This window comes from Mercenaria mercenaria, chromosome 2, assembly GCF_021730395.1.
Source record: "Mercenaria mercenaria strain notata chromosome 2, MADL_Memer_1, whole genome shotgun sequence".
Lineage (NCBI taxonomy): Eukaryota > Metazoa > Mollusca > Bivalvia > Venerida > Veneridae > Mercenaria > Mercenaria mercenaria.
Genome location: NC_069362.1, coordinates 36,813,876 through 37,057,668, shown reverse-complemented (window position 1 = coordinate 37,057,668; position 243,793 = coordinate 36,813,876). Strand labels below are relative to the sequence as shown.

Genomic DNA, 243,793 nt, shown 5'->3' with positions numbered 1-243,793 from the left:
CTCCGGGCATTTCAAGGCACTACATAAGCATTAAGCGCTCCATTACACTCATGACAAGGCACTATATAACCATTGCGCACTCCATTATACGCATCGGCATATAGGCATTAAGCAAACAATGTTACGGTTGTAAAATTGCTTTATTTATAACTCACAACTAGCGTTTAGAATACTTTGCAACGGACGGCAAGTCGTATTCAGCATCCACGAAGAAATCTAAGATTAGCACTCAGTGCGGTGAATGAGAAGTTTTGACGTGTACCGTATAAATAAGCACATGTGAAACACCTTGACCGAAAAGGAATGTCAAGTCACTTTAAGTGTTTCAAATTAGTAAGAAATAAGCAATACAACGGATGACCATTGATTCGTATCATGAGAAAACCAACATAAAGCGTTTGCGATCAGCATGGATCTAGACCAGCCTATGCATCCGCGCAGTCTTGTCAGGATCCATGCTTTTCGTTAACAGTTTTTCTTATTGCAATTGGCTTTGAAAGCGAACAACATGGATCCTGACTGACTAGACTGCGCACTATGTTGATTTCTCATGGTGCGCCTCAGTTCTTCTGAATGATGATCTGCACGAGATTTGCAATATAGACATCCTGTCGCTTAATGTATCAAGAATATCTTAATATATGCATATTGGATTAAATGGCAAGTTGCCTTGTGTGTACCACAAAATATTACAATAAAGCAATGAAAGCGTCGAATGCCAAGGTGCTTTAAATATCACCTATTAGCAAGAAAGATAAATGAAATAAATGACAAGCAATGCTGTTAAAATGTCTTAAATATTGCGAAAAGGCACCTCTTCGAGTTAACATTTCACTCTAAGGTTATGATACACACCATGTTTAAAATCTCTTTCAAATAATTTACTCAACTGAATGGTTGAATGAAATCTGGCTAGTATTTTTTTTGTTTGAAACATCCTCTATGAAAGGTGTGGTTAAAATTGCGTTTGAATACTGAATTATAGCGATATTTACCGCTGAATATTTTTTCCAGTGTGCTTTGCGTTTCCTTGCATATTCATGGACGTGAAATACAGTTCTCATACTGATCGGTGCGAATTCTTGAATCAGCACCAATATTCCAGTGATAAGATAATAAAAAGCAAATCCTGTCACGTACTAGTCATGAATCAGCGGTAAGGAAGGCAAACGCTGTTTTATTTCTCACATGAAATATAATATTACGGAAGCATTTCAACGAACTGCAAGTCGCCATCTGCGTTATATCTGTCCAAACAATCATGCCATCCAGGTTCCTTGCATGGCAAAAAAGTATTAGTTGTGTAATTAATCATGCTCGATGTTTTCCTACCGCTAGTATATCTCCAATGTTCAGCATGTTGATATATTTCTTTGCCATATCTATTTCTCACGAACATTCCAGGATTTCTTGGAACGTTTACCCATTGTCCGTCAAACAGTATTTTTGTTGGTGCTATGCCGGCCTTACTAAGAATATCACTGTCCAAGGCAGGAAATGCGGTAAAATCACCATAGTAACCTTGGTAATAAATTGCAAAATTATCTCTCTCACCTGGTTTAAGTTTCTTGTTGCAACAAGATGATGAAAAACGAGCAATGTTTAAATCTGCAGTTGTTTTGAAAGCACTTTCAAGCTGCTTGCATTTCGAACAGTTTGTAGCTAGGAATCTTAAATCAAAGTCCAAGTCCCACGGGAGAACTTTTCCAAACTTTACAGCACCTATCGCAGTGCCTTCTTCTAGTTCACATATAACACCGATTTCCTCACATATTCGCATTATAGTCTTTATGCCATTATTAATTTTCTGCACAGCACACGGCGACAATGCTTGTGATGGCCTACTTGAGGTGTCTTGCCTTTTACAGCCTCGGGTAAATGTATACCCTTTTGGTGTTAGAACTTCAAATAAATTCCAATTTTGAGCAAACTGTTTCCAGTCTGATTCTGTCTTTACAATCTGAACTTGGCCGTCAACATGGAACATTGAGTCAGGACAAACAATTATCTCCTTGCCCTTTTGAAACATTCTTAGAAACCAGTCTTCGTACAACCCATCGTTTTCATTCATATTTTGAAATGAATTCTGTTTTAGGTATTCAGTAGTTGTAACAAAAGGTCCCTGTACATAATCACAAAACAGGCACTCGTGAAAAGATTCGTCATAACCTTCTATATATTTCAAAGTGTAATTTCGATAAACAGTTTGAAAACAGCCTTTTTTCCACCGTCCATTCGAATCACGAAACGAACCGCCCACAGCGACCACATTTAAACTTTCTAGTTCCATAATCAATCTTTCTAATCTTGAATCACTTGTTAGCATCTTTATATCCCTTGCAACTAAAACATACGGTGTTTTCACTTCTCTTATTATACTGTTGAGCGCTGATCCCGCTGACTGATCGTTTGACTGAACTACTTTTACCAACTGATATTTTGTATTCAGATTATTTAGTAACGTTGTTGAACCTACAGCTATAAAAGTACTTACTTTATCCAAAGTGTAATACACAGACGAAAGGAACTGATCAAGTTTAACCGACGAAGATTTTTCATCTGTTGGTTTTGTATCTATATATTTAATAACAGTTACTGTATTAGATAGTGACACGTTATTACCACAGTCGTCTGTCTCAAACCCTTTGTAATACAAAGGGAAGCCGAAACTGCCACCCTTAAATGTTTCTGGACAAACAGATGTTGATACCGCACCAGACCTTTCATACAATCTTTCTGCGTCCAGATTTATGTCTTGAAGTATATAATTCATTATAGATATAGCCTCATGTAGGTAGTCGGAAGTTTTTGATCCTCTCACATATTTCTTTGCATTGTGAATGACTTTTGCTAGCAAAGTTATCTTGTCTTTGGTTCCACTCTTGGCTATATTCCCAACGAGGAAAGGAAGCTTGTTTGACCATTCTCTCGGTGAAGGCTCTTTCTGCGAAGAAATAAAAAGAAAACTTCAAACAGAAAGTGAAAGTGCGTTTTTCTTTTAACAAATAGTGTTGGTTTATAAACACCTTTATCTTTTGTTGTCAAAAGTCCTATGATCAAATTTGATTTACTTGTTTAGAAAATTAAAAGACCGTTCCAAAAATGCATAAGTGTATGTACTTTCTAAACAAGAGGGCCATGATGGCCTGAGTTTAATTGCTTGCTTGAACAAATTTCTTTGCTAAAGCTTTGAAAACAAACAAAAAATCTAGGCGAGTAGGTTATGGTAAAGATTATTCAAGATAACTACTGAAATATGTTAAAAATTATACAGGTGATCCAAATCTCTTTGCTGTAGCTTCAAAAAACAAGGAAGTAGGTCAATAGGTCAGGGTTAAGAATATAAAAGATGAGTATTGAAATCTGTATCAAAAGTTATACACGTGGTCAAAATTTCTATGCTGTATCTTCAAAAACAAGAAAGTAGGTAAGTAGGTCACGATTAAGACTATTCAATATGAGATTTGAAATCTGTATCAAACATTAAACATGTGGTCCAAATCTCTTTGCTGTAGCTTCAAAAACAAGAAAGTAGGTCAATAGGTCAGGGCTAAGAACATAAAAGATGAGTATTGAAATATTTATCAAAAGTTATAAACGTGGTCCAAATTTCTATGTTGTACCTTCAAAAACAAGAAAGTAGGCCAGTAGGTCATGATTAAGAATATTCAAGATGAGTATTGATATATATTTATACATGTGATCCAAATTTCTATGCTGTAACTTCAAAAACAAAAAAGTAGGTCAGTAGGTCACGATTAAGACTATTCAAGAGAGTATTGAAATCTGTATCAAACATTATACTTGTGGTCCAAATTTCTTTGCAACTGCTTCAAAAACAAACCTCTATGTAAAACAATGGACCAACCGGGCGTAGTCTATATTGACCCAAGGGTCATGATTTGAACAATCTTGGTAGAGAACCACTAGAGCATGCCATATACCAAATATCTAAGCTCTGTGCCTTATGGTTTCAGAAAAGAATTTTTTAAAGATTTTTCCTATATTAAGTCCATGTAAAACAAGGGACCCCCTGGGCGTGGCATATATTGACCCAAGGGTCATGATCTGAACAATCCTGGTAGAGAACCACTAGAGCATGCCACATACTAAATATCTAAGCACTGGGCCTTATGGTTTAAGACAAGATTTTTTAAAGGTTTTTGTCTATACAAGTCTATTTAAATCATGTGCCCGCGGGGCGGGGCCAGTTTTTACCCCAGGGGGATAATTTAAATAATCTTGGTAAAGGACTACTACACAATGCTACATATGAAATATCAAAGCCCTAGGCCATGTGGTTTTGTACAAGAAGATTTTCAAAGTTTTAAACCTATGTAAGTCTATATCAATCATGTGACCCTAGGGCGGGGCTATATTTGACCATAGGGAGATAATTTAAACAATCTTGGTAGAGGACCAAGATCTTATGGTGATACAAGTTGTGTGCAAGTTTGGTTAAACTCCAATCATAAATGAAACTGCTTTTGTGCAGACAAGATCAAAATAGCCAATTACTGGCCCTTTCAGGAGCCGTAACTCTAGAACCCATAACGTAATATGGCTGGTTAAAAAAAACTGAGATCTTATAGTGATACAAGTTGTGTGCAAGTTTGGTTAAAATCAAATCATAAATGAAACCACTATCGTGCAGTCAACACCAAAATAGCCATTTTTTTGCCCTTTCAGGGGCTGTAACTCTGGAACCCATGGTGGGATATGGCTGGTTCAAGAAAGGAACCAAGATCTTATGGTGACACAAGTTGTTTGTACGTTTGGCTAAAATCAAATCATTAATGAAACCACTATCGTGCAGACAAGAAATTGTTGACAGGCGACGCACGACGGACATCAAGTGGTCACAAAAGCTCACATTGAGCCTTTGGCTCAGGCGAGCTAATAAAATAAAAAAATAAAACTTTTTAAGATTTTAGCAAGAAAAAAATACGCCAACTTGCTTTAGCAAACATCAATACTCAATCCCATGTATGGATTTGGAAAATTTGATCCCACAAGATTTTCGCAATGCATAATATACTGGTGAAATAGGGTTTCAAAGTGGTAATTATTCTGTGTTCTAACATGGCTCGATTTGATTTCCAGTTAAACAAAAAAGAAAATCAAGCTCTATATATTCTGCGATAAACAACGGTTGACGCGCGAGAGCATTATGACGTCAATTATGACGTCAAATTGCCGCATGACGTCTGATACATTACTCTTCGCGTAAATGAAGTCCAGCTTAATATTTATTAAAATATATCAATAAGCATGTCAGAATGAAAACAATCAAGGCCTTCTTGTGATTTATCGTCTAATTTACCACGGTTCATCGTTCAGATGCTTCAGGATTTAACCACTCGGGCTAACGCCCTCGTGGTTCAATTCCTACGCATCTGAACTCTGAGCCGTGGTAAATTAGACGATAAACCACTCGAAGGCCTTGATTATTTGTTAATTCTAATATGACTAACAATGCTTTTATCATCACAACGATGTTATATTGACGTCACGTCAACGTGATATTTAGCGCCATGTACGCATAAAGAAATAGCGCTTTCAAATTTCATGAAATATTTTACTTTAATATTAACATGTTTTAAACGAAATGTCACATTGCACAAATGTTTTGATTAATTTATACACATACTGAATTAGTTATTCGCTTTGCTGAATAGTGAATAATTCGCAATAATTTTCGCTCGCACTGAATTTTGCCGCAAGACGTATTACCCTTTCCGGTCCTGGCGTGTTTTAACAAATACCTACTATTGGCGCCATGCTTGCGCGAAGAAACAGTTCCATCATATTTGATATAATTTTTACAATAAAGAACATATTAGAATCGAAATAATTTATAGCAAAACAGTGCTTTATCACTATTTATATGCTCGGGCGGTTATACGTCGTCCGAAATAACTTCACGCGGGCTGCGCCCTCGTGAAATTATTACGCCCGACGTATAACCGCCCATCGTGTATAAATAGTGATAAAGCACTGTCTTGCTATAAATTATTTCTTAATTAAGCGAAGCGTGACTACCGCTCATGACGTTTATCTTTGGGTTATATTTGTTCGGATATATAGAGATTCGGTTGTCGACTTTGGAAAAGGATATCGAATATACGTTTAAGTCGGTACACCATTAAAAGATAAATGAATTGACCAATATTTCCATGAACATACCAGTTTTTTTCCAATTATAAAAGGTTGACCTGATATTTACCTAGCAAAACGTCGACGTGGGTGACGCTGATGTAACTGAAACCGTTTGCCTGGCGGTGTCAAGCGTGAAACCATAAACCATAAGCCTGTCTAATATAATTTCCGTTACACTCCCATACCGAAATAATTGGAGGCTTTATAGAGTTTCAAAAACAGGACTTTGAAAATCGCCGAACTTTAAGAGAAAAAATGTCAAAACTGATATTAATGAATTAGAAGTCGGGAAGAAATGTTCATGAGTTTGTTAGCAACTTCAACATGTAAAAACATTATTTTTTTGTAAATGCACGCTATGAATTTTGTATGACATGAGTGATAGCACGAGCTACACGTGCTCGCGCTGCAAGTGTCAAAAACGAAACCACCATATTTGATCTTACTTAATGAATAATGATTAATGAGTATCAAAATATCTGAATGCAAGTTGGAGGAATGTAAGCACAGCCATATATAGATCAGGCGTTTTTTAAGTCCAAAATAGCTAATCCGAGTGAAATGTGTCGACGGAATGCAAAGTTACACTTCATATCAAGCATTGCTGTGAAGTTTTATAGTAATTCCATGAACATTTAAGGAAAAGTGCTGACAAGATTTGGTTACAACTCATTACGACAGAAAGACGGACGAACGATCACATATAAGGGAAAAACAATACACCTCCCCTAGTCAGAAAAAAACCACAATAAAAATATTTAAAATAGCTATAGTTCTTCTGCTCTACATTTCCTGTAATTGCCATCTATCATTGTATTATGTTGTATATTACATTCCAACAGTGGAGACAAATGTAAAAACTAAGAAAAAATGAGTACAAAGGGAAATAATTCTCTAATTATTTAAAACAGAGATATGATTCTTGCGATGCTCACTTTCTCTCATTTTGCCATCTTTGATTGTGTCTAGTGAAATAAATTTTCCTTTAGAGGATTAATAATTAATGTCTTAAATATTAAACATGTGAGAAATTAATTACAAGAACGGGGATATTTTCAAAATTATTCAAGATAGAATTATTGTTCCAGTACTCAATACTTCCTCTAATTGCTAGATCAAGTTATTTTCCCTTCAAAGAAAGCTATTGTCTTAAATGTTATAAATTTGTCAAATAATGAACATGAAGGTGACAAATCTAAAATTCTTCAAGACAGGATTACTGCTCTTGTGCTGGACATTTTCTCCCTTCTGTAGTCTCAGATGATTCCAAACGAAGGACGGACGAAGGGACACACGCTAAACTGATTCCCATATATAGTTTTTAATCTGTGTAAAAATAAATAAACATCCAGGATAAAACAAACAAGAGCTGTCGGAGGACAGCAACGCTCGACTATTCAACAGCCTTGCCAATTGAATGAATACAAAAGTCGAAAAGGGGCATAATTTTGTAAAAATGGGAAAAAGGGTTATGGAACCTTCACAGTGTTTATCAGTTAAACATGGTCAGCTTTTAACGAGAATTTGCAAGAATTCTCTCCCTTAATTATTGACTGTGCTAAAGCAATTCCCTTCAAACTGGATTGCCTCCCTTACATTAGCTAAAGTCTTGTCATTCATGACCCAAGTCAATAATTCTTTGTCCACTGGCACCAGATCAGAAAGAAAATGCCTCCGTACGTGTTACACCCTACCCCTAGGTATTCTATAAGAACCATGGTCATGAACGGGAAAATATACTAACCCATTTCAATCGCGTATTTCATACCTAAAACACGCAGGTCAGTAAATGTGTACTACTGATATTAAACAAGCGATAATTTATCTTCAATCGTGCACCAGTCACCTTGTCTCAATATTCCATGTTGCAGAGATGCTCCGTATAGTTTATGCTTTAGTCAACGTTACAGAAAAAACTTGCGTGAACTTCCCTAATGAACATCCGGTCTAGAGGTCACGACAGTATGCACATGTTAAGCGAAATGTAAACAAACAAAAACAGAATGCAATATATTCAGTTTTACGAAAAGACTCGAAATGATGAATGAAATTCATCTTGTATATGGTTTTGAATTTGAAATCATACATAGTTATACATCAATTCTGTTTATTTAATTCATTTTGCACATTTATGCTACATATAAACATTTTAGCGTACACGTGTAGTAAAATGACGACTGACATACATTTTCACATCAGCCAATCAGAGTGTGTCTATAATCTAGAACGGAACTTCACCAGGGAAGTTCAAGCAAGTTTTTTGTGTACCTGTGAAAAAACTGTAAACTACACGTTGTTTTTCTAAGATAAGAACTATTGAAGAAATGTGACCGGTACACAACGGAAGATAAATTACCACTTGTTTAATATCAATAGTACACATTTACTGAACTGCGTGTTTTAGATATGAAATACGCGATTGAAATGGGTTAGTATATTTTCCCGTTCACGACCATGGTTCTTATAGAATATCTAGGGGTAGGGTATAACATGTACAGAGGCATTTCTTTCTGATCTGGCGCCAGTGTCTTTGTCATGGATTTTGCATTGATATAAAATTTTGCTTTTACTCCACAGAAAGCAACAAGTAGCCAGTTTTTGATATAAATCATGTTGTTTTATAGATTCATATAGAAATATTATTCTTGTAAAAATATAAAACATTTCTGTAAAAAAACATTATGTTAGCTTATGATATTATGAAATTCGTGTTGTCATGTAACAGAAAATAAAACATTTAAATAAATTTCTTTTCTTTTCTTTTGAAACTTTGAATTCCGCTTTCATAAACGAGCTTTCCCACAAAAACATGTATAATAGTTTTCCTCGAGAAAAACGAAACTTGTGTGAAGATACATGTATTCCAATTTTGTCTGATTATTCTTGTCCATAAAACGGTACTTTCGTTTAACTTTCATGCCTAGAAGTTTACTCTTTAAAGCATGATAAAATAACGTATTACGGTAATAAACTAAGCTATACTGTATTTGACAGGCAATGACAAAGAAAAATCCGAGCAATTTACCAAACTTAAAAAACATACATGTTACTAAAACACACACACATGTTTTATTAAGTTTTATTAAGTGGCCCTTTTCCAAGGTTTTCCATAAAAATCAAAGAAAGAAAGATTCTATTTATTTATGAATAAAGTTTCTGATTTTTCTTATCAGCATTGGTGTATGTATATCATAGAGACCCGAACTCATTTTTTTCGGCGACGCCGTCTAAATTCGTTTTCGTTACCTATGCCACGTGACTTCAGTTTGCAAATCAAACTACTTGATAACGCATTATAGATAATTTATCAAAATGGAAGATTTATGCAACACTCTGCCTGATTGGACGACAGTGTCAATTTCTTTCACTCTGTTGATTGTGCTACGCTGAGTGAAATGTAGACAAAGCGTTTATCCTAAACGACGCTGTTCACAGTTTTAAAGCTAATTTTGGCTCAGTATATTTAGCAAGAATATTGATATATCTCAAAATGATAAGTAAGTTTAATAAATATGATAAAAACCTGTTCAATACCAACATATATCAAATTAAAGAAAGAGCTGAATACGGTCTGCGTATCACATGAATAAGGGTGTGATAAGAGTCTTTTATGTAGAGAAGTGCTTTTTAAAAGATTTTCCTTGTTACAATTGTCGTCTGTATATGAAAAGGTTTCTTGATTTTGTGACTTATTCAGGTTGCATATTAAAATGACTACTTGTTTGCTTTGATATAAATTATTTAACTGATTTATTATATATGAATATTTTTCTTTAGTATGGTATGCAAATATTGAACTCAGTTGAAATCTGTTTTATTATATATATGCTATATAATGACTGAATCTCGTTACACTGAAATGACGGTACGCTGCATACAGTTTATCTATGTGATATGACTATGGTCAAACTTTGCTTATGAAACAGAAATATTGAAATAATTACAAATGTATGTTTTGCTTGACCTTCACTTTTTTATAGGTGTGACGTCATTGTCCAAAGATTCATGAATAGCGGATATGCTATTTGTTATAGCGGGATCAGTTGGCCTATTTTTGAAATAAATAAAAATAATAAATAAAAAAATCCTTTAATTGATTTTTTCTCATGTATTCTAATCAAACTTGATTTGTAGCATCTTTATTAGGCCCACAGCCAACTTTGTTCAGCTGGGACATTTGACCCCTTTTAGGGGCTGCTAGAGCTAAAACTAGAATAGTCTTTATACAGCGTCTCATGAACAGCTTGGTGGATCTTTGTCATACTTGGTCTGGAGCATCATTATAAGGTCCTCTTCCAAATTTATTTATATAGGAACTTGGGCCCTATTAGGGACCACTATAGCTAAAAGTAGATATGCCTTTCTTCGCATTAACCACTAAAATGTAATGGATTTTTATTAAACTCGATGTGTAACAATATCGTAAGGTCTCCTGCTATTTTGTTACAAATGGGAATAGGGACCAATTTAGCTAAAATATAAACACGTTTAATGACCTCTTCTCATGAACCGCATCATGAATCTTCATCAAACTTCTGCTGTAATTATTCGCCTAAGGATAAACGAAACTAAATTGCAACCCTACGAAACCTTTGCGAAAAATTAAAAGAGAACCATTTAAATTGTTAAAGTGCGGTGTTTAGTTTTGCAATTTGAAAAATGTTAGATGAAAGATGAAAGTTAGATGAAAAATTCATAAACTTCTTTCCTTATTACAATTCGCCGACAATCATTTTTAAAGATATTTCTTGTTAACAATTAGCTCTGATTCACCTTGTCTACTTATTTATAGTGTCTAAGTTACTTGTAATGTATAAACAACGATATACATAAATCATATATGCCATTCAGATATGTGTTTGTACATACTATACAATTCAATCATGAAATCAAATTTATCGTGTAAATTAAAGTCTTTAGCTGTAAATGTGGCTATTTTGCATGTTTTCCACGAACAAAGCCGTGGCAAAAATGTAGGTCGTACTAAAGAGATAATCCTACCGTGCAAACTCATGGAAAGCATGTCAATTTTTTTTCAAGGTTGGATTTCATTTCTAAAATAGACATTATTTGCGCGTCTGTTAATTTCACCCTTTCTTTGCACATCGTGGAAACTATGCTTTGTCCTTTGTTTAAATAAATGTACACATTCTCCCCCCTCCTCTAACCAGCTTTCAATGAGCGCCTAACTTGCAAATTACAATTACACTCCCCCCCACCACATCTAACCAGCTTTCAATGAGCGCCTAACTTGCAAATTACAATTACACTCCCCCCCCCCCACCACCTCTAACCAGCTTTCAATGAGCGCCTGACTTGCAAATTACACTATTTCATAAGAAAATTAAATTATTCTTTGAAGTAGTTTTTTTCCTGTCGTCGGATGTTTCAGTATTCCAAAGATATTTGGCTTTCAGTCGGAAATTATGTAATTTATGTTGATTCATACTGTTCTCAAACAGTTTGGTGAAAAAAAATCAAAGCTCTGTTCTATTCTGTTCTTTTCATTTTTTTTCTATTTTTTTGACTAATTAGACAATTATGAATGTTATTATTTCAAAAATCTATATTGAATCGTATGTCAGGTGTTGGTATATGCAGTTCCGTAAATTAACACGGTTTAAGTACATCAGAACTTTAAGAAATTCACAAGTATTTTTTTTTTATTTCTTGATACACTTTGAAGTAAAATGGAAGCAAGAAGCTTTTACCCTGTTACACTTATAATTATATCATTGTATTGTTTATAAAGTCAGGAATACCTACATATGTGATAATAAATTGTCATGCTTTGGAAAATATAATTTATTTGCGTCTGAAGTAAAAGAAATTGAAAAGTTTAGTGTTTTCCACTATGTGTTCAATATAAGCGATGGTGATACTTTTAAAACAAAATTGGAAGCAAGAAGATGTTCAGTTAGAATAAATATTTTCACATTAAATTGAAGAGAAGAAATTGAAGTTTACTGTCATATCTGGTAAAATATTCACAAACCAAAAGACGTATTTGAAATTAATCATTGAAAATAAATTTCCTATATAATCTATTGCTCAAAGTAATATCAGTAGGGAAACCAATATTGATTATCGGATAGTTTTCAAGGGGGACAACCTACTATGATAAGCCAGTCAAATATAATAAAAGCTGGGGATGAAAGTGAACAAGTGCGTGAAGTTTCAATCCTTTCCCATAAGTGGATAATGAAATACCAGCTTACATACAAAAACTTAACCAAAAACTGCTAAGTCGAAAAAGGGGCATAATTTTGAAAAAAATGCAAAGTAGAGTTATGGGACCTATACAGTGCATGTCAGATTATGACAGTGAACAAGTGTGTGAAGTTTCAATCCATTCCCATTAGTGTGTACTGAGATACCAGCTTACATACAAAACCTTAACCAAGAATTTCTAAGTCGAAAAGGGGGCATAATTTCATAAAAAAGCAAAACAGAGTTATGGAACCTGTGTAATGTAGGTCAGTTTATCACAGTGAATAAGTGTGTGAAGTTTCAATCCATTCCCACAAGTCGTTACTGAGATACCAGCTTACATACAAAACCTTAACCAAAAATTTCTAAGTCGAAAAGGGGACATAATTTTGTAAAAAAAGCAAAACAGAGTTATAGAACCTGTGCAATTTAGGTTTGTTTATCACAGTGAATAAGTGTGTGAAGTTTCAATCCGTTCCTACAAGTGGTTACTGAGATACCAGCTTGCATACAAAACCTTAACCAAGAATTTCTAAGTCGAAAAAGGGGCATAATTTTGTAAAAAAGCAACATAGAGTTATGGAACCTGTGCCATGTAGGTCAGTTTATCACAGTGAATAAGTGTGTGAAGTTTCAATCCATTCCCACAAGTGGTTACTGAGATACCAGCTTACATACAAAACCTTAACCAAATCGGGACGCCGACGCGGACGCCGACGCCGACGCATGGGTGAGTCCAATAGCTCTACTATTCTATGAATAGTCGAGCTAAAAATCAACTGCCCTGGAACTGCTGGCACCTGGCTTAACTAGCATTAAAGTATAACATTCTCACGGGGGAGGAACTGTTACACGAGACTCGGTTGTGGAGGATATCATGTTACAGATTTAGGATGCTACTGTTACAGTATTTCTGGATAACGTTACAGCATTCGAAGGATAATAATCGCTATCGGTGTTTTGTTTGCCAAAGAAATGGTAAAGATTTATCTCTTTTTTGCAAAGATAAAAATTGTTTTTTCTAGATCAATGGTTTAACCTGCGTAACACAGTATATTGGTGTCTATTAATGACAAAATTCGAAATTTTGATAGAAAATTATCTAAAAGAAGTTGATTAAAATATATTTCAACCATATTTTATGCTCATTTGCATCGATAAAAACCCTCTTTAGGCATGCACTTATGATACGAGGTAGAAAAATCACTGTGGGTCTAATTTTCCGTGGTTTTATAAAATGTTACAGTTTAGCTGGATATGTTACAGTTGTGGTGTGCTTCTGGATGTGTTACAGATTTAGGATGATAATTATTTGGAATACATTTTGACAATATACAATACCAGAATAGTAAATAAAGTTTAGATATCATGAATAATACGGGATTTTTTTGTAAGATGTAACAAATATATTATACCAAGTGCATTTTTTTCTAATTTCGAAATTCTAAATCAATATCTATATATAATAAAATAATGTAAACATTTTCAATGGAAAGCTACTGTTCTATATCCAATGTATATAATACCATAATCACCAATTCGCATTGCATCGTCGTTTGCACTATAACAGGCTGATCTTTTATAAATAGTACCTGTTTATGCTACATATGTACTATGCTAGCAAACGATGTTTCCTAGCTTCAGAAGAGCTTGGCAATGCGTGTCTTTAACAACGATTTCAATTACTAATATGCTTAAAAGAAAATATCCTCTCGGAATCGGTAATGGAGAACTTAAGAATTTAATTGGCTTTTCTATCGACAACTCGCACATGTGCAATAAAACTTTATTTCAAATAACAAAAGATTATTTTTTTGTTAAACATGTATATTATTTACTGTTGGAACAACCATCGAATCTTAGTCTGCTTGCAGGCGCGTAGCTGCCTACTAGCAGATATGCATGCGCAATGAAGATCTGGCAAGCATGCACAATTAAATTAATCTGAAGCATTGAATCTGTTTGGTCACAGTATGGAGCCTATATCATTTAACAGAGGATTTATACGCAACTCATAGTTAAAATGTATAATGTTTCAGGATTTTTATCTAAAAATATATGCGTATTTGTCTTTGTATGTATGCTGGTGTCAAAGGCTTTCAGGACTGTGCGCCATTCGAAGGCATGTCTCAGGACTGTAATGCCCACCATCTGGCATTATGTAAACGCGAGCACGAGCACATTAAATTCGGGTTGTTCAAAAATTAGGAGTTACCTTATAACCATAGTAACTCGTTGTCTTCTTAGATTTGAACGAAAGTAATCTATGAGAATATAAAAAAGAAACACTTTTTTGATATCGCTCCGTGATATCTCCGGTGATTTATTTTGAGGTTATGAAAAAATTTAACAACCGATGTATTTAGAGATTGTGCAAATTATCGGTCAATTTGCATGGAGGAGGGATAGAAGATTTGCTCTGCATAACTTGTATTATCAACTGTTCATCATATCTGATTCTTAACATATCACAACCGACATCTTCTCCCGTTAGGTGGAATGTTCTAGCTGTTCTTTCCTGTGTTTTAACGTCGTTACAGCAACGCCTCTTTAGTACATGTCTGACTGCCTCAAATGACAAAATAAATGTTGTTTAGCAGTATTTGCATCTAACAACAGAATCCTGAAGGTGAAAAAAGGTATCATCCTAAATCTGTAACACATTCAGAAGCAGCATCCCACAACTGTAACATATCCTGCTAAACTGCAACATTCTATAAAACCACGAAAAATTAGATCAACAGTATTTTTTCTACCTCGTATTATAAGTCCATGTCTGAAGAGGGTTTTAATCAATGCAAATGAGCATGAAATACGGTTGGAATGTCTTTTAATCAATTTCTTTTAGATAATTTTCTATCAAAATTTCGAATTTTGTCATAAAACGCTTGGCTGACACCAGTATCCTGTGTTTCGCAGGTTAAGCCATGTCTCAACAGACGTGCATATCACTGATCTAGAAATACAACTTTTATTTTTGCAAAAAAGAGATAAATCCAGTGTTCGAAATAAACGCCTGCCCGATTGCCCTGGCAAGTAAAAAACCATGACGGGCAAGTAAAACTGACTGCTGAATTGCCCGACGGGCAAGCTGCAAAAAAAGGTTTTGACTTACACCGCCAGCCCGAAGCCAGAGTCGAGTAATTTGCAGATCAGTCGAGTATAAAATCCAACCTTCACGCTCGACCGGTCGAGTGAATTTAACCCCTAATATCCAACTACACTTTTCAATACATCCGAAGTTTCAGAAGGAGAACAAAATCAATACACTGTGACGTAACGTGATTAGCTCCGCCCCGTTTAACTCTTGATGACTGACTGCCTCCTAAAGCATCATGTTTGATAAAGAGACCGTCAGTAAATCGTGTCTTATAAAGAGACTGTCTGTAAAATGTAATCCGTCATTCACATCAGCTGACATGTTGAGAAGGCGCTGATTGCCGATAATAAAAAGATTAAGAGTTGGTAAGTTGTTTGCTCCGAAGTCGGAAGACTATAGAAATAATTGTCGCAATGATACCGACAGTTCCAGCACAAAAAGATAAATGAATAAATTTTATTTGCTAATTGGTGAGTAAAATAGACATTTCAAAGTCAAAGTTAAAAAACTTTTTTTCCGATAAATTTGCTACTTACTTTGAAATTTCGAAAATTATATATCCTGCTTTTACAGTATTAAAAAAAAACAACACACACACACACACACTTCAATCCGTCTCCTATTTAGGTTACACAACTGATATCTATGACACATTTTGATGCACATGGCAGCTGACTTCAAAGGCAAATTTTCCTTTATTGATTTTCGGTATTGCTCTTTGATGTGGGATGAAAGTTAACTGGTTGGACATTGCCGAGTGATTGACGTAATTTGACATAATTCTACATGAGGTTTATAAAAATGTACATTAGTTTTTTTTTTGTGTGGATTTTTATTATGTAGAGGATGAACAGTAAGTTTGTTGATTTTAATATTTAATGCTGACTGTTGCAAATGCTGACTGTTGCTATACTTATAATAAAACTATAAAATAGTTTTTGTTAAATATAATGTTTTCTTATCATTCTAGTGGTCATTTTCTTTAAATTCTATTACTTTACACCATGTTTTGAACCAATTTAATATGAAGATGATATTCCTGATGACGATGATGATAAGGGTCATTGTACAAAGTAATACTAGGACTCCAAGAAAATTTAAAAGGGACTGCAAAATCTGAATGTTAGGCAGTCCTGACTCCATGAAATTGAATCCTTATGGAAGCCCTTCTGTGAATGAGAAATATAACTTTGATGATTAGGATGATGATGAGCCAGAGTTACCACAGGAGGCTGTGTTTTCGTTTGTTCTGACTTTCAGCGAATAAATAATAAAGAAAATGTTATGACTATTCATTTACTGGAATGTATTGCTCTACAAAGCAATGCTGTTTCATTTCATATGTAATGCTGAAATACAAATCATTTTTCAGGCTAGCAAAGTTAACTTGAATTTTGGCTAGTACTATTTCAAAGGCACTAGCCCGAACGTTCTGGGATTGAACGTGTTTTTAAAGAAGAGATCCAGGGCAAGTTAGAATCTAAGGGGGCAAGTTGAAATCAGTTCTAGGTTGCCCTACGGGCAAGTTGGAATTCAGATTTATTTCACACACTGTAAATCTTTACCATTTCTTTGGCAAACAAAACACCGACAGCTATTATTATCCCGCGAATGCTGTAGCGTTATCCAGGAATACTGTAACAGTAGCATCCTAAATCTGTAACATGATATCCTCCACAACCGCGTCTCGTGTAACAAGTTCCTCCCCCGTGATTCTGTTACTTTTATCATTGCTTCTGAAATGCAACTCGTTCACCTAAAATCACGAAGTATCGGGTTACTGATTTTAAATAGAAAAAAATAATATACGTACATCATCTGAATACGATCTGTACACTGTTGTTGCTAGAAGAACCATGCATACCAATATGGAGCCTAGAAACACCTTCCATTTATAGTCAAAGCAAGACATTTTGCAAACTGAAAATATAACATCAAAATAAAACTTGAGTCATCGCAATGGACCAGCTTGCATCTTCTGTAGTTTAATTAAGTCTAAAACGTAATAAACGAAATAGAAGATAACCCGCGTTTCCTTCTCGTTTCAGAATCTCAAAATTCTTTCACATATAAGCAAGCTCTGTGTGATAATTATTTGGCATGTAGCAAACATCTGCCTTAACTTATTAATATGTATTTCGAAATAAATTTATGGTATCAGTTTGATAACTATTTTACCTTGCAAAACGATTTCAGATTTACCACTCTACCACTTTAATATGTCTAGCTACTGTAATGTCAAAAGTATGACTACTATTACACCGTTTGATTGTAAGTTTGATGATGATATTGTCAAACAACGTCTCTTTACCCCTATGCAAGGTGTATAAGAACCATATTTCTGAATTTCTTACTTTATTTTATTAATTTCACTTTATTTAGGTTACGAATTAGAATCAGAAAAAAAAACGTTCTCTTTTGCTGCCTAGTTATAGCCTCTCCCGCTGAAAGGCGAAGGTGAATATGGATATGGTCTCCGTCTGCGCGTGCATTCGTCTGTCTGTCCGTGCATGCATTCGTCAGTCTGTCCTTAACACTGTTGTCCGGAGCATAACTCTAAAACGTTTGACTGATTTTATCAAATCTTCACACAATGATAGAGGCCATTGGAAAAAATTGCAGTGTATTATCTAGCATATGTTTTCAATTATCGCCCATTTTTAGATTTACTCCTAATACTTTTGTCCGGAGCAACTCCAAAATTATTAAAGTGATTTTGGTAACACTTAGTACAATGAGAGAAATTATTCAGGGGTAGGGGTGGGGGCGTGGGGGAGGACCCCTCTCCTACCCTGTACACAAAATCCAGGCTAGTTCTGTACACTGTTCAACCTGATTTACTCAGATTTATTTTTTTGAAATGGTTTTCAAATGCACCATTTGCCTCGAAAAAAAAAACCCTCAAAATTGTTTGGGAAGGATTCCGAACCAACATCCTTTCCTAATCTCTAATTATCCAGACTAATAGTCCATTTCGACCTGATTTTCTCAGATTGTTTTGTATGAAATTGCTTCAAAACGCTATAAATGGTCTTGCTGAATTTCAAAATTCCTCGAGGAAGACTTCGAAATTTCAAACACATCCACAGGGCGAGTCCCGAGTACTTTTCACATTGTTTGTACCAAATGATTTTAAAATGCCTCGTTTTGATTGGTAGACTTTTTATAAATTATCTTAATATGTGCTACAATTCTCCATGCATACTCGATTTAACTATATTGAAAAATGTCCAAAATTAATTTTCACTCGAGCCTAAGCCTCTGTACCTAACTTCCCTCTGAGCTAGAGAAACCATGCCTCGGTCTGGCTACGGCACTCCCAGACGAACCCGGCGTGAGTTTACCTAAGATCTTTGGAGTAAAAATATTTTATAGCATAAACTCGATGCATGTACTTTGATAACTTTGGAAGGATATTTTGGCTCGCTTCAGTCTTCTAGTCTTATTGGTAACTGCTGGAGAGAAGGGGCTGAAGCGGAGACTTGAGCGGAGGGTCTGCATGATAGTCAAAAATAAAAGCACTGGTAGTCTGGCTACCGACTAGATAATCTTTTTAAATTTTTTTAATCATTTCTCTTATATATTATGACCGATCTTTCTTGGCTCTGATTATGTGTTTTGAGAAGAAAAAAGACATAATTAAACAAAACTTGAATAGCCCCAGGAATTATCTCCTGTGAACAAAACAAATTTTTTGTCTGGACATAGACTAAAGCACTGGTTACAGTTATCGACAGTTTTTGTAAGAAATAGTCCTATAGTTAAGGTTGTTCTGCACGTTCGGGTCAAAATATTTTCTACAATATAGAATTTGATTAAACCCTGATTTTTCAAAACTTCAGAACACACTTAGAATATTTTGCAATTAAAAAAGATAGGGTCGTGTGCTTGGTTTTTATTTTGCTAGTCCGATTTAAAACATTTGAACGTAACACAGGTTTTCATGATGGGAGTCTATGGGGAAGTCAAAATTTTGACAACATTTTTGCAAATAAGAATTTTTCTACAATTTACATTTTAATACAATAAATACACATAATATCTGGTAAAATAAAATGTATAGGTCCGTGTGCTTGTTTTTGAGATATTTGCCCATGATTAAAGAAATCCGCACATTTCAAGCTGATTGTAAGGCATAATCTGGAATTTTTTAACAAGCCAAACTTTTTAATATCATATTTCGTCTTTAGAAAGATAGTAAAGTTACTTTTTTATTTTACTTTTATTTAATTTTAATTTACTCACGTGTTGCCATTATTTAAAAAAAAACATTTTCGGATGCCGAGTCCGGATTTTATTCTACGTTGTCCGGATAAATACATTGTACCTCCTATTTATCAAACTTGCAGAATCACCTTTATCGTGTAGCTTTCTTTTATTTTATACTCTTCTGTGAAATATTGAAATTTATCAGTGAAATAAAATTGATATTTTCACTGTTTCAAACAGTGAAAATATCATTTTTATTTTTCACTGGTACGGAACTACATTTGAATGCGAAATGATATGATTTATAAATGATATGAAATTCCTTGCAAACTATTCTTCAGTAAAGGTAAAGATGTATAAGAATAATAAAAGGATCATAAATATTTACATTTTATCATAATAAAATGTCAAAGAAATCAGAAAACGTAATAGAACTATTTATAGTTTTTCTACAAAGACATCCTGACGTCACGACATTATCACGTTATGATGCGATGCACGCGACGTTGCGCGGGCAAACTGAATATAATTTGGTTAAAACCATTAAAAATGCATAAAATAAATAGAAAATTTGTTTGTTTCAGTGCAAGATAGAAATATATTTCACTCGTGAACACCATAATTTACATTTTCACTCGTGGCTGCGCCACTCGTGAAAATATTGCATTATAGTATTCACTCGGTGAAATATATTTCGATCTTACACTAAAACAAACAAATATCCTCTATTTAATCGCCTGCAATGTTAAATCACACTTAATGAGTACCTTTGGTTTTGATACAACTAACGCAACAGTATGAAAATCATCTTTATCGGATACATTTATCAACAGGTGGATACAGAAGGAAATCGACGGGTCACCAGGGTGGATATAGTTATCAGAAGGTGGTTACATTTATCGGCAGGTGGATACATTTACTGTCGGACGGATACAGTAACTGACAGCTGAATAAAGTAATCCCATTTTGGATATAGTTTGTTTTCGGTGGGTGGATACAGTTATCAACGGATGCAATCAGTTATCGGCGAGTGGATACAGTAATCAGCGGGTGAATACAGTTATCAGCGTATGGATCAGTTAATAACGGGTGGGTACAATTATAAGCGAGTGTATACTGTTCTCAGCAGGTGGAAATAGTTGGACCGGTGGATACAGTTATCATCCGTTCGATACAGTTATCGACAGGTGGATACAGTTATCAGCAGTAAGATACGGGTGGATACAGTTATCGGCGGGTGTATATAGTCCTAGGCAGGTGAATAAAGTTATCAGCCGGGGGATACAGTTATCAGTCTTTCGATACAATTATCGGCAGGTGGATACAGTTACAGTTATCGACGGGTGGATACAGTTATCGGCGGGTGTATATAGTCCTAGGCAGATGAATAGTTATCAGCCGTGGGATACAGTTATCGACAGATGGATACAGTTATCGGCGGATGGATACAGTTATCGGCGGGTATATATAGTCCTAGGCAGGCGAATACAGTTATCAGCCGTGGGATACAGCTTTCAGCCGTTGGATACAATTATCGACCGGTGGATACTGTTATCAGCCGTTGGATACAGTTATCGACGGGTGGATACAGTTATCGGCGGGTGTATATAGTCCTAGGCAGGTGAATACAGTTATCAGCCGTGAGATACAGCTTTCAGCCGTTGGATACAGTTATCGGCCGGTGGATACAGTTATCAGCCGTTGGATACAGTTATCGACGGGTGGATATAGTTATCGGCGGGTGTATATAGTCCTAGGCAGGTGAATACAGTTATCAGCCGTTGGATACAGGTATAAGCCGTTGGATACAGTTATCGGTAGGTGGATACAGTTATCGGCGGATGGATATAGTTATCGACGGGTGGATACAATTATCGGCGGGTGTATACAGTTATCGGCGGGTGGATACAGTTATCGGTAGGTGGATACAGTTATCGGCGGGTGGATACAGTTATCGGTAGGTGGATACAGTTATAGTTATCGGCGGATGGATACAGTTATCGACGGGTGGATACAGTTATCGGCGGGTGTATACAGTTATCGACGGGAGAATACAGTTATCGGCGGGTGTATATAGTCCTAAGCAGGTGAATAGTTTTCAGTCGTGGGATACAGTTATCAACGGCGGATATAGTTATCGTCAGATGGATACAGTTATCGGCGGATTGATACAATTATCGGCAGATGGATACAGTAATCGCAGTGGATAATTTATAGACAGGTTGATACAGTTACTAAATGGTGGATACCGTTGTCGGCGAGTGGATAGAACTTATCAGTGGAGGGATACAGTTATCTACGGGTGGATGAGTTAATAACGGGTGGATGGATACAGTTTTAAGTGGGGGAGGGCTGTATATACAGTTCACGGCAGGCGGATGAAGTTATAAGCCGTCAGCCATTGGGAACAGTTGTCAGCAGTTGGATACAGTTGTCAGCATTTGGATAAAGTTATAAGCAGGTGTATAATAGCTCCAGGCAGGTAGATACAGTTATCGACAGGTGAATACAATTATATTATCGGCTGGTGCAATTTTACCAGAGATGCTGAAAAGTCTAAGCTGAAGTAATAAATTGAAATTCTTATTATTGTCTTGTCTTTTAAGAAAATGTGTGATATTTATGGTACATTCTGAATGCATGAGTGTTATTATTTCTTGTCCCAACCTGGCCCAGCCAGACGCATTCTGGAATCTAATTGTTTTATTGAATATGCCTATATAAGATTAGATGTGTGTCTTTATTAATGTTTCGTAAAAAAAAACATTATGTCTCAAGCACCTGCGATACAGATCTATATCTGTTAAAGTATTCAAGGGCGTATCCATGGGTTACGACGGCTGTGAGCTCACCCCACATCCCCTTTCGGAAAAAATACAAATTTTATTCAAACTAGAATGTGTCTAGTAGGACACAGGGTGTGCCCCCACTGGTACATTTGTCACAAATATGGGGTAATAATTCAAATGCTTGCAGTCTTAAGGGGGTATAGCCTCAACAAACATTTTATGAAAAGGATTCATTATTCTAGGCCATAATCTTTTTGAGCTATGAGCATCACAAACAAAAATCCACTATTTTGGCTATTTCAAGGGCCATAACTATGTAATAAGCGCTAAGATTCCCAAGAAGAATGCCATGATAAAGACTCGAGCAAGGTTTCATGAATTTACATCCAGCTTTTTTGAGCTAGGCACACTAATAGGTAAAATGTGCATTTTTGACTATTTAAGGGGCAATATCTTTAAAAATAGGGGTGCAGCCAGCCAAATAATAAGAGGTGCGCAAGTTTATATCATGATAAAGACTCGTGTAAGTGTTTAATCAATTTTCATTAAATACTTTTTGAGCTAGGCGCGTCACAAGTTGAAAATGTATATTTTTTACTATTTCAGGGGCCATAACTCTAGAAATAGGGGGCGGAGCCAGATGAAAAATAAAAAGTACGCAAGTTCATATCATGATTAAGACTCGTGCAAGGTTTCATGAATCTATATCAAATAGTTTTTGAGCTAGGCGTGTCACAAGGTGAAAATGTGCATTTTGTTAACTATTTCAGGGGCCATAACTCTGGAAATAGGGGGTGGAGCCAGACGAAAAATAGGAGGTGCGCAAGTTCATATCATGATAAAGACTCATGCAAAGTTTCATCAATTTATATCAAATGTTTTTTGAGCTAGGCGTGTCACGAACTTCGGACAGACTGACGGACGCACGCACGCACGGACAAGACCAAATCTATATGCCCCCACCACTCATGGGGGCGGGGGGGAGGGAGCACAATAACATACTTTTAATGTCATTTTTATATGTTTTTCTGAATGTTCGGTTCGCTTCGCTCGCCAGCGTGCATGTCTTTCCTATTTACCTTGTCACTCATACAAATAGTCTGCATCAAAAACAGTTATTTCTCTACAAAGGCCTTCATTTTTTAAACTTTGGTAGAAGTTTGAATGTTAGTTGCATGCAACAACATAGTACACATAGATGATGAAAATATAAAATCCACAACACGCCCAAAATATCTTACATATATTTCCGTGGCACGGCTAGGACACGACTTCGCCTGGTCCCGTGGCATGGCTAGGACACGCCTTCACCTGGTCCCGTGGCATGGCTAGGACACGCCTTCACCTGGTCATGTGGCATGGCTACGACACGCCTTCACCTAGCCTGTTATAGGAAGGGTATTGCCGATAGTTTCCCAAATCAGTTTGAATCATGCATTTTGTCTGACAGATGTGAAACTACGCTATTAATTGATTCTGCGCTAAAGTACTGCAACCAGGTTATCTACTGAAATGTAAACGTCTTACTCAGAATGACATGCGCATTGTCAGTTTCAGTTTCTGATAATTGTATACGGCGAGTGATCAGTATGTTGTTCGAGAAGATTCTCTCAAATCGGTACAAATTCCATGACAGGTGAGCGGCTATCATCACTAGCCCTTATCCATATCCGAATGACATACTGCATCCTTTGTCTTGAAAAACGTACGCTCGAAAACAGGTTTGAAAAGAGTAGTGAACATGAATCAATTTGTCGCTGGCATTGCGCTTGTTTCTGTGTTTGGGGTTTTCTTAGCGGATTTGTTAAAGACTGTTGTTGTGATTCACACTCTATTAATTTCAAAAGGGTTCCACTTACATTTGAAAATTAAACTTTTGCATTTTATAGTTAATGCTGGTAAATTAATGGAACATTGTTTTCTAGGAATACTGAGGATTTGCTGTAATTGTTGTGTCTTAGTTTACATAATCATTCCTCAAAATTAAGAAATTGCTGAGTAAATCTCAGACTTACTTGATTTTTTACAACTTCGTTAGTGTGTCTATAACTGCCTCCACGACATTTTTATATGTGTGGTTATCTTACATACGTATTAGCACACTGCTGTTGCTACAGACTATCTAACGATGCGGACGAATATTTGATAACATTGAAAATTGGTTATAAGTGAACAATCAGTTTTCATCCGCCATGCTTAGGCAAACTCCAACCCTTATCGGTACAGTAGACTATGCCACCACGTATAAATTGGGCTGAATTTCAGCCGAGTTATATTTTTCATTATTTTAATACAAAGTTTTTATCTCAGTGATAAAATATTATATGTTTTGCTTGTAAAACGAGCAAAAACTAAAAAATAATGCATTCATACTAAAATTACTTCTTTTTCTGATGTTGTGACGCGCACCTGCTAAAAATGTAAACAATGAAATTACTTAACGGTATTTTGAGTATAGTAAGAGAATTTGACGAATGGCATACTGCAAAATATAGATACATTAAATACTTTCATTATGTTCTTAAAGGTTGTGTCATAAATATCAATTTGCCTGCAGATTATGGCAAGCATTCGATTTACCAGGCGTTGCCAAGCGTGTCGCCATTTTAGGATCACACGGTTGTACCAACGTCACGTGCTTTGCTTGAATGACAATATTCCAGTGCGCGGAGGTTGATGCTTAGGGTGTCGATAACTGTCGACTTTGCTCAATGTATTTCGTGCAATTTAACGTGTATCTGACAACTTATCGGATAAGGAGTTAAACCTCACCGGTTTAAGAATCTTCTAACAGAATTATAAAAGATACAAAAATTTTAATGGTTATCAGATGCGGCTGACCATCTTTGAACTGACCTCACCTTCATACTAATTGCGTCATTCAAATTTCACAAACGTTTGCAAACGTATTCAGTCGGTTAACTAGGTAAGGGAAACAAACTATGAATGTTTCTACCGGTGTCGAAAACTGCCGACAATGTGATATTATGTCGGCAGATATAGAAACCCCATTCTGTCCAGTACCTTTATCATCTTGGTAATATTTTCGTCCATGTTTGCTGTCAAAACATCTTTACCATCTGTTCTCGTGGTAGACAATCTTGAAAATAACTAAACTTTCAAAAGCAATTTCAAGAGGTAGAACACCATCCACCTTGCGACTTGTGGTAACTATTTTAAATATTGTCACGGGAAAAACGTTCAAGACATTGATGTAAAATGCAAGCGTGCCGAAGTTCCGATTAAACTCGCAGACTTTTACTTTTTAGGAAGAAATTGTGACGTCATAACGTTATCGCAGAAAATGTTTTAAAGACTCAATGAACACTTAAAATAAAGACTGTCAGTATTAACCGACATAGTTTAATTCGTTACGTAATTATCTCAGTCTGCGGACGGACCGTCTGGGGAGGTAACTAGAGTGACGGATTGGGAAGTCCTATACCTGACAATTTACTCTTCCTGATTTAAACAAAAATTTAGGGGAGGCCCCAATATCCTAGTCCAAATCGTGACATAATTATCACTTTCATTTCATTTCAGTCTGATCATTGTGTTAGCAACCATGTCTCAAAGACTGAAGTAACTCGATTGCACCAATTTCCGTTTTGGGAGATAACTAGAGTCACGGATCGGGGCTACCCATATCCCAACCTGCAGGAGAGGGACCCCCTCCCGCACTTATCCCCACCCGCCCTTTCAGGGATCGTATTCGCACCGCCTCCTGAAAATCCTAGCCACGCATATGAACAGATTATCAGCCTAATGTGTACACAAGTTCATCGAAAAAGCTCTAATTATTACTTTTATTTGGTCAAGATATTATTGAGCCACACTTGACTGAGCAACTAATCTCGAAAACTATTGTCATTACAAGCTGGTCAATCAAACTCCGTGACCTTAGAAATCACGTCTGACATTAAAATTATTCTTTCCCAATTGTGGCGACTCTCTGGCTGAACGCGCTCCGCGGATTACATGTTATTAAACCCGAGGATGGAAAAGTGGCGTTGTTGAAACATGCCAAACATCTTACTTGTCACAAAGGTTACCTTCAACTGCATGGTCAATATGTGAAAACAAACCCCATAGCGACCCTCTCATTGAATGCCCGGATGTCACACTCACGAGATTTAGGACAGATACTAACAAATTACAGCCATGAATTACTTGATCAATGACCACTATATTTGTTGTTGCTAAAACAAATAAAGCGAATATATGTCAATAAGGTAATGGCAATGGTTCCTGTAACCTGATATCTAGACAACCGCCTGGCCTCAATAACTCAGTGGTAGAGTATCCGTTTTGAGTGCGAAATTTTAACTTTTCAAACAGATTGTTAAGTGCTGCTCCATGGCACAACTAGGTCACAGGAGCTAAAAATAGATTTTTAACTGAAAACTTTAAAAATCTTCTTGTATTGTTTGAAACCACAAGACCTAGGCCCTGTTAAGTATTTGAAACAGACTATAGGCTTATCAGCTTGATATGTTCCGGCACAGTAAATCTTGGTCAGTCTTAAGAGTAGCCGTCGTACAATTCACATCCTTATCAATTATTGTTAGTTTCATTAAATACGGTATTGTAGTGTCTAAACACACTTGTGTTCGTTGTCATTTGACTAAATAGACACTCAACAGATAGCCTATATACTCATAACAAAACAGGCCCTTTGATATTTGGTACGGAGACATTGCAACCTAAATTTTACAAGAATTTAGATGAGCATTACAGTATATATTTATACTGAAATAGTGTCCGAATATTTAAGCACTCTGAAGGTCGATTTTGACAGCTTTTACTGGCCCACTTCGGATGACTTTTTCATGATGAAATCAGCAAAGTACGATTTTGTTGTTTTGCACAGAGATTTATAAAGAACCTAAATGTAAACATTTGAAATGTGATGCACGTGCGGTTTGGGAATGCAAAGTTATCGTCATAAAACCACCAAAAGTGTCCGGATTTAGGCACTGGACCAGTACAGTAGATGTGCCCTACAAGGAACTTTTGCTATGCTTTTACTTGTATCACATGATAAAATATTTTGAGACAATAAAAAAAGTTTACCTTCGATGAAAGGTTAAATCCAAGTGCGTGCTGAAACATAACTTTATGACGTCATTGCAGTGTGACGAATCAATACCGTATTTAACCTGTAAACGGCGGTTTGCGGAAGTGACGCCAAATCACAGGAGTCTGAAATTCTATCAATAAGTCTATCTTAAAAACAATACGCCCTATTTATGAAATAAACACCGGGAATGAAACGTCAAAAACCCAAGGTCACCTGAAAATACGAACGGAACACAGGGTGATCGCAATCTAACGAGCGTGATCAAGAAAGAACACCAAAATATATCTATATTACAATCAACATTCTTCAATTCTGATACACTTTGCGAGAGTAATCAGACCTTTTCTGAGGTTTTCAGATATTTTCATCCATCGCTCAACACTGTTAAATTACCTCTTTATTTCACACCATAAAAAGATAGACGTGAAAAAAAAAAACAACTTCACACACTTTAAATAACTGACAAACAAAAACACACTTTAATACGTTCTTCTCTGATAATACGCTCTATATGTTAATTTCCCAACATTAATGATTACTCCCAGTGCTAAAATAGATCTAATCGAAAACAACTTTTCATGAAATTTTGAACTGAAACCATAATCATCGGATAGGAAATGTTCTAAGTAATTGAGTGATTACACTTACATGTTTTTTTTTCAAAATAAAGACAGTTATCGCATTTTTTTAGATTTTTTTCTGCAAGGGAAGTAATTCCAAATGACTCTTACAAGGAATCGGAAGAGTTGTACTGTCCAAATTGAAAAAAAAATATTGATTTTTTGGACTTGAGTCCAATATGAAAAAATATTGAGTTCGTGGACTGTAGATTTATGATGTTGCTAGATCTATATATACTTAATTTGTTTGTTTGTATAGCGGCCTCCGGTAACCCATATGGGCGACTCCTCCAGTTAGTAATGTTAGTGGGAGGATAGTGCAATATACAAAAGACGCTCCAATTCCAGATGCTTCCCTGGTTCCCTGCAAAGCACCCTTACACGGGACTCTATTCCCAGTTGGAGAAGCGGGAACTTTAACTCACGACACCTGGCATTTTTATGACATATCTTTGATAATATTTTTTTTTTTCAAAATAACATTTCATGCAGTTATGTTAATAAAAACCATCAGTGAACAATATTTTTAAAAAGTGGATGATTTGTGCCATTTCGTTCTGTTGTTCTATCACAGTGGCACGACAAATGCAGTTCTGGCGTCCCGCCGAATGTCGCACCGCCAAACGTGGCAATGGCCTTACGCCGATAAAAACGCCGTTATAGTGCTCCAGCTATTGTCGACCCACCAAACATAGCCTCGCAAAATAGCGCCGTTTGGTGGTGCTCAATGCCTAGGTCAGGCAGAACACTATAACGATGTTCTGCCCAGTGGCGACCTGTGGATAGCCATGAAGACTTCGTGTCGTTGTGGCAGAACGATATGGCACTAACCAGCCACCATACAATAAAAGTATGAACACATATATTTAGCTTTTTGGTACACCTTATAGAACATAATTGCATTTAGTTATCAATTGATCTGTAAATAATATGCATTATAATTTTTAATGGTAAAACTGTTTTGAATATAACACGACAATTAATCAAGGCCAACGGAATGAAATGATAAATAAAATAGTGTTACCTTCTGTTACATTTTCAAATTTGACATTTTAGAACAGGGTATTGATGTCGTTACCCATGTATATTTCATGTTCTTACAAACCATTCCATTTGCTGAAAGAATACACTTAAAAGTGATAAAGCGCAAAACAGACGTCATTTTTCTGAACCTAAAAGGGAAAACAAGAGGGTCACGATGACCCTAGGTCGCTCACATGAGATACACACTTGCTGCAACAATTTTGGAAAATAATTATGCAAGGAAAATGTCTGTAAAATTATTACGAAACAGTATATTTGTACAATCTTTGTAAAGGGCCAGCAGTTTCTGACAATGGATTTAAAATTTAGCCTCCTGTTTTTGACAAAAACATTTTAAAGTTATGTAATATACACATACAGGGAAAATGTGACCACACCCCCTGGCAACCATGTTTTTTTTGACGAATCGGAATAATTTGAACAGTCTTGGTAGAGGGTCACGCAAGGACCATTTATGTGAAATTATTTTAGAATCGGGCCAGCAGTTTCATACAAGAAGATTTTTTAAAGTTTCCAATATATACATACAGGGAAAAGTATCCAATGACCTTGGCGGCCATGATTTTTTACGAATCGGAAAAAAATGAACAATCTTGGTAAAGGGTCACACAAGGACCATTCGTGTGAAATTATTTCGAGATCAGATTAGCAGTTTCATACAAGAAGATTTTTAAAGTTTCCACTATATACATATAGGGAAAAGTGACCACGCCCTCTAGCGGCCATGTTTTTGTCGAATCATAATTATTTGAACAATCTTGGTAGAGGGTCACACAAGGACCATTTGAATGAAATTATTTCATAATCGGGTCAGCAGTTTCATACAAGAAGATTTTTTAAGTTTCCAATATATACATACAGGGAAAAGTGACCACTCACCTTGGCGGTCATGTTTTTTGACGAATCGGAAAACAATTGAACAATCTTGCAAGAGGGTCACACAAGGACCATTCGTGTGAAATTATTTCAAAATCAGCTCAGCAGTTTCATACAAGAAGATTTTTAAAGTTTCCACTTTATACATATAGGGAAAAGTGACCACGCCCTCTAGCGGCCATGTTTTTGACGAATCAAAATTATTTGAATAATCTTGGTAGAGAGTCATACAAGGACCATTTGTGTAAAATTATTTCAAAATCGAGCCAGACGTTTCATAACAGAAGATTTTAAAGTTTCCAGTATATACATATAGGAAAAGTGACCACGTCCCCTGGTGGCCATGTTTTTGATGAATGAGGATAATTTGAATAATCTTGGTAGGGGGTTACATAAGGACCATTAATTTGATAAATTCATAATCGGACCAGTCGTTTAGGAGAATATATCGTTTAAAGATTGTTCTAGTTTTAGCCCTGGCGGCCCCTACGTGCAACCAAGCAGAACTATTTAAACAACTTTGAAAGAGGACCACCCAAGGAACGTCCAGGCCGAGTTTCATTAAGTTTCACTAAATGGTTTCAGAGGGGATGTTTTTTAAAGGCAAGTGTGGACAGATGGACGCCGACAGAGAGCGATCACAATAGCTCACATCGAGCACTTCGTGCTCAGTTGAGCTAAAAAAGAACCTTAGTTGACATCTGTTTCTTTCATTACTCTTTTCAGTAAAAATACATACACATTTTGTTTTATCATCGAGATATATTCCATATCACTCACTGAGTGATACGGCTTTGCTAATCTACTTGTACGGTATGCATTAATTCTAATTTTTCGCATAAAACGGGATGACAATTAAACCTGCGCTTTGATTTTCGATGTTGCTCATTGCAGAACTGGAATGGTCTTCTGCGCATGTCCGGAAGTGATTATCAATTGGAGCGCACGGCAAAAATACGCAAATTATTGCATGTCCGCACGCATTTAGTGTATAATATGTTCATATACTGACTAAAGGTTAGGGTTATTACCATGGTTACAAAATATATACATTAAAGATATTTTTCATTCAAAATGCTTGAATCCGATATATACCGGAGTCTATAATTTATACAGGCGCTGTCACAATCTTTGTTTTTTATTGTATATTTCTCTATTACGAGAATTGTTATGTTGCGTTTGCATGCTTTTGACGTCAGAACGTCTGACGTCATGTCCGTTTACATGTGTCCGTTACCAGCGCTGAGATTAATTAAGATGTTGTTTTTTCTACGTAATTAAGCATATGTCAGCCGATCTACTTTAATTAATATTGTGTATTTTGAAAAAGTTTTATTTTCTCGCGTAAAAAGGGATGGAATTGCAGTCGCGCTTCCTTCTTTGTAGTAACATTTCTCTATAAAAATAACGTTATGCTGCGAAAAATAAAATGAAATGGAACTTTATGTTGCGTAACAAGACGTCTTACGTAATGTTCGTTTACGCACGTCTGTTTCCTGTCCTGAGATAAAAGAAATTGTTGCAAAATACGTATTTCAATGTAGCTAAGTAATCTTAAAACAAAAAGAATGATTGTTTTTGGCGAATACGATATTATCTCACCTAAAAATAAACAAATACTCCCTCTCTACCTCTGGTAGTAACAGCTGTGTTAGATCTATTCATAATCTCCTTTGCATCTACTTGTTTTGTATTGTTTTACTTACTCTGGTTATGATAGAATTTTATTTATGAAAACTAGAGCTTGGTGCTGAATGTTTTTTTATTCATTTCATATTATAAGAGAAAATATATTCCATATGATTTATATTAAGCTGGTATCTAGTGAAACAGTCTTTCTATTTACTGGTTGCTTCTTTTTACTGACAAAAATGATAAGAATAATGTGTCTTTATTTAGGTTTGAGATGGGATAGGCTACCCGTCGTGTTATTACAGTTTATTTATATATTTATTATCTGACTCCTTATATAAGTCGCCAGTCGATAGTTTGAACTATTGACTGTTCTCAGTTCAACCAAGCCCACTCGCTTACCTCAGTAGGGAGAGCGCAGATCTACGGATCGCGGGGTAATTGAGTCCTATCCCCGGGTGAGGCGCATGTTCTCCGTGACAATTTGATAAAAAAAACGTCGTGTTTGAAGTCATTCGTCCTCCACCTCTGATACATGTGGGAAAGTTGGCAGTAGGTTTGTACTGGTACAGAATCCAGGAACACTGGTAGGTTAACTGCCCGTCAATAAATAACTGAAATACTGATGAAAAATGGCGTTAAACCTAAAACAAACAAATAAACAAACAAAAATCAACAGAGAAACATGTTTTAAATTTATATCTAAATTTATGTTATAAAACAATCATTGAATGGATTGCCTATTAATAGTGAAAAGTATTTGCCCGAGCCATGAGAGATGTTTTTTACACTATTGACCAGAAAGCCATTCAATAAGTGTATGGACCCTAATACTAATATATCATAGCTTTCAGAAAACTCAGCTAAAATAAACTGGTTGCGTTTTTTTTTCTGTGTTAAAAAAGAAAAGTTTTTAAATACTGTGCAGGATATTGTGTAGTAAATTATATCTTGAACAAACTTTTGCTTACTTTCGTGTGCGATTGTCAAGCAAACTATTCTTTTAATTTGGACATAAAACTTTCTCCGTTTATTTTTCGTTCCTCAATATAAACGTTTATAGATGTTTTGCTTTTGGATATATTATCTTCGGTATTATGATCATGGCTTCTGGATATAGGACTTTTAATCAATTTGATTTATAGTGATCATTTTCCCGACCGAGACACAGCTTTAACATAATCCAGCTACGTGATGAAGTCTGTAAAGAACAAACAAATTTCTGGGGAAGCTACATCCCAGGTTAAATGCTCCATCCAACTTCCTAACGAATAGCAAGACGCTCCTTGTGCTATCAATAATTATAATTACACGAGCAATGTAACAACCAACAAGATGCTCCTTGTGCTAGCTATGATTCGAATTACACGAGCGATGTACCAAACAAGACGCTCCTTGTATTAGCAATGATTAGAATTAAACGAGCGATGTAACAAACAACAAGATGCTCGTTATGCTAGCATGATTAGAATTACACTAGCGATGTAACAACAGCAAGACGTAAGCGATGTAATGAACAACTAGACGCTTCTTTTGCCAGTAATGATTAGAATTACACGAGGGATGTAACTCACAACTAGACGCACCTTGTGCTAGCAATAATTAGAATTACACTACTGCAGTAGCGATGTAATGAATAACTGGACGCTCCTTGTGCTAGCAATACTTATACTTACATGAGCGATGTACCGAACAAATAGACGCACCTTTTTCCAGCAATAATTAGAATTACAAGAGCGCTGTAACGAACAAGACGCTGCTTGATTTAGCAGTAATTAGAATAACACGAGTGATGTAACGAATAACTAGACGCATCTAGTGCTAGCAATAATTATAATTACACAACCGATGTAATGAACAACAGGACACTCCTTGTGCTGGCAATAATTAGAATAGCACAAGCGGTGTAACAACAGTAAGAAGTTTCTTGTCTTAGCAGTACTTAGAATTACATGAGCAATTTAACGATTGCTTCTTGTCCTCGAAATAATTAGAATTACACAAGGAGTGTAACGAACAGCAAGGTGCTTCTGCATTAGCATTAATTAGAATTGCGCGAGTGATGTAACTCACAACAAGGCGTTATTGTGTAAGTAATAATTAGAATCACACAAGTGATGTAACGAACTTATATTAGTAATAATTATAATAACACAAGCGACGTCGCGAACAGCAAGACCCTTGTTACATTAGTAATAATAAGAGTCACACAAAGCTCTTATTGTATTAGCAATAATGAGAATTAAACAAGTGAAGTAAAGAAAAGCAAGACACTTCTTGTATTAGTAAAAGTTAGAATTACACAAGGATGGAACAGCAGAACCACCCTATTTGTATAAGTGATGATTAGAAACACACAAAACGCTTCTTGTATAAGCACTAATAAGAATTATAAAAGTAATGTAACGAAAATCTAAACCCTTCTTGTATAATTAATAATAAGAAGTATACAAAGTGCTTCTTTTATTAGCAATAATTACAATTACAAAAGTGATGTAACAGCACAACGCTTCCTGTATTAGTAATAATCAGAGCAACACAAAATTATTCTTCTGTTAGCAATAATTAGAACAAGCTAATTTGATGAATTGGTATCCCAAGCCAAATGGGTTTGTGTTGAGGAATGGCAAAGAAATATATTAAAAGTTAAGGATGTTACTAAGAAGCAAATAATTTCATTCCATTTGAATTTAAAAGAACAGAAGTTCTAAAGACAGCAGAATCAAGTAAGAAATCTGGAACGAAGGTGGTGACGGGGGTGGGGGTTTACAACCTCACATGTTGATGAATATTCATGGAAAGTTTGGGGGCTGGGAAGGGGGAGGGGGTGTGACCAGGGTGGTGGAGGTGACCGGGTGTGGGTACACAACTTCGCATGTTGATAACAAAAATTAATGGGGAAAAAACGAAAGAAGTTTAATGAAATTCTACCAATTGGTTAGTTTGTTATGAACAAATATGTGGATTTTTAAACAATTAAAGAGCAATAACTCTGAAGTTACTAAAGAAAACCTGGCGAAATTGAGTGTGCACTACCACATTATAGTGATCTAAATTTGATTTAAGTTTCATAGTTCTAGGTCAAATATGTCACAAGTTATGAAGCAGAAATTGCCATATTTATAGTACTCTGTATAGTTAACACTAGAAATTACTAAGAGCCATAACTCTGGTGTTACTTGGGCAATCTGACTGAAACTTTACGGGCCGCATTTCCCTATAGCGGTGAACATGTATATGAAGTTTTATTTAAATATTCTAAACCACTTCCTAGATATGACTCTGGACGGACGGAAAGACGGACGGATGGAAAGACGGATGGACGACGCCAAAACTATATCGGATAAGATAATTACACAAGTGATGTCAAGAATAACAAGAGGCTTCTTGTATTAGTAATAGACAGAGCCACACACAGGGCTTCTTCTATTAGCAATAATAATAATTACACAAGTGATGTAACGAACACCAATACTATTTTGATTTTAGTAACTCTTTTTACATTATGAGTAATAATAAGAATTACCCAAAGCACTTCTTTTACTAGCAATAATTAGAATACACAAATGATGTAAAGGACAGCAAGATGTTTCTTGTATTAGGCATTAGGCTTAGCAACAACTAGAATTACACCAGTGATGTAACGAGCAGGATGACGCTTACGCTTCTTGTTTAAGTAATACTTAGAATTACACAAGCGATGAAACGAACAGCGAGATGCTTCTTGTTACAGCCAAAATTACAATTACAAAAAAAAACCGATATAACGAACAACAAAACCATTCTTACATTGGTATTGATTAGAATTACAAATAAGAACTTCTTGTATAAGCTATAATTGAAATTACACAACTGATGTAACGAACAGTAAGATGCTTCTTGTTTAAGCAATAACTACAATTAAAAAACGATATAACAAACAGGAAAGCCATTCTTACATTAGTAGTAATTAGAATTACAAAAAAGCGCTTCTTGTATTAGCAACAATTAGAATTACACAAGTGATGTAACTAACAGCAAGACGCTTCCTGTATAAGTAACAATTAGAATTACAAAAACAATATACCGAACAGCAAAACCCTTCTCATATTAGTAATTAGTAGAACAGGAATTTGTAACAGAGTTACTAACGTCCCCCGCCTAAGGACATTTTTCACAAAACATACTGCATGCCAATACAGCATCTTGGCATGAACAAGAAATAACAAGAGTGCCAGAATGTCACATTATACGCCCATCATGTAGATGTTACAGTTAAACATATTCTGTATAAGTTTGGTAGACAGTAAGCCAAACAATGACATATCCAATTCTAACAACCAGGTTTAAAAGTTTCAAGAATAAGCTATTTATAGTAGCAACAAAGGGAATGAAGTTTTGTTTTTCTAAGTCCACAAAAAAACCTCCTTACCAGGTAGAGATACCTTAAAATACACCTAAAATTTGAAAGTAACATTTATGCTGAACCACAGAAAAATGGTCTTAGTTTTTTCCTACGGTCAGATATAAAAAAAGTTACAATATAAGTTAATTATAGTAACAGCAAAGGGAAGTTAATCTTAAAAATAATCCACACAAAAATCCTTACCAGGTAGCGATAGGTCAAAAAACAACTAAAAATTGGATGTAACATGCATGTTGTACTACAGAAAAGTGGTCTCGATTTTTCCCGACGGCCAGTAATAAAAAATACAATATAAGCTATTCATAGTAACAACAAAGGGAAGTAGTTCTAAATTAGAGACCTGCTTGTTGCGCATGACACTCCGTCTTATGATGGTGAACAATTGTGCCAAGTTACATCAAAATCCCTCCATGCATGAAGAAGAAATGCTCAGGACAAAGTCATTCTGACCTTTGGCCTCTGAATGTGACCTTGACCTTGGAGGTAGGGGTCAGGGTCTTGCCCACAACATATCGTCTCATTATGGTAAACATTTATGCCAAGTTATTTCAAAATCCCTTCATGGATGGCGAAGTTATAGACCGGACACGAAACAGACCCTGTTAACATTTAACCTCTAAGTGTGACTTTGACCATGGAGCTAGGGGCCTGGGTCTTGCGCATGACACGTTGTCTCATTATGATGAACATTTTTGCCAAGTTATTTTAAAATCCCTTCATGGATGGCAGAGTTATGGACCGGAGACGAAACAGACCATGCTAACCTTTGACCTCTAAGTGTGACCTTGACCTTGGAGGTAGGGGTCTAAGTCTTGCACATGACAGGTCGTCTTATCATGGGGAACATGTATCCCAAAGTTATTTCAAAATCCCTTCATGGATTGCAGAGTTATAGACCGGAGACGAAGTGTGACGGACGGAAGGAAGGGAACGCAGCCCATTTCTATATCCCCTCTTTTTTTCTTCGAAAAAGGCAGTGGACAATTTTCCTCATCCACTGTTTAAGCATTTCCGAATTAAAAAAAACTGAAAACATGGGGGTAATTTATAAAACATATAACGTTATACTTAATGTTATAGGGATTTCAAGTCTTAAAGGCTACTATGAAACAAAATTATATAAGCATAAATGTCACTAACAAATCTCTTTCATTTTTACATGTTGGCATAATTACCCCACCCACTTCTTTCAATGGAAAAATTTTATTTTGAATTTTAAATCTAAAAATATAATTCTGCTGTTAAGATAAAAAATATTTCGTTGCTTTAATGGCACAATGAAATGCCTCAAAATGGAAAGAAAAAAGTCGGGATCACCGTACATCTATGAGATATATATATTTAGAACAAATCCTTTAAAAACTGGTGAATTTTGATATTTTTAGTTCTTTTTGTTTTAATATATACTTCCTAGATAGTATAAATTGCTATGTTAAAAACTTTTATTTCAGTTGTAGCTTAACATTATATATATATATATATATATATATATATATATATATATATATATATATATATATATATATATATATATATATCAGTCAGAAAAGCATCAGAACCACACCCAAAATGGCGGATATCCTGAAAAAAAAAGCTCGTACATCCTTAAGCAGATACTGGGGAGGGTTGTCGCTAATGTTGTTAAAACTTGTAGCCCGACTCATTTACACTATATATATATGTATACATATGTATTGTTTTCATTCATGTCTGTAATAGTTGCAATGAAATATTATTAAACTAAAAGCAACTACTGCGGGGAATGTTTTGTACTGGGAATTATGCGTTGCAGTGCCTAACAATCCAGGTATATCCAGTAATTAGTATCAAAACTTGACAAGTCCCTTTATGTATCGCACGAAATAAGCAGTAAGGAAGGACCATGTTGCTTTAAATCTCGCATAAAATATTACATTACGGAAGCATTCCAACGAATGGCAAGTCACCATCGGCGTTATACCTGTCCAAACAATCATGGCCACCTGGTTCATTGCATGGCAAAAATGCATTAGTTTTATAGCGAAGCTTTTGGTTCATTTTATCAACTCCGGTGTATCTCCAATGTTCAGCATGTTGATATATTTCTTTGCCGTATTTATTTCTCACGAACATTCCAGGATTTCTTGGAGCATTTACCCATTGTCCGTCAAACTGTACTTTTGTTGGAGCCAGACCGGCTTTGATGAGCAGGTCGCTGTCCATTATAGGGTGACCATGAAAATCACCTGCGTAACCTTTGTAAACAATGCTATTATAGGAAATTTTCTCATTGTGTCTTTTCCCAGTACAACATGACTTGGCAAAGGGAGTAACGCTTAATCCTGCTGATTTTAAGGCACGTTCAAGCTGTTGGCATTTTGAACAGTTTGTCGCTAAAAATCTTACGTCAAAGTCGAACTCCCACGGGAGAGCTTTACCTAACTTTACAGCACCTAAGGCAGTACCGTCTTCAAGTTCACACATGACACTTGTCTCCTTACATGTTCGCATAATGGTTTTAATGGCGTTATTATTTATCTGTAAAGCACATGGCGATAATGCCTGCGAGGCCCTACTTGCTTTTTTCTTTTGATTTTCACAAACTTTGGTAAATATATACCCTTTTGGAGTAAGGACTTTGAATAAGTTCCATACCAGAGCAAACGGTCTCCAATTAGAACTTGTCAACATAGTGTTGATATTAACATGAAACATTGAATCTGGACATACTATTGTTTCCTGTCCCGCTTTGACAGTTCTTAGAAACCAGTCCTCGTACAATCCATTGTTTTCATTGAAATCTCGAAACGCGTTCAGTTTAAGGTATTTAGCAGTGGTAACAAAAGGTCCCTGTATATAGTCACAAAACAGACACTCGTGAAAAGATTCGTCATAACCTTCAATATACTTTAAAGTGTAATTTCGGTAAACAGTTTGAAAACAGCCCTTTTTCCAGTGTCCATTCGAATCACGAAACGAACCACCCGCAGCGACCACATTCAAACTTTCTATTTCCCTAACCAGTCGTTCTAATCTAGAATCATTTGTCATAATACTCATATCCCTTGCAACAAAAACATACGGCGTCTTCACTTCTTTAATTAATTTGTTAAGAGCTGCACCTTCTGACTGACTCTTTGCCTGAATTATATTTACCAAGGGATATTTCTTTTTCAGATTAGATTGAAATGTAGCAGAATCGGTTATTATTAATGTCCTCACAGTTTTCATTGTGTCATATACAGAAGATAGAAGTGTATCAAGCGTAGCCATTGAATTTTCAGCATCGGTCGGTTTTGCGTCTATATACCCAATTATGGTTACAAGCTTTGAAATAGAGGTAGCATTTGTACAGTGGTCTGTCTCAAATCCTGTATTATATAGGGGAAAGCCGAATTGGCCACCCATAAAAGTTTCTGAACAAATATGCGCTGATTTCCCATTATACCTTTCAGACAGTCCTTTCGCGTCAACATTCATGTCTTTTAGTATGCTATTTAATATAGTAATAGCTATCTTTAGGTAGTCCGATGTTTTAGAACCCCTGACATGTTTCTTTGCATTGTGTATGACTTTTGCCAAAAGAATTATCTTTTCCTTGGTCTCTGGTTTAGTAATATTGCCAATGTCTGAATATAAGCGTAGATCTAGTTGACTTGACAAGTCTCTAACTGGCGGTTCAATATTATATGTCTGCAATAAAAAAAACTCAAGTTACTTTAACATTTGTTTGAAATTTTTAAACATATATAACAAGTATACGCTATTAGAGTATCGATCAATCATAGATGAAAATACAATTTTTCTCGTTTATCATATGAGCCGTGCCATGAGAAAACCAACATAATGGCTTTGCGACCAGCATGGATCCAGACCAGCCTGCGCATCCGCGCAGTCTGGTCAGGATCCATGCTGTTCGCTAACAGTTTCTCCAATTCCAATAGGCTTTAAAAGCGAACAGCATGGAGCCTGACCAGACTGCGCGGATGCGCAGGCTGGTCTGGATCCATGCTGGTCGCAAAGCCATTATGTTGGTTTTCACATGGCACGGCTCATATAATCTTTCGGACAATACTCTGCTGAGGATTGGTCTATACGTGAGCAACAGTCAAATCGTATCATACCTTGTATTAGCGTATCAGAGACCTCAGAGGTATGCGGAGGTTAGAGACCTCAGAGCTATTAGGATGTCAGTGACCTCACAGCTATTCAGTGATCAGTGACCCCAGAGCCATTCAGAGATCAGTGATCTCAGAGCCATTCGGAGGTCTGAGACCTTTGAGACGTTCAGGTGTTCGTTACCTCACAGCTATTCAGAGGTCAAAGATATCAGAGCCATTCAGAGGTCAGTGCAGTGACCTCAGAGCCATTCAGAGGTCAATGACAGCAGAGCCATTCAGAGGTCCGTGATCTCAGAGTCATTCAGAGGTCAGTTACCTCACAGCTATTCAGAGGTTAAAGACATCAGAGCCATTCAGAGGTCAGTGACCTCAGAGCCATGCAGAGGTCAGTAACCTCAGAGCCATTCAGAGGTCAGTGACCTTAGAGCCATTCAGAGGTCAGTGACCTCAGAGCCATTCAGAGATCAGTTACCTCACAGCTATTCAGAGGTCAGTAACCTCAGAGCTATTCAGAGGTCAATGACAGCAGAGCCATTCAGAGGTCACTGATCTCAGAGTCATTCAGAGGTCAGTTACCTTACAGCTATTCAGAGGCTAAAGACATAAGAGCCATTCAGAGGTCAGTGACCTCAGAGCCATGCAGAGGTCAGTAACCTCAGAGCCATTCAGAGGTCAGTTACCTGACAGCTATTCAGAGGTCAGTAACCTCAGAGCTTTTCAGAGGTCAGGGACCCCATATCTATTTGGAGGTCAGTGATCTCAGAGCCATTCAGAGGTCAGTGATTTCCGAGCCATTCAGAGGTCAGTGACCTCAGAGCCATGCAGAGGTCAATAGCCTCAGAGCCATTCAGAGGTCAGTGACCTCATAGCTATTCAAAGGTCAAAGACGTTAGAGGCATTCTGAGGTTAAAGAAGTACATATTTAACATCGGAACAATACACTTGTTTTATTTTTCAATGTACATGATTTTTTTTTGGTTTAATGGCATACCGACACAATATAGTTAATCTCTAGGTATTTCCAGCCTTTAAAAAAATGGTGGAAGAATATCCAAGACACATCTGTGGATATTACTTTAAACAAATTATATCTAAGGATTCTAAATTCTAGTAATATAAAATAGATCATGTTCAAAATCAAGGGAATGATATGTTACATGTATTATCGCTCGTTTTCTAAGTCAGGACGGACAGTGTTCACGACAGACAGCCTGTCTCTATAGGAACGAAAATCAGTTCATTCTTTGTTTATTGTACATGTTATAAGTGCAATACATATGAGCCGTGCCATGAGAAAATCAACATAGTGGGTTTGCGACCAGCATGGATCCAGACCAGCCTGCGCATCCGCGCAGTCTGGTCAGGATCCATGCTGTTCGCTAATGGTTTCTCTAATTGCAGTAGGCTTTAAAAGCGAACAGCATGGAGCCTGACCAGACTGCGCGGATGCGCAGGCTGGTCTGGATCTATGCTGGTCGCACACCCACTATGTTGGTTTTCTCATGGCATGGCTCATATCAATAAAATGTGAAAATAACGCTTTTATTTTCTGATTTACGTTAAAAATTCAAACTGAATCTGCCTAAAAATGATGACAAATTATCCACTTTTAAATAACATATTAAAGAAAATCAAATTTTCATCAAAGTGGCAATTTTCTCAGAATTTGTTTTAATTCTTTCTTTACTGATAAGAAGTAATTCACGTGTTTCCAGAAAGGGAGCATTTTCTGTACCTTGCACTTCAAATACCTAAACTGACTATTTTTCTTATTCTTTTCTCAAATAGGCAAACGGTAGTGATTATACAAACATACATTTTATTCAAACGAATAGAAACAAACACTGGTCAACTTATAAGTCGATTGACTACAAAACCAGGGTTCACGAGTTCGAGTCCTGCAGCTCCACCCAAAACTTTACTAACATACACATATTTAATAAATTTCTTGGGGAGTATCGCCAGAGTGAGGCCGTAGAAAGCTTGATATTGTCATTTTGAAGTCGACTGTGAACTCGGGAGTATCGCCAGAGTGAGGCCGTAGAAAGCTAGATATTGTCATTTTGAAGTCGACTATGAACTCGGAAGTATCGCCAGAGTGAGGCCGTAGAAAGCTAGATATTGTCATTTTGAAGTCGACTGTGAAAGCTAGATATTGTCATTTTGAAGTCGACTGTGAACTTGGAAGCTTACTGAAATATGGTAACGTAATACACATTACAACATTCGGGCCGTAAGTTTTACATTTCAGCCGCACCATGACAAAACCAACATAATGCATTTGCGACCAGCATGGATCAAACCAGCCTACGCATCCGCGCAGTCTGGTCAGGATCCATGCTGTTCGCTAACATCTAATTGCAATAGGCTTTAAAAGCGAACAGGATGGATCCTGACCGGTCTGGATCCATGCTAGTCGCAAACGCGCTATGTTGGTTTTCTCATTGCGCGGCTCATTTATTTAAAATATCAAAGAATGTAAAAGGCGTAAATACATACAACATTTGTGTAGGGTCTGTCCACCGTTGCGATCAGAATAACTAGGCATGTCAAAATAGAGCCCAGAAATATTTTCCATCTATAGTCCACACAAGACATTTTGCAAACTGAAAATATAACATTATCTGAGTTGTCAAAACAATTTAACAGAATATAGATTTATTGAAATCAACATCACAGATGTACCATGCAGAACGAAAACGGAATAGGAGAAGTATTACCACTAAAAGATATTCGTTTGAGAAAATGACACACAAGGTTATCACATCTTATGTACATGTCGGAGCTTTATACAAGACGACAAAATTCACTACTGGTACTGATGATAAACTCGGACAGAAAATGAGGTTTTTTATCTGTAACTTCTTTATTTATGCAAATTGTTATCAATGGTTGGTATCAAAGTAAAGCTTAACAATTGCTAAAGTTTACATAGTTTTAATTCATATTTAGCAATGAAAGTCACGAGAAGTGAGGCTCTGAAAGAGGTATGCAAAATGTACGAACGTTGACTGATGATAAATTCGACCACTTTGTCATTTACAGAATTTTCTCCATAGTGATTATATTGAAACTTTCCCAAAATGCTGCAACAGTCACTCAGGATCAAGTAATGAAAAGTGACCCAATGTCAGGCCTCCATGTGTTGACAGTGAGCATGCGCAAAAAAAAAAAAAACACCCTCTTCCCCCCAGTATTTTTAGATAAATATTTTCAAACAGATAAATTTAAGTCAATTATTTATACAGAAAATTTACCAATTCTGTTTTTGTTTACATCTGTTGGTGCTGTAAGTGGTTGCTATTTGATGGCATGTTCAATTTTATAAATAACCAATTGCAATCGAAAAATTTGAAGGTGGTCGACTTTATCATCTGTCCGAGTTTATCGTCAGTACCAGTAAACGGGGACAATATCTTTATAAAGCTGCAAATTTTGGTCAAAACACAATACTTATTAAACATATTTCAGCAAATTATGGATGTAATAATTTCATGTAGAACAGACTATTCAAAACGACGTACATTCATTATGAAAGCTATTGTTATCTAACCCTTATTATAGGCTAAATAGTAACAAAAACACCGTCAAAAATGGCCATGACGGCCACTATTGACGGCTTTATAACGGCACAGCTTGCCCCACGCGCCATAATCATAATGGCCCCAGGGAACCTTGACACTGACGTCATAAAGCAACGCATTTTAGCGGGCGAAAGGTTCTGCACCTTCTGACGTTGACTTCATGAAACAACGTCAATATAGAAGGTGAAAGGCTGCCTAATCATTTTCAGATCAATTATCAAATAAAGATGGCACTGTTGATGAAATAAGCAATACAAATGATGCTTTTAAGTTCGCAGAAAATATGTAGATGTAAACTCCGAGATGGTATAAAATAAAAATGTCAATAAACGACTGGTGCGTACCGTCTAGCCACAATGGCACGCCTGGTTTCGTCATAGCCATTAGGCTAAAACCTCGGGCAAGTATGACACTAGGTGTGTCATTATGGTAGTAAGGCACAACCAAGCCGTATATTTACATTATTATAATATATCTTACTCACAAAAAACACATTGAAACGGCCGTAACTGTCTATAACGGCGCAGTGTGCCTCACACACAATAATCTTGATGGTCCAACGTAGCAGGAACGTCAGCACGTTATGACGTTGACGTCGTGAAGCAAGTCATTATAGCGGATGAAAGGGTTCTGAATCATTTTCGGACCGATTCTCAAATAAAGATGGCATTCAATATAAAAGATGCTTATAAATTTGTGGAAAATATGTAAAATGAAAAACACCAAGATAAACAGGAAGACGAAGTAAGGTAAATGAACGCCAAGTGTGTGCCTCACGTACCATAATCATAATGGCCCCGGGTAACCGTAACGTACGCGTGTCTTGAAGTTGACGTCATGTAGCAACATAGTGCTGTATCGTTATCTGATCGAATCTCGAAACATGATGACATTGTTGATGAAAGACTCAATATAAAAGTTACATAAGTTTCTAGAAAATATGAAAAATGAAAATACTAAGATATATGAAGAGAAAGTTGAAAGATCAACAAACGGCTGGGAATTTATATGATGAATTTTCCCAAATGTTTTGATTCTGTATTTAAACGTTGGCTCGTCTCGCTGTTTCTTAGATCTACTCTTTCCGATATAGCTTATACATGAGAACACTGAAGCCTACATAGCAATATACTATGTTAATAAAGCTCGGTTTTTCTTGACTGTTTATGTAGATCTATTTACTTTTAAATATACAGAACTTTTTCCCAGCAATCGGGGGGAAATGGAAAACTGTCGTTACTCCTTTATTTACTATGTATCAGGCAGTTTTTTTCCGCTCACCCGTAAAAATATGAACGCCCTAAATCTGCATAGTTTGGCGAGATAAATCAGAAAGCAGATGGTGTGACATGGTGAAGCGTTTATCAGATTAAGCTAGAAATTGTAATGGGGAATATCAGACTGAGTTTGACATGGATAAGTAGAAATCGGACAAACGTTCAAAAGAAATGACGTTGCTAGGCTAAAGTCAGAAATCTTGCTTAGCTGGTTCTGTTATAGAAGTATTCAGACAAACTTAGTTTGACATGGTAAAGTAGCTTTAGTATGGCATGGTATTAATGTAGAAATCGAACTTAGTTTTCCACATATAAAAGTAGAAATCGGATTTAGTTTGACATGGCAGTGTAGTAATTACATTGAGTTTTATTTATTAAATGGTAACGGCAGCATTCTAACATGGCTCGATTTGATGGTCAGTTGAACAAAGAAGTAAATCTCTGTATATTTAAGAAATGAAATGATTTTTTTCCGTGTTCATGCGAAATGAACAACAGAATAGAATCGGCAAACCTATTCTGTCGTTCATTTCGTATGAACACCGAAAAAAATAGTTTCATTTCTTATATTTACTTTATATTTCCTTCCCATTTGTAAACAAGCTAATATTATAAATTGCACATATTTTGTGGCATTTAACATTAATATCAGTTTCCCGGCCATTCTGTTCACCAGACGGAAAAACTGCGACGTCATCTAAGGAATGTTCTCCCTGACTATACGCGGACGTCGTCAAAACAGCGGCCGGTTATCACTAAGCAGCGATGACATAACTTTCGCCCCTTTCCTTTTGCTGTTCATACGAAATGAACGTCATAATTTTCAATGGAAAGGAATAGGGCGAATGTAAATATTCTGCAATAAACAACGGTTGACGTGCGAACCGGTAAAAGAGCATTATGACGTCAATTCGGACGTCAAATTGCCGCATGACGTTCGGTTCATTACAAGAGCTACTCGCATGAATGAGGTCCAGCATGGCTTAATAAAATATTTCAATGAGCATGTAAGAATGAAAACAATCAATGCCATCTCGTGATTTATTGTCTAATTTACCACGGTCCATCGTTCAAATGCTTAGAAATTTAACCAAGAAGGCGTTGCGTCTGAACCGTGATAAATTAGACGCCAAACCAGTCGAAGACTTAGATTATTTGATAATTCTAACATGGCTGGACTTGATTTCCTGTTAAACAAAGGAGAAAATCAAGCTCTGTATATTCTGCGATATACAACGGCTGACGCGCGGACCGGTAAGAGAGCATTATGACGTCAATTATGACGTCAAATTGAGCGTATGACGTCCGCTACATAACTCCTCGGGTAAATGAAGTCCAGCATAATATTTTTTAAAATATGTCAATGAGCATATCAGAATGAAAACAATCAAGGCCTTCTTGTGATTTTTCGTCTAATTTACCACGGTTCATCCTTCAGATGCTTCACTATCTAACCACTCGGGCGTTCAATTCCTATGCATCTGAACTCTGACCCGTGGTAAATTAGACGATAAACCACTCGAAGGCCTTGAGTATTTGTTAATTCTAACATGGTTGGATTTGATTGCCAGTTAAACACAGAAGGAAGTCAAGCTCTATATATTCTGCGATAAACAACGGTTGACGTCATATTGCTGTATGACGCCTGTTTCTTTCTTCCTCGGGTAAATGAATCCAAGCACTGTTTTAATCAAAACATTTTAACGAGCATGTTAGAATGAAAACATTCAAGACTTTCTTGTGGTTTATCGTCTAATTTACCATGGTTAATCGTTCAGATGCTTCAGTATTAAATCCCTCGGGCTGACGCCTTCGTGGTTCAACTCTTGCGCATCTGAACACTGAACCGTGGTAAATTAAACGAGAAACAAAATAAATAAGACGCAGTTTCAAGGTAAAATTGCAGTCTTTATGTGTTAGCAAACTGGGGGTTATTAGGATCGTACATGCCTGCCTGTGTTGGACCGGAGGGCCAGCGGGGAATGAGAAACCGAGCGCTAGTCATTGTCTTTCCCCGCAATTGTAGGCAAGAAAATTTCCTTTCCAATGCATAAATGTACCTACTGGTTTGTTTCAGTAATAGAAATCAATATATTTTATTCCATAAAATCGGGACAATATGAATAATTCAATTCAATTATTATCACAATTGTTGATCCATTAAACAAAAGACAGAAAAAGAATACGTCCAACGATAAATCATCAGTAAAATCTATAATGAAACAGAAAATCGAACAGAAAACACTTTGTACAGAAAAAATGTGAACTGATACAACGTTTTGTTATATTTTCTAAAGTAAAAATACACTAGTAATGATATCTTTTTATGGACATGAACTATTTACAAGCAATGGAATGAATTCCTTTGAAATAAATGTATTTGTTCGAAAAAAAGTATGAATAAGTTAAATATTGATAAAACTGATTATTATGTTAGTCGATAAAGTTTGTTGCTTAAAACAATCCATGAAATAAATATACTGTGCAAGATAATTCTAGATAAGAGGTTAAGGAAATGAAGTACATTTGATATCCGACAAGAAAGCGAAAGACTGCTTAATAATTACAGCATAACATGAGTTAGTCATTTTGTCAAGGTTCATTTTGACAAAACCAATGTGATACTTTGATACATATCTCAGACTTTAAAGCTTTGTTTCTCTTGTTTCATAAGTGCACTTTTGCTAATTCTGAACTGCTGTTAATTGGCCAATTAAGTTTTCATTTTTTAATCTAATAAGTCAGATAGCTCTGTTCTTTGTTCAGTCAAACGTGATGTTGATTGAAATAATAAGTCCAGATTTCCTACAAAGAAGGCACTATCAGAGGCATATTTCTGCATGGCCCGCACTGACCCCCAAGCATGTCCGCGCTTTTAATTGTTGTTAACTCCTACGATATCGAACAGCACAAAACATTTTCCCCATTTCATGTTTCTTTGAATGGCCTTTCGTTTAAACATAACACTGTACGTACTGTATTGAACAATGTTAAACAGTCTTTTATTGAATGCTTATTTTTCGCAACCAGACGGACAGTATTCCATCTTTTAAAGGTATACAGAAATATCGCGTCAAGAGTTAATTGATGTTGATATTCATTCACATAATGTATTCAATACGGAAATATAATCGACTCTCACGTAGTTCACACAAATCTCTGGTTGGAAGAGAATATATATATGTATGGTACATGTATAATGTATATGGTACATGTATAATGTGTATGGTACATGGATATGTGTTCTTTAAGATATAACTTATCTGTTGTTGATGACCTTTACTGGACCCAGTTGACATATGTGGACAAAATCCTTTGTTTTGGCATCCACCATTTTTGTTATACATCAACAATTAACATATTACCATCCACTATACATTACTATGTATTTGTTTATAGCAAACTTCTTATATACAGAACCCCAGATGATCAGCCCCATAACAGTAAACTAAAGCAAACTCAAAATTCCGCAACTGGTGTAAAAAAACTGAGCCAGAACAGGCTAAAATATGCGCGTCACCTGTTGGTGGTGCATTTTCCCATGATCTTTCTTTGAATCCCTGCAGGCGGATTTGGAAATGAAGTCCGGACAAGACTGTAAACTTTATGTCTAAACTCAAAGGCCATAACTCAATGGAAAAAAACAACAACATATGCACCGCATGGTTTCATGCCAATCATTCATACGAAAATTCATTTAAATTCTACCAATAATATAGAAGTGGTGCGACAAATCTTAGTCGATAATTATAGTACAAATAATCCGACCGGGATGGGCGAAGCGTTGACTAAATGTCCGAAAATTTTTGGGGATCATCAAAAAATTAAAACATTTTAAATGCTCTAGAATTTTAGTTTTACTGAAAATTTCAGATTGTTTATAATAAACTGATTACAGTTATATTATATGCGTAAATGTTTATTCGTTATCTATTCAGAACAACTTGAATACGATTATCGAATAGACTGTGATAAAAAAAATGGAAAGTGAGACGCAAGGCAATTATTTTCAGTCAAAATATTCCCAATTTTGTAAAATAAACTAAAAATGAGATCCTAAGTTGTAGTGGTGCTTTATGGCCTCCGTTTCTAATGCAAAATGTTCCACATACTTCACGGCTCAAATAGATACAATAAGAAACATTTCTGCCAAATTACCTTTTTCAAAACTTTCAATGAAACCAAAGGAAAAATACACACGGCCTGGCAGACATGAAGATTAAATGATCTTTGAAGAGTGTAATCCAGAATTTATATCAAAACAAGGATAGTGAAATCTTTGAATAATGTCGGAATAGTGGTCTAGCCAGAGATGACATTTAAAGATTATTCTTTTATTTTAAAGGTGGTTAATCAGATTTTGGTCAACTAATGGATTTGTTCGAAACTTAACTAACTGATTATTTACACTTATTTGTGTTCACTGAGTTCTTAATACACATCAGATTTTCACTGAAAGTATTTTTAAAATTTGTTTTTCCTATGCTGGTTGCTCAACCAAGATTATTATGCGTTATTTTAGCATAAATATAAATTTAACAAACATATTTTTCCTAATGAATAATATACTTATATTATAAGCACTATTTTGTCAAAAATTTGCAATGACTAGTACATATTTTGCCAAAGGGGCCTCCGTGGCCGAGTGGTTAAGGTCGCTGACTTCAAATCACTTGCCCCTCATCGATGTGGGTTCGAGCCTCACTCGGGGCGTTGAATTCTTCATGTGGGGAAGACATCCAGCTGGCTTACGGAAGGACGGTGGTTCTACCCAGGTGCCCGCTCGTGATGAAACAATGCACGAAGGGGTACCTGGGGTCTTCCTCCACCACGAAAGCTGGAAAGTCGCCATATGACCTATCATGTGTCGGTGTGACGTTAAATCCAAAAAAAAAAAAAAAAATATTTTGCCAAAATTCATTAGAAATACAAGTTTATAAAATTATCATTACCTCCCTTTGTCTATCTCGGTTGCGCAAACAAGATAGAAATGTATATTGAAAATAGATGAATCCCAGAGCTAAATGCTGTTTTAAAACTTGCTTTTTGTTTCAGATAGTTGAAATATCCCAATATTTATCCAATGCAAATGCGAAACAAAAAAATTATATTGAAATCAAAATAAATAGTCCACTTTTCGAACACTTCTGTCAAAGGGAGGTAATTAGTAATATCTGGGGTGTTTTCTTTTTCAAATATACCAATAGTTTAAAAAGAAAAATCGTACGAAGATTTTAACACCTACGGCCATGTTTGTTATTGATACTGCTGACGGATCAGAATAATGTGACCAAAACCTTAGTAAAAAGATGCGGCTGGCTCAAGGAAAATTTCTGTTAAAAGATTTTAAAACCGAATCTGCATTTTTGATGAGAAGATTTTTAAAGTTTCCGCCCTACACATAGATAGGGAAACGTGACTTAATAACTTAATCTAAACTTAATTTATTGATATGCTACTCTGCATAACCTATAAAATATTTCAATATAAACTATAAAAATTTAATAGTCGTTTGTCCGAAGTTGGAACACTTCATGGTTAAATAAATGTGCATATTTTCTGAGTCACATCTAAAACAAATGAGACCAAACCAGCCAACTGGATAAATGTACTTGAAATTGACAATATGACTGAATTTTATTTTTTTATAAAAGTTAAGAAATGCTCAATGAAATCGATGTATCCCTGCTTTATCAGAAAGTGCCATTATTTGCTTGAATACTTTTTCGTCATAATATTATATTCTATACTTATAGTCATCAATCTGGATCAGCAATTTCTGATAAAGTGACAATTTTTAAAGTTTCTGTTATAAACACTAAGTCGAGGGCTCAGCGCAAGACTATTCTAACTAGGTATTTTACAGAAAATGGTTATTTCACATTTTCTGTTACAAAATCTGGAATTACATAATTCTGTCAGTTATTGTGGTTATATTCCAATATTTTTTTATTTTTTTTTCAAATACCAAAAATATATTCTATTTCCAGGTATAAGTTATTTTGTGCAAAACTATTCTAACTCAAGTTAGATTAGTTTTGCAATACAGTTTTATACCGTTACAGGTCTCACCTTAATGCAAAACTATTCTAACTCGAGTTAGAATAGTTTTGCAAAAAGATAATGTAACTGTAACTTTGATATGTGTTATGCAAGACTATTCTAACTATTGTTGATGATGTCATCATATGACTTTATGATGTCATAGCTCTTTTGGCACTTATGATTCCATTGTATTCTCTGAAAATGTCTGCCAGATTATGATTTTTTTGGGTTAGCCATCTTTTATAAAGCAGAGCGGAAGACTATTTTTGAAGACTCCAAGAAATTTAAATGTAAGTATCACAGTTTTCTTTTTAAAAAGGTCCTAGTTTATGAATCATGATATTTTTTACTATTCATTGGCACTAAGTCTTTATAAAGAGATGAAATATTTTAGAAACAGAGTCCCTTATAGAGTGAAATGATGAAAACCTTTTAATTATAGCTTACTTTATGTATGTTAAGCCTTGTCTAGACATTTTCGCACAGTTCTCATAAAAGATCTGACCATTATTGTTGAGCCCCCTTGCAGTGAGCTCAACTTAGTCGTCACTTTTGGCAGGTTGGTGTATGTGCGAGTGTCCGTATGTAGGCATGCGTCCGTCTTATTTTGTCTGGACCATAACTTTTGCATGCATGGACCAATCTTGTTTATATTTACCTCAATGAGAAGGAATGTCCTGGGCAAAGCCCATGTTCCTATCTTAAAGGTCAAGGTCACAGCTGGAGGTCAAATGTCAAACTGAAGTTTATCCAGAGCATTTTTTCATCATGCATGGTGGGATTTTTATGTAAATTGACATGAATGTACACCATTTTAAGACAGAGTGTCATGCACAAGAACCAGGTCCATAGGTCTATAAGGTTGAGGTCACACTTAAAGCCCCAACATCCGATCAGACTATCGGATGTAAATGAGCTATAAAGTAGGCAGTGCTTATCAGATGAATCAGTGGAGGTTATCTATTTATAACTAAGATGTAAACACAAGCATGCTTTACCTTGAATTGTAGATCCAGTTTGAAACAGAGGTTTATGTTGTAGATCACAATATTAATGTTGTTTATGAAACAGCAAAATTTAACAATTTTATAATTCCATCATATATTTAATATTATAATTTTATCAGATTTTATACCAGTTTCACTAAATAATGTTTGTGACCACACAGTCTTTTTTTTGAAGTCTACCTTTTTTGTAAATCAGTTTCTGTCAGTAATTAAGTCTACATAATTCAACCAAACTGCTGACCGCCAATAGTACGTTTTCCTTTTAAGGACCTTTTTTGCAGACCTTTGTCGCACATTTACATCATGTACTGGTTTTAGTGATGTTGCTGGTCTGTTTACATTTTCATTCTAGTCATGGACTGCCAGGTTTGTTCTAAATGTGTACGTTTAATCGGTGAAATTAATCCTTTTGTCTTGGTACTGGAGTAAAGCATTGTTGAAACTTTCAACATAGAAAGTGTCCATGCAGTGGATATAATCATGTGGATTTTTATAGATTTGTATCTTTTTCAGTGCCTCAGTCAGTAAGTGTTCTGCTTTTGGATCTGAAATGATTATCTTGCTACTCTCATAGTTTTTATCATATTTACATCTGGATGTTGCGTGACAGTGTTCATGATTGTTTTTATAGTGTTCTACAATGTTCAAAATCTGAGATTTCAGTTTTTCTGTGTCCATTTGACAGTTTTTCATACACCAGTACACATGGGTTTTTATGCTGGCAGCCTTGTCGGAAAGTTCATGATGCCATGTTACTTTCTCCTTGTATTTGGGACCTGAACAAACATTTTTTATTTCCTTGGTTAAATTTTTGCTTGCATGCCATGTGTCATTTGTAGAATTTGTATTTTTTCTGTCTGTCTTTATATATTTGTTTACACTGGCATTTTTGTCATGACAGTGTACCTTGATGTTGACTTCCTGACTGTCAAAAAAATCGTATATTTGTTTGGTGCCTATAAGTTCATGTTTTTGGGTAGATGTACAGTCCTTTTTAGTCACATGTGCTGTTTTCAGAACTCTGTGTGTATTTGCACCAATGCAGACTACGTCAGTATGATAAGAATTTTTTCTTGTGCCATGCCTTGCATCAGTTAAAATATCAATGCCATCATAATTTTCTGGATATGATTGAATTTCACTTTCAAGAACATCTTGAAAATTCTCCTCTACTTGTTCTGAGACAACACTAGCATATTTTGCAAATACTTCTGTAATGTAAGAATCACCAAGAGCTCCAATACCCGCAGCTGTGCAAAATCTTGTGTACTGGTTTTGTAGTATACCTGACACGAAGTAACCATGAAGAATACGCTGGTTTCCAAGGAATTTTGTCCCTAAGTAAGGAGTGCTGTTCCATGTGATGCAGTGTTTGCTCGTACATGACAGTTTCACTTGGCCAACATGTCCAAAATACTTAGTAGAATCGTATTTTAATTCCATAGTACATGCGTTGGAATGATCCTGCACCATCCTGGCAAATTTATCAATATTTGTTTGTGATGTCACAAACAGTTGCTCCTGGCCATAGTCGTCATCATCCAGGCAGGTGAAAGATGATTCTTGCACAAACGGTTCTTGAGCATTTTCTTCAACATCTCTGTCCCGCATGCTCATATTCCGCAATTTATAAAATCCAAACACTTCCTTCAATAACTGTTTTGACGTTATGTTATTTGGATTTCCTTCGCCGAGGTGTTTCTTTATCTCCTTTGCTAGAGTCAAAATTTCATCTTTTTCTTCCTCATTGTCACACAATAAACCCAATTTTACATTCTATGCTCTTCTTTTTTCTTTCTTGGTTACGTTTTTTTACTGCTTCAGGCTTGTCTTTATAATATTTCCGTTTTTGACCTGGTTGGGAATCTGCCATGATTTCTATGATTTTACCAGTACAAGTTCAAGGCAACTGAAATTAGACAAATATTTTAAAGTTAATATAATTTAGTGATATTATAACAAATTAGTCGTTATTAAATTGCATCCTTGCTTTATTGATACTATAGGAAAATGATATTATTTTATTAATGAAGTTAAGTTTAGCTCTATAAAATTATACATTAAACACATTTTTTTTATATATAAACTATAGTTTTTATCCACACAAAATAAAACAATATAATTCTCTTACCTGATTTTGTTTGTAGAATCTGATCAGATGATTACTAATAGTTGTTCAAATAGCAAATGAAACAAGAAAATTTATTTATAACAATGAATTCACATGGAATAAAGTCTAACACTTAGTATATAACCTACTGGATGTGATGTATAAATCTTATGCATCCAAGCACCCCTTACACTAATTTTTGACCAGTTTATGGACCATTGCATAATATTGTTTAATCTTTGACTTAGCAGCACCAATGCAAACAGATATTAGTAATAACTATTGCAAGTAAACATCTGGTATTACAGTACAGTATGGATAGATCTTGATAAGATCTTAGGCAGAAGCTGCAGTGTAACAGTAATTTTACAGTTTGTTTCTCAGTGCATTATATGTTCATAAATGGTCATCAGATGTTCCCACAAAGAAATGCAAAATACTGATGGTCTGTAATACTTTTACTGGAAGTGATGCTAAATTATATACCATGTTATTGTTATTTTCTGATAAAATGAATGTAGACTTTTTCGCTATTAGTTATCTTCATTATCAAACAAAGAGGAAACAAGTTTATTTGGCCTGAATGAATAGCCCTTCCTTATCCTTGACCAAGTGAACCAGTTTTCTAAGGTTGAGTTTATTTCTTCGGAAGGGGCAGTCAAACTGAAGACTAAAAATGAATACACTAAAATTGCAGATTTCTGTCTAGATTTCTCTGAGAAACTTAATTAAACTTTAGTAGAATAATGTATACTGCACAAATTATACTTCAGAACCTATGTAATATACAAAAAATACAAAACAAAACTACCTATATGGCAGGTAACAACCCCCTAATTTGAAATCCTTGAAGTATATCCAGAAAAAAGTGGCGGGTTGGCATTCTATAGGCTTTCATTGTGAGAATAAAATGGAAAATCAGGAAAAAATTGTATTATCGCTTTTGGTAACTGAGGAACAAAAATTAACAATTGAAGCACTATTTAATCACAATAACTGGGAATTTATTGAAATAAACCAACCAAGAGAGTTAGGAGAAAGCAGTGGTGAATTAGCTCAAGGTCATCCAAAAAATAGAACAGACAACAGCACACAAGGAATGTCCAGTTCTCAGGAAATTGATATAAATGATGAATCGGACGATGATATAGATGATGAAGGAATATGTAAGGAGTGTTTTTGTTCACCGTGTGTGACAACAAATGAACAAGCATGGCTGGGGAAGGGAAAAGCCCCTCATGAAAAAAATAGGATTGCAAGAAAAATTCGCTTTAAAAAAATTTGGTCAATGCTGGATCGTCGTAATGCTTGACGCAGTAGAAAATATTTAATGAAAAAGGCAAATGTTATGAAAAAGGACAATCTAAGTGTTGACATTGTAAGGATACAACGTGAAATAATGCCAGACTGCGTTCTTGAAGTTGTCCGCTCGCGATATCCAAACCCTGTAGGAGTACCATATACTGGACATTCCTGGTAACTTAAATACATGTATAAGTAATAGACTAAGTGTAAATTGAACTGGATCTTTATTTATATATTATTCATCTGTACATATACACTGCAAAATGAAAAGGATTATGTTCCTAATTTAATATATCCTGTAAAAAATAAATATTTTGCAAAACTAATGTTACATCATCATATACTAATACAATATACTGGAATAATGTGAAGTGTATAAAAGAAATTTATGTCTTTTGGCTAATCAATTGGATTTACAATTTTTTATGTTGCTGTCTCTAAAATCTGGTAAGTTCTGCATGATTTGTGCTTGTGTTTACATTTTGCTCCATACCATGTGCTACTGTTTACAAACATAGATCACATGATCATTAACTATTCTGACTCCTCCCACAAAATTCAAATTTCAACTGTCAGTGCAACATTTTTTTTACTCAAAGGCACATTTTTTCCAATGAAATGTTAGTTTATTACTCACAAAGGCATGAGAATAGGCTAAAGTATATGTATAAATTTTTATAATTTTTTTTATTCATGATTAAAGTTAAAATTGATAAAAAACCATCACTGAACTGAAACATGTTCAAAATGTAAGGGAAACAACCCTTCCACCATTGCCTCCCTTTTATATTCCTGTTGGGGGTTAAGACAGCTGGAGGGCTGGAAATTCTGCCCATGGGCATACTTTTTCTGATTTGAAACCACTTGTCAGGAAAATCATGTTCTATACTGAGTTATTGACCGATCATATTTTTTTTGTGACCTGTTTCAATGTATTTTTTTCCGATTTTGATTTTTGATAATGATAAAAGACCGTGACAAAGTGACCAATTCAAAATGTTGTACATGTATTTAAAATAATGTGCAAACAAACGTTACCAAGAGGCACAAATCTTGAAACTGTACAACTGTTCCAGATCCACAGGACCTTGCTTTTAAGTACATATTTATAATGTTTGTTTGTTTTGGGTTTAATGCCATTTTTCAGCACTCGTTTCAACACTTTAAGGTTTAATAAACATAAGACTGTGTCACTACTGTTGAAAAATGGTTTAACCCTGTTTCACTAACTTCAGAGAGCTCAAATAAATCAAATTACTTTTTCAGGTCATTATGCTGTCTGTACAAGGTACATACCATCAAGCGCATACCCGGTACCATGGGGCTGGACGGCAGTGTGTGGCAAATAGTGTTACAGCTATGATTCTTGCAAATGAAAAGTCTCCTGTGTTATGGAAATCAGATGACATAGACCACATTCTTGAAGTTGGTGATACTCTATACAGTAAAATAGCCCTGGACAAATATCTGCTAATATCTGAATTGCCGAATGGTATTGATGGAAACTGTATCAAAGTTGTCAATACATGTAGTGGTTCAGTGGGTATTGAGAAATCTAATGGTCCATTCCAGTGTATAGAGGATGCACTTGGTGTCATGGAAAAATTTGCCTTTCTCACTGTTGACTGTTACACAGTTGCAATTATGAAATTTCAAGATTACTGGGTCTTTGACTCTCACAGTAGAAGTAGCAGTGGCATGTCACATACTGATGGAACTGCAGTTGTTACAAGGCATGACAATTTACAGCAGCTATGTTCATTTGTGAAAAACTTGTGTGGAAGCCTTTTTAAAGAGCCGCAAGAAATACTTTTTGAGGTCACACATGTGACTTTGGATTCAGCAAACTTTTGTATATCACAAGATACCAAAAACTATGACTCATCTGCCAGTAGTGAGTTCAGTGGCTTCTCAGATCAAAGTGAAGGTGAAATTTCCTGTAAACTTTACATGGCACAAGAAATTCTAGATAGTATTAATTCAGTTGAAGTTGAAACAAGCAGCAATGAATCAGATTCTAGTGACAATGTTCCGCTATCCGTTCTGAGGACAAAGTTTGCAAAATCTGATACTGATAAAGTCGTTTTTGAAACTGATGACTTCTGTGACTCAGTTTCTGATATTTGTAGCTCTGGAAGTGAGTACAAGTTCACTTCTGATGAAAGAAAACTTCTTCAGAATGAGATGTCAGATTCAGAAATGACTCAGATGAAAATGCACCCAAGTTAAAGAAAAAGAGGTTAAGAAAAGTAAAAAAACGTGTTGCAAATAAAACTTTGAGAAACAGAACAAGTACACCTAAAGTTGTATCAAAAACTAATGTCATTGATAGAATGCATATCAAGAGAGATATTGTGGGTGATGGTAATATTGTAGGTAGAAATGTTTCTGCTAGTGATGATATTGTGGTAAATGGAGGTGTCACTGAAAATGTTGATATTAATAATACTGCATGTAATGATGTTGAAATAGATTGTGACAATATGGTGGTTAGAAATGGTGAGATAGAAAGATCTGAAGGTGGTGAATCTGTACAGGATGTGGGGGGAGTTTCTGATGGTCTGTTTGTTGACAGTCAAATTTCAGGAAGTAACGGTACTTTTGATATGAATGATTGTATTCGTTATACTGTGGAAGGTGTTGAGGCTGATATTGATGAACAGGGTGTAGAAGGTTTAGTAGGTGCTTCTGGTAGAGAGACAGCTGACGGTATGGGAGATTGCATAAGAAGCAGTGAAAGACTAGTTAGTACTGATAATGTGATGAATGGAAGTCACACATTAGTTTGTGATGACACCATGGGCAGTACATGTAGTATAGTAGACAATGATATGATAGATAGTAATGTAACAGGAGATAGTTCTGTTGATAGTAATTTGAGCAGTAGGGATCATGGGTTAGAATATAGGGGTAGAAAGCGTACACGCAATCCTGAAAAATGGAAGAGGTCAGTATTAAAAAGGTATAGAAGTACAGGGAGAGAATTTGTAAATGAAAAGGGAACTGAAAAACCTGCAAAATATGTAAAACCAGGGTGTGGGGTGACTTGTAGGTTTAAATGTCATTCTTTCATAAGCAGAGATGTTAGAGAAGATATATTCCACAAATTCTGGGGTTTAGGTGATATCACTCAGCAAAGACAGTTTATACTAAAGCACTCCGAACCAAAACAAAAAGCACATAAAACTGTATCAGGACAAAGTCGTCGTTCATATTCATTTAAGTATACACTGCCCTGTAATGAAACTCCAATCAGAGTTTGTAATACATTTTTTCTGCACACTTTAAACATAACTGGCCAAATGGTGCAGACAGCCCTGAAAAAATCTGTAGATTCGCTTCCTGGTGTGTGTGCATCTGATAAAAGAGGGAAGCACCATACAAAACCCAACAGAACCCCTGAAGATAAAGTGAATTACATTAAAAGTCATATAGCTTCCTTTCCTACCATACCAAGCCACTACTGTAGAAAGGACTCCAAAAAAATGTATCTAAGTCCTGACCTTTCTGTTCCAAAATGTATAATCTCTATTGTGAAAAGTGTGCTAAAGACAGCATACAGCCAGTTACAATGTCTGTGTATAGGTCAGTGTTTGATCACAATTTCAATCTTGCATTTTTCAAGCCAGTTAAAGACCAATGTGATGTATGTAGTTCATACAGAAATAATTCAGCTTCGTTTACTGAGAAAGAGAAATGTGAGTACGAGAGTCATTTGAAAAATAAGATTGCTGCTAGGGAACATAAGGAGAAAGACAAACTGAAAGCCAAGTCGAACCAGCATGATAGTTATATTGCTTCATGTTTTGACTTACAAGAAGTTTTGACCACACCGAAAGGCTTCGAGTCTGCCCTATTTTACAAGCGTAGATTAAATACTTTTAACTTTAGTATCTATAATCTGGGGACAAGTGAAGCCTACTGTTACGTTTGGAACGAGTCTGTGTCTGGAAGGGGTGCATGCGATATTTCAAGTTGTGTATTTAGTTATATTCAAGACATGGCAGAAAAGGGTAAAAAGAACTTTGTATTTTTTTTCAGATAACTGTGGATCACAAAACAAAAATAAATATTACATCTCCATGCTTTGGTATGCTCTGCAAAAATTCAATCTCACTTCAGTTGAACATAAGTACCTTGAAAAGGGCCACACCTTTAATGAAAACGATGCAGTGCATGCTGCAATTGAAACAGCGAGCCGTCATGTCTCAGTGTACACTACATCTCAGTGGGCAGCCATCATAAGAACAGCAAGGCCTAAAAATCCATATAAAGTTAAAGAGATGGATATTTCAAATTTTTTCAACTTTAAACAAACAGCAAGAGCTTTGAAAAATTTTGACCTTGACACAGACAGAGAGAAGGTTTACTGGTCTGAAGTGAGAAGGTTTTCTTTAAATATCAATGATCCAAATACTGTTACGATACAGTATGACTATGATGGACCTGTCCATTTCCTTAATCTGGCCCATCGTTTGCGCAGAGTAAATGTTACTGAAAACCCCAATAACATAGCTTTAGACAGGTTGAATGCAGATCAGCCAAATATTTCTTGGCAGAAATACCATGATTTGCTATCCCTTTGCAGGAGCGGTATTATACCAAAAGTCCATCACTTGTTCTATCTGCTTCTTCCTCATGACAAAAGTGCACTAAATGAAAATGTTTAAAACTGTTTCTAGAAAGTGTTTTGATCTGTGCAATGAATGTTGCTTTTCGGTGCACTTTACATTTCAGACAGTCTTTTCTGTTAACACTTAGTGTTACATTTTTAAAGTTTGAATAGTTTGTTGTTTTTTAGCTTGACTATTTGAGAACTATCGTGATAAAAGTGCACAAAATGAAAATGTTTAATTTTGATCTGTGCAATGAATGTTGCTTTTCAGACAGTCTTTTCTCTTAACAGTAATCTGTTAGTGTTAAATTTTTAAAGTTTGAATAGTTTGTTGTTTTTTTTAGCTCAACTATTTAAAGAATTATAAATCTAACTATTCTACTTACCCTAATTCGAATAGTCGAGCACTGACTGTCGTATGGACAACTCCATTTGTTTTTTGTTGTTTTCAAATGAAAAGGTAAATGCATGAAATGTATATTAAAAGACACCTAGTTTGTTGTGTTTAATGTATTTGTGGAATTGCTTTATCATGCAAAATTTTACCAATTATTGAATGAAATGCTATTATGTAAGTTTAAATTATGTTAAAATTGTAAGAAAATGCACATTTTGCTACTAATATGTTGTAAGGTCTAACCTGTACTAACGGTAATAACCTGTACTAACGGTCACCTCCAATCAGCAGTCATTTTATAACTTTTACTAATTTAGCTTGGTACTTAATTTTCTATTGTGAGTAGGGATATATTTGCAAGAATTTTTTTAGTGGCCTCAGTTATTTGTAAAATCTTAACACTTGTGAATAATATTCTGTTATTTTGCTTGCTAGAATGCTCAAGTGGTGGGGGGGGGGGGGGGGGGGGGGGGGGAAGTGGGAGACAACTTGGTCAGAAGTAAAAAATAAGCAGAATTTGTAACTAAAGTCATATAAATTGGAACTGTTACAGTTCTTAAATTTATTATAAAACATGGGTGTCGGGGGCTCCAGGTTCCACTTTTCCTATTGGACTGCTTAGATTTATTATTTTACTCATAAGACAAGAGTCTGCATGACTTAAAATATATTGCAGAAGTATTCAAACTGGAGTTAGAATAATTCTGCACTACAAAATAATTTGGTTTCAACATTTTTTTATGCAAAACTATTCTAACTTGAGATAGAATAGTCTTGCGTAAAAAATCAGCTTAAGTAGTGTATGTTTTTGGTGCAAAACTATGCTGTGTTTAAAAATGTGTATAAAATCAAAATAAATGAATTAATTGAAAAACTGAAAAGTGTTTGGTATTAATTTAGCCTTTTGAGATATACAGATGATAAAAGACAATTTCTATGGCCAAATCCAAAAATACAACGCAATTTTTTTCACTTCCTGAATAATTTCTGAAAATCAAGTTAGAATAGTCTTGCGCTGAGCCCTCGACTTGGCGACCATGTTTTTGAGCACGTATGAAATATGAACTTCCAACCAGTTCTTTCAGATGTTCTGTTCAAAGAAAATGTTGACGCAGACGAACGGACGTACAGACAAATCGGCTGTGAGTTATCATAAAAGCTCATCTTGAGCAATTATTTCTCTGCTGAGCTGAAAACTGAGAAGACTGTTTGAATCAGTAAATGTTCTCGCCATTTCCCTATTAGTATCGGTAAAGCTGATATTAAATATGATTTTTTCCCCAACTAGACCGTCAATACAGCGGGATTCTTTAGACCCCACAATTATCAACTTGCTTTATATGGACTTTAAACCGAATTTCCCACCAAGTCTTATGTTGAAAGGAGACTTACAAGCTAACGTCTGACATTTTAGCTCACCTGTCACGTGGTGACAAAGTGAGCTTTTGTGATCGCCTTTCGTCCGTCCGTCCGTCAGTCGCCCGTCCACAATTTCTTAGTTTGGCTTTTGCAGCCATATAGAGACTTTATTTATGGTTTGATCTGATACAAACTTGCAAAATATCTTGAACAACAAAAGATCTTGAATACCATGGTAAATCCTAGGTTCTAGAGTTACGGTCCCTGATTGACCACTGAAAGAACCAAAATAATTTGTTAGTTTTTACCCTGTGAACACTTTAAATTCGATTTCAACCACACTTACACACAACTTAAGTCACAATAAGATCTCGGTTCCATTCGAAAATCGGCTAGATTTTGTCATGGGTTCTAGTTACTTCCCCTGAAAGGGGCAAACTTTTCTATTCTGGCACTTTCAGTCATATAGAGGTTTCATTTATTTGCTTTTTAATTGATACAACCTTGCACAGAATGTTTATCTTGATGATCTCTAGACCAAGTTTGAAACTGGGTTATGTGGTGTCCAAAACTAGGTGACCAGGTCAAATCAAAGGAAAAGCATGTTAACATCATAGAGGCCACATTTATGACCCTATCTTCATGAAACTTGGTCAGAATGTTTATCTTGATGATTCCTAGGTCAAGTTTAAAACTGGGTTATGTGGGGTCAAAAACTAGGTCACCTGGTCAAATCAATGGAAAAGTTTGTTAACACTCTTGATCACATCTTCATGGAAGTTGGTCAGAATGTTTATCTTGATAAATTGTAGGCTATGTTCGAAACTGGGTCACGTGGGGTTAAAACCTAGGTCACCATTTAAATAAAAATCAAAGGTAAAGCCTGTTAACACTGTAGAGGCTACATTTATGACCCTATCTTCATGAAACTTGGTCAGAATGTTTATCTTGATGATTCCAAGGCCAAGTTTAACAAGTGAGCGATATAGGGTCATCATGACCCTCTTGTTTATTATAGTAAGCCAACATTATATGGTCACAAAAGTGACAAAAATCTCTAGTGTCTACAAGAAACAGAAGGCATGCACCAGATGAATGATTTAGTTTCAAATTGGAATATTGATAAAGACTGTGAAATACATTACATTTGTTTTATGATTTATTTCTTTTTGTACCTAGAGAGATCAATGGCTGATACTAATTGAAAGTTCTGTTACCTTAATCTAACAAAGACTGTTAAGGACATTACCTTTGTTTTGTGATTAAGTTAATTTTTTTTACCTGGAAAGATCAAAGTGTGGTTAATAATTTTAAAATAAATTATACTATAAATAAAAAGTCATCACTATTGATAGATGACAGTCCCGACGTATTTTATGTTTAAATTCACCTGCCCTACTGTTTTATTATTTGTCTAAAAAAGTTGTGAAATGTCAAGGGTTAGCACAGTGAATTTATTATCGATCGCAGATGCCTGATTTATCAATCCGCCAATTAAAATAAGTATTCGATGATAATTCAGGACACTATATATTTGAGACATGCCCGTCTAGTGGTGTTCGATGTGAATTTGGCAGTAGCAGTAACAGTAGCAAAAACGTAAAATGGGCAGTAGCAGTAGCAGCAGTAGCAGTAGCAAAAACGTGAAATGGGCAGTAACAGCAGCAGCAGTAACAGTAGCAAAAACGTGAAATGGGCAGTAGCAATAGTAAAAACGTGAAATGGGCAGTAGTAGCAGCAACAGTAACAGTAACAAAAACGTGAAATGGGCAGTAGCAGTAGCAAAAACGTGAAATGGCCCATGGCAGTAGCAGCAATTGCAGTAGCATAAACGTGAAATGGGCAGTAGCAGTAGCAACAGTGGCAAAAACGTAAAAATGTGCAGTAGTAGTAACAGTAGCAAAAACGTGAAATAGACAGTAGCAGTAGCAGTAGTAACAGTAGCAAAAACGTGAAATGGGCAGTAGCAGTAGCTATAGCAAAAACGTGAAATGGGCAGTAGCAGTAGCTGTGCAAAAACGTGAAGTGGGCAGTAGCAGTAGCAACAGAAGCAGTAGCAAAAACGTGAAATTGGCAGTAAAAGTAGCAGCAGAAGCAGTAGCAAAAACGTGAAATTTGCAGTAGCAGTAACAGCAGTAGCAGTAGCAAAAACGTGAAATGGTAAGTAGCAGTAGCAGCAGTAGCAGTGGCAAAAACGTGAAATGGACAGTAGCAGAAGCAGTAACAAAAACGTGAAATGGACAGTAGCAGTAGTGAAAAAGGAAAATGGGCAGTAGCAGTAGCAGCAGTAACAGTAGCAAAAACGTGAAATGGGCAGTAGCAGTAGCAGCAGTACCAGTAGCAAAAACGTGAAACAGGAAGTAGTAGTAGCAGCAGTAGCAGTGGCAAAAACGTGAAATGGACAGTAGCAGTAGTAGCAGTAGCAGTAAAAAAAAACCTGAAATGGGCAGTACCAGTATCAGCAGTAGCAGAAGCAAATACGTGAAATGGGCAGTAGCAGTAGCAGTAGCAGCTGTCTCAGTAGCAAAAATGTGGAATGGGCAGTAGCAGTAGCAAAAACGTGTAATTGCCAGTAGCGGTAGCAGCAGTATCAGCAGCAAACAACGTAAAATGGGCAGTAGCAGTAGCAAAAACGTGTAATTGCCAGTAGCAGTAGCTGCAGTAACAGTAGCAAAAACATGAAATGAGCAGTAGCAGTAGCAAAGACGTGTAATTGCCAGTAGCAGTAGCAGCAGTAACAGTAGCAAAAAACGTGAAATGGGCAATAGCAGTAGCAGCAGTACCAGTAGCAAAAACGTGAAACAGGAAGTAGCAGTAGCAGCAGTAGCAGTGGCAAAAACGTGAAATGGACAGTAGCAGTAGTAGCAGTAGCAGTAGCAAAAACGTGAAATGGGCAGTAGCAGTACCAGCAGTAGCAGTAGCAAATAGGTGAAATGGGCAGTAGCAGTAGCAGCAGTCTCAGTAGCAAAAACGTGAAATGGACAGTAACAGTAGCAGCTGTTTCAGTAGCAAAAACGTGAAATAGGCAGTAGCAGTAGCAGCAGTAGCAAAAATGTGAAATGGGCAGTAGCAGTAGCAGTAGCAAAAACGTGTAATTGCCAATAGCGGAAGCAGTAGTATCAGCAGCAAACAACGTGAAATGGGCAGAAGCAGTAGCAAAAACGTGTACTTGCCAGTAGCAGTAGCTGCAGTAACAGTAGCAAAAACGTGAAATGGGCAGTAGCAGTAGCAAAGACGTGTACTTGCCAGTAGCAGTAGCAGCAGTAACAGTAGCAACAAAAGTGCAATGGGCAGTAACAGAAGCAAAAACGTAATCATTCAAATGGGCTAGAGCAGTAGCAAAAACGTGAAATGGGCTATAGCACTAAGCTGTCTAGTTGCAAAAACGTGAAGTGGGCAGTAGCAGTAGCAGTAGCAAAAACGTGAAATGGGCAGTAGCAGTAGCAAAAACGTGAAATGGGCAGTAGCAGTAGCAGTAGCAAAAATGTGAAATGGACAGTAACAGTAGCAGCTGTCTCAGTAGCAAAAACGTGAAATGGGCAGTAGCAGTAGCAGCAGTACCAAAAATGTGAAATGGGCAGTTGCAGTAGCAGTAGCAAAAACGTGTAATTGTCAGTAGCGGTAGCAGCAGTATCAGCAGCACACAACGTGAAATGGGCAGAAGCAGTAGCAAAAACGTGTAATTGCCAGTAGCAGTAGCTGCAGTAACAGTAGCAAAAATGTGAAATGGGCAGTAGCAGTAGCAAAGATGTGTAATTGCCAGTAGCAGTAGCAGCAGTAACAGTAGCAACAAACGTGCAATGGGCAGTAACAGAAGCAAAAACGTGTAATAGCCAGTTGCAGTAGCAGCAGTATCAGTAGCAAAAAACGTGAAATGGACAGTAGCAGTAGCAAAAACGTGTAATTCCAAGTAGCAGTAGCTGCAGTAACAGTAGGAAAAAAGTGAAATGGGCAGTAGCTGTATAAAATCGTGTAATTGCCAGTAGCAGTAGCAGCAGTAACAGTGGCAAAAACGTGTAATTGCCAGTTACATTAGCAGCAGTACCAGTGGTAAAAACGTGTACTTGCCAGTAGCAGTAGCAGCAGTAACAGTGGCAAAAACCTGAAATGGGCAGTAGCAGTAGCAGCAGCAGCAATAGCAAAAGCGTGAAATGGGCAGTAGCAGTACCAGCAGTAGCAGTAGCAAACACGTGAAATGGGCAGTAGCAGTAGCAGCAGTAACAGTAACAAAAACGTGAAATGGGCAGAAGCAGTAGCATCAGTAGCAGTAGCAAAAACGTGAAATGGGCAGAAGTAGTAGCAGCAGTAGCAGTAGCTAAAACGTGAAATGGCCCATAGCAGTAGCGGCAGTAACAGAAGCAAAAACGTGTAATTGCCATTTACAGTAGCAGCAGTAACAGTGGCAAAAACGTGTAATTGCCAGGTATAGTAGTAGCATTATCAGTGGCAAAAACGTGAAATGGGCAGTAGCAGTTTCAGCAGTAACAGTGACAAAAACGTGAAATGGGCAGTAGCAGTATCAGCAGTCACAGTAACAAACACGTGAAATGGGCAGTAGCAGCAGCAGCAGTAACAGTAACAAAAACGTGACGTGGCCAGTAGCAGTATCAGCAGCAGCAGTAGCAAAAACGTGTCATTGCCAGTAGCAGTAGCAGCAGCAACAGTGGCAAAAACGTGTAATTGCCAGTTACAGTAACAGCAGCAGCAGTAGCAAAAACGTGATATGGGCAGTAGCAGTAGCAGCAGTATCAGTAGCAAAAACGTGAATTGTCAAGAAGCAGTAGATGCAGTAGCAGTAGCTTAAACGTGAAATGGCCCAAAGCAGTAGCGGCAGTAACAGATGCAAAAACGTGTAATTGCCAGTTACAGTAGCAGCAGTAACAGTGGCAAAAACGTGTAATTCCCAGGTATAGTAGTAGCATTATCAGTGGCAAAAACGTGAAATGGGCAGTAGCAGTTTCAGCAGTAACAGTAACAAAAACGTGAAATGGGCAGTAGCAGTATCAGCAGTCACAGTAACAAACACGTGAAATGGGCAGTAGCAGCAGCAGCAGTAACAGTAACAAAAACGTGAAATGGCCAGTAGCAGTATCAGCAGCAGCAGTAGCAAAAACGTGTAATTGCCAGTAGCAGTAGCAGCAGCAACAGTGGCAAAAACGTGTAATTGCCAGTTACAGTAGCAGCAGCAGCAGTAGCAAAAACGTGATATGGGCAGTAGCAGTAGCAGCAGTATCAGTAGCAAAAACGTGAATTGTCAAGAAGCAGTAGAAGCAGTAGCAGTAGCAAAAACGTGAAATGGGCAGTAGTAGCAGCAGTAACAGTAACAAACACGTGAAATGGGTAGTAGCAGTAGCTAAAACGTCAAATGGCCCATAGCAGTAGCAGCAGTAACAGTAGCAAAAACGTGAACTGGGCAGTAGCAGTGCAGCAGCAGTAGCAGTAGCAAACACGTGAAATGGGCAGTAGCAGTAGCAGCAGTAACAGTAACAAAAACGTGAAATGGGCAGTAGCAGTAGTAGCAGTAGCAGCAGTAGCAGTAGCAAAATCGTGAAATGGGCAGTAGCAGTAGCAGCAGTAGCAGTAGCTAAAACGTGAAATGGCCCATAGCAGTAGCAGCAGTAACAATAGCAAAAACGTGAAATGGGCAGTAGCAGTAGCAGCAGTGTCAATAGCAAAAACGTGAAACAGGATGTAGCAGTAGCAGCAGTAGCAGTAGCAAAAACGTAAAATGGACAATAGCAGTAGTAGCAGTAGCAGTAGCAAAAACGTGAAATGGGCAGAAGTAGTACCAACAATGGGCAATAGCAAAAACGTGAAATGGACAGTAGCAGAAACAGCAGTCTCAGTAGCAAAAACGTCAAATGGGCATTAGCAGTAGCAGTAGCCAAAACGTGAAATGGGCTATAACACTAGCAGCAGTCTCAGTAGCAAAAACGTGAAGTGGGCAGTAGCAGTAGCAGCAGTAGCAGTAGCTAAAACGTGAAATGGCTCATAGCAATAGCAGCAGTAAGTTGAGTAACAATAGCAAAAACGTGAAATGGGCAGTAGCAGTAGCAGCAGTGTCAATAGCAAACACGTGAAACAGGATGTAGCAGTAGCAGCAGTAGCAGTAGCAAAAACGTAAAATGGACAATAGCAGTAGTAGCAGTAGCAGTAGCAAAAACGTGAAATGGGCAGAAGTAGTACCAACAATTGGCAATAGCAAAAACGTGAAATGGACAGTAGCAGAAACAGCAGTCTCAGTAGCAAAAACGTCAAATGGGCATTAGCAGTAGCAGTAGCCAAAACGTGAAATGGGCTATAACACTAGCAGCAGTCTCAGTAGCAAAAACGTGAAGTGGGCAGTAGCAGTTTCAGTAGCAAAAACGTGAAATGGGCAGTAGCAGTAGCAGCAGTAGCAGTAGCGAAAACGTGAAATGGGCAGTAGCAGTAGCAGTAGCAAAAACGTGAAATGGACAGTAACAGTAGCAGCTGTCTCAGTAGCAAAAACGTGAAATGGGCAGTAGCAGTAGCAGCAGTACCAAAAATGTGAAATGGGCAGTAGCAGTAGCAGTAGCAAAAACGTGTAATTGCCAGTAGCAGTAGCTGCAGTAACAGTAGCAAAAATGTGAAATGGGCAGTTGCAGTAGCAAAGACGTGTAATTGCCAGTAGCAGTAGCAGCAGTAACAGTAGCAGTAGCAGCAGTACCAGTAGGAAAAAACGTGAAATGAGCAGTAGTATTAGCAAAAACGTGTAATTGCAAGTAGCAGCAGCAGCAGTAACATTAGCAACAAACGTGCAATGGGCAGTAACAGAAGCAAAAACGTGTAATAGCCAGTTGCAGTAGCAGCAGTATCAGTAGCAAAAAACGTGAAATGGACAGTAGCAGTAGCACGTGTAATTGCCAGTAGCAGTAGCTGCAGTAACAGTAGCAAAAAAGTGAAATGGGCAGTAGCAGTAGAAAATCGTGTAATTGCCAGCAGCAGTAGCAGCAGTAACAGTGGCAAAAACGTGTAATTGCCAGTTACAGTAGCAGCAGTACCAGTGGTAAAAACGTGTAATTGCCAGTAGCAGTAGCAGCAGTAACAGTGGCAAAAACGTGAAATGGGCAGTAGCAGTAGCAGCAGTAACAGTGGCAAAAACGTGTAATTGCCAGTAGCAGTAGTAGCAGTAACAGTGGCAAAAACGTGTAATTGCCAGTTACAGTAGCAGCAGTCTCAGTGGCAAAAACGTGTAATTGCCAGGTACAGAAGCAGCATTATCAGTGGCAAAAACTTGAAATGGGCAGTAGCAGTAGCAGCAGTAACAGTGGCAAAACCGTGTAATTCTCAGTAGCAGTAGCAGCAGTAACAGTGGCAAAAACGTGTAATTGCCAATAGCAGTAGCAGAAGTATCAGTGGAAAAAACGTGTAGATAACAGTAGCAGCAGCAGCAGTAGCAAAAACGTGAAATGGGCAGTGGCAGAAGCAGCAGTATCAATAGGAAAAACGTGAAATGGACAGTAGCAGTAGCAGTAGCAAAAACGTGTAATTGCCAGTAGCAGTAGCAGCAGTAACAGTGGCAAAAACGTGTAATTGCCAGTTACAGTAGCAGCAGCAACAGCGGCAAAAACGTGTAATTGCCAGTAGCAGTAGCAGCAGTATCAGTAGAAAAAACGTGAATTGTCAAGAAGCAGTAGAAGCAGCAAAAACGTGAAATGGGCAGTAGCAGTAGCAGCAGTAACAGTAACAAAAACGTGAAATGGGCGGTAGCAGTAGCTAAAACGTGAAATGGCCCATAGCAGTAGCAGCAGTAACAGTAGCAAAAACATGAAATGGGCAGTAGCAGTAGCAGTAGCAGTAGTAGCAGTAGCAGTAGCAAACACGTGAAATGGGCAGTAGCAGTAGCAGCAATAACAGTAACAAAAATGTGAAATAGGTAGAAGCAGTAGCAGCAGTAGTAGTAGCAAAAACGTGAAATGGGCAGTAGCAGTAGCAGCAGTAGCAGTAGCTAAAAGGTGAAATGGCCCATAGCAGTAGCAGCAGTAACAGTAGCAAAAACGTGTAATGGACAGTAGCAGTAGTAGTAGCAAAAACGTGAAATGGGCAGAAGTAGTACCAGCAATGGGCAATAGCAAAAACGTGAAATGGACAGTAGCAGAAGTAGCAGTCTCAGTAGCAGGAACGTGAAATGGGCATTAACAGTAGCAGTAGCAGTAGCAAAATCGTGAAATGGGCTATAACACTAGCAGCAGTCTCAGTAGCAAAAACGTGAAGTGGGCAGTAGCAGTCTCAGTAGCAAAAACGTGAAATGGGCAGTAGCAGTAGCAGTAGCAAAAACGTGAAATGGACAGTAACAGTAGCAGCTGTCTCAGTAGCAAAAACGTGAAATGGGCAGTAGCAGTAGCAGTAGCAAAAACGTGTAATTGCCAGTAGCGGTAGCAGCAGTATCAGCAGCAAACAACGTGAAATGGACAGAAGCAGTAGCAAAAACGTGTAATTGCCAGTAGCAGTAGCTGCAGTAACAGTAGCAAAAATGTGAAATGGGCAGTAGCAGTAGCAAAGACGTGTAATTGTCAGTAGCAGTAGCAGCAGTAACAGTAGCAAAAAACGTGAAATGAGCAGTAGCGGAAGTAAAAACGTGTAATTGCCAGTAGCAGCAGCAGCAGTAACAGTAGCAACAAACGTGAAATGGGCAGTAACAGAGGCAAAAACGTGTAATTGCCAGTTGCAGTAGCAGCAGTATCGGTAGCAAAAAACGTGAAATGGACAGTAGCAGTAGGACGTGTAATTGCCAGTTGCAGTAGCTGCAGTAACAGTAGCAAAAAGTGAATGGAGCAGTAGAGCAGAAAACGTAAATGTGCAGTAGCAGTAGCAGCAGTAACAGTAAGCAAAAACGTGAATTGAGTCAGTAGCATCAGTACCATGTAAAACGTGAATTGGCCATAGCAGTAGCAGCAGTAACAGTAGCAAAAACATGAAATGGGCAGTAGCAGTAGAGCAGCTAAGCAGTTGCAAAAATGTGAATGGCAGTAGCAGTAGCAGCAGAACACGTGAAATGGGCAGTAGCAGTACAGCAGTAACAGTAACAAACAGTGAAATGGGTAGAACAGTAGCAGCAGTACAGTAGCAAAAACGTGAAATGGCAGTAGCAGTATCAGCAGTAGCAGTAGCAAAAGTGAAATGGCCATAGCAGTAGCAGCAGTAACAGTAGCAAAAACGTGAATGGCAGTAGCAGTAGAGAGCAAAAACGTGTAAATTGGGCAGAGCAGTGCAGCATAACATGCAAAAACTGAATGGGCAGTAATCAGCAGAAAAAAAACGTGAAATTGGACAGTTACAGTAGCAGCAGTTCAGTAGCAAAAACGTGAAATGGGCATAGCAGTTAGCAGTAGCAGTAGCAAACCGTGAAATGGGCAGTAACACTAGCAGCAGTTCAGTAGCAAAAACGTGAAATTGGCAGACAGTAGCAGCGTCAGTAGCAAAAACGTGTAATTGCCAGGCAGTAGCAGTAGACAGTAGCAAAAACGTGAAATGGACAGTAACAGTAGCAGCATGTTCAGTAGCAAAAACGTGAAATGGGACAGTAGCAGTAGCAGCAGTAGCAGTAGCAAAAACGTGAAATGGGCAGTAGCAGTAGCAGCAGTAACAGTAACAAAAACGTGAATTGGCAGTAGCAGTAGCTAAAACGTGAAATGGCCCATAGCAGTAGCAGCAGTAACAGTAGCCAAAACGTGAAAAGGGCAGTAGCAGTAGCAGTAGCAGCAGTAGCAAACACGTGAAATTGGCAGTAGCAGTAGCAGCAGTAACAGTAAAAAAAACGTGAAATTGGCTGTAGCAGTAGCAGCAGTACAAAAACGTGAATTGCCAGTAGCTAGTAGCAGCAGTAACAGTAGCAACAACGTGAAATGGGCATAGCAGTAGCAGCAGCAAAGCAAAAACGTGTAATTGCCAGTTGCAGTAGCAGCAGTATCAGTAGCAAAAACGTGAAAATGGCAGTAGCAGTAGTAGCAGTAGCAGTGCAAGTGAATGGCAGTAGACAGCTGAAGGAACAGTAGCAAAAACGTGAAATGAAGAGCAGTAGCAGCAGTAGCAAAATCGTGAATGGCCTGAGCAGTAGCAGCAGTAACAGTAGCAAAAAGTGTAATTGCAACAGTTACAGTAGCAAGTAACAGTGGTAAAAACGTGTAATTGCCAGTAGCAGTAGCAGCAGTAACAGTGGCAAAAACGTGAAATGGGCAGTAGCAGTAGCAGCAGCAACAGTTGCAAAAATGTGAAATGGGCAGTAGCAGTAGCAGCAGTAACAGTGGCAAAAATGTGAAATGGGCAGTAGCAGTAGCAGTAACAGAACAACACGTGAAATGGGCAGTAACAGTAGCAGCAGTAACAGTAACAAAAACGTGAATATGGCAGTAGCAGTAAGCGTAGACAGTAACAAACAGTAAATGGGCAGTAAACAGTAGCGCAGTAACAGTAGCACAAAACGTGAAATTGCAGAGTAGCAGTATGCCAGACAGTAGCAAAAACGTGAAAAGTAGTAGCCAGTAGCAAACGTGAATGCCATAGCAGTAGCAGCAGTAGGCAAAAACGTGTTAATTGCCAGTACAGTAGCAGAAAGCAATAGTGGCAAAAACGTGAAATGGCAAGTACAGTAGCACAGTAGCAGTAGCAAAACGTGAAATGGCAGTAGCAGTAGTCAGCAGTAACAGTGCAAAAAAGCGTGAAATGGCAGTACATCAGCAGTAACAGTTAATGCAAAACGTGTAATGGCAGTAGCAGTTCAGCAGCAGCAGTAGCAAAAACGTGTAATTGCCAGTAGCAGCTAGCAGTAGTAACAGTAGCAAAAACGTGTAATTGCCAGTAGCAGTAGCACAGTAGCAAACGTGAAATGGCATAGCATAGAAAAACGTGTAATTGCCAGTTACAGTAGAGCAGTTCAGAGCACTGAAGCAGTAGCAAAAAACGTGAAATGGCAGTAACAGTAGCAGCAGTAACAGTAACAAAAACGTGAAATGGGCAGTAGCAGTATCAGCAGTAACAGTAACAAAAACGTGAAATGGGCAGTAACAGTAGCAGCAGTAACAGTAGCCAAAACGTGAAAAGGGCAGTAGCAGTAGCAGTAGCAGCAGTAGCAAACACGTGAAATTGGCAGTAGCAGTAGCAGCAGTAACAGTAAAAAAAACGTGAAATTGGCTGTAGCAGTAGCAGCAGTAGCAAAAACGTGAAATGGTCAGTAGTAGTAGCAGCAATAGCAGTAGCTAAAACGTGAAATGGCCCATAGCAGTAGCAGCAGTAACAAAAGCAAAAACGTGAAACAGGATGTAGCAGTAGCAGCAGTAGCAGTAGCAGAAACGTAAAATGGTCAGTAGCAGTAGTAGCAGTAGCAGTAGCAAAAACGTGAAATGGGCAGTAGCAGTACCAGGAATGGGCAGTAGCCAAAACGTGAAATGGACAGTAGCAGTAGCAACAGTCCCAGCAGCAAAAACGTGAAATGGGCTGTAACACTAGCAGCAGTCTCAGTAGCAAAAAGGTGAAGTGGGCAGTAGCAGTAGCAGTAGCTAAAACGTGAAATGGGCAGTAGCACTAGCAAAAACGTGTAATTGCCAGTAGCGGTAGCAGCGGTAACAGTAGCAAAAATGTGTAATTGCCAGTTGCAGTAGCAGCAGTATCAGTAGCAAAAACGTGAAAAGGGCAGTAGCAGTAGCTTATACGTGTAATTGCCAGTAGCAGTAGCAGCAGTATCAGTGGCAAAAACGTGAGATGGACAGTAGCAGTAACAAAAACGTGTAACTGGCAGTAGCAGTAGCTGCAGTAACAGTGGCAAAAACGTGAGATGGACCATAGCAGTAGCAAAAACGTAACTGACAGTAGCAGTAGCAGCAGTAACAGTGGCATAAACGTGAGATGGACAGTAGCAGTAGCAAAAACGTGTAATTGCCAGTAGCAGTAGCCCTAGTAACAGTAGCAAAAACGTGAAAAGGGCAGTAGCAGTAGCAAAAGCGTGTAATTGCCAGTAGCACTAGCAGCAGTAACAGTGGCAAAAACGTGTTATTGCCAGTAACAGTAGCAGAAGAAATAGTGGCAAAAACGTGAAATAGGAAGTAGCAGTAGTATCAGTGCCAAAAAGGTGTAACAGCAGTACCAGTGGCAAAAGCGTGTAATTGCCAGTAGCAGTAGCAGCAGTAACAGTGGCAAAAACGTGTAATTGCCAGTTACATTAGGAACAGTCTAAGTGGCAAAAACGTGTAATTGCCATTAGCAGTAGCAGCATTATCAATAGCAAAAACGTGCACTAGGCAGTAGCAGTAGCAAAAACTTATAATTGCCAGTAGCAGTAGCTGCATTATCAGTAGCTAAAAACGTGAAATGGGCAAAAGCAGTAGCAAAAACGTGTATATACCGGTAGCAGTAGCAGCAGTATCAGTAGCAAAACCGTGAAATGGGCAGTAGCAGTAGTAAAAACGTGTAATTGCCAGTTACAGTAGCAGCAGTTTCAGTAACAAAAACGTGAGATGGACAGTAGCAGTAGTAAAAACGTGTAATTGCCAGTAGCAGTAGCAGCAGTATCAGTAGCAAAACCGTATAATGGGCAGTAGCAGTAGCAAAAACGTGTAATTGCCTGTTACAGTAGCAGCAGTTTCAGTAACAAAAACGTGAGATGGACAGTAGCAGTAGCAAAAACGTGTAATTGGCAGTAGCAGTAGCTGCAGTAACAGTAGCAAAAACGTGAAAAGGGCAGTAGCAGTAGCAAAAACGTGTAATTGCCAGTAGCACTAGCAGCAGTAACAGTAGCAGTAGCAGCAGTAACAGTGGTAAAAACGTGAAATGGGCAGTAGCAGTAGTAACATTGGCAAAAACGTGTAACAGCAGTAACAGTGGCAAAAACGTGTAACACCAGTAACAGTGGCAAAAACGTGTAATTGCCAGTGGCAGTAGCAGCAGTAACAGTGGCAAAAAAAAGTGTAATTGCCAGTTACATTAGCAGCAGTCTCAGTGGCAAAAACGTGTAATTGCCAGTAGCAGTAGCAGGATTATCAGTAGCAAAAACGTGTTATTGCCAGTAGCAGTAGCAGCAGTATCAATAGTAAAAAACGTGAAATGGACAATAGCAGTAGCAAAAACCTGTATTTGCCAGTAGCAGTAGCAGCAGTATCAGTAGCAAAACCGTGAAATGGGCAGTAGCAGTAACAAAACTGGTAATTGCCAGTTATTACAGTAGCAGCAGTAACGGTAGCAAAAACGTGAAATGGGCAGTAGCAGTAGCAAAAACGTAAAATGGGCAATAACAGTAGCAAAAACGTGTATTTGCCAGTAGCAGTTCCAGCAGTATCAGTAGCAAAACCGTGAAATGGGCAGTAGCAGTAGCAAAAACGGGTAATTGCCAGTTACAGTAGCAGCAGTATCAGTAGCAAAAACGTGAAATGGGCAGTGGCAGTAGTAAAAACCTGTTATTGCCAGTAGCAGTAGCAGCAGTATCATTAGCAGAAAAAACGTGAAATGGGCAATAGCAGTAGCAAAAACGTGTATTTGCCATTAGCATTATCAGCAGTATCAATAGCAAAACGTGAAATAGCAGTATCAACAACGTGTAATTGCCAGTAGCAGTAACAGTAGCAGCAGTAACAGTCGCTAAAACGTGAAATGGGCAGTGGCAGCAAGAACAGTCGCAAAAACGTGAAATGGACAGTGACAGTAGCAGCAGTAAGAGTGGCAAAAACGTGTAACTGGCAGTAGCAGTAGCAGCTGTATCAGTAGCAAAAACGTGAAATGGGCAGTAGCAGTAGCAACAACGTAAAATGAGCAGTAACAGTAGCAACAGTTACATTAAAAAAACTGAAATGGGCAGTAACACTAGCAGCAGTATCAGTAGCAAAAACGTGAAATGGGCAGTAGCAGTAGCAGCAGTAAGAGTGGCAAAAGCGTGTAATTGCCAGTAGCAGTAGCAGCAGTATCAGTAGCAAAAACGTGAAATGGGCGGTAGCTGTAGCAAAATCGTATAACTGCCAGTAGCAGTAGCAGTAGTATCAGTAGCAAAAACGTAAAATGGGCAGTAGCCGTAGCAAAAACGTAAAATGGGCAGTATCAGTAGTATGTACTACTTGCAAAAAACGTGAAATGAGCAGTATCAGTAGCAAAAACGTGAAATAGGCAGTAGCAGCAGGATCAGTAGTAAGTACTACTGGCAAAAAAGTAAAATGGGCAGTAGCAGTAGCAGTAGTAACTGTGGCAAAAACATAACATTTTAAGTAGCAGTAGCAGTAGCCAAAACATGAAATTTATAGTAGCAGTAGCAGCAGGAAAAGTAGCTGTTGCTGCTACTGCTATAACACATTTCAAGCTTTTACTAAGTACTGCTACTGCTGCTACTTCCACTTCAAATTTTACATACGTTTACTGCTTCTGCTACCGCTGCTACTGTTTTTTTTTCACGTTTTTGCTATACTTCTCACCCCGGCGTCGGCGTTGGTTAAGTTTTTATGAAATGGTAATGTCGTGTATACCATCAAAGATGTTTACTTTGAACTTGGAACACTTGTTAAGTATAACAGTCTCTACCTGTAGGCAAGAGTACATAACTCTGTCAAGTATTTTGGCTGAATTATGGCCCTTTCTGGACTTGGTAATTGGTTCAGATTTCGTACAAGTCCATGTTTTGTAACAACTATTTGACATATGGCTTTGAAACTTTGAACACTTGTTTATTGTAATAAATTCTACCTGTAAGCAAGAGTATGTGATTCTGTCAAGTATTTTGGCTTAAGTATGGCCCTTTTTGGACTTGGAAATTGGTTCAGATTTCGTATTTGTCTTATCTATTTTTCTTCTTTTGTCTAAAAATCTCTGATAATATTTTGACCCCATACTTCCATCAATTCATCGAATAGTTGAGCGCGCCCAGACATCGTTTGCCTATTCTACTCTTTCTTAACTATACACCTTACGACTGACTACCTGCCCGGTATGGTCGCGTTCAAAGCTTCTGAAGGATCTACTTAAAGAATTTTTTACAACATTTATACTGAGCGTCCTCACAGTTTCAAACTGTCTCTTTACAAATGAAAATTAATACTCAGTTTTTAATTGTAATGCTTGCGACTTTTTCTGCGTACACTTCAGCTACTTATAAATTTAGTTTTTATACTTTTGTGTAAAAAATTTAAAAACAAAAACCTTACTTGTAGCAGTATAATTATATTTCCTTTTCACACTTGTATCAAATATTATTACAAATATTGTTCCATGACTGACGCTTCATGAATATTCCATACTCATTAAAAATTAAAGTATTTTTTGAAAGCGTGTGGATACTATACGGTGTCACGTAAATGATAATACACATATTACCACACGTGCGCCACAAAAGAATAAATCATCCGAGTATATTGATCCGTTTACCGTAATTACGGAATGTATAGTGTCATACGACAACTAGTAGCAACATTCTAATGAAATTAATTCTAAGTTGAAAATTACAGTGAGTGCTCAAAAGTTTCCATGTTATTTATGCCTATTACTCTGCGATTTCATAAGACATACCAGTCACTTGGAAAAGCCCTGGCTGTATGGTGGCTGATTTCTATCATTTCGTGTCTTCGAGTCTTCTGGGCGCCGACACGAATGCACGATGCTGATGTGTCATTATATTGTCTAACTGTCTTGTCGGCGGGTTTAAACGTAGCCAGTTCGTGTCCTTATGTCTATGAGCTATAGGGGATACGCTCTTTCTTGCATACCAGATGGGGATTTCCGGTATTTTTATCGGTGCTGGAAACGGGGTGTAAGATGACTCTCGTGCTGTAAATGACGTTTTACGAACTACATATATGTAGCAATTACATTTTATTTCATAAAACGGAATAAAAATCCGATACCTTGACAGTTCCTCTTGTTTTCTGATAGTATATTTCTCGATTCAAAAAACGTTATTTTATCAAAAATTTATAACGTTACGCTGCAACTGATAAAACAAAAAAAAGAACTAAACATTGTTATTTGTCTTTGAAACGTCATGACGTCTTTCCTGTTTACGGACGTTGGTTTCCCGCGCTTTGTTTAAATACGCTGCTAGAAGAAATAGTTCTAAAACGAAAGCAGTTCGATTGATTTTATTTCTATTTTTATGACTTTAATATGGTATGCAAGAAGAAGATTCTGTCACTGGTTGTAGGTGCAGATGGGAATTTCCAGCTCGAGGGTAACTGTTTACGTGGTTACTCGGCTGGAGCTCCGTAACCGCCTAAACAGTTACTCTCGAGGCCGGAAATTCCCATCTGCACCTACAACCGGTGAAAGAATCTTACAGGATTTTGGGACAATTTAACCGAAGTCTAGCGCGGCGGCAGTCCAAAATTGCAATTCCACGCGTATCCTTTACTCTAATTAACCCACTAACCTCACAGTCAACAGGGGCCACTACCCATGAGCAATGCTAAGTTTGAGCATTTGTAGATCTGGGCATTTTTACTGGTTTTTGGTGGAAACGTTAAAGACCATTTGACCTTGGTCTTTGACACTTTGAGTTTGAACTTGAAATCATTATGGATCATTCACTGTCCATTAGAAATATTCATATAATCATAAAGTTTGATTTGCTGATTTTGGTTTTACGGCGCACGGTGCGGGTTATTTGGGCCAAACAGGATTGAAACTTTTGGTTTCACGTTCACGTTTCATTTAGATCTACCTGGGGTATGGAATAAAAAAAAATATACCTGCTGTATGGAGTCACAGAGATACATAAAATCCAAGACTGCCTCGGTAGCCTAGTGGTAAGGCTCCCGCTTCGAGTGCGGGAGGTCGTTGGTTCGCTCCCTGACCGCGTCATACCAAAGACGTGATAATGTTACTAGAATTTTCTTAGCTTGGCGCTCAGCATTAATAGGATAGTTCTAGTACTGGCCAGTTTGGTGTCAGTATAATGTGACTGGAACAGCTATCGTGTCATTCGTGACGTAATCATCGCGAACATCTTTCTTACCCTCTGCTATACGGGAATGGAACAGTTTACCAGCTTCTATTACAGACCAAACGACCATCCATTCTTTCAAAAATGCTTTAAATGATAGAAGCAATCTGAAACCCAACGCTCTGTTTAAAATTGGTCAGCGCAAGCTCCAGATGCTTCATACTTGCCTAAGACTGGGTTGTAGTTCATTAAACTTTGATCTCCATCGGCGTTCACTAATTGACTCTCCCTTGTGTAGTTGCGGCTTATTCGAAACAGTTAGTCATTTCTATTTATCCTGTTCCAACTACACCCAGCAAAGGCAAAATCTTTTGACTAACCTCCCATGTCCCGCTACGATTGACAACCTTCTGTTCGGCAACGAGCATCTGTCTTTTGAACAAAATAAGCATGTCATAATCAAAGCTCAGCAATTTATAGCTGCGACAGGTCGTTTTGATCCGAGTCACAACGGTTGATGAGTGGAGGTCCCCGAGTAGCTGAATAATATATATATATTTTACATTACTTTCTTCTATTTTCGTATTTTTTTCATCCGTCTACATTAGGTTGAAAAATACTCAGTTTTTACCAGTTTCTACTTCAATTTTCTTCTAAGTTCATTTTTCTACGACGTTAATCATTTAACAGTACTAATCTTGTTGCAACCTGTCATAACAAAAATTTATTTGTATGTATTAGGAAATGGATTCATATAAGTTACCGTGTAACTTTTTTCCTAATCCTAACTGTATTTGTTACAATGATGTTTATGTTATGTGTACCTGATTGATTGAAATAAATACTGTTTAAACTAATCATCGCGTTTTATTTTATTTCAGCCTGATATTATGTCCAACACAGTCACGTCTGAAAAGCGACGTAATCATACTTTAGTGATTTCCAGCCGAACATAAATTTTAAACTCCAGAAAGTAAGAAAGGAGAAAACTCAGGTAATAAATTTATCTTGTAAATAGATATTATCTTATTCCACATCAGAGCTGTTTTTCCTATAAAGCTATCACCCGTAAAGGGAGGCAATCGGATTTTCCCAATACCAAAAAAATATGTTTTTTTCCCAATTCTGGACTTAAAATTCCCAAACCATTGTTACTGCCTAAGTTTTTTTTCTTTTCAACAATTATAGTTTTGCTATTTTGTAAACTGTTACTCATTTAATTTAGTTGACAGTTACCAATATACCATCACACATTTTAAAATATTATTCAAAAAGAAATCAAGTACATAATTTCTTTAAGTTTCCATTATTCCCGAAAAATTACAGAGTTTTTTTTTATCCCAATTGTACCGGTGTTGGTGGCATTCCTAAAATGATGAGAAAAAGGCGTGCACACAAAATCTACAGAAAACTCATGTATCATGTCCATTAGACACTGGTGTCCCATATTCCTGTCACTTTACATGTTTTAACGATTCTAGGAGAATTATATTTTAAGATAATATGCAACACAAACGTTTAAAAGCACTTTATGCGGGATTTTTCTTTCAAGCCAAGGACCATAACTCTGGTCTGGCTGAGCGAAATCGCAAACAGAAGACCAGATGCACAACTTCACATGATATATAATAGGCTAATCCTGTAATGTTTCATGACTCTAGGTCAAATATTTTTGAGACACACGGGACACACTTTTTTATGCCTTTAATGCATACTTTTACTAAGTCAAGGGCCATAACCCAGGTCTTGAAGAGTAAAACCCAGAACAGATCTCGATTGCGCAAATTCACATGCTGAATGATATTCATACATGATTTCATGAGAAAATGTAAAATATTTTTAATATATTTGCAACACAAACTTTTAAGCGCTTTATTCATATGATAATTTTGCCTTAATCAAGGGCCATAACTCTGGTCTGACTGGAAAAAATCCCAAAAACACATTGACGTATTGACAATTCTGTAATAACTGGATTTCTGTTGAAGTATAATTGAAAACTATAAAGTAAAAAAAAATGAAATAAAAACTTTGTAGATCTAACATATTTTTGACATGCTATAATATTTATATTTTTTCAGTGACAAACTGACAATACAGGTTCAGATAATAGCAAAATTATATGAGCTTACCAGGCATCAATAATAACACTGTTAGATCTATAGCTAGATCTATACAGAATTTGCTTAATTGTGGACCGGATAGCTTACAAAGTTACTAAGAGTGAATGATCGAGTAATGGTCACAAAGTGGATAATATACGTAATGTAAAAAACATATTTCCGAACAGTAAGAGGAATGGCAACTATTGTCATAAATTTAGCCATACCGATAAGCCGATCGAGTAAGGCTATAATTATATTGTATTAATTATTAAATAAAAATACCATATGTGAACTACAGTGACGGATTTAGGTTGTGACGTCACCGATGGCAGAAAAAAACAACAACAAACAAATCGATGATACAGGCCAGTGGGAGACTTTCCTCGGGTAGATCTAGGCCTAGGAATGTGACGTGAAATATCATGCGTTGCATAAAACCGTGCACAAGAGAAAAGGATCATTTTGTTAATTGTCCTTTCTGGAAGACACGAGGTTGCGCCTTTTCTTAATCTTGTGACTCCGAGAACTAGCTGTCAGGGGAGGTAACTAGAGTCGCGAACTGAGGAAAGATCTAGCTTCTATACTATATGTAAACCCTGCCTTTAAGGCACCCATTTAACATAATTTAATTCTAAAGACAGGGTTTACACATGAATTACCATCATAAAAATAATTAATCCTTTTAAGCACAGAGAAACCATAAATAACGCAAATGTTTTCTGACCTGTATGACTTGCTGGAACGGTGATAGAGGACACAATGACGTAATTAATTTATTACGTCATCAAATGAGCTTCTTTACCTGACTCAGGCACGTAGCCTGGACCTATTTCCTTGTAGGCAGGTGCAATGTAGGGAGTGCGCGTCTTGGGAATCCTTCCTCAAAACCTGTGAAACCGTCAGATTCAGAAGAATAAAATATCAAAAAAGGTTTATCTACCAAAGCAGAGTCCATCAATGATTCTAACACGACTTGATTCATTTTCCTATTAAACAAAGAAGGCTGAAAGATGTGGGTTATTTTACAACAATTCACTGTTCTGACGTCACAATTATTACGTCATAGCGTCAAACGGCAAGCGGCGCGTTGAAAAAGAAACCAACAAAAAACAGGCAAATACTTGACGGACGTTGTCAAGGATGTGCTTAAAAATCCTTGGTAACGTGTTAGAATCGAAATAATATATCTCATTTAGTGATTTGCTCTTGAATAAAATAATTGTTTTTCGTCGCACGATAGGAGGTTATACCACAGTGTATAGACTCTCTGTACGCCCAAACGGAAGTCGCCAAAAACTAGGCGTTCAAAAATCAAAACACAAATTTTTTGCTGTCGCGAATGGCTTGGATTTTCATTGTTTATTTCGTTAATATCGCATAAAGTAAGTATATTTTTTTTAATTTAAGTAATGTTTAAGAGCTACTGTTTACGTAGATACCAAACACGCCTGTTAAAACTCATAATACACTTACTTTCAAGTCAAATCACGTGTTGGTATTTGTTCGATTTTGTAATGAAACTATCAATTCTTTGAAATACATGTATCTTGAGCTTTTGCAAAGAATTGAAACCTTGCTATTTCGTAGATAAATATTTTGCGCATCGATAAATACTAGCATGGCTCTATGAATACGAATACGTTTTCAGGAAAATGTGTTTTTTCTGAAACATGTATGACGATTACACTGTCCCACTACTCGATAGGGGGCGTCCGGGTAAATTCGGACGATTTTTAAAAGTTCGAGTTTGTCAGGTTGCTGTGTACGTAATTTTGATTCGCTGCTTAACAAACCCAAGCAGTAAGGAGAAAGAATATCTACAGATGCGATATTCAATCATATTTACGTTTGTAATCTGAAAATGTTGTCACACAATCGGTTTCATTGGCCCTGCCCTCAGTCGGCATAACTCGGACGAGGTAGGAAAATTCGGACACATTGTAGGAATAATTCGGACATAATAAAATACGTAGGAATAATTCGGACACTAAAATTGTTTTAAAAAGCAAAATTCAAACATCTGAAAAATATAGATATTCATCATTATCCTGTCACTTGCAGTATTTTCGACCCGATATCAGGTGCCAAATATCGGAAAATGAAGTAATGACAAGATAAATAGAATAATATGTTAGTGCCTAAGATGGAGAAAGTTTATCTGGCTCGGCTCCGGACGTTATCAGGTTCGCCTTCGGCTCACCCGATAACCTCCTCCACCTCGCTAAATAAACTTTCTCAACTACGGCACTAACCTATTATTCTCTATTTATTGATATGCAATCAAACCTGTCTATAAAGACCACCCTCGTGAGAGTCTTTAATAGGAGGTGGCCTGTATTCACAGGTTAAAATACACTGGTAATGTTAAAAGTGGGAAACAAAATATGCAGTCTTTAGAGCCAGGTGGTCTCTGTTCAGAGGTGGCTTTTAACACAGGTTTGACTAACTGTTTTGGTCAAAAATCGAAAACAACGTAGTACAGAGAGTCTGTACAGTCCCTTAAAATTGCATGTTCGAATTTTTCCTACTATAAGAAAACAGGTGTTTTAACTCGGACACTTGAACTTTTGCCTTATTTTAGACAATCCTTTGATTTTTGGGGAAAGCAACAGATATCATTGAGTTTTAAACATATTTATCTTCCATTCTGAATACATAGTTAAAAGCAATACTATGATATCATGCTTGATACATGAATTGAATCCTCTTCGAAAACTTCCCGCCTTCAAAGATATCTTTGTTGTTCGCAGAAAGTATGAGTACTACGTCATTACTTCAGTTGTTACGTTATATCCGATATTAAGACGTTTTGTGGCTTTATTGTATTTTAACGGAGATAGATCTGTATCAATTTCACAAAAGAGACATAAATTAGCCTTATCGGATGTGAGAACATATAATTATAGATCTGACTTCAAAACTGTACGAATTATGCCGATGTCCGAATTTACCCGGACACCTACATTACTGACCCACTAATCGCAATTTTTTAAAATTCGGACTGAACGCTTAGTCGAAAAACTATACGCCTATTCAAAACTTCTTTTCATTCTTATAATTCAATGTTTTGACTTTGTTTTATGATAACCAACAGTTAGAAAATAATAGTTATAATTTCTTTCGTTTTCAGAACAGTCCAATATATACCAATATGGACCAGTTTATATGTTATTACTGCAGTTTCAATTCCACTTTTCGTATAGGTTAATGTTTATTAGTAAGAGCATTTATTAAATTAAATTGATCTAGCGTGGCGCATCCGCGCGGCCAATTTAATTTGATAAATGCGTACTAATAAAATCTAACCTGCATAGTGTTTGAAATTATTTTTTGTAATAATGACTAGATTCTTAACACATTAATCAAGTCGCCATATGACCTATAATTGTGTCGGTGCGACGTTAAACCCAACAGAAAAATACACATTACTCACTAACGCATCATTCATGTAATCGTTACGTGACACAACTCAGTGTTTGATCCATTTCCGGCATATCAGAGACTTGTTCGGACTTTACGACGGGGACTTTATCATCATTGTCAGAAGAAACAGTTGCCGTCGGCGCGGTAACTGGTAATTTCTGTTTATTTTAATATCCGGCTCCAAAGCACCGCTGATATCAGATCGAAGCTAACATCCAGGTCTTTCTCGTTTTCTTTCATAATTATTGCAGTATTCGTTACAGAACAAACTGAAAATGACCCGGCTCCTAGTGATTACATCAGCTGTTCTACATGTATAACTAATTTGAATAAAGTTACCATCGCCTTGGAAGACAGAGCGGGACTCGTTTTAATTGGACACTTCGACTCTACCAAGTAATCAGGTAGACAGCGCGTCTGTCTGTAGGCGGAGCTTAAATTCAAAAAATAATTTCAAACACTAAGTACAACACCTTGGGTGACCTTGACCTTGGATATAATGGACACAGTCCCTGCATAAAAAGGTTTTGTTTGTATGCTGCACAATATTTATGTGAAGTTACAGTAAGATATAAGCAAAAGTAAAAAAGATGTGACAGAAAAAAAGGTTTATATTAAGGTCGTTAGTCCCAAACATGGTCATGATGGTGGGTGTTAAGTGCGGGGTTAGGTGCGCAGCAAGAACCGATAACATATCGCCAGCGGGTGTATTTGCCACTGACTGTCGCGGGGTGTTGACCGACTGTGTTTTACGGGAGGGGATATATGGTTTGTCCTCCTCCGCACTACCACCACCAACTACACCTTTCGTCTGTCCGTCGGTCACACAAAAAGGAATTATGCAATAACTTAAAAGTACAAGATATATTCATTATACGTGGTATACCGAGAATATGCACGTTCTTTTATTCCTTCGCCAAGCAAAAATATGTTGCTATGGCAAAAAATATTCCAAAAATATGACAAAAGGCATAGTGAGATCCTGCGAAAACTTAAAGAGAACATAAAATTTTTCATGGTACGTGAGACATGGATAGAGGCAGTTTGGCTAATATGAACTATTTTCATTATGATCTATGGCAACGAACGTTATTGTTATGGCAATAATCGTGGTTGCTATGGTAACAATCGTGATTGCTATGGCAACAAATATTCCAAAAAATAGGACAAAAATGATAATTTCAAAAGTACAAAATTTATTCTAATGACACCATATGGTAGTTTATTTGGAGAATGCAGGTTGTTTAATTCAGTTTCAATATCCATGTGGTTCCTTTTGCGGTAAATATAATAAATGTCCCTTCCGGTTTGGGACTTTATTGCTCGGCAAAAGTCTTTCTTTGTTTCGTCCCTACTGTCTAAATGTATACTTTATCTGTATTTTGTATACATTTGTAAATGTTGATCATGCACACATCCTTGCTTACACTGCTATGAGGCTGCCATTGGATTGGGACTACATTCTTGGAATGTGGCTTTTTCTGTTAAGATATAAATCCTTGTTTTTAAGATTTCCGTGTAGGAATTACTTGTTTGTCTATCCACATGTTCGCCTTAAGTTTCATATGGAAAACTCATTATGCTTCAGATGTTGCAAATTTATTTTTGCAAACGTTTTCATTTCAGCGCTTTGTGGTCGCCATCCTTTATGTACTTTCAGTACTTTGATTGTTGTTATTGTATGATAAACGTATCGCATATGAACAGCTATAACATGTCTATTCAATGTTCCATTACAATGAAGCGATTAAGGGGAGAGATGTGTTTTCCAAGTCAAGCTGCAAAGTGAAAACTCAGTGTTTTGCTTTTGTAAACAATAAATGCCCTACATGATCATGCAGACTATCGGTGGTCAACAAAATCAAGTAATTAAGTGTTCACTACTTTTTTAGTACTTCACATTGTGTCTCTGAAAACAGTTATCGGGTTCAGATGTATTTCTAGACTAAAATGTTAATAAAATGTGTTTTGCTATGGCTGGCTATGAAGTAGCAGTTATTTTTGGTCAGCAAGTCATTTACGATATGTTTGATTGATAAAGGAATAAACTGATAAAGGAATAAACTTTATAAACATCTTACAATCAAACCTGGACTACCTGTCCCTAAAGACCACAAGTTTAATTTTCCATTAAAACATTTACTTGGACAATCAAGAAATTTCGTTTTTTTCTATATATATATATATATATATATATATATATTATATATATATTTTATATATATATATATATATTTATTATATATATATATATATAAAATATCCTCCGTATAATACGCTGTTGTCTGTTGCAGGCATAAAGACCGAGATGATCAGATTGTTTTTGCCATGTAAGATCATGTACTATTCATGTACTTGTAAAGACGATTTAAGCCCTACTTGTTGTATTTTTCTCCGATGTTGACATAAGGTAGTTGAGCAGTACAGACAGACGGCAATTTTAGTACAATTTCCTACTCCTGTCTGTGATTTTGGCTTTCTTCGATCGTAAATATAGATTTTACGAGAATGCCGATACATACAGAGGAACCGTTATCGCATATTTACGGAATCCTGTTGGGGCCATTTATAATGTCGCCGTCGCGTTTGTAAGGTCGACCCGGGGAACCATGAAAATTGCTCTAACGGTGTCATTGGACTCAGTGAAGGTAGTGCTTGGGTTTTCAGGACTGTCTTGGCTGCTCTGACAAGATCATATTTTGAGAATATTACCGGAATTCGACTTTGAACCCTAGCCGACCGGGTTCGAACCTGACTTGGCTTCTTTTCTCTAGGTACTGGCTTGCCCTTTGCAACAAGGTATCATTTATTAAAATCGGACATCAGGTTATGAAGATATGGCTCCTCAGACAAGGAACACCCCTCTATTTAATATATGAAGAAGTATGCATATTTTCACGAAAAATGATACATTTTAAGACGATCCTATACAAGCTAAATATCCGTTTAGACAATGTTTGAATTTAATTTATAAAAGTTGTTTCATTAAAATATCTTATGTTTGGAACATTCTACAATTACTTGAAGTTAATGAAAAACATGGACATTTTACGTACGGAAAAGTACGGAAATACAGCTTTTTATCTTACGCTTTCACCGGTAGACGGGCGACATGCGATACGACATTATGAAAATGTCGCTTCGTATTGTCGAGTGTCACTTTGCGTGTCGTGTATCGTTTAGAAATGTCGCGCGTCGACCCTCACCCAAACCCGCGACTCGCGACATAAGAAACGACATTTGGAAAATGTCGCTTCGCGTTGTCGAGCGTCGTTTGTGATTATCGCATGTCGTTTGATAATGTCACCGTCGCGTTTGCAGGGTCGACACACGACAACGCGAAGTGACATCACGACATTACGAAGTGACATAGCGACAATGCGATACGACGCTCGACAACGCGAAGTGACATCGCGATATATCGTGCTTTTGAAAGGCGACATTTCAAAGTGGATATCGCGACATTGTCGTTTGGGATTGTCGCCGTCGTTTGCGATTGTCGGGTGTCACTTCGTAATGTCGCTATGTCACTTCGCGTTGTCGTGTGTCGACCCTACAAACGCGACGGCGACATTATAAATGGCCCCAACAGGATTCCGTACATATTTGGTCCGAGAGCTCACGGACTTTTATTGCAACAATTTTATTGCAACAATTGAGGCCAAAAGAAGTTTATACTTTTTTGGAAATAATATTTCATATCCTCCATGAAAACCCATTTCTTAAGTATCAAAGCCGTGCCTATCTATATTTTGTTCACTTATGTTTGTGATAGGGGAGGTAAAACTCACTTGCAAAAATATTTGGGGTAGGGTAAAATTTACGTCTACCAGTTTTTTCAATGTTTAATTACTGTAACTATCTAATAGTCAGTACATGTATACATGTCAAACAATGTCAGCAATAAAAAATTCATCAAAAAGGAATGAAGGGCAAACTGGATATTCAAGGTCAAAAGTCAAATTTATTTAAAAATTACAAAAATTGGCATATTTGAAGTTTATTTTTATTCTTAAAAATGGTTTGTTATCATAAGTCACTCATCTTCATTTATGTAATGTGTATATATCAACCAAAATCAGAAATAGAAATATCATTGCAAAAAGTCAAGGTCAACCCTTACTATTGAAGGTCAAAGTTCATTTTCATAGCAAAAATATGAAAAATGTTACCTTTACTTTTTCTAATCTGTTTAATATGTCTTCACATTATTAGTCATTGAAGTTAATTCGTTTTAATGTTTGTATGTCAGGCAAAGTCAGCAGTGCAGATGTTACCCCAAAATTCTCAAGGGTAAACCTAATATCAAAGGTGAAATGTCAAATCTGTGTGAAAAAATCGCATGAATAGCTTCTAGTTTGAAAGATAACAGATATTTTTTAATCGTTATAAGAAATTGCTCGTGATTTATTTTAATGTATATATATCCCACAATGTCAGTAATAAAGATATCGTCTGAAATCAGACAAGTTCAAATGTGATGTTAGGGGTAAAAGGTCATTTTCAAGTATAAGGATGAAAAAATAGCTCTTTAACTTTTATCTATGTTAATAATATCATGTCGATATTAGTCAATGATATCAGTTCATTTTAATGTATGGATGTTAGGCTATGTCTGGTATGCATATATAATTTTAAAACATTCAAGGTCAACCATAATATCAAAGGTCAAAGGTCAAAACAGTGAGTAAAATGTTGCAATAATATCACCTATTTGTAATATTTTTTATTGTTTAAAAGTAATTGGTTTGTCATTTTAGTAACTGATCGTTGTTCATTTTACTGTTTATATGTCAGACGATGTCATGGAAGCGAAAGTAAGTCAAGGTCAAACCTGGTATTAAAGGTCAGGGGTCATTTTTGTGTAAAAGATCAAAATGTATCGTACTTACTCATTACTTTGTTCAAAAATAGCTTGTTGTTATAATTCACTGTTACAAATTTACTTTAATGTATACATGTCAAGCAAGGTCAGCAATGTTGGTCTTATCCCAGTAAGTCAAAGTCAAACCTATTATCAAAGGTCAAGGGTGAAATTTGTGTGAAATCCGCAAAAACACCATTTTTTGCAATGATTTTTCTTTATTGTTTTAGGGTATTTTTGACAAAACTAGTAACTGATCATTATTCATTTTAAAGTATATATAACAGATGCTATGATTCTTCTTTAATAATGGAAAATTAGTCAATGTCAAACCTGACATTAAATGTCAAAGGAGCGGGTCTTCAAGAAACTTGCCATTATGAAAAAATGGCTGGAACAAGTTGGGGAGCAAATGAAAAGATCTTACGGCAAGTCTACACAGGCACCGTACGGCTCATAGCAAAGTATGCATCCACCTTATGGGTAACTGCTTCCAAAACTAGTAAAGATAAACTGGACAAGGTTCAAAATTCAGGTCTGAGGATAATTCTCGGAGCAATGAAAACAACTCCAATAAAAGAAGTGGAAAAGACAACCAACCTTGAGCCATTAGAGACAATACGAGATTACAAAGCCCTTGTCTAGGCAGAGAAGGCAAAGAGATTACCATCATATCCACTCCACTCAAAACCCAAGAGCAGAACCAAGAACAGACTGAAACCTGCAAAATGGGAAAGCAGCAGCACTGGACACAGAGGCAGAGCAACTTGTGCCTGCCCGATTTATGTGTTCCTAGACAATGTGCTCCCAAAATCAGATTGGAGGTGCCAGGAGTAGAAGAAAAGGAAAAACATCAGGTTCACCAACAATCACTTACGCTAGAAATGATCAATGACCGCTATCAAGCACACTCTTGGATCCAATATACCAACGGATCAGTGGAAAAAGCAGGCAGTTCAGAATGGTGAGAGTGGTGCCTGCATCAATTTCCAGACAGCTCCACTCTCACACTCTCTCATCAAGTCGGCAAGAGATGCTTCAACTTCAGAGCCGAGATGCAAGCACTCACATTGGCCACACTACAGCTGTATGAACGAGGAGAAAAGGGACAAAATATTGTTTTCCTAACAGACTTCAAGTCAGCTCTTTAGGCTTTCTCAGCAGGACCATCAGACATCTTAACGAGACAGCTCTGGAAAACATCAATCTCCTGTCTGAGAAGAACAATGTAGTATTTCAATGGATTCCTGCACATGTGGGCATAGCCGGAAATAAAGCTGCGGACAAACTTGCAAAGGAAGCAACCAAGCAAATACACCCCCAACCTCCAACTTCATACAGAGAAGCTCAGACTCTACTGAAGAACAGTTTTGCGTCAAACTGAAAGAACATAAATGGAGGCTAATTGCCCATCATGACAGTCTACACAAGCTAATCAGACACAGCCAAAGAAAACTATCCTCCGTCTGCACACTGGACACTGTAGCCTGAGAAAACATATGAAGAAGCTGGGTGTTGCAGAGTCAGTGCGGATCAGAGGAACAAACACCATTCCACAACCTGCAGAGCTGTTCCTATCTAGAAGAAGGGAGAAAGTTTTGCCCACAGACAACCCATTTGAGACCAAGCTGTGGGGAGATGCCAGCGACCTGCAGAATATTGTGCAGTTCATTGCGGCATCTAATCTTAAGATATGAAACGGCGATAAGAAGATGGAACGCAGTAAGTAAGTAAGTAAGTTAGTAAGTAAAGGTTAACATTAAAATGAATTAACATCAAGTTATAAGACAAGATATTGTTGAACAAAGAAATTAAATTACAGTGCTATCCCGAAAATGAATTTTAACCTTTAACATCAAGGTTGGTCTAGACTTATGTCTGATGTCATCTTCATTGTTGACATAGACCCATATATATATATGAAACTTCAAGGAATAACTATAAGATACTAATAATGACAAAATACCTTTAAGCAATGAAAAGTATTGCAAAACTATTATTTTTGCGATCTTTCACACAAATTTGACCTTTTACCTTTGATATATGCTTTACCAATCACTGTTTTTGAAATTAGATCTGCATTGCTGACATTGCCTTACAAATATACATAAGAAACATTTATTTTCAATGAAAAAAATGACAAGATAACTTTTAGCGAAGAAAAAATTGAATATGCTGTATTTTGAATTTTTTACATGAAAATGACCCTTGACCTTAAATGTCAGGTTTGATCTTGACTATTATTTCATTATTATTTCAAATTGTCTGTTATAGATACTTTAAATGAATAATGATTAGTTTTACTTCTAGTGACACAAATACCTTAAAACAATAAAGAAAAATCATTGCAAAAATGCTGTTATTTTGCGAATTCTTACACAAATTTGACCTTTGACCTTTGATAATAGGTTTGTCTTTGACTTATTGGGATAAGACCGTCATTGCTGACCTTGCTTTACATTTATACATTAAAGTAAATTTCTAACAGTGAATTATAACAACAAGCTATTTTTGAACAAAGTAATAAGTAAGTACGATACATTTTGATCTTTTACACAAAAATGACCCCTGATCTTTAATACCAGGTCTGACCTTGACTTATTTTCGCTTCCATGACATCGTCTGACATATAAACAGTGAAAGGAACAACGATCAATTACTAGAATAACAAACCAATTACTTTTAAACAATAAAGATTATTACATATAGGTGATTTTATTGGAACATTTTACTCACTGTTTTGACCTTTGACCTTTGATCTTATGGTTGACCTTGAATGTTTTGAAATTATATGTGCATACCAGACATCGCCTAACATTTATACATTAAAATAAAATGATATCATTGACTAATATCGACATGATATTATTAACAAAGATAAAAGTTAAAGAGCTATTTATTTTCATTCTTTTACTTGAAAATGACATTTGACCCTTAATATAAGATTTGAATTTGTCTGATTTCAGACGATATCTTTATTACTGACATTGTGGGACATATATACATTAAAATAAATCACGAGCAATTTCTTATATTGATTAAAAATTATCTGTTATATTTCAAACAAGAAGCTATTCATGCGTTTTTTCACACAATTTTAAACTTTGAACTTTGAAATTAGCTTACCCCTTGGCAGTTTTGGGGTAACATCTGCACTGCTGACTTTGCCTGACTTACAAATATTAAAACGAAATAACTTCAACGACTAATAATGTGAAGACACATTAAACAGATTAGAAAAAGTAAAGGTAACATTTTTCACATTTTTGCTATGAAAATGAACTTTGAGCTTCCATTATCAGGGTTGACCTTGACCTTTTGCAGTGATATTTTTATTTCTGATTTTGGCTGATATATACACATTATATAAATGGAGATGAGTGACTTATGATAACAAACCATTTTTTAAGAATACAAATAAACTTCAAATGTGCCAATTTTTGTGATTTTTAAATAAATTTGACTTTTGACCTTGAATATCCAGTTTGCCCTTCATTCCTTTTTGATGAATTTCTTATTGCTGACATTGTTTGACATATATACATTTACTGACAATCAAATAGTTACTGTAATTAAACACTGAAAAAACTGGTAGACGTAAATGTTACCCTCACCACCCCCCTCCCCCAATATTTTTGCAAGTGAGTTTTACCTCCCCTATCACAAACATAAGTGAACAAAATATAGATAGGCACGGCTTTGACACTTAAGAAATGGGTTTTCATGGAGGATATGAAAAATTGTTTCCAAAAAAGTATAAACTTCTTTTGGCCTCAATTGTTGCAATAAAAGTCCGTGAGCTCTCGGACCAATATTACAATACACCTTCTTTAATTCCACATTGATGTAAGTAGTATTTAGCCGCATTTCATAATGAGCGTTTGAAGAGTAGAATGTCATTAACATAGCATAACGTGATCTACTGAAATTGGCACTGTTTCTATGCGCAAAAACTGAATGCTGGGGAGGTAAATATGACACCTGCTGTAAGCTCACCTGAAAACAAATTGTTTCAACCACTCCAGATGTGTACGACCCACACTAGAAATGAAATTTTTACCTTGACATCATGTAGAGCTCGAAAAGACAAAAATCATATTTATTTACGTTACAATCTTTTTGGTCGCGACAGGTAAAGGGAGGTAATTCTTTTTACAAGTGTGCATTTCAGTTGGATTTCTGCTGAAAACATAATTCCTTGGACAAAGTATGATGATCAAATTAATCTTTTGCTCAGTCCATTATACTAAAATTAGATTAACCATATTTACATGTATATGTTTAAGGGGAACGGTGGTCTAGTGGTGTCGGCCGCTCAATCCAGGGATCGTGAGTTCGAATCTCACTAGTGTCACGACCATGACTTCTCATATGACACCAGTACTGGGTTTTCCAGGAAGCGGACTCGAGAGTGGTTCAAATAAGCTTAAAGCTTTCATCACAATCGAGCTAAAATAAATTAGTATAAACTAAATGTATAATATTGATGAAGACTATTTCAGACAGTAACATACCTGTTAGCTTTCAAAGTTATTGGTAATACCCAGCGCATTCATTGCCCGTTGGTACTTAGAATTGTTTGTGTTTTGTTAGGTTTAGAGTCATACCGTCATAATGTAGGTCACATGGCGACATTTCCAGCTTGGTCATACCGACATAATGTAGGTCACATGGCGACATTTCCAGCTTGGTCATACAGACATAATGTAGGTCACATGGCGACATTTCCAGCTTGGTCATACCGACATAATGTAGGTCACATGGCGACATTTACAGCTTTGTGGAGGAAAACTAAAGGTCCCTCTCTACAGTTTCAGGCTAATGGGCGGATGCGATAGTAGTCACAGGCGACATCCAGCTGCATACACAAATGAGGCATCGTTTACAGTTGGAGGAACTAAGCTCACTCAGTGGCGACGGTAATAAGATTCATTCAGTCATCTCATCACATGAAGAATTTTACATCTTTAGTAAAGTGGTTAGAGGCAAGTGATTCGAAGTGAGCGGCCTTAACCACTCGTCCACGAAGGCCCCTACATTGGGTCTAACTATGCCGTTAAATATTAAAATTTGCATTACGTCTATTAACAGTCATCTTTTATTTAAAAAAAAAACAAACCTTCAGTACATTTATTTATCAGTTCAAAATATGAACTGATCCATTATTTATATACAACGTGAAAAGGATATTTAGAATGTATTAATTTATGGTGGCATATTTCTGCATTCACTTAAGCAGATAGTTTTCGCGAAAAGTTTTAGTGATTAATGATTTCAAGCACGTAACTACCCTGACTGTGTTATAAATGAGGCATTAAAGAAGGCCTCTTCTCTATCAATGAAAGCTGCTCTTAATTCATGCAGTACCTAAAATACGGATAAAGTCATTCCTTTTGTATGTACCTACTATCCATCTTTGCCTAATTGGTAAAATAATAAACCAATATTGGAATCTTCTAAAGTATTCTCAGCAAGAGAGTGTTAGACAATTATATGACTATAAACCTATTGTTGCTTACAAAAGACCCAAGAATATTCAAGATATTTTAGTTCATTCTAGGCTGAGCAAGAAAGACATAAATGGTAGTGTAATTAAAGTTTATAGACGTCGCTGTACACACTGTTTAAATATTAATGAAGATAATTCATTTTCTAGTTCCACCAATTCATCTTGTTATAATGTTAGACATGATCTGTCATGCAGTTCAACTGATGTTATTTACATAATAACATGTAATAAATGTTTGAAACAGTATGTTGGACAAACGCACCAGCAATGTTCACAAAGAATGAATAGTCATAGATTTAGTATCAATCATTATCCAGAAACTGCTACTAATGTTTCTGAACATTTTAATTCTCAAGAACATACTATCCAGGATTTCTCTTTAATGCCCATTGATAAAATAACTAATCCTTGGAAAAGGCTTTTAAAAGAGACTTCCTGGATGTATCGTTTGGGCACTGTGACTCCACAAGGAATGAATTCAAAAATTCTGTATTAATGCCTTTCTGAAATACTTGTTATATACGTATATATTATTACTGTGTATGTATTCCATAATCAGTTTTTACTGGTGCCTTTCCTTAACCATTGCACTTATACTGCATTTTTTCACCAGTATTTATGTATCATACTATGATCCTGTTTATGATTTTTACGTCAAACTCTTTGTTTAATTTTGACGTTGCCGTCATCAACGTCGTTTGACGTTGACGTCACTTCCTTTGTTATGTTTATTTTGAACCCTAAAGAAGGCTAATGCAACCGAAACGTTGGTTAAAAATAAAGTGACTTGTTTTAAAAAGTTTTTTGTAGTTTTGACTACTTTTAATACTTATATACAGTTTGAGTGAAAATTTGAAAACTTTTCACGAAAAGAATCTCTTGTTCTAAGTGGGAAAAAAAAATCCCGATAGTGCCAGCTACTGATACAGAATGAACGAAAATAATAAAGGGAGTTAAAAAATACCTTGATTTTGTAACCCATCTGAATGTTATAATTAAATATCTGAATGACTGAGAATAATTATACAATTCTTGTGTCTGCATGGCAACGTCTCAGCCCGTGATAGAGCTGCTGCAGCAACGTCTTAGTCTCGGCGCTCTGCTGTACAGACAGACGCAGCCTTTGCTCAGCCTACGTGATCGCCGCCGTTTTCTTTTGCATTATTCTCCTGGTTATCCACTGGTAGGTCTTGCACTTCAAGCTGTCCATTCTACTAAGATCACTTTTATAAAACTATAAAAACTCTAAAGCAAGCATAAAGAACCATACAAGCATATTTTAATTGCCTTTGCAGAACGAGAAACAACAAAAACACCACTAAGGACCCAACGAAACAGGCCAAAAGAAAATTGTCAAAGCTGTTCAGTTTCGATGGGTCTTGAGACCTGCTCATTATGGAATCTTCCACCTGTTCCGTCGTAAACAGTCAAAACAGGAGAAATGTAGTCTAACTGTAAAAGGACTGAACACTAAACATGCATATTGTCTCAAAATAGTCAGGTCATACCCTCTCTTCATAGAACTATTTTAATTACCAACAGACAACAGTAAAATCTTAATGTGAATAACAACAATATCTTTATCTTAATATAAGGGTGCTTCAAGATTGGGAGCTCCTACGTTAGTGACTTTCTCGTGATTATTCCGAACTATTTCTATTAAAATCCATTATCATGTCTTTTGAATTCCGACTCATCCAATAATTACAGGTAAACGAATATGATGTTAATTTCCTTGAAATATGAAATACATCAAGACTGACCATTCAGTTACCATTTTCCTATTTGCGGATTTTCATTTCATCAATGTTAATATAATTCGCCTTTGATTCGTTTTGAGAATAGAAATGTAATTATCATATTTAATCCATGACTATCATTCTATTTTTTCTCAAATGGTAAACATGCCTTTGTACAGAATAAATATAATTTCTATAAGAAGATCTATAAGAAGCAAAGAACAAAACAAAGCAAATTAATTGGAGAGTCGAATGAAAGAAAATGTGACTATCTTAATGTGGTAAACCCGTAACGACAATCAGCATTTTACGTGCGATTTCGGCAACCATCTGATTATTTTTTCATAATAACCGGAGAATGCCGGAGAATACCGAAAACGCAAACGGGGAATACGTAATCGGCCGGAGTTTTCCGATTGTCATTAACGCTTAGCCTTACATTTGGAGGAAAAAATCGAACAACACCAAATCATAGAAAGAAAGGGTTGTTTAAAATGAAAATTGGACAGCATATAAAACATTTATATTACTCTACGAAACCATTGTCAGTATACTGATATATACATTGAATTTCGGAAAATGGTTGCATAAAGGGGCCACAGTTTTGGACAGTTCAACGCTTCTAAAAACTCATCATTTTCAAAGAACTGTTACATTACTTCTTTTTGATGCATTTGCAATAATGTTCCAGTGCTGAAATTTCACATAACTAGGTGGAACGAAGTTTTCAGCAGTTCTTTATTTCTATTTCTTTACAAATGAGGCAACTTTTTCAGAATATTTTAAGTATCCATCGTACGTGACAGTACGGCAGAATCAGGCAGATTGTTGGTAAAGATGTTGTTCGTTTATCAAATATTTTTGTGTTTTGATGATATACTGCTAAACCTTAAGAAAAGGTAAAATCTCTGAAAGGTCTTTATAATCATGTATAAACTAGTTTACAAAGAGCTTATTGTCATTTTTTTTTCAGACTGTGATCGATGTACTGGTCAGAAAGGAAAGAGTAACGAAATAAGCGAAAGTTCTTTCGAATAGTTTGCTCGCATCGCCTAGATTTAACCCATCCTCATAGCAATAAAAAATTGATAGATATTCTACATTCTAAATTAATTTCATTTGAAACGCATATAATGCAAATTTAATGTCCGTGTCATAATCATGAGAGAAAAAATGGAATTGTATTACAGGAGGCTTTTATTGTTTCCAAGTGCTTCATTTAATTTCTTGCTTAGTACACAAATTAGTCATCTCATTTTATGATATTGATGCAGAGATTGCATAGACATTTCTATATTGCGGGCCTCTGTGGCCGTGTTTCGAATCACTTGCCCCCCCCCCCCCCCCCCCCCCCACACACACACACACACCGCAGTGGGCTCGACACTCTGCTTGGACTATACAATTCTTTCTTTTTCTTGTGGGGAAGCTATCCGGCTTATGGAAGGCCTGTGGTTCTACTCAGGTGCAAGCCCGTTTCTGCAGGAACGGCCAGAGGTGCGCCGGAAAGTCATCATATGACCATCCGTCGTGTCGGTGTGACTTAACCTTTAGCCTGCTTAATTTCTAAAATGGACTGGTCCATCATTCAATTTGGGCAGTACTATTTATTATTCAAAGAGGTGTTTACTGAATATTTTCTGACTGAATAGCGAACAGTAAGAAGATCCTTTGGACGCATAGTACGTTGCTCACTTGTTTGTGGTAGATTGCAGTCACGTATCTAAACTACATTTTTGGAAGTGACATGAGAGTCGTCCGTGATTTGACCCCGTTATATTATGACAAAATAAATGAAACTGGCCCAGTTTCGAAAACTCCTCACAAGTATCAATCGTGAAAACGGAACATTTGTGCATGCTTGAAGAATTGTGCACACTTCTTTGTTATTTCAAATATCACAGGTGCTTAATAATCAGACTAGCAGATTATGAAGGTTTCACAATAATAACCAGAACAGAACAGAACAGATATTTATTTACAGTAGACTTCAAGTTCATCGTCATACATACAAATACAAGCATACGTGAAAGATTAGAGAGTGTAAACAAGCATGATACATGTATATGCATACAAAATAAAATATATTATCTGCTGTTATATTTCACCGAGTCATTTAACTTAACTATTAACTTAACTTTTAGTGAAATAACTACAAATAGATCTATTATATTTCATTATTGATTACTCAATACAAAAAAAAAATATTAAAAACCTAAATGATCGTGGTATCGTTAATCTTGCCAATCAAAAGACCAAATAACAACTTTCTACAGTATTATATATAAGAAAACAATCAATCTGAGAGGTTTGCCTAAGCGAAACGGAGGGACGCAACATCGTTACAGTAGAAAATACATATGGCACATTAACTATAAAATAGAAAGTGTTTTATCAAAAGTCATTACATAAGTCATAAGAACTTCGGACAAAGTGAACATAATTCGTAAACAATAAATTAAAATTTAAAGTAATTCAAAATAATTAAAGTTCTTGAAGAACCCTTACCGAAACGAGCGTGTAAGGATTGCCTTCTTCCGTAAAAAACTGGCCCGCCACTGCCTACAAACGATAACCTTAAAATGATTGTTGCGTCTCTTTTGACGTTTGACGTTTGAGAGTTCATTTATAGATTCGAATGCCAATTAGGGCAAACAACATGAAATGCTTTGATTAATTAGATTAGAAACAATATCCATTATAACAATTCAAAATGTTTTCGAGAAATGCTGTTTTCAAGGGCAGATAACTCGTTTTTAATGCTGGTGGCCTATGACATTAATTGCGTATGTTTGTTTGATTGTCCTTCAATATTCAAAGTTTGAAAAAATTCTATTATTGGGGAAAATTTCGCCCATCGCATAAACAGGGAATCCTAGCATACGCCTATAATTTCATTTTGTAATTAGGTCTATATATTTCATTAAGTAATTTTCATTGAAATGCAAAGTATCGTTCATAATGCTTCAATAACAGAAAGTTCCGCCAGCTGTGTCAATGGATTCCTGGTGTCAGTGGCCACAGCTTAAAGTTTTATAGCAAAACATTATCGGTGCAATTACAGCAATACAGTGAAACAATATGAAAGTCAGTTGCTTATCTTCAACTGTGAATAAACGATCAATTTGTATACACGTGCAACTAAAACAAATAATAAATGTACCTAATGGTAGGTTTGAAACATCTGTGCTTGTCAACACCATTAGGGACTCTTACTACAGGGATCTTCTGACATATCTGGCAAACCTGCAGAAGGAGCATTATTAATGGTATTTTGCATTGAAAAGCCTTGAAGTTACATGTACTTGACATTACCAATGTAAGCAAAAACAAAATGAGATTAAAATCATTTTCTATCAGGTGGTAGCTGTTAAGCTTCATCCAGGTTGAAACTACTTGTATTATACATTGTTGGGTGAAATGTTTGACAAATATAAGGTGATGAATGACCTGATTAATAACCAGTTGATTGGCGGGCTCTCTTTGGTCGGCGTACGGGCATGTAACCCCCGGATAGAGGACCGAATTTACTAACATACTGTCCATGCACTGTACCAAAAACACTTCAAATTGAATTAGAACAGTTTGTATCCATATCTTAACAATCCAAAACAGGTTTTAACAAATCTAAACAAGTCACTTCACCAAAATATTTAAATCCTTTGTCCTGTTGAAAAAAAAAACCGGATTACCCACAATTCTCTACTGTAATATATGTATTAAACACAATCATTGGATTTTGATTAGTTTTGCCTTATTTTATATATTGTTTTGGATCTATAAGTAAGTCCAACAGGAAAAGCCATATTCAAAGAACGAAGCCGCCCACACACGCACACACGCACGCACAAACGGGCGCAGTAATAATAAAGAGACAACACAGAGAGACACTCTACAAAGTTAAGCTATGGAACAGAATTCATTTGAGACACTAGAGTCAATGTTACAATACCTTACATTGCTCGACTCTTCAATGAATGGCGTATTCATTATTTTAGCTTTCAAATATTTTATTAAATTCGTTTCTTAACAAAGTCCTATACACGCAATAAACTGTCTTAAATTCTTTTCTTTAAACGTTTTTGTATGTTAATTCTAAAACTAAAATTTTATTTAGTCTTTTCTCAACACATTTTGTATGCATCTTCTTTTATGTTCTTAGATTCTTTCTTTAAACCATTTTGTATACACCCAAAATTTTCTGAAATTTTCCTCAACACATTTTCTGTATACACAATTTCTAATTCTTTCCATACAATGTTTGATATGCACTTTCTAAACGTAAATGTTCTTACATTCTTTCCTTAACAAACTTTCTGCATGCACCTCGTAACATTTTCTGGAATTCGTTCCTGAACAATGATCCGGTCATAAAATACAGCAAGAAGTTGAAGCTGAAATTACACCACACTAAGGACCTCATCAGGATGTTTATCAGCTGATACTGTGCGAAGGTATGTTCGTTAACGTGTACGTTGTACCTGAGAAGTATGAAATACGTACCAAAAGGCACGGTTGTAAGGATAAATACGCCACACAGGACGAAGAATATCTTTGTACTGAAACCATTTCTACGCATTTGGTTGGCAATGTTACTTGTATTGCTACCCGCGTGTTGTCGTAGTGCTCGCCTACGCTTAATCACGGATATTCCGACAATTGCATTTCCAGTCACAATGAAGCATATTGGCACAACAGAATTAGTTAGGGTAAACATGATACTCCATGCAGTATTGAAGAACTCCATGTATTCACCTGGACGCTGGATGCATGCTTCAATGCTTTCAAATTTTGTTTCGTTCACCTCTGTCATGTTCACGTCTATCATATTCACCTCTGTCATGTTCACGTCTATCATGTTCACCTCTGTCATGTTCACCTTTGTCATGTTTACGTTTATTTCAATAATGGTCATACCATAAAGCAAGTGTCCAGTGTATAAGGCATTGACTATTACTACAGTCATTGAGGCAATCAGTGCGTTTCGAGGTGTCATCTTTGGCATTGCGTTCACTAGAAACAACGTTAGTAGTGTTCTTTCGACAGTCACTAGTACAATGAGCCAACAGGATATGCTGCCTGATGAATAGGCAAGCCATATAGATAGGCTACAGGTAACTGGTGAAAGGGTAGAAATATTAATACCAGAAAAAATTCTCACAATTTGAACAAGAGGTTCTGCACATAACATTGTAGTATCACTTACAGCCAGAAATATGAGGTAGACGCATATTGACCTCTTTCGAAGCTCCTTTCTTGACAAGACTGCTATGTTGAAAATGTTTCCTACGAATCCAACGCCAAGTAGAACGACGGGTATAATTCTCCACATCCAGTAAGCAATCGTACACTCAATATATCCTGCCTTGCCACAATTTTCATAAATAAGGTTATCATATGTCACGACAGGCATTTTGTCGTTACAGTCTCAGTGCATTATTTATATCTTCTGTCATCTCTTCGCAGGGCCTATGCGCAGCGGAAAATAATCTATTTGCCAATATACGAGGCCATTATATAGCACATTTCAGCGGTCAAATACTCGGAAATTGTTCGTTAAATGTGTTGGCAGCTACAAATGTATCAGCAGCAAGATTGCACTCAACAAAACGATGTTTTAACTTTAAAATTAAATCCTGAAACTATTCCCTTAGCTATTATGGTTGACCCTCATTTCATTATAATTATTGCTTTTGGACAAGGATATAAGTAATTTAACTCTCTGCCTCCATATTTTGTAATAAACTCCATCGTCTTGTTTGTAAGATGATTTTAATAAAATTTAGTAGATTCATTTATCAACTGAGGTCGACACATTGTTTTACTAACTTCTAATATATGCTAAGGCTTATTCGAAAAAGCATGATCAATTAATGTGGCAAAATGGTTTTTAACTCTTGTTTGATCATGTACAAGCTGTGTAAGATTTATAGACTCTTATGCCATGATTTGATGTAATGGTCAAGTTTGAGTAAGTCAAAATTATAGTCACCAAGTAGAATACATTCCTAATCCTCTAAATAAGATTTTTCAAGACAAATAGTAAACTGTTTCAGCCAGAATAGCAAAGCAATATGGACGTAGCATTATGTTGTTTAATTTCAAGCCATATAGTTATTCTACTTCTCTTCGACAACAACAGAGATTTTTCTCAACATAAATTAGCAAATCACCACCATTTGTAGGCCTGTCTTTACGAAACATACTGTAACTGCTCAACAACTACTCGTGGTCAGAAAATGACTCATTCAAGAATGTTTCACAAAAACAGAGAATACATGTATCAATGTGTTGATAATTATATATTTTTTGTTTAGTTCTTGTTTGGTTTAATGTCGCACCGATACAATAATAGGTCATATGGCGAATTTCCAGCTTTGATGGAGGAGGAAAACCCCAGGCGCCCCTTCGTGCATTATTTCATCTCGGGCGGGTATATGGATACAACCACAGACCTTCCGTAAACCAGCTGGATGGTGTCCTCACATGAAGAATTCAACGCTCCAAATGAGGCTCGAGCCAACATCGGTTAGGGGCAAGTGATTCAAAGTAAACGACCGTAACCACTCGGCCAGGGGGACGCCCCTATTTATATATAAGAACTTCGATTTCATTGCGTTTTGGGTGTAAATAATTAAGAAATAATTTATAGCAAAAGAGTGCTTTAACACTATTTATGTACGATGGGTGGTTATACGCCGGACGTAATAATTTCACGAGGGCGCAGCCCGAGCGAAATTATTTGAACGACGTATCACCACCCGAGTGTATAAATAGTGTTAAAGCACGTTTCTGCTATAAATTATTTCGATTCTAATATACCCTTAATCTCAAACATTAGATAGAATATAGAAGCGCTCTTTCTTGGTCGCAACAAAAACTTTGACGCCATCGCACGTAAACGTGACGTCATTCTAGCGTAAGAGTGTTTTAACAGAGGCAAGCATATTAGAATGAACATTTAATATGAAAAATACGTCATCCTTAAAGACTAAACCAAGAATTACTATTAGTATAGGTTATAGATCATTTATTGAACTTCTAATGCAATTAAGTTTGCCGAAACGGAGCGTAGCGTAGTGAAGGCAAAACTTAATGCAATTAGAAGTTCAATAAGTGTATCTAAAACCGACTTATAGTTTAACGCCCCGTTTCATTTAACTGACAGGTCAAAACAGCAAAAAGCTCTCTCTGAAGTAAACTAACCACGCCTTCTGTTAATTCATTGGCTAGTCTTATCTTCACTGATGATGGAGAAGAACATGTTTACTACAACTTTATACAACGTCATTTTAGTGCCAACCTTTAGCAAAACACAGCGGTTGATCCAGTGCAGGATGATTTTAATTTAGTTTATATCATAAATACATAGTAAACGACTAAGTCTTATTGAGTAGTTTGTGGAGCACAATTCTATATTCTTATTCAATGGAAATATAATATGCAGGTTTAACTCGTAATGATCTAACAGTACAATTCAGCAACTACATGTTTAAATAAAACAGGGCAAAGTAGAATCTAAGTGCACCCTGGTTTATTTTTAGACCAGTAGAGGTAGTGAAAGGTGCAGAAAGGTCAAACTTCAACTATGAAAGTACAGTTTGTATTAAAATGAAACTAAAAACATAATTTGATATTTGAGCCGCGCCAGACGTCTGGTCAGGATCCATGCTGTTCGCTTTCAAAGCCTATTGTAATTAGAGAAACTTAGCGAACAGCATGGATCCTGACCAGACTGTGCGGATGCGCAGGCTGGTCTGGATCCATGCTGGTCGCAAACCCACTATGTTGGTTTTCTCATGGCACGGCTCATTTATCTATTTGGTCCGTTTATTACATAGACACATTATTTCTTGTATGCAGTCCCTGCTTTGATAATTGCTCCGCCTCCTAGAATGTAGGAAATCCATAGTAGGTGGAACAATGAATACTCATTAATTTTGAACTACTTCATGATTAAGTGGCAGAGTCGTTGACTTCAAACCATTTGCCCCTCATCGATGTGGGTTCGAAACCTTGTTTGGGGCGTAGAATTCTTCACGTGAGGAAGCCATCCAGCTGGCTTACGGAAGGTCGGTGGTTCTACCCAGGTGCCCGCTCGTGATGAAATAGTGCACGGAGGAGCACCTGGGGTCTTCCTCCACCATTAAAGCTGGAAAGTCGCCATATGACCTAAAATTGTGTCGGTGCGACGTTAAACCCAACAAAATAAATAAATAAATATGATTAAGTGGATCAGATTCTTCAGTTATGAAACAATATGAAAATAAGTTGGTTACTTTTTTGAAAATCCCTCGCTTATCATTGGATAAAAACGATGTTTGAACTATAATTACAAATATAATGCGAAAACCTATATCATGGTGTTCAGTTTCTACAGTGTTACAGGTTGTATAAAACATTTCACTAGAATTAATGTTATTTTTGACATCAGTATATTTGCCAGAAGAATGATTACAACGATTATAAGCGAGGACAGCAGGCAGATTGCAACAATATTTATCATCTTTGAGAACAGTTTTTTTAAATATTGTCATTGAAGCCTTCTATAAAATGTTCTCTACTACTGTTAGTCACATCCAGCGATCCTGATTTAGCAGTTATGAGGATGTCACATGCATGTAGACCATGTCTCTGCCCTGGCGTTGCACTTATATCCTCCCTGAAATCCTCCCCTTTGGAAAGTTCTGTTTATTTGTGTATGGCCGGTGTTCCCCGGTGCCATCAGATGAATCAGTGATATTCTCAGATGACGTGTTTTTAAATAATGATTGAACAGTTGTTCCGTGTGGACAATTGTGACTTTTTATTGAATCCTAAACCACGAAGCGCGATGGTACGATGATGGAAACATGATAGCGCGATGGCACGATGACAAAACAATGACGGTGCGATGGTGAAATCGCGATGGCACGATGGTGAAATGTCGATGTAATATCACGTTTTCATCATCGTTCCATCACGTTTTCACCATCGTACCATCGTGTTTTCATCATCGTACCATCGTGTCATCGCATTTTTACCTTCGTACAATAGCATTTTCACCATCGTTCCATCGCGTTTTCACCATCGTGTCATCGCAGTATCACCGTCGTACCATCGCGTTATCACCATCCTACCATCGCGTTTTCACCATTGTACCATCGCCTTCCGTAGGTTATGCACTGTAGTACATTACTTCTAACAGGAATTAGTATTGAAAATGTTACCTCAAATCACATCCCATTGTTAGTCTATTCACGCTAAAATATCTTTATAAGAATAACTTCTCACAAAATACATTGAGATGCATTCATCTATTGTTGAAAAAAATGAAAGTACACAGAACTACGCATGCATTTCCGGAATGCGATTGTACGATGGTGAAAACACAATGGTATGATGATGATAACATGATTGTACGATGGTGAAAACACAATGGTATGATGATGATAACATGATTGTACGATGGTGAAAACACAATGGTATGATGATGATAACATGATTGTACGATGGTGAAAACACAATGGTATGATGATGATAACATGATTGTACGATGGTGAAACCGCGATGGTACGATGGCGAAAACGTGATGGCACGATGATGAAAACGCGATGGCACGATGGTGATAAAGCGATGGTACGAAGGTAAAAATGCGATGGCACGATGATACGATGATGAAAATGCGATGATACGATGGTATGATGATATAAATGCGATATTACATCGACATTTCGTCATCATATACCATCGCACCATTGCGATTTTATCATCGTGCCCTCGCGTTTTCACCATCGTACCATCGTTGTTTCATCATCTTGCAATCGCGTCATTGCCTTTTCATCATCATACCATCGTGCACCGCGCTTTAGGATTCAGCGAAATTTAACGATTTTCCCAGAATTCCATCTTATAAGGAGTCTAAGTTATTGTTATTGTTATTGTCATTTCTTCAAGAATATGTAGTTAACTACCTTGTCATATTTCCTTGGTAAAACACTAGATACAACAATTTAAGCTTTTGCGTTGACTGTGTGGATTGTATCTATAGTGTCACTTATTTGATTGGTAATAAACATGTTACTATCGGCCATTGACGCATTGTTTGTTACAGCGTAGATCATGATTATATCTGCTTCTCTTATCTGATCAGAATATGCAATGCCTTTAAAATAATACTTAACTTTGTGAAACTTTCCTCAAGACTGGCTTTTTATTTTTACTTGAAGCTCACAATCAGACATTCTAGCTGTGCTTAATATCTAAGTAATTGAATCACCATCAATGAAAGCCTTGTGAGTTTTTGACTGATTATAGTTCATTCTTTTTTCTTGGGAAGGTTCTTTTCGTTTAGTCTGACTGGTTTTACAATGGCACTCCTTATTTTATCATCTACACTAATTGTATTTACAGAAGCTTCTATGTCAGTGTTTGGAACTTGTTTTTTTTTATCACGTTTAGGGGTTTTAAAGCTGGGACTGGATGTTTTTCAATTCTCTAATGAGATTTTCTTGGTTGAAACTTATTCATCCGTAGTTAAGTGTACTAAAACGTAGTTATCCGTACTGAAACGTACCTTGCCGTACTGATCCATAGCTGAACGTAGTTATCCGAGGCTGCCCGTACTTAAGCGTAGTTCAACGTAGTTCACCACAGACCCGTCCACGCGCTGGGCAAGTTGCCATGCACAGTAAAACGTAGTTCAGCTTAATACTTATTCGCGTCCTATATTTTTGTTCCACATATCCGTATGTGTGACTGTAGCTTTATGCTAATAACACACTTTCCTTTGATTGTCAAAACAAACCGTTTGCGGAAAACACTAAAGGATTAACACGTTCTACTTTTATCAATAAAAACATTTATGATCTATATTTTTGATCAAATCACGTACTGTTTGAATGTATGAGTAATCTTGATATAAATGTAATGAAACACAATATGGATTTATATTTATATGCCGATAGAAATATTAGTTCCTTCCAGCCTTTCGAAAACAATCATTGTTTAGCTAATCGGTCTAAACTTTGTTCCGGGTAAGCTGTTTGTTTAGATGGATGGTCCGGAGTACGTCGTCCACCGCCCTGCACCAACATCAACATTTTACCTTCAAATATACTGGTCAAAATTACAACAAACTTGGTCAGAAGCATCCTCGCATCAAGTCTGTTCAAATGGTTAAGACTGGTCCATTTAGGGGCCCTAAGACAAGATTATAGAAGTGACCTTGATTTCTCATGAACTGCTTGATGGATCTTCTTCAAACTTGAGTAGAAGAATTATTATAAAATCCTCTCACAATGTAGTTTAAGTAAGGGCACTTGGCCTCTTTTTGGAGCTGAATGAACTGCTTGATGGATCTTCTTCAAACTTGAGTAGAAGAATTATTATAAAATCCTCTCACAATGTAGTTTAAGTAAGGGCACTTGGCCTCTTTTTGGAGCTGAATGAACTGCTTGATGGATCTTCTTCAAACTTGAGTAGAAGAATTATTATAAAATCTTCTCACAATGTAGTTTAAGTAAGGGCACTTGGCCTCTTTTTGGAGCTGAATGAACTGCTTGATGGATCTTCTTCAAACTTGAGTAGAAGAATTATTATAAAATCTTCTCACAATGTAGTTTAAGTAAGGGCACTTGGCCTCTTTTTGGAGCTGAATGAACTGCTTGATGGATCTTCTTCAAACTTGAGTAGAAGAATTATTAAAAAATCCTCTCACAATGTAGTTTAAGTAAGGGCACTTGGCCTCTTTTTGGAGCTGAATGAACTGCTTGATGGATCTTCTTCAAACTTGAGTAGAAGAATTATTATAAAATCCTCTCACAATGTAATTTAAGTAAGGGCACTTGGCCTCTTTTTGGAGCTGAATGAACTGCTTGATGGATCTTCTTCAAACTTGAGTAGAAGAATTATTATAAAATCCTCTCACAATGTAGTTTAAGTAAGGGCACTTGGCCTCTTTTTGGAGCTGAATGAACTGCTTGCTGGATCTTCTTCAAACTTGAGTAGAAGAATTATTATAAAATCCTCTCACAATGTAGTTTAAGTAAGGGCACTTGGCCTCTTTTTGGAGCTGAATAAACTGCTTGATGGATCTTCTTCAAACTTGAGTAGAAGAATTATTATAAAATCCTCTCACAATGTAATTTAAGTAAGGGCACTTGGCCTCTTTTTGGAGCTGAATGAACTGCTTGATGGATCTTCTTCAAACTTGAGTAGAAGAATTATTATAAAATCCTCTCACAATGTAGTTTAAGTAAGGGCACTTGGCCTCTTTTTGGAGCTGAATAAACTGCTTGATGGATCTTCTTCAAACTTGAGTAGAAGAATTATTAAAAAATCCTCTCACAGTGTAATTTAAGTAAGGGCACTTGGCCTCTTTTTGGAGCTGAATGAACTGCTTGATGGATCTTCTTCAAACTTGAGTAGAAGAATTATTATAAAATCCTCTCACAATGTAGTTTAAGTAAGGGCACTTGGCCTCTTTTTGGAGCTGAATGAACTGCTTGATGGATCTTCTTCAAACTTGAGTAGAAGAATTATTATAAAATCCTCTCACAATGTAGTTTAAGTAAGGGCACTTGGCCTCTTTTTGGAGCTGAATGAACTGCTTGATGGATCTTCTTCAAACTTGAGTAGAAGAATTATTATAAAATCCTCTCACAATGTAGTTTAAGTAAGGGCACTTGGCCTCTTTTGGAGCTGAATGAACTGCTTGATGGATCTTCTTCAAACTTGAGTAGAAGAATTATTATAAAATCCTCTCACAATGTAGTTTAAGTAAGGGCACTTGGCCTCTTTTTGGAGCTGAATGAACTGCTTGATGGATCTTCTTCAAACTTGAGTAGAAGAATTATTAAAAAATCCTCTCACAGTGTAGTTTAAGTAAGGGCACTTGGCCTCTTTTTGGAGCTGAATGAACTGTTTGATGGATCTTCTTCAAACTTGAGTAGAAGAATTATTATAAAATCCTCTTACAATTTAGTTTAAGTAAGGGCACTTGGCCTCTTTTTGGAGCTGAATGAACTGTTTGATGGATTTTCATCAAGCTAAAAATGAAATGGAATGCATTACTTCTCATGAAGCGTTTGAAGGAATTTCATAAAACTTGGTATGGAACGTGATTATTAGGTCATCCCCCAAAGTTTGTTCAAAAGGCGGCGATTAGTCCCTTTTAATGGCGACTACAGGTAAAAACAGAAATACCTTTAAAATTCATCTTCTCATGAACCACTTGATGGATCCTCGTCAAACTTGATCTGTAGCATCATAGAAGGTTATCTCCCAGTTCTGTTTTAATGGGAATGGGGTGCCAGAGCCCCTTTCAGGGATTGCTAGAGCTAATAATAGAAATGAACCATTTAAACTTCTTATTGGACCTTCATCACATTTGGTCTGTAGCTTCATTGTAATGGCTACGTAAGTCTCCATAAAGGGCCCGTAGAGTTGAAAATAGAAGAAGAAAAAATATTTTTTATCATGAACTTCGTTTAAATGGTTACGCATTATTTTGGGCCGTTACACCAAAATATGGAAAAAAGCCTTTAAATAACTTTTGAGTGGGCGAGCAGAAACTTTTGAGGAAGCTGAAGGCCATTCCTGAGGGAGACACTTCAGAGCTGAAGTACCACTCTGGCACTATCTACCACTTCAGAGAGGGCGAACTACCACTACTGAGAGATCTGAGCGGCTGACCTACCACTTCTGATTGGGGGACCTACCACTTCTGAGTGGGCGACCAACCACTTCTGAGTGGGCGACCTACCACTTCCGAGTGGGCGACCTACCACTTCTGAATGGGCGACCTACCACTTCTGAGTGGGCGACCTACCACTTCTGAACATACCGAAGAATATTCCTCCGGCCAATAATCGCTAGCGGTCAGATTTTCTATATAGAAATAAGAAGGGCATGTACACATTTTACTTAATAACAAAATAACTAAAAATAAGAAACCTTAGGCGCAAAAATATTACCAAAGTTCAACATTTAATTCATCAAACGGTATTTTTAAATTAAATTCTATTTTTATTTTTGATTCGTTCCTAACATGATGTCTAATGCCATAATTTCGTCATTTTTTCCTTCTATTTTCCATATAAAATGTGTAAAAATCTCATACATGCGTTTCTTAAAAGCAATTTTTATATGCTTACGTGCAAATGATTTCTTACTCTCAATAAATTTATCTTTTGAATGATATTTATTCATTTTTGTAAAATAAAAACTTGATATGATCTCAGACGGTTAATTTCCACCGATTTTGAAGAATAATAAACTTCAGTGCGAAGTTGTTGTTGTAGCGTCATATGCAGACGACATATTAATGTCGCGTGAACATGCAGTATCGTAATCAAAAGGTTAAAGTAAATGATTTAATCGTTTAGTTATTTTTTTACAACATAAGAAATTCAATTAAATACTGCAATTAATATCCTAGTTCTAAAAAGAAAGAGATGCGCATTTCTTCTTATGTTGTTGTTCTTACCCTTTTTAATTTTCATTTAAATATCTCAGTGTCAATTATGCCATAATCGATACGGATTACTACGTTTTTTATCCGTAGCTAGACGAAGCTATCCGCGCCGTATGTGTGACTGTGGTATAAATACGTTTTGACCAAGTGTTGGTACGGATTGATACGGATTACTGCTTTGAGGTACGGCTCAGGTACGGATCAATACAGATTACTACGTTTCTATCAGCGCCGTATGTGTGACTGGGGTAAAAGATATTACGTTTAAGTAAGCCGGTCTTATAACAAAATTATTTTGTAGTAAAATATAAATAGACCTATAATGAATTAATATGCTTTGACACACAAAATTTGATATTGTAAAAATGTATATAATTATGTCTCTTTTTGCCTAGATACATTTATCAGTCTCGTTTTGTCATTAATTAAACTTAGCTACAGGCATTTATTGAACACATTATTTATGTCCCCGCTTTTTTCGTAGGCACTAACGATATCGAAGGGGAGTAACTCGTGCAGGATTATCAATGGAACAACTCCGTATAATCGGTAGACATTAATAAAGATCATAATAATATTCGTGTATTGTTGTGGCTTTTGAAAAATGGATAAAGTCGAAAATATTTCCAAAATATAAAGAGTCAGAAGGTTATTTTACAATACACCGTCCGTGATGCGGACATAACAGCCAACAATCCACTTCAAGTTATTTCCATATTTTCAGCATAACATCAGGATTCTCTTCTCTTCCGCAGATGTCTTCCCTGTCTGGTTCACTTCTCTTCCAGTCCCTATCGGTCTTTCTTCCCTTTTAATCCCCTGTAGTTTTTTTTTTTATTTTCTTCTAATCTTCATCTATCTTTCTTCCCTTCTTATCCTTAGTTCTCCTCCGACTTTTCTACTCTCCAGTTGTCTTCCCTTCTATTCGTTTCTCCAGTTTTCTTCCTTTCCTTCAAATCAAAAGTTGTCTTCTACTTCCTTTTACCCTAAGTTGTCTTTCTTCCATTCAAATCCTCAGCTGTTTTCCATCTCTTCCAATACCTATATATATAGTTGTCTTTCGTCTTTTCTAATCCCAAGCTGTGTTCCTTTTTTTTTCAATTGCTAGTTATTTTCCTTCACCTCTATTTCAATGCTGATTTTCTTCCTTGTTAATCACATTTTCAATTTCTTTTTTCTGTTCAAATGCGGTGTTCTTATGCTAACCTCCATATTGTAAAGGTCGGCGTCCAGCGTCGGTTTTCTATCGTCCTGCGTCCTGCGTCAACATTTTCACTGAAACATCGTCGCGTTAGGGCCAGCGTCTGCTCCGTAAGAACGCGAAGCGCGAAGGTACGATGGTACGATGCCGTAGCGCGACGGTACGATGGACTTTCACCATCGTACGTCCGCGCTTCGCGTTTATAGGGAGCAACCGTTGGCCGCCTAACGCATCGCCGTACATTAGCGTTTTGTTGTGGATCTCTATCGATTTATTCAGATGGTTCAGCTTGACCCCTTTTAGGAGCCGCTAGAGCTTAAAAGCTAAAAAAGAGAAAGTCTTTAACCAGTCTTTAAACAGTCTTTAAACGACTTCTTCTTACTAACAGATTGATGGGATGGATCTTCATTAAATTCTTTCTGTAATTCAATTAAAAGGCCCTCTTTCAAATTTGTTAAATGGGACACTTGGTCCCTTTTTATTGGCGATCATGTCATAAAACGGGTAAATTTAGCTTCAAATTTCACCAACAAAATCTGCCATGACTGAAAACCTATACAATATTGTAAAAATAGTCTTCCATTAACCCTGTTAAAGAATTTTCAAATCAAACAATTTGCATATAAATGCATCATAAAGGACACCGATATTCTGAATTTTGAAAGTATGACTTTGTAGGGATAACGCATGTTTTTTCGTGTTATAACATCTGCAGAGTCCCGATGGATTGGTTGGTACCCGAGCCCGGTAGGGCGAGGGTAACAACGATTCCCGAGGGATTCATAAGATGTTATAACACGAAAAGGACATGCGCTAACGCTATTCTAGCATAAAACGCGTAAAAACCAAGTAAATGAATATATTGTCCCTCAACGTCATTAAATTTCCATAAAATGCGCGGTAAAGTCTACGTTGTTTTTTCACGTTTACGTCATTTCCTTTTGAATTATCCGTTTTGGGGCCGTAATACGTTTACGCTTTGCCACGGAACGCGCATATATAAAAAGGCGTTACAACATCTCTCTGTTAACACACGTTTTCTCTTCTGTTAAAACACCCCCGAAAAGTGACAAGAACAGCAGTTTTATGCTAGAATATTATTCAGTTTAACCGAATTAAGGTTAAACTCTTTAAAAAATGACTCCCCTTGTACACCATACCTTCACGTGACCAGGGAATTCTGGGTCAGGTATATAAACGCCCGTCTCGCCAGATTCCAGTCTTTTCGATTTTGAGTCCACTGAACGAGGTAGAGTCATTGATACTTTAAACAAAAATTTTAGTGTATTAATTTTTTGATAATGATTTATATTGAATTTTCAAACATTCTGTATAACATTTCTGCAATATAAAATGGCTGAAATTAACTGGTTTAGTACAAAAGGACAAATAAAAGTGTAATCTTATTAATTTCTTTAAATCGTATATTAAACATAATGATTTATTCGAATACTGCAAAAACATCGTACCTCTCATATTACCACCTCTATACTATTAAAAAGTTTTTATTCAACGAATAAATAATTTATAATGACAAATGTGTGTATGTATTGAATTACACATTTGTATAATCAAATATCATACCAGATTTTAATGTGTTTCAAACATTTTGACAGGGGTAAAGAGGTTTTATTTCCTGAAATTCGTTCGTATTTAATTGTATTTTTGTAACTTAGATTTGGGTTGATGTCGTAAAATGTTGTGGTAATATTACTTGATTTTGTAGAAATTTTGAATTTTAAAATTTGCTATATTTCGCAATAAACAAACAACTAGTGACAAAATTATAATATTTCACCAATATCTTGCGACATGTTTCGCTGCAGATTCAGCGCATACATTTCTCGACATAATTGATCTATATGTCGTAGAAATTTGCGCTTGAATGTAAAAAAATATTGCCTTTCTTAATGTGCTCATGCATTTAATATGTAAGAATTGGTTATCAAAAGTGTGCTCTATAAGCGACTAGCATGTTCAAAGGAAACAAATCTTCAGCTTTGCCGATATGTTTTACATCTTAAATCTGCCACAGTTTCCTTCCTTGGGGTGTAGGGGAGGGGGGTGGGGGGGACTAGAAAAAAATACATGCGCGCTTAAATTTTTCATTGGCGTCGGCAAAACATATATATATATTAAAATGAGAAATAAACTTAACTTATTCACAGCAAATAACCGGTCGTTCTTTTACCATTTTATGAACTATCTACATTATGCATCTCATGAAAAAGCATAATAGTCCATTTCACGAACTATATGCGCATGCGCAAACTAATTACCGTTAATCCGAGAATTGACGCGATTAAACGATAAGAGAAAAACTAAGGGCTAGTAGATAGATAGATTACAGCGTGTTAAGTCTGTGACAATTTTCTTCATTTTTGGAGCGAACTACGTTGAGAATAAACATTGAAATAGTCTGTATAGCTGGACGCTTTACTTAAACGGCATACGATAGCTGACCAACCGCTGTGTCTGTAGATTAGGCCTATTGATCAGGTCGGATATCCGGGCACTTCAGCATATCGCGTTGCGTAGCAACAAGCGGAGGGGACAGCAAACGCTAAATTGTAATTGAAAAGCGTTTAATGTTTCACTAGTGCTGGTTGTTTTTCTTTGCTTAAAGTAAAATTTTGGGCAATATTAATAAGTCAGTGAATTTATAATGTAGCATGATGTTCCAGAAATCACTCCCGAGAAAGAAATCTTCTTCTTTTTTTTTTTAGGTTTCAGATATTCATCATTGATCCGTGTAAGCTGCAAGCTAGGTCTCATATTTGTGACGGACTGGATGAAGATTATAATTTAAAAAATTGGAGGTCTTTTAAAAATAAATAAAACAGAATATCTAGCTCATCTAATTAGGTTTCTCCATTCGTTTCACTTTTCTCGTTCTATTTTGTAGCCTGTCATTAAAATAGTTCTGAAAGCCAGATAGCTTATATTGTGGTGTCAAAAGTGATTCAGTCACGCCAAATTTAATTAAATCGACACCTCTTTACCTCAGTTTTGACCATTTCCTAATGACTATCACTAATTAATAGATAGATTTCCTGTTTGTTTTATCCCTCTGATGTACCCCTTCGGGGCCTTATGGTAATTTCCTGTCTGATCCGTTTGATGTATGCCTTCAGGGTCTTATGATACTTGGAAGATGCACATTATTGTTATTTGCGTGTCAACTGACAAAGGGATTAATAGAGCTACTACATAAAAAAATATATAAAAAAAAATACACATGTCCGAGCGTATAGTTCATCTGAAATTTTAAAATCAATTCACCAAACCAATTTTTGGCTGGAAGGACATTTCTCAAAAAAAAAAAAAAAATAAATAAATAAATAAATAAAATAAAAAAAAGAAACAAAGAAAAAACAACAACAACGACAACAAAAAAAAATGACTGCAATAAGATTACATATAGAATAAAGTATAAGTTTTCATACTTAATTATAGCATTTTACATAAACTAAATAAAATATATCGCACAAAGTTCATTTTGGAAAATGGCAACAATATAGTTATTTCAGAGCATTAAAACGTTTAGAAAATCAGCTTATTTTAAAAAGACATAAAAAAAAAATCAGAAAATTAATTTACTTATTTATTTGATCTGTTCTTTCTTGAGAAAACAAACGAACAAAAATACTTTTTCAAGACACTTGAAAGATTCTCTGAAAGATGAAAGAAACTACTGCTACGATTTTAAGCAAAGAAGTTGAATAAAAAAAATGTTATGTTCTCAGATATTTAGTTTAAGAACCTAATAGAATGTAATGTTCAGACAACCTTAATGCGGCTTGTACCAAACAGTATGAAAATTGCAATAAGAAAAATTCATACAGTAACAGTTACTATATTTTGTAACATACATTTTGTGTATATTTCATATCCCTGGGGTTTATACTAGGGTAACTCTTTGTAAACTTAAAAAAAATAACCAACCGGATATATTTTATTGTGTAGTTTTATCATCTATTGTACATTTTCTAGATGATTATCTTGCATTAATATACCATATGACTTACATGCAGAAAAATACTTTTTCCTGCTATAGAGAATGCAGATACTAATACTGTATCCTATCTTCCCGTTGTAAATATATGTAAATTTATTCTTACACAGACTTAATGTAAAATAATACAGCAAATTTGTAGCATTATATATGTAATTAGATCTCATTATACCGGCTATGTTTCAACTGCGTTTAATTTTCCGAGAATGTCATTTTATTTTAAGCATATTACATAGCTTTGCATTTTTTCTTTGACAAAATGCCACTATTGTACTTTTTCTAGATGAATATCATGTACACCATATGACTTGTATATAAAATATATGCAGGAAAATACTTTTTCCTTATATAGAGAATGTAGCCACTAACATTGTATCTTTCTCTTAGTAAATATGTATAAATTTATTCATACATAGCCATAATGTAAAATAAGACAGCAACTTTGTGTCAGTTTGCAATTAGATCTTAATATGCCGGTTATGTTAGTGTTTAATTTTCCTAGAATGTCATTTATACATTTTAAGCATATTACATAGCTTTGTACTTACTCTTTGACATAAAGTCAGATTCTAATAATTATCTACTAGATGGTTATGACCAGTAACCATATAACAGATGTTCAGTATTTTTTTTCTCTCTATTCTAATAATCATGAATAATTTGATAATAGGCTACTTTACCGTATCTACTCCAAAAAATCTATTTCAAAAATTTACATTTATAACCGCAATGAAATAATTCTACTTGTTTAAACATGCTTGTTACAACATTGACATGTGGTATGTAGATTACTCATTCAAAATGCAATACTTGATTTGTTTAAAAACATTTGTTACAATATTAAAGGACATGTAGTACATACTCCACAGAATTTATTTCAAAAAGGTACTTAACCAAACTGAAATATTTATAAGTCTAAAATACTTGTTACAAAACTGACATGTTAATTTACATGTTAATCTTTATGGATTGTCAACACCAATAAAATTATTGTGTCTACACTTGTTTCATGCATATATTTGATAGAATATACAGGACAACAGTTATTCAGAGATCTGAAGGAAGTAGATTCCATCTTTATATTTTACTATGTAGCTAATAGTAATCTTCCCAAAAAGACCTAATATTTTGTTTGTCTTTTTCTTACTTCTATATAGACTTTTGTTGACACTTGTAACAAAACTGCTGTTTCAAATATTAATATATATATATATATATATATATATATATTTTAGAACTTTACAGTTACTAGATCTATTTGAAAAGAATATTCACAAACAAATGATGATTATAGGTCTGAGAAAGAAAAAAAAAAAATTCCAACCAATTCTGCCGACAATCAAGTCAGATGTGCCCTTGTGATTTCGTTTTCGGTCAAGGGTATGTCACCAGTACTTGACATCAAAATGCATAATATGGTATACTAGCATGCTAAAGCCAATTTTGTATAATATAAATTGGTATAGATCTATTAAACTAAAGAGAAAATATGTAACTTACCCCTTCTTGATAGTACGCATGCTGACATACTGTAAAGCTCTGGTAAAATTCCCAAATTGAGAATGCTTTTTTTTTTCCATAGATTTTAAATATAAATTCCACATAGAAATGACACATCTGCTGCGAATTCTATTAATTAACATCCCTGTCCACATTAGCACCATTTGGTGACACTCATTTGATCCCCATTTAATCACGGAACAAAGTTTTTACCGGCAGACCAGGTGTGAGGGATTTTAAAAGTAAATAACGCATGCTTTTCTCAAAATTCTCACGGTCAATGATTATGACACAATAACTCAAATGTCTGACCTAGTAACATATTTATGGTCATTATGCTACACAGTTCTAAGCGCGTGCAATTAATCTGACCAATCAAAAACCTAGCCAATAATTATAGAATAGGTAACGAGGCACTAAAATTAGAACCAAATGTTGGATCTTAATTACTAAATTTGATATGATGTGTAATAAATTACTGTATTGATTTTGAACACAACCCCAATTATGATTCCTTCACTTTTTTGAATAAGAGTTGTCCTCTATTGATCATGTGTCTTTATTATTATTGTTATTTATTAGAATGTGAATCTCATGTTTATGCTTTGTACATACTGAGAATTTAATAATAAAACTTGAAACTTGAAACTTGTTTATTTTAATATGTACATATGCAAACTGAGAAATTGCTTGGGAACTTGTGTTAATTATAACTGATCCGTAGCGCCGAAGAGCTGACAAAACATAATCTGTCACTTTTTCCAGACCGTTTTAAAATGCCACAAAATCAATTATCACAAAAACCCTACATTTTTTTTTTTTGAAAAATATATAGATTGTACCATAGCGTAAGGACTGCAGATAATAAAAAAGATGACTCTTGATTTGTTTTATTTGAAAATAAAGACATTACAACCCACACCGCTAGTTAATTCGCTACGAATTGCGAGGTCCTGCTTTCACCTCCAAGGTAATTTGCATAATCGACTGCTCCGGATGTGACGTCATGCCGACCTGATCAATTGACAATTTTAAGGTAAAGATGGCGTAATGAGCGGGAATTTCGAAAACAAGTTGCATCCTTGATAACATGAGCTAACATGTTTAATTAATAGCAAAAGCTGATCTTCACCCGATGTACAATTATTGAAAAGGTCAAATGCCCACTTTTTACGCAAATGGCGTCGAAAAATCACGTTTTAGCCTAAATAGTTGTGGCGTTGCTGTTTTTACGGCGATTAATTTAGTTTCGGGGCGCACATTTAATTCAAAAAGTTATTTATTTCATTTAATATAACAGGCCCGTTGAAACCTATACGGCGATGCAATTTTCAAATATGTACTACGACTATTCGCCAAAGTCTTTCTACGAAATTATTGTTTTCGAGCGGAATGTGTAAAAACCGTTCCATAAATTTTTTGTTGTTGAAAAACTAAAATTATAATAGATATTTATTTTACTGTAAAATGAGAGAAAAAATCTAGAAGATGCTTTTGTAAAAAAGCGCAAGTCTCCCCCACTGCATAGTCGTATATGCAAGAAGTCAATAGGGGAGAAGAGCGAAAGTCAAAGAGACACTGATGGTTGGCTACAATAGGGATCACCTATTTGGCATGTCCAATCATCCCACTAAGTTTCAACATTCTGGGCCTAGTGGTTCTCAAGTTATGAATTGGAAACGGTTTTCCATGTTCGGGCTGCTGTGACCTTTATCTTTGATCAAGTGACCCCAAAATCATTTGGGGTCATTAACTCTGAATGTCCAATTATTCTATTAAGTTTCAACATTCTGGGTCAAGTGGTTCTCAAGTTATTGATTGGAAAGAGTTTTCTATGTTCAGTCCCCTGTGACCTTGACCTTTGACGAAGTGACCCCCAAAAAACAACAGGGGTCACTACTCTGTTATTCCTATCTCTCTATGAAGTTTGAAGGTTCTAGGTCAAATGGTTCTGAAGTTATAAACCGGAAATGGATTTCCATTTTCTGTCCACTGCGACCTTGACCTTTAACGGAGTGACCCCAAAATCAAGAGAAGTCATCTCCTCTGCATGACCAATCATCTTATGAAGTTTCAACATTCTAGGTCAAGTGGTTCTCAAGTTATTGAATGGAATTTGTTTTCCATATTCAGGCCCATGTGACCTTGACCTTTGATCAAGTGACCCCAAAATCAATAGGGGTAATCTAGTCTGCATGTCCAATCATCCTTTGAATTTTCAACATTCTGGGTTAAGTGGTTCTTAAGTTACTGACCGGAAATGGTTTTCCATGTTCAGCCCTCTGTGACCTTGACCTTTAATAGAGTAACTCTAAATAGCTAGGGGTCATCTCCTCTGCATGACCAATCATCCTATGAAGTTTCAACATTCTTGGTCAGGGGGTTCCCAAGTTACTGACCGGAAACGGTTTTCCATGTTCGGACTCCTGTGACCTTGAACTTTAACTAAGTGACCCCAAAATCAATAGGGGTCATCTACTCTGCATGTCCAATCATCCTATGAAGTTTCAACATTCTTGGTCAAGTGGTTCTCAAGTTATTGATTGGAAATGGTTTTTCATGTTCAGGCCCCAGTGACCTTGATCTTTTATAAAGTGGCCCCAAAATCAATAGAGGTCACCTACTTTGCATGACCAATCATCCTATGAAGTTTCAACATTCTGGGTCAAGTGGTTCTCAAGTTACTGACCGGAAATGGTTTTCCTTGTTCTGGCCCCTGTGACCTTGAACTTTAATGCAGTGACTCCCAAAATTAATAGGAGTCATCTACTCTGCATGTCCAATCATCCTATGAAGTTTCAACATTCTTGGTCAAGTGGTTCTCACGTTTTTGATCGGAAATGGTTTTTCATGTTCAGGCCCCTGTGACCTTGACCTTTAATAGAGTGACCCCAAAATCAATAGGGGTCATCTACTCTGCATGACCAATCATCCTATGAAGTTTCAACATTCTGGGTCAAGTGGTTCTCAAGTTACTGACCGGAAATGGTTTTCCTTGTTCTGGCCCCTGTGACCTTGAACTTTAATGCAGTGACTCCCAAAATTAATAGGAGTCATCTACTCTGCATGTCCAATCATCCTATGAAGTTTCAACATTCTTGGTCAAGTGGTTCTCACGTTTTTGATCGGAAATGGTTTTTCATGTTCAGGCCCCTGTGACCTTGACCTTTAATAGAGTGACCCCAAAATCAATAGGAGTCATCTACTCTGCATGACCAATCATCCTTTGAAGTTTCAACATTCTGGATCAAGCGGTTCTCAAGTTACTGACCGGAAATGGTTTTCCATGTTCAGACCCCTGTGACCTTGAACTTTAACTGAGTGACCCCAAAATCAATAGGGGTCATCTCACTGCATGTCCAATCATCCTATGAAGTTTCAACATTCTTGGTCAAGTGGTTCTCACGTTTTTGATCGGAAATGGTTTTTCATGTTCAGGCCCCTGTGACCTTGACCTTTAATAGAGTGACCCCAAAATCAATAGGAGTCATCTACTCTGCATGACCAATCATCCTTTGAAGTTACAACATTCTGGGTCAATGGGTTCTCAAGTTACTGACCGGAAATGGTTTTCCTTTTTCTGGCCCCCGTGACCTTGAACTTTAACGCAGTGACCCCAAAATCAATAAGAGTAATTTACTCTGCATGACCAATCAATCTATGAAGTTTTAACATTCTAGGTCAAGTGGTTCTCAAGTTATTGATCGGAAATGGTTTTCCATGTTCAGGCCCCTGTGACCTTGACCTTTGACAGAGTGACCCCAAAAACAATAGGAGTCGTCTACTCCATAAGTCCTGCCACCCTATAAAGTTTGAAGGCTCTAGGTCAAATGGTTCTCCAGCTACTGATCGGAAATGAAGTGTGACGTACGGACGGACGGACGGACGGACAGGGCAAAAACAATATGCCTCCCCAGAAGGTGGGAGACATAAATACGGGGGTCTCCGACTTCGTTTTCGCTGTATTGTCTTAAATTTTTCCCTACCCGCCCTTTTCACGCGCAGATTTTTTGCATCAAAGTTTCACAAAGAACTGTTTGTATTTTAGGGGAAAATAAGTTAATCACAAAAAAGTTTACAACAACATCAATTTCATTGTAAGCGTATTCTAATTTTGTAAGCAATTTTCCGATTTCTTTCCGATTTTTAATGTCTCACTTGTATGCCTGAATGCATGTAACACACAAAAAAAGCGTAATGAAAAAAATGATACTTCTTCTTAAACATTATACTTCTTGTTCTCTCCTCCATAGATATTTTGAAAATTTTCTGAAAATGTTCCTGGAATGTTTTTGAATAAAATAAGATTACAAAACTCCTTGACTACCGGGTTCATTTTCACGCTACGATGCTATGAAAAGTGGGAGGTTTAAGCACAGTTATTTAAAACGTTATGTCTTTTTCTTGTGCTTTTCAACAAAGTTCACATTGTCTGTTTGTAGAATTTATTTGCAGCCTTTATTTTACGGTTTGTAGCATTATTAGATAATTTTTCGTATTAAGTTTAAGCCCGTTTCAACTGTTTCATAAATAGTTAAATGCAGTTTTCCCCAAAATCCGGAGATGTTAGTTCGAGCCCGACTAGCTACAGCGCTGCATGAAGTGGGAAAGTCGTCAATTTCTTACGGAGTGTGCCTACTGGTAAGAAAGTATAAATCAACTTTATAAGCAAAATCGGCAATTAAATTGCCTTTGCCCATTTACCATACAACATATAATATACATGGCAAACAAAATAATATCATATATTGCATAAACATTGCACACTTCATAAAAATATCACATATTGTAAAATACCAAACATAAATAAATTAAGAAACAGCAAGATTTGATAGGGTATTTCGTCTTATCGTCATAGATTCTTTTATATATCTACAAATATTTACAAGACGTTTCTTATTCCTTGTTGACATAATATTTCTAAACATTTGAACTGTAAAGATAGGTTGTGTAAGCAGACCGCCGTGACATAATTGGAAGGTTGTTGAGAAACGGCGTAAACCCAACACAAATAATGGATATCAAATGCACAAGTGCAATAATCTATTTATTTCATGTCCGTACACTTTTAACGTCTGGCGTTAAGATGGAATATGCCCCAATTTTTTTTGCCCAATATTGTCCTGAAATTTATACTGTACAAAATTCAGGGTGTATGCGATTGAGTTCCGGTTTTACTTTTTCGCCATATTGTTCGTGTTTTTTGCTATTGTGTCAGATACATGGCCCCTGACGTCACTTTTCGTGCAATGCCGAGTTCCGAGTGTTTTCGGCATTTTTCCTTTCCTGCGCTCTGAATTTCATATAAATGAAAAATACAAAATAATGTTCATTTTGCAAACAGAAAATACTACTAAATGGTGTAAAATTCAGTGAAATGAAATTGACGCTTAGGACGTCAGTGATGATTTTGTGACGTCAGAACTGAAAAAAATCACATCGTTTTGCTTAAAATTTTGCCGTAAAATTCAGTTTATTAAAAATCGACTCGATAAAAAAACGTATAATTTTGGTATGTTGTTTCGCAATGTGTGTACGTCTAGCAGACACATAAATACGTAGGGGTCACTGACTTTAATTTTTCGCAATATAACATAACTTTATCATCACCCCACATAGTTTGTGGCTATATGACGTTAGAGTAAACAAGAATGTGTTTCAACCTACACAACTCACGTTCGTGTTAAAAACGAGATGTATTTATTATAAGAAATTTTCACGATATATTCGATCTCAACTTCAGATGCCATGTACTAGTGAAAGGAAACACCTTTGACAAAATGTATATATTGTACAATTGTCCGTAAGTATTTGACCTGACACTCATCAATCTTCGCTGATATTTTCGGACGTTTTCGTTACTTTACGCAATATTGCATCCTGAAAAGATCTATAATTACACAAATAACCTTTATAGTTAACCGTCTGACTTCCACGCACGTTACCACGGGTACGAAATTACCGCAGACCATTTTTTAAATTCAATATAATGAAGTGTTACCGTATTTGCTTTTATTCTTACTATGTCTTTTGCAACGATTTTCACGAATTCTAATTGTTTTCTCTTGTAGTATATATTTTCGGGAGTAATTTGTCTTTTTATCTAAGATACCTTTAAAGATTTTATTCGACACAAAATATCTTGAATACAAGTATATTTCTTTCAATAAATGAACCATAAAAATAAATAGAATTAAGTGTATTAATTGTCCGGCTTGTAAAATTTGGAGTGAAATTTAAAAAAGAAAAAACTCCGAGATTGATGGCTAATCGTTTTGTCCCCGCAGCTACATGCACATGCGATATTTTTTAAATCATAAAGAATACTTGCGCAGTAGTTATTTCTCTATTGAGGGTCAGGTCAATACAAGTGGACAATATATCCACTTTTTACTATCCATTTGTTATTCCTATTGAAAGTTTCAAAATGCAGATTCAAAGCTTGAATAATAGATGTCTTTTCTGTTACTAATCTTCAATGCTAACATAGCTTTGTAACAATATTCACGTTATTCAAATTTGATAAAAAATACACATACTGATAAAAACGGTGGAAGGTTTTATGTGAGTGTTAGATATGAATAAGGTCAAATGCTGATAAAATCTTAGCCATATTTATACTCTAAACTCAGTTTTTCTATACTATGTCAATTAATGGTCGAATGGAAAGCCGAATCAATAAACCACACCTTTTCGTCGATTTATCCATCGGGAAATCTCTTTTACATATGTATAAAGTGTTGCTTTGTTGCAAAAATCGATAAATAATTGAAGAGCCCCCAGTTTTTCAAATCACGTTGCGTCTCGAGAATCTCGCTTAGAATGCGTCTATCCTATCCGATCAAGACTTTTCCAATACTTAGACGCTTGCCATGAAATGGTCTATTCAGGACACAAATGGCGAGCCGCACGAAATTGCATAAAGGAATTCAGGAAACGAATTGGCGGGCCGCTTTATGCGTTGTAGGTTAAAGGTCAGTAATTCAAATCCTTCTTTGTTTCATATAAAAAACGACAACTTCAGATCGTCTTTACGTATCTTTAGAGAACATCACTTTTTCCTACACCTATTTTTCATGAAAGTTCTATCACAAATTAACGAAAAAATGAAAAGAAAATAGGGGGTTATGTAGTTCCTAGTGAAATGCCAGTCAGTTGTGGTCTGCTACCCTAAAAATGGCGCATATTTGCTCTCGTCCGCGCAATAAACACCTACTTCCGGTTTCGATCTGCAAAACTTGCCATGTGGGGTGTATGAACATGAAAACCGTCTCATTTCATGCAGAATGTATTCTAGTAGTAAAAATTGGTGATTAAAGCACTCGTTCTACACGAATTTGCGCAAAAAATGACCTTATCCCTGTACGTACTAGCATTAACGAATTGGCAAGCTGTATTATGTGTCTCACGTAACAGCATTGGGGAATCCAGGAAACGAATTGGCGAGCCGCATTATATATCTCACGAAATAGCATTAAGGATTTCTGGAAATGGCGAGCTGCATTGGATATCGCATAAAATAGCATTAAAGAACTCAGGGCAGGAATGGCGAGCCAACTTATGTATCACACGACAGTTTAAGGAATTCAGTATATGTTGTAAAAATAGCAGTGATTACATGCACCATGTGGCATACATTTTGTAACTTTTTCTTTCAGGGTTATCGTATTTAAATTGCCACGTATCAACAAATTTACTTCTGGCTGTTATAGTTTATTGATATAAAATGAACATGTGATTGAGTGTCAAATTACTATTAAAGTATGTCAATTTGACAAATTGACAAAAAAAAATCAAAAGTTTCAATTCTTATATATATATATATAACACCGAAAAATGATAAAGTTGGTGAAAAAAGGTTAAATATTGGTAAAAATGCAAGAAGAATGAAAATTTATTTTCTGCATTATTTCAAAGGTATTACTAGCTTTTGTACAATAGTTTGGTCATTTATAAGAATATCTTGCAAAACTCTTGTGTCAATACGTTTGTACAACTAGTTACTTTCAGAGTACTCACATTTTATGGATTTTTGAGAGAAATTATTTTTCACCTTAAAAGTGCAGATAAGTCTCTCTAAATAGCACATGAATAATCAATAAAGATGCAATATAAACCAATGAGATGTTTCGATACATGTAACTAGTAATAAGCATTATGAAAGCAACTCGGCTATCTATCCATTACTTAGAATTAAGGCAAGGCCAAGTAGTATTATATTTTTGCATGCCAGACAGGATTTTCTCGTGCTTTTGCCGGTGCTGGAAAAACTCTTCTTACCCCGGTGTGTAAGATGACTCACGTGCTGTTATTTATGAATGAATGCGTAAATTCATACGCTACTATAACAAAATAGCGCTTTAAAGAAATGCTTTCGTTTCACTTTATTTCTCCTAATAACTTTAGAATATGATATGCAAGAAAAAGAAATATTTGGCTCTCGGGTAACTGTTTTGTGGTAACTCGACAGAGCCTCGTTACCGCCTAAACGGTTACCCTCGAGCCAGATATTGTCATCCGCACCTTCAACCAGTGACAGATTCTTATAATCGTAACTATATAGATGTGAATAAAAACTGCGGAAGCATGGAAGCGCTAAATTATTTTAAAATCGTATACCACACTTAAATAAACGTTACGAAAGCATGAAAGGCCCATTTGGTTTTATATTCTTGCATAAAAACTACTTTTTTCACTGGATCCGCCCATGTATAAACGGGAGAAAAATCGTGTGCAAACAAGGCAATTCACGTGCTGTTAATACATAATTTTTATTTTTGAAATGCTTTGCCAGGGACGTATGTATGTATTTCTGCGCAGACTGATATTTGGCATCTGCATCTTGTTTCTTCCATAATAACCTCTTCTTTAAGCATTATAGATACAATGCAATCCATAGTATGTTTAGCTGTATCAGTTTCCAACCCCAAACGTACTGCCCCCATCAATGTACGCTCTAGCTTCTCTTAGAGTTTACACCCTTTACAAAGCGTCTGTTCAGTTATTGTAAATAACTGTTAATAAATAAGTATCGCATGTGACTTGTGCTATTGTCCGTTTTTAGGTATTATATTAATGGTTTTTGTTAGTATCAGTCAGTTTCTTTTTACCCGATTGTTTGCAGAATTCATATAATAAACCTCGAAAGCTAGTCACTAGCCTCGTACTCATCCGTACTCTGTTTGTTTGTACTCAAAATAATTCGAATGTAAAGTTGTTATTCTTAAAATAATTGTGTTCCTGTTTATCAAATTGTTTAGTTATATGCAAAATTATGTGTAATGTAACGTTTGTAATAACTAAAAATAAAAATAAGATGCTCAAAAACCTTCAAATCACGCTTTTAGTAGTTTTGTTGTTATGTGTGCCCCGGTTATGGATATTTAAAACATGTTTACCGTTTCCAAGAACAACAAGAATGGTAAATAAAAAATGTACCGGAATCGTCAAGTCATCACATATGAAAATAATGCATTTAGTCGTCGTGTAATGTTTTTTATGCAAGAATAGCGACAATACACGTTTGTTTTGTGTATTAACGCCTGCAGAAGCCCTTGGGATATGTTTGTGACCTCGACCTTCGGTCTCGGTCACAAACAATCCCGCGGGCTTCTGCAGACGTTAATACACAAAAAAAAAAACGTGTATTATCCCTACAATCGTATATCACACTGAGTAAACATTATGGAGGCATTTCCACGAATGGCAAGTCGCCATCGGCGTTATATCTATCCAAACAGTCGTGGCTACCTTGTTCTTTGCATGGCATAAATAGATTAGTTTTGTAATTAAGTCTGTGATTGTTTACGCCACCTCCACTATACCTCCAGTGTTCAGCATGTTGATATAATTCTTTGCCATATCTATTTCTCATGAATAGTCCAGGATTTCTTGGAACATTTACCCATTGTCCATCAAACATCACTTTCGTAGGTGCTAAGCCGGCTTTGATAAGAATATCACTGTCCAAAACAGGGTGACCGGTAAAATCACCAAAGTTACCTTGGTAATAAATTGCAAAATTATCTGTCTCGCCTAGTTTTAGTTTCTTATTGCAACAAGATGATGAAAAACGAGCAATGTTTAAATCTGCAGTTGTTTTGAAAGCACTTTCAAGCTGCTTGCATTTCGAACAGTTTGTTGCTAGGAATCTTATATCAAAGTCCAAGTCCCACGGGAGAACTTTTCCAAACTTTACAGCACCTAATGCAGTGCCTTCTTGCAGTTCACATATGACACCGGTTTCCTCACATATTCGCATTATAGTCTTTACGCCATTACTATATTTCTGCAAAGCACATGGCGACAGCGCTTGTGAGGGCCTACTTGAAGTTTTCTGCTTCTCACAACCTCGAGTAAATGTATATCCGTTTGGTGTTTTAACTTTAAATAGATTCCATTTCTGCGTAAACTTTGTCCAGTTTGAATCTGACTGTGCAGTTCGATTATCAACATTAAACATTGCGTCTGGACACACAACCGTTTCCTTTCCTTTTTGAAAAATTCGGAGAAACCAGTCTTCGTACAATCCAATGCTTTCGTCAAGCTCTTGAAATACATTTTGTTTTAAGTAACTGGTAGTTGTAACAAAAGGTCCCTGTATATAATCACAAAACAAACACTCGTGAAAAGACTCGTCATAGCCTTCAATATACTTCAAAGTGTAATTTCGATAAACAGTTTGGAAACAGCCTTTTTTCCAATGTCCCTTCAAATCACGAAACGAACCACCCACAGCGATGACATTCAAACTTTCTATTTCCCTAACCAGTCGTTCTAATCTAGAATCATTTGTATTTGTATTCATATTCCTTGCAACTAAAACATACGGTGTCTTCACTTCTTTTATTAATCTGTTAAGAGTTGCTCCCTCAGACTTGTCATTTGACTGAATTATATTTACCAGCGGATATTTTGATTTCAGATCATTTGGAAACGTTTCAGCATTCACTGCTATTAAAGTACTAACATTGCTCATGGTGGCATATACTGACAATAGAAATTGATCAAGTTCAACCCACTTAGATTCTACATCATAAGGTTTTACAACTATATATTTAATAACGGTTACAAGACTGGATACTGGAACCCCAAAATCGCAGCTGTCGGTCTCAAATCCCTTGTAATACATAGGAAAACCAAAATTACCGCCTTTAAAAGATTCTGAACAAATATGTGATGGTTTCATGCTAAATCTTTCATACATTTTTTCTGAGTACACATTTACGTCTGTAAGTATACTATTCATGATAGATACAGCCTCTCGTAAATACTGCGATGTTTTCGACCCTCTGACATGTTTCTTTGCTCTGTGGATGACTTTTGCCAGAACTGTAATCTTTTCTTTGGTTTCTTTTCTAGTGATATCATCAATGTCAAAGTGTAGAGGAAACCGACTAGAAAGGTCGCTATCAGGGTCTGTCTGCAAAAAGACAATTAACTTTTACAATACAACCTGTAATATGTAATGAAAAAAAAACACATTTCTATTTGTTACCAACAGTTAACTTTGCACCTGTGGACAAAGTATCTCCCGTATTCATTCTCAAAGAAAAGAGTGTAGGCGTAAAACTGAGGTCTGAGATATATCACCGGACGAACAGAAATTGGAAAGAATACAATATTATATTACACTGTTAGTTTGACTAAAACTAGCATGGCTCCATTTCTTAATAGCAGCTGACATTTCTATCATGTTTTATCAATATGACCAAAAATTAGGATCAAATGAGGTAACCGGGACAATGGGGTAACCGGGACACTTTACACTTTTCAGTAAATTAGGGAAATACGGATTACATCCTCAAAACAAGATCATTTTTTTTTATAAAAAAGGCTTTCAGAAACACAGCCTAATATGGTAGTTTTCTCCCGAAGAAATAGCGAAATGCTTCAAGGATCGATTTTTTCACTATCTGATGTGAACATTACATATTAAATAAAAAAAAATATGAAAACAATAAATTACAAACTTTATATAATTATATCTATTTTAACTTGTTTGAAATATTAATACATGTATGTATTATTTATCACTGCAAATCAAGTACATGACATTATTCTTTTAAAATTTTATTAAAAATTGTAATTGTTTTGTTTTAATGACTTTCATTTTGCATAATATAGTGGTCTGTCATGAACTGTTGTGCCGTCACACAATGACGTTGTTAAACAGGTGCTTGTTTGTGAAACATGGCATGTTTGGCATATTCATCTTATTATGTATTGATACCTTAAGTTTTGGAAAAGTTGCAAAACTGTAGGTATATAACATTACTATTAAATACACTGACATTTGTTTTAAAAAATTACAGCATACTATATTTAGAACGTGCCTTTTCAAAAATGTCCCTCTTACCCAAATCTATTAGGGTAATTGGGATACTGCCGTGAAGGGCAAAGTTTTCCATGATTTCATGTTTGGATGAGCCAAATGCTGGAAGATGGAGTGAGCATTCTCCGGTATACAATGCATAAAATGTTGTGTTGTACATTACTGGTCCTGACCACTATAAATGGTCAACCTTTCAATTTACTTCCAATTTAAAAGACCGGAATGAAATGGGGAAAAAAAGATTTGATAATGATGAAACTCTGATAGTTCACAAGTAAACCACTAGGTCATAGGCGTGGTCAAAATCTATCGTAGCTTTACTTGGATACCACTACTGAACATTTTCTACCCGATAACAAGTTAACATGATCCAAGTCACTGTTCAGTATTGTGGTCGTATTTAATACGAGACGATCCCATGACCTCCACCCCATCATTCACCTTAAAATCCTGCGAATTTAGACTTTTTTGATAGCCTAATATTTCTATTTTATTATTTTTAGAAAAACAATTGTCGGCAAAACTTATATTAGTGGTATGTATAATGGATGAAGTGGAGGGACCAACTGACAGTCTAATATAACTATCTGGATTTTTTTTCTGTTAATTATTCCTTTAAAAGATGACGTTGTATCAAATATTCAGGCTAAACCAAACGTCAGGCATTAGTCAGACTGCCTAATTTTATGAATAGTTGTCACACATTTTCCGGCAGTGCATGCCCATGGATCCTTTTAGATCTCCACTCTTCTAAATCCTGTTTCATCCAACCCCAACCCCCTCCCTATTGTTTTATAATGCATGAAGCTAGTGTAGTTATGGTCCTTATTTATTTTTTTTTAAAAAGTTCCGTTAATATCTGATAAAAAAATAAGTTTGTTTAAGGCTGTTTTAAATTTTGGACAGTTTCAAGTGTAAAAATCACATATATAAGTACATAATGTATTATGTCATTTTTTTGTTTGAATTTCACATAGTTATTTAAACCTATTATATTTTTGATTTTATATGATTTAAATGATATACATGCATTCAAGCAAATACTGAAGTTATATGAGATAAAATGGACCTTTTGACTTCCATGTGCAACCGTGTATACAAACAAAAATCAGAAGTTGTAATTAATATTCAATTCAAACTTCTTTTTTTTAATCTGTGGACATAAATGGTGTCATTTGTCTTAAATGTGACTTTAATATACGCACGTTTAATACAACTAAAATGTTCCAAGTTACCCCGACTAAGTGGGGTAACTTAGGACACTTGACCGGTTTTCAATTGATTTGTAGTGCAGCACAGGTTATCAGGTTATTGCAAAATTTATATACGTCATATATTGTATATGTTGTGTATAGCGACATATCAATAAATGAAGATTTTATTTGGTGTTTCTACAATATTATACAACAGTGTTTCTTTAAGTGTCCCAGTTACCCTATTTTACACTACAAGAGGGCATTTTCCTACAGCAGATAATATTTCTACCATATTTCATTTGAAAACTTCAAGCCAATGGCTTCGGACGGACGGACGGACGAACGGGCGGACGGACGGAAAGATAGACAGGCGGATAGATGAACAACGCTAAAATTATATCCCAGCACCTTCAGCGGGGGGTAATAAGTCAAAGGCATTGAACTTTTAGTAATGTGCATTATCTTAAAGTCATTTGATGCGAACGTCTTGCAAATACGGCTTAATCACGTGGCATTATATAAAAGTGACATCAGATAGACAGATTGAAGATTTTTATCTAGTTAAAGGGTCACAACTAGTAATATCATAACATTTGTCTTTATAGTCCTTTCCATTGGTCCAAACATAGTCACATGTTTAATGATGAAACGTCATACTGACTCGTGGGCAGAGCCATAAAGTTCTTTTTATCTGTATTCAATTAACCTTCAAAATGCTGGATTTAATAATGAATCGTTGAATGTGAGGATTTATCGACCTGGGAAAAACGTTATGTCGACCGAGGGCGTATCACTTTCAGGTCGTTATGTCGACCGAGAGCGTATCACTTCCAGGTCGATAAATTTTCATATCGACCTCACTAAAAGGCAATAATATTGTAATTTATTTATAGCTTTCGCTAAGACAGTCCTTAAAGGCTGTTGTATAAAAATATCTACTGGTAAAAGTTTTAATACTCTGTGATGAGCTTTAAGAACATCCCAGGAAGCACAGTAACGTTGTGATAATGTTGTTACAACGTTGTGCTGTACGTTGTGACAACGTTAGAAACAACGTTGTGTCAACGTTGCGACAACGTTGTGGCATAACGTTGTGCTGCGGTCAGATACAACGTTGTGACAACGTAAAAATGTGGAGTCGTATCAACGTTGTGACAACGTTGTTGGTTAACGTTGTGAAACCACCAAAATACAACCTACTTTTGACAGCTCATGTTTAAATAAATAAGCAAAACAAAATTTCAATTACATATTTTAATTCAAGATCTAAATATAAAATTTACTAAAATATTCGTTAAAGTTCAGAAACAACGAAAGTAATCCCTTAAGCAGTATATGGGAATACTGCACCCCTTGATAATACAATATAGTTTGAAGTACACATAACACTTATTTAAATCCATCAAATACAAAAACTTATGTAGTTTAACAATAACGATAATTCAAATCCAAAATTATAAAAAGATTATGTAGTTTAACGATAACGATAATTCAATTTAAATAAATACAAAAAGTTTATGTAGATTAACGATAACAAAATCTAATACAATGACATGCCCACAGGAACAAGGAAAAACGGACTTCATGAGCTGCAAGTTCGGCAAAGATGAACTAGAAGATGATTTTGAAGAAAAATGAACATTGTCTCCCAAATGCATAGTCGTATAAGCAAGAAGTCAATAGGGGACAGAAGCAAAAGTCAAAGAGACAATGATGGTTGACTGCAAAAGAGATCATCTACTTGGCATGATATTCCATGTTTGGTGGATAACATATTATTTCAAGCTAAAGTTGTTGGCCGAAAACTGTTTTTCATTATTTTTAACCGTGTACTTGAAAGTACCTCGAACGGCCCATAATACAATCCAAGTCTTTCTATCCTAGTAAGTTTCGTGGTAATATTTCAATCTTATTGAGAGGTATTGAACTGAAATAATTTTTTCTGTTTTAGATATTACTATTTTAGTGTTTATATCATACCAGGATTATATTATACTGTGTTCAAGTCAACTTTATTGAATAATCTTCTTTATTGAATAACCTTCTGTTCTGATCTATTTTAAGTATTGGCGACCATGATATTGACTCAGGCGGTCCCACTAGCTTCTACAGCAGCTTGCTATATACAAAGTTTGGTGACAATTTGTCAATTCGAACTTAAGATATAGACTGGACACCATCTGCTCTGCTTGACGATCCAATTATTGAGCGATTTTTCTTCTGCTTTTAAAATCAAAATTGAGATATTGGTACCATTTTATAACTATGACTGTATCACTAATGACGTCACAAAAAGTACATAGTGCATAGTAGTACTGTTTTCCTAAACTAAACGGATTAAATCCACGAAGACCTGCCTGGACTGCAATTCATGAAATGCTTAATAAATATTTTTTGATTAAAAAAGAAACGTATGCATATTTTATGGATTTGGTCCCCTTTTGCACAACATTTGCTGGCCTTTAACACATTCTTGCATACCCAGAATTTTCAAAAGTGTTTTTGTGAATATTTTATTCAAAAGAGCTTGGTACGGTCACATTTAAAAATGGCCTTTCATGCAAATTCCTAACAAATCATTGACAAATACTATCCCTCTTTTGAATTACAAAACTTAAAAAAATGTTTAAAAAATCATGAAAATTGTCCCCTCTACATGTCGATTTTCAACCTGACTCTCAGTGCAAAAAAGATCCACTTATATTGTACGTGCTAATTTGACGTTTCGTCAAACGTTACTGAAAGGCATATACGAATATATATGTAATTAAGATAGTTTCATTTCAAATGTACTTTAATCATGCAGGCGAGCATAATATTCCTATAACGAATGAGTTACTGAAACGGCACAAAATCAATATTCTAACATCACACAATAAAGTCAACGGGGAAGACGGTAAAATAATTTTGCAGACTAAATATAGTTCCATTATCAACGTAATGCATAATAGATATATGAAATAAAGTCCTGTACATTTAAGTTGTTTTATTCATTGACATATTATTTGATCACGTCTATGCAAATATAGCCATGCAATATCGATTCCATGGAGGGTGTTGTACATTGAACAGACTCAAACAAAACAAGTCGATATTTTCCTTTCAAATAATCCACTCAAATGAATATTTATCAAAATTATGTAACTCTGTATTATATTGAAAGAATATGCAGAATTTGAAATTTACACCATTTATTGAAATCAATGATAAATCGAATGAAAAGTTGATTGCATCGATGAATTCTTAAAAGTTTGTGATTTTAAGTAGTGTACTTTATAAAACTTCTAGAGCATATGTTTTATTAAAATTGGTAATGCATGAAATATCGCTGGTGAACATCGCTGTAGCTAGCCACGCATATATTTTCTAATTAATGTTGATCTGAAAGGGACACATGATACAGAGTATTAGTAGGCTACATAAACATACTTCTATTTTGACTAAGTTACGTTCAAAATGTTGAATTAAATTTTACTCCTCCAAAATACTTCTTACCGCCGAACTGTGTAGATCTAATCATTTTACGAATCTGTAGGGACTATGTCTATCGGATATTCCAATATACTTGTCTCTGTTAAAACACGCTTACGCTAGAATGACGTCAAGTTAACGTGCGGTGACGTCAATGTTTTTGTTGCGACCAAGAAAGAGCGCTACTATATATTATCTACTGTTTTAGATTAAGGACATATAAGAATCGAAAAAAATTATAGCAAAACCGTGTTTTAACACTATTTATACACTCGGGCGGTAATACGTCGTACAAATAATTTCACTCGGGTTGCGCCGTCGTGAAACTGTTACGCCCGACGTATAACCGCCCATCGTGCATAACAAGGGATGTGTGTATAAATATATATTCGAAAGTTGTTAAAAGGAATTTTGCCATAACTCCTTGCGTGTATCAATGCTATACACTGGGCACGTTAAAGACCCAGGCTGTCTATTCGCAACGAGCTAGGCTAAGTTAGCCGGACAAGTCTGTATCTGATTTCTGATCTCTCTGTCGTGGGGGCTTTGTCTCACTCTGTCCCTCTGGTCAGATCGCTCTGTGTTTGTACTAGTAGAGGATGAATTATGCGCCCTGTGTGGCTGCATTTGAACTATGTAAAGCGCCTTTGAACGTGAAATTGATCATGAAAAGGGCGCTATATAAATCTGGTATAATAATAATAATAATAATAATAATAACTCCAAACTGAATACTAGTCAACAAAGACATGCTAAGTTTTATGATATTGTTACAAATGTACCAAAGAAGAAACTGATGCCTTGCATTGGGAAAATATTTCGTCGGTTCTCATCGACGTCTGCATTATGTCAACTTCGTTAAAATGTATTATTATCGTTTCTTCAACTAAAACAATATTCTGCAAAACGTTTCTTACTCCTTTTAAATTATTTTGCAGTTTGCAATCGTGATCTTGCGCTTAGCACTTAATGCATCTCTTTCTCTGGCGAGCTGTAAAGCGCGAGATAGCGATGGTGAAGCCATCGTGATTTCGCGCTGTAAACACTTTGCGTATTGTGAAGCGTGAAGCGCGAAATTTCGAAACTCCATTTCGTGCTTTGTCATTTTGATCTCGCGCTTCGGGTATCGCCTTCCCATGACAGAGAAGCGTGAAAGACGAAGCGGGGGATCACAACGGCGAAGTGCGAAACTATGAAAATTTCAGGCTTTAACATCAGCATTGGGCAGATTTCGTACGAACAATATTGAATCATAAAACAAATATTTAAACGTAGCTTGATTGTTGATATAATATTATCTAAACGACATCAAAAACCAATAAATTCTGTAAAAAGATCCTTTGGAAGCAAAGAATGCAACCAAGAATAATAATAGCAGACTCGGTTTTACTGAGTCTGTTCATGAGAGGTAATGAAATGTGCAACACCTCTCACGCCCCCTAGCACCGGCTTAAGCGGAACTATATTACATATGTTGAATGGACTCCATGATCCCAAAGGACCAGAAAATATAACAACACTGAAATCTTGTTTTGATGATTTTTAAAAATGTTGTTTAAGGTCTTTCGAAATATTATACATATAATTTAGTTACGTAATACGCATTGAAAATATTATATCACCAAATATATGGAAAGAGCATATTTATCTCACTGTGAATTGGTTGTCAAATACTGTAATATCGTATGACTTGTACCGGTGTCAATAGCGTAAGATGTAACTAGGTGAAATGAATGGATTTCTATTGAATTTTATTTTCTAAGGAATAATTGTTGATAATTTCATACATTAAAGTACAATTATAACATATATCTATGACATCGAAGGCTGAGCGTGAAGCTATTATATCTTATTGATTATTTATATACCGTTACAATAGTTTCGCGCTCAACTCAAGATAAAGTAAATATTATGCGAGACAAATTACGTCTGCAGTGTTATACAAAAAGTCATATTCAAAAGCTTTTAGCCTTGAAAATGTAATTTTTTCCGATTTTTCAACCAACATTTTATTAATTATTAACACTGTATTATAATTTTGTTATAGAAATTTCCTCCTAGACAGCGTATGATTGTCTTTGTTCGGTTTATAGATACAGTACTCATCTATGTCCGTTCACGTGTTTTAATTTATAGTTCCAGTATTCAAGTATGCCCGTTTACAAGTTTAATTCTATATTTACAGACTATTCATCTACGCCTTTTCACAACTTTAATTTTTTAGTTTTAGTATTCATCTATGGCCGTTTTATAGTTACAGTATTCATCAATGTCTGTTCACAATTTTAAAATTTAAAGTTACAGTATTCACCTAAGTCCATTTTAAAGGTACTGTAACAGTATATACTCGTCTATGTCCGTTCATAAGTTTAAATTTATAGTTACAGTATCTATCTATGTATAATCCATTGTTATATGTTTTTGTAGTTGTTAATGTTGTTTTTATTAAGAAAAACAAACAAACATAAATGGCTGCGACAATCGGCGATTACTGCACCTGCCCGTATATACAAATTACAAGCACTCTTGTCGTCCGTTTTATGTATTTCTGCAATATATTAAATTTAGACAAAACAAAAGAAAAAGATTAACCACTTTCCCCACAAACATAAAATGTATATATCACCAATACCAATACCCGCTTGTGAATTTCTTGTATATATGTTTTGCGCACATGTTATTGCAAAATGTTAATTTGTAATCTGTGCTTCTTCGATAAAGTTCTGTTCTGTTCTGTTCTGTTCTGTTCTGTAATATTTCACATTGTCAGGATTATTACAAAATAAGCAATCAGATAGTAGGACTATGAGATAAATTGCAAAACTGTACCTAAATTGTTATAAAACTACAAAGACAATTGGTGAATTTCAATGCACGTTTAATGAACTAATCATATAAATTAGTTTCCTATACAAATTATGTCTATAAGTATAAGAAACAGGTTCGCTACATTTTTATTACAAACGAAACGAAAACGCACTTGCTTGTCCCGATGAGTTCGCTAAAACCGGAGTTTACTGTACTTCAAACACAATATGAAGTAAGCAATGATAGTGTATGAAGCCATCTCCGTTGCATGACACTAGCCAATTAATTGTGTATGGTTGCCAGATTTTCACTACGCAGCTGCGTATTTGCGTAAAAGTAGCTACGCGCTTGACATGACCATGTAAATACTGGAAAGTTTATCCATTGCGGATATTGTTTAATTCTTGATTTTATAGCAAAGACCATGTTTCTTTCTAGCGTTATACAGTATTTCACATATAAATGACGTCATCAGTGACGCCACAACTAGAAACGCTAGTAACATTATTTTCACCGTGACGTTCAAATACGTGTTTGTAGATGTATTAGCATTATTTATCTATCAAAATATTTAATTTAATGTTTTAGAATTTGGAACTCATTATTTTAGGCTATTTGTACAAAAAACCGTAGGGCCTACCAAGTCCTTTGACACAAGTTGACAACATTCCTAATTTTAATCCGCACATTCAACAATTTGAACAAGTAGATCTGAAACAGTTTTGAGATAACCCTCAAATTTGACTGAAGTACAGAGTACATTACGTTTACATTTCCATGTCCGTGTCCGTGATAAAGGTCTAATACTGTCCTGTGTAAATATATTTGATAGCACCTACACATACGTAATTGAAGGATTTGATACAAAGCCTCACCTGAAATGACTTTAAAGAACATGTAACATATCCTACAAATCCAAGCCTCTACGTTTTATCCGTTTAAAACACTCTTAATTTTACAATTAGAAATACACCGTGTTGACTCTGGAAACAAGGAAGATTTACATATTATGTTTCCCTTTTCGCATTTTAATCCGTCACTATAAAATACGCACAACATCAGTTATATACAGTTATACGGACCAGAAATTGTTATGGATGTATACGGAGTACATCTAGAAACACAACACTTGGGTCAACAGTCAATATTCATTTAACCGACGTTGCCTTGTATTGGTAAATGCAAATGATGGTTTTACACGTTATTAACTGTGTGCTTGTTCAAACGTGAAATAACTCAAATATACATGTACAAGGAAATTATAAAGGAAAGTATAAAAAAAAATTGAGTTAAGGGGACGCATACTTTGAAATTAGAAAAAAGTGGGTGGGGTATTATAAAATTTACCTGACAAAAAGTACAAGGTTTTGGTAAATGAAATGAATACTGTTTCAACTGTTATAAGTACACAAAGGATTGCTCACTAAAATAAAAATGAGAAAAACTGAAACAAGAAAGTTATTGTTGAATTACATAAGACTTCTTGTGTACATTCAAAGTCAACAATTAAGACTTTCTGGTGCGAAAATAATAGTGCTTCACTTTGTCCAAACATTTATCAATGTCCTACAGATTCTAATTTAAAGAAAGAATGTGAAATAAGTTCACTGTCTTGCTTTTCATTTCGCATATGTGAGCTAAAACTCATTATTTAGTTTGTTTACAAAGTAGTGCATAAGAAAAGATACGGTGGTCAAGGAATGCCACATTCCAAAACTAAAAGAGTATATTCCCCTTAATACATTAAACATTTATCGTTACAGAAGTCTAGTGGCTTACAATAAAGGCCTAGAAATGTTGCCATTATTAATTTTTAACTTGGTATTCATGAACTACAATGCACTTAAATATCAAAACACATTCAACAAACTTTTGAAAATGTATTGTCTTAAAAATCCCTAAAATAAGGTATGAAATTTGGTTGAGAGGTCCAATCAATGTGTATATGTGGAAAAGCAACATTCTAATCTTGTTCACAAAAGTTATACTAATACACAGCAGGAATGTCAATGATCAAAACTGGACGAATATACAGTTATCCTCACTTTAATGTCATTTATAATTTGTCCTTGAATTCTCCACCATACTTTTCATAACTCTGTTTGCACGAGTTGCACGAGAATGCTGTCATTCACGTAAAAAAACGGGGTCAAATAAGTTGTAAATGCAATATCATCTAAACGTAATTAATGGATTATGCAGTTCAAGATAAACTTTATCTCATAACGTAACGAACATGTATAATGTTGTAACAACAACTTTACTTACACTGATTTAAGTAGCAGTCGGTTTATAAGTGACTTTATTGATTCATTTTGTGTTTTGTTATTGTTGTCAAAAAGTATAACGGAAGTGCCTCACAACTGAAGCGGAAACCAGTTTTATGCGCAAAGTAGTCCACTGTAAGTAATATTTTTTGACAAATGTCCACAGAAATTAATAATTTTCTAATATTAAAGACGAATATCTGAATAGGATTCATTATTTGATAAGAAATTATAATCATCGACATGTTTTTTTAAAAATCGTACACGTGCTGACACCTAAGTTGTCTCCCGTTGTTTATTAGAGTTACCTTTTGTCAGGCGCAGTAATACATTTGCAGTGAATCGCCGAGAAGTCGTGGGAAAATTAAAAACCATGTAAACAAAGTAAAATTAACCACCTTTTCAAGATGAATTTCAAGTGATCAACATTATGCATTTAACCCGCCTGACCTGTGTAGCATCTTAGATATCTTTTCTAAGGTATTCATTGTGTAGAATGTCATGTTATGCCCTTGCAATGCTAATCCCACTCTGATTTTTTTGTTTACATTTTTTATCAATGAGAAATATGGCGTCCATCCCGAGATTAACAGACGTGGCGTTAAATTTTTACATGTTTAAGCAAACCTGGTGTGTTAGAAAGAAAATCTCATCCCTTCAACATTATTTGGAACACTGTTATTGTAAAAAACCTGTATTTTCCTTATACAAAAGCTTAATATTTTGTGTTGAATGTACTTTCACAAAGACCTCTGTTTTCCTATTACATTCATAGTACCACATCCTTATCCACAAAATGCTGAATATTACAGGTGTCCATCAGTATTATATCAGTTTAGGAATATGTTTTTTATTTTCCCACCATCGATTTCTTGAATATGCACCCCTTCCGCATTGCTGTATGAACTGTGAATGTAGCAATATGCGTCCCCTTAAAAACGTTGCGTTTCTAGATGTACTGAGCATATGTGTGACCGCTCAGCCTAAATAGTTACTTATGTGTGAATAGTGTGCTTTTGTTATTTTATCATACCATTACGCTAAAATAATGTAGGAAATATTACTCCATTCTACATGTTTTACAAGTAGATCAATGAAATATTTATTTCTTAATTCTGAAAGTTATTGTTTTTAGCAAAAATAACTATATTTCTCTTTCATGTATAACATAACTTTTGGCTCAGCAGGTCACTCACCTTGACTATTGAAATACTTTACTGGAGCTGTCACAAATGTGATTCATGCCTTCACCTGGACTTCGTTGACATATGAGAAGACAGGAATCAAATAAAACGACTATTCACATGTAACATGACTACTCCCGACCGTAAAAAAGTAATAAAATCCTGCGACACCATAAAGGGGATCATTAAAATTCGTGTTGATACGGGTGGACGAAAATTAATTATTTAACCCACACAGCCGAGTTTGTACTTCTTTTGGGTATACTAAAAGTTATAAACATTACATGAACCGAAAGCAAACAAAAATAAGACCCAACAGACACAGCTAGATTCACGCAGCTCCCTTAAAAACCCGACGTTTATGTATGGATGTGTACATCAAAAATACGCATGAAGAAAAAAAGATGTTCATCTGGCCGTCTGTCTGTCTGTGTGTCCGTCTGCCCGTTAGCAATTATGTGTCGACCCCGATCTGTAACTCGTGAACCCCTTGAAGGATTTTAAACAAACTTGATACAAATGTTCTCCACATCAAGACAACGTGCAGAGCGCCTGTATCAGGTGGCTCGCTTTAAGGTCAAGGTCACACTTAGGGGTCAAGGTCATACGACTTTGTTTCGTGTCCGCTCTGTAACTCTTGATCTGTTTGAAGGATTTAAAGAAACATTGCACAAATGTCCACCACATCGAGACGACGTGCAGAGCACAAGTTTTGGATGACTGGCTACAAAGTCAATGTCACATTAGGGGTCAAAGGTCATATAACTTTTTTCGAGTGCGATGTGTAACTCTTGAACTGCTTGAAGGATTTTAAAGAAACTTGGCATAAATGTTCACCATATTGAGACGACGTGCAGAGCGCATGGTTCGCTTCAAGGTCAAGGTCGCACTTAGGGGTCAAAGGTCACATGACTTTGTTTTGTGTTTATGTTGCTTTGCATTGGGGTGCTCTTGTTTTTATTTGGCAGATTCCTTTTTTGTTCATTTACAATATTTAATTATTGAATTACTTCCCTTTTACGTTACTATAGAAAGGTTATTTTGTAACTTTTTTATTATTGGCCGTAGGGAAAACCGATACCACTTTTCTGTGGGACAACATGGATGGTACCTGCAAAGTTAAGGTATATTTTGATATATCTGTACCTGGTAATGATTTTTAGTGGACTTAGAATTTTTCGGGGAATTTCTTCCCTTTGTTGTCCTTTTCCTTTGGGCTTCAACAGTAAAGTTCTTAAAATTTGTCTCCCATCCTCTGATATTTGACTTTATCAAAAACTTTAACCAAAACTTCTAAGTTAAAAACGGGCATAATTCTGTCAAAATTCAAATCAGAGTTATGGGGATTGTTTTTCCTGGTGAATACTTTGATAGTTAATAACTATGTTAAGATTCAAGTCAATAGCTTTGATAGTAACAGAGATATTTGACTTTATAAAAAACTTTTACAAAAAATTCTAAGTTAAAAGGGGGCATAATTCTGTCAAAATTCAAACCAGAGTTATGGGGATTGTTTTTCCTGGTGTAGACTTTGATAGTAAATAAGTATTATAAGTTTCAAGTCAATAGCTTTGATAGTAACAGAGATATTTGACTCTATCAAAATCTTTTACCAACGGCGACGCCGACGCCGACGCCGGAGCAAGTGCAATAGCTCTACTGTTTCTTCGAAAAGCCGAGCTGAAAACAGGCACATCCAAATTTATATCACCTACCGCATAGTGATGATATAATAACCCATACCCTATTGCCATTATTAACTATTTTTCCTACCGCGCATAATATAATCAAATTATGTTGAGACGGTCCCCTTGAAAAATCGATCGTGTTAGGTGTCCACAGTCCACGTAGACTTAATTCGCAAATGTCTAATACTATCCCGATATATTTCAGAATTTTATACTTCTATCCTGTCAGTCCATGTTGTGATTTAGAAGTTTCAGCTGCCTTATTCCGCGACCGATATTACGGTAGATTTTCTGTACATTTGTATTATAAATGGGCCGCTGACTAAACTTAACACAGGGCTAATAAAAATAGTTTGTAATAGATAACAGGAAAAGAATTTTCCATTTGATCCGCGTATGCAACTTTTTTCATGTCGCTCTAAATTTAGTCATCACAGATTCTGCAAAGTCTAAAGCAGTGGGAACCTACCGGTGCATCCCCGAGAATATATTCAACAATGTTAATCTGGAATTAATTTAACCTATTGAACTTTGACCTCTGACAGTGACCTTGACCTTTGAGTTAGAGATAAGAGGTTGCGTAAGACAAGTTGTCTCATTATTGAAAACATTTGTGCTAAGTAATATTAAAAGCCCTTAATGGATGACAGAGATATTGATCATACAGGGAAAAAACATATAAACCTTTGTCCTCCGAGTGGTTTTACCTTGACACTTAAGTTAGGGGTCTGGGTGTTGCACATGACACATTGTCTTATCATGAGGTACATTTGTACCAAGTACTATTGAAATCCCTTTACTGATTGTTGAGTTACAGACCGGACAGGAAAAAGCCGTTTTGGCCTTTGACTTCCAAGTGTGACATTGACCTTTCAGCTAAGGGTTCAGGTTTTGCACATGACACGTTGTCTCATTCAGGTAAATATTTGTGCCTGCTGATATTTGCATCCTGCTTTGAATGACAAAATTAGAGACTGGATAGGAAAAAATCGTATTGACATTTGATTTCCAAGTATGACCTTGACCTTTAAGCTTAAGTTTTAAGGGTTCTGGGTGTTGCGCATGACACGTCATCTCATGATGGGGAACATTTATGCCAAGTAATATTGTAATCCCTTGATGAATGACAGAGTTATGGATCGGACACGAAACAGACCCTGTTCATGCCATGTTAACATTTGACTGCTAAGTGTGATCTTGACCTTTAAGCTAAGGGGTCTGAAAGTTATGCATTACACATCGTCTTATTATGGGGTACATTTGTGCCAAGTAATATTAAAACCCCTTCATGGATCGCAGAGTTATGGTCCGGACAGGAAAAAAGCCCTGCTGACATTTGACCTCCAATTGTGACCTTGACCGTCCAGCTAAGGGTCCGGGCTTTGCGCATGACATGTCGTCTCATCATGGGAAAGATTTATACCAAGTTATATTAAAATTCCCGGACGGATGGACGGACGGACAGACGGAAAAGCGCAATCCTATAGTCACCGAAACTGGTTTTCAGCCAGTAGGGGACTAAGAAAGTTATATAAATTTCAACTTGTACTGTAAGTTATTATTGAAGGAGATAGAAAATGTTGCATTTACCTTTGTTAAAGAAAAAAACAACAACATAGATTTAAGATTTAAGGCGTTCTTGCCACACTCCACCTTGCATGAAAGAACAAAATTAACGAGTTTATTACAAATGGATTTTTTCCTTTCTGGTCCATTACTCTGTCATCAATTAAAGGATTATAATAGTACTTGACAAAATATTCATCATAATGAGACAATGTGTCATGTGCAATACCAAGACACTGCAATAGAGAAAAGGAGGTGCCTTCCAGAAGGGGACTGTGTACAAGACAATGTGTATAATACGTGGGTTGATCAATAATTACCTAAGCCTCTCTCATGTATGTTAATATTTCTGGGGTTTTTACAGAATATCTATCTGTTCAGTTTGTACTATATGGATACTTTATGTATACCCCTTGTGTATTACTGAATATTTGAGCGTGAAATAATCATGCAATTAGCTAAAACAGGGTGTATATAAAGTGATATTTTTCTATTCCATTGCTGGTTCACAGACACTAGAAAGGTATATTTACCTCTTGTTAGAACTCGGTCTTTTTCTATAACACCTTAGAATAGTTTTATGATTTTGGCTAGGGTTCTTTCAAAACAAAACTCGGAAATTAATGTCTAAAATAAGATAATCCTAAATTCTCCAGGGCTTTTATTTTGAATGTGATGTTATTCCATTGCAATACAAAATGTAACTGCAATTTGAACTATAAGTGAAATCAAAATACATAGTCATGTAAAGAAAATAAAATCATGAACCCTGAACTGAGTATATAGTACTTTCTATTGGTGCTGCATTATATATCTGAACAACAATTTGACTGAGACAGAATTTGTGTTGTACAGGCAGTAAGATCCTGTTACAGATGAAACATTGATAAATGCAGCCCTGGAACGGCGCAAGAATGTCCTAAACAAGGAACGTGAGGACAACTCATGTAGACTTCCTCTATAATCAAGTAAGAATTTTACAACGCTCGTTTCTCTAGTATATTTGTCACCGTGTATTTCATTTGAGATGCAATTTTCCCATTGGGTCTGATTAAGTACTCTGCAGGTGCGCGATCTTTTACGGAGATAACTGATTATAATGTGAAGTTTCGGGGGCATATGTTTACAAGAATGTGCTACATATTTTACCTAGAATCCCGAAACAGACAAAATTATTCATTGATTTTAAATGATTTTATAAATAAATTGTATCTGATACATGTGGGGAGAAAAATCCAAATTTAGCTAGTCTTTTTATAAATTCCAATGAAAATTCCCACAAGAAAGGTGAATCATGATTATTACTATTTTAGAGAACAAAATATATTAGTCTGGCTCAAATGAAGATTTTTTAAATTAATTTATGTTTTCCATTTAACTGTATAGTATATATGCACTTAACGAATAAAGACACACAAACGAAAACTGTTGGGCTACCATATAAAAATATGGACTACAAATAAATTTGCAAATTATTATAACCCAGTGTGACTTTTAAAACTACTTTAACATTCATTCAGAGATCGAATAGTATAATTTTGACCAGCTGTTTGTGAACATGAAGCGTTTACTTTCAGGGTAAATACATTGAAAATGGACGTGGGATCAGACAACAATAAAGAGTGATTGTACTAAGAACCTAATAGTTCATTTTGGTAGACGAATGTCTTTTATAGTGATAATATATAGTAGTTGTTGTCTTAGTGAAAGTCATGTCCAGCATTTATAAATAAATTTAGGGAATGTCCAGGAGTATTGAGAAATATGAAAACGAACTGGCCTACGAAATGATTCTAGAATGTAATAGCGCATGTGTACAAAATACTTAATACCCGGTCAATTAGACACGTTTTAATTTACCTTTTCTTTATACAAAAATGTATATACCTGTTGTTTATATGTATATGTTTTTATAATTAATTGTTGTTTACATATACCTGTTTTTACACTTAAAACATACAGGGTTGGCAAAAACCCGGGTTTTAAGCGTATTGCCCAGCCCAGTGGGTAATACTGGGAAAATCTGGGTTTTACTGGGCAATAGTGGTCAATACTAGGCAATATAATATTTCAATTCAAACTTCAATACATAGTTCAACCCTTTAGTTGACTAACAGCCCATATAGTGATAGCAGTGACACCTGCATGCCTAGTGCTATTATATCTATAAAAATCTATTGAATGGACATTATTATGATGATGATTGAGCAATTATTGAGCAAGATTAGGGGATTAAAGTTAGAAGTGTGAACAACTTAAATCTGGCCATTTTACTGACAGACAGACAGACAGATAATTTTATTCACGTAAACTATACAGTTTTTTGTGATACATGTATACATATAAATATTTGTCAACAAAAACAACATGTAATGCGGACAGTTTTAACAATAAATAAATAAATGGAGGGTGAACAAATGACATAATGTTTATAAGACATATGTTCTACAAAATGTTTCTGAGTAAACAATAATACATTAAGAATGTATGGTATCAAGTATTACAATAAACTTGATCTTAAGGATGATGCATAATAGATATACTTTGCTAAGTTGAGCATTATTCTATTCTTATCACATTTAAGAAGATCAACGTATTTTTGAACACTTGGTCTACGGAAATAATAAGGTTTGATATAAACATGCCTAAGGTTATTGTACACTGGACATACTAATACAAAATGATACTCATCCTCAATATCTCTACTGTGGCATAATGTACAAAAACGCTCTTCTCTAACAATTCCAGTACGACGTCCAGTTTCAATAGCTAATGCATGTGATGATAACCTTAATTTTGATACAACATATCTGTATTTACGCGGCAAAACATCAAGATATCTTTCTAATCCAAAATTGTCTTTTGCATGTCTATAAATAAATAATGTTCTACACCCATACATATTTTGGTACCATGTTTGCTTAAACACATCCAATAAGCGTTCTTTAAATTCTAAATGAAACTTATCTAAATTTAATCCAAACTGATTATCCCAAATAAAAGAAAAACCATAGTTATCTAAGAGTGATTTTACATTGTATGCCCAATTATTGTTTCTTTTATTACATTTTAACAAGTAATCATAAAGATTGGCTATAAGAATATTTTCTGAAGTAACAATTTTACACCAGTATTTTATTACTCTTACTTGCCTATTTATATATAACGGGTAACGTCCAAGCTCACCATATACACCCATATTACTAGTTGAAGATTTAACATTTAACAATTGCTTACAAAATTTAAGATGAATACGTTCAATTTCACTGCTTTTTCCAAAACCCCAAATCTCACAACCGTAGTTTAAAGTAGCTCCGACAAATGCATCAAAAAGCTGACAAACTACGCTCGGCTTCAAATCCAAATATCTAATATTATTTTGTAATACATTAAACGCTTTTAATCCTTTACCAGCTAAGTTTTCTTGGTGTAATACTCATGAAAATCAGTTTAGATCACATTGTCATTTCTATCATATAACCATAAAACCTAAGGACCCCGTGTGGAATTGTTTTAATGTTACTGTGGATGATTAAAAAGATTGCAAAATAAAAAGACTGTGGCACTGTGGTTAGTGCCAAAATTGGGAGTCTGAAAGGTCATAGTCTGAAATGTTACACTGTGCAAAGAAGTATAAATTTGTTTTATAGCTCTCTGCACTGTGTTAATCATTGAAAGGGTGTTTCAAATTTTGGTATTATTCAGAAGAAACTCAGAAACTGACTGGGATCGAAAAAACTGCAAAACTTGAGTTCAGTTACAGAATACTTCTTGATAAAGAAGAACTAGACTGGTAGACTATTCCTATGTTAAGCAAAATCTAGTTGTGATCTAAGAGAGATCTAACTATAAAATTTAATGTTGAAAGGTGTTTACGTTCTGGTGAAAATATTTTGTTGTGTAAATAAACCATAATTTTGTTAACGAAGCTGTTGTGTCAGCTACCTTTGTAATCACTTCACCAATTTTTCAAAGTACTAAAGCTTAATGTAAGAATTAGCTTACATTTTATAACATAGACCAGGGGTCAAATTTAGCAACATTTTCTACTAGCTAAAAGTAGCTAGTGCCTTTTTTTGTTCACAAGCTAAAATGAAAAGCTACCAGCTAATGTTAAACAATAATATTTAATTACTTCATTAATATTTTACTGGCCAGAACTTACTGATTAATCTCTGTAAGTAGCCAGTCACCAAAGAAAAATATATTAGCTTAAAACAGCTAGTGCTATTTTTATCCTCTTACAAGCTAAAGGCAAAAGTTTCCATGTTAACTTGATGCAAGCTTCAATCATGTATTATATCAGAGTTTTGTTGAACAGTAAAATATCATTTATAAACATAAATGATAATATTCCTTTCATGAAGAAAATGTGTACCTGCAGAACAAATTTAAAGCTCTGAAGACATTTGCTTGGTATATTATTGACTATCTGAAATTAGCTAGACTAAGTATATTCCAAGCCCACTAGCTATTCTCAAATTCCACTAGCATTTAGCTTATACATGTATGCTTGTCTAAATTTGAACACTGATAGAAACTTAATTGTTTTGGTAAAAAAAATAGAAAAACTTCTTATTGCCCAGTATTGCCCACTTCATTCATTTTAGGAGTATTGCCCAACCCGGGAAAACCCGAGTTTACCCGGGCGGGTTTACCCACCCTGGGCGGGTAGTCGCCAACCCTGAAAGCATATACATGTAACAGTTTTACTTCAATGTTATTTTAAAGAAAATATGAAAATGTGGACTTACATTAAAATCTTGACTATATCCTATAGCTAAATCTATATATTTACCTACTCTAGTCTAGCTTTTTAAATATTTCTATATTTGAGACTTTTAATGGTAGATGCTTGTCACGGGATCTGTCACTGGTGACGGAGCGCGGGCCCGGGGACAGGCTGGGAATATGACACGACATGGGAATCCATGTGACCATGGAAACTCATGTCGTGTCGATGAGTTTATTCGCTGGGTACTCCTAGCCGTGGCCTCGGGCGCGTGCTCCTAGAACTTGGGACAGGACCGCGTTACTTCGCACCTACCCTACAACTTTTAATTGCAATTAAGTAATTTAATTAAGACAAAGCACATGTCGACTGAAATGCTATTTTTAAGCACATGTTTGCACTAGTTCTTTTAAGATGTGCCCATTCAGCTTCTCAATGACAGCTGAAACCCAGCACAGCATTGCCGCCCATGTGCTTTATGAGTTTGTTGTAAAGTGTTTAAAATAATGAACATAATAATGTTTTTAATCAACTTACTAATTCAAAGTCTAATGCATCTTTTGACATCCAATGATATTCCACTCTGTATTGTTATTAATCCACAATGATTGAATATTATGATAATGCTTACTTCTAACAAAACAAATACCAGGTCACCACTGTCAGTGCACATTTTTACCAGGAGAACCAATCAATTGCGAGAACGCACCAATAAACACGCCCATGTGTAATCATTCACAGGTTTAATAGCTTTGACCCAGTGATTGAGTCAATACACATTGTCACGTGACCTGTGTATTCTATATTAGTAAACAAAATATTGTACAGTTTATTTGACATGTCAAAACATGTTCCCGGCTTTCATTATATTCTATTCACGCCTTAATAAGATTAACATGAAAGCCAGAAACATATTTTGACAGGTCAATAGAATAGTACAATACCTTAGTTGAATATAGTCTGTTTCAAAAGTTATAGTTTCCCTTTTCCGCTGCCGAAATGCTCCAAAAAGACCATAATCATAAAAATGCTATTTGTTTTGCATGTAGGACTGGGATGGGGCTGGGGACACATTCGCAGTACTGTAAAATACTTATTTTCTGTACTGTAGCCGTGCCCTCACCCCTAAAACAGTCCAGTCAGTGAAAATGTAATTCTATTTCTTAACACCGTTTAAAATTAAAATTCATAACTCCATGTCACGTTTAATTGTACTGCATTTAGAGCATCTGTTCGCTCATGCATCATGTAATATGATTTGAGATGAAATAAAGTGTTGTCTACGTCTATGTTATTTAAACTTCCTTCTAAACCAACCGGCGATGTTATCAAATTTATTGAATTGTATTAAATTTTGACGAGTTCAAAATCCATTTTCTTAAGAATGTTAGAATATTTCTTGTTTTGCATTTTGAATATTTGAATTTCATATTTATTGTTATTTCACAATTATTTACATGTAAAAACCCTGATTGACCTTTTGACAGGGACGACAGGACGATAATTTTCCCCTCACGGTTTAACCGTGGTAATGTTGTTTGTTTCTTTGTTGTTTTATTTTCTTCTTTTTTTATGAAACTTCTTAAAAGGGATTTAATCTTGTGTGTCAGCAAGTAAGGAATGCATGCCGTATGTGCAAACTTAGTACAATAAAGGCTGAGCACAGAAAAAAATGATAGTTTATTGTTAGGCATATACAACATTCGGTATATACTCCTTCTTTGGCTGCATACGCAATCTTTTAAGATATCTAAACCGTGGCAGTAAATCGGTTGCAATGATTGTGATTGTAAATTCCTACACCAACCATATTTAGTTGTATCAATCACGCTTCCAAAAAAGAGACGCAGTCCAAAGGTCAGAAAAGTGAATTAAATAAAAAAGATCAGGTTGAGGATAGAAGAACGAAATGCTTCCGTTCTTTATTATAAGTTAACATGGACACATTCAAGGGTTTGGGGCAAATGAAACTCTGCTCCTAAATCCCTAATACATTTTATTGTCTAAAGCTGAGACAACAGTCATTTTAGAAACCAATTTTTGGCTTACTTCGCTCACACATTACATTAATAATATTTATACTTGCTAAAATGGAGGGATCTGCATTTCAATTTAAAGCATTGGATCAATTTTTTAACATTTACAACAAATTAAAAATATGAAAAAAATTAAAACACAAAGGTAATCCTGATTTCACCATGATATGAGATGTACTTGTCATTTTTTTCCTTTAAGCATGCCCCAACCCCGGAAACCCTAGAAATTGCGCCCCTAAATCAAAATCATGAATCTGCCTCTAATTACAATGACCCCTTTCCCTGTATTCGAGAAAAGACTTGCTATTGTTATTATTGTAATTAAGTTCTATGGATTCTCCCAGCATCCTGTCCTTTGACATCAAATCTTTGACTCCTAATAGGAAAAGCTGCTAAAAGTCATAGTATTCCTAAATATACAATAGAGGTGAGTGAACAAGAAAGTTCAGATAGATGCTCCTCCAAGAAGACCGCCTGTTTTCACCCTAGAACAACAGTCACAGTGTATTGATGTCGACTCCGATGATGAAGACTGAATCAAAATATCAACAGAAAGGATGCAACTCATGCTACCATGTATAATGCACTGGAAAAAATTCGGAAGTCCGTGTCCGAATTCTTCATAAACTTTCTTCAGTATACTGTAATAATATGATTAATTCAGTCTGCGCTTTTGAAAGTGTTTGGAATTTTGGCCAGTTTTTATTAAGTACTAATATCACATGTTGAAGTATATAATGTATGATATTGCTTTTATTTTTTCTTTTATTAATTTATTTATTGTGTATAAAGCATATACACAGAATTATATCTGGACATGTTATCGTTTTTGTGCCTCGCAATTTTATTTATTTATTTTTCTTGGGAGAGGGAGTGCACTTAGAGTTGCCTTTGTCCGTCTGTCCGTCCGTCCGAATTTGTGTCGATATTTCAAAAAGTATTTGACTCAAAGGTCATCAAACCTCACAGGAGGATTGTTATTCAGCACAGAAAGCAGTGTACCAGGTGTTTTTAATTGGATCTCACACGGTCAGACTAGAGTTATAGCCCTTGACTTAGTCAAAAAATGGCATAAAAGGGCTTAAGTTTGTGTCGTATGTATCTCAAAAAGTATTTGACCCAGTATTAAAAAACAATACAGCAATATTATTCAGCATGTGAAGTTGTGCACCTGTGGTTTTGTTAGAGATACCACTCAGTCAGACCAGATTTATGGCTCTTGACTTTGTAAAAAATGTGCATAAAAAGGCATAAAATTGTGTCGCACATATCTAAAAAAGTATATGACATAAGATCAAGAAACAACATAGGAATTTTTTTCAGCCTGGAAATTATGCACATGGGATTTTGTTCAGAAAGTATTTGACTGAGAGTCATAAAACATTAGGGGATTGTTATATAGCATGAGAAGTTGCGCACCTGGTGTTCTGTTTGGGATTTCTCCCAGTCAGATTGGAGTTATGGTCCGTGACTTGGTGAAAAATACACATAAAGTGCTTGTGTTGCTTAATCTTTAAAAAATCACCTAGAATCATAAAATAATAGAGGAATATGATCCAGTATGTGAATTTGTGCACCTGTGATTTTTAGGTGTTTTTTTCACATTGCAAGACCAGAGTTATGGTCCTTGACTTAGTAAAACAATAAAAGTTTGTGATGCATGTATGTAAAAATGTACTTGACCTAGAGTCATAAAACATTAGAGGAATGTTTTATAGCCTGTGAAGTTTTGCACCGGGTGTTCTCTTCAAGATTTTACTCAGCTAGGCCAGAGTTATGGTCCTTCACTAAGTGAAAAATACACATAAAGTTCTTAAAAGTTTGTATTGCAAACATCTTAGAAATGTTTAACATTAAGTCATAAAACCATGTAGAGTGAAGGAGTGGGGGTAGGTGGTGGTGTTGTGGGGGGGGGGGGGGGGGGAGTGGGGAGGGACAAGAACCTGTGTCCTGTGGACACACATCTAGTTTTTTCTGAGGCCTTCAAATTTAAATTTTCCGAAGTTCAGAACTTCCATATAGTATTTGATCTTTAATATTTCTTCTCAAAAATGAGAACAATTATTTTAGAGGAATAGACTTTTTTTTAAAGAAATCATTACTGTACTTCCAAATATGCCATTGTACATGGTCAGCTTTTAACGAGAGTTTTCAAGAATTCTCTCCCTTAATTATTGACTGTGTAAAAGCAATTCCCTTCATATTGGATTGTCTCCCTTATATCAGCTAAAGTTGTGTCATGCATGACCCAAGTCAATAATTCTTTGTTATGGATTTTGCATTGATCTAAAATTTTGCTTTGGGTTATACATGGAAATTAAGGTCGCATGTTACTCCATAGAAAAATACAAAACATGTAGTCAGTTTTTATAAACCATGTTGTTTATAGATTCATATAGAAATATTATTCTTGTAAAGATAAAAATTATTTTGTAAAAAACATAAAAAAAAAACATTATGTTAGCTTATGATATTGCGAAATTTGTGTTGTCATGTAACAGAAAATGAAAACATTAAATAAATTCTTTTCTTTTCTTTTGAAACTTTGAATGTCGCTAAACATTGAAATCCGAGAATTTTGTCATAAACGAGCTTTCCTACAAAAACATGTATAATAGTTTTTCTTCGAGCAAAACGAAACTTATGTGAAGATACATGTATTCCGATTTTGTTTGAATGTTCATGTCCATATAACGGTACTTTTGTTTAACTTTCATGCTTAGAAGTTTACTCTTTAAAACACGATAAAATAAAGTAAACAATACGGTATTTGACAGGCAATGGCAAAAAAAAACCCGGGCATTTTAACAAACTTAGAAAATATACATGTTAGTAAAATACACACACACATGTTTTATTAACTGGCCTTTATATGCTTTATCCTAGGTTTTCCATAGAAATCAAGGAAAGGAAGAATCTATTGATTATGAATCAATTTTATGATTTTTCTTATCAGCATTGGTGTATGTGTATCATTGAGATCCGAACTCATTTTTTTTAAGTTAGCTCTGAGTCACCTTGTCTACGTATCTATAGTGTCTAAGTTACTTAGTCTTGTATAATCAATGATATACATGAATCAAATATGCCATTCAGATATGTGTTTGTACATACTAAACACTGCAATCATGAAATCAAATTTATCCGTGTAAACTAAAGTCTTCAGCTGTAAAGGTGGCTATTTTGCATGCTTTCCACGAACAAACACTGTAGGTCGTACTAAAGAGATAATCCTACCGTGCAAACTCACGGAAAGCATGCTATTATAAACATTTTTTTGTTTTGTTTTCAAGCTTGGATTTCATTTCTAAAATTGACATGATATTGCGCGTCTGTTCCTTTTTCTATTTTTTTTACTATGAGACAATTATGAACGTTATTATTTGAAAAGACTATATTGAATCGTACGTCAGTTGTTGGTATATGCAGTTCCGTAAATCGTTACATCGTTTAACAGAGTTTAAGTTACATCAGAACTTTAAGAAATCACAAGTTTTTTTATTTCTTGATACACTTTGAAGTGAAATGGAAGCAAGAAGCCTTTACCCAATTACACTTATAATTATACTATTGTATTGTTTATAAAGTCACAAATACCTACATATGTGATAATAAATTGTCATGCTTTGCAAAATATGATTTATTTGCCTCTAAAGTAAAAGAACTTGAAAAATTTAGTGATTTTCACTATATGTTCAATATAAGCGATTGTGATACTTTTTAAACACAATTGGAAGCAAGATGTTAAGTTAGAATAAATATTTTCACATCAAATTGAAGAGAAGAAATTAATGTATACTGTCATATCTGGTTGAAATTTTTGAAGTTTATCATTGAAAATAAATTTCCTCTATAATCTATTGCTTAAAGTAATATCAGCACCAATATTGATTATTGGATAATTTTCAAGAGGGACAACCTACTACGATAAGCCGGTAAAATATAATAAAAGCTGGGGATGGTTTAAAAAATAGTTGCTTAAGTAGATTCGAGTCTTTATATGCACATCAAATGCAACATCCTGAAATGTTAATTCGCGCCCGCTCCATATTAGACACGTTTAGAACTCCATGATCCTAATTTATCAATAGGATTCATTTTAATACAGTTTCTATCATATAATAACAAACATGTCATTTTTACAGCTGAACATTGTGCAAAGACCGTTTTATAAATAGGTAATTAAATCACTGTTCTGTAAAAACAAACATTATTTAGCAATTTATATTGAAATTACTGTTCTTTTAAAGATGCAGGCGATCTATATACGTTTTCCCACCGATACAATGCCAGTAAATGATGTACAGTAGTAAATACTCAGGTTTTTCTACACTTTATTTCGCACTAAACATGTTTGGCATTTTTTTCCAAGATTTCGTGTGTACGCAGTAATAAAATATATAAAAGATTTGTTTGCTCTTTTCTGTAAAAACGTAAAAAGTATTTTCGATAAATATAGCGATTTTTTGACAGTTTTTGGTCATAAAACCCGATTTAAGAGTGTTTGCGTATTCGATCGGAATATTCTTAAATTTCTTAAATGTAAGCCACGCCGATATCCATTTAGCTTTAATATTTAATTTATTGTGTATGCAAAACAGGAATCCCGTGCGGTCGGAAACAATAATGGCAACAAACTTAGGAAATGCTTGAAGGTCACCAGTCGACATGTCGCCAGTTCGAGTTCTAGACCTATTTATGACGTGACCAAAACAGTGGCCAACTTTAACAATATTTAATAGAAGAGGGTCATGATGACCCTATATCGCTCACCTGTTAAATTTGGCCTTGGAATCATCAAGATAAACATTCTGATCAAGTTTCATGAAGATAGGGTCATAAATATGGCCTCTACAATGTTAACAAGCTTTTCCTTTGATTTGAGTGGTGACCTAGTTTTTGACCCCACATGACCCAGTTTCAAACATGGCCTAGGAATTATCAAGATAAACATTTTTTCCAAGGTGGCATTGACCCAGTTTCAAACATGACTTAGGAATCATCAAGATAAACATTCTAGCCAAGGAAGCATTCAGTATAATAGTTCTGGAGAAACTTGCTTACTTGCGAAACTTTTAGGGGGCGTGGGCAGTGTTGCATTTTCCATTACTGCTCATGAACAGACTCAATCAAACCGAGTCTGCAATTTTCACTGTTTGCCTTGTTCTCGATGCTTCCGAGGGATCTACTTTCCAGATTTGATTTTATGTGCATAGATTCTGGAAACATTTGGTCCAGTAATTTCTCAAGAAACATGCTTAGATGCAAAATGTTGTTACAAATAGGCATTATCTTGACAAAATGAAATGTATGAGATCGTATCATAATGCCAAAGACTTGTGATGTGTTTGAAAGCATTTAATTAAGTCATTTCTTAGAAACTATCTTCGCAAAAAGGGCATATTTCTGACAAAATATAACTTAAAGCTAGTGTCATGTAACTTCTTGTATGAAATTATGTTTTTATGTTGCAGAAATGTGTGCAGTTTGAAAGCATTCAGCTTAGCAGTTTCTGAGAAACTTCCTGACACGCAAAAGAGTTATGTAACTCGTCCAATGCCAAAGACAAGAGTTGATTTTAAAAGGATTTGACTTTTTAGTTTCTGAGAACCCTACTTATATGCAAAAGTTAAAAAAATTGGCAAAATTTCAAATCAGCTAGGGTTATATAGCTTGTTCCGAGACGTTATCTCATGGTGGAAAAGACATATATGAATATTTATTTTAATTGGTAGGGCAATTTTTGGGAAATCTGCTTACACGCAAAAAAACACTGGCGCCGACGAAATGGCGACAACAAAAACCCTACTAAAAGAAATCAAATAGTCGAGCTAAAAGCTAGAAAATAACTTATGGGAAAATTACATACACAATTGAACATTGTGTTAAATATTATTATTAAATATCTCAACAGCGGCGTAGTATAGTGAGGCAATACAGTCAATACAGATGCAGCATATTCAAGAGTGAGATCGTGTATTCACAATGAAAGATTGCACAAGTTTCGCACCACTAAAATAATATATTTGATAGCACCTACACATACGTAATTGAAGGATATGTTTGCATATGAGAAATACAAAGCCTCACCTGGAAATAACTTTAAAGAACATGTAATATGTCCTACAAATCCAAGCCTCTACGTTTTATCCGTTTAAAACACTCCTAACATTTGCTGTGAAATTTTACAAAAACCAAATAAACTCCGTATTGACTCTGGAAACAAGGAAGATTATTATGTTTCCTTTTCACATTTTAATTCGTCACTATAAAACACGCACAACATCAATGATATATAATATTTATTTTCGTGTATGGAATTAGATATATGCGTTAATTAGTGAAATCCCAAGTCATTGAAAGACTCAATTTCAGGAGTTGTCCATTTTGCTTCATATATTATTTAGATGGTCACATTTTAAACATCATTTTTTCTCTCTATTTTATAAGGAGATGAAAAAATCATATGCACATATGGTTATCTTGTGCATTAAGCTATCATTTGAAATTTAAAAAAAAAAAAAACATTAAATTTTGACATTACTGTTTCTAGGCAAGGTTTATAATCTTCACGCTTCAGTGGCACGGCACTTGCAAAAGCGCCTGTTAGTGTTTACATATCCTGTTCGTTAATCCCCATCATGTTACATATGTCCATTCAGGTAGCATTCCCTTTTGAATATTCATCCTTGTTCCACTTTCCCCTTCAACAGCCCTCTCCCCTTTTTACCCCCTACCACTTCCTCCCCCTTCTCTATATTTTGCATAAAATTAAAATATACTTGGTGGATTTTTTAAGCAACCCGTCTATAATATTTTTCCGTTACAGCTTCTTTTTGTTGTGGGCCTACTTTGTGAATGCGTGGCTTTGTGGCGGTTTACTTCCGAGAAATCTACCCTTACCTATTATCTTTTTTTCTTCATGTGCATTTTTGATGCACACATCCATACATAATCGTTGTTTTTTTCTTAAAGGAGCTGCGTGAATCTAGCTGTCTCTGTTGGGCCTTATTTTTATTGTTTTTTTTTTATTTTTTGCTTTCTGTTCAATTAAATGTGATGTTTATAACTTTTTGTATGCAAGGAAGTAGGGCAAACTCGGTTGTGTGGGTCCAATAAGTTACCGTCACCCGTATCAACATGAATTTCAATGATCCCTTCTAGATTTTATTCTAACAGTGTCGCAGGATTTTACTACATTGTTTTCGGTCGGGGGTGGTCATGTTACATTTTATGTCGTTTTATTTGATTCCTGTCTTCTCATCCATTGTATAAATTTAATAGGATATAATGTATAACACTTTAAAAGAGCCTTTATATTAAATTTTCTTTTGTCTTTTAGTAAATTTAAAATTCAGTGTTGACCAAGAGTCAAAATCTCTTTAAAATCTGACTGAAAACGAATGATATGCCTTGATTATAAAGACATAAATGTCAACTGAGGGAAATAACATGTTATGCTTCCGTGTCTTTCATTCAGCCAAGGATATATAGTAATGCTGTTATAAACACTATCGGTATCAATGCACAAAAGGTAAGTATCGCTCGCTTATGTGTCTTAAGACATTAATTATTATCTAAATTTGCAAATTGGACAGACGCTGTCCTACGATAATTACACTATGCTGCACGTCACTGCCGACAGCAGTTGTCATATCTTTAAAGAAGGAGCAATTTTGTAAAGTGTAAGTATTATGAGTAACATACAAACAACATAGTCCATAACGGTTTCCAAAGTCAACACAAGATTCTCCCATACAAACAAACATACATACAAAGAACATGGTCCATAGCGGTTTCCAAAGTCAACACAAGATTCTCCCATACAAACAAACATACATACAAACAACATGGTCCATAGCGGTTTCCAAAGTCAACACAAAATTCTCCCATACAAACAAACATACATACAAACAACATGGTCCATAGCGGTTTCCAAAGTCAACACAAGATTCTACCATACAAACAAACATACATACAAACAACATGGTCCATAGCGGTTTCCAAAGTCAACACAAGATTCTCCCATACAAACAAACATACATACAAACAACATGGTCCATAACGGTTTCCAAAGTCAACACAAAATTCTCCCTTACAAACATACATACATACATACAACAACATGGTCCATAACGGTTTCCAAAGTCAACACAAGATTCTCCCATTCGTTCTGTGACAATTTATTAATTTATTATGCCTTCAAATGTATCCATTGCCCATACTTTACTAAAACATTTCATCTTTATATGTATACTTCAACTGTTGAAAATTTTCAGCTTTACTTAAATAATATAAATATTGTATGTTGAGCTTCATTCATAATTGAATGTCTTACAGTGGTAACTTTTTGTTTTAAAACTCATTTTTAGTAGTAGTACACATTTATACTGTGTTTAGCTATACAGCTATTATGAATAGCAGTTTGAGGGGGCTGAATGCCTGGAAGGGGGCTTCTTCTGTTGGATATTTTCCTCTTTTTGTGTACTATTTAAACATGTTTAATACTGTTTATACACATAACTTGTAATTTTATGTATACATACATAGTAATCTTTCATATATCCAAATGCTACATTTGAGTCCAGTATACATTTAAAAGTTAAAGAAAATAAAGAGACTGAAAATATTTCTATATAAGCGTTTATAAAAAAAATCTCTTTTTTTTTTGGCAAACCATTGAATGATAGTAATGTTACTTTTTAAATCTGATCTGCCGTGGTTAAGCATTTGTCCTCCAAAATAATTGCTATCATAAAATTCAAGATCTATAATTTTGTACACTGTGATATTGTTTGTTAATCGGTGATTATTCCGTCCGGATCATGGATCATAGGGCCTAAATGAAAAGAGGTTATTCAGAATTTACATGTTAGTATTGGATCTTGTGCAAAGCATCGTTCTTATCACTAACCGCTTTTTAAGTTTGAAGAAAAAGACTTTTGAACAGTTTTTGAGATGTGTTAGATTTAATAATTATCTAACCACAATGAAAAATGACAAAAAACGGCATGTTATTCGTAATGCAAGAAAGCCGTGGCCACGTGACTGAAACAGCTGATGTAAACAAAACCATTCTTCAGCAAATCGAAAACGGGATTAATACGGCAGACACGGAATTTGAACATACACGACTGAAGCAACAAGTATGCACATTGTTCATTTAATGAACAGTGATCTCATTGTGTAATATTAACCTTGAACAATATACTGCTAGGAGCCGCGTTCTGCGCGTAATTTTCTAATTGCACACATTTTGTCATTTAAAAATCAGTATGGAGGTACAATATGCTGGAACAACTTACTGACTGTCAGTTGTATAGATGGACCTAAAACAAATCTCCCCAGAAATTGTGGAAACCATATAAGCACTTTTTTATTTATTTTATACACAGAGTTTACCTAGCCTCATTCAAAATTTGCAGTATTATTAGTTACACTGCTTGTTGGTGACAGGATACGGGATATACGCTGTCTCGAAAATCCATATCAGGCGAGAGCGACGCTCTCGCCTGATATGGATTTTCGAGACAGCGTATATCCCGTGTCCTGTCACCAACAAGCTGTGTAACGATTTTATCTTGCCGACTACCCTTTACTTACATGCTATAATCTAATATTTTGTAAATTAACAAAGCGGCAGCCATTTTTTAAAATCAAAATTCATATCTGAAATGTACTAGCAGGATATGGAATATATCCTGTCTCCACGTGACGTCTATTGACCAATATAAATGCAAGAAACGTGTAGGAGGCAAGATAAATATTTATACTGTGTAAGTTAATATTAAAAGCCACATTTTATTTCCTAAAAAAAACTACCTTTTCAATATTGAACGTAGGGATACACGATTTTTAACCCTTTCATTTAGTTTATACTTGTGTTTATTTTTGTTTTTTTCCATATTAATATTCTGGTTAAAGGAGATGTAATTTCAGCATTAGAAATCTTTTTAATACTTTCCCGATATATTTCAGAATTTTATACTTCTATCCTGTCAGTCCATGTTGTGATTTAGAAGTTTCAGCTGCCTTATTCCGCGACCGATATTACGGTAGATTTTCTGTACATTTGCATTATAAATGGGCCGATGACTAACCTTAACATAGAGCTAACAAAAATAGTTTGTAATAGATAATTATTGATCCGCATATGCAACTTTTTTTTCCATCTCACTCCAAATTTAGTCATCACAGGTTTAGTAAAGTAAAGTCTAAAGCAGTGGGAACCTGACGATGCATCTCCGAAAATATATTCAACAATGTTTAATTAATAAATCTTCAATCTATGTTGTTGTCTTTTTTACAAAAGTAAATGCAACATTTTCTATCTCCTTCATTAATACAAGCTGAAATTTATCTACCTTTCTTAGTCCACTACTGGTTGAAAACCAGTTTCGGTGACTATATGATTGCGCTTTTCCGTCTGTCCGTCCGTCCATCCGTCCGCGATTTGGTGTTCGGTCCATAACTCTTGTCATTCAATAAGAGATTTTAATATTACTTGGCACAAATCTTCCCCATGATTTGACAACGTGTCATGTGCAAAGCCCGGACCCTTAGCTGAACGGTCAAGGTCACACTTGGAAATCAACTGTCAATACTGTTTTTTTCCTATCCGGTCTCTAACTTTGTCATTCAAAACAGGATGCAAATATCAGCAGGCACAAATATTTACCTGAATGAGACAACGTGTCACGTGCAAAACCTGGACCCTTAACTGAAAAGTCAAGGTCACGTTTGGATGTCAAAGGCCAAAATGGCCTTTTTTCCTGTCCGGTCTGTAACTCAACAATCAGTAAAGGGATTTCAATAGTACTTGGTACAAATGTGGGACAAAGGTCGATAGGGTCTTTTCCCTGTATGATCAATAGCTCTGTCATCCATTAAGGGCTTTTAATATTACTTAGCACAAATGTTTTTTCATAATGAGACAACTTGTCTTACGCAACCCCTTATCACTAACTCAAAGGTCAAGTTCACTGTCAGGTCCTAGGTCAATAGGATTTTTTTTCCTTTCTGGTCCAATACTCTGTCATCAATTAAGGGATTAAAATATTACTTGACACAAAAGTTCATCATAATAAGACAATGTGTCAAGTGCAATACCAAGACCCCTAGTCTAAGGTCAAGGTCACACCTAAAGGTCAAAAGTCAACATTGATCTTTTCCAGTCCAAACTTTAAGATATTTTTATATAATCTCATTTGCCTTATGGACCCAATTAAAAACAATTGTTGGTGTATTTTCTTCAGAATTACTTCCCTTTAATATGATTATTTCTTACATTTTCTCATATTTTCCCACCAATTTCAAAATGAAATGTTATCAAAATCGACATTAAATACTTTTTTTATATTTATCGATGTTATGAAACGATCAACAACTGTAGATTTTTGTATATGCAAATTTTAAAGACCCACCACGACCTAGTGACCTATTTTTTCACCCACAAAAACTTCATGAAAATCATTTGTATAATACAGGTAGTATACAGCTATACTACACGTTTTCAGGAGGACAATTTAGGCCCTTCCTGAATAAATGCGTTTTCACACCTTCATCTGCAAACAAATTCAGTCAATCTCTTCTCAGCATGGATTTAAGAATATAGATGAATAACTATCTTACACTGTAGAAACAAAATGTGATTGACATTTAACTAAACACACTGATTTCTGTACATATTACTACATTAATTCAATAAAATGTTAAGACATTAAACACATTGTCTTGACCTAATATATGTCACTGTCAATTCGTAACTAAATACTTGTATATCTCTTTTTTTTCCCCATGCCAATCATATATAATTACCATCATGGAAATACAAAATAATACAATTATTTTGTGGTGCGTCTTTAATCCACGTGTAGTGTTTATTACCTATACATATTGTATATATAGTACAATATTGTTTATACATCATTGACACTGCAGTAAAGAAAATTCAGTGCCTCCACACTGGCACCAGAACAGAAAGAAAATGCCTCTGTACATGTTATACCCTACCCCTAGGTATTCTATAAGAACCATGGTCGTGAACGGGAAAATGTACTAACCCGTTTCAATCGCGCATTTCATGCCTAAAGCACGCAGTTCGGTAAATGTGTACTATGAATATCAAACAAGTGGTAATTTATCTTCAATTGTGTACCGGTCTAATACTTCTTATCTTACAAAAACAAAGCGTAGTTTATAGCTTTTCAACGTTACACAAAAAACTTGCTTGGCCTTCCCTGGTGAAGTTCCGTTCTAGATTGCTAAACCGTTCTGATTGGCTGTTGTGAAAATGTATGTCAATCATCATTTTACTACACGTGTTCGCTAATATGTGAAAATGCAGCATAAATGTGCAAAATGAATAAAATAAACAGAACAGATGTAGACAAATGTATGATTTCAAATTAGAAATCATATACAAGATGAATTTCATTCATCAGTTCGAGTTTTAGTGTAAAATTGTGAATTTTTTATACTTCTGTTTTTGTTTGTTTACGTTTCGCCTAACATGTGCACACTGCCGTGACCTCTAGACCGGATGTTCATTAGGGAAGGTCACGCAAGTTTTTCTGTAACGTTAACGAAAGCATAAAATATGTTGATAATCTCAGCAATATGGAATATTGAGACAATGTGACTGGTGCACGTTGGATGATAAATTATCGCTTGTTCAATATACTAGGTACCCATTCACCGAACTGAGCGTTTAAGTTGAAAAAAAGTACGATTGAAACGGGCTAGTATATTTTCCCGTTCACGACCATGGTTCTTATAGAATACCTAGGGGTAGGGTATAACATGTACAGAGGCATTTTCTTTCTGTTCTGGTGCCAGTGTGCCTCCAGTAGGGAACTTTGTACAAGACAATGTGTATAATACGCGGATTGTTCAATAATTACCTAAGCCCCTCTCATGTATGTTTATATTTCTGTTATTTTTTTTACAGAATATTTATCTGTTCAGTTTGTACTATATGCATACTTTATGTATACCCCTTGTGTGTTACTGATTATTTGAGCATGAAATAATCATGCAATTAGCTAAAACAGGGTATGTTGAGAGCGATATTTTTCTATTCCATTGCTGGTTCACAGACTCTAGAAAGGTATATTTACCTCTTGATAGAACTCGGTCACTTTCTATAACACCTTAGAATAGTTTTATGATTTTTGAAATGGTTCATCTCGGAAGTTAATGTCTAAGATAAGATAATCCTAAATTCTCTAGGGCTTTTATTTTGAATGTGATGTTATTCCATGTAATTGCAATTTGAAATATGAGTGAAATCAAAATACATAGTCATGTAAAAAAGTAAAAGTCATGAACCCTGAACTGAGTTTAGATTACTTTCTATTGATTTGACAGAGACAGAATCTGTTACAGAATACACCCATAAACAATAGAAACGTTGTCACATCATAATGTGAGGATAAATCATGTAGACTACCTCTGTAATCAAAAGATAATAGGTTAGGGTAGAAGGTAGAATTTTACAACGCTGTTAACACAAACCTGCCCGACATTTTTACGTTTCTCTAGTATATTTGTCACCGTGTATTTATTTCCCCATTGGGTGTGAATAAGTAATTTCCCTGCTAACGGAGAGAGCAGTTTCGGCTGGGATAATGCCTGGAGGCATATGTTTGCAAGAATGCGCTACATATTTTACATTGAATCCCGAAACAGACAAAATTATAAATTGCATCTGATACTGTAATATAACTGTAAATAGGATAAAAATTCCAAACTTAGCTAGTTTATTTTATAAATTCCAATGAAATTACGAACAAGAAAATGTGAATTATGATTATTACTATTTTAGAGGAAGACAAAATGTATTAGTCTGGCTCAAATGAAGATTTGTTTTATTAATTTACGCTTTCCATTTCACTGTACATGTAGTATATATGCACTTAACAAATATAGACACACAAACGAAAACTGTTGGGCTACCATATAAAAATATGGACTACAAATAAATTTGCAAATTATTGTAACCCGGTGTGAGTATTAACACTACTTTAGCATTCATACAGAGATCGGAGAGTCTAATTTTTACCAGCTGTTTGTGAAACATGAAGTGTTTACTTTTAGGGTAAATACATTGAAAATGGACGTGGGATCAGACAACAAATAGAGGGATTGGACTAAGAACCTAATAGTGCATTTTCGTAGATGAATGTCTTTTATGATTAGATATACATGTAGTAGTTGTTGTCTTAGTGAAAGGCATGTCCAGCATTTATAATTAAATTTAGGCAATTTCCAGGAGTACTGAGAAATATGAAAACGAACTGACCTACGACATGATTCTAGAATGTAATAGCGCATGCGTACAAAATTACTTAATACCCGGTCAATTAGACCCGTTTTTATTTACCTTTTCTTTATACAAAAATGTATATACCTGTTGTTTATATGTATATGTTTTTATAATTAATTGTTGTTTACATATACCTGTTTTTACACTTAAAACATATGTAACAGTTTTATTTCAGCGTTATTTTATATTTCTCATATAGAAAATATGAAAATATGGACTTACATTAAAATCTTGACTATATCCTACAGCTAATTCTATATGTCTAGCTTTTTAAATATTTCTATATTTGAGACTTTTAATGGTAGATGATTGTCACGCGATCTTTTATTTAAAACTTCCTTCTAAAACAAAACCAACAAACCAACCGGCGATGTTATCAAATTTATTGAATTGTATCAAATTGTGACGAGTTCAAAGTTCATTTTCTTATGCATGTTAAAATATTTCTTGTTTTGCGTTTTGAATACTTGAATTTCATATTTATTGTTATTTCACAATTATTTACATGTAAAAACCATGATTGACCTTATGGCAGGGACGACAGGACAATAATTTTCCCCTCACGGTTTAACCGTGGTAATGTTGTTTGTTTCTTTGTTGTTTTTTTTTTTCGTTTTGTTTTATGAAACTTCTTAAAAGGGATTTAATCTTGTTTGTCAGCAACTAAGGAATGCATGCCGTATGTGCAGACTTAGTACAATAAAGGCTGAGCACAGAAAAAAATGATAGTTCATAGTTAAGCATATGCAACATTCGGTATATACTCCTTCTTTGGCTGCATACGCAAACTTTTAAGATATCTAAACCGTGGCAGTAAATCGGTTGCAATGATTGTAAATTCCTACACCAACCTAGATAGCTTCCAAAAATGAGACGCAGTCCAAAGATCAGAAAAGTGAAGTAAATAAAAGAGATCAGGTTGAGGACAGAAGAACGAAATACTTCCGTTCTTTATTATAAGTTAACATGTGCAAATTCAAGGGTTTTGGGCAAATGGCACTCTGCTCCTAAATCCCTAAATTATTGTCTACAAATGAGACAACAGTCATTTTAGAAACTAATGTTTGGCTTACTTCTCTAACACATTACATTAATAATATTTATACTTGCTAAAATGGAGGGATCGGACAGCATTCAAATTTAAAGCAATGGATCATTTTTTAACATTCACAACTTTGAAAATATGAAAGAAAATAGAACACGAAGGTAAGTCTGATTTCACTATGATATGATATTTACTTTTCATTTTTTCCCCTTTAAGTTTGCCCCCACCTCCGGAAACCCTAAAAATTGCGCCCCTAAATCAAAATCATGTATCTGCCTCTAGTTACAATGACCCCTTTCCCTGTAGTCGAGAAAATACTTGCTATTGTTTTTATTGTAAGCAAGTTCTATGGATTCTCCTAGCATCCTGTCCTTTCACCTCAAAGCTTTGACTCCTAATAGGAAAAGCTGCTAAAAGTCATCGTATTCCTAAATAAACAATAGAGGTGAGTGAACAAGAAAGTTCAGATAGATGCTCCTCCAAGAAGACCGCCTGTTTTCACCCTAGAACAACAGTCACAGTGTATTGATGTCAATTCCGATGATGAAGACTGAATCAAAATATCAACAGAAAGGATGCAACTCATGCTACCATGTATAATGCACTGAGAAAAATTCGGAAGTCCGTGTCCGAATTCTTCATAAAATTTCTTCAGTATACTGTAATAATATGATTAATTCAGTTTGCGCTTTTGAAAGTGTTCTGGCCAGTTTTTATTAAGTCCTAATATCACATGTTGAAGTATATAATGTATGATGTTGCTTGTATGTTTTCTTTTATTCATTTATTTATTGTGTATGAAGCGTATACACAGAATTATATCTGGACATGTTATCGTTTTCGTGCCTCGCAATTTTTTTTATTTATTTATTTTTTTTTTTTTTTTGGAGGGGAGGTGCCCTTAGAGTTGCCCTTATCCGTCTGTCCGTCCGATTTTGTGTTTTGTGTCGTTATTTCAAAAAGTATTTGACTCAAAGTCATCAGACCTCACAGAATTGTTATTCAGCACAGAAAGCAGTGCACCAGGTGTTTTTATTTGGATCTCACACAGCCAGACTTGAGTTATAGCCCTTGACTTAGTCAAAATTGGTATAAAAGGGCTTAAGTTTGTGTCGTATGTATCTCAAAAAGTATTTGACCCAGTATTAAGAAACAATACAGCAATATTATTCAGCATGTGAAGTTGTGCACCTGTGGTTTTGTTAGAGATACCACTCAGTCAGACCAGATTTATGGCCTGTGACTTTGTAAAAAATGTGCTTAAAAAGGCCTAAAATTGTGTCGCACATATCTAAAAAAAGTATGTGACTTAGGATCATGAAACATCATAGGAATACTTTTCATCCTGGAAATTATGCACATAGGATTTTGTTCTCGATTTTTATCAGTTAGACGAGAGTTATGACATTTGATTGTCAAAAATATGCAGAAATGGGTTAAAAGTTTTTGTTGCATGTATCTCAAAAAGTATTTGACTGAGAGTCATAAAACATTAGGGGAAAGTTATATAGCATGTGAAGTTGCGCACCTGGTGTTCTGTTTGGGATTTCTCCCAACCAGATTGGAGTTATGGTCCTTGACTTGGTGAAAAATACACATAAAGTGCTTGTGTTGCATATATCTTTAAAAAATCACCTAGAATAATAAAATAATAGAGGAATATGATCCAGTATGTGAATTTGTGCACCTGAGATTTTTAGGTGTTTTTTTCACATTGCAAGACCAGAGTTATGGCCCTTGACTTAGTAAAAAAAGGTTTGTGTTGCATGTATGTCAAAATGTACTTGACCTAGAGACATAAAACATTATAGGATTGTTTTATACCCTATGAAGTTTTGCACAGGGTGTTTTCTTCAAGATTTTACTCCGCTATTCCAGAGTTATGGTCCTTCCGACTAAGTGAAAAAATTCACATAAAGTTCTTAAAAGTTTGTGTTGCAAACATCTTAGAAATGTTTAACATTGTGCAAATATCATTTTATAAATACATTAGGTTTATAAATCACTGTTCAGTAAAAACAAACATTATTTAGCAATTTATATTGAAATTGCTTCATTTTTAAAGATGCAGGCCTCCCCCCCCCCCCCCCCCCCCCACCCGATACAATGCCAGCTAATGATGTACAATAGTTAATATTAAGGTTTTCTACCACTAAGCTGATCTGAATTGAACTGTTGGGCAATTTTTTTTCCAAGATTTCGTGTGTACGCAGTAATAAAATACAAGAAATTCGTTTGCCCTTTTCTGTAATAACGTAGAGTATTTTCAATAGATACAGCAACTTCTTGACAGTCATAAGACCCGATTTAAGAGTGTTTGCGCATTTCTTAAATTTCTTAAATGTAAGCCACTCCGATGTCCATTTTTGCTTTAATATCTAATTTATTGTGTATGCAGAACGGGAATCCCGTGCGATCGGAAAAAATGGCAACAGACTGTTAATTAGGAAATGCCTGAAGGTCACAAAAAACCATGCGGCCAGTCTGAGTTCTAGACCAATTTATGACGTCACCAAAAACAGTGGTCTACTTTAGCAACATTTAATATAATCACGGGTTGTAAACGTGAAATCTATGGGGTTTCTTTACATTCTAGAATATTTGTGTTCATTATAATAACAAAATAGACGTTAAAAAGTAACGAAATCCTGTAAAGTTATCGAATGTTTTGCACCCCATCCACTTTTTTCAACCGAGTTATATTGTTGTTGCATATATGCTATATTATCAATATTATATGAATATCATGATATTCCAATACTGGCATTGCTTTTTTTATTTAACCTTTAAAACTATATTGTCTGTAGTTGACCACATCCTGTATTCTACGTGGACATTATTTTGTCAACCATTTGTTGATGTTGAACTACACAATGGAATTGATTAACTGTAATAATTAACATTATCTTCCTTTATTTCTAATGTCTAATTCCCAATAGATATTTCTATTTTTCAAAAGAATCATTTAAATTGCAATCATAAATATTTCATAGGATCGATGATGTAAAGAAATGGATATCAGGAATGGGTGATAAAACATTCACTGTTTGACTTATTATTTTTATTATAGATTTTGTACAGGTCGCCCAACACGACAAAAATTAAACAGTGGGTCATAATGGCCTTACGTCGCTCACTTGACATTGACTACATAAATGGTACACTAAATCATGAATGGTAACAACAGTGTTTTGTAAAAAGAAGATGGCCTAAGATGGGCCTAGATCGCCCACCTGAGATTTAGAACTTAAACAGGCTAGAGAATATTTTGACAGAGGATCATCATATGCTCCAAGTGTCGATTGTTCCAAAGACAATAGCAGCTGATTATTTCAGCAAGAATTCAAGATTTACCAACGTCCCCTGCCTGGTGACATTATTCATAAAACATACTGCATACAATATCTTCGTCCATGTACTAACAGTGTTAATAAATCATAATAATATACCAGGTAATTCATGAAGGTGTTATGTGGTTTTAAAATGTCTGAAGATCTGTAATTTGTGAATGCTTTCAAACGTTAATATCTGTATTATAAAGACTGTATGTGATGTTTTTTCCTTCGTCTTACTTTTTTGCAAGGTTTAATCAATTTAAATTAAATACTTTTTGAGTTAGGTGAAAATGTGCATTTTTTGACTATTTCATAGGCCATAACTCTGGATATAGGGGGTTGAGCCAGATGAAAAATAGGTGTGCAAGTTCATTTCATGATAAAGACTCATGCCAGGTTTAATCATTGTCTCCATGAAATCACTAGGTAAAACATGCTTACACTGTTATGACGTGTTTCACACAATGACACACACACCAAATAAGTTAACTTGGTTACCTGTGACCTGAGCTCTTCACATAACACATTATCGTGTTTGTTGGAAATTTATACCAAGTTGTTTAAATATGCATCCATGCATAAAACAAAAGAAATTAGAAAAAATGTTTTATCTCCATGTGTGACCTTGACTTTGAGCTAGAGGTTTGAGTCTTACATGCGACAACTCAGTTAGCTTTGGCGACTGTTTGTGCCAAGTTACTTGAATATCCATCCATGTAAATCCATGTAAAGAAAAGTTAAGATAATAACCTCTGATCTTATTGACTGAACAAAAAGTGTGATTGACTGGCGGAAGGACGATCGGACGGAATGGCGAAGCCCATTTCTATTTTCCATTATTTTCTTCAAAATGACGGGGAATGGGGGTTGAGTGGGGGAGGGGGCTATCAGTGTGACAGATGACACATACTTTTAAAAACTATATGCTTCTGTTACAGATGTATCCTGTTCGATAAAGACGTTGTTTAAACGAGTTAGGCTGTCAATGTCTCATGGCACTACAATTTTCCCTCTGGCAGTTTCTAAAAGGGACAAAGCTCCCTAATTTGCATACAAGAGGGCCAAGATGACCCTAGGTCGCTCACTTGTCAAAAACATGGCCTCTTGAGTGTAAACAAGCATTTTCTTTCATTTGACCTAGTGACCTAGTGTTTTACCCCACATGACCTAGATTCGAATTTATCCAAAATTTCATAAAAGCAAACATTCTGACAAAGTTTCGGGAAAATTGGAGCAAAACGTGGCCTCTAGATTGTATACAAGCTTTTCCTATGATTTGATCTAGTGATCTAGTTTTTGACACCACGTGATCCAAATTTGAGAACGTCCAAGACTTCATGATAACAAACATTCTGACCAAACTTTATGAAGATAGAATCAAAAATGTGCCCCTAGGGTGAAAACAAGTTTTTTCTTTGTTTTGACCTGGTGATCTAGTTTTTGACCCCATATGACCCAGATTAAAATTCATAAGCTATCTAATGCAGACAAACATTCTGACTAAATTTCATGTACATCAAATGAACAAGAGTGTTAACAAGCTTTTCCTTTGATTTGACTGGGTGACCTAATTTCTGACCCCATACGATCCAGTTTCAAACTTGGCCTAGAAATCATCAAGATAGATTTTCTGACCAGGTTTCATGAAGATAGGGTCATAAATATGGCATCTATGTTAACAAGCTTTTCTTTTAATTTGACCTGATGTTGTTTGTGACCCGGCATGACCCAGTTTCGATCCAGGCCTAGAGATTATCAAGATAATCACTCTGTGCAAGTTTGTATCAAATCAAAGCATAAATGAAACCTCTATATGGCTGAAAGGGCCAAAATAGAAAAGTTTGCCCCTTTCAGGGGCAGTAACTCTACAGCCCATGCTGGAATCTAGCCGGTTTTCAAAACGAACCGAGATCTTATTGTGATTTAAGTTGTATGTAAGTGTGGTTAAAATCAAATATAAAAATATCATGTTCACAAGGTAAAAATTATCAAATTGTGGCTCTTTTAGGGGTCAATCAGGGGCCGTAACTCCGGAACCTATGATTGGATCTGACAGATTCATCAGGGAATCCAAGATTTTTTGTTGTTGAAGATTTTTTGCAAGTTTGTATTAAATCAAACCATAGATAAAGTCTCCATATGGCTGCAAAAGCCAAAATAGCAAATTTTGGCCCTTTAAGGGGCCATAACTCTGGAACTCGTGATGGGATCTGGCCAGTTTTCGAAAAGAACCGAGATATTATGCCAATACAAGTTGTGTGCAAGTTTTATTAAAGTTGATTGCAAAATGTGGTCTCTTTCGTGTTTTTTGATTCCATACCTCATGTTTTTATTTCGATGTAAATGAGATGTGGGACCAAAACTTGTAGTCCTGTTTGACGCCATATAACCTATACTATGTTGGTGCGCCGTAAAACCCAAATAAATAAATAAATAAATACATAAATCTCTTTCGTGTTCACAAGCCAAAATTAGCACATTTTGGCTCTTTAAGGGGCCATAACTCTGGAAGCCATGATGGAATCTGGCAAGTTTTCGAAAGAAACCGAGATATTATGCCCATACTAGTTATGTGCAAGTTTGATTAAAATCAAATACAAAATGTGGTCTCTATCATGTTCACAAGGAAATTGTGGACGTACGAACGGACGATGGACGGACGTATGACGGACGACGGACGATCACAAAAGCTCACCCTGTCACTACGTGACAGGTGAGCTCAAAATTGTAACTGGACATTACTATGATGCTACAAATCAAATTTGTGAAGATGCGTCTTGACGTTCATAAAAAGAATTTGTTCAAAGGTATTTCTATATTTAGCTTTAGTGACCCATAAAAGAGGACTGTGTCCTCCCATTTGATGAGTGTAGGAGAGGATCTTATATTAATGCTATAGGCCACACTTGTTGAAGATACGTTAGTACATCATGAGAAGAAGAAGAAGTCGTTTAAAGTATTTCTAGTTTCAGCTCTGGCGACCCACAAAAGTAACCGAGTGCCCCACTTGAATACATTTGGGAGCGGGCCTTACAATGAGGCCATATTTAATGAAGATCTATCAAACGATTCATGAGAAGAAGTTGTTAAAGGGTATTTCTATTTTTAGCTCTAATGGCCCCCAAAACGGGACCGAATTTGAAAACTGGGAAAAGATCTTACAACGATGTTACAGACCAAGAGCAATGCAGATGCATCATGTGGTTTTAGCTCTAAGAGCCCCTAAAGCAAATTAATAGCAGACTCGGACTGATTATTTCCATAAATGGTATTGAAGTATGCACCAGCTTTTATAAAACAAATTGCTGGCTTTAGCGGCACTTCATGATCCCACACGAGCCAGAAAATACAAAAACAATTTATTTAGATATAAAATGAAATTAGCATTACAGGTGCAAGGCAATAAAGCCAAGTTACTTTAAATATTACATATGAAACGGACGTTACGGAAGCATTCCAATGAATGGTAAGTCGCCATCTGCATTATACCTGTCCAAACAATCATGCCAACCGGGTTTTTTACATGGCAAAAATACATTAGTTGTGTAGTTAAGCCTATGATTTTTTATTCCGCCTCCGCTGTATCTCCAATGTTCAGCATGTTGATATATTTCTTTGCCATATCTATTTCTCACAAACATTCCAGGATTTCTTGGCACATTTACCCATTGTCCATCAAACAGTACTTTCGTAGGTGCTAAACCTGCTCTGATAAGAAAGTCGCTGTCCATAACAGGATGACCGGTGAAATCACCATACTGGCCTTTGAACAAAAGGCCAAAAGTGATTCTGTCTGACTTAAGATTCTTATTGCAACAAGAAGATGACAAACGGCCAACTTTTAAATCACGTGTTTTTTTCAAGGCACTTTCAAGCTTCTTGCATTTCGAACAGTTCGTAGTTAGAAATCTTAAATCGAAGTCCAAGTCCCACGGGAAGACCTTTCCAAGCTTTACAGCACCTAATGCAGTGCCTTCTTGTAGTTCACATATGACGCCTGTTTCCTCACAATTTCGCATAATGATTTTTACAGCATTACTATATTTCTGCAAAGCACATGGCGACAACGCTTGTGAGGGCCTACTCGAAGTTTTCTGCTTTTCACAACCTCGAGAAACTGTATGCCCTTTAGGGGTTAGCACTTTGAATACATTCCATTTTTGAGCAAAATTCTTCCAGCTGGAATCTGACCGAGTACTTTTAATACTAGTATTAACATTAAACATTGCGTCTGGACACACAACCGTTTCCTTTCCTTTCTGAAAAATTCGGAGAAACCAGTCTTCGTATAATCCGTTGTTTTCATCAAATTCTTGAAATACATTTTGTTTTAAGTAACTGGTAGTTGTAACAAAAGGTCCCTGTATGTAATCACAAAACAGACACTCGTGAAAAGACTCGTCATAACCTTCAATATACTTCAAAGTGTAATTTCGATAAACAGTTTGGAAACATCCTTTTTTCCAATGTCCCTTCAAATCACGAAACGAACCACCCACAGCGACCACATTCAAACTTTCTATTTCTCTAACCAGTCGTTCTAATCTGGAATCATTTGTCATGGTATTCATATTCCTTGCAACTAAAACATACGGCGTCTTCACTTCTTTTATTATACTGTTAAGAGCTGCTCCCTCAGACTTATCATTTGACTGAATTATACTTACCTGCGGATATTTCGATTCCAGATCATTTGGAAACGTTTCAGCATTCACTGCTATTAAAGTACTAACATTGCTCATGGTGGCATATACAGACGATAGAAGTTGATCAAGTTCAACCCACTTAGATTCTACATCATTAGGTTTTACAACTATATATTTAATAACGGTTACAAGACTGGATACTGGAACTCCATAATCGCAGCTGTCGGTCTCAAATCCTTTGTAATATAGTGGATAGCCAAACTCGCCTCCCTTGAAAGATTCTGAACAAATATGTGTTGATTTCGCACTAGGCCTTTTATAAATATTTCCTATGTCCACATCTATTTCCTTTAATATACTGTTCATGATAGACACAGCATTTTGCAGATAGTCTGACGTTAAAGACCCTCGAACATGCTTCTTTGCGTTGTTAATGACTCTTGCCAGAGTAATCATCTTTTCTTTGGTTCCATTTTTAATGATATTACCTATGTCTAGGTGCGAAGAGTCCAGTTTTGACCCGTTTCTAGGTTGAGGCTCAATGTAAATCTACAAAAGTAAAAAGATTTTATCATTTACAAAACAACCTGTAATATGGTCTATGGAAAGCCTGCTCAAGACTGAATAAGAAGTTTTCTTCGCATACCCATACTTTGTGCTATCGGACGATGCATAGCTCAACACTAAATTTAAGTCAAACCCTGATGAAAAAAAAATTATGAAAATTTATTTCGTACGTCAAGTAATGAACCGTCTTTTACCAGTGATAAGAGTCTTTTTCTTGCATGGCACAGTCTTCAAATAACAGACAAAATAAAAGTAACAAGTGCTTTTTAAAGCTCTATTTTGTTATATAGTAGGGTATGAATTTACAGGAAAATACCACCAGAAATGCAAGAAGTATGTTCTATGCTTAACTGAAATACTAAAAACCTGTACAGTTATATACATACATAACTTGAGTTCGGTATGTAGGCCGTTGGTATCAGAATTACAAGGCATGCCAGCATGGAGCCCAGAAACATCTTCCATTTAAAGTCCAAACCAGACATTTTGCTAACTGAAAATAGAACAACCTCCATGCATTTTACAGTTGATCAGCACCCAGGGCTTTATTGATTCATGCATTTTTCAACTGATCAGCACCCACGGCGTTGTTGATTCATGCATTTTACAGTTGATCAGCACCCACGGCTTTATTGATTCATGCATTTTTCAACTGATCAGCACCCACTGCTTTATTGATTCATGCATTTTACAACTGATCAGCACCCACGGCGTTATTGATTCATGCATTTTACAGTTGATCAGCACCCACGGCTTTATTGATTCATGCATTTTACAGTTGATCAGCACCCACGGCTTTATTGATTCATGCATTTTACAGTTGATCAGCACCCACGGCTTTATTGATTCATGCGTTTTACAGTTGATCAGCACCCACGGCTTTATTGATTCAGGCATTTTACAGTTGATCAGCACCCACGGCTTAAAGCTAAGTCAAGTTTTGGCATTACATTAATGTAATACTAGTATAACATTTGATCTTGACGTCGTTGCAAGGATAGAGGGTGCTGGTCGAACTGATTGTGTCGATAATGTCTAAAGAGAACTAAATGTTTCAGCAGAATAACCAGATGTGATACTATTACATTTGTGACTTTTCATATTAAATTTATCATACTTTTAATAAAATGAATGATGTCAACATTGTATGTCACAAGCCCTCGTGAGATTCTATATTGAATAAGTTATAAAGTAACAAGGGGACCAGAGTTCAAAAATGTAAACCTAACAATGTGGTGGCTGGTTCCATTCTAACTGGATGGAAACAGAAGGAGTTTAGTACACAACGCGCAGATGTAGTTTTCTTGCACACCGGACTGGTGTTTCCGATGATTTTACCCATGCCGGCAAAACCCATCTGGCACCCCCCATGCCAGATGACTCTCGTGCTGTTAATGACAACAAGTGGTTCATGCACTGATAATATATTGCTCATGTATATTTGTAAAATACGAAAAATGCAGGTACCTTGATAGTTTCTCTCCGTTCCTTGTAGTATATTTCTCGATTCAAAATATATTAGTTTACCGTAAAAACATAACGTTACGCTACAAACGATAAAACTAAAGTGGAACTTTGTTATTGTGCCTAACGCAAAACATCATGACGTCACTTCTGCTTACGGACGTTAATTTCCCGCGCTTTGTGTTCATTCTCTACTATAAGAAAGAGTGCTACGTTAGTATTTCTACCTGTTATTTGTAAAATACGGTATGCTAGAAAAATAATCTGCCAGAATAAAATGCTAGCATGTATACGATATGCAAGAAATGTCCGTCCCTCGGCCACCTGCGCATGGGCGGAAATTCGGCAAGCCTCATTACCGCCCAATGCGCAGGTGCCCTCAGGACGGATATTTCGATCCGATTCGTAAACACATGACAGATATTATTAGTAATATAATTAAGCCTATCTTTTTGTTCGGATTTAGAGTACCACCGAAATGATTTAGGTCACATGGCGACTTTGTCAGCTTCCGTAAGCCAGCAGGACAGTTTCCTAACACGAAGAATTCTACACCACAAGCCAGGTTTCGAACCTACATCAGTGAGGGACATTTGAGCCGCGCCATGAGAAAACCAACATAGTGCGTTTGCGACCAGCATGGATCCAGACTAGCCTGCGCATCAGCGCAGTCTGGTCAGGATCCATGCTGTTCGCTTTCAAAGCCTATTGCAATTAGAGAAATTGTTAGCGAACAGCATGGATCCTGACTAGACTGCGCGGATGCGCAGACTGGTCTGGATCCATGCTGGTCGCAAAGCCACTACGTTTGTTTTCGAAGTCAACGACCTTAACCTCTAAGCCATGGAGGTTCCCAAGGCTTAATCTAAAAAGGGCCATAACTCAAAACAAGAGATCACAGAGTGATCTTGGCGCCCACCAATGTGCCATTTTTGAGTGTTCCAAATTTCAAGACTTAATGACTAGCTCAAGGTCAAATTTCATTTCCGATAACAGTTAGACCTGACGACGTCCCATGGATCAATAAAGGTGTTCGTATGATGATGGGTGATGATACGTAAGCGAAATCGGGCTCACCAACAAGCAAAGACTTCTAATAATGAAAGAGCATGGACAAATTTTCGCAAAATTAGAAATGATACTACCAACCTTATCCGAAAAACAAAGAAGGAATACACAGAAAAATTAATAGAGGAAATTAATTCCGAAAATACAAATGTTAAAAAATGGTATAAACTTGCTAAAAAGTTCTCAAACAAAAAATCTCCCCCGATTCCTACATTAATAGACAATGGTGCTGAAGTATCATTAGACAAAGATAAAGCAGAACTACTTAACACTTTCTTTTGTAATCAGTCTACTTTAGATGACACCAATCACACACCTCCTATTATACCTAATTTTAACCATTCCGTCTTGTCAAATATTTCTGTAACTGCCGAAGATATTCGAGAGGCAGCTTCAATAATAGATCCTTCTAAAGCTAGTGGTCCAGACCTTGTCAGCCAAAGAATGATCAAAGAAGGCATCCAGGAATTAGCCGGTCCACTGTCATCCTTTTTTAACACACTTATCTCTAACTCAGTTTTCCCAACTTCTTGGAAATGTGCAAACGTTTCTCCAATATTAATAAAAGTCTGACCCATCAAAACCAGTTAACTACCGACCAATATCTCTCCTCAGCTGCCTAGGAAAACTAATGGAGCGTTGTATCCATAAATATTTCTACAACTACCTTATTTCTAATAACTTCATCACACCGTTCCAGTCTGGATTTGTTAAAGGCGACTCTACAACAAATCAGTTATCGTATCTCTACAACGATATTATAAAGCTTTAGACGAGGGTAAAGAAGTCCGTGTTGTCTTCTGTGACATCTCTAAAGCGTTTGATCGGGTGTGGCATCGGGGTCTCTTAACTAAACTATCATCTATTGGAGTACAAGGCAAGATCTTGAACTGGTTTGAATCTTATTTATCAGATAGAAAGCAACGAGTAGTTCTTGATAATGCTTCATCTAATTGGTCTTCAATAAATGCCGGGGTCCCACAAGGATCTATCTTAGGCCCTCTTCTCTTCTTGCTCTAAATAAACGACATTACTGTTGACATAAAATCCAATATTCGCCTATTCGCCGACGACACAAGTCATTACATTGTCGTGGAAGATCCTTTCATCTCTGCTGCTGCTCTAAATGAAGACTTGTCTCGAATTACCTCTTGGTCAAAATTATGGCTTGTTTCTTTTAATCCAGCCAAAACAGAACCTATTGTCTTTTCACGGAAACGAAACACCTTTCCATCCAACCCTTTTCATGGACCAGATCCCAGTAAGCATGGTAAAAACACACAAACATCTTTGTCTTACTTTGTCTGACGACGCCAAATGGTCTTCCCATCTTTCATCGTGTATTAACAAGGCATGGCAGAGAATCGGAGTACTCCGATCGCTTAAATTTAAATTGTCAAGAAGTAGTCTTGAGAAAATGTATATTTCATTCATAAGACCACTCTTGGAATACGGAGACATCGTTTGGGATAACTGCACGAACGAGTTTAAAAACGATCTAGAAGCGGTACAGATAGCAGCAGGAATAATTGTAACAGGGGCAACGCAATATTGCAACTAAGAACGTCACTTGAAAGAATTAAGGGGACGCATACTTTGAAATTAGAAAAAAGTGGGTGGGGTATGATAAAATTTACCTGCAAAAAAGTACAAGGTTTTGGTACATGAAATGGATACTGTTTCAACTGTTATATAAGTACACAAAGGATTGCTCACTAAAATAAAAATGAGAAAACTGAAACAAGAAAGTTATTGTTGAATTACATAAGACTTCTTGTGTACATTCAAAGTCAACAATTAAGACTTTTTGGTGCGAAAATAATAGTGCTTCACCTTGTCCAAACATTTATCAATGTCCTACAGATTCTTATTTAAAGAAAGAATGTGAAATATGGTCACTGTCTTGCTTTTCATTTCGCATATGTAAGCTAAAACATATTATTTAGTTTGTTTACAAAGTAGTGCATAAGAAAAGATACGGTGGTCAAGGAATGCCACATTCCAAAACTAAAAGAGTATATTCCCCTTAATACATTAAACATTTATCATTACAGAAGTCTAGTGGCTAACTATAAGGGCCTAGAAATGTTGCCATTATTAATTTTTAACTTGGTATTCATGAACTACAATGCACTTAAATATCAAAACACATTCAACAAACTTTTGAAAATGTATTGTCTTAAAAATCCCTAAAATAAGGTATGAAATTTGGTTGAGAGGTCCAATCAATGTGTATATGTGCAAAAGTAACATTCTAATCTTGTTCACAAAAGTTACTAATACACAGCAGGCATGTCAATGATCAAAACTGGACGAATATACAGTTATCCTCACTTTAATGTCATTTATAATTTGTCCTTGAATTCTCCACCATACTTTTCATAATTCTGTTTGCACGAGTTGCACGAGAATGCTGTCATTCACGTAAAAAAATGGGGTCAAATAAGTTGTAAATGCAATATCATCTAAACGTAATTAATGGATTACGCAGTTCAAGATAAACTTTATCTCATAACGTAACGAACATGTATAATGTTGTAACAACAACTTTACTTACACTGATTTAAGTAGCAGTCAGTTTATAAGTGACTATTGATTCATTTTATGTTTTGTTATTGTTGTCAAAAAGTATAACGGAAGTGCCTCACAACTGAAGCAGAAACCAGTTTGATGCGCAAAGTAGTCCAATGTAAGTAATATTTTTTGACAAATGTCCACAGAAATTAATAATTTTCTAATATTAAAGACGAATATCTGAATAGGATTCATTATTTGATAAGAAATTATAATCATCGACATGTTTTTTTAAAAATCGTACACGTGCTGACACCTAAGTTGTCTCCCGTTGTTTATTAGAGTTACCTTTCGTCCGGCGCAGTAATACATTTGCAGTGAATCGCCGAGAAGTCGTGGGAAAATTAAAAACCATGTAAATAAACTAAAATTAACCACCTTTTCAAGATGAATTTCAAGTGATCGCCATTATGCATTTAACCCGCCTGACCTGTGTAGCATCTTAGATATCTGTTCTAAGGTATTCATTGTGTAGAATGTCATGTTATGCCCTTGCAATGCTAATCCCACTCTGAATTTTATTGTTTACATTTTTATCAATGAGAAATATGGCGTCCATCCCGAGCTGAAATGACATGGCGTTAAATTTTTACATGTTTAAGCAAACCTGGTGTGTTAGAAAGAAAATCTCATCCCTTCAACATTATTTGGAACACTGTTATTGTAAAAAACCTGTTTTTTCCTTATACAAAAGCTTAATATTTTGTGTTGAATGTACTTTCACAAACACCTCTGTTTTCCTATTACATTTATAGTACCACATCCTTACCCACAAAATACTGAATATTACAGGTGTCCATCAGTATTATATCAGTTTAGGAATATGTTTTTTATTTTCCCATCATCGATTTCTTGAATATGCACCCCTTCCGCATTTCTGTATGAACTGTGAATGTAGCAATATGCGTCCCCTTAAACTGGGAAACTTTGTCTGAACGGAGAAGAAAACATCGGCTAGGCCTTTTATTTTTGATCTTTCGGTTTACGGAACCGCCGCTCAAAAAAACGTGTTTTCAGAAAAAAAAAATAAAATTGGAAAAACGTGATTTTTTTATTTCCTCCGCTATGACATGACAGCTTGCAGAAGAAAAAATGCATCGCGTATTCCAAAAAGAAAAAAAGTCTCGTTCTTCGAATATCCGTCACGGCGAACGAGTCAAATCAACATTAGGAATTCCTATACCTCATATCTTATGCATGACGTGAACGTCCAATTAAAATTTCCGATATATACTGCGCCCAATCAACATGCTTGTTACGTAATTTACGAAACGTTTAAAAATGGCTGCGCCCAGGCTGTATTATTTCCAAAGTTTTGAAGTAATTTTAATGAAAATGCAAGAACATTCAAAGTTGCGACATAGTGCTTTCCTGAAAAAATGGCCAATTGTCGGTGATATGCAGTCTGCATTTAGTAAACAACTACATTTATGGTAACTGTCGTTCCAATAGCGCAATGCTTATTACGGTGATTCTATGCACCGCTTATTACGCGAACTTGAAAGCATTTTTTCCCGAAAAATATCATTTAAATACACAATGATGACAGTACTTTTGTTTGATGATATAAACTGGTACAGGGGACATTAAAACTGTGTAATTGGAAGGCCCGGTAAGCAAACGTTTAGCCTGTACAGCTTTTTGGCGTCCAGTAACGTATTTTTGTTTATAAGTTATGAATTAATATTTTTAATGAAATTATTGTACGTTATATATTAACATCAGATTAGTTTATACTAATTTGTTTTAGCTCGATTGTGATGAAAGCTTCAAGCTTATTGGAACCACTCTCGAGTCCGCTTCCTGGAAAAACCAGTACTGGTGTCATATGAGAAGTCATGGTCGTGACCCCAGTGGGGCTCGAACACACGACCCCTGGATTGAGCGGCCGACACCTTATCCACTAGACCACCGCTCCCCTCGGCAACATCAGATTAATGTTGATTATAGATGTAATTACTGTCTTTTCCAATGTAGCTGTGCAGTAGATGTGGCAAGACAAATATTGACTAACAGAATTTTCATAGATCATTGCAAAGATGAACTGTTGTGTTACATTAGGCCTATTCATAAAATAAATTAACAAATACCAAGAAAACCATATGAAGAAAGGCAAGGCTTCCAGTTAACAGACATAGGCTAGGTGTCTGTTTTCCAGATGGCTAGACACTTCATATTCCTAACACTTAAAAAGATAATTGCTTATTACTATTAGGCACAGTGCAGTGTATGCTGTACCCCTAAGTTTCAGACTGGGTCCATAAACAGCCAAGATGCTTGAAAGCTGCTGAGTGTAAAATCATATATCCATGGTGACAGTGTTGTTCAAATGTGGGGAATATTAGATTCTTCCATCTGTTGTTTTAACAGAAGGTATTAATTTCAGTCAGTGTTTAACATATGACTTCTATGTCTCCAATCATTTAGTTTGTGAGAATATATGCAGTTTTTATGTTAGTACAGTCCTTTCAAGAAAAATGTTACAGCTACCTGCCTAGCTGTATATTAATGTAATTTCACAGAAATACCAAGACAAATTTTTTTCTCAAGCTGCTATGACAAGCCCCAAGGCTCATTTTTAATCAAATATAACCAAGGTCACAGGAAAAAGCATCAAAAGTGGGAAAGAAGATTATAACATGCAGCCTGTGTGATGTTATGTAGAATTTACCCATATTCTTTTCAAAGGTCCGTTTCCTGCGGAAAAAAAAATTCTGATTCTGTTTTTTAATTTTATTTTTTTTTTCCCTCCTCCTACGACCATGTGTCATCCTGGCGGTTCGTAAACCAAAAAATAAAAAAAATAATGGCCCTAGTACATTTTTATAAGATGAAAAACAACCTCACTCCTATGTATCTACGAAATCTCATTCCTAGCCAGAATATTTAACCATACCATCTCCGTTCTATTCACAGCATACCTTTGATCCATACAAACACCCAGTCTTATGCAAGTTCTTTTTTGCCCGCAACAATCCGTCAGTGGAACGCGCTCTCTCCAGATGTCCAAAACGCCTCCTCTCTTTCCGAATTTAATAACAAACTTTCCATTTGTAAGAATAGCTCCAAACCACTCTTTAACGTCGGGGTACGAAAGTACCAAATTCAACATACCCGCTTACGACTCGGATGCAGTTCTCTAAACTTGAAGCTTCATCGTAGAAATATTGTTGAATCTCCTCTCTGCGAATGTGGTGCAGTCGAAACTCCGCTTCACTTTCTCCTTCAGTGTCCGAGGTTTCACCTTGCACGTCAACGGTACTTATCTGATCTCCCATGTGGTATCACACTCAATAATCTTCTTCATGGAGGCGAGCATCTTGCATACGAAAACAACAAACTAATCTTGCTACGTGTCCAGAGCTACATAGCAGAACTAAGACATTTGACACATGATGGGGACATATTTGGTGATATTCTGCACTACTTTTATCCCTTGCGTGACATCATGACCCATACCAAATCACAATTTGTTTCTTTTTTTTTAATTCATATTCACCTCAGCTCTTAGTCTATATACTATTACATACCTTACACAACTGAATAACAATGATAAAGTTATTACAATATTTTTTGTGGTGAACGTAATGACATAAATCCTTTTTGCAAAAGTTTCAATTAAAAACTACTCTCGCTAATTTACATTACTTTCCGGTCGAATAAGTGCAATGATAATTAGGCCAACTCCACCATGGAAAGGAATTAATAGAGATTTTCAGCTTACTTCGACGCGTACTGCGGACCACGGACTACGGACTTATTATATTACTTATTATTATGCATAACTGAACAGTTGCATATTTAGCATCCGGTTCTAATGCCGTAATACTGTTTTCATTCAAAATATCTGAGGAAAGATAGCTATAAGATTTATCAATATCCGTTTTATTGTATATGAATTACCAATATATTTTGTCTTACAAACTTTTTTAACAGTGCGGGCGCAATTTTAAAATTTTTCACCCTTTTACTTTTTATATCGCTTTTTGATTAATGTCTTTCGACTACCGTATTAATGAACAAGAAAAACGGCCGTTGATTCAACGATCAACATACCCTATAAACCAGAATTTGAACCAATGACCTTCTGGTGAGGAGACAGACAATCTTCCCCTGCGCCACAAGATGTTCACCCGACACATATGCGTAGGGGATCGCAACAACATTTTTGGTATCTAAAATGTATATAGTGTATATTGAGCATGGGGTTTCGTATTGTAGCACGCGCGACGCTGAAATGCTATTGTACGACGCACAATTTGGAATATGCACGGTACGATGCGTGACATTGTAATACACCGCGGTAAAAAAAATGTCGCGCGTGGTATTATATATTCTTAACTATTTCAAACCCTACAAATTCAGTTTTATACGATACTGAATTCATTCAGTATTCCCGGTCACCCTATCATGATATACGTGATGGCTACATTATGAATTTTTAAACCAATATAGACCTTGAGTTTTCATGAGTTTAAGTCTTTGTTCAAGTTCCCTGAAGATAAGTATCTACATGTACACATACCATTTTTGCATGTGTTCGACTTAAAAGGCTTTGTCAATAATGATAAAAGGCTAGTCTCGACTTCTAAGCTTGTTGTATCAAATGAGCACACAGAATTGCTCAGATGGCGTCATAGGAGTTGATTAAGTCAAAAATATAATTTTGCTGACAATTCTATGCATTTACTGGCCATAAAACATTTTTGGAATATGATCGGAATTTTGACCTTGGACGCTTCCCAGGCCCTTTCTTCACTAAACAATTTTAGGTTTCAGCTGGGTTTTAGATTGAAATGTTGGCAGCTAGTTTTAATGGTACTTAAAGATTAAATTCCAGTTGAGACTGACAATCCATACTGAATAGTCACTTGAAAATAGTCATGAATTTAAATATTAAATTGTAACATGCAATATTGATATCAATGACAATGTTTCATTATCAAACTCGGCTGGGACTCAAAATGTTTTGAAAACAGAAGCCCAGGAATTCAGTCTTGGCGTGATCTCAGTCATCAAGATCGAGCCTGCCTCGATCATTTTTCAAAATCTGATATCAGATTATGTTTATATGAAGATAATATTCTTTTTTTTTTAATTTTCAAACATGCTGATACATAACTAATACAGGATGTTGCCGCTAAATTATGGTAATATATCGGATCTCGTTTCGACGGGGATGAAAGATGCATGTATGAGAACTTCTCGTATGTTTTGACAAAGTGTTGAACTAAATCATTTAGGATAGTCCATTAAAACTTCTCATGATTTTATGTAACATTCTACACTTATCAAAAATTAATGAAAAACAATGACTTTTTCCATGCAGAAGTCTACGAGAACACGGTATTTATACCATGCAACAAAAAAAATAAACGGACATTTGTTTTATTCAGAATGTATCAATTTTTTTCACAATAATATTTTGTACTGCTTTTTTTCTTATGTTTTTGCTAGTCTAGGAATCGTAAGGACGGACACATATTAAAACAAAACTGTTTTTATAGGAATCGCCGTTATCTTCAAATCCATGTTTCAAGTTGCACATTTTAATGCATGAACATATTAAGGTGAAGTATTATCGTTGCACTGTGGGTTCCAAGTTGTTCCAGTCGCGCGGAAGAAATGTCTTAATATCAAAACAAAATGTTAACGTATACGGGTATTTGAAGAATTTTCTTAAGGCAAGTAAAATGCGACAGGGTATTAAGCTGAATCTAGAGGCATCCTACATGTAGACATTAATGTAGCCGACTCGTTTAAATGTGACATGTAAAAGTAACAGAATATGACATCTGAAAATTGCGATTACATGATTGTGTTAAATGTAGCCTGTTCACTATCCATATATTTTCAAACGTATGTATTGTATTAGCAGATGATTATATCACAATACATAAATTTCTACAATGAAGGCAAAAGTTACTACACATATAGGTAAAAGAAACATATATACCATAGGTATCTTTTTTTCTTGCGAACCTTTAAATATTTTGAGAAAACCCCTACTGTAAGTACGCAGTCCGCTGTCCGCGTGGAAGTAAGTTGAAAATCTCTAATATTATATAAATACCATATGGCAGCGTGTGTGACATTGATATTGTCAACCCGAGGGCAGAATGTCACCCGAGGCGATAGCCGAGTGGTGACATTCTGTTCCGAGGGTTGACAATATCAATGTCACACACGCTGCCATATGGTATTTATTTTATTATACCGAACAAAACTAAACACATAAAACAGTTTTAAAAATGTTTCTGGTTCATTTAATTCAACAGTTTCATCTTTAGCGCGGTAATCAGTTGTGTACACACTGAATAGCGACGTCATTACAATATGACACTGCGTACAAGGGACGCAATCATATGGCTAAAAACCTGAAGCAGTTATTTGCCCTTATATGACATTCAAAATATCAGCGCGGTCACATGACCTGACAGTCACTTTCGCTTGGTCACGTGTCAAAAAGACTGAAAATGTTTCTGATAGTCAAAATATCTCCTTTTCGGGTAATGGGATTTTACCATTGTAGACAATAGTGAGGTATAATAAAAGCATTTACTTGCTTGTTTTCTAATCCAACATTTCATAAATGTATTTTGCACAATGACTATGTAACTTTATCGAAAGAAATAAAATATGTTTAAACTAACACAATGTGCAATATTTCAAGTTTTTGAAAATGATTAAAACTGAACTTTATTTTAGAAAAACTTCCGATCTTTCATTAATATTTTGCTAGTGGATGCTTATAAATTTTAAGTGAAACGGCTTTCTTGTCCAAGAGAAGTGTGTAAAGCGAAAAACTATCAATACACATTGCGTTTATTCTTTAAATGTAAAGGATCGGTAACAGATTAAGGAGATCGGACAGTGCAAAACTATACAAAATGGATATCTCCAACCATGAATAAGGAGGCATATATATTTCAGTAACGAAATCTGAGGTAAAAGAACAATCATATATTTAATTCCTTGAAATAAACATGGCGGCGAAATATTTTAGAAAAACAGTGCACGTGTTTTGCGCATTAGAATGTTTAACGACATTTCCTTGAAAAGGTAAGGCTCGTATGCACTATTTTGGCATTTCTTTGATTTGAAAATAAATATTTTATAGCAATTTAGGTTGCATACGATACCAAAATTTTGCACCAAAAATGTTCACTCATTTTCTTCCAAAGCACTGTGGAGATAGGGTTCAGCATAGCTTTCATGCTCGCAAGTTTACCTTCAACTTATATCATATGAGCCGTGCCATGAGAAAACCAACATAGTGGGTTTGCGACCAGCATGGATCCAGACCAGCCTGCGCATCCGCGCAGTCTGGTCAGGATCCATGCTGTTCGCTTTCAAAGCCTATTACTATTAGAGAAACTGTTAGCGAACAGCATGGATCCTGACCAGACTGCGCGGATGCGCAGGCTGGTCTGGATCCATGCTGGTCGCAAACCCACTATGTTGGTTTCCTCATGGCACGGCTCAATTATATTTTTGGTGTCCTTGTATTTCGAAAGCTGCTTCGAGGATTCTGATTTTTCACATGAATTTCTAATTTCAATTTGCGGAAGTACCTAAACCAGAATTTTCAAAGTCCAAAAGGGGGCATAATTTGCTCAAAATACATGTCAGAGTTGTGGGACTTGACCCAGTGAGGTTGGTAATTGACCTACAAAAAGGTAAAAAATAGGTTTCAAAGCTATATGCCTTTAAATGAAAGCCATATGTACTTTCATGTAAAACTTTAACCAAGGTGTGACGCCGACGCCTACGCCAGGGTGAGTAGAATAGCTAGACTATTCTTCAAATAGTCGAGCTAAAATATATAAGATAATGTATACTGTAATTATTATACTAATAACTGTAGAAGATAAAGTGGAATGTAGAGTGTCACTTTGTCACTAAACGTGCACGTGTACATGTGTTGAAAGTACACATAGTAACATCTGAACATATCCATATAAGACTGCAGATCCCTATTTGGGTTATTTAGTATCATTCCTACACCACGGAAAGCAATTGAAAGACAAATAATTTTGTATTGATATTACTCTTACCTTTTAGAATTTTATGTAAATTAGTTTTCTTTGTTCACGAAAAGTTAAACATCGTTGTTGGTATGTTCAATTTATACGACTATACCCCCAGCAGAGCTATTGTAAAAGTGTCTTCTTACGGTTGTAAGCGGACACTTTATAAATAGAAGTGTCCTGTATTAACGCACTCTTATCAGTTAACTACCTGCACGTGAAAATCGTGAACAAAGTCATAACTGTGCCTGATGTAAGAATGTCCCTTTTCAAGGTGAATTAATGTTTGACTATCTTCTGTTAAAGGTATCAATAATTTAGAATTGCAATGCAAATAAAGCCTTTTAAACAACATAAGAAAGAATTATTAATTTCAACTTATAAACAGAACGGCAATGATAGCTTTAGACCGCACTGCAATACCTGACAAATTAAAAATTAAGTGAGCCGCGCCATGTGAAAACTACGGTGTTCCGTTAAGGCCAGCGACTGTTCCCTATGAAGGCGAAGGTACGACTGTACGATGACGAAGCGCAATAGTACGATGACGATAACACGACAGTCCGATGGTGGAGCACGACAGTATGATGGTGACAGTCCATCGTACTGTCGCGCTCTGCCATCGAATCTTCGTTCTTCACCATCGTACTGTTGCCGTCCTGTCAATCATGCACAGAACTTATTTGTACGACTTATTACCGCCCGAGTGTATTAATGGTGTTAAAACACGGTTTGCTATATATTATTTCGATTCTAATATGCCCTTCATCTAAAACAATAGATAAGATGTAGTAGCGCTCTTTTTTGTTTGCGTGGTTGCAACAAAACCTTTGACGTCACCGCACATTAACGTGATGTCATTCTAGCGTAAACTTGTTTTAACAGAGACAAGCATATTAGAATTACTAATAATCTTATGTAACGTAAATTTATAAGAACATAACCGAATTTTATTGAAGGAACACAGATTACCAAAAGATTAGCGATAACAAACGACTGTTTTCTAGACCTTATCAAATATTATTTATATTAGGCCCTAAAATTGTTTTAATTTCTCACGAGAAAAGTAAACAATTTGTTATTTGTTTATAAAAACACTCTGCCTGGTGATATTCGTTTGAGTATTGAGTTCAAGTTAGATACACAATGATTTAGCAAGGTAATTAATATAAACACGGAACACGCATTCATCGATCCTTAAAGAGCATTATGTCCTCAGTTGAGCTTAGTAACCATTCTTTTTGTGAGCCTACAGAGCTCACATTACATTTTATGGCCTTTTTCCGTTTAACAGGCTGTTTTTAAAGCATTAAGGCGAGTGTGTTATAGACCCAAGATTAAAATCACAACAAACCTCTATTAAACTGTTGAAACGTAATATTTATAAACAGATAAAATATATCGTACCTACATTACAAAATGACACATCCAGCAACGGAGCTCCGATGCCTCAATGTAAACAGTCAAGGATGGTACTAAGAGGTCTAGGATTTCGTCTTGTTCGTTCGTTTCCTCGTCAAAAAAGCGTCTGTCATTTTTAGAACTTGTATATCATGTAGTGATGTATACCAATGTACAAACACATGTACAGCCACCCGTTTGAAATTTGAATGCACGAAAATTTCGGGTTATACCACTAGTTGATACAGTATATTTAGAAAGGCACACGATAATAATTTAATGTTAATCTTTCGAAAAAATAAACACATTCTATTCATTTATTCATTCATTCACTAATATATTCTGTACAATTATCGTCGTATAAATCAGATACAGTTACTCGTTTTTCTTCAAACTTGTCCTCTTACAGACGTAAGAAGCCGTTTCGCTAGGACGAACACCAATTTTATCCTCGGCTTCGCCTCGGACAAGATTGGTGTTCGTCCTAGCGAAACGGCTTCTTACGTCTGTAAGAGGACACGTTTGAAGAAAAACTCGTACTGTATCTATTACATAACGTACCCACATGTAACAAATTATAGCGATGTAATCTCGTGTCATATCCATGCAAAAGTGTACTTCATATTCAGAATGTATCGCTTGTAAATGGGTCAACCGGGTTGTTGCATAAAATAGACTGGTCCGGTTTATAGGTTGGTCAGGGCTACGGATATGTATTGTATTTTGCCATCGAAATATTTCTATAAAATGCTTCTTCCCCTTCCGTTTGGATCTGTCCATGTTTACAAACACGTTTGTTTATTTTACGGACTGTATGTAACATTTAGCCTGCTGGTGGCAAGTGATTTTGCATTTGCGACCAGTGCAGACCAAGATCAGCCTGGTGGACGGATGTCAGTCAGTAAATTTTCAGTGAACACCCCTTCGAATAATAAATGGTACTGCCCAAACTTAATGATATACCAATCCATTTTAGAAATTTAGCAGAATAAAGGTTAAAGAATACACTATTGTTTTGTTTTGTTTTTTGGTTGGTTTTTTTTTTTTTTTTTTTTTTTTTTTTTTTTGGGGGGGGGGGGGTTACATATGCAGATCGTAGATTTAATATTAGATCTAGACCTATTTCTCCCTTTTCTCTTCTGTCTATTATGATGCCGGATTACACTGCCATTAGGCCAATTCGTTTCACTCAACCCGGTATACGCCGGTCATGTGAGCGACAAGAAAAAATTCAATTTTTCTCGCCGGTTTATTAATAAACGAATGCTTCGGCGTACGCCGGTCACGTAAACTGCAAATAAATAAAAAACAATTTCCAATTTGTTATGATTTTCTATTGTGGCATATTCTAAATAAGTTAGCAAATATTCTTGCGGTATGTTTCTACCTTAACTGGTATTAACCCTAAAATTCCAAATGTTTACCCGAATGTTTATCGCGAAAATATATAATTTGCCGCTTTGCCTGTCTCGTGAGACCGGCGCACATCGGCGTACGCCGGACTGACCCGGGCAGTGCCGGGAAGCCAAACGAACGCCTAGCCGATTGCCATCCGCCGCAAAAGTAAAACAAATTGGCCCATTGCTGTGGCAGTGAGCTGGGGAATTTTGAAATTTCAAGCAGTTCCTGGAGTCTCAATGATTTTAATTTAAGTTCAAAAGTAACAGCTTTATTCCGAATTATGGCAATACTGTGTGCTTCAAAATGACCGTATTAATCTAGACCTTTGTGGTCACCTCCAGGAAAATGGGCAGTTAAACCTACTCCATTCAAATCGAAAAAGTTCGTGTTTTACTTATTTTCCACATGTCATACACATACATCAAATAATAGTGCCACAATGTTTTAAGAGAAAAAGCGACTCAAGTTTTGCCGCTGTAAACAACCGGGCCGTTTCTTTCAAATCTTTATGGTTCTATGTGGCCAGATATTAGTATCTGCCATTTTAAGCTGCATGTACGTATAAGCTGATTTCATTTACAATTTACTTTCAATAATTATAATAATATTTTAAAGCACTCTGAAAAGGGTAAGCTTAATATTTAAAAAAAAAAATCAACGGGTACCAAAATTCGAAACTGCTCCTCTACCACTAGATTTGCCTCTTATCAGAAGGAGTGATACTTCTTAAGTTTGGGAACGAAAACGAATGCTAATTAAATTTATATGATTCAAAAAAGGAAATACCGAGTGACAACTTCTGCGCGGGATTCGAACCTGTGCCCATATTCGGATCAACATTTTAAGTCGGAATCTTAGACCAAGTCTTTGAAATGCTAAAATAACCTTTTGCCGTATATTTGTAAATGTTGCACAGGTTTAAATGCAACTTCTTTTGAATATGGCTTATACTACAACAAAAATCTGTTCTAAGTTTCATTTGTGTATATTTATTACAAAGGAAGTTACGGCAGCGTCTGCCTTACAACGTTGATGAATAGGGGCCCTGGTTTGTACTGGTCCGAAACCTGATTTTCATACCGACTGCGCTAGCTAATTTGTGCACACCCTATACGATATTTTTCATACAGTTGAATGACAGAGTCAAGTCCGAATATTTGACTACCCGTTTAAAAGAAATTACTCGAAAGGTTAGTGAGGAACTGTATTATACTTATTACAATATCTTTACTCATATTGTGCTGACAAAAATGTGGCGGCTCTTAGATTTGCCCATGTCCGTATGTCTATACCATTCGTCTGAATTTGCCAGTGTCGTGTACTGTATATCTAAAATAGTTACTTGACAAAGAGTCATCAATCGTCATAGTATTGTTATTCAGTTTTGTTTGGGATTTCGCTCAGAAAGACCAGAGTTACTGCCCTTGACAGCCAAACATATTCATAAAGGGCCTAATACACGGGTGGTAAACGCGCAATCCAATTCCCGCCGGGAATACGCTTAAAATGGATTGCGCAACGTCCGGTGTTGGTGTTGCGCGTAAAAAAAGACGAAATTGAGGTATGTGAAGTTATAATTTTGCTTAGTATGAGACAAGAATAAATTTTCTCGAAAAAAGCAAAATGCTATTCGACACAGATATGATAATACATCATATGTGTAAAATATCTGGTTTGTAATTTATGATTCGGCTCTATTATCACAAAAACTCTGGCGTCACGAAACGTGAAAAAAGTATGAAATCAACAAAAATGGCAGTTTCTGACCTCATATGCCTAATCTGAGGACATCTGATGCTTTGTATGATAACTCAACTGTTATAAAGTAACGAATATCAAAATTATTTGTTTCAAATCCTGCTTACGAGGACATAATTGACAAAATAATCATCGGGAATGGGGTTGCGCACCGGGAATGGAGTTGCTCATATACATCATAATGTGTATAATGTATACGCGCAACTCTATTCCCGGGGAGCAACCCCATTCCCGATTATTTTTTTGCCAATCTTTCCCCCAAAAGCAACATTTCACTCAAGTGTATGTAATATTCATGACTGTTTTACATGTGTTTGATCATTCGAAGCGTCACATTTCCAGAAAGAAGGCACAAGAGTTCGAAAATTTGCATTTTTCATGATTCCATGCTTTTTTGACAGCTCGAGCCATCAGAGTTTTCGTGATAACAGAGCCGATTCTTAAATTAATAAATTGGTATTTCATACATATGATCCTTATTCATTTTTGTGTCGAATAGCATTTTGCTTTTTTTTCGAAAGCACTCGTAAATGTGTAATTATTTACAAAAACAAAAACCCACCTACCTCGATTTTGTATATATTGATGCGCAACACCAGCACCGGAAGTCGCGCAACCCATTTTTAGCGTATTCCCAGTGGGAATTGGATTGCGCGTTTACCACCCGTGTAATAGATTGTGTCGGATGTATCTAAAAAGAATTTAACTATATTCTGAGTTTTTATTCTTTCATTTTTTGTCCTCTGTTTCTTTTAATGCTTAGTAGTATGCCCCCCCCCCCCCCCCCCACCTCACCCACAATAAACGACCAGCGGTCCATATGAAAATTTACTACATGATATTTTATTGTCAACTTAGTATGGACACGCCTCCAGTGTTTAAGATAAATAGAAGTCCAGTGATATGAAACTTTTATAATCAGTCAATTTCAGTTTTTATGATTCTTAATGATACAAAAAAATATCATATCAACTACAAATGCATAAAATATTCGTAATCAAGAGATTTTTTATTATTGATTTGAGAAACAGAAAGCCTCACCTGAAAACTGGCCCAAGAACAAGGAAGGTATCCAACATATACAAGAATCACATTCATTTCAGAGTAAATACATAATGTTAAAATTGGTATGAAAATACACAAGAGAAATAGAATCCTTGTTGACTTTTGATATATATAAAACATAAACGGAAGTTTTCATATTACATCTTTTGTTTAATTCAAACCGTCAAAATGTATGAAACACATACAACTTTACAATAGCTAGGATGTGAAACAATAAATAAACAATGAAACCCGGAACATTTTCGGTGCATATTTTATACACTGATATATTATGGCTCAATTGTGATAAAAACTTTCTGTTTATTTGAATAAGTCCCGAAACCCGCTTCCTGGAATAACAAGTATTAGCGTCATATTAGAAGGTGTGATCGTTCCACAGTAGGGGTCGAACTCGCGACCTCCGGGTTGAGCGAATGATACCTTTATAATTACACTATTATAGACTTATACGCTTCATTTTAAATAAACAAACGAGAATGTTTGAAAGGGCAACAAACACAGAATCGAAATAGCCAAGTTGTAGAGAATTACCCTGAACCCGTTTTGCACAAAGCCAACAATCTGTTTACAGGCTATTTGTTAAATTTGTTAATCATAATCCTATTCAAGTTATATCAATGCAATGGAAAGATTATCTGTCCATGTTACTTACTATACAGGATAACACAGTCATGCATCTCCAACAAGAGAGAGAGAGAGAGAGAGAGAGATAGAGTAGTTCCAGCAGTAGCTTTCTCAACATTTTTACCCTGTACAATTCTGTGGGTTTTAACTTTTCAAAAAGTCGTCCGTTAGTTGACATTTTTCAGTACAAAGATGTCACACTTTCCCCACCCAGGGCATTTCTTTGTTTCAACTTTACGATAAGAATCTTTCGGATGGAAATATCTGGCTCTCGGGTAACTGTTTAGGCGGTAACGAGGTTCTCGAGACAATAACTACATGAACTTAAGAAATAGTTGATAAGGCGGAATATAAAAATATTTTAATACACTCTTTCCTGAATTGTGATTATTCAGTTAAGTGTACACTTAGTAAAATATCAGTGGAGGGGGTTTTGTCCGGTTGCGTTTTTGTCCGGCTCTGCTCAAATATTTTGCAAGGTGAATACACCGCATTTACTAACTCTGGCAGGCTGTTGTTTCAATTCTCACATACAAATGTCTTTGTTTCTATGGCAACTACAGAAACAACAATTTTGATCAAATATTTATTTTAAAAAAAAACTAGACTGATTTATATGTACCTACCTCAATATCATGAATTCGATATAATTCAGAACATTCTCTCAAAAATATTGATAATATTCTGTCTATTTCAGAAACAAAAATAGATGAAAGTTTTGTTGACGACCAGTTCCTGGTTGGGAAAGCCGATCGGGCTGATCAGTAGATCTTCGGTCAGACATTGCTGAGTACAGAAAGTGTGACCTAGATTTTGTAAACACTGTGCCCATATCTATTGTGGTAAATCTACGTAGACAGAAATTGTTGTTTAATGGAGCACACGAAACAGAGACTTCTACGGTATCGTATATCAGTGACATGATAAATAAACTATTACCATTATAACTATTCGGTGAATGCTTCGATGAACTAATGATATCCTGAAGTCGAACAATTGGTCCATTAAGCTTATAAATCCTTATGTGGAGAAGAAACACCTTTCTGACGAAAAAATCTATATCATTATCAGCGAAGGTTAGAAATTCATAAACAGCTCATAAATTACTCTCAGTCTGTTGAAAGTAGATAGATTATATGATACAACATACACAGCAACTGCTGAAAAAAATACCATATTGATACGAAAGTTCAGTATCCTTGACAGACAAGGAATTTAAATAGAAGACGCTATTGTCTCTGGGCGTATTTGAATTGTTCTATTACTTTCACACCAACGGCAAGATAACCATGGGATACTGAACTCTTACAATGAAAGTTTTGTTTAAATCTTTTCATATTTTAATACCAATTGCTCTGTTTATTGTGTACTTTTTTGTGTCCAACGGTCTACTGTAGTTGTAAGCATTCGTGGCTTTACTCTCTTACTAAACTGAAAATACTAAACTGAAATACTCACAACAGAAATACTTAACTGAAATGCTCACAACTGAAATACTCAACTCAAATACTAAACTGAAATACAACTGAAATACTAAACTGAAATGCTCACAACTGAAACACTAAATTGAAATACTCACAACTGAAATACACAACTGAAATACTCAACTGAAATACTCACAACTGAAATACTCAACTGAAATACTCACAACTGAAATACTCAACTGAAATACTCAACTGAAATACTCACAACTGAAATACACAACTGAAATGCTCACAACTGAAATACTCAACTGAAATACTCAACTGAAATACTCACAACTGAAATACTAAACTGAAATACTCGCAACTGAAATACTAAACTGAAATACTCAACTGAAATACTCACGACTGAAATACTCAACTGAAATGCTCACAACTGAAATACTAAACTGAAATACTCACAACTAAAATACTCACAAATGAAATATTCACAACTGAAATACTCAACTGAAATACTCACAACTGAAATACTCAACTGAAATGCTCACAACTGAAATACTCAACTGAAATACTCACAACTGAAATACACAACTGAAATACTCAACTGAAATACTCACAACTGAAATACTCAACTGAAATACTCAACTGAAATACTCACAACTGAAATACTCAACTGAAATGCTCACAACTGAAATACTAAACTGAAATACTCACAACTGAAATACACAACTGAAATACTCAACTGAAATACTAAACTGAAATACTCACAACTGAAATACTCAACTGAAATACTCACAAATTAAATATTAAACTGAGATACTAAACTGAAATACACAACTGAAATCATGGCCAACATTCCAATACATTGACCAGTAGTTTCGGCAAAGTAGTCTCCCTTGAATATACACCGATCGCGGACCCGATAACGTTTATCGATAAACAGTTTTACTATAGATTTGTATAGGAAAATATATTTCAAACATTAAAAGCGTATTTTTATCGATATTTAACAAAATTTTATAACCTCGTGAAGTAATCTTCATTTTTTTGCCCTTTATTTCAATATATTTTTATCGATGTGATACAAAAACTTATTGCTTCCATTTTTGTTTGAAGCTGATGACTATGGTTTCTATGTATTTCTATATAGAAATTTTGAAAAGATCGGTTATGTCAGGTTTTAAAAGGCTATAAAAACATTTTCTATCAAAATGACATTATTTTATAACCTCGTGAAGTATTCTCCATTGTCTAACATTGTCAGGGTATTTTTTATTTTAAAATTGAATAATGACAAATTGCTTCCATTTTAATTTGAAAATGAAGTAATCGCAATCTTGAGCACGCTTTTCACAAATATGTTCTTGACGGTACGACTGCACAAGGCAATGCTTATCAATGTGTTGCTTATCTGTTCGAGCATTTTATTTATTTATTTATATATTATGATTAAAAGTAAACTTTTTTGAATTGGCAAACTTTAAGTCACATCTTTAATTGGAAAATTGGTCTTAAAAAGTCCGCATTAAATTAACAACAGGACCATAATGGTCCTGAATCGCTCACCTATCCCCACATGACCCAGTGTTCAACTGAGTATGACGTCGTTATTTCTATTATTTGACATAGTGACCTAGTTTTTGAGCACATGTGACCTAGATATCATCAAGATAAAAAATTCTGACCAATTTTCATGAAGATCCATTGAAAAATATGGCCTCTAGAGAGGTCACAAGGTTTTTCTATTATTTGACCTAATGACCTAGTTTTTGAAGGCACGTGACCCACTTTTAAACTTGACCTAGATATCATCAAGGTGAACATTCTCACCAATTTTCATGAAGATCTCGTGAAAAATATGGCCTCTAGAGAGGTCACAAGGTTTTTCTATTTTTCGACCTACTGACCTAGTTTTTGAATGCACATGACCTAGTTAAGAACCTGACCTAGATATCATCAAGTTGAACATTCTCACCAATTTTCATGAAGATCCATTGAGAAATATGGCCTCTAGAGAGGTCACAAGGTTTTTTCTATTTTTAGACCTACTGACCTAGTCTTTGACCCCACGTGACCCAGTTTCGAATTTGACTTAGATATCATCAAGATGAACATTCTGACCAATATTCATGAAGATCTCATGAAAAATTTGGCCTCTAGAGAGGTCACAAGGTTTTTCTATTTTTAGATCTACTGACCTAGTTTTTAACCCCACGTGACCCAGTTTCGAACTTGACCTAGATATCTTCAAGGTAAAAATACTGACCAATTTTCATGAAGATCCATTGAAAAATATCGCCTCTAGAGAGGTCACAAGGTTTTCCTATTTTTAGACCTACTGACCTAGTTTTTGACTGCACGTGACCCAGTTTCGAACTTGACCTAGATATCATCAAGGTGAACATTCTGACCAATTTTCATGAAGATCCATTGAGAAATATGGCCTCTAGAGAGGTCACAAGGTTTTTCTATTTTTAGATCTACTGACCTAGATTTTGACCCCACATGACCCAGTTTTGAACTTGACCTAGATAACATCAAGGTGAACATTCTGACCAATATTCATGAAGATCTCATGAAAAATATGGCCTCTAGAGAGGTCACAAGGTTTTTCTATTTTTAGTTCTACTGACCTAGTTTTTAATCACATGTGACCCAGTTTCGAACTTGACCTAGATATCATCAAGATGAACATTCTCACCAATTTTCATGAAGATCCATCGAGAAATATGGCCTCTAGAGAGGTCACAAGGTTTTTCTATTTTTAGACCTACTGACCTAGTTTTTGACCCCACGTGACCCAGTTTCGTACTTGACCTAGATATCATCAAGGTAAACATTCGAACCAATTTTCATGAAGATCTTATGAAAAATATGGCCTCTAGAGAGGTCACAAGGTTTTTCTATTTTTAGACCTACTGACCTAGATTTTGACGGCACGTGACCCAGTTTCGAACTTGACCTAGATATCATCAAGATGAACATTCTGACCAACTTTCATAAAAATCCCATGAAAAATGTGACCTCTAGAGTGGTCACAAGCAAAAGTTTACGGACGCACGCACGCACGCACGGACGGACGGACGACGGACACCGCGCGATCACAAAAGCTCACCTTGTCACTTTGTGACAGGTGAGCTAAAAAGGCAATTAGAATTAATTCTATGTAATTGCTTTACAAACTGTGTGCCGGTGTATAATTTTTGACGATATTACAATAAACTGTTCAATAATTGAAACATTTCGCGAAAATTTTGTTATATATGGGCCTAAAATATTACATACAACCATGGCTTTTTTTATGTTCAGTATAAATTACATATTAATGAATGCTGGCCATATTAACTGTGGTGATAATTTGATTTATTTACCCGTGCGTGCATTTCAGTTGAAGATGAAAAAAGGTACACTTTACGAAACTTATTATTCAAATTGTTTAAAAAAGTATGTATTTATCAAATACAATAATCACTTTCACCGGTATATGACCTTTTTCATTAAATTTATTATCATGATATTGGCAGAAATCTTTTATGAAAACAAAGACATTTTTATATTTTTATTATTATTCTACATTCCATAAAGGAAAATAAATTCCTACTCCACAAATCTTCATGGTCCACGGGGACCCCTGTTATGGAAAATTGCCCATCATATAGCGACTATTACATAATCGCTGATAAGCAGCAGATAAGACGGGGTTTTTAGATTGGTTTATCGTGTAGGGCACCTCTTCGCAAATGTTTTATGGTCTTACTGCGAATATTGTGAAACAGTGAAGTTTTTTGTAATACAATAATTTTTAATAGCAAATAGATACTTTAGGTTAATTGTAAAATGTAAGATAGTGTGTGTTTTAGACAATTATAAAATGTGTTGTTGTATGTATAATATAAATGTGCACAAAGATGACTCAAATGAAATGTTGAACTTATATAGTAGTGGATCTAGGCATTTAAAAAACACACATGACACTAGAAATTGCCAAAATTTATATATGTGTTTAATTCAGTTTAGGTTGTATTGTCCAGCTGTTCGAAACTATTCTGAAACAAACTGCTTAACCGTTACCTAAATTTCTTTTATAATTTTCTATACCCATCTAAAATTTTATGCAAAAAAGTATGATAAGTAAAAAAAGTACATCTATGATCAATTTGCCGATAAATAATTTAATAAATAAATATGTTTTATCGTTTAAGCTATAAGAAGATATATATGGCAGAACATCTCTATGTCTCAGTTGATGATTTTTATTACGTATTTTGGGGGTAATTAGCATAGCCTGGGGTGTTTATCTTGTCTCCATCCAGTGTTTTCGCAAAGGTCAATAAAACATCACGCGTAAAACACTTACAGTCAATATGCAGTAAATGTCAAAATCGAAATTTTCAGGGCGATAAATTAAAAAAAAGTAACTCGAGAACATAATTTTACAACATTACGCTTCACGGCAATAGGGGGAAAAGCTTTCAAAAGGGAATTGAAAGAAAAGGAATTGTTTTGTGTGATGTTTTATGTATATCCTTTATCAATGAAAGTGGCATTTTTTATTTTTATATTTTCGGTCCATGCATTCAACGAAACTTATAACTTCACTCAGCATATACATGGCAGAAAATACACATTACATACGCATGATAAACGAGTATTTTTACAGTAAAATCGTACATTTTACTTATTGTTTAATATATAATTATTTATAACTCATGGAACAATGTCGGTATCTAGCAAAGTCCATAAAATACAAATAATTACAGTAGCTTAAAGATGTGTTATATTCTACTTTAATTTGCATACTTCAATAATTCTATCTAACCAAGATGCGTTGCTCAAAAATGTAGAGCCGAGTTTACCTATAAATGCTAAAGAGCAGGTTTATCGATATTTTAGTGTAAAGGGAAGCAACTACAACGGCACACAAGGCAAAAAATCAATACCGACAAGAGTTGCGGTTCTCGTATATTTCACGCTCAAAGTTGGGGATGTACTCACAACTGAAATACTCACAACTGAAATACTCAACTGAAATACACAACTGAAATACTCACAAATGAAATACTCAACTGAAATACTCAACTGAAAAACTCACAACTGAAATTCTAAACTGAAATACTCAAACTGAAATACACAACTGAAATACCCACGACTGAAATACTCGCAACTGAAATACAACTGAAATACTCACAACTGAAATACTTAACTGAAATACTCACAACTGAAATACTCAACTGACATACTCAACTGAAATACACAACTGAAATACTTAACTCAAATACTCACAACTGAAATACTCAACTGACATACTCACAACTGAAATATACAACTGAAATACTCAACTGAAATACCCACAACTGAGATACTCAACTGACATACTCAACTAAAAATACTCACAACTGAGATATTCACAACTGAAATACTAAACTGAAATACTGACAACTGAAATACTAATCTGAAATACTCACAACTGAAAGACTCACAACTGTAAAACTCACAACTGAAATACTAAACTTAAATACTCAACTGAAATACTCAACTGAATTACTCACAACGGAAATACTCAACTGAAATACTCACAACTGAAATACTAAACTGAAATACTCAACTGAAATACTCCCAACTGAAATACACAACTGAAATACTCAAAACTGAAATACACAACTGAAATACTCAACTGAAATACTCACAACTGAAATACTCACAACTGAAATGCTAAACTGAAATATTCAACTGAAATACTCAACTGAAGTACTCACAACTGAAATACTCGCAACTGAAATACTCACAACTGAAACACACAACTGAAATACTCACAACTGAAATACTAAACTGAAATACTCACAACTGAAATACTCAACTGAAATACTCAACTGAAATACACATCTGAAACATTCAACTGAAATATTCAACTGAAATACTCACAACTGAAATACTCAACTGGAATACACTCAACTGAAATTCTCGACTGAAATACTGAACTGAAATACTCAACTGAAATATTCATGTAATTACACACAATTACTGAGCTTATAAATTAGGTTTTGATAGATTAATTTATAGTGTATTACAAATAATTATATCAGACTCTGTTTCAGTAAAGTCATATATAGTTATCTCACATATCCTTATACAATCGTCGCTATGTACCTGCTGCTAACATCTCCAATAACACAAAATTTACCACACTTTACAAAATATCAATATTCTAATATTAATAATTTACATTTTGTTTTGTTCTCAACGAATATTGTTTATCTGATCTCTAAATTATTCATGAAAATAGCCAATTCAAAAGAACACAAATGTGAATGTTACAAATACTATTAGAGCTAGTAAGGGCCTAAGAGTAAAAAAAAAAAGAACATTTTAAACAAGAATTTCACAAACAAACCCGAAAGGAATGGCTATGTCCAAAGAACGCTGTCCTCAGTAAGCCATATGTATACATGTGTACACAAAGGATATGTACAATGAAGATGTACACACAAATGAGCCGCACCATGAGAAAACCAACATAGTGCATTTGCGACCAGAACGCTGTCCTCAGTAAGCCATATGTATACATGTGTACACAAAGGATATGTACAATGAAGATGTACACACAAATGAGCCGCACCATGAGAAAACCAACATAGTGCATTTGCGACCAGCATGGATCCATGCTGTTCGCTAACGGTTTCTCTAATTGCAGTAGCCAATAGGCTTTGAAAGCGAACAGCATGGATCCTGACCAGACTGCGCGGATGCGCAGGCTGGTCTGGATCTATGCTGGTCGCAAATGCACTATGTTGGTTTTCTCATGGTGCGGCTCAAATGCAGACAACGTACACTAAAACCACAATATCTACATTCACTATATACTTTGTATGGAAAGAAAAATGCGTTTAATTTCGTATAAACAACGCTTCAAGGATTTTGATAACAAAATTTTAAAAAGAATGATAAACTGTAATTGAAACAGTTTTCCGACGATAAAGGTCAAAATTGAATCGATACTACTACATGACTTCTCACCAGATTTAACAATGATTTAGGTAAAAACCACGAAATGTCGTTTTACTGAGATGTTTTAAGGTGGAATAGCACTTTGTAATTTTTTTACAACCCGCATATGATTTTGGTATCATATTAAAGTAGATGTTATCCCCGGCATGAATGTGTAACTGTTTTCTTGGTTATTAGTGAAACTTTTTAGCTATGACGTCGCAAACATTACCATGAACGTCTGTTTTGGCGCCACGTTAAAAAGCGATAAAAAATCGGTTTATTTTCTCTCATTTGTTTATGTTTCAATTTACGGCAATGAAATTTACATCTTTATGTATGTTATACAAAGGTCTACGGCGCTGGATAGTATTTGTCACTCTTGTTTTCAAAACGATGGATAAAATGAAGAAAAACGACATTCTCAAAATTTTAGTTTTATTGAAAAAATCGCACACTCGTTTAATTAACGGGAAAACGGCTCGAAATATTTTTGCCAAAATTTTATATATTCAAGATAAAATTATGTTAAATAAAATGTCAAAAAACTGAGAACTTTTACCATCTAGTATTCTTTTTAATCACTGATTTTGTTCCCTATCCGACGAACAAAAAGTGACGTCAAAGTGCGTTCTTTCATACAAAGCGGATATGGTTTCATAAGAATATTCTATATACTTAAAAAGGCATGTATGCACTGAATATTCCCCTGTAAAATTTAATTAATGTACTTCATTTTTCTCAATTCTTAACTGTTTTATAATAAATATATGTCATGAATGAATTTTATAACAATTCTGTTTCCAGATCTTGTTTAATCTTGCAAAAATGTGCCGTCATGTAGGCAGTCAAAGTCATTCAAAAATATACCAATTTTTCATTTTTTTATGAAAGAAAAATTGTTTGAAAATTTTAATAGCTGAAGAATGTAAAAGCTGAAGAACGTTAAAGAAGGATCTCGAGCCCGCCCGCTTGGCTCAGTAGTGAGAGCGCAGATCTGCGGATTGCGGGTTCGTGAGTTCGAGCCCTGAGCGAGGCGTACGTTCTCCGTGACGATATGATAAAAGACAGTGTCTGAAATCATTCGTCCTCCACCTTTGATTCATGAGGGGAAGTTGCCAGTTACTTAGCGGAGAACATGTTTGTACTGGTACAGAATCCATGAAAACTGGTTTTGTCAACTGCCCGCCGTAACATAACTGAAATACTGCTTAAAAACTCAAGACAAACAAACAAAAGAAGAATCTCATGACTACAGTGAGGTCTCACGAACATGTGACATAACAGATTCAATCAAGTGTAGTGATAAAGACAATGTCTTACAGGAAGACTTTTCCGCAGGTAAAATATCTTTTTCTTCCGCAGTCTCATTACTATACTACTATTAACGAAACCCGCTTCCAAAATGATAAAAATGGAATTACTAAATAATAAATTACAATATATAAAAAGTGAGCTGCTGTGCCATTCAGTTATTTCGCCTATTTGAACATTACCACTACTCCTACCCCCCCCCCCCCCCCCCACTCCGCCCCTCCCCCAACCAACAAAAAAATATCAAAAGAAAAAGAAACGTCGTATCAAGTTTGGTCTTCCGGAATAACGAAATACGATTGTATTAATCAAATTTTCGATAAAAAGTGGTGAAAGTAATGAATAGTTTGTGATATATTTGTCTGTTCCCAACGAAATATTGCTACTCTATCCCCACTTACCTGACCCCCATCCACCCCTGTTACAACCACATTTGTAATAAAAACCAGATTTGTAATAATTATAACATTTCTCGTTTTTATTACAAAAGTGGTTGCAAAGGTTCAACCACATTTGTAATAACCAGATTTGTAATAAAAATCGCGAACTTTTTTTTTCGAGGGATGTGTTTTTCCACGTGATATTCAAGCTAATGCATGCGTGTTTAAGCACGTGCAGGTCGAATTGAACTGTCCTGGATCATTTAAGACTCCAAATGTTTTACCTGAAATCCTTGTTCATGGACATATTTTACTTAAGAAAATTATTACATTTCTCGTTTTTATTACAAAAGTGGTTGCAATGGTTCAACCACATTTGTAATAACCAGGTTTGTAATAAAAATCGCAGACTTTTTTTTTCGGGAGATGTGTTTTCCCACGTGATATTCAAGCTTATGCATGCGTTATTAAGCACGTGCTGGTCGAATTAAACTGTCATGGGTCATTTAAGACTCCAAATGTTTTACCTGAAATCCTTGTTCATGGACATATTTTATTTCAGAAAATTATTACATTTCTCGTTTTTATTACAAAAGTGGTTGCAAAGGTTCAACCACATTTGTAATAACCAGATTTGTAATAAAAATCGCAAACTTTACTTTTCCGGAGATGTGTTTTCCCACGTGATATTCAAGCTTATGCATACGTTATTAAGCACGTGCAGGTCGAATTAAACTGTCCTGAGGCCATCGGCATCCTTAAAAAATTGTTTGTTTGCAGTAACGCGACCCAGAATTTTTAGTGTGAGTAGGTAGGTAGGGATTTTTTTTTTTCATTTTTTTTTTGTATGCTAATTGTACAACACCTGCATTTCCTTTTTAACCCTCTGGTTTGTACACCTTCTGGGTACTAACACTTCTCTGTAGAATGCTAACTTGATTGTAACATATCTGCAAGGGTGGTAGTTTTCACATAGTATAAATACTAATATTACTAGTAATATCACCTTTTTAATAACAATAAAAACAACAGATTATAAGCCTGACACCAGTCAGAAATAGAGCTTATTATCGCCATATGAACTTAAAAATTTAAGATTATCAATATATTTAACAAAAATAATTGGCCAGACCTTTTGAATGTCCTTGCACTGGCTAGGGTAATAAAAAAAAACCATTACGTTCCTTAGGATTCAGCATTGAAGTACATAGCAAAATCTTTGATATTTTAATACCCTGTAGACCCGAGTCTGATTACTAGCACCGCACTCCTTCAAAGCCTATGTATCATGTAATTTTAAGACAATACTTAATTGTTTTACATTGTTTACTCAGGCTTAAGCTATGTTAATATTTTAGGGAGAAGTCATTTCTTCCTCAGCTAAGATTATGGAGAAGTGGAGTGATTTTAGGAAACGCGGAAAGTTTTTAATAGCGCCATGACAGGCAAGTTTAAAATGGAACTAAATATACTTAGCAATGTAAACCTAATTTCTTATCCTTGTGAATCTAATGTGATAAACTGCAAATTAAAGTTTTTTTCACTCTTGCAATGATTGCCTTAACCAAGAAAAGCCTAATCTGAATATGAATACAATTAAAAAAAGCTAGGTTAATTCAATATCAGCAAAAATAAATCAAGCTTCCAGTGCTAATGCACTCAAAGTCAAAACACAAAAACCCATAAAAGCATTTCACAGTCACTTCTTGAATTAAATACATGTCAATAGCAGTGACATCACTATGACATCACACATAATACAGGTCTTCTTTGATCTGCAAGTGTCTTCTTTGATCTGCTACTGTCGGCACACATAAAAAGAAACAGTTGTCAAACAGATTAAACCCAGTTTCTGATGGCAGGTGTGAAAAATTTGCATGAATTTCAGTTACATTATTTAAGTCACAGAAAGTTTCAGTAATAATAATTATGTTTCTAAAGTCTGTGTTTTAGGAAAATGTGGACCCATGGAAATTTAATTTCACGCAAATAGGAAAATCTAGAAATGTAAACATTATGGATTTATTTCGCTGGTTTTAGTCATTGCATTGAAAGGATGCTTAACTTTATAAATAAATTTTCAGGTAAGAAAATTTTGTTTGTCTAATATTTTTGACGTTTATTGCGCTCTTTCCAAGTGACTTGTGCAGTGTCACTGCAGTTTTATCCTCGGGGCAGATTAAAAAGATTATGCAACGACAAAAGATCGAAACTAAAATTATTATTTGTTTGCAAAATTGTTTGAGAAATTATGACAGGATGATATCCAAGAATTTATCTTTCCCAGATGTTTTACGTACGAGAAAAATCATTATTTTACAAATCTAAAACTCGGTTAAATACGTCTGCAGTATTGCACAGATAACACTATGTACCACGATTTGTCCATGTGGAATTTTCTAAACAACATTTTGCATAATTTTGTAGTATATCAGGAAATCGGCAGGGCGTTCGGTAGACCCGAGATTCTGGGTTTTCACTCGAACTTATCGAGAAAAACTCGTATTTGACCTGCACAAAAAAAATTCCCGTGCGTCGGCTTGACAGTTCAGTTCAGTTATTTGTGTTTAATAAGGGTCCATCCGCCCGTTAGGGCACAGTATAGCATGAAAGCTATGTGGAGTATAGACCCCCGACATGTCACCAGGCATGCCGTTAAAGATAAATTTTTGAAGCCAAAGTGGTGAAAATTTACCTCTACGCAATTTCCGTAGAGTATATGCCAAAGAAAGGTAATTTTGATGTCAAAAGTGAATCACTGTCACGGCCAATGAGACCTAAACGACAGAGACCCGTATAGAGACGTGGTTGCTCGAAGGCGCCCTTAAAAGGGCGGTAAGTGCTGCAAGCCGCTGTCGCTGGAATCCTCCGCCGCTCCTCCGCTGTGGGTGTTGTGCCCCTCCCCGCTCTCCCCCCACGTTGAGCGTGGAGTTTGAGCAGCTCGGGGGCTTCTCTGCAAAGCCGTCATTATCTGCAGGCCGTCTGAACAGCAAGCCGTCAGCCAAGTACATAGCTCCTTGTCACAAACAGTCCCCTTTAGGGCCACTCCCGCCAGCTTCAGTCAGGACATTGACAGAAAAATGCCAGTGACCTAGTTCTGCCAATGCCCTGTGCCTTCTCGAGACGTGCACTCACTGGCGGGCTGGAGAAGTGCGTCGGCTTGACCCGAGGAAATTTTCTTTTATGCGTCTCGAGGTCGAAAGAACTGCCCCTTGTCAATCAAAATCCCGGTGAATTCGAATATTGTTCGCTGCCATAAGCGGAAGTATGGCAGTAGGCGGAGCTTGGTATATTAATCAGCTTCTGGCAGATGTCAATCATGCCACGCGCTGACTGACACGTGGGCTTCTCGCGGTTTGTATTTGATACAATAATGTCCGTCATTGCCAAAGGTATTTATTGATCAATGTGTTAAAGTTAATTGATAAACAATGCATAGAAGAGCAGCCTATTATCGTATTTGTGTCACTAGTTAATTAGCGGTATACAGAAAGCGTAACATTCACACATTTTGTTTCTTATCGGTCATATCGATCATTCATGTAGTTGAACCTCAACGAACACTGTCTAGGAAAACTTATACAAATACAAATAGATACCCAAAAGAAATAACGAAACAGGAAAGAATAAAAACGTGGCACCAAAAAAAAATAAATTCCGAGTTTTAGGTTAAAAAATTGTTTGAGTCGCGGCGATTTTCGTGAGTCGGCCGCGTTACCGCAAACAAACAATTTTTTAAGGATGGCCTGAGTCATTTAAGACTCCAAATGTTTTACCTGAAATCCCTGTTCATGGACATATTTTACTTTAAAAAATTATTACATTTCTCGTTTTTATTACAAAAGTGGTTGCAAAGGTTCAACCACATTTGTAATAACCAGATTTGTAATAAAAATCGCAAACACTTTTTTTCGAGAGATGTGTTTTCCCACGTGATATTCAAGCTTATGCATGCGTTATTAAGCACGTGCAGGTCGAATTAAACTGTCCTGGGTCATTTAAGACTCCAAATGTTTTACCTAAAATCCTTGTTCATGGACATATTTTACTTTAAAAAATTATTACATTTCTCGTTGTTATTACAAAAGTGGTTGCAAAGGTTCAGCCACATTTGTAATAACCAGATTTGTAATAAAAATCGCAAACACTTTTTTTCGAGAGATGTGTTTTCCCACGTGATATTCAAGCTTATGCATACGTTATTAAGCACCTGCAGGTCGAATTAAACTGTCATGGGTCATTTAAGACTCCAAATGTTTTACCCGAAATCCTTGTTCATGGACATATTTTATTTCAGAAAATTATTACATTTCTCGTTTCTATTACAAAAGTGGTTGCCAAGGTTCAACCACATTTGTAATAACCAGATTTGTAATAAAAATCGCAAACACTTTTTTTCGAGAGATGTGTTTTCCCACGTGATATTCAAGCTTATACGTGCGTTATTAAGCACGTGCAGGTCGAATTAAACTGTCCTGGGTCATTTTAGAACTCCAATTGTTTTACCTGAAATCCTTGTTCATGGACATAATTATGTTACATTACAAAAGTGGTTGCAAAGGTTCAACCACATTTGTAATAACCAGATTTGTAATAAAAACATAAACTTTTCTTTTCCGGAGATGTGTTTTCCCACGTGATATTCAAGCTTATGCATGCGTTATTAAGCACGTGCAGGTTGAATTGAACTCTCTTGGGTCATTTAAGAAACTCGAAATGTATTACTTGAAATCTCTGTATAAATATTTGTCCGAAGACACTGAACTGGCATTTTTAAAGTTTCTAGCTTGATGGAAGATGTCGGAAAATAGTTATGAATCTAATCCAGAAATTCTTACGTATATTATCTTTGCAAAAAAATTTTACTTGCCAAAAGGCCTGTAAACAAAAGCCATTTCATCTCAGCAGGTTTTAGTGGATTCTTTATGTAAGCTAATTCGTAGCTATACGAGGGGCATTTCAAAAGTAATGCAACTGATTATCGTGCGGCCTTTTCTTGAAAATTGTACCGATATAGCGAGACATCCATTCTCTACACAGATATACTACATTTACAGGTGTACACGCAGTATTATCGCTAAAACAGTGATAAACGCAACATATACTCATTGATACTATAGTAAAATGGTTGGTAAGAGAAGTGTAAAGGCAGCTGAAATTCGAGGTTATATAAAGACTCGATGCCAGCTTAGCGTATCAGCGAAGGAGATTTTTGACGAATTGTGTGTTGTTCATGGACAGAATGAAGTGTCGTATGCCACCGTCACGAGGTGGATTAAGAAGTTTAAAAGCGGTTGTGACTCCATTAATGATGCACCAAATTCGGGACGTCCTTATAGTGCTACTTCTAACACTATGGTTAACAAAGAATGTGATGTGGTTAAGTCTGACGCCAGACTAACTGTTCATCAGATAGCTAGTAGAGTTGGTATTTCAGCCGCAAGCGTATTCCGCATTCTAAAACGTAATTTAAAAATGAGACGTATTACAGCTAGATGGATCCCTCATTTGTTGTCAGACAAGCAAAAGCATGTCCGACTTGAAACCGCAAGAAAACTGCTTAAAATGTTTCCAAAATATCAAAGAAAGCAGTTTTCTGACATTATTACTGGAGATGAGACATGGGTTCACTTTTTCGAGCCTACCAGAAAAATAAACAACAAAATATGGGCTACCAAAAACTGTTGCCGCCCCTCAATTGCCAAAAGATTGATTAGTGCTAAGAAAGCAATGTTTGTTATTTTCTTTGATATACGTGGCCCTATTATGCAACTGGTTGTACCAAATAGAAAATCTGTGACTGGTATACTTTATAAAGAAAAAGTGTTGAAGAAACTTAAAAAGCAATGTTTCAAACGTCGTCCACACACTTGCTTTAAGCACCTATCCTTGTTGCATGACAATGCCCCTGCGTATGAGTCTGCTATTGTGACCTCGTTTTTGAACAAGGAAAGAGTTCGAGTTCTTCCACATGCACCATATTCCCCAGACCTAGCCCCGTGTGACTATTTCTTGTTCCCTAACTTGAAAAACAAAACATTTAGCTGGTAGACGGTATAGGTCCCGACAGGCCTTGGGGTTCGCTGTTTATCAGTGCATGTTGGGTATACCTAAAAATGAGTATGAAGATGCCTTTAAGAACTGGATTAAACGTTTGAAACTTTGTGTACGTAATAAGGAGGATTACTTTGACGGTATGACGCGTACATAATTTAAAATTTATCAAACGTGCGCTTTATATCACCCCAGTTGCATTACTTTTGAAACGCCCCTCGTATATCACACATGCGCAAATAATTTCTGTAGGGATTAATTCCTCAAAATTTCATAAATACCATTTACTTTTAATTCTAAATGACCATAATCCCGTTGTAAACAGTTGTCATCTTGGGGTATTCAAGATCATCTATAGTGAAAGGTCGTTTTTGCATTAAGCCTATACTCTTACAGCTTACCTGACACATGGACATAGACACGAACACCAATGGCAAATGTTGGACTTCAGCAGAATCATTTGATATAGGAAATAATCAAATAACAAGCTTATTAAGATTTAGCTAAATTTATTAGGTCTATATCCTTTATACCTTTAAAGACACATGCTCACAAATAACGCAAAATTACACAACAAGTATCGTAGTATCGTAAGCAGGCTTGAAATAAGGGGCAATGCTACAAAATCAGGGTTCCAGCATAGTCTTTAGTATCAGTCAAGTCAGTGTCTTTGACTTTAATGACCCCAACACCTAACGTCTTCCACGATTCACGTGCTGAGTCAAAGCAGGCGACAGATGCAAATAGTTACAGACACACACACACGAACATTTACACACACGCACACGAACGCGCACACGCACACGCACAACCTGGCTGGTAGAAATATACATGAGAGTTTAACAATACTTTAATATGTAACAAAATCTAACTTAAAATGTGGCATAGATATGTAAAAAGAAAAAAAAACTCATAACAGAGTTGTGGGGGAAATCATTACTAGTGTAAAGTGTTATAGTAGAGATCCAATTTCAGTTTCCAGTCAATACCTTTGAAAGTTACTGATAAATTGAACTTTATATAAACCTGTACCATAAAGGTTGTCGGTGCAAACGAAGCATAACTCTCTCTTCTATTAGGGGTTATGGAGATTGTTTCTACTAGTGTAATCTTTGATATTAAAGAAATATTTTAAGTTTCAAATCAATAGCTTTTAAAGTAACAGAGATGCCATAAACAATAACTTTAATATTAAAATTCTAAGTATAACACTTTACACTAGTAATGATTTCCCCCACAACTCTGTTATGAAATTTTTTTTCTTTTTATATATTTATTTCTGCCAGGTTGTGCGTGTGCGTGTGCGCGTTCGTGTGCGTGTGTGTAAATGTTCGTGTGTATGTGTGTCTGTAACTATTTGCATCTGTCGCCTGCTTTGACTCAGCACGTGAATCGTGGAAGACGTTAGGTGTTGGGGTCATTAGAGTCAAAGACACTGACTTGACTGATACTAAAAGCTATGTTGTAACCCTGATTTTGTACCATTGTCCCTTACTTCATGCCTGCTTACGATACTACGATACTTGTTGTGTAATTTTGCGTTATTTGTGAGCATGTGTCTTTAAAAGGTCTAAAGGATATAGACCTAATAAATTTAGCTAAATCTTAATAAGCTTGTTATTTGATTATTTCCTATATCAAATGATTCTGCTGAAGTCCAATATTTGCCATTGGTGTTCGTGTCTATGTCCATGTGTCAGGTAAGCTGTAAGAGTATAGGCTTAATGCAAAAACGACCTTTCACTAAAGATGATCTTGAATACCACAAGACGACAACTGTTTACAACGGGATTATGGTCATTAAGAATTAAAAGTAGATGGTATTTATGAAATTTTGAGGAATTAGTACCTACAGAAATTATTTTGCGCATGTGTGATATATAGGTACGAATTAGCTTACATAAAGAATCCCCTAAAACCTGCTGATATGAAATGGCTTTTGTTTACAGGCCTTTGGCATGTAAAATTTGTTTGAAAGATAAATATACATCAGAATTTCTGGACCAGATTCATAACTATTTTCCGACATCTTCTATCAAGCTAGAACCTTTAAAATGCCAGTTCAGTGTCTTAGGACAAATATTTATACAGAGATTTCAGGTAATACATTTGGAGTACTTAAATGACCCAAGAGAGTTCAATTCAACCTGCACGTGCTTAATAACGCATGCATAAGCTTGAATATCACGTGGGAAAACACATCTCCCGAAAAGAAAAGTTTACAATTTTTATAACAAATCTGGTTATTACAAATGTGGTTGAACCTTTGCAACCACTTTTGTAATAAAAACGAGAAATGTAATAATTTTTTAAAGTAAAATATGTCCATGAACAGGGATTTCAGGTAAAACATTTGGAGTCTTAAATGACTCAGGACAGTTTAATTCGACCTGCACGTGCTTAATAACGCATGCATAAGCTTGAATATCCCGTGGGAAAACACATCTCCGGAAAAGAAAAGTTTGCGACTTTTATTACAAACCTGGTTATTACAAATGTGGTTGAACCTTTGCAACCACTTTTGTAATAAAAACGAGAAATGTAATAATTTTCTAAAATAAAATATGTCCATGAACAAGGATTTCAGGTAAAACATTTGGAGTCTTAAATGACCCATGACAGTTTAATTCGACGTGCACGTGCTTAATAACGCATGCATAAGCTTGAATATCACGTGGGAAAACACATCTCCCGAAAAAAATGTTTGCGATTTTTATTACAAATCTGGTTATTACAACTGTGGTTGAACCTTTGCAACCACTTTTGTAATAAAAACGAGAAATGTAATAATTTTCTAAAGTAAAATATGTCCATGAACAAGGAATTCAGGTAAAACATTTGGAGTCTTAAATGACCCAGGACAGTTCAATTCGACCTGCACGTGCTTAATAACGCTTGCATAAGCATTAATATCACGTGGGAAAACACATCTCTCGAAAAAAGTGTTTGCGATTTTTATTACAAATCTGGTTATTACAAATGTGGTTGAACCTTTGCAACCACTTTTGTAATAAAAACGAGAAATGTTATAATTATTACAAATCTGGTTTTTATTACAAATGTGGTTGTAACAACCCCGCATCCTGAACAGTCCATCGGTGAGTCCAACAGTGACACGATTTGACTTTTAAATAACACAATTTTTCATGTCATATAGATACAGGAAAATATTCATGCGTGAGTGCATGCAAGCGTGCGTGCGTCCGTCCATCTGTCCGGCTAATTTTTGTCCGGATCATTACTTCGTCGTATATTTTGAAAATACTTTATGCTTTACTCAGTGAGATCGGTTCTCGCGAGCAAACATAAGACCTCTATCTGTAAGGTAAATGTCACACTTGACTGAGGGGGTTAGATAAAGGTTGTGCTCACAAAAATCATCACACTGAGCAAGTAGCATTTTCCCAATGCGGTGCAACAAAAATTAAACAGACGGATGTTGAGAATGATGTCGTACTGACACAATTTTAATCATATAGCGGTTTTCCAGCTTTTGATGATGGAAGAGACCCTATGTTCCCGTCTGTGCATTATTCAAGTGAAGAGATAAATTGTTATGCGCAGGAGATTATATGCGCGCACGAGATAATATGTCAAACACACAAGACAAAAAGACAATATATCATGCGCTCGAAATAAGACGTCGTGGGCTCGAGATAAGACGATTTAATCTAAAATAAATGTCTTTTTCCTAAACATAACATTGCATAATACAGTGCTGGTATCCTTAAAATATTAACACTGTGAAGTTCGATTTTGTTTGTAGACAGGGATTTTTCCATAAAGAATAAAAACATTAAAAGTATGTCAACATTCAAATTATTTGCAACAATTATTTGCAACTTTTTTCCAACAGGACGAAATGCATAAATTTGCACATTGTCATGACCTTGAGCAGGGCATACGCGCAATATTAAGTGAGATGGTCGGAAAAAGTGCTAGTGTAACTAACAGGTCAAAAATAATGAACTCATTGTCATCATATTTTGATAGAAAATGAAAATGTACTGTAGCAAATGCAATTTTAATGTAGGTTTCAGCGCTGTTGTAAGTGCGCATATACGAGTAGAATTTCATTTCTTAATTTCGTATTGTTTTTAACTCCCGAGTTGTTGAAATTCAGAATACGACAGCTTGTGCAATTTCATTGTACACGCTTAAAATGCACTTGTAAAACATAAATCTGATAAGCTTTACTTTTAGCTATGTGTAGCGGGCAAAAAGATGGAATTTATTTGTAAAAACTATGCAAGTTTTTTTTAACATCCATAAAAGTTCACTGCACGTACGTTTAACTGTTTGGGATCGCATCGATATTGCGCGGAACAACCTATATCGAATGTTTAATCAAATGCAATAATTCTATAAGACTATGTATCTTTCATTCTTATCCTTTCCTATTTATCTTGCTCAAACTATGATGTATGTATTTAATTTAATTTGTATATGTATGACTGGGAATAAAATATGTTTAAACTAAATGCAATAATACATTTTTCCCAACTTAATGCAGATACTGCTTGTGTTTTTTTTTCTCAATAGCCATTTTTGATTTATTCTAAAAACAAAGTTGTGATATGCAAGACATTTTTCACTTATGTTCATAAGATGTTTTTTTTTTTTCAGTAAAAATGTTCTGAATATAAAATAGAACAGAATTCTTTTATTATCTCCATACAGGAAGAGTACGTAATATGTTATACATGCAAATAAACATTTAACATGAAGTATTTTTTCTAAAGAAAAATACATAATGCAAAAATACTTAAAGCTTGATACTTTGCTATTTCTGTCATATGCACATACAAACAAAGCGTGAGTGAAAACGTATTGTATCTGTTCATCCATATTTTTCTATTGACGCAAGATTAATTAGATAGAGTTTATGCGTTATATTTTGACGTCACATTTTACTGACGGATATGTTTAATAAACCATAAATTAAAAAAATACTGGGTGGTAAAAGTACTTAATGTTTTAATATTCTATCAAACAGAAGTTTTCCTTGAAAATATAAAAAAAAATGGCAAAAAATATTTCGAGCCGTTTTTCCGTTAAACAGACAAGTGTGCCATTTTTTCTAAAAACCTAAAAAATTAGGAATGTCGTTTTTCTTCATTTTTTTTCCAAATTTTGAAAATAAAAGTGACAAATACTGTCTAGCGCCGTAGATCTTCGTATAACAAACATAAAGATGTAAGTTTCATTGCTGTAAATAGAAAAATAAACAAATGAGAGAAAACAAACCGATTTTTTATCACTTTTTAACGTGGCGCCAAAACAGACGTGCATTGTGATGTTTGCGACGTCATAGCCAAAAAGTTTCACTGGTTACCTAGAAAACAGTTACACATTCATGCCGGGGATAACTTCTACTTTAATATGATATCAAAATCATATGCGGGTTGTAAAAAAATTACGAAGTGCTATTCCACCTTAAAGATCGATATATTTTGATTTTCTGGTACTAATTGAAAGCAACCCACTTATTTTTATAGCAAGCTATTGTAAAAGATGTAAATGTAAACTAAATGTTATTTTTGTGCGTTTATACGGGTATGACCCACATATGTAATTCCAGCACGCAAGTGCGATATTTATACCAGTATAAACGTCTAAAAATAGCATTTAATTCTGAACAAAACACCATTCTCCTTAATTAATCACTGTCCTGTATGTTCTGTTTTACAAGACGTAAACGCCTTTTTCATTCCTACATTTTTTAGAACTGAACAGAACATATAGTTTATTGACTTGTACATAATACATCGTCATACATTCATACAATTACAAAACATATATAAATACAATGTAGTTTCGTGATTAAGAAGGTAAATATACAGACATTGCTTGTTTTATATATCTAGATAAATTACTCATATCATTTCTATTATCTGACTGCAACAGTTGTACAAATTTAAACATACTTGGCCTACAGTAATAGTATTTTTTGGACATATTTCTTTCTTCACACTGAATAAGATGGACATTTCAAAATATTTACATTCGCCCTATTCTTTTCCATTAAAAATTATGACGTTCATTTCGTATGAACAGCAAAAGGAAACAAAGGAAACAGAGACGACGTCGCAGTTGTTCCGTCTGGTGAACAGAATGGACGGGAAGTTGATTTTAATGTGAAATGCAACAAAATGTGTGTAACTTATAATTCAATCTTGTTTACAAATGGAAAGGAAATATAATGTAAATATAAGAGATGAACATTGTTTTTCGGTGTTCATGCGAAATGAACGACAGAATATGATCGGCAAATTAAACATGAATCGCGAACACCGGATAACAAATTTCATTTCTTAAATAAAATAGAATTCGTCTTCTATATCTTGCATATTACAGTACTGGCATAAACGTTCATTTCTAGGAATTCTATTTCGTTGAACAGCTGAATTGGTAGAACATCTAAATATTTCTCATACCTAAAAAGAAGTTTAAACATTATCATATAACTCTAAGACTCTACTACGTCTCTTGTCTGACTGCCACTTTTGAACAAAACAATCGATAATTCATGAAAATTAACTCTTTATTAACCAAATTAGGCTGTTCCCACACATAAAAGAAACCATATTCGCTTAATAACTGTTTTACATTTGCCACCCAGTTACCTTTAATACAATCATCATATGATATTTGGTGCACTTATGCAAAATCACACAACTCGAACCGAACCACTATTTGATAATTCTCATATAACGTGAAATATACAGCGGATACCTTCCAAGTTCTCCATAAATACCAGCTGTGCATGTACTTGATTTAACCTTTAAAACGAGGGCTGACCGGCTATTGTATCTTGTTCTTTATCTAAATACAGTTACAATAGTGTCGCGCTCAGCCCACGAAAATACTTTTACAAAATTTTAAAAGTATCCTCTCTGTTTCGTTAGATTTACTCAAGCCCCAAACATCAGATGAATATCCTAATATTGTTCCGACAAAGGAATCAAAAACAAAGCACATTAGATTTTAACTTATTTTTACGACATTTACTTAACAGTACATTCAACGCTTTTAAAGTTTTACCAACAAGCTGTTCTTGGTTTAAAGCAAAGCTACCAGTGTAACTGAAAACTATTCCTAAATAATTAAAATCACTAACAACTTCTAAAATTTCTCCATTGTATGAAAATGATTCATTACATAATACCGGACCTCTTTTTCTAAATTCACTTCTAAGCCCCACCTGCTACAATAACAACATCATGAATCTAGATTTTTCTGCAAATTTCCTAATAATACCATATCATCTGCAAACGATAAAAGAATAAAAACTGTATCTTCATGTAAATATAACTCTAAGTCCTCTATGAAAAGGGAAAAAAGGAGAACCGGTGACATTACCCACCCCAGCCCCTTCCCCCTCTTCCCCTGACGTATTTAACACTATTTATGCACGATGGGCGGTTATGCGTCGGGCGTAATGCAGCCAGAGTGAAATTATTTGTACGACGGTATTACCGTCCGAGTGTATAAATAGTGTTAAAACACTCTTTTGCTATAAATTAGTTCGATTCTAACATGCCCTTTATCTATAACAGTAGATAAAATATAGTTGCGCTCTTTTTTGGTCGCAACAAAAACATTGACGTCATCGCACGTTAACGTGAGGTCATTCTAGCGTAGAGTGGTTTTAACAGAGACAAGCTTATTAGAATTTCAGTTAAATACTTTTGTATTATGGAAGATAAAATATACATGCATCAAAAGTTGATTTCCCCTTTTTAGACCAAAACTGGGCGTCTGAAATGACATTATTATTATCTTCACAAAAAGTACAAATCCGTTTATTTATAACAGATGTCAATATTTTAGACAGATTATTCACATTGGCTTTAACTCCTTTTTTGTGTATCGGTATAACGACACCCTCCATTCATTTAATATATCAGGAAATAACCACTATCTAAAATTGCATTAAAAATGTCAGAAATATGTGCAGCTAGGATATCAATGCTTTCCAAAAAATATTCGTTCAATAGATTATCACTACCTGGTGATTTCTCACGCTTGAGGGATTTTACAACATTAATTAATTCAGGAATCTAACTCTTCAAAAGAACAATTCAGATTGTCGAAATTATTATTATTATTATTATTATTATTATTATTATTACATGTATTATTATTATTATACCAGATTTATATAGCGCCCTTTTCATGATAAACACGTTCAAAGGCACTTTACATATAGCAAATTATAATTCGAAACAAAACATTTGCTTCAACGTTTTCCGTTTGTAAAATTTCTCCACTTAACTTTGAAAAGTACTCATAAACTCTTCATTGGTATATTACCGTCATTTCTAGTATTGCTTTGCTTAAAACATTTCCAAAATTCTCTATGTCTGGAACGCCCGGAAGATTTTCTCTGTCCTGTATTTTTTCTATTCATACTGTCTGTGTTTCTTCCAGATAACACTTTTGTAATTACTTTTGCTTAGCCAAAATTGCTCTCTGCTAAAATCTGATTTACTGGCATTGAAAATCTTCAGCGCTTCCTGATACACACGTTTTGCTTCTAAACATTCAACGTCCAAACCATTCCTTATTGTTACAACAAGACTTGGAAAATGCCGGATTTTCATGGGCTATATATTGTTTACAAAAGTGCGGATCTGCAACATCTCGGACAATTTTCAAGATTATTGATAGAGGACCTATTTTCTGTCACTAAGCTATGAGTCGGACAACTTTGAAATAATACCCGCCCTAAAGGCGTCTTTCAAATTTCTCGGTTCCACTTCAATATATAATATTATTCCTTTCCTCTTTTGTGTATACATTTACAATACAATTTAAAGATTCATGATCACTCCATTCATTGAGGGACAAAAATGTTACTAAAATTACTTCCTTTTTTTCCATAAATAGTCAAGAAAATGTAATGACCTACCGCGCATATTATCTTGCGTGAAAAACATTTAATGCACGGTCAATTTGATTAAATTTTGAATCTTTTAGGTATTTTCGTGTCAAAGTTCCGGTCATATACATACACTTTATTTTTGCACTTGTTAAAAACCGACCCGAAACAATTTTGAATGCATAAAAATAGTATATAAGATTTAGACTTACATTAAAGTCCTGAATACCTCCTTGAGCAAAAACCTTTTTTCACCTATATTTTTAAGGCTGTAAGTTACACAACCTCAGTTACCTAACTCATGAATTATTATACAATACAAGAATTATATTGTCAACGTGGAGAAGTTATCGATTCGGTCTATCCGTTCTAAGGGTACCTGCGCATTGGGTTTGATTTAAACATTTTATTCCTTCCTTTTTTTATGACAACATATACAATGTACATATACAGAACATATACGAAACATTCTGAGAAAGGTAAAAGGGTTGGACCACAAGATCATCTAACATTAGTAGTTCGGTCCGTCCCCGAAGGTATACTTAAAGGAGAATTTCAAGTATATTATTGATTGCATTGTATTCTTATGAAAAACAAGAGGACCATGATGGTCCTGAATCGCTCACCTCTTCCCACATGACCCAGTTTTGAGTATGACTCCCTTTTTTCTATTATTTGACATAGTGACCTAGTTTTTGAGCTCATGTGACCCAGTTTTGAACTTGACCTAGATATTATCAAGATAAAAATTCTGACCAATTTTCATGAAGATCCATTGAAAAATATGGTCTCTAGAGAGGTCACAAGGTTTTTCTATTATTTGACCTATTGACCTAGTTTTTTAAGGCTCGTGACCCAGTTTCAAACCTGACCTAGATATCATCAAGGTGAACATTCTGACCAATTTTCATGCAGATCCATTCAAGGGTATGGCCTCTAGAGAGGTCACAAGGTTTTTCTATTTCAAGACCTACTGACCTAGTTTTTGATCGCAGTTGACCCAGTTTCAAACTTGACCTAGATATCATCAAGATAAACATGCAGACCAATTTTCATACAGATCCCATGAAAAATATGGCCTCTAGAGAGGTCACAACATTTTTTCATTATTTGACCTACTGACCTACTTTTTGATGGCACGTGACCCACTTTCGAACTTGACCTAGATATCATCAAGATTAACATTCAGACCAATTTTCATACAGTTCCCATGAAAAATATGGCCTTTAGAGAGGTCACAAGGTTTTTCTATTATTTGACCTACTGACCTAGTTTTTGATGGCACGTGACCCACTTTCAAACTTGACCTAGATATCATCAAGATGAACATTCTGACCAATTTTCATGAAGGTCTCATGAAATATATGGCCTCTAGAGAGGTCACAAGGTTTTTCTATTTTTAGACCTACTGACCTAGTTTTTGATCGCACGTGACCCAGTTTCGAATCTGAACTAGATATCATCAAGATGAACATTCAGACCAACTTTCATACAGATCCCATGAAAAATACGGCCTTTAGAGAGGTCACAAGGTTTTTCTATTATTTGACCTACTGACCTAGTTTTTGAAGGCACATGACCCAGTTTCGAACTTGACCTAGATATCATCAAGGTAAACGTTCTGACCAATTTTCATGAAGATCTTGTGAAATATATGGCCTCTAGAGAGGTCACAAGATTTTTCTATTTTTAGACATACTGACCTAGTTTTTGACCGCACGTGACCCAGTTTCAAACTTGACCTAGATATCATCAAGGTGAACATTCTGACCAATTTTCATGAAGATCTTGTGAAATATATGGCCTCTAGAGAGGTCACAAGGTTTTTCTATTTTTAGACCTACTGACCTAGTTTTTGATGGCACATGACCCAGTTTCGAACTTGACCTAGATATCATCAAGATGAACATTCTGACCAACTTTCATAAAGATCCCATGAAAAATGTGACCTCTAGAGTGGTCACAAGCAAAAGTTTACGGACGGACGGACGCACGCACGGACGGACGGACGGACGGACGACGGACACCGCAAGATCACAAAAGCTCACCTTGTCACTTTGTGACAGGTGAGCTAAAAATGACAAAATATAAGTGGAAGAGTACGAAATAAGCTAAGCGAAATGAGTAACAATAATGTTGGAGAAGAAAAAAGAAATGACCTAACTGTAGAAATTAAGAGAAAGCGAGATAGATGAAAAGATAGGAAGACTGAGAGTCCGAAGTCCTGGGTCATAACTGGGGAAGTACAACTGCGTTAAGCTATCAGATGCCTTAACGAAAACGATTTGTATGTCTGATATATTTTTGTACTTCTAGAAATTTTAGTGATTTTTCTTCTTCAGTATAATTTTCATCACCAAACAAAAGATTACGCGTATTCAGAGGATGAAAAATACGTGTGGCGTTAAAAAGCTGTATTCTGTGTAAAGCATAATATCTACATTTAAAGAGAAAATGTTCAACATCTTCAATATCATGACCACAATCACATGCAGCATTGTCTCTCAAATGATTTCTATATAGATCAGCATTTATTACGCATTTGAGCACAGCCAATGCAAAAATATGTGGGTACAAAAGGATGTTTGTATTTTAGTTTAAGTTTTGATTTAAAAATATCAATTTTGGATGAATTTCTTATATCGGATTCTAAATCGCTCCACAAAGAAGAAGCTGATGGAATAAACGAGTTAGCAAAGATTGCGTGCGCGCGGCGACGAGCAACTGTTATATAATCATTCCTGTTTCTTAGAAGATATGGCACATGATTGGCAACTGTTTCGGAAATTACATTTAATAGGTAGTCCGGTAAAGTACGATGTTTGACTTTATACATATTAACAAGTTTTTGAATGTACTGTCTACCGGACAGAGATACCAGACCAATTTCATTAAGAAGACGTTCGATAGAAACAGACCTCGTAAGACCAGTGACAATACGTGTAGCCTCATACTGGAGTTTTTCAAGAGAATGTTTTTCGAAATCTGCACAGCCATCCCAGACTATTGATGCATATTCTAGAACAGGTCTCATGTAGGATATACAAATCTGATTTAGAGTATTTCATTTTAGTTTGAACTGATCCTAGAGTTTTTGAGGCAGATGAAAGTATATTATTGATATGGTCGTGCCATTTACCATCTGATCTAAAATAACTCCTAAACGTTTATGACTGTCAACATAATCAAGTAGAACATTGTCAAAGTAAAGAGAAGGTTTAACTTCAGATTTGAGTGTAAAAAATACCACTTCTGTTTTGTTAGGATTAAAAGTTACCAACAACCGCTTGGACCGTTCACTTATTCTATTTAATATGACGTACCATTTGGGTCAAAAGTCTAAAATCGCTCGAGCGGTACCATAATACACGATAAGCGTGTAAATTTATACGTTAAGCGTGTTCTTTACACGCTTAGCGTATAAATTACATGCTAAGCGCGTAAATTTACACGCTCACCGTGTATTTTCGTTGACCCGATTCTAAATTTAGAATTCGAGCGAATAGACCAATCAAAATTTAGTTAACAACTGCAAAAATGACTGCATTCACTGCGGACCAGTAGTAGGGTCGTCTTCTGTATCCATATAAACAAATGACAGCACTCTCAACTTTTTTCAGAGTAATATGAATTAAGGCACCACCTAGCATTGGGGATTTATCTTTTTATATCCGCTTAGAAAGAAATATTCAACGCTCAAGAAAGTGAAACTTTGCTCTAAACTGTAGTTTACATTTAGTGTCATCATACCTCTTACAGCGAATATCATACTTTGCAAAATTTACGGAAGCCGTGACGGTGACGTCATTCAGCGTTCTCGCACTAGCTTAAATTTAGGATTTTTTTGTTTGTTTGCACTCCACGCAGAAACTTGACGGCCTTTACACTTCCTTACTGTTTATGGAACGTAGAGAGTAAACACGGGCACCAGTCTATCTCAGTATATGCAGACAACAAAGACGAATAACTATATACGGACGTTACCGTCTCGGGGATTTTCATCCCCTAATAATAATTCGTAACTACAGCGAAATGGAGAATAATTTCATTGGCGAAATGGATAATATTTATTTCTGGGTAGCCAATGACCGGCTGCGCGAAGTCCCGGTAATGTATATGATGCGTACCTGTAACTAACAAACTTATACTGAAATGGATAATAATTTATAACTACAGCGAAATGGAGAACAATTTCATTGGCGAAATGGATAATATAGATCTATATTTATTTCTGGATAGCCAACGACCGGCTGCGCGAAGTCCCGGTAATGTATATGATGCGTACCCGTAACTAACAAACTTATACGGAAATGGATAATAATTTATAACTACAGCGAAATGGAGAATAATTTCATTGGCGAAATGGATAATATCTATTTCTGGGTAGCCGACGACTGCCCTTACAGAAGCAAGCCTCTGTGGCGTACATACTGCGTATTTGCTGTGTATATGCCGCGAACACAGTAGTACGCCAGAGGAGTACATTTTACATACACGGCATGCCGCGTACATGCCTCGTACTATTTCGACGAGTACACAGCATGTACGCAGGAGGTCATTAGTACACTTCAAGTACGCAGCACAGACTCTGAAAATTTAAGGAGTACACTGCATGTACGCAGGAGGGACTTGTACAAGAAAATAGTACACTAGTTGCATGTACACCGCAGATACTTTGAAATTTGTGCAGTACACTTCATATATGCGGAAAAGACTTGTACAATTTCTTTTGGCATTTATACTTAGTTTTTTTTTATAAGTTAAAGTCTGAAGTAAACTTCATATATGCGGGAGGGACTTGTTCATTTTCTTTTGGTGTTTATACTTTGAATTTTTTTAGGTAAAAGTCTGAAGTACACTTCATGCAGGAAGGATTTGTACATTTTTTTTTTTGAAGCAAGAACTTGATTTCCGCGTAACTTTTATCTTAATAGCATAGAATAGTTCAGATTACCTGTATTCTGAACAATGAAAATTTGCCAAACTATTTGCAATGTTCATTTGTGAAGCTTACATCTTAGTGATTTCTGAGCTGCACCTTGCATGCAGTGTAAAAAAATATTCTTTTTCATTTTGAATTAATCCTGGAGCTTTCTAACTTGGATAATTGAAAAGCCTTATTTGAACTTCGTTGCATTACATTTTGTAATACATGAAATAATTACCAAGATAATGCCTCAACAGCGCCCGAATGAGAAGAATTAATAGCTCTCACTGTTATTTGAATACTCTTAAGCAAAACACCATTCTATCATGTTTTATAAAGGCTTTAATGCTCATTATGTTAACTCATTAAGGCCTTACCAAATTAAAAAGTTGTTCATTGGATTTGCCGCTGGTATATTTTCAGAACGTTTTTGGCTAATTGCGCTCGCCCCATTGGAAAAAATCAATCCAAAATTTTTTGGTGCGCTACTTTTTACGGACGTAAAAGTGTATAAATGCTTATATAATTCCAGTCCTAGATTGTTCTCAGATGGATTTTAATCAAAATAAATACATACTACGCACACATCGTCTATAATAAATCATAACACTTATATTTAGTTGCATTAAAGTTGTTTCCCCTTGATGCAGTTACGCCATTTTCTTCAAATGTTTACCAAATTACATGCTACAAAAATTGATTTATTTCATTGAAAAGTGGATGAAGAAAAGCATACTAATTTATTTGATAACATCAATCTACATTATTTTGGTAAGGGTAAATACTTATTGATGCATGTCACCTATCTTTTTTCTGTTTTTTTTCTGTCCAAATGATCAGCATTTGCATAGGAAAGTTGGTGGGGTAAGGAATTTACATTATCACAGCAGTTTCGCCACAAGAGTACACAGCATGTATGCAGCAGGAGTACACAGCATGTACGCCGCAGGACTCGGGCGGGGAATACACAGCATGTACGCCGCAGGAGTACACAGCATGTACGCCGCAGGGGTACACAGCATGTACACCGCAGGGGTAGTACACCGCAGGCTCATTTGCATGTGAAAAGCGTATGTGCCGCGTACATGCTGCGTACTATTTCCCGCATACTAAATTCCTCCAGTGTACATCCTGTGTACTATGTAGTCCACAGCATGTACGCAGCAAGTAGTACGCGGCAGAGCTCATTTGCATGTCAAAAGTGTACTACAAACGTACTATTGGTGTATGTGCGGTGTATATCCTGCGTACTATTTAAAGCCCTTGATTTCAGTACACATCATGTATGCATCATATACGCTGTATGTACACAGCAAGAGTACGCAGCAGGCCTTTTTCTTCTGTAAGGGTGGCCGCGCGAAGTCCCAGTAATATATATCATGCGTACCTGTAACTAACAAAGTTCTTACTGAAATGAATAATAATTTATAACTACAACGAAATGATAGAAATGAGAGAATAATTTCATTCACGAAATGGATAATATTTATTTCTGGGTATTATCCGTACCTGTAACTAAGAAACTTATTACTAAAATGGATAATAACTAGAACGAAATGGAGAATATTATTTCATAGCCGAAATGGCTAAAATTTGTATTACCTAAATGGAAAATAGTTATATATGGAACATTTAAAGATCAATTATCTAAACCAAAGTTTTTGTCTTATCTCCTTGCGTGACCTCGCAGAACTTACAACCGGTCGCAATTAGCTTGCAAGATACTTATGATATAATTAAAAGTGGAAGTTGAAAATGAAATATCCAATTAAGTCCAGCCTTTTATTTTGTATCAACTTATACTCACGTGGGGATCAAATCATTCCGTATTCAAAAATAATAATCATCTTAAAATTGTTATTTTTCATTTCTATTGATTCTTCGAATTTGAAACTTTTTATTTGAAAATATCAAATGGCAGCGGTCAGATTTAATAGAGAGTTTTATTTATTTATTTATTTTGTTGAGTTTAACGTCACATCGACACAATCATAGGTCATATGGCGACTTTCCAGCTTTGATGGTGGAGGAAGACCCCCAGATGCCCCTTCGTGCATTATTTCATCACGAGCGGGCACCTGAGTAGAACCATTGGCCTTCCTTAAGCTAGCTGGACAGCTTCCCACATGAAGAATTCAACGCCCCGAGTGAGGCGCGAACCCACATCGATGAGGGGCAAGTGATTTGAAGTCAGTGACCTTAACAACTCGGCCACGGAGGCCCCAGAGAGAGAGAGAGAGAGAGATAGAGAGAGAGAGAGGTGGGGGCGTGTAGCAGGGAGTAATTCTTGTTCTATTTTTTGCGGAATTCAGCCAATCCCGTAGTTTATATGTTTTTATGCACAAACATGTGTTCAGGACGAAAATTTCGATTTTCCGAGCTCCCTGACGTTGGAGTTCATTGTTTAGCACAAAGAAGATCCTGTGCCCGAACAGAGAGGTATCGGTTTTCTCATTTACCACAGAGGGATCCGATATGCATATACACCGTGAATATGGTGGACAAGGTAAACGCAGATAAATGCAAGGTCATGGTAAAATTAAGATAGTAATACAGTATGCACGATACTGATCAAGAAACAAAGTGGATTTCGGCAGCATTATGCATTGAAATAAAATTTCGGTTCCCTAGCCTATGCACGGTATTTTGGCTAGAAAACCGGTTCCGGACGAATAAGTTCGCTGTCTAGGGAACCGATTCCGGTTCTCTAGCCACTGCCTTCTATTTTTAGATCTAGCGACCCTCAAAAGGGCCCTAGTGCCCTCTTTTGTACCAGCATATCTAAAAATATTCGTATTAATTGTTAACATATTGTAACTACACAATATATCAACAAAAATATATTAATATTTAATTTATAAGAAAGAATGCAAAAATGGGTACAGAGTTCAGGAACATCAATTAGGTTAACTACCCTCAGTTGCGTAACTGAATAACTGTGTAAAACAGAGCTAAACAACAACAAAAAATATTTGGGAACATTATTTCAAAAATATGTAAACCACTTGCCCAATTCAACTAAAAATCATGCACAATAGTGAAAATTTATATGATCATTAAATCTATACAATACTAAATTTATGAAATAAAGCCTATTAGGTATGATATAGATGTAAATGTTCTGATGAACTTTTACAGTGATATTTGAAAATTCATTTGGCATGACAAGCTTATGTAGTCAAAAAAGTTTTCCTTAGTATTCAGCAGACAGATTTTGTCACAACTGAACGATAAAAAAAATTCTGTAATATCCTTCCTGACTATAGGAAGGCCTTAGTTTTGCTTTCTATGTCCACAAAGCATACAGCGAATAAACAGTCTGTCCGTCCGAATCAGATTTTAGGTTCATCTATAGCCACATTAATGACCCTATTATAAGTTAATACTCACACTCAACAATCCTTGAGGCAAGAGCTACAAAATGACTTATACAAATGACCCTGACTTTATATGACCTTCACCTTCAAACTTAAAACCTTAATAAACAGGATGATTTTTGGCCATACAGCGCATATTAATGACCAAATTTAGCTCATACTCACACTCACCAATCCTTGTGGCAAGACTACAAACTGATCTATATATGACCTTAACCTTCACTAGACCTTTACATTCAAACTTAGAACCTTAATAAACAACATGTTTGGTTCTACAGCCCACACAAATGACCCAATTTAGTTTATACTCACACTCAACAAACCTTATGGACAGACCTACAAAACTGAGTTACATATAGATGACCTTGACCTTCATATGATCTTCACCTTTACACTTTAAACCTCTAAAAACAATATCTTTGCATTTACACCTGGGTGCATGATTTTGCATTTGAAAACACAGCTCCTTGTTTCTGCTCAAAGTCAAAATAAAAGAAAGTATATTTGACTTTTTTGTAAGCTCTGTGGTATATTTACTCAGATGAAAGTTTCTTTTTCTGTATAATTTCCTGTTAATCCAATGCACGACAAATGTAAACTTTTGAACACTAAAAAAATGCAGTTTCTTTACACTGATACACTTTATTATTTTTCAAAAACAGAAAATAAAAAAGATTTTCTTCTAAATTTTCATACCTTGTGTATGGTATAAGTTAAGTTAATAGTAATGCAGAAACAAGTGATAAAATGTGAACTTATTTTCAACAATGGGTATAATGAATAATTAGATGTCCTTGTTACGTTTATCCCTGACCATAACTACAATAAAAATTCAACTTGTTTTCAAAGACGAGGTAAAATACTTTTGTTAAGTTCTGATCCTAGTGTAAGAATACTGAGACAATAAAAGTAACAAAACTTCTTCTTTCAAGTTTATATCTAAAAGGAAACTGCAAATTTTATTTCTTTACTCTGAAGTTAACCCAGCCTGGTATATAAATTACAGTAACAGGCCCTAAGACTTTTACAAGGTAGCTATACTGCTACTTCATATCAAAGCTTCAAACCTATACAAGTCTTGAATTTACTTTTGTAAAAAAACACAGCACCTTGGCCAGGTTAAAATAAATACTGAGGCATCCATTCAATCTAATAGATGAAACAATGAAGTGTAACTGGCAATACCTTTAATATTATTTTAAGTCATGCTCTGTTCACAAAATATGATGGGCAGATTTGACCTTGCTGTGACCTTGAACTTTGACCTACCACTATTAATATACTAGTTGTACACAGAAATATACTAGTACTTTTTTGTAACATTTACTTATGTATCAATGGATGTAACCTCAGATTTAATATTCTGCTTTAAACATAACACAGCACAGTGTGCAACAAGAGTGCCAAATTGTCATTATATACACCTGGTCAGCCAGCATAGATTTTCTGTTTGCTTTTTCATCATACCTACATAATTATAGCAAAGAGCTCCACCAAGTGGACCAGTATATGCCCAAAGGTTATATTAGAGGAGGACAGAAGCAAAATTTAAAGAAAAGGCAATTTTTTTAAAAACAATTGTGGGGAAGGTGTGAGGGGAAGCAGGGTGTGTGTGTGTGTGTGTGTGTGTGTGTGCGTGCGTGTGCGTGTGCGTGTATATGTGTGTGTGTGCATTTACATGACAGTGACAGGATACTATAGGGCAAGAATCTAGATAATTTTCTATTTTTTGAGCGGTTGGGGAGAGAGGTTGTAATGTAGAATGATGCAATATGCACATCGTCTCATCACCACCTGCCTATATTCCATGTTTCAAGTCAATACCTTTTTAATATTTTTAAAGTTATGCTCTGTTCACGAAATATGAAGGGCAGATTTGACCTTGCTGTGACCTTGACATTTAACCTACCACCCTGACTCTGCACATTGCCCCGTCGCCACCTACCTACACGCCAAGTTTGAAGTTGATACCTTGCATGGTTAGTTAGTTATGCTCCTGACCTGACAGTTTTGACCTTTTAGCACAATTTGTGACCTTGATCTTTGACCTACAGAGCCAGTTCAAGCGCTCTGTACATCATCTCATTGCTATCTAAATATATGCCAACTTCAAAGGCAATAACTTTAATGATTATGAAGCTATGCTACGGACACAAATTATGACGGACGGATAGACAGACACACATGCCATCACATAATACATAAAAACAAGGCTAAAAGTCCAACAGGAAAAGCCACTTTCAAAGAATGCAGCTTCCATACAGCACTATAGATAATCTTGTAACTTTTCAGCTTTTGAAGATCCCAGGAGCCAGGCAGGAATTATTTTTGGTATGGGCTAGCACTTTAGTAGAACCAATCTTCCAGAACCCTGTTGGTTGGCTTCCTAACATGAAAGCATTCTACATCCTAAGTGAAATTTTGAACTCGCAACAATGAGCGGCAAGAGACTCATCAGTCTTAATCATTTTATCAAGGAGCATTCCTTCTCCCAGCTCTACTTTCATATAGGAAGAATCATGGGCACAATGGTCAAGTTTACAAACATGCATACAAAGCAACAACTGAAAACATGTACAATCTAATATACAAGATTTAGTTATATTTATCTCAGCATAAAGAGCTTCCCACAAATGAACAGAAATAATCCTCACTTAACTACTTAAAAGTGTTTTATTATGAAAGGTAATTTCGCAGGAAGTTAAAATGTTTCTACGGTAGATCTACATGTAAAAAGAAAAGTAGCTGACAGATTATAAATGAATGTATTACACTATACTTGTTCACTGATCCCAACATTCATCATATGCCTACAGTATACTATATAATGCTTATAATCTAACTTTGTATGTTTGTTAGTTTATCTAACCTTTAGCATGCTAAATTTCTAAAATGGACTGGTCCATCATTCAAGTTGGGCAGTACCATTTATCATCTGTAAGGGTGTTCACTGAAATTTTACTGAATGAATATGTGAACAGTGCAGACCATGACCAGCCTGTACGGTCTTCACTTGTAGCAAAGGTAGAATCACTTGCTGCCAGCAGGCTAAAGGTTAAAGTCACCATCAGTAACCAGTATAAATGATTCCTTCAGAAGATTATTTGTAATTTTAGCTGGAGGACAGTGCAAGATACAGAGACACTTCATTTCCATAAGATTCTCAAATTCTTTCACTAACAAGGTGTTGGCATTCATACACTAGACACTTATCCAGATACTTGTGACATCATTAAGAGGAGGAAATTATCAAACTTAAGACTATGGCGTACCGTTTGGGTAAAAAGTTCCCAGATATCACCAGTAGTAACAAGTGAATGAAGTATTGCCATGCAATACAAAGTCCCCTACTGGAAGGCACCTAATTTTCTCTACTGCAGTATAACATAATGAACTGATATCTGTCAATGATGTATAAACAATATTGTACTACATATACAATATGTTATAACAACACACTTGGATTAAAATGTGCATATATAAAAACCCACAGTTGTTTTCATATTGATTTTTTTTTGGCTGATTATAAAAATGTTATCATGTAAATTATTTATAGTAACAACAAAGGGAAATTAATCTTTTAAAAAAAAAATCTAAATAATATAAGTCCACAAGAAACACTTTACCAGGTAGAGATAGGTCAAAATACACCTATAAATTGGATGTAACATGCATGCTGTACCACAGAAAAGTGGTCTTGATTTTTCTCTACCGCCAGTAATAAAAAAGTTACAATAAAATCTATTTATAATAAAACAAAGGGACGTAATTCTTAAAACAAGGGTGCCTCATGGTGGTGAACATTTGGTCCAAGTTACATCAAAATCCCTCCATGCATGAAGAAGAAATGTTCCGTACAAAGTCATTCTTGAATTTGACCTTTGACCTCTAAATATGACCTTGACCTTAGACCTAGGGACCTGGTTCTTGCGCACGACATGTTGTCTCATCCAGGGGAATATTTGTGCCAAATGATATCTAAATTCTGCTTTGCATGACAAAGTTATAGACCGGACAGGAAAAAAATCCTCTTGACCTTTGATCTCAAAGTGTGACCATGACCTTTAAGCTAGGGTACTGGGTGTTGCGCATGACACGTCGTCTCATCATGGGGAACATTTATGCCAAGTAATATTGTAATCCCTTGATGGATGACAGAGATATGGATCGGACAGGGAAAAAACCTTATTGACCTTTGACCTCCAATTGTGACCTTGACCTTTGAGCTAATGGTCTGGGCTTTGCACATGACATGTTGTCTCATCATGGGGAACATTTGTGCCAAGTAATATTAAATCCCTTCATGGATGGCAGAGTTATGGACGGGACAGGAAAAAAACTCTGTTGACCTTTGACCCTCAATTGTGACCTTGACCTTTGAGCTAGGGGACCGGGATTTGCGCATGACACGTCGTCTCATCATGGGGAACACTTGTGCTAAGTGATATTAAAATCCCTTAATGAATGTCAGAATTATGGACCGGACATGAAACAGACCCTGTTCATGCTATGTTAACATTTGACTGCTAAGTGTGACCTTGACCTTTGAGCTAGTGGTCTGAAAGTTGTGCATGACACATCGTCTTATTATGAGCATTTGTGCGAAGTAATATTAAAATCCCTTCATGGATGGGAGAGTTATGGACCGGACAGGAAAAAAGCCTTGTTGACCTCTGACCTCCAATTGTGACCTTGACCTTTAAGCTAGGGGTCCAGGTTTTGGGCACGACACGTCGTCTCCTCATGGGGAACATTTGTGCCAAGTAATATTAAAATCTCTTCATGGATGGCAGAGTTATGGACCGGATAGGAAAAAAAGCCCTGTTGACCTTTGACCTCCAATTGTGACCTTGACCTTTGAGCTAGGGGTCCGGGATTTGCGCGTGACACGTCATCTCATCGTGGGGAACATTTATGCCAAGTAATACTAAAATCCCTTCAAGGATGGGAGGGGGCAGGAAAAAGCCTTGTTGACCTCTGACCTCCAATTGTGACCTTGACCTTTAAGCTAGGGGTCCAGGTTTTGCGCATGACACGTCGTCTCCTCATGGGGAACATTTGTGCCAAGTAATATTAAAATCTCTTCATGGATGGCAGAGTTATGGACCGGACAGGAAAAAAGCCCTGTTGACCTTTGACCTCCAACTGTGACCTTGACCTTTGAGCTAGGGGTCCGGCTTTTTCGCATGGCACGTCGTCTCATCATGGGGAACATTTGTGCCAAGTAATATTAAAATCCCTTCAGTGATGACAGAGTTATGGACCGGACACGAAATTGCGGACGGACGGACGGACGGACAGACGGACGGAATGACGGAAAAGTGCATTCCTATAGTTTCAACCAGTAGGGGACTAATAAAATTATACCTGCAGGTATAAATTGGAAATGTACCAAAATAGTCAACAATTGAGGGCAAAGGGAGAGATAAATCAATCATTATGTGTAATAGAGTTCTTATCTATCAATGTGTAAAATATTACTAAATTTTAAAGTTGTCAAGACAGTCTATTCCTGTAATACTGATAATGGTAAATTCCATATTTCTTAGCCAATAGTTTAAACTGACTGGTTTTCAAACTTGATCAAGATATTTCAGTGCTCTAAATTCTTCAGAAGTTTAAGGTAAGTCCATACATTCAGAACATTTTTTCTACCATGCAGAATTTGATTAAATCCTGATTTAAAAAGAGACAGGTTTATTTGTTTGATTTTTTGCTAGACTGGGCCTAACAAGAGTTTTCATAATTGTCAACCATGGAAAAATCACAATTTTGATAACATTTTCACTAATAGAATTTTTTTCTACAATGAGACAGCATAAGCCCTAGTATTTGAAAACTTTCAAAACTGCATGAAAGAAATATGAATTTTGCTGAACTGAAAACAGTTACTGTTTTACAGTTATACATGAAATGAACAAGTGAATAAATGGGGCAGCGGTGCCTCTGAGTGATTATACCTGCACTGGAAGATGCCAAATCTCACTTTACTTTTATTGGGATTTCATAATTCCAAATCTAAGAATAGCCTAATAACTCTTAGGGTCAAGTCCTTTGGTGCCTCTAACCTTGTCACAGCCTTCATCACTCAAAGGTAATGCTCTCCCATTTAACAGCCTGTACTTAAAACAAGCATTTAATAAAATCATTTTGACAAATTCATTCGTAACTGAAGCAAGATATCACAAATGTAAAACCTTTAAAAGAAGAAATACAAAAGTTTTATAAATGATAGGTACGGATCATAATAAACTAAACATATTTTCAAACTCTTTTGGTGTTATCTACAGTGGCACAGAGGTTACATCCGCAACACTGTATTTATATTGTGGCCACAACTTAGTAACTTGTGGCCACAACGAAATGGACGCACAAAATGTCTATGTGAGATCGGTGAGACAGGAATGGAAGATAGATAGATAGACGGACGGAAGTACAGACAAATAAATTAAGTAGGTAAAAACTTAGTAAATTGTGGCCACAACTTATTAAATTGCGGCCACAACTTGGTAAATCGTGGCCTCACCTTAGTAAATTGTGGCCACAACTTATTAAATCGTGGCCACAACTTATTAAATTGTGGCCACAATTTAGTAAGTTGTGGCCACAACTTAGTAAATTGTGGCCGGCCACAATTTGATAAGTTGTGACCACAATATAATAACTCGTGACCACGACTTATATCAGCCAATCGAAACTATAAATAGATGGATAGACGGACGGACGGATGAATAGATTGGATGGTACCTACGTACCTACCTACTTATTTATTTGTCTGTACTTCCGTCCGTCTATCTATCTATCTTCCATTCCTGTCTCATCTCTTTCACGTGGACATTTTGTGCGTCCATTTCGTATGGTTGCTGATTTCTGCCATTTTGCGTCGAGCGAAAACAGGAAATTTAACAAGTTAAAATGTGAAGAAGCAGGTTGAAAACTCTATTTTTGCAGGGACGCGGAGCGAAAACACGATTATTACCGGGGTCGCGGGGCGAGAATTAGTAACTGGTTTGTCGGGGGCGGGTAGCGAAAAACACGACGGATGGATTGGATAATACCTACCTATCTACCTATTTATTTGTCTTTCTGTCCGCTATCTATCTTCCATTCCTGTCTAAACCGTTGCAGGGACGTAGACACTTTTATGCACTTCCATTTTATAAGGATGCTAAATTCTACCAATTCGCGTTTTAGCCCAATTAAATTATAGTTTCAGCCCGCGACCCGTCGAGCGAAAACACGAGAATTAGCAAGTTAAAATGTCGAGAACGCAGGCCGAAATCCCGCAAGGGCGATTTAGTAACAGGTATGTCTGGGGCGCGGTGCAAAAATACGATAATTAGCACTGCTTTTAAAAACGTGTAATAACGAGTTTTCGCCTGGTGACCGCGCCCAGCGAAAACACGTGAAATTTGCAAGTTAAAATGGTGGGGTGTTCGGGGTGATAACTCGCTTTTTAGTGGGGGCAAGGAGCGGAAACATGATGATTAACAAGATCGCGGGATGAAATTTGGTAACTGGATGTCGGGACGCGGTTCGGAAATATTACGTTTATGCAGCGCTAATTATCGTGTTTTCGCTCTCCACCCCTGACATAACAGCTACTAATTCTCACCCCGTGACCCCGGTAATTATCGAGTTTTCGCTCCGCTTCCCCACTCAATAGAGAGGTTTCAGCCTGCGTCCCCGCATTTTAAATCGTTAAATTTCGTGTTTTCGCTCGAAAGGCTCGCAGGGAGATAACGCAAAATGGCAGAAATCAGCAACCATACGAAATGGACGCATAAAAATGTCTACGTCACTGCAAAGGGTAAGACAGGAATGGAAGACAGATAGACGGCCGGAAGTGCTGACAAATAAATAAGTAGGTAGGTACGTAGGTACCATCCAATCTATTCATCTGTCCGTCCGTCAATCCATCTATTTATAGTTTCGATTGACTGATATAAATCCTGGTCACAAGTTATTATATTGTGGCCACAATTTACTAAGTTGTGACCACAATTTACTAAGTTGTGGCCACAATTTACTAAGTTGTGGCCACAACTTGGTAAATTGTGGCCACAAATTACTAAATTGTGGCCACAATTTACCAAGTTGTGGCCACAATATAAATAAAGTGTTGCTGATGTCACCTCTGTGCCACCGTAGATATCTCAGCAATATATTGAACAATTTCTATGATGATTGTACGCAGTGTTTAACAAGAAAATTCAGTGAATTTATATCCCCGCTGTGAATAGGTTGTATATGGGGACTATTTTGAACAATATCTAATTTCCAGATATACAGAAATTATGTATGCTAGGACTGTGCCATGGCTTGCAGATTCCTATTATTTACCAAATCAAGGAGAAAACACTGCCCTATAGTTATCTACAATTTGTATTAAGTTTCATGAAAATACATTAATGGATTACTTTGTTATTTTTTGGAATTTATAAATTTCAGAACAATAAAAGGGCAATATCTAAGAGCTGTGCATACACCAATGCCCTATAGTGATCTTTATTTGTGTTAAATTTCATTAAGACCTATCAATGGATTACCTTGTTACATGGGAATTTATCAACTGAAAAACAATACAAGAGGGTCATGATGACCCTGGATCTCACACCTGAGAAATATGAGCTACATGTTTCAAATGTCAAACTGATGCTAAAATATTAAGAAAGTAGGTCAGTAGGTCATATTCATGGACACTGAAAGACAGTTTTAAGATCGGTGTGCAAAACCGTATTTGTCATCCAAATTTCAAGGCTCTATCTTAAAAAACAAAAAAGTAGATCAGTAGGTCAAGGTCAAAGTCAAGTGACCCGTCCAAGAAATATGATCAGAAAATCTTTAAAGTATTTTTCCTATAAAACACATTTAACAAGTGACCCCCGGGACAGGGCCTCTTTTCATCTCGGGGGTGAAGGGGGGGGGGCATAATTTGAACATTCTTGTTAGAGAACTACTAGGCAATGCTACATACCAAATATCAAAGGCCTAGGCCTTGAACTTAAAGACAAGAAGATTTTTAAAAAGAAAAATCCTATATAAGTCTATGTGACCCCTGGGGTGGGGCCACTTTTCACCACAGGGTAACAATTTTGGTAGAGGACCATAAGGCAATGCTACATACCAAATATCAAAGGCCTAGGTCTTGTGGTTTCAGACAAGAAGGTTTTTAAAGTTTTTTTCCTATATAAGTCTATGTAAAATTGGGACCCCTAGGGCGGGGTTTCTTTTCACCCCAGGGTAATAATTTGAACAATCTTGGTAGAGGACCACCAGGCAATGCTATGTACCGAATATCAAAGGCCTAGGTCTTGTGGTTTAAGACAAGAAGATTTTTAAAGTTTTTTGAACTTTTTTCGTACACAAGTCTATGTAAAACTTGGGACTCCCGGGGTGTGTGTGGGGGGGTGGTGGGGAGTGGGGGGGGGGGGGGGGCTGTGGTTTTTGACAAGAAGATTTTCAAAGTGTTTTTTCCTATATAAGTCTATATAAACCATGTGACCCCCGGGACGGGGCCATATTTGACCCCAGAGACATAATTCGAACAATCTCGGTACAGGGCCATTAGATGATGTCACATACCAAATATCAAAGCCCTAGGCCCTGTGGTTTTGGACAAGAAGATTTTCAAAGTTTTTCCCTATATAAATCTATGTAAACCTTGTGACACCCCCCGCCCCCCACCCCCGGGGCGGGGCCATATTTGACCCTAGGTAGATAATTTGAACACTCTTGGTAGAGGACCATTAGATGATGCCACATACCAAATAAAAAAGCCCTAGCTACTGTGGTTTTGGACAAGAAGATTTATAAAGTTTTTCCTTTTGGTTGCCATGGCAACCAGAGTTCTGTATGGAATTGATTTCTTTCACTAATTTTTAAGGAATATCATGCAAGGAATATTCCTGTGAAGTTTCATCAAAATTGGACTGGTGGTTTAGGCGGGGAGGTGTTGACGGACGACGGACAACGGACGATGACGGAAGCCGGACAATCACTGACCACAAAAGCTCACCCTTGAGCACTTCGTGCTCATGTGAGCTAAAAAGGGCAACAACTCTGGTTACAGAAGTTATCCTGACTAAAGTGTATGTGCACCACTGCCCAACAGTAATCTACATTTGTGTAAAGTTTCATGGAGATCCATCAATAGGTTACTTAGATACAGTAAAATGTCCATATATTTTACAAAATCAAGGGTGAAGTCTGCATTTACTAGTAAATAAAGGGGATAATACTACAAGTGAGCAAAGTTCATGTGGTAATGTAATAATAATTATGTGAGGTATGGTGATTCTAGCTGAAATACTTTTTGAATGATAAGCATTTTTAATTAACTTACCAATCAAGGGGAAAAACTCTGCTTTTACTATATCAAGAGGGATAATACTACATGTGAGCAAAGGTCATGTGCTAATTTATAATTATTAGAGGTTTAGTGATTCTAGCTAATAATAAGCAGTTATATTGTTATATCCCCACAAAACGAAGTTTGGTTGGGGTGGTGGGGGGGGGTGGTATATAGGAGTGAGCTTGGCGGTTGGTCGGTCGGTTCGTCCATTGGTTTTCATGATTTCCGGATGATAACTCATGAAAGGCTTGACCGATTTTAAAAATTTTTAGTACACAGGTGCAACATCAGAAAATACAGGTCAAGTTCGAATTTGGGGTCATTAGGTCAAAGGGCAAGGTCACAATGACCCTGAACAGTTAAACGGTTTCCGGATGATAACTTAAGAACGCTTGGGCCCAGGATCATAAATTTTGGTACACAGATGTAACATTATGAAATGCAGGTCAAGTTTGACTTTGAGGACTGTAGGTCAAAGGTCAAGGTCACAGTGACTCGGAACAGTTAAACGGTTTCCGGATGATAACTTGAGAACACTTGGGCCTAGGAACATAAATTTTGGTAAACGGGTGTAACATCATGAAATGCAGGTCAAGTTCGACTTTGAGGTCTGTAGGTCAAAGGTCAAGGTCACAGTGACTCAGAACAGTTAAATGGTTTCCGGAAGATAACTTGAGAACGCTTGGGCCTAGGATCATATATTTTGGTACACAGGTGTAACATCATGAAATACAGGTCAAGTTCTACTTTGAGGTCATTAGGTCAAAGGTCAAGGTCACATTGACTCGGAACACTTAAACGGTTAACTTGAGAATGCTTGGGCCTAGCATCATGAAAATTGATAGGGAGGTTTGTTATGACCAGCAGATGACCCCTTATGATTTTGAGGTCAGTAGGTCATAGGTCAAGGTCACAGTGACCCAGAACATTTAAACAGTTTTCGGACAATAACTTCAGAACGTTTGGGACTAGGATCAGGAAACTTAATCGGGAGGTTGGTCATGTCAAGCAAATGACCCGTATTGATTTTGAGTTCCAAAGGTCAAAGGTCATTTAAACCTTTTACGGACAATAACTTGAGAACGCTTGGGTCGAGGATCATGAAACTTCATAGGGAGGTTGATCATAACTAGCAGATGACCTCTATTGATTTTGAGGTCAGTAGGTCAAAGGTCAAGTAAGTTCGGCTTTGACATTTGCTTAGTTCTGTGACAAGGCCATATTGTGTGGGTATAATTCGTCACTCTTGTGACAACTCTAGTTTTACCAAATCCACAGGAAAAACTGCTTTTACTGGGTCAAGGGAGATAATACTATATGTGAGCAAAGACCATGAGCTAACTAATAATTATGACTTTTTTGTGAGGTTTGGTGATAACTATAATAACAATCAGATTTTGTATAAGTTACAAACATCACCCACTAAAAATGCCGTCATGAAAACAGCCGTTGAGCAATTACGCGTAGGTAGACATTTTTCACAAAGAACAAAACTTATTCCAGGAAATTTACAATGAAAATGGTCTAGATCTTTTCTCAATACAATAAGCAATCAAATTAAGCCAAAAATATAACTGTCACCTCCTCATGTCACTCATTATATCAGATTTCATCCATAGCATGGAACTACATTTTGGACTACTTCACACGTAACACTGAGTAGTCACTTCCGGTTTGGTGTAATCCGTCCTTAAAGGAAAATTTTTAATACTCAAAAAGTGTTATTTTCACTTAAATTGTACCAGTAACCTAAATGCATGGAAAAAATACCAGTTTCAGTTTGATACAATCAATTTTCAAGGTTTTATGGCTTTTTCAGTAACGTATGCTAGCACGCCAAATTTCCTTAAAAATGCTGTCGCGACATCATTTATGACCACTTTTCCTTGCTGGGGCTTATTTTTGCCATATTTTATTAAGTTTTACCATAAACTGCACTCAAATCAAAAAGTGTTACTGTAAAATATACCCAAACTCACCCCTGACACCTAAAATTTAGAAACATTTAGTCAGTAAATATGCATTTTTTGGAAAAAATACACCCAAAACAGTGAAATTCAAATATTTTCAGTTTTTCTACTTTTTCTCTGCTAAATTGCCCTGAAATTGTCATTTTCTATCATAATCTGGCCAAACTAGCCTATTTACAGCCACATCTAAACAAGTTTCAATTTTTACCCCTGCTCAACTTTAAAGATCGATATTTTGGCATATATTTTGATTTTCTGGTACTAATTGAAAGCAAACCACATATTTTTGTAGCAAGCTATTGTAAAAGATGTAACTATAAGAAATGAATGCTATTTTGTGCGTTTATACGGGTATAAACCACATTTGTAATTCCAGCACGCTAGCGCGTTTCATGGCCAGTGTGGTTTATACCCGTATAAACACACAAAAATAGCATTTAATTCTTAACAAAACACCTTTCTCCTAAATTAAACATTGACCTGTATGTTCTGTCACAAAGTTTAACCAGACGTAAGCGAAAACTCAGAAACGTAGACCCTATTTCATTCCTACATTTTTAGAAAATGTAATGGCCTACCGCGCATATTATCTTGTGTGAAAAACATTTAATGCACGGTCAATTTGATTAAATTTTGAATCTTTTAGGTATTTTCGTGTCAAAGTTCCGGTCATATACATACGCTTTATTTTTGCACTTTTTGCATAACCGACCCGAAACAATTTTGAATGCATAAAAATAGTATATAAGATTTAGACTTACATTGAAGTCCTGACTACCTCCTTGAGCAAAAACCTTTTTTTTTCACCTATATTTTTGAGGCTGTAAGTCTCGCAACTTTAGTTACCTTACCTTTCCTTGTTGAAAACAAAGAAGTATAAACAGATCTATTGTACAGCAGTCGTTGGATTTACCTGTATTGGAAAATAAACAGTGTCGATTGTATTGAGGTCAACTGCCACATTATCAAAGTTTATTAGTATCTATGTGTTTACGAATCGGATAGAAATATCTGTCCCAAGGGTACCTGGGCACTGGGCGGTAACGAGGCTTGAATATCGTATACATTTATTATAAGCTTTTTATTCTGACATTTTTTTTTCTTGGATACCGTATTTTACAAAAAAAATAGAATAAATAGAAATACTTTCTTTGTACTTTCTTTTTTAAAGCTCATTATGTACAAAATGCGCAGGAAATGAGCGTCCGTAAATAGAATTTACGTCATGACGTTTCAGTGACGCAAAATAACAAAGTTCCACTCAAGGTACCTAATTTTTCCGTATTTTACATAAACAATATATAATCAATGCATGAATCTCTAGTTGTCATTAACAGCACGAGAGTCATCTGGCATGGTGGTGCCAGATAGGTTTTGACGGTATGGGTATAATCACTGGAAACGCCAGTCCGGTGTGCATGAACAATAATATCTGTCATGTGTTTACGAATCGGATAGAAATATCCGTCCCGATGGCACCTGCGCATTGGGCGGTAAGAGGCTTGCTGAGTCACCGCCCATGCGCAGTTGGCCGAGGGCGGATACTTCTATCCTATTCGTAAAAACATGACTTAAATTTTTTTCTTGCATAACGTATACATTTAACATTTTTATTCCGACAGATTTTTTCTTGCATACCGTAATTTACAAATAATACTTTTATGGACTCTTTCTTTAATAGTTTGTACACAAAGCGCGGGAAATTAACGTCCATAAGCAGAAGTTACGTCATGACGTTTCAGTGTCGCACAATAACAAAGCTCCACACTAGTTTTATCGTTTGTAGCGTAACGGTATGGTCTTACCAGTCCAACCCGTTGCGTAATTATCACTTTCATTTTTATTTCAGTTTGATATTACCGTCAGGGGAGGTAACTAGAGTCACGGATTGGGACTACTTGTGACTGTGGACGGACCGTCAGGGGAGGTAACTAGAGTCACGGATTGGGACTAGGTCTTACCATGAAATAACGTATTTTGAATCGAGAAATATACTATAAGGAACGGAGAGAAGCTGTCAAGTCACCTGATTTTTTTTTTCGTATTTTACATAAACAATATATATTCAATGCATGAATCGCTAGCATGAGCATTGGGGGTGCCGGATGGGTTTTAACGGCATGGGTAAAATCACCGGAAATGCCAGTCCGGTGTGCAAGAAATGGATTTCGTCGACAACGTATATCCCGTATCCTGTCACCATCAAGCAGTGTAACTAATAATCTCCTTCTACGCATCGAGAAATAGGGCTTTCAAATATGATCAAAATTTTACTTAAAACATGTAAAACGAAATGACACGTAGCATAACTATCTTAATTTATTTACCTACACACGGCGTTGGTTATTAGCTGTGCAGAATAATTCGCCATCATTTGCGTCCTCGTGGAACTATTCCGCACGACGTACTTTATCGTTTCCGGTCCTGGTGTATATAAACAAAGAGTGTGACGAAGTACCATTTGGCGCCATACATGCGCCAATAAACAGTTCTGTCATACTCTACCTAAATTTAACGACAGATATATTAGAATCGAAATAATTCATAGCAAAGCCGTGTTTGAACACTATTTATGCACTCGGGCGGTTATAAGTCGTACGAAATAATTTACGCCTGACGTATGACCACCCATCGTGCATAAATAGTGTTAAAACACGGTTTTGCTATAAATTATTTCTTAATTAAAACACGATATGGTCAATTTACTAGAGCATTTTGAAATTTAAAAAAGAACTCACTGCTCACTGCTAGCGTATACAAATCAATATTGAATATATTTTAGCCGATGTGCCGCAAAAGCTGTATGAAAAATTAATGATTTTTTCTACTAAAGCTAATTAGTGTAAATGTTTTACTTCGGTCATTAAAGTTGCTGGTATATCCAGTAGACCGTTTACAAGCCAAGTTATTAACCAGTTATTATCAAGTTATTAACCATAAAACTTTGAAGGTACAATTAATGCTTCGTTTCTAATAAGTGTCACTCTTTCAGAAAGATGTAATCTCCATCTAAACAATAACAACGCATAAGACTTAATAAAATCTATGTTCTGTAAAAAAAATGAAATAATAAGGGGGTCATCACTGATGACCCGATATCGCGCACCTGTTAAACTTGGCCTTGGAATCATCAAGATAAACATTCTGATCAAGTTTCTTGAAGATAGGGTCATAAACATTGCCTTTAGAGTGATAACAAGCTTTTCCTTTAATTTGAGCGGGTGACCTAGTTTTTTACCCTCATGAACTAGTTTCATACTTGGCATAGGAATCATCATGATAAACACTCTGACCAATTTTCAAGAAGATAGTGTCATAAATGTGGCATCAAGAGTGTTTACAAGCTTTTCCTTTGATTTGAGTGGTGACTAGTTTTTGACTCAACATGACCCAGTTTCGACCTTGGCCTATGAAGATAAACATTCTTACCAAGTTTCATGAAGATAGGATATAAAAGTGGCCCATTTGAACAGACTAAAAGTAATGTGCGTTTGAATTTGTACAACACTGATCGTTTAGAGCAGTACTCTCGCAAGGAAAACATTAGAATTTTCAACCTTGAAATTGATAACGTTAATTTGGCTGAGGGAGTTGTTTCATTTTTAAATGAAGTTTCGCACCATGCTTCTAGTACTAGGAATGCCAGTGCCATTGGTTCATCTGGGACCCAGGTCCCTGCCACTCCCTATGTGTTTAGGGTCGAAGAGATCAATGTGTGTCATAGGATTGGAAAACCGCCCAATGTCGGTCAGATAGACACTCGCCCAATTATTGTTCGCTTTCTTTCACGACAAACTGTGTACATGACTTTCAAATACAAAAAGAACTTAAAGGACATGCCAAAGTATAAGGGTAATGCGCATACAGGGAAGAAAGCAGTGTTCATTGCAGAGGATTTGACATCACTTCGTATCAAACTTCGTGAGTTTCTCAAGGATCAAGCA

At 35.8% G+C, this 243,793-nt stretch overlaps 4 protein-coding genes across 6 annotated transcripts; all 4 read right to left on the bottom strand.

The window, feature by feature from the left end:
- Positions 1 to 1,157: 1,157 nt before the first annotated feature.
- On the bottom strand, positions 1,158 to 27,611 carry LOC123563739 (uncharacterized). Its single transcript, XM_045356707.2, has 3 exons — positions 27,541 to 27,611; positions 17,283 to 17,389; positions 1,158 to 2,944 (listed from the first exon to the last, which is right to left on the bottom strand). Exons 2-3 carry the CDS (start codon positions 17,379 to 17,381, stop codon positions 1,202 to 1,204), a joined length of 1,842 nt encoding a protein of 613 aa, XP_045212642.2. The 5' UTR covers positions 17,382 to 17,389; positions 27,541 to 27,611; the 3' UTR covers positions 1,158 to 1,201.
- Positions 27,612 to 37,647: 10,036 nt separating this feature from the next.
- Positions 37,648 to 81,633, bottom strand: LOC123562671 (uncharacterized). The gene is made up of 3 exons (XM_045355287.2): positions 81,617 to 81,633; positions 42,724 to 42,830; positions 37,648 to 39,796 (listed from the first exon to the last, which is right to left on the bottom strand). The coding sequence occupies exons 2-3, from the start codon at positions 42,820 to 42,822 to the stop codon at positions 38,039 to 38,041; spliced, it is 1,857 nt and encodes a 618-aa protein (XP_045211222.2). The 5' UTR covers positions 42,823 to 42,830; positions 81,617 to 81,633; the 3' UTR covers positions 37,648 to 38,038.
- Positions 81,634 to 100,718: 19,085 nt separating this feature from the next.
- On the bottom strand, positions 100,719 to 101,840 carry LOC123562115 (uncharacterized). Its single transcript, XM_045354764.2, has one exon. It carries the CDS (start codon positions 101,838 to 101,840, stop codon positions 100,719 to 100,721), a length of 1,122 nt encoding a protein of 373 aa, XP_045210699.2.
- Positions 101,841 to 172,928: 71,088 nt separating this feature from the next.
- Positions 172,929 to 193,776, bottom strand: LOC123563736 (uncharacterized). Of its 3 annotated transcripts, XM_053535260.1 has the most exons (4): positions 193,537 to 193,776; positions 193,062 to 193,186; positions 175,186 to 175,292; positions 172,929 to 174,781 (listed from the first exon to the last, which is right to left on the bottom strand). In XM_053535260.1, exons 2-4 carry the CDS (start codon positions 193,114 to 193,116, stop codon positions 173,030 to 173,032), a joined length of 1,914 nt encoding a protein of 637 aa, XP_053391235.1. In that variant the 5' UTR covers positions 193,117 to 193,186; positions 193,537 to 193,776; the 3' UTR covers positions 172,929 to 173,029. The 3 variants fall into 3 exon arrangements, with proteins under 3 accessions (XP_053391235.1, XP_045212636.1, XP_045212637.1); XM_045356701.2 differs by lacking the exon at positions 193,062 to 193,186 and having other exon boundaries at positions 193,537 to 193,775; XM_045356702.2 differs by lacking the exons at positions 193,062 to 193,186; positions 193,537 to 193,776 and adding an exon at positions 187,963 to 188,087.
- Between the last annotated feature and the right edge of the window lie 50,017 nt (positions 193,777 to 243,793).

What these genes read in the sequence shown, in the direction of transcription:
- LOC123563739 (XM_045356707.2), bottom strand. Translation starts at nt 17,381, where the DNA reads ATGTCTTGCTTTGACTATAAATGGAAGGTGTTTCTAGGCTCCATATTG. An exon ending in ACAGATCGTATTCAGATGAT is followed by an intron (nt 2,945 to 17,282) that starts GTACGTATATTA and finishes ATTTCTTCGCAG; the next exon opens with AAAGAGCCTTCACCGAGAGA.
- LOC123562115 (XM_045354764.2), bottom strand. Translation starts at nt 101,840, where the DNA reads ATGCCTGTCGTGACATATGATAACCTTATTTATGAAAATTGTGGCAAG.
- LOC123563736 (XM_053535260.1), bottom strand. Translation starts at nt 193,116, where the DNA reads ATGGGTTGCGCGACTTCCGGTGCTGGTGTTGCGCATCAATATATACAA. An exon ending in TCAATATATACAAAATCGAG is followed by an intron (nt 175,293 to 193,061) that starts GTAGGTGGGTTT and finishes TTCTATTTTCAG; the next exon opens with TTAGCAAAATGTCTGGTTTG. An exon ending in ACATACCGAACTCAAGTTAT is followed by an intron (nt 174,782 to 175,185) that starts GTATGTATATAA and finishes TTACTTTTGTAG; the next exon opens with ATTTACATTGAGCCTCAACC.
- LOC123562671 (XM_045355287.2), bottom strand. Translation starts at nt 42,822, where the DNA reads ATGTCTTGTGTGGACTATAGATGGAAAATATTTCTGGGCTCTATTTTG. An exon ending in ACAGACCCTACACAAATGTT is followed by an intron (nt 39,797 to 42,723) that starts GTATGTATTTAC and finishes TTTTTATTGCAG; the next exon opens with ACATATAATATTGAACCGCC.